The sequence below is a fragment of the Typopeltis vanoorti genome, chromosome 15 (assembly GCF_054136105.1).
Source record: "Typopeltis vanoorti isolate ZY-2024b chromosome 15, IOZ_Tvanoo_1.0, whole genome shotgun sequence".
In the NCBI taxonomy this organism is placed as follows: domain Eukaryota; kingdom Metazoa; phylum Arthropoda; class Arachnida; order Uropygi; family Thelyphonidae; genus Typopeltis; species Typopeltis vanoorti.
Genome location: NC_143563.1, coordinates 49,972,583 through 50,260,940, shown reverse-complemented (window position 1 = coordinate 50,260,940; position 288,358 = coordinate 49,972,583). Strand labels below are relative to the sequence as shown.

At 35.5% G+C, this 288,358-nt stretch overlaps 1 protein-coding gene across 1 annotated transcript; it reads left to right on the top strand.

The window, feature by feature from the left end:
- The first annotated feature begins 131,115 nt into the window (after window positions 1–131,115).
- On the top strand, window positions 131,116–246,491 carry LOC150098754 (ovochymase-2-like). The gene is made up of 12 exons (XM_090405743.1): window positions 131,116–131,184; window positions 142,310–142,391; window positions 153,171–153,304; window positions 162,008–162,141; window positions 162,674–162,902; window positions 164,848–164,975; window positions 185,298–185,551; window positions 193,039–193,175; window positions 206,370–206,461; window positions 208,688–208,953; window positions 227,930–228,066; window positions 246,294–246,491. Exons 1-12 carry the CDS (start codon window positions 131,116–131,118, stop codon window positions 246,489–246,491), a joined length of 1,860 nt encoding a protein of 619 aa, XP_090261869.1.
- Window positions 246,492–288,358: the final 41,867 nt, after the last annotated feature.

Here is a 288,358-nt window from a genome sequence, read left to right as displayed (position 1 = left end):
CACTCACCAGAATTAAATAATTTACTCACCGATTTAAAACATTACTTTTTCATGGCATACTACACCACTTCCATGAACATTATGTTCCAAATTTTTACCGCCAAAATTTATCTTCTGCTAAAGTACGCCCACAGATTAGAAACCCGGAAAGGAGACTCCATTCCGATAATAGGGTAATCAATCCATCTTCTAGGATGAGTTGTTTATTATTACACGTGGGAAAATTAAGTTCTCTTTTATGATCATTGTAGTTTATAAAGTGGTAACTAGTTTGCTTGTATAACATTGAGAAATTTTATGTATAAAGTACGTGATTTCTCGTGTTGGCAACCAATTCTTACGTTCTTCATTTCTTTCTCTCATTCAATGATAACGTCCAACAGTTAATTAACTCTTTGAGTGATTCCGGTCTGCTAAATTTAGATGCACAGCGAGAGGATCCCGAAGAATATGAAGAAAATTTAACCACTGATTGTCAGCGAAAAGAGATTTCACTGAAACAATTTGAAAATATTTTTCTTACAATCGAAGTGTTTAAGCAGCAATGCCTGGAGGCTGACTCTGATGAAGAGAGGAGTAGTAAATTTTGCAGAAGAGGCAAAAGGGCCATACCTTCGTTGTATGAAAAAAAGAAGCCCGCCAACTACGTTAACTCAATTCTTCGTTAAGAAGAAGAATAACATAATTTATATTCTGAATGTTTTTTTGTCTTTCAGCTTCATGGTTTCCCTTTATCTAGGCCCTCAGGCATACCTTAATTCTTTTATAAAACAATATAGGTTCAAAAAAAAGAAATTTGAGGAACGAACTATACTTTTTTCCACAGGTTACTATATTCGATTAGTGCGTTTTCGATTAATGCGCCTGTTTTAAAAAAACGTAATACGCACACTAATCGAGGGATTGCTGTATATTTTGTATGTAATAACTACAAAATAAGATTGCTGTCAGTATTAATAACAAAAATCAAGATTGTTTTGATGTTAATGTTAATGATAACTACAAGTTAAAAAAAACACGAAGAATGATATCAAAGATTGTTAATATATCATCTACAAAACAAGATATCAGTTAATATGCTCCCGTTATTTACAAAACTAAATTGGGAATAACTTATTCTAATTTCTATTTTAAGTGTGTTTCCAATTACCAATTACCCCACAGTGATATATTTAAGCTGTGTGGCCCAGTGGTTTATCTACTTGTTTCGTGTCGGTTTGATCATTATTCGAAAAATAATAGAAATTTTCTGCATAAATAATTGTAAATGGATTATTTAGGAAGACAATTTACTTAGTGATCCGACTAAATTTTGTGTCGGTTGATATGTTACAACTTTACGAACTGAAATCCAAATCGTTATTGATATTGTTGATAAACCGCCATTAGCATTAGCAGTTGAAAACATCTGGGTTTTCAGTTTAAAAGTGGTGGACGCTAGAGTTTCTCAAACCGAAAATGTAAATTAATATTCCACAGTCTATATTTATTCAGACCACCTCGTTTAACCTTATGTTTCAAAATAAACAACAAAATTATAGTTATATGTTTTCCTAAAAAATCGTACGTTTTTTTTTCAGGAGAAAATAAAAGCCTGATTCTTCGAGATTTCGATTTATTTATTACGCCCAACACCCTGTGTGTGAGAGGTTATTCTTCTCAACTAATAAATGAAAGAAAAATGTGTGCAGGAGATGATATGTATGAACGTCATTGCGGGGTAAGTGTGAAATATTAAGTAATTAATTAGCAGAAAGAATTCCTGAGAAAAACATAGATGCAGAAGTATTTAATTTTGTGGAGAATTTTGTGAAACAAAATGATGAACTTTTTAAAATGGGCACGAGGTGATCTTCATCTCATCAAATTATAGAATGAATCAAAATTTAACTAGTTAAACGTTAATGATGTGGGATGTTCATTTGCCACAGTAAGGGGATGGAGAAAATTCACTGTATCAATTTTTTCAGTCATGCAGCATCCAAAAACAAAGTGATTATGCACAAAAATTATAAATTTTAATTTATTTCGAACATCGCTGTATCTAAATATATAGATGATTGCAAGTGTAACAACAATATTATTTCTTCCCCAGTACCTGTTAACAATAAAGGTTCTGGGGAAGAAATAGCATCAAAGGAATACATTGGGAGCTACAGATGGCAAATGAAGTGTAGTAGTAGTATGGGAGGCAATTCTGACAAGATCAAGATAAGATAAGGAATCATGACGTCATTGGTTGATAAGAAGATGACATCATTGTGGTCGTGACGTCATGAGTTTGGAACGTTTGGAATTTCCCCTGGGCATATGTCTGTGTGACGTCACGTTATTTGTTTTGTTCGCGTGTGGAATTATGGATGATGGTAGAGATAAGGATGCGTGTTGTGATTGGTGGTGCCCTTCTGACAAGATCACGATCAAGATAAGATAAGGAATCATATCGTGGGTGTGTGTTGTTTTCAGATGTAAATAAGTGAGGTCATTTCTTATTTGTAAATTAGTGACGTTGTTGTTTTGAATGGAAAGGATGATATAATAGTGGATAAGGAATCGTGTGGTGATTGCTGGGAGAGATTTGACGAGATCAAGATCAAGATAAGATAAGGAATCATGATGTGAATGTTTGAATTTAATTATATGCTGATGTCACTCAAACATACAGTTTTTTTTTTCTTCTATAGATGGCTGTACTAATTTTCCAATACATTTTGGGGTATTTCTTTCCTGTTAAAGGGTGGGAATTCTTAGAGAAAATCGTGATGGCGGCAGTGTTTCGAGCTTTTATGAATAATTTAATTATATGCTGGTGTCCCTCAATCACAGAAACTTTTTTCCATAGCTCATCTGTATTTTCTTCTATATTCATATCCTAATTCAAATTCATATTTTATTCACAATTAATCCGAATATTTTGATTTGTCTAAAATTAAGATCTTAAAGTCCAATAAATGAATAAAAAAACAAATTGTGTGTGAATTCACGGCGATTTCTAAAGTGATCTTACTTAAACATACATAACACATCGTGTTTGTTCTTTTAAGTTTACATTTTTATTAAACAGATATTATTTACAATGCAATATGCAGAAATAGGATTTAGACATATCACGAATGGATAAAATCTATTCATTATTAGAATTACGCTTACTGAAACATACGAGCATTGATTATTGAAATTACAATTATCAATTGTTATGTTTAAGTTAAAAAAAATTAAATTACATTACTTTACAGAATGGGAATGTCTTGGTACAATGCTTTTCTGGATAATTTAATTATATGCTGGTGTCTCTACGGTATATTAAAATAAATAAATTAAAATAAAGGGAGAGTGAAATGCATTACAGAACCTTTTGTATGTATTCTAGAAATTCTAATGATAATTTAAAATTACTTACAGCTTTCCAAAATGGCTCTTTTAAATACAAATATTCCAAAATAGTTGAATTTTATATCCACACCACAACACAAACACAAAAACCATAAAAACGAAATTTCTGTAAATACTGTAACCTGAAATAGTTGGGTACTTCTTCATTTAGATTTCAGCCTGGAGATGCTATGTTATTGTCATCAGCAATATGCCCCCAGAGAATGGTTACTAGAAATCGCGGTTTTCTTCAAAGGGGTCTTCATGAAGATGACATGAGTCACATCCATAAATTGCGGTATCATTCAAAAGGTATAATTTCCCAAGTTTGGATGTTTCTCAAATACTTACATATGACTAAGTGATTAGCATCCACATGATTGTGATGACACATATCCTAAAATTATTCATTCTTTGTTCCCATGGGAAATTATTGCTGTAGTAAATTAATGCTTACATTTAATTTTTTAAAACCAATATTGACTATTACTTTTAACTGTGATTCCTTGTGCTCTTAACCTATTTCTGTAACTGAAATTTATTTATTTTATTTATTTTTTTCTTTAGCATTAGTAATTTTAAGTAACATATATATGCCTCAAACAAGGGTTTGAACTCGCCATTGTGTTTTTAATTTTTGCTAATTTCTTTTGTAATCACAACAAATAAATAGTTATTTCTTATTATTTCAAATGAACATTAGCTCTGTAATACAGACTTTGTTAAGTTCCATGTTACCTTTTATTTGACTTTAATATTATTAACAAATGGTTCTGTACAATAGCCAAATTCTTACAGTATTTTAACTTTTCAGGTGAAAAATTTTCCACTAAAATAATGACTATTAATCTAATGCCCGATTATTCCTTTTGGTTCCAAGAGATGACAGTTTCATGAAATATTTGAGGGGTTGCATGAACAGATAAGAGTTTTAATTCACTGAGTCAAAAAAAAGTCTCTGGTTACTTTGTGGCATGAAATTTCACAAGGAAAAATAAACGTTATGGTCTTACTTAAAATTGTATAACTTCATTTAAATTCATTTAAATTTACACATTTTATTTGAATGAAATATTATTTACAAATTATATTTACTGAATCTAACATACAGAAAATAAATAAATTGAAAAATACATTGAAGGTTCTTTTCCATGCTTGTGGAATTGCCATCATGTGGTTTTTGACAATGTGACTCTCATCAGAAAGTTAATTTATCATTTGGTGATTGTTGGGAATTTATTACTGTTGTAAAATTAAGGGTTGCATATTTATTTTTTTGAAACCAATACATATACTTCTGAGAATTATTAAAAGCACAGAATCTTTCATTATTATTTCGAAAAGCAGTTAAAAGTACACGTTATGTTTTCACGTTTTGGCCATCCAATTTCATTTAAATCAAGAACAGGCCTCCCTAATAACCTCGTTAATGATTTTGATTTTTCTCTTCCTTTGGCAAGTAATATTTGATATTTGCATGCTGATTCTATCATCCAATTTCTTAGTTTGTCCAGATATAGTGAACTAATTTCCCACTTCAGCTGATGGTTATATTTTATTAACCAAGAATTCTGTTTTTTAACTCTTTCAGGTAATTCTTTCCAACTACAAGGTAATTTTGTCAATGCCTATCTTACAATAATTCTATCAGAAATACAAATTTCTTTAGGATATAAATTTGAACTCTTATTTAAAAGAAATTGGCAATCAATTATCCCAATGATAACTGAAAATTCGTATTTTTCACCCGCTGTCGATTTTTCCTACTCGTTTTCCTTCATTCTTCTTCTTCTTAGATTACTTCATATGGCACCACAAATAAATAGTTATTTATTATTATTATTATTATTTCACTGATTATTAGCTCTGATCATAAATTTTATGTTAACTTTCTGTTAAAAAATTCTAAACAATTACAACTTTTAACAAAGAAACTTTCGAAGAATTTGTGGCTCACCCATTATTTTACATTACCAAACACAAAACACCACAACACAAAAACAGCAGCTGCAGTGGATGAACGATTATCTTAAGTACAAAGTCACTCGACTCTATGGAATTTTTTATAGTACTGTTTACACTTACCATGCCCTACCCTGACTGTTCTTTCAAAAATGAACCTTTTGCACAGATGACTCAGCGACATGTTTTCACATGCTGCTGGATATACTGTTGGTGTGTTTTTATCTTACTTTGTGTGGGAAAAGGTAAAATTTGTATATGTGTTATCTGGAGAGTACAAATATTTCTTCTATTCCAAACTTTAAGAGTTAAAGTCACGTTTTGGGTTAATAATCTGCTCCCTCTCTGTGAAACAACCAAATTGTAACAGTTCAGATTTTTGATTATGTGAACCAATTGTTTTCAGATAACTCAAACAATGTCAATAGGTAGCATTAGACAATTTCTAAAATAATCAATATGTGGATATCAGTTTTCAACACTTTTTCCCGTTCCTGGCATTAATTTCACAGTTGTGATTTTTTTTAAATAATTAAACAGAATTGGATTAAGATATAAAGTTGTGGATTTAAATATCAAGTTCTAATCAAAATAACTGAGTAAAAAATTCACTGTGGAAAAACTCAACGACAAAAGCACACATCTTTGTTAGTTTAAGTTTATAATTGCATATTTTATTTTCTGAAATACTATTTACAAGTATATTCACTGAGAAAAATTTGAAATGTAATTACCTAAAAATATTTTACAATATTTAGTTTAGATTCTTAACATTTTTCAAAGAGTTCAATGAATAAAATTTTTGTTACTTAGTGTTTCTTGGTTACATTACATCAAAATAGCTGGGCACCCAAAAGAGATTTTAAAATCAGCTACCATGGTAACCACACTTCCATACATTTGATATTGTGTCAGTGTGGAAATGACACCTCCCTAAACATTCTGTGTATTCTTTTGTCAGCAAATATACACAAACAGTGTTTGTAAAATGTTCGTAAATGTCCCAAAATAAAAAATCTTTATCGAATTTTGATAAAGATTTTTTTTTTTGATAATTCGGTAAAATTTTGTAAGTCTAGTTTTACCATTGATGAATTTAAATGAATAGGAATAATTTTCCCCATGATACGAATAGATTTTAATTCAGTTTCCAAAAATAGTAAATGATTATCAATGTCATACATTTTTGGTGAAAATCTCTCAGCTTCTTCACAACTAAAAGAAAAAACTTTACTTCCATCAGCTCCTCTATCATCAAGTATTAGTTCCTCATCTTGGCATTTTAGAATATAACACTCACTGAGGCGCATTTTGTAGTCAACTCTTCTTTGCAAGTAGCCAAGGATATCAGAACACTTCCTGTGTAATTTTTCCCAAGTGGTCCTGGATAAATACATCACTATATACGTGTCTTCTAAAATAATAATCGGTTTCCATCCTTTTAGAGCTAGTTGAAGAGTTTTGTCTCATGCTATTTTCCTGAAGAAAGAAAATTTCAATGACTTTTGTGTCTCACCCATTATTTTACTTTACATTCCTGGATACCAATCACCACAACACAATACAATAGCTGCATGGGATGAACGAATTGCTGTAACTACAAATACACTTGACTCGTTTGTTTTTTTATAGTACTGTTTACCTGATTTTTAACCCTGACCGTTCCTTCCAAAATGAAATTTTCGCACAGATGATTCACGGACATGTTTCTACATGCTGTTGGATATGATGTTAATGTGGGATTATCTTACTTGGAGACTTCATAGGGCAAATAGTATTTCTGTGGCTCGAAGGGTATTCTATATTGTTTGTCCTTATTATGTTAAGTATTTTATCCTCAAAATGTGTTTTTGATGTTAGACCATGTGACTATATCTCTCACTCATATGTCCGAAATTGTTGGGATGGGAAAAAATAGCATTAGGTGGTGTAAGTGAAAAGGTTGTGAAGAGGGTTACAGTGGCCTTCCCTGCAATGCTCCCCCACCTAACCACATCACCCCCTATTCTCCTCCAGAAGATGTCTGCTCAGCCTAGTGGAGATGAGTGAGCTCATCCTTTGCAGATATCTTTTAGTGATGTCACCTCCAACTGATACTGATAGGAAAAAATAAAAAAACGCGTTTTTTTATTTTTTTTCCTAAAAAGTTATGATAAAAAAAATCCCGATATTGTTTGCTGGAATTTTCTGGAAGGAAACTCCTGCCACCTCTACTTGCTTATTTTATCAGGTTTAGAACAATTTTGATGCTACCAGTCATTTAGATATCACGTGGAATACTGCCTAGTTGAAAGTCCCAGGTTTAATACCTTTAGATTTTTTCAATGTATGACAGCCAATTGTTCAGACCATTCCTCTAGGATCTAGTAGTCATGATTTCCATTAGTGCGCCTAATCAATACCACTATTCTTAGTCTTATATTGGGAGTGGGAGGAAGGAAAAGTAGTACCTTTGCATAAAGATGGCTCTAAAACTGCGATAGCTAATTACAGTCCAATGACCATCTCGGGAGTGATGGTACAGGTATTGGAAAAGTTGGTTAAAGACATAATTCAAGAATGGGTGGATCAGAATATGACATCTCTATATGGACCAACATTGGTTTGTTAAAAGTCCTGCCTTTGCAATTTATTAACTTTTTATAATGGAATGGCATCGGAGTTAGACAAAGTAAATGGCAACAAAGGGATACTTCTGGATATTGCTTAGACTTTTCACAGGATACCCCATGGAGTACTGTTGCGCAAATTGGAGTAGATATGGACGGATACTAAACTGGTGACATTAAGAGAATGGCTCCGGGAGATACCAGAAAGTTGTGTATGTAGGAGCAGAGTCCAGGATGAGGCAGGTGACCAGTGGTGTGCTTGGGCTGTTATTCTTTAATTTGCACACAATGCTGAAGGAAAAGACAAAAAGTGAGATATTCAGTTGTTGTCTGGTGATGCAAAGTTGGGTAGTGCAATAAAAAATCAAGCTGATGTTAAGAGTTTGCACGATGCTTTAAATAAGCTGGCAAAAGGTAACGGATATCAGTTTAATGTGGAAAAGTGTAAAATTACTGTATTTTTAAATTTCAGCAATATGCCGTTTAGACATCCAAATTGTGCAACACACTGCAACTCATTTTGATGGGCTTAATAGTAAGAATTTAACATATTGCATTTAGTAAAATTTAACTTGTTACATTTAAATTTATCAAAATTTTTTGACAATTTTCGTCTAGATGGGTGCTAGTTAGACTTGCCACAGGTGCTTCATATCCTAGTTAGCATACTGGTTATGCGTTTTGGGATTAAAAGATTAGAAGCTGTGTACTACATTGATGGAACGGTACTCTCAGAGTTTGATGAGGCTAGGTATTTGGGTGGATTGGTGGATAGGGAGATGAAGTCAGGACTCTGCACAGGTAGTAGAATCGTTTAACATCCATCTCCTCATCCATTTCATAACAGCTGCAGGTTTGAGTAATGGGACATTGTCGTCCTTAGAGTAAAAACCCACATAAAACTCCACAACGCAGGCAGCAACTGATTATCCATAATATCAAGGCACAGAGCTGCCTTCATGGAACCATGGACAACGATCACTAGTCCCAATTCAAACCAGCTGAATACACTCCACACCAATACCCGTCACTAACAAAATTTACTCTGGGTTCAATACACTGTAGTTACGAGCATCCATCAGGTTGCGTCTACACCCACATCCTGCCATCGGACTGGAAACAGGCGAATCTTGATTCATTACTCCAGAGCACAGTGATCCACTGAATAACATATTTGTAAACTGGTGAACTGTCCAGTTCACACGATCTTTGCACTTGGCCAGACGAGCAGACATGTTTTATGTTTAGATGTCGGCTTGTATGTGCTGCTCGTCCGTAGAAACTCGGTAAATGGAAGTCCTTTTGTAAGGTATTACTGCTCGCGTGATCTTATTCGCGCTGTGGACCTCATCACCGATGATCTGTGTCAACTGGAGCCGATTGTTTTTGGGTGCCACCCGTTTTAACACCATTCTGTCCTTAACATTCATTTTCGCGGCTGCCCAGGATATTTTCCTTTAATAGTGATGAATGTCTCCATTTGTTGATCAGATTGCCAACCGTTGATTTTGGATGCTCCAGTTGAGCGGCAATGGCGCGTATAGACATGCCACCAATGTGACATCCCACGATGATACCTCTCTCTTGAAGTCACTGAGTTCACGTCGTGTTGGATTATCACCTGAATTCAACTGCTACGATGAAATACTGCTTCCTACTGCCTTCACAGTTGTTTTTATTTTATTAACAAACCTGGAATGTTCCATAACTTCAAATAACCGGGGTCTCCGTACAGTTATTGCTAGATGGTGCAATTTTTTATATACATCAATAAATATGAAGCAACCAACCATCATAGTTCGAAACCAAACAAATCTTTCTTGCTTATTCTACCTCTTCCTTCTCTCCCCATTCCAAGTGGTGCTGCAGTTTTGTTTTTTTTTCAACAGATAATGTTTTGTTTTTTACCAGAAAAAGAGCAATCAAACTGATATATTTCTTCTCTTCCTCTAGCCTACAGTATTTATAATATCGGTGTACTGCATGTTGAATATCCTTTTGTATTTGAGATCATTATAAATATTTTGGGAAAACCAACGAGACCAAAATGTCGTTAATATCTGCAAAATTATGTGTTTAAATTAGAGTGACTTAAGTCTGCATTATGTTTACTCGCTAAATGAAAAATATGATTTGTTAAATAATTCCACTTTTTTTTCACATTTTGTTTATTTATTTATACCCCAACATGAATGTTGGCGACATTATGGCATATTAGTACAACCTGTGCATGATTCAGTGAAGAGATAAATCAGAAATCCTGCTATGGAGAGGAAGGATCACATGCTTTTATTTTGTAGTAAGCAAGGTAACAGTGCAACATTTGGAGATAAAAATCAAATTCAGATTATAGTTTTCTATCCCTGTGCAAATTTCAAGCATCTCTGATTTCAAAGAGTAGCTTACAGTCTCTTTACAGAAATTACTCCAATTGCTCTAAAGAAATTGGAGTAATTTGTGCATTACTCTCTTTGAAACACTAAAAACTCTGATTTCATTTAGATTATACTGATGTATGAAATTGGATATTTGTCACATGCTAATATTTTAATATTTGCATTTTCATCAGAATTATCAGAATTTCTGTTCACTTTGAATATTATTCCTCATTATGACCTTTTCATCCACGAATTTAGGGAGATGAAGGTAGCCCACTGATTATCAATATTGACGACAAATGGTACCTTGTTGGAATACAAACCTTGAGGATAGGATGTGAAGTAATTAGACTTCCAGGAGTGTATACTAAAGTTTCCACGTACTATTCGTGGATTAAACAACATACCGTGGGTGACCCGCCCTGCTACATTCCACCTCAGTTACCTAATATGGCAGGTAAATATTTAGTAAATGGAGGAGAGAGAGAGAGAGAGAGGGAGATTTCTTTATCTTTGATAAGTCTGATATCAATTTACAATATTCTTGATTATATATAAGCTAATTATTTAAAGCATTTACTTTTTCTCATCTAATTTTAGTTGCAATTCATTAAAGAATTTTCGCTTTCAGTGGATTTTCCTGAATAACGACAAAATTTCTATTAACGCAATGGCCATCTTGAATTACGTATGAATGGAAGACTGTACACAGAGAGGGATATGTGCATGCAGTGTGATGTTCAGCTTGATGAGTCCTTGAACTTTCCCGATAGGATGGTGGAGCAGATCATTCCATCGGAAAAGTTAGAGGTTTCACTGAAAGCCTCACTGATGAGAAATTTTTTATATCATTCTCAAGGATAGAAAATTACCGCTAGGACTGCATAATGGATTGTGGAGACACTTCACTTTAATTGCAGGCTAGTATTTCGATGATTAAAATAACCATTTGAGTTTTGGGGTGGGTGATTTCAAAAGAAGTACGAATCTACAGTTGGCATTTTTGCATCTAAAATAATCGGAAAACAAGTTGAATCATGACTTCAGAAAATGGCAAAGCAACGCGACATGGGAGAAAACACCCCCCACCTCACCTCACCACAATTTTCTTTAAGAACATTTCCAACTCATTGCCATTTTCAATAATAAAAACAATGAATAAAGATTTAATATGCTATGCACATGTCAGGTGTTAGTCTTTAATAAGTAAACAGTAATCTTTGTCTCTGAAATTGTCAGAAACCTCGCAATTAATTTTTTTTTAAATTTATTCATTGCGTGATTCGTTATGTTGACAATATTCGCTTCTGGTGTTAACTGCATATAAATAATTGCAGTAATCTGAGACAACTGCAGTTAATGAGTTTTAACCTAAATGCATAAATGTGTGTGTGCGTGCGCGCGCGTGCGTGCGTGCGTGCGTGTGTGTGTGTGTGTGTGTGTGTGTGTGTGTGTGTGTGTGTGTGTGTGTGTGTGTGTGTGTGTGTGTGTGTGTGTGTGTGTGTGTGTGTGTGTGTGTGTGTGTGTGTGTGTGTGTGTGTGTGTGTGTGCGCGCGTGCCTGCGTGCGTGCTCACGTACACACTTGGTCCATTCTACTTACTACACAAAGTATTAGTTCTAATAAAAAACAAAGATTATGGAACAAAGGTGTGACGATGATACGACTTATGACGCTATCCATCTACCAATCTCTAAGACCATAAGAATCATAATTTACAAATGAATGCTTCTGAACAATTAAAAATTTGCCCTCCTAGAATGACTCTAACTTTCAATCTTCCATAGTGAAAACAATTATCTCTGCCTCAACATTCAAGTAATTAGGTTTCTTTTTCTTCCAATAAGTTCCTTTGATTTGTAGCAGCTGGTGATTCTGTAAATCCATCCTGGCCATTGAAAACATTTGAGGTAGAATTCCAACGCATAGTCTAAAATCATGACTCGCTACAGCAGAGAATTAATTTGATGAAAAAAGGCCTATCTCTCACTAAATCACTTCGGTTCTTTCAAAGATGTTCAGCTTCGGCTGCTTGTCTTGCCTGCAGGTATTTCTAAGTTCACTTTTATAATCACTGGAACTGGTGTTGATAATCTCTCATTCTCCGCGAATCTCTTAAGGCAGGTCATCATCATTATCATCATCGTTTCTTAAGTGTACTGAGAAAACATATTTTCTTCCTGTCCCTTTATCGATCTACTTTGCAAAATCCTTCATCCCAGTATGTATTTCCTAAAAAGTGCAAATGGATTCTCAAAATCTAAATTTAACAACTTTCTGTCTATCTGAAGTGCTATATACAGGTTGAACTTCCTTTCTGCGATTAGATTACCATACAGTATAATTTGACTACAGCTGAACCTTCATGAGCGTACTAACTCAAATTCCTTGGAAAAAGCTCGACAATTATTGGAATCACCTTCCGGACTGGATTCGATCCAACGTTTTCTTCCAACTCAAAGGCTGTACAGTTGTTCTCCTGTTGAAGCTTTATGGTTATTAAACTGCTTACCATCAAATAAAATGATTGCCTGGCTACTAACAGTACATCATTGCACAACACATAATAAAACTGACTTCAAAGGAATGCATATTTAAAAAAAATGCTCGGTATGGATAAATGTTAATCAAACTGGCAAATATGCTGTTCAAATTAGACTTTTCTATTCTTACGCCGAATAAATAAGTCATAGTTTGAATTCTTCTTTAAAAGAGATCATGTTATATGCAACTGTATTTCGAATGTTATGCTTAACAAAAAAAAATGGTGGAGTAGGAAACAGAAAAAAGATTAATCTAGGATTTATCTACGGTGTCTACAAGACGAAAATGTTAATATTTAAATCAGGTCTTTGGTAGAATTTAGAAACAGACCAATTGATTCAAATAAATTTTGGAAGAGGAACTTTATTAAAATTCGTACCCACAACTTATGAAGTGATAAATAAAATGTATGTCTTACTTTGCATAAACATCAATGATATTTTCTTTGTCTTACTTTGCATAACCATCAATGAAATTTTCTTTCTTTCAGACTGTGGAATACCAAACAGGCCATCAAAAGCGAAAGTTGTTGGTTGGAGAAAAACCAAACTATACGAATATCCTTGGATGGTAACATTTCTTTTATTTCCTTTTGTTTTTTCGTAAATTTGAAGAATCATGCGAAGGATGTAAAAAGTAATATATTCAAATAATTATAATAAAACATCATATTTAAGTAATAATTAAGTGTATATAATGCTCTATAAATTATTATTTATTAAAATTCTTATTTAACAATTAAAATTATTAAAAAAGTAATCCTCCAAAGCCTGTATCACTTCCTTTTTATCCCCTTTCTTTTTTTTTCTTTTTCTTTTTTTTTTTTTTTAAACAACTAGTAGATAGCTACCACCGATCTAAAGGAAATTTTTAAATTTTCCACAACTTGCAAAAGAATTTCTTTATTAATTTTTTTTTTTGTGTGTGTGACTATCTGGAGGAATACAATCCTATTCATCTGCTCCAGATATCCGGCATTAATCCTGACATCCTGCTCCGGATGTCAGGATTAATGCAGATGTCATTATTCCTGACATCGGCAGGACAAAAATGGTGATTGAAACTGGTAGCTCATTTACCTTTTACTTAGTCCAATTTATAATGAGATTTGAAACATTTTCGTTTCAATTCAGAGTTAGTTAACTTCAGACTAAGATTGCACAATTTCCTTCCATTTTCTTCTCACCTACAATTTCAATTAAACAGAATGTACTTAGTTGCCTTTCTATTTACTATTCCTGAAACTTTCTTTACAATATATTTGTAACGATTTTTAAATATTCCTCTGTTATAGGCTCGTATCTCCTACAAACAGGAAGTTCTCGGTCTAGGAGCATTGATTACCAGACGACACGTCCTTACAGCAGGGAGCATATTTCCCGATAGGTGAGTTGTAGAAACCAGTACTGAAATAATGGCACATTTCTCTACAATGTTATAAATTTATAACATATCGTAAAATTATGTAAGTTAGCCCAATGGATGTGGCGACTGCTTCCTCTGCCCATGGCTTCACGAAGTAAGACTACACTTCGAATCTAGTCACTGAATGGAGGAACTTTTTCTAAGCCTTTCTTCAACCGGTTCACGAGATAGTCGATCGAAACAGCAAATGAGTTTTTCTTACCATCGACTCAAGATAATCGACCGTAGAACCCATATTATTTCAGACAGCAATATATCCTGTTAGAGTTAGGTACCAAGGGACGGCAGCACTTGTTTGCCGGTCTGTTAATAGGTGGCTACCTATAATTAGTGATAGACATGGGACTGCTATCTCTGATCGGCCGCCGGTAAAAATTGAACTGTCCACACCGTCTCCACAAGCTAAAGGCCTCGTCTACTCCCGACAAGGCAATAAAAGGTGTTAAATTATTATTATTTTTTATTATTTTATTAAAATTATGAAGTAATAGTATCCATCCATCTATCCAACCATTCATCTTTTCTTTCTGTCGAAATGCTGTCATGGTAAACCTATTCAGTTGCATTTGAATCTGCTTACTGTTTATATTAATGTCATTAATGCTATTTGCATTGTCTGCCATGTGGGTGAATTGCATGCGCCCTTTTAGCAAGTTCGATATCATAAAGAAGACTAATAGAAAATGTGATCATTCTCCGAAAAGGTCTATTGAAATTGAGTGAGGAATCCGAAACATCATAAAAGTGCACGAACAAAATATATACCTACAGAAGAGGAACAAAATAATCCACTTTTCATGAGGTTATAGTAGAAAACCAATTGACCTCATGTTCAATGACTTCATGACCTTTATGCCTCTTCGAAATTCTGTAGAGATGCTTGGTGCATTGAAATTCTGATGATCTGTGTGTTTGTCGGAGAAATGTCACTTCACCGCAATATTTCAACCAATTAAGCCTCCTCAGTTTCATCCATGTTATCCAATATTTCGTTTTCGAATATCGTGCTACGACCTATTTTTTTGCCATTTTGGCTTACAGATATTGAAATGTGTTTAAAATATGCAAACATGATGAGTTCTAAAAATCGATATACCTTTTTTTTTGTTTCAAATTTCATTAAACATGAAAATAAGTCAAACTTCAAGAAAATCAAGGAATATTACCGTTTCCATCTTTATCGAGGGTTAACCAAACAAAACTTTTCTTTTGAATATCTTCAATACCAGGCACTTGTGTATACAGTGGGAAGTTGAGATCTTTGCTCACGTCGGTTTATGATTGAAGATTTCCTCTTCTTTCCCAGGAGAGACAAAAATGCTACACATTCGTTCTTTGTGAAAAAGCCATAACGGACTGAATGAATTCAGAGATCTAGAGTGAAAAGCAATTTGCGAAGAACATCCTAACATATATTGTTCGACTAAATAATTCTAAATGGCTGTTTTACGTGGTTTTTCATGGATTACATAATAAGGTTGAAAAGAAAATTATTAATAACCATATATTATTATTTATGAAAATTATCACTTGTTTTAGCTCGAAGATTTTCAAAATCACTCTGAAAATTTGTTTCTGCGCGATATGCTACTTTCGAAATGGTTATCCCGAAGAATTTATTTATATCTTATTTTTATTATTTCTTTTATATACGTATCCGTAGATTTATTATACTTAGAATCAAATTTGATTATTCGCTGGAGTATATACATTCAGTAACTACTTAATTCAGTAAACCAAAAATGATTTTATAGTATTTTTTTTAGTTTTTCAAATCCGCTGTGGTTTTCTTGGCTTCTCTTCATTTGATAAACAAAACATTTGCAGGTATTTTCAGCCCTTGACGAAAATATTTCTCACTTGCAGAATAGTTGGGCTGCAAGGAAAATCCTTCTGTCATTTGTTCTGAATCGTTCTGAAATATCCGACCAGTCCAATGAATCGCATAAATCAATTCATGCCGTGTTACTGAAATCCTTCTGCACGATATCAGTATTGTAGTTGGCCGCATTATTTCTGAAAATAAGTTTTCAAATGAATTCCAATGTAATTTGACTAATTGAAGAATTTTTTTTATTTATTTGGGATTTTCAAACTTTTTGGGTTTTAACTTAATTAGAAACAGACATAACGTTTTTTATTATCTAAATAACAACGTTCAGCAGCGAATACAGTTTTTGTTTCATTTTTAGGGAGAACGTTTTAGAGTATACTCAAAACATCGTAGTGTACTTAGAAATGCGCAATATCTCAAATATAGAAGAAGAATATGAAAAAATCTATACAGCTAAACGTATTGTCTTACACAAAAATTTTGGTGAAACTTCTCCTTATAACAATGATTTGGCTATAATAGAATTAAATGATCAAGTTATTCGAGTAGAAGATATACATAAGCCAATTTGTTTACCTCGGTCAACAGATAAATATCATGCTGATGATGACGTCATTGAAGCAGGCTGGAGATGGAAGACAACGCGTAAGTTTAATCTCTATACTAATAATTATTAGTCATTCGAAAATACGTTTCCGACAGGCATTTGTAATATATATTATGAATAAAAGTTTACATAAAACTTTAATTCAATTTCATAAACGAATTTTCATTTAGGAAATTGAAACACTTTCAGATTAATTTTTAAAATATTTGTTTAGAGATATTTGTGACTTTCGTTACTTCATGAATATCGATAAAATGTATTTCCAGTACAATAGACCACCAATCGATTATAGAATCGTTGGATGAACATTTCCTTCATCAGCGGATTGGTCTTCGTGGACAAGTTGAGTACTCTGCCTGATCATGTGATCTTACTCCTCTGGATTCTTTCCTCAGTTCCCCATTAGGGGGAACTGGTTGAAAGGATCTTATTCTACCATTTGGTGGAATAAGATCCAAATGAGAACCTTAACATATATATATATATATATATATATATATATATATATATATATATATATATATATATATATATATATATATATATATATATACAGAGAGAGAAAGAGAGAGAGAGATTTCTAGTGGCAGAAGTTAAAATATATTCACTGTGCGTTTGTGTGCTATTTTCGGTTGTAGGATATTAAGGAAAAATTGAGTGCGGAACGTTGTTATCGTGTTGTCATCAGTGGTCAAGTTTGTCCTCCATGTTTGAGAGAAGTACATAGCTTAGAGTAAGAAAGTCAATTTGTTTTGTTCCATGTGAAGCGATAGATGGTTGACTTTATTTGCTTGATGAATTACACTGGCTGATTGGGAATATTTATTGCATGCCAAAAGACACTGGTGACTATTTGGTTAACAATTATTGGTTAACAATAAGTTTGATAACAGATATTGTCTATGGAGTTGGAAGCCGTTGGTATTGGCTTCGATATGTACTCTGTAGAAGATAGGTCCAATCTGTTTCCAGAAGGACTGGTAATATGCAGTGGTGAGTCCGTCTCCACTAGGCGATTTATCTTTAGGTAAGGAGGTGCAGTTAGTTGTCAAATCGTGTAGCGTGATGGGGAGTTCTGTCTTATGTTGCATTGCTGGTGAGAGTCTTTTCACATCGGGGCGATATTATATTCGTGGCATCCATAGATGTTGAGTTTGCTTAGTATAACGTTTTCTACTTCTACAAAGTATATAAGACGATTCTTCATCATTTTCTATGAAGTTTCCTCTATTTGTTGTTTTATGGCAGATAGAGTGGTGCACTGTTGTGGCGTTTTTCCACTGAGAAGAAGTACTTGTGGGTGCATCTGGGAAGTTAAAGTGTTTGGGAAGGGCGCATATTAGTGCTCCTCTTGCAGAGTGCTGTAATTGTGAGCGTATGGTGATATCTAAGGACGGGTATTCTTGAGATTCCGGATGATGCAATTGCTGTTGTTATTGCAGATTTTTAACAACTGAATGCTTAATCAAATTCCTCTGGTGAATATATTTTTGGGTAAATACCCTAACTTTGTATTTAAAGAGTGACCACCACTCCGAATTTGACTGAGAACTAGGTTTATCTCTGATGAAAGTTTCGATATTGTTTTTGGAAGTTCTGAGATATTCTGTATCCTGTAGTAGGCTGCTATGAAATATCCAGTATGCTCCTCGATTTTCCCGGTGTATCCAGCAATGGAAATGCTCAAAAGGATGGAATCATTGTCTGATGTATGAGATGGTTGGTATGTGACTCTCCTTCCATAAGCTATTGTGTGCATGGATGTGTTGTATCTTTCGATCCGTGCATGGTATAGGATACCTGTAGGACCACCTTTGGCCCTCCAGGAGAACACTTTCTCATATGGGTGCAAGTGTCTGAAGGTATCAGTCACCCAGCTCGCAGTCATTTATTTAATCCTGGAGAAGCTGAGCTTGTGAGCGTCGATGTTCTTGACTTTGTTGTCTGTCCATCGCAGGATCCAGAGTGCAGTTGAAATCCCATGCCAGTATGAGGTGATCACTGAAATTGCTTAGGTAGTTTTCGAAGAAATTCTAGTACCTGCAGTACAAGGTGTTCGCTTTTTGGAATGTATTTATTAATAATATGTATTTTCTTTCCTGCCAGAGTTGTAATAAACGCGTATATTGGACACCCAGGAAAAATATCTATTATTTCTAATTTTAGGGTGCTTTTTTTTGTGGATTCTAATGCTGATTTATGATCCACGAAGGTGTACGACAGGACTATAGCATATGGTCATCATTCAGTGCTGATCTGAAACTTTGTTGGAATGGAGGTTATTCTCCTGCAGCATAACAGTTTCTGGCCGGTTGCAGAATATGCTGCAGGACGGGCCTGTTTCGCAGTGATGTGGCAAATCTCTAGTCTTCAGTGACAGCAAGAGTGCTCACCATTTTATGCTTTACTTTGTTTGGTGGAGTAATCCTCACTTACTTTAGGGATAGGTACACTGCCGCTGGGATTTAAGCCCATTGATCAGATATTATATTCCTTTCCTGAAAATGATTGTTTTACTTCCCCTTTTCCTACGAGAACTGTTCTTAATTCTTCCATCTCTGATAAGTCCGTTTATATTGGGATATAGTCGTACGCTCTGAGCAGATTTTATGAATAGCATCGAAATTTAATTAGAAAACTCTGAAGCTGCTCATTTGTTGGTGGGCCTTTAGTTTGGGGAAGACCTGCATTTTCAGTTTCCTTTTCATCGTCTAATGACTCAAGAAGCTCGATCTCTTCCGCTCCCTCTATAGGCTGCTGGGGAAGTTCGGAATGTTTGGAGGCAAGGATTTCTTGTTGCAGTTGCGCTGGTTCGACTTTGGCTGCTTTTCCATTTATGTTTCTTGCTCCTGTTCGTTATTTCTATTTTTGTCGGAGTTGGTTAGTTGTCTGTTTTCTGTTTCCTTTTCTGTGGGATGGCTTTTAATCGATGTTGACACAAGTTCTTCCTGTTTGTTTTTGTGGGTGACTGTTTGCTATTTCTGATTTCTGTTCCAATAGGGTTGGTAGTATTTTTCTCCGGCTTCTTATTTTTGGATATATAAGGGCATAACTTCTATACATGACGTGCTTTGTGGCAGTAGATGCACTGAGAAGCAAAAGTGACATAAAAGGTTTAGGGTACTCCATCTATTTCCGTGTTGATTATTTTAGGTATGGAGCCGATTGTGTTGTCGACAAAGTGCATTAGCGCCTGTATTCTAAAACACTTGATGTAAGTAAATTCAGGTTGAGTGGTAGAGACTCATAGCATAACGGATTTTACCGGTCACTCGTCATTTTTTGACAGTAATCCCCAAAGCATTTCTGCCTTATTTCTGGTGGAATATTTGACAATGTTACTTTCGCGGGAGATAGGTCGATTGGCGAGATATTCACATGGCCTGCTCCGATGTTTATTCCCTTTTCAATCAATATCTCAAACCAAGATGCATTGCTAAAGTACATTTGTATGTTTCCCACAACCCTGAAATGCGAGTTATGTTTTTTGGTGGAATATGCTGCGCTACTCTGTCTACGTTCTTTTCTAGTGAGGTATTTTTGATTGCGAAATTTACTATTCCTTTTTCTAGGGAAATGCAGTTAATTAGTTGTAGTTAGTACAGGCGGTGGTTGACAGTCCAGTAGTATTAATTCGCGCGGAGGCATTAGGTAAAATTTTTGCATAAGTGAGAGAGAATACAGACCTTCGTTCATTGTTTTTGTGGGGACTCAGACTGGTGTCTCTCTTTTCTCTGAAGCTATGGCTAAGATTCTTGCTGACGCCTTTTCCTTGGTTATTGGATTCCTGCGACCTTTGACCGGTTCCTGCTGAGCCGGGACGTGGGACGACTGCTAGTGGTGATATACCATTGCTGTTTGAGCTTCTACTGGCCACTGCTCCGGGATTGTGTGATAGCTTAAAATTTCCCGGAACTCGGGCTCCTACCGATGTAGCAATACCCAAATGAACAAAGTAAATTTTTAAAAATTAAAGTAGCTTGGTCTAGCTTCGCAATTAAAAAAAAATAACTAATTTTATAAGGTGCTTACGATTATTACGTAAGATCATATCAGGTGCTTATGATTATGCGCGTAAACTACTTGAACTTAATTGAATTATTAAACCGCACAAAATCCATCTTTAGGCAGGAGCGAACGTGGATATGTCTGCTGTCTTTCGCGTCGTCGCAACTAGAAGATCTCAATCCCATACACATATATATATATATTCTTTTTCTTTTTTATTGTAAACATACCAATCATGTGTACAAGATTACCGGTTTTTGGTTCTCTGCAGTCAGGGCAGAAAGGTTAGATGCTCATACTCTTGTTGAGGTATGTTACATCGAAATATCATTTATTAGGTGAATTACATTTTTTTTTTTAAATTCAAGGGATTTACAGTTAGTTTGACATTATACTGTATAATAGCAGAAAATCTGACATGTATGTGGAAGAACATAACAGTTGCTATAGGATAATATTATCTATTTACATAAGAGTGACAGCCGATTAATATTCGAATTGTTAAGCACAAATGTTTTTCTTCCCCCTTTCTCTGGGGGTGGAGAGAAATGATGTCATTCCTATGCTGAAAAGTGGACTATGATGCAGTCGTGCTGCTCAGCCAGAAATTCATTCCGTGGATTCCAGACTTGGTGGAAAAGATCTAAGGTGTTGTTTCGCCTGTAGCGGTGATCTCATGTAGGAGCCTTCTTCTCACCTTTTGTTCGAAGGGTGAAAGGAGTTGTCAGCTGCCTCTCTCTCTGTGAAGTTGTTGTACTGTTTGGTCTTGTATGTCTGAGATAGAAGCTGTGTATTACTGCTTTCGTAGTGATGAAGAGGTAATTGCAGAATGAATGATTATTTTGCTCTGCAGGAACGATATTGAAATACTCCTCTTCTGAATGAATATTACCACAGGTGAGAGATGCCATTTCATGAGACAACCTATTTAATTGGGTGTTGACTGGGCATTCTAAGTAGATATGCCGCATTGCTCCTGATCGGTCGCAGAATAGGCAGTTATCTGAGACAACGTATTTAAATTTTTGTAAGATAGTTGGAGTGAGTAATACATTGCGCTACATTCTCTATTGAATATCTGCTCAGGTTTGATGGCTCTTGTGCTATATGGTAGATCCCACTGAAATAGTGTTTGATGAGATTATGCAGGATATTCCAATAAAATGCTTTGGTTCGACTGTTGTATTAGAGTTCTGTAGATTTTGTTGGTCTTGCTGGGTGTAAGTTCCTCCCATTAATTATTAGTTTTTATCAGAAAGACTGGCGCCGGATCGGTAGAGATAGTAAGAAATTTTATACTTGTTTTTAATCCTTTTCCCAAGTAAACAAAATAATGTTTTCCTCGTGAAATGTACAGAGCGGTTATAAATTAACTTTCCTTCTTTGGAGGTATCTGTGTTTATTGAGACTTTCAAAGGCATGGGTTGAGATGAATTCCGCGAAAAAAAAGTTTTAGTACCGAAAGTCGCCGATAGGGGAAATTTTGGCGATGGCGGAGCCAAAAGCAGTCAGGTATTTGCAGTAAACGCAGGCAAAGAGGATTATGCAAATTTTACTGTGCGTAAGTGAGAGCAGCGCCACCAATTCCACTTAAAACGGAATGGGAATGACTGACGAATTGTGTTCAATATGCATCCTTTTTTTTTATTATCCCATGGTATTATTACACCCAGATCATAGAGTTCAAGTTCATGTATTTTACATAGTACCTTTTTTGGGTTGTTATAGAGTTTACATTTGGAAATATTCATACAGTTTAGCAAATGCATTGGTGATGCTTCCTCGATGTTAGAGATTTTTCAGGTTGGGAAACTTGATGCCATTTATGCCATTGCCACTTTTATGCCATTGCTAAACTTTATTCGTCTTGTGTGGCTGGTCTTGAGGCAAGAGGTCATGGTAGTGGCACTGCAATTAATCTTGGAGTCTATGGTAGCTCCTGGATTTTCTGCTGAGTAACAGTGGTGAGTCATCTCCGGGAGAATTGTTCTTTTATGTTTTCTTTTTGTGTGGTTTTAGAAAGATCGAAATCTGTGGTATCACTTGATGTTACGACCATTTTTGCTACTTAATTGCAGTTTCGTTTCCCTTGAATTCCACATGGATGGGATCCATAAAAGATTATTTCGGAATCCTTATGTAGTTTGTTCATGTTTTTTGCTATGTCTCTAAGTATTTCTTGATGGCTATTGTAGTAGTTCTTAATAGATTGAAGGGCTACTAAGGAATATGTAAAAAATATAAACTCCTTCGGGTTTTTTTTTTTGTGCAAATATTGTAGTGCTGTGTTAATGATTATTAATTCTGCATGGTATGAGTTGCATCAAATATTGTTAGTTGTTTTTAGTTCTATATTATGAGAGTCATAGATGAGTACGGCACTCCCAGAATTGCCATTTGGATTTTTGGAGCCATCCGTGTAGATCTTTATTGAGTCAGGTCCATATTCCATTACTTTTGAAAGGGCTAATGATCTCAAGATTTTAGGGTTTTCTAGGCTTTTTTTCTCATGTTTCCCTATTTCAGAGTTGATAACTATATTTTTCCTGTCTTGATTTGGGTAGCCGGCTATTTTATTTGGACAATCCAAGGGAATTTTATTTTCTATGATTTAATGCATTTGATTTTTTTCTTTATCCTATTTGTTGATTTCCAGTTTTTAAAAGTTCACTTGTTCGATGATGTGCAAGGTTTGTTCATTTTTCTACAAATTTGGTAAGATTTTCTTGCCACCTAATTTTTAAAGGAACAGGTTGGATTTAAATTCTGCTATTTCTCCAGGAGTTGTATTCCTTAGTCCACATATGATTTTAGCGGCATTTTTCTGAATTTTTATAAGCTTTTCTAAACTGGTTGTGATTGTTGTATCCAGATTGGCGAAGCATATTCCATTATGGGACGGATAATAGAGGTATATGTGACTTTTAAGGTTTTAGCATCGACTCCCCCTCTTTACCTGAGATAATTTTTATGATATTTAGTCATTATTTTTACTCTGACTGCAACATTGTTGATAAGTTTATTAAAGCTTAGCGATGGATCCAGAGTAACTCCAAGGTATTTTGAGTTTTCATTAAATGTAATTAGTTGACTGTTTAGCTTACTCTTTGGCCTCCACTTTCTGAGGTGGTTATTGTAAAAGAACACAGATTTCTGATTTAGTAGTAAGGTTAATTTTTTGGTTTTCTCATGCATCCTATAATCCTATAGTATGCATCCCACCTTGCCTTAACATGCTTTAATTGTTAGGTTGTTTCACCTTAAACCGAGCAATGCTGTAACAGCCCTTCTGGAGTTTAGAAGTTTTCATAGCCTGCGTACGGGTCCTATGTCAGCTGTAGCACTGACAGCTATGATTAAGAAATTTGAAGAAAAAACTGGATCACTACGAATTAGAGTTGGCAGAGGGCGGAAAGCAGTGCAAGAAAAGACAGTAACAGACGTTGCTATTGCGGTGTTTGACGACACATGGACCAGGCGCTCATACCATAGCTCACAAAATTGATATGTTTTATGGTACAGTCTGAAAATCTTGCCGAAAATGCTTAGCTTCTATCCATGCTAGTTCAGTCGTGTGAAAGCACTAACTAGATTATTGTAAGCGCATGAGATTCGCGCTAACGTTTCTTGCCCGAATGGAGGTTCACAGTGACTGGCATTGGAGAATATTGTGTGGGGATAAGGCTCATTTTTATCTTAATGAGACCCTGACCACATACAACTTCAGTATTTGGGTATTTGAACATCCCCAAGCGATCCAGAAAGTACCCCTGCATTCTCCAAAAGTAACTGCGTGGTGTAGCTTCACAGCCGATTTCATAATAGGACCATAGTTTTTTGAACGTATTACCCCTACAGGTCCTGTAACCTGCTTCATTACTGGAGAGACAATGTTTGGACTCCATACGTTTTATGCAGCATTGAGCACGGCCACACATTGAACATTCAATACCACGCCATTTACATCAACATTTCAGAAATGAGGGGATTAGCAGTCAGCATAGCCGCTTCGATCCCTGGACATCACTCTATGTGACTTTTGGCTGGGGGTATTTGAAACCAGTTTTGCATGTTGATGGCATTCCCAACTTGCATGTCTTGAAAGTAAACATAAAACGGGATCTTGTAAACATCCATTCCGACTCCTTAAACTCAGCTGTAGAGCATATCGCACACTGGATGCAATTTGTTGTACTCAAGAAAGGTCATCACATTGAAAATCGTGTATGTGGTCCAGGGGACCCTGATTCTGATGAATAAAACATTATTTCCTGTGTGTTCAATCACAACATTAATTTCTGTGTCTCTCACAAGTTATTGTTTTAGTTTAATTATTATTATTATTATTATTATTATTATTATTATTATTATTATTATTATTATTATTATTATTATCATTGTAACGCCTCACATATCAAGCTGGAATGAGTGACTCTGCTATCACTTACACAGTTGAAATATTATTATTCCATTTTATCTGCCTTTAATGTAATAATCCCCTCATTTTCGGCTTTTTTGGTACTAAACCTTTTTTCGTGGAAATCATCTCCCCATTCCTTCAAAAGTCTCAATATAAAATTTGGTCTCATTTCATTTATTGGTTTTAGCTACAGATGCCTCTAAAAAGGGAGAGTTATTTTATGGCCACCCTGTATATTCACGTCCGAGCTACTTGTATATAGAATCTAATGAATTCATATCATTTGCCTTGATATGAATCCATAATGCAAAGTGAGACCACTTGCTGTAGTGAAGATGACGTTCGTATCAATTTGAATCAATGTTGTAACGTTCGATATATCTTCGGGAAGTGACTTCATACATAAGAGACAATTCTTGTATTTTCAGTCAGATCAGTGTTAGAGCTGCAATAACGCAGGCTGCCTCGAAATATATTGTCCAGTATCCTTTAATTATACGTATGGCTATGAGGCGTTGAGCTCTGTTTAGTTTTTGTCGGTTTATCTTGGATTTTAGTGTATGGTTCCAGGCAGGTGCAGCATAAGATTTAGTGGTAGTTTAGAGTTTAGCTGCGGTATATATTGTTATCAGCGCTCGTTGGCCAGATCTCCACTTAATCCTTAATCCTTGCCGACTTAGTTAGGAGGTTTACTATTTGTAAGCTTTTTTCAGAACATATGAGATGTGCTTATTGAAGGTTAATTTTTTGTCTATTGTTACTCTTAGGTATTTTAGCTCACTGGCTACCTCGAGTAGTTCTCCGTTTAGGAAGACTGTTACAGGTTGTTTAGATTTTTTCCTGAGATGTGGAGCACTTTAGACTTCGTGCTATTGAAGGTCACTTTCTTCTCGCGTGCCCACTCAGCAATTTTAAAGAGTTCTTCGTTGGCCTTTACTTCTGCCTGTAAGCCGTCGCGTCCCTGAATCATTATCATCGCATCATCGGCGAAGGCCGATGATGTTTGTTTCCGCAGTGAGAGGAAGTTTTAAAAGCGAGTCATAATGGATGTTCCAGAAAGCTGGCCCACAGCAGGAAAAAAGTCAAACAGCTGGTCCTTGCGGGCAGCCTTGTTTTTTTTTTTTTCATTACTGTTGTGGTTTATGGCTGGCCACCACGCAGCATAAAAGACTCTTTGTACATCGAGTGAGATCAGTAGTATGTCTTTTTTTTTTTTGCTGCAGACTGTGTTCTGCGAACTCTTTCACCTCCATAGTTGCATCTTCTGTGCTGGACGGAGGTCTGAATGTGTATTGATTGCTGCTTAATAGGTTCCTGGAGTAGACATAATGCATTATTCGATTTAATAGAAGTTTTTCTAGTATTTTGCCAGCAACGTTTATGAGGCTGATTGGTCCACATTTGTTAATTTCGTCAGATGTTTCTTTTCCTGGTTTGATTATGGGTATAATTTTTGAGTGTTTCCATATTGAAGGAAATCATTCTCTTTTTAGGCATTTGTTGTTAACTGTTATGAATTCGGGCAATTCGAGAAACGCTGATAAGAGTATGTCGTTTCTCATTTAATATTCCACAATGATTTTTCTTGGATCCATTGATCTTGATATTGACTCGATTTCATTAGTTGCAAATGAGACGTCGTCAGGAAAGCTTCTATCTGTTTCCATTCTTTGTCTGCAAGTTTTGTGGATTTCTTCATCTGTTGATTCATCGTTTGGGAATAAACTTCTCTATGATAATAGTTGCAGTTTCTGCAACGTTTTTAGTGAAGGTGCCGTCTGTTTTTTTTGATAGTTGATAGTATAGGTGTTGTCTTATTCTTGTTTGCTGCTAATTTATATATTCAATTCCAAGGATTCGATACCGTTGACACTACAAAATGTTTTCCATGATTCTGTTTTCGCGTTTGTAATTTTGTATTACAAACGCGAAAGATAGCTGTATTTGGTTTTATAGCAGTCCTGTCTTCTGCTCTCTCTTAAATCTTGGTTATTGTATGTTCTTTGGTATAGTCGTCTGAGTGCGTTGACACGTTTTCTTAGGTCTGTTAGTTCGTTGTTCCACCACGGTACTGATTTTCTTCCATCGATGTTTAGCTTCTTGGTTATTCTGAGTGTTTGATCGCTGGATTTTTTCTGATCTGATGAGAGTGCAGAAGCAAGGAAGTCTATATCGCTTTGTGCCGATGCCCAGATGGCTAAGTTTTTGTCTAAGCTGGCCTGTTTTTGGCTGTTGGCATTAAAGTGATGTTCTGAGATTAAGCTTGAAAATTCTCTTTTTATTGCTTTTATAAATTTCTCTAGGTTGGTTTTATTGGTGAAATATTTGGTGTTAATGCGATGGTTTTTGTTGTCTAATCCGTTTAAATTTTTGTTATGAACGATGAAACGTATTAAGCGATGGTCAGAACAACTTTCCTCTTCTTCGTATTTCCATTCAGAAATCCGGGGAAGAATAGCGTTGTTTGCCGTTGTTCGATCGATGAAGCTGCTTCCTCTGGTAGTTTCGAATGATGGAGTGTTACAGTCGTCGTATAGTATGTGAAGGAAATTTGATGCTAGAAACAGTTCCAAATTTTTACCTCCATTGTTTGTGCTCTCATTAAATCATAAAACCGAATGGATGTTTCTGTCTATTCCCATAATAAGGCATGGTTGATGGTCACATCCACGATATTGCCCATTTTTTATGTCACCGTGATAGTTTAGATACATATTTGCCGCAAAAATTTTGATTCCTCAGTACGTAATTTCAATAAGTACCGATCAATCGTTGCTGTGCTGAGAAATTAATATTGCTTCGACTTCAGGTTTGACCACGAGTATTGCAGCTCTCTTTCTTTCAGATCCTTTGAAAATATTTTAAAATTACTTGGAAAATCGCATATTTTGTTGTTGATGTTGTAGGGTTCTGGTATTAATGCGAGTACTAAATTTGTTTCTATTTATGCGTTCTGTTAAGTTATTGACAGCCTTGATAGAGCACTGTCGATTTAATTAAAGCATGCCAGGGAAGTAGTGCTGTTTCTTCCAGCGTTATTATTGTTTTTCACAATCTGTGTTTTGAATTTTGAGCTGTTTATAGTTGGCAATTTATGCAATTCATCTCGAACTTATTTCGTGGGCACTCGCTGAACTAATGTTCGTTAAAGCAGAATGGATAGACTGTTTTTACTCTGAAGTTTCACGTATAACAGTAAATTTATTGCAGTTAAAACATCTCCGAATTACTTAGTCTGTAAAATTCTCCATAGGATTCTGACACCGGTTTTCTGCGGTTCGGTCCTCACCATATGATCGACTTCTATAATGAAGTTTCTTTTGTTCATTTTTTTATTTGTCATGAAAATTTCTTTGTCACCTTTGTGTCGCCGATGAAGAGTTCTTCGTTCTGCATGCGGATTGAGTGTATTGCGTTGTCCTTTCACTGGGAATATCATATATTATCAGCCTGGGAAGATGTTTCTTACTGGGATTTGCTACTAACGTGACTTTGCATTACTTAGATATTTCGTCATGTAGGAAGTTTATATCGGTCTTTTCTTTTGATTCAGTTAAAACTCCTCCGTTATTAATTATACCTTTCATTTTTGTGATTCCGATTTTTATTTCTCTTGGGTCTATTTTTTTCTTTTATAAGATTTTTGTTTTCTTCGCTGTTTATTTGAGCTATCGATTTGAATATTAATTTATAGCAAGGATTATTTTCGGATTCGTCTTTGGTTTTAGCGTTGTTGGTGTAGCAGTTAATCCTATACTACTATTATTTGAGAGTATAGCTGAGAAGGCTGAGCTAAGTTAGGCTGTCCCTGGTTGTTTGTATTAATCTGTCGTTCTATCGATAATTTAGTCGCATTTTTCATTTTATTAAATACCTTTGTTAGTTCGCTCACTGCCATTAATATGTCCTTTTTTAAATCATTTCTTAGATTATTGTTCTTTTTTAAATCATTTCTTAGAAGTTGCCCCTTACTTTGGCAACGTTACGCAGCAGATCTAGGGCTTTTCGAACTCTACTTCTTCCTGTGCCACCATCTTAATATTTCTTAACGTTTTGTGAGTTATTGCTTTTCTATTGAACTGCTACGCTTTCTATGATACAAGTTTTAGAAAGCGTCCTTACAGTTTTCTGCTTGTTCCTAGAAGGGAAGCTTCCATTGAATACGATTCAGAGAGTTGTTTTCTTGTGTCCTTTGTAGTTTCCAGTGGCAACAGTTGGGAGGGAGGGTGTTAGCCCTTGATGTACCAGCTAATCCTATTATGGCCGGTTTGAGACAGCTGAACAATCGATAGTCTGACCACAGTAATATTCATTTCAAAAAGATGAAATAAAATTTCAGTCATACGAACTATGAAACTATAGAGTAAATTACTCACTGTTAGATAGAGCATTGTACCCGCTATCAGTTGATATTAGATACATCCAGTTTTTCTGTTCGATACCGCACAAAATCAAGATAAAAAAAGCAAGAGTGGTTTCAGGCACGTCCGTTCGCGTCCGAACTGTGTGACTCTCTCTCTCTCTCTCTCTCTCTCTCTCTGTGTGTGTGTGTGTGTGTGTGTGTGTGTGTGTGTGTGTGTGTGTGTGTGTGTGTGTGTGTGTGTGTGTGTGTGTGTGTGTGTGTGTGTGTGTGTGTGTGTGTGTGTGTGTGTGTGTGTGTGTGTGTGTGTGTGTGTGTGTGTGTGTGTGTGTGTGTGTGTGTGTGTCAGACTTAAAGTAACCAGTTTCGGGATCACTGTTGTTTAGTCTGTTAATTTATAATATTCGAAAGCGTCTGACAGGAGATCTTCAGTCGTTAACAGATGCATAACGAAGCAGGATTATCAGAGATGCAATTGATATTCGACGTTTACAAGGCGATTTGAATAGTCTTGAAGCGGGGCAAACGATAATGGTTATCAGTTCAGTGTTAAAAAGTGTAAATTATGCCCTTTGACGTGACGCGATATCAACAGCATTTTATATTGATGGGATTTTACTTGGAATATCTGACTAGGCTAGTAATCTTGGGCTTAGCATGGACTGGAAATTTAACTTTGAAGGTCATATTGTAAAATTTGTAAATACAGCTCAGAAGATAATTGAAACATTGAAACGAACATTAGCATGTAAGGTTAGGGAAATTATTTTACCCCTTTACACGAACTTTGATTCGATCACACATCGACTATTTGCACAGATTTGATCTCCTTGATTCCGAAGGGATAAAAATGTGGAAAGCTGCTAAGAAGAAGACTTACAAGGATGAAATAGAGGTTATGAAACGAAGTTTACGAGGATAGATTGAGAGTATATACTGTCGAGTATATAAACTAGTAGACAGGAGAAAGGGGGTTGATATGGTAGAGGTGCATAAACTTTTGAGAGCGTATTACAGGATATTAGTTGATGGAAGTTTTCATTATACGATAGAATGGGGATTGAATATTGGGGGATTCCGTGGAAGTAAAGTTTGTTTGTGGTAAAGAAAGGGGATGAGAATTAAATGTTTCTCTCACAGAACTGTGAGTGAGAGGAACAATTTGCCTTTGAATTAGTGAGTTATCTAGTGTGAAGTAGCTACGAGAAGGTATCACAGTTGGCGTGGGCTGTTATGTCCTCCCTGGATGAGTCGTTGACTCTCCGAAGGTCTCTGAAGCCATACAAAACCGCAATAAGGAATATTGACGTGTGCCAATACAGTACTTATATGAACTGTGCCGTCAAGTTTTGATATATATGAATATATAGAGCTAAGATAAAAACAATTATGTAATTTGTTTCATCTTACTTCTATAAATTCTAATTGTTGTCAGTGCTTGTGTATCATGGAAAAATATCTCTAATACCCACTAATATAGTAGTGGGTATTTTTATTATTATCTTCACTACTTCCATTCTTTATTTACATGTATTTCATACTTCTCTTCTATATATTTTTAAAACAGCTAACGAAACTTTTGAGGATATACTACATAGAACACTGAACATTTTGGACCACAATATATGTAACAAGACGTACGAGGGCAACGTAACGAATACGATGATCTGTGCAGGTGCTGATAATACAGAGTTGTGTTGGGTAAGCGCAAAATAATTAATTCAAAATTATACATATTGATATTTTCTGTAAATAGCATCCTACTTACAAAATATACAGTTTTTATGCTGTCATCGCGAAGTAAATAAATTTTGATTTTTTATATACCTCACTTTATACTTCTCATCCACCACTGACGACTTTCTGCGAACGTAAAGTACTTCACTCGTTTGAATCCAACGAACACAACCGAAGAGTTGGGAATTGAGGTAAAGTCAAATGTAGCGTAAGTACTTTGGATATGCAAGGCGGATGAGATTGACCAGGTTTTAAGAGAGCTTTCTAAGAATGTGGCAGGGCGACTGGGCTGTTTATTATTGTTGTTGTTGTTGTTGTTGTTTTAACGAAAGCCTTGGAAACTTGAAAAGTCCCTAAGGAATATAAATAAAATATTTTAAAACTATCTTTGCATAAGAGGAATGCAGGTAGCAAATTAAAACCCAGTTTGTTACATAGACAGTGTAGTGGTTAAAAGTTTGAAGAAACTGGTCGGAGTTCGTATACTGTCTTGGCAAAATAAAGGTAATATTTTCTGTAGAGGTAAGCATGGATGTATCAGGGGACGCTCTTTGTTTTACCAGTTCCAGTTATTTCAGGAAAATGTTTGGTTGCTTTTTATAATAAAATAATAAGAATGATTAATAAGCGAAATGCATTTGAGTACCTGAATATCTTAAAGGCATCTGACAGGTTGCCTCACTGCAACATATTGCTTTAGATATTCGGCTTGCATATGGGAAGTAATGGCAGGAAAAAGGAAACATACCAGTTGATTCCACAAGGTTCTGCACCGAAACCATTACTTTTCAACCTTTATATCAATGATGTTATCATCGGACTGCAGAGAGAGATATTCAATTTTGGGATCCACTAATGGAGGAGAAAATAATACTCTATTTGTAGAAATACAATGAAGAAAGTGGAAGAGGAAGATATGAGATCTTGGGGTGATAGTGCATGGAAATTGGAAATTCAGGGGAATTGTTACAAAGGTAGTAAAGATAACTCAGAGGGTTTCTGCAACAATAAGACAATCGGTGATCAGGATAAATAAAATGCGAGCAGCACTGTGTAAGGCCCTGATCAGACCACCACGTCAGAATTATTATGTTTAGAAATGGTTACCAGAATTCGGAAAAGAAGAAGCGACTTTGGAGAGGGCGCAATGAGAGTAACAAAATAATTATCGTACTGCGGAAGGTTAGCAATAACGATTGGATAAGGTCTTGTAATCCACAGCGTTTGGTAAATAAAACACCAAGAGGTGATCGGATCAAACGCAATAAGTTAGTGGCATGTAATTAATGAAGGGATATTGGGAAAATATTTGAACCAATTTATATTTAAGCAATTTTTTTTTTTTTTTTTTTTTTTTAAATATAAATTTTGTGTTGCTCGAAAAGAGCGAGAGTGCACTATTATAAATACAATCACTCTGGGTAATAAAAGCCATTAGGATATTTATTTATTTATCTATAAATACAACTTCAAAATCTCGAAAATTGAGAAGAAGGATAACGTAAACGTTTTCAAGTCTGAATGGTTTTTTTTAACAGTTTTTATCTTAGAACAAAAAACCATTCAAATTAGTGTGGTAAACGAAACATTTTTATTATGAATTTATAAATATTATTGTTGTTTTCAGTAAACAGAAAAGGAAATTGTTATAATGTTAGTTAAGCCTTCGATCAGATACGAGAGTTAAGTGACCGTACTAGTCCCTCAGGATATGTGACTATAACAGACCGTATTCCGTGGCAGTCCACGATTATTTATTCATAATTTAACAATTCTATAATAATAATTAATTGATTTGTTATATTATTTCGAAATATTTATGTTTTCTGCTACTGCGAACTTAAGGGGGAGGGGAACTGTGAATAATATCTAAATTTTGTCATTAAATAGGGTTATTTTGGCGCTCCTTTGATGAAAGATACAGGAGATAGATTCTATATAGTTGGAGTAACTTCTCGGGTTGTAGATCGCTGTGTTCCTGGCAAGCCTCGTGTATTTGCAGCAGTCAATACGAGCCTGAATTGGATCGCAAATGTAACCGGTTTAGAAGTAGCCTAGGAAATGATGACACTTTGCGAAGAAATATAACTTCTAAATCTAATAATTAGATATTGTGTTGATAGAAATAATAAGGCTGTATTGATAATACTGTTTGAATAAAGAATTAGTGAAGTATGTGTAAGTTTCCAATACAACAAAAGAAATATGACCGACTGTTTTTGGAACTATTTTTTGTAGTTGATAATCTTTTAAATTTAAAAAACAAAAAACAAATTGAACAAAATTGACTAATGAAGTTTTGCTGAACAGTCTACTAATTCTAGATTAAGAATATAAATTCTCTGGCCTTTCACACACAGTATTTTAATATCCTATCCTTCGATAATACAAAAATCTAGTAATAATCATGCGCTTAAAAAAGCAAAAAAAAAGGTCAACTGACAGTAATAGCACCATGCTGTCCATTTAAAAATTTACCAATTGATATCTATTACCACAATAAGAAGCAATGACTTAAAATTAGTCAAATACTGCAGAGAGTATCTGAGTACTTTTAGCAAGAAATATTAACACGCAAATTCTACCTGCTAACTTCGGTTGTGAGGTGAAAATGATCGATTCCTCTACTTTTGTTCAGCAGAGGAATTCAACAGTACACAACCTTCCAAATTTAAACAGTTAAATACTGCTTTAATAAAATGTAATCAACTCAGGTGTTGACTTATGCTTGGACTCGCCGATAGTTCTTCTGCATGAAACTCTTAGATTTCGATCTCCGAGTTTCGTATCCGGCTTTTAAAATAATGAAGGATTTATTATCCCCTTAACTTAATTTACGCCGCCGGAAAAATAGCATCTTGGCTCTTTATCGTAGTAATAATAATATATGTGTACACCGCTCTGGCTCGGTAGTAGGGGTATATGTAAGTTCGGTTCACTTGAACCTTAGCATGCCAGGTCTACCTATTCACTGATGAGAACTCAAAGAGGGTTGAAACCGGTGCGGGCGAGGCTTGGATTCTGAGAGGCTCTGCTTGGAGACAGGTTTTTGCTTGTCTCTGAGTGGGGCCACCGCCCTGATTATGGCTGTGCATTGTGGTGGGGTGAGCCTGCGACTGGGTAGAGCCTCTGCTGAGAAGTTCTCGGTGACGGGGTGAGCCTCTCACTGAGTGGAACAACGCTGAGATGGGCGATCTTTCAGGATCGTCTAATTTTTAGTGCCCCCTTCACCTGTACATAAAGGTCGAAACCGATCTGGGTAGTGATCTCTCCTCATAATGTAAAATAGTAATACATCTCCTAGGAGCTGAGTTTTACATTATGATAAAATATTAAGGATAGTGATGGAGCTTGCTCCGCCTTTGCTCCAAGTTGCAATAGTGTTGTACTGCCGAGGTGTTGACTCACGATTGGACTCGCCGATAGTTCTTCGGCATGAAACGCTTACATTTCGAAAGATTTCGATCTCCGAGTTTCGTATCCGGCTTTAAAATAATGAAGGATTTATTATCCGCTTAACTTAAAATGTAATCAAAGTAAATGAAAAAAAATGAAATACAAAGGAAAGCATTGGAAATAGCGAAAAGCTAAGGAAAAAGTTTCGAGTGGTTTTTCAAATTTTTCAACGCGGTGAAGAATTTCATGATAAACTATCTAATCAGAAATATCCGGACACCATTTTGTAGTAGTTGAAATGGCTATAGTACAACATTACCACATCTTATACCGGCTATTGGAAGTACAAGGTCATGCAATTTTCATAGAAAAAATTAACAGTAAAAAGGACAGTGCTGGAGAGATCAATCACTTTTGATGGGTCACTAATGCTTGGGGGGGGGGGGGATAACGCAACGGTACGACGTACTGGCATCTTTATTAATTGTGATACGTGATATGCGGATGAGGTATGGTTTTCAACTTTCCTGCTAGCATAGAATACGTACAGACACCCGCCCGTTCCTTTATAATATTCTCGAAAACAAAAATAAAATTTTCGGGAAATTTCTGTCCATCTTCGGTTACACCTATCAACTGTAAGTAAGTGATGTTATTGTAAAGTGGAAACTCCCAGGAGCAACAAGAACACAATCGCAATCTAGTAGGCTAGATATTGTCACAAAGCGGGACCGCCGAGTGATGAAGTGCTTGGTGAGAAAAAGTCGCTTGCTCACCAATGAAGGAAGCATTCGCTACTGAGTTCGGAAAGGCCTTTGCAAGTAACACCAACCACTCCTGTTTGTCTAGGCTTGAAGACCATGACGTTTTATGGCTGCATAGCCACACGCACGCACGCACGCACACACACACACACACACACACACACACACACACACACACACACACACACACACACACACACACACACGATTAACATAAGTAAGAGAAGGCTAAACGTTGGATGGTGTTAAGCTCGCCACCATTGGAGTCTGGAGCAGTAGAAACGCGTTCTCTGAAGGGATGATTCAGGCCTCACTAATTAGCAGTTCGACAGAACGAGTCTCGGTTTGACAAATGGCAGAAGAATTCAATCTCCCCAAATGGGTTGTTCCAAATGTAAAATTTGGAGGATGAGGCATCATGGGCTAACGCTTTTTTCATTGTTTAAGCAGGCCCCCCAAGTTACAGTGACAAGGAATTTAACGTGATGTCCTATAATTACCTTCCAGACAGATCTGTGCATCCATGTTTATGAAAATAATTTTATGGGGGCCCTTTTATGAATCAACCCAACAATTCCTCCAACCACAAAGCATAATTTGTACTGAAATGGTTTAATGAGATGGGTGTTAAAGACTTGACTATCTTGCATAGTGTCATGAGCGCAGTCCATTCGATTGCAAGTGGAATGAACGGACATGCTGAGTGCGAGCCAAGCCAGTAGTATGAGGGTGACAAGGGAACAAGATCAACATCAACATCAAGATCAAGATAAGATAAGAATTCGTGAAGTCATTGTGTGTGATTGGAAGAGTGAGGTCAGGAGTATGGAATGATTGGAATTTTGCTGTTGGACACACCCTTCATTGACGTCACGTTATGTGTTTTTATTCGCGTATGGCATTCTGGTTAATTTTTCGCCTATGGAATGGTGGGTGATGATTAGAGAGAAGATAGGGTATGGAATGCTTGGAAATTCCCAGGGTGACACATCCGTTATTGACGCCACGTTGTGTGTTTGGTCAGTCTGTGGAATTGTGGGTAAAGGTTCGAGTATAAAATTCTGTGTGATGATAAGAGAAAAGATTGAGTATAGGATCCTTAGAATTTCCATGGGGGTCAAACCTGTCTGTAACGTATGTTGTGTGTTTCGGTTCAGGTATGGAATTCTGGGTTATTGTTCACACATGGAATTCTCTGTGATAGCTACAGATAAGATGTTATCCTTGAAATTTCCCTGGGAGACGTGTCTGTGATATCACATTGTGTCTTTACCCACAGTGTGTAATGTGATGTTTAGAGTATGGAATGTCCCTCCCCCCCCATGGAAATTTGGAATTTCCGTGAGGGGAGGGACATCCGTCATTGGGGCTGAGTGTGGAATTGTGGGTACAGGACAGAGAATGGAATTCTGGGCTATATCGGTGTTTGTCAGTGATGTGACATGTGTTTTTTGTTTGCTTGTGGCATTATGGGTAATGATTAGAGATTGGACTTCTGTGAGGATATTTTCTCAAGTAATGGGGTCTTTGACTGAATTGTGGAACTAAAGAAAAATATTTGTCAGTATACCAGTAGACGTTTTCTAAAATTATCAACCACTGGATACCAGTGGTGTTCCCCATCAAAACGCGCACACGCACACACATCATTTTTTTTTCCTTTCATATTCACATTTTCTAAAATTATTAACTACTGGAATCTCAGTTTAACTACTTCTGTGTCATGTTTAAGATATTAAAAACTTCATTAATTTTTTAACTAAATGTTACCTTTATTACAAATTTTAATCAGAATAAATATTTTTAAATATGGAGAATACATCAACGACATCAAAATTTGTTCATTTAAGTTTACAAATATACATTTATTTCACAGAAATATTATTTACAAATATGCTCAAAATTAAAACTAGAACATGTAATTACCTAGAAATATTTCACAAGATTTAACTTTACACTCATATAAACCTAACATTATAGGCTAAAGTTTTAAATGATTGGAACTTTTTTAAATACAAATAAACAAAGAATACTACAGAGCTAATATTCATTGAAATAACAATAAATAACTATTTATTTGTACTGGCAAATGAAGTCCCTAATAAGAAATCGTTAGCACAGAGTCCAAACCTTGGTTATCTCAATTCCTTTAGTTAAACTTACTAATGCCAAAGAAAAATAGATTTTGCAGAAAAATAAATTAAAATAAAATTTCAGCTACAGAAGTTACTTTGAAGCAGAAAGAGTCGAAGATAAAATTAATAGCCAGAAGGGACAACAAGTTCTTCCCACAGTTTTGCAAGCAAAAGCAGGTTCTGTATGTCAAACAAGGAGATATAATATATATTTTGAATATCATACTTTGAATGTTTAAAGTAAAATAGAGAAAACTGACTAACCAGATAAAAAAAAAACATAGAAACATATCAAAAGTCCGCATCGAGTGATGTGAAGTTTTCAGTCGCGGAATTTCAAATAATGAAAATAACATGAGTGTTAATGTGAAAACTTTGAAAAGCTGATAGTTTCTTGTTTGCCGGGATCATAAACATTTATTTGAAGTTAAATATTTTAATTTTTCTTTGCAATTAAAAAAAAAAAATTATGGTCATCAGTGTTGTCGCATATTGTTTTCAAGATATATGATAACCTGACTTTCAGAAACTTGTTAGTCTTAATTTCTGTTTAGTTATGAATGCGAAAAAAATTACGAGCGCAAATTACCAAGTAGTAGTGCAATCTATCACACTATCCTGTGAAATTAACAGAAGATGATAGCGGTGACTTTATTATACTTCCAATGCTTGTTTGTCTCATTTCCTTTCAGTCAACAATTACTAATGTAAAAGAAAAGTATGGGAGTCTAAGGATCTTTGGAAGTTGTAACAGAGGGAATAAGTTGCAAATTATAGTACCAGAGCGCTAATATTCAGTTGAAATAAGAATAAATAATTATTTATTTGTGTAGAAATAAATAAATAATTATTTATTTGTGTTGAAAAAAATGCGTACTATAATAAATTAGTTAAAATATATCACTACTGGAAAATTAATGCCAGGAACTGGAAAAAACATAATGCCTCATGCTAACAAACAAATAAACAAAACAAAAAACTTATATCACATCTCAGAATTCCATACTCTAACAATTAGCAAGTATTCCACACACACACAGAAAGTAACTCATACCCACGACAATAATGTAACATTTTCCACTTCAACTCAATGATGTCACTTTGGACAAATACCTCTAAGGAAGAATAATTGACTGCGTTTTCACTTCATTTAATGCAATTCATTCTTTGAGACTGCGGATCGTCTTGTGTGTGTTCTGGTGTACTGTATTGGTTTGTGTATCTCACACAGTAAAAAAAAAATGTGCAAACACAGAACCGTTTGGAATTTTTCTTTCTTTAGGAAAATGGCAAGAGAAACCGATGTTGTAAAATATTTCTAGGTAATTACAGGTTCTAATTTCCATTGTGGATACACTTATATATAATATTTCAGTGAAATAAATGTAGATTTTTAAACATAAACGAACAGATTTTGTTGTCGTTGATACGTTCTCCATATTTAAGAATATTTATTCTGTTTAGAATTTCTAATAAAGGTAACATTTAATTAGAAAAGTAATGAATTTTTAAGGTCTTAAACATGACATATAAGCAGTAAAACGGAGATTCTAGTAGTTAATATTGGAAAATGTTAATATGAAAGAAAGAAAGAAAGAAAAAGTGTGTGTGTGTGTGTGACACGACTGGTATCCAGTAGTTAAATCTTTCAGAAAACGTCTCCTGCTTTATTGACAAATATTTTTCCATAGTTCCACAATCGAGTCAAAGACCCCATCACTTGAGCAAATATTCTCCCAGAAGTCCATTCTCTAATCATTACCCATAATGCCACAAACGAACAATAAACTCATCTCACATCACTGACAAATACCAACATATCCCAGAGTACCATGCTCTGACCAGTACCCAGAATTCCTCACTCAAATCAAAGACACAACGTGATGTCAATGACAGATGTTTCCCCCATGGAAATTCCAAACATTCCATACTCTAAACATCACACAGAATTCCATAGTTGACCCTTACCCACAATTCCACTCTCGAACAAGAGACACAACGTGATATCACAGACACATGTGTCACCGAGGAAAATTCCAAGGATTCCATACTCATTATTTCGTTCATCAAATCACACACAATGGAGTCAATTATCGTATCAGCCAATGACGTAGCGAATGCTTATCTTATCTTGATTTTGATCTGGTTCATAGTGACCCCATGTTACTTAGGCCGAATCGCCCAATGCCGCCAACCTCAGGATTAGTCTTTCTGTAAGAATGGAAAGGGATTACCAGAAAAAATCTAGTGGAAAGCTTTTCTAGAAGATTGAAGGCGGCTATAGAAACAAAGGGGTGGGGTGAGAGTTCAGATGAGCATGCATTCAGATACATTTGATCAGATAGCACACATAACTGGTGAATTTGGTGTAATTATTTGTTCAAAGCAATCTCTAGTGGAATCGTCAAAGTGTGACATCGTGGCAACTGGGTTTTTCCTATTACCTACATCAGCGTTTCCAAAAGCACTGCCATCAGGCAGCATGCAGCCTGCAGTGCAGTTTGTGTTGCCCTCCAGTGGGTTTTGATTTTCATGAGAGAAAAAATAAAATAACAGTTTGAATCGAATGCGTATTAAATATTATAAGTCTATCACTAATGGATGATCTCGATATCGGTAATATTATTTGGTGTTTTTACATCACTATATATCCGCGTGTGTTTCAAAAATTACATATGTCAAAGAAGCGTTTTTCACTGTTTTGTTTTAACGCACATACTCTGGGCGCTCACTGGGAACGTAAGCGAACGATTAGTGCGCAATTAGTGTTGTTTGTTTGTTTAGGTTTCGAGGTCGTGTCGCTGCTGCCTCGGATAATATTTTTTTTTAATGTAGCCCTCGGATTACCTCAGTTTAGATAGGTCTGACTTATATCATCTGGCATGGGAAACGTTTAATGCATTTGAAGTGATAAATTTTGTTATCGAATAGGTTTCTTAAAAATATGACCTATTTTTAATTTAATACATCAAATCTCACTAAAGGCTTTTGTGTTTGTTTATATTTACTGACTTGCAACAATAATAGCAAAAAAAAGTTAAACTATTTGAGTATTTGCTAAAGATTTAATTCAATGCATTAAGCAACATAATAGTTTTCTGCATGCCAGTTGATACCTACAGATACTGTAAACATCAATTCTCAATACTTGTAGATATGCACATTTCTGAAGTTGCTTTTCAAATAAAATATTTCTTTTAAAAAAATTATATTAAAAAATCGACATATTGAAAAAAATTCGATAAATGAGATTTTTATGGCTTAAATTCTTCCCATTCAAATGTTAGAGTACATATTAGGCTTTAACAAAGTTGATTATTCGTCGAACAACGGGAATTTCGTCTGCCACTTTTCCTTATGCTTCATATGGGTGACCCTTCTTCATTTTTTATGCAATTGCAAAATTATGCCTTATTTTTCTCCTATATGGCGTACCCAGCTAAAAGCTAATTTCCATGACACAACAGATTATTCTTATTACAAAAAAAATCGATGGAGTCAAAGGTTATACATAGGTTATCATACCATGCCGTAAATATATTTATTGTGTCTGCACTCCTCACACTCTCAGGCAATACATTCCAATCACTCACCACTCTCTAAGCAAAGAACCTGCACCTCATTCTTTTGCTCACATCTTCCTTATAGAGCTTCCAGCGTTGACCTCTTATTCTCTTCCTATCTTCACCCATTCTGTGGAAAACCTCCCCGACATTAATCCGGTAATAACCTCTTACTAGGCTGATCACATTTCCATGAGACGGTGATTATGTTATACTATTTTGTATCAATGAAAAAGTAAGTCGATAAAAAAAGTTTTATTACATAAACATATTGAGCTTATCAGTTAGGTACCGAGGGATGGCAGCACTTGTTTGCCAGCCTCTTCATCGGTGACTGCCTATAATTAGTGATAGACATGGGCAAGCTATCTCTGATTGGCTACCGGTGGAGATCAAACTGCCTATTCAGTCCCCAAAATGCTAGAAAGGCCTCGCCTACCCCTATAAGGGAATAAAAAAACGTTAGCTGATTTTTTTTTTTTTTTGACGCAGAAGCAACTCTTTCGTAGAATACACACAATTACATGCACATACTGTGTAATATTAGTCAGGGATCGGAACATGAGTTCGAACAGTTAGCTCTATTCTCTCCACTTTCTCCTAGCTCTCTGTAGAGAGTTCTGTTTGAAGAGATAACAGATATCCAAAACATTGGCTCTGAAAGAGTGCCGTTTACTCTTGAAGGAGACGGTGTAAAGGGCAGTCTATCTTTAAGTGTGGAATTTTTAAATATATAAAAAAATTCTAAATACGAAGTAAAAAAGTTCAGTAGCGGTGGTCGTTCATTTTAACATTGAGTTGCTAACTTATCCAAAATCTGCCTCAGTTTTATAATGAGCAAACTCAGTGGGTCTTAACCTTTTTAGTGATCGGCACCCCCTTGAATCTAAAATTAGGTTTTTGCACCCCCGTGAAAAATGTGTTTCTATTTCTTTATTTAGGAAATTACATCTATTGCAAGATAATTTATTTATTGAAAAATAAACACATACATTTACATATATGTACAAAACAATATCTCAATTTTTAATGGCTATGTTTTTGTTGTTTATTCATAATAATACTTTTGAAGCGAGGCTCCGTTTTTGAAAGAGCCACGCGTTAAGTCATCACTTGAATTTAAGCGATTTCTGGCTTTTGTTTTTATGTGCAAAACGGATTAAAATACCATTTCACACAGGTTGGTGGTCGCAAATAGTAAACGTGTCTGCAATGCTGCTTTTGCTAGCTGTGGATAAGGTTCTAACTGTGTACACTGTACACCAGAATTGTTCTAAGTCCAGTTTTTCAAATTCCATTTGAATACGTGCATTGGCTCGTATTTCAATAAGATCGTCTTTTATTAAATAACTGTCGTCCATCGAATCTGGATCAAATAGAAATGGATCCAGTATCCATCTCTGAACTCTGATAATATTTCCCGTGGTAAAGTATCCATGAAATGATTCACTCAATTGTTGGAGGTGTATTGCAATTGCAGGAATAATTATTGTATTTCTCATTTTACAGAACGATTGATTCAAGCAAAGGAAAATTTTCAAAATTCCCATTTTCAACTCGACGTTTCCAAATTTTTAGTTTTTCAATAAATGAAGATAATTCTTCACTAGCTGTTATTATGATCTTACCAAATGCTTGCATTGATGTGTTTAATTCAGGTGGCTAAATATATCTGCTAAGTAGGCTATTCGAAGTATTGCTTCTCTTTTTTCAAAAGCTTTTAACTAAATCACAATTTTGGTCAGAAAGAAACTGTATAATTTCCTCGCGCAATTCAAAAACCCTGCTTAGCATGCGGCCCTTGGGGAGCCACAGTACTTCAATGTGTAAAGTAGCACAATATGGACTGTACCGATTTCTTCGTACAAAGCACGAAAGATACGATGATTAAGCGCTCGTCCTCGGATATGCTTTACTACATTTACTGCAGTAGCTAAGTATTGTTTTAAATTCCCTGGAAAAGCTTTCGATGCAAGTGCATGACGTGCAACGTGCAATTCGTTATTGTAATTAGCGGTATTTCTATCTTGATGTATGAAAAAAATTCAGAATTTTTGCCCAACATTGCATGGACACCATCAGTGCAAATTGAGCCTATCACATTCATGGGTATTTGATGTTTCAAAAAAAGTTTTTAACATGATTGAAAACATCAATTCCTTTTGTCGTCAATTCTAGTGGCTCACAAAATAAAAATTCTTCCAACATTACTTTTTCCTTAATTTATCTCACAAATACCAACAACTGACTGCAATTATCAACATCAGTTGACTGGTCCAGTTGAATACTCACTTTTAGAGAACTGGTTTTGATATCTTCTACTACTTGCAGCAAATTTTTCAACATTGAGATCTTGAAAGCGCGATCGAATCACGTCATTCGATAATGGAATCTGCTGAATTTTCCTTTGTGCTTCAGAACTCGATACAATTTTTGCAATTTCAAGTGTACATAGTTTTACCAATTCCTCAGCTATTGTATGACCTTTTCTTTTCTTAGCACACAGATATGACACTTGATAAGAAGGTTCTAACAAGGGCTTTTGAACTGCCGCAACGTCAAATTTGGTGATAGTACCGCTGGTATCAAATCCTGCCTTCTTATACTTCGAGATGTTAAGAGTATGTGCTGCAGATTCACCACCATGCTGATTGTTGAAATGCTCTAACAACTTTGACGGTTTAAGATTGGAGTTTCAAAATCTTTTGCAACATAAAATGCATTGCGGTCTTTGCGTGCCACCTTTTTCTGTTGTACAAATGAATCCATAAGCAACATAATCGTCTTTCCATTGGCGTTTTTTCGACATAACGAGGGCTAACTACAATCAAGAAAATAATAATTATAATTTTTCAAAATTTGCAGAAAACCTTTATGTAATCAATTGACCATATCCGGTATGGGCTTCAGTTACTGATTAATGTTGGAAAATTAAAGAAAATTAGTATTCGTTTCTGCGTCAAATCACCTCGTTAACGTTCGTACTCAGAGTATGCGAATACGTGCGCGTATCAACCAATTTCTTATTGTACTGCATGTGCTGGTAAGTGCAATGCGCTGAGGCAAAGGTAAATAGGGTAGAAGTGGGGGTCCCAAAAGTCGACGGAGCGTTCGCTAGTTTCTCACAGGCGGTAGTTTCCATCGCAAATTTAGAAACTTCTTTCGTACTCCCCAAGGGTGCACACAGACCCAGGTTAAGAACCTAACTGAACACTTCACCGCAAATAAAATCTTCACGGATACAGAAATTAATAAACCACCTCTACATAAGTAAATAAAAGTAAAGAATGTTCCAAAATTGCACATGGACACGCATTCTCGGTTAACTGATGTCTAGGAATTTGTCAATGAACCACGGAAAATTCCATTCAGGTTATTTTATTTATTTTTTTTTCTTCAAAAGACATTCATACTTTTAGCGTGATTGCTAATGAAGATCATTTGAAAATTATTTAGTTACTAATGATGACGATTAAAGAAATCGTCATTAATTTAAGTTTCATTCGCTACAAATCAGTAGCATCCAACCACTACAGGAAAGACATTTCTATTAAACATTATTTTAATACTCAAGTAACTCTCTCTCTCTCTCTCTCTCTCTCTCTCTCTCTCTCTCTCTCTCTCTCTCTCTCTCTCTCTCTCTCTCTCTCTCTCTAACTGTTTCTTTGTGTAACAGTGAGAGAGAGAGATTATTAAGAAAATTATTACTAATATAAGGATTTAGGAAGTGGAATATAGAGCATTTATTCATTCATAACTTCTGCTTTAAATCCTATATTGTAACAAAACCAAATGTTGAATTTTTTTTTCTATATTTTTGATAAGAGGCCAATGTGAATTGTTGCATAACTTTTAACTCCATCTGCAGTAGATGCTTCCAAACTTCTTTGTCTTTTGTTCAGTGCTGTCGTCAACGTTGAGGTTACACTACCCACTTTAAGTGTTATAGTAAAACACTCTTCAGTTTTTACCTGGCGATGAGAGGGTTTGTTTGATTTAGCATTATTGTACTCGATTCTGTGGTAACAAATTGTTAAAGGCTCAAACACAGTATTTAAAACTGTTCTATCTACTCTTAAGTCTGCTGCATTACAGGGAAATTCAGGAAGCTGTCTTGCATATCCGTTGAAAGTGACTACAAGATATATACATATCTTACTACTGTTTATTTGCTTTTATTTTAATTGATGTAACCACGTGATCATAATTAAATGTCGTGTGCCTCGCTTGGATAAAAAGGAAGACATAATGCATAAAAATGCCGTTTTTCAGGAACTTAGAAAGTTGCTTGTAAATAAAGGAAAAGTGTAGGGATGGCTAACATATTAACTATGGGAAGTGCTTTTACAATATTTCTCATTCTAGTTAAGGCTGAGACTGAGGTAAGTACTTTTGGAAATTATTACTGCAATAGAAACACTGATCATGGAGTTATATTGTTTTGATTTTGTCTCTGCACTAAATAACATAATATTTTAAAGCCTTAAAATGTTTATGGCTCTCACTATTGCATACTTACAATTTGAATAATAAAATTAAATAACCTCACTGATATTTACTTTGTACTTCTTTTAGGTGATGGCATTAAATATCACCTACTCACTTCATTCGCGTTTCTTTCATTAAGTGTTCCTTTACATTTTTTCTTATGTTTCTTTTGTTTCACTTTTTTATTATGGAGAGAGTCGCAAGATGGCCACTCTAGAGAAGTACTGGAATTATTTAATGAAAACTTTGTAATGTATTTCAAAATAGTTGGAGGGTTTCTAACCTTTCCCAACCAGGATCTTTCCTAGATCCTGGTTCAAAAAGGGCATTGTCGAAACCGACTGAGCTACGTAGTGTCCATTATTAATATATGAAGCAAGTTAATATATTGTATTAGCAATGTTAATACAACATACTAAACTTATAAACAAAGCTCTATACTAAGATGATATACTGCTTCAAACATTTTTGTGAATACACTATGGACATTTTTCTTATAGGAAAGATTCCAAAGAAGTGAAGAGAAATGAAAATAATAAGACATTGCATAAGGGCAGTGCCACGAAAGGTTTCAAGACACAGATCGATTTACATTTCTGTAGCTGAAGTACTAATTAGAGTTGTAGAATACAAAATTTGACTGATAAATAGCGTATTACTGTCCTCCCCCCCCCCTCTCTCTCTCTCTCTCTCTTTACACAATAATACCAGTTAAGTTTTTAGAACATGTGGTGGCGACATTGCCTACTACAATCTCTTCCCCCGCAGTCTTCAAATCGTCTACAATATTATTATCAACTATCGGTGATGACAGGGATGGCTGCTTGCCGATTTTCAAAAAAGTTAATTAGAAGTTTTGCGTACTCCCTTTGAGGAAGAAATGCACAGCGTTAAAGGATTCATTTTTATAATAAATAATAAATAAATAATGATTTAGGAATTATCAATTTAATTGTCCTAAATATGCAGAATAGCATGTTAACAAACAAACAAACAAACAATTACTTTATTAGTGTAGTAAATCGCATTTAACGATAAGTCAAATCAACCTTGCATTAAATCTTATAAATTAATGTAAAATAAGAATTAAGGACGCATGGCTAAACTCGCCAAATACATATCTTTCCATATTTTTACCGTGAGATCTTATTAACTCACTGGGAATATGTTGAAAGACTTTTTATTAATATATGAAGCAAGTTAATATATTGTATTAGCAATGTTAATACAACAATGTTAATACAACATTGATCATGTCAAGAAGGATCCAAACGGCTAATGATAAAATTTGATCATATTACAAGTACTTGCATCTAGCCTTAGAACAGTGTTTCCCAACGAGTTCTTTTTTTTTTTGGATCATGCCAGACCTCAACGCCTCAAAGATTTTGATGCCTCACCTCAACGCTGATAGTTGATAGCTGAGTATATCAGTGATGAGGTGACGAATGCAACATGTTTTCTACTTGCCTCCCAAAATCAAATTTCCCCCTGTGGAAATTTGTATCGTCATATGAAATTTCATGCTTAGACAGCACTAGTGATGAAATGCGACCTGAATGAAGATATTTTTCCGTCTTTTTCTTCGTAATGATATAAAATTAAAACACTTGATTATGAAAGGCTCACGACAGCATGCGGCTTTCACACCACTGCATGCCATTCCAAACAAAAACACGTTTTTTTGGAATGGCATGCAGATGCACTCATAGTTAGAAGATAGAAACAAAACAAACGAAGTTGCATTTTAGGATATATAATCACAGCTTGGTTAATTATTTATTATTAATGAAAAATCAAAATATAATCAATATTAAAAATTTAATTTCATTAAAGCATTTAATTATGCTCGAATAATAGGGTATCCTAATCAGAACAAATTTTCGAAGATTTTTTTGACCTGCAGTAATCATCTTTAATCGCAATTTCTAACCTGAAAGTTTTTCAACAAACTCTTGGAACAAGTAGCGACGCAGTCTTCAGTATCAGCTGTGCACTGGCGGATGAAATGAAACAAAACATACTTGTAGAATTATTATCATTATTCATGATATTACACATAGTATGTGTATTTTGGATTATTTACATCAATTTAACGCCTGCGCGCGCGCACATGTGTGTGTGTGTGTCTTTTTAACCCTACTAGGAGGTAATTTATTCCTACATGCTCCATTGCATTACACTGTTTATGTTACATGTAGCTTACAAGAATTGATTAACATTTCTATTTATATTTTACTATCAATTTTCAAATTTACATTTATATTTTTTATATATACATATATTAATACTATACAATATAATTCACATAATATCAGTATTTATGTTAGGTCACAAGGACTGGAAGTTGATTTTATTAGATAATTTAATTAATTTTATGTAATACTTTTCGATAAGTCTCTGTCTCGGCACTGGCCACATGTTTCCGGAAGTGATGAGGTGTTAATTAGGATTAAAGTCTGTTGAAGGTGTGGACTGCAAATGCACGATGGTGATTCAAGGATATGGAATCTGTGTAAGTACTGTCTTAGTTCGTGTCCCGTTAGTAGCGTGGTTCAACCTAGGGAAATGGCGTGTTTATTCAGCTGAATCTGCTTCTGATGCTAGGAAAGAATTCTTTTGTTGTTGATCCGTTTTTTGATGTTATCCATTATTCTTCCCACCTGTCTAGGCTTTTCTCTTCTGCAAGTGTTTTTATAGTAGATTTCGAGAATTTCTAGTAACTTGTTTCTAGCTGTTCGTTTCTAGCTGCTTCTTTAGCCAATTGATTCGCTCTCTCCTTTCCTGCTATTCCTGTATGTGCTTTCACCCAGCAGAACTTGATTTCCCATCCCTCTTGAATGAGATTTCGAACCAGATTTCTTGTCTGTTCTATCAATGCAATATGGTTGTTCTGGTGTTTTATGCTGTCTATAGTGCTTATATTATCACAGTAAATTGTTGCTGTCTTTTGCTGAGAGGTGTTGAGTTCTAATTCCTGGAGATGTGTAAGTGACTGGACTATAGCAAGTTGTTCTGCTTGGTTGTTGGAACAGGAGGATGCAGTCTAGAACAGCGTTCTTGTATAATGCACTATCTGTTGTATGTATTGAAAGAACAGCCGATCCTTTCGGTTTTGCTTCCGTCAGTGTATATTTGGAATTCGTCACTTTCAGAGCTTTCCTTCTCCTTAATATTTGTTTTCTTTTTGGGAGAGGCCACCAACTGTAATGGAGCTGACGTTCGTATCAATTTTGATCAATGATGTAACTTTCGATATATCTTCCGGAAGTGACTTCACATATAAGAGATAATTCTTGTATTTTCAGGCAGATCAGTGTTAGAGCTGCAATAACGCCAGCTGCCTCGAAAGATATTGTCCTGTATTCTTTAATTATATGTATGGCTATAACGCTTTGAACTCTGTTTAGTTTTTGTGGGATTATATTTTATTTTAGTGTATGTTTCCGGGCAAGTGCAGCATAAGATATCAGTGGTAATAAAGCTCTGGTATATATTGTTTACAGCGCTAGTTGTTCTAATCCCCCACTTAATCCTTGCCGACTTAGCTAGGAGGTTTACTCTTTATAAGCTTTTTTCGGCAACTTATGAGATGCGCTTATTGAAGGTGACTTTTTCGTCTATTTCGCCTATGTATTTCAGCTTACTGGCTACCTCGAGAACGTCTCCATTTAGTAAGACTGTTAGAGGTTGTTTTGATTTTTTCGTGAGATGTGGAGCACTTTTGACTTGGTCTACTGAAGGTCCCTTTCTTCTCACATGCCCATTCTGCAATTTTAAAGAGTTCTTCAATGGCCGTTACTTCTAACTGTAAGCCGTCACGTCCCCAAATCATTATCATCGCATCATCGGTATTTCAGTAGTGAGAAGAAGATTTAAAAGTGTGTCATAATGGATGCTCAAGAAAACTGCCCCACAACAGGAACCTTGTGGACAGCCTCGTTTCATTTTTTTCGTTACAGTTGTGGTTTTTAGTGTCATAGTTGCTCTTCTGGCCTCGCTTCCTCCCTACATACAGGAATAAAAAGGCACTAGGTGATTTTTTTAGAGTTTCGTAAGAGATTGCGTCAGCATTTAGACATATTCTTAGTAATTCTTTACTGGCTATCATTGGTGTCCCCTCACCCCAGCTAAAGGACACACACTTTTCGTTTCCCATATACATCACTCATCCGAATTGTTTGATTTGCCTAAAATTTTAAGATCTTGAAGTCCATTACTTTTTTCTTATTAAATGGATTACCAGCTATACATATCGTCGGAAGAATTACAGCTAACCATCTAAATTCATCAATGGTAAAATTAGACTTTCAAAATTTTATTCAACTCAATAAAGATTCTTTATTATGGGATATTTACGAACATTATACAAAAACTGCTTGTGTATATCTCGTAACAAAAGAATACACAAAAACTTTATTGAGGCATGGTGTCTTTTCCAGACAAATACCATATAAAATTTATGGAGCTGTCCTTCCTATGGTCACTTATCATAAGACTCGTTTATGTGAACAGCTATTTTGATGTAATGTAACCAAGAAAAGTCAGTAACGAACATTTTCTTTATTGAACTCATTCAAAAATGTTCATAGTGTAAATTAAATATTGTCAAATATTTTAAGTAATTAAATGTTTCAAATTTTTCTCTGTGAACATGCTTGTAAATAATATTTCAGCAAAATAAAATATCTATTTGTAAACTTAAATGAACCAAGATGTGTGTTGTTGTGTTTTCCACAGTCAACATTTTACTCAGTTGTTCTGTTTAGAGGTTGATATGTAAATCCATAACTTTATACCTTAATGCTTTCTGTTTGATTATTGTAAAACAGTTTTAGGAAAACGTAATGAGCTTCAAGATCTAGAAAATGATATCTATATGAGACCATATGTGTAAAAATCGGTGACTATGAAATTTTTTAAGCAGAATCATTCATAGAGATCAGAAACTAGAAAACGTAAATGTAAAAACAAATATTACTAATATGAAATTAATGCCGGGAATGGAAAACAAATGTGGGGAAAACTGATATCCTGTAATTAATTGTTTAAGAAAATTGTCTAATGCTACCTATTGATATTGTTTGAGTTATCTGTAAGCATTTCGCATTTCATTCATACACGCGAAAACAGAACTCAAATAGAATATTGGTCTCATTGGAACACAGAAGGACCACACAAAAACGTCAAAACGGAGGATATGAGTCATGATTAGACATGTTGAGTTTTACACGCACCTCAACATATCTCTATAGTCTAAAGTTTTAAATGTTCCGAACTTTGTAACATAGAAATTAACACAGTATAAAAACAGCTAATATTGGTTTGAAATAATATGAAATGGCTATTTGTTTGTGCTAGCAAAAGAAATTTCTAATAAGAAATCGCTAACGGAGAGTTCCCATCCTTGTTTGTCTCATTTCGTTTAGTTAACTTACTAATACTTAAGAAAAAATAAAATAAAATAAAATTTCCGTTACAGAAGTAGCTTGGAAGCACAAGAAATCGAAGGTAAAATTAACAGCCAGAGAAGGGAAACCCAGTTCATCCCAACAGTTTTGTAAGCAAATGCAATTAGTGTATGACAACAAAGAAGACATAAAAACTAGATGTTGAAAACCATATTTTGAATTTTAAAGTAAAATGGAGAAAAACAACCAATCAGATTGAAAAAAAAAATATTTATATATATATATATATATATATAGAAACATATCAAAAGTCACCATCGAGAGATGCGAATTTTTGGGTCGTGGGATTCCAAATGATGAAAACAGTATGAGTGTGAATGTCAAAACTTTGAAAAGCTGATCAATTTCTTGTTTGCCATGATCATAAATATTTATTTGAAGGTAAGCATTTTATTTTTCTTTACATTTTTTTTTTTGAATGGTCGGCATTGATGTCGCATATTAATTTAAAGAAAAATGGTAATCCTACTTTCAGAGACAGTTGTTAAGTTAAAAGTCTTAATTTTTGTTTGGATCTTTTCCATATTTAAATTACACTACATTGAATTTTTTATTCAGTTATTCTGTTTAAAAATTGATATATAAATCCATAATTTTTATACTCAATAATTGTTTAAGATTTTAAACTTAACAACTGTCCGAAAGTAGGGCTACCATGTTTCTTGAACAATATACCCTCCTTTCAGACACTTGTTAAATTTAAGGTCTTAATTTCTGTTTACTTATGAATGAAAAAAAAAAAACTCACCTCACTTATCAGAATTTCGTCCTCTAATCATCACCCAGAATTCCAAATACAGGAAGTTACACATACCCACGACAAAACGTTTAACCTTCAACTCAGTGATGTCACTTTGGATAAAAACCTTTAAGGAACCTATAAAATAAGTTATTGTAGGTTTTTAATGCATAAAATAAAAAAATAATTAAAAAAAATAATTAAATAGTTACAAGTTTGTTACTATATTATATGTGTCCAACACATCCAATATAGTAACGAAATTATTAGAATAGAACAACCAAAAGAAATTAATAATTATTTTAGAAAATGTGAACATGAAAAAAAAATGTTATTACCATCACAGACGACCGCCACATAAAGATCAAAAGAGTGGATATGAGACATTATTAAAGATAACACTATAGTGTAAATTTTAAATTTACACTATAGTGCAAATAATAAATAAATATTTATTTGTGCTGGCAAAAGAAGTAACGTAAGAAGTATGAAGAAAAAAAAATATTAATCTACAATTGGGGGAAAATACGAAGTTTCAGATATTATTGGTGTTATTCATGCTCAATTTCTTTTGGATGAACGCTCAAGTTTATTTCCTAAAGAAATTTGTGTTTCAGATGGATTTATTGTAAGATAGTGTATGCATTGACAACAACACCATGTAGTTGGAAAGAATTACTTTTAAAAGATAAAAAGCACAATTCATGGTTAATTAAATATAATCATCAGCTGAAATTGGGACAATGGTTCTCTATTTATGGACAAACAAAGCGATTGGATAATAGAATCAGCATATCAAATATTGCTCGCCAAAGGAAGAGAAAAATCAAAAATATTCACGTATAAAAATTCCATGCAATTCTTATAATTGTTATTGGAAAAATAACCAAAGATTTTTTTATAGGGAACAAGAGTGAAATGTGTTTTCAGTTATTTATGGCAATTCGTTCTTTCTGGCCTTGAGTTTGTGTGTTTTGTGCAGTATTGTGAATCCTGTAAAGTAAAAAAAAATGAACGACCCCAAAAACCTTTGCAATATTTCTTCCTTCAGGAACATAACAAGAGAGACAAATCTTGTGAATTATTCCTAGGTAATTATATGTTCTAATTTTCATTGTGAAGATACTTGTAAATAATATTTCAGTGAAATAAATGTGTATTTGTAAACCTAAATGAACAATTAAGATATCGTTGTTGTGTTCACCATATTTAAGAATATTTAATCTGCTTAGAATTTATAACCGAGATTAAAGTAGTTAATTATTTTAGAAAAAATCTCTCTACTGACAAGAAAATCTCTCTAATTGACAAGAAAAACGTGAAAGAAAAAAAAGCAGTAAAACTGAAATTAAATGGCTAATTATTTTAGAACATGTTAACATGAAAGAAAAAAAAAGTGTCTTGTGCGTGTGTTGTACATTACTGTTTTGTGTATCCCATAAAGTAAAAAAAAAAAAAAAAACTAATTTCACTTGTCAGAATTATATACTCTGACATCACCCAAAATTCCAAACGCAGGAAGTTTGGAATTTTGGGTGATCACACATACCCACAACAAAAATGCATTCCCACTACACTCTATGATGTCATTTTGGACAGAAACCTATAAGGAACAACAATCGAGTCCATTTTCAGTATTATTTACTGCAATTCGTTCTTTCAGCCTGCAAATCATGTGTGTGTGTGTGTGTGTGTGTGTGTGTGTGTGTTGTGCTGTGGTTATAATTCACTATTTTGGAATATTTATTTGCATTTCTAAGTTCGTTAGTTCTACGATGAGCTATCCTCGAGAGGAAGCAAATTTATATTGATATGACATTGAAATATATGATGGATACGAAGCGTACGACGATTTCTAAAACTGTATCCCTTCTTTTGAAAATAGCTGTTTTTAAATACTGACATTTACTGTTCTATTTCTAACGGTTTGCCTTGCATTTTGTTTACTTTATATGTTTTTCCGCCATTATCGATTATTTTTCCTGTACCCCTCACCGACCCATCACGTACCCCCGGGAGTACACGTACCACTGGTTGGAACCGATGCACTAGACTAGAGAATTGGTCAGTGTTTTAGGCATTGAGTTTGGAAGATCTTGAAGCTTGGAATGTGTGAACACTGAAAGGTTTTGTTTAGTATAGGATTGAAGTTAATTTTATTATTATGTAGCGCATCTGCGGGTCCTTATGTTGTAGATCTTCCTTTAAGATTTCTGTTTGTTAAAATGCCTAGGCACCAAGTGATCATTGTTAATTTAACATTTGTGCTTGCACTGACTTTTTATTACAAATTGTTAGGATATTGATAGATAGTAGTTCGGTAGCAGTGATGTTCTGTTAAGAATTATTTTTATTCAGTAAAAAAGCAGAAGAATTTTATTCGTTTTTTTATTTTTTAGTTCAGAAAAATGGATTTTTCCTCCTTTTTAAATAACGTTTAATGATATTTTTAAGTTTCTGTAGTACAGTCTGTGGTAATGATATCCATCATGTGGAAAGACTTCGGTTCAGAATTCAAGAAATCTGTAAGGGCTTTTCATTAGAGGATGAGTTGAACAATTTCATATAGAGGCAGAAGAATTTTCATCTTCTGGAAACTTGTCTTCCTGCAAAACAATCAAATCTTTGCCGAAGAACATGTACTTTATACAGACAAAAATCCATTTATGAGGTAGATTAATGTAATGTCCCATAATGAGTTATGGGACTCTGCAGAAGTGCAATGTAATAATAATAATAATAATATTAACAATAATATTCATGGTCCTCAATTACATTTTGTCGTATATTAAAATCAACTCAGCTATATATTTTTGTTTGCCTGGATATCTTATAGCATCTCAAGGATCATATTTCTCTTTTCTCCACTTCTTACTATGTACACTAACTCCAGTTTGTGTTTGGTTAAAATTTTCAGGAAATAATAAATTCTGATTTATTACGGAGTGTATTGCTAAACCTTTAAAAGTATAACTGCATTATGCACATTATTTTCGCTTTCAGAACAGCTAAACTTACTTAAGGGATGGAATTTAGTACTGAACGTCATATCTCATAGTGCATGTACTGAAGTTCTCTATTTGTCACATACTGACAGTTTTATTTCACAACAATTTTATTTATAAACCCAGTTTAATATCTTAAAGGTTTCTGTCATGTCCCTTGTTTTCTGCGTGTTGACTAAACTTTGTATCCCACAAACCTTCAATCTATCCTCGTAGAGAATATTCCATAGACCTATCACCATCTTGGTCACTCATCTCTGAATCGTTTTGACCACCTCCTGGTCCTCAAGATACCATGGTGACCAAATCTGTGTGCAGTAATCAAGATGTGGCCGAATCATAACCTTATAAAGAGGGATAATAACTTCCGTATCTTTACTTGTTAGCGTGTTTTTCCATTATGCTAGTACAGTGATCCTGTTAGGAATTCAGATGTGACAGGACTTGTTTTAAAGATCACTTTTTTACTGATGGACTATATGACCTTAGTCTTAATCTCCATTCAATCATAAAAGTGTGATCGATGACAGTTTGACAGAATCGTGCTTTCCTGGTGCAAAAATGAATGATGTTAGTGAGGCTATTAGAGCACAAAAAGGTAGGGTGAAAAAACTGATCATAGTGCTTGGAACAAATGATAAAATGAGAAAAGTATCTCATGAGAGAGGACATAAAAGAATTACTGGAAGTAGCAAAAGAAAAGGGTGAGAGAGTTAAAATACTGTCTGTTATATCATATAACATGATCATATAAAGGCCTTGAAGTCCCTTTTATGGGGAAATATGACACCATCTATATCTCCCCAAATTTTATCAGGGGCATGTGACCGCTTAGCTAACGATTCAGGCCTATGGGTGGGGCTTAAGTATTCTTGACTATAACCCATGTGTTTTCATGGGGGGGGGGGGGCGGTTTGCCTACTTGGGGGGGGGGGGAAACCCCCAGATAAACTGGGAAGAAAACTCTACTGTCCACGCCAAGACTGGCTAACTTGGCTATGTCTGAGAAAATTCCTTAGGCTCCTCACATCGGTGATGGGAATCGAACCCATGATAATCCTTTCCCAATCATATGGTTGCAAAGCGCATAGCCACTTGGCTAACCTCCCGAACAGTTGCATGATATGACAGAGTAGAGCTAAGGAGGAGGGCAATCATAGTGAATGACTTGATACGTAGGTTAGGCAGGAGTGGCGTGGAGTGAGTTTTGATGGACAAAAGAACTTATACAAGAAGACTGGTTTACATCTGGATGGATTTGTTTTTCAGAAACGATAAAAACTGTTATTGAATGAAGTGAAAATGGATCTGAGAATTACGAAAACTATATCTTTTTTTGGGGGGGGAGGGACTGTTGAACACAGACAATAGACATTAATTAGGCATTTCAGTCTAAGTATGTGTATAATATGCCTAATATAGTATGGGATACTAAACAGAATGGGATAGTCAGTATACAGCATCAGGACATTGGTGGGCCTAGGGATTTTTGCTCTTTGTGTACACTATGGCCAGGAACATTCGGATCAAGCAGGAGACATTTTTGGCATTGGTTGGCTCATCCTGATGAGAGGTTATTGCCATTAACGAGACATGGCTTACAGAAGATGATATAGTTAGCGGAAAAGAATGTAAAGGGTATGGTGTGTTCAGGATGGATAGAGAGAAAAAAATTGGGGAGGAGTGTTGTTGATTATAGCCAATGAACTGCAACCAACGACAGTAGAAGTTTGACTGCAGGACAATGAAAATAGCACATTTGAGGCTATGTGGTATGAAATTGAGGTCAGCAGAACAAAATATACAGTTGTATGTAGACCAGGGAATGGAAAAGATGACGACAGTAGGCATCGGCAAATAGACTCGGTGAGTAGAGGAATTATTATGGGAGATTTCAGTTATGGAAATATAGATTTAAATTAGACGTGGATACATGGGAATAAGGAAATTGATTTTATGCAGTTATTAAGGGATAATTACTTGAGAAAGCATGCAATGGAATATAGTACAGGTTTGAGAGTGCTCGATCTAGTAGTTGCAGCTGAGAGTTTGCCTGTGTTGCCGGCAGTTGGTGAGAAGAGATTAGTTATATGGTCTTAACCTGGGAGGTCGCAAAATGTGTGCAATAAATGTGAAATTACACGGATGGTAAGTATGACAATCTTAGTATATTTCTTGTATCAGTGCCATGGCATACAAAACTGCAGGGGCGGTATGTTGATAATTCATGGGAAATGCTAAAGGAGTGTTTCAGGGAGGTAATGGCAGACTGCATACCTAGAGTGAGGAGAGTCAATTAAGTGGGAGTTAACTGGATTAATATCATCATCATGCTGGAGCAGCAAAATAAGAAACAATTGTGGAGGGAATATAAGAGGAAAGGTGACTTGCAGGCACACGAATAGTACAAGACACAGGCCAGAAGGGTATCTAGTGTGGTAGAAAGCGTAGATTATGGAATGAAGTTAACAATGCAGGCTAAAGAGAATCACAAACAGTTCTTTTGATGTGCAGCAAGTAAAACAAAGAATGTGTATGATTTTAAGGAATGCCGGTGTTAGGGAGGGAGTTAACAGAGTCAGTTGAAATAGTAGAATTACTAAGTGAGCAATTTGCAAGAGTACATCATCATCACTTATATTTCAGGAATGCAAGAACCAGAAGTCTATATGGGAGCTGAGGTAAATGAAATGGATTGCATTGCATATTATTGAACCTTAGTGTGAATACAGCTGTTGGATTGGATGGTATATCATCTCAGGCTTTATGTGTGAAGTTGCGAGGGAGTTGTCAGTGCCTTGAACGCATTGTTTAATTTAAGTCCCAGCTCTGAGTTAGTTCCAAGGGGGTGGGAAAAGAGGAAAGTAGTTTCCTTACATAAAGGAGGACACAGGATTGATGTAGCAAATAACCTAACGATCAGCATATCAGGAGTTTTTGTCAAAGTATTGGAGAAGTAGGTCCAGAGCAAAATACAGCAATGGAGAGATAGAAATTGATGCTGTATGGGGGCGGGGGGGCAGCATGGTTTCGTGAAGGGTATGTCATGCCTCAGTCAGTTGCTAACGCTGTATAATACAGCGATAACTGGATTGGATAAAGGACTTGGGTTTACAGAGATAGTGATGGACTTTGCCAAGTCCTTTGACAGGATGCACCTAGGGATGAATATAGTGTTGTTGAGATGTATAGGAGGGAAGTAAATGAGAGAATTCAGAGAGTAGTGAATTTAGCAGTAGAGTCCAGAAGAAGACCTGTGACTAGTGGTGTGCGGAAGGATTTTGTTCTTGGAGTGCTACTGTTTAATTTCTTCATTAGTGATATAGGAAGGGATCAGAGAGGAACTATTCAGATCAACCCAACTTTGCCGATGATGCAAAGTTGGGTAGAGCAATAGTTAATACAGATTATGTCAAAATGTTGCTGGATAATTTGGATAGATTGGCAGATGCGCCTGGAAATAGATGTGATTATAATGTGGCAAAGTGGAAGGTAATGCATTTTGGGGTGAAAAGATTATCAGTTCTATATAACGTTGGTGGATCTGTACTCCATGAAATTGACAAAGCCATAGACTTTTGAGTGGTAGTGGATATAGAATTAAAGCTTAGGGGAAACGTAGCAAAAGTCGCTAAAGCAGCTCATCAGATCATTTAGTTACTGAAGAATACTTTGAGCACAGACAAGCAGGTTATTATTCCTCATTCTCAAACCCTGAGAAGAACCTGTATTGACTACTGCGTGCAGATCGGATCACCGAGGTTTTTTGGTGAGGATTAGGTGGAGTGGATCCAGACCCGAGTGACCAAGATGGTATCAGGCCTGTGGGATGAACCATATGTGAACAGGATGAAGATGTATGGGTTACAGAATCTAGTTCATACGTGGAAAAGAGATGATATATATAATTGAGACATACAAATTACTGAGGGGTTTTTACAAGATTAATTCAAAGGAAATGTTTCAGAAAAGTGTGGTGGTATCTTTCTCCTGGTATTACAGCTCCATGCAATAGTTTTGAAAGCTCTTCATCGTTTAACATGGAAATCTATTTGATAATATGATGAATCCGTCCAATGGGCATTATAAGCCATCCTTAGCCAAATTTGTGGCTCTATATCGTCTACGGAGCAGATTGCTTTATCCTGATGTGGTTGGATATCTTGAAGGTCCACCAGAAGTTTAGCTTGCTGGCATGGTGTTATATTTTATAAATAAAAGCTGTCTCAAATCTTTGATGCAATTAGTGAATGCAGAGTAGTTATTTCAAAGGAGTTTTTCATATATATATATTTTATTAATTTTATTTATTTTATTTAACTTTTTAAAATATACATTAGACGACAGGTAACATTTGCTTTTCGGGTATACAATAGAGAATGCCATAAATCAATTCAAAATTAACAGTTCAGTTACAGTCTAAGTTATCTTTCAAATGAAGCGCATTGTCGTCATCAAACCAGAAGAGGGTACCAGTTGGCTTCCACTCCTCTATGAAAATCGCGACAGTTCTTGTTTCTTTGAAGTATTCAAGTTCCAATAAAAGCCTGCTTTTTAGTTTCCGACGGAGGATATACATGAGGGTTTGTGCAGTTTCAGCGATGGATGGGTGCTGGTTATTTCTTATCTGTTTTAGGTAGAAGCTGTAGATGACGGAATTAGCGCAGGTGAAGAGGAAATTGCATGTTCTGTGTCTGTTTTCTTCTGTGTGGACTAAATTCGAGTAGTCGTCATGGCTGTGTGCGTAGTTACAGGTGCTAGAGGCAGTATTCAAAGCATAGGTGATTATCACTTTGTTTGCGGGACAGCTTAGATATGTCTATTTCTGACACCTGAAACGTGTCAGAAATAGACATAGATCCGTTTCTCTTAGCTGAAATTTTTAGAGCATAGAAGGAGTTGGCAAGATATTATGCCATAGTCTCCACTGTATGTCGGAATCTGGTTAGGCACACTTCGATTTATATAGCAGATCCCACTAAAAACTGAGTGGCATATGCAGCCTTTTAGATGAGAGGGTTAAGGATGAATATAAGATGTTGGAGACACTGACATGAGGAAGTGGTATATTTTCTTGTAATTGGAGGGAAGATTTCGAAGAGAAGAGCTTCAGATTGTACAAGATGAAATATCGACCCCGAGAAGTTTCTAGAAGGAATACGGATTTCCTGAGGTGTAGCGATATCTGGATAGGCTTTTATAATGGAGGCTTGCAGCTGTTGATATTGCTTTTCATTTTTGGGGTTCTTCATTGGTAGGCTTGTGAATGCTTTCCATTTTAGGGTCTGAGTTAGGAGGTCCCCTATGACGCCTATTCCTGCCCAGTTCCATGTAGGGAAATGAAAGGGCTGGCCAGTTGTGAGACTTGTTATGTTTCTGTTAGAAAATAGTGGTTCTGTAAGTACAACTGGCTCTGCTGATCCTGTATGTATGTGATGGAGTCCTGTGTTTTTCCAACGCTGTAGAGAATCTTTGTAAAAACGAGGTAGTTTAGGAGGAGATGGTGCAGGACTGGCCATTCGGAGGATTGTGGAAAGTGTAAGTCCTCTGGCGAATGATTTCGTGATGTAATCGAAGGCGGTTACAAAAGTTTGATTGCATTGACGTGTCTTTAGGAGGAGGATTTTCCTGAATGATCTACTCTTGTTTTCAAGGGAAATCAGGCCTTGACCTGCCTTTCTGAGTGGCTTTCAGAGTTGAGGGTATGTTGTCCAGTGAGTGTTGTTCCAGAGGAAACGTTTGATTTCCTTTTGAATGTGGGTAGAGAAATTCTTCAGGAGGTGTGAGTACTTTGAGGGTATGCCATACGAGACTCCCAGCCATCTGGTTAACTATTAATACTCTTCCTCTAAGTGATCTGCACGTGTTTTTTGAAGAATTTTATTTGGCTCCTGAGGCTTGCGCATATAGTCTGTGTGCTTCCTCGGTTACTGTCATTTCCTGTTCATTTCGGACTATTACAATGACGTCATCGGCATATGCTGATAAGGTAATTTTTTTGATGTGGCTCTATTATGCTGGTTCGTTTGGAGGTGATGGTGTCATGTACTCTTTTTAAGAAGGGGTCTATGGCCAATGTGTATAATTGACCGGAGAGGGGACATCCTTGCCTGATCCCTCGAGAGTATGACAATGTGTGAGTGAGCCTATTGTTGATTTTTAAACAGGAGTGTGCATCTCTGTAAAGCAATTGCACTGTTTCAGTGAAGAGAGGACCATAGCCAAATGCCTTTAGAACTTCATAAAGGTACTCGTGCTCTATCGTGTCGAAAGCCTTCTCTTGATCAGGGTGACGAGAGCTAGGTTTTCATGTTGGCTGTTTGCGATGTGGATGAGATCTCTTATTAAACGGAGTTTATCATGTATTGATCTTCCTGGGACAGAGTACGTTTGATGTTGCCTAATAACTTCAGGCAGTGTGGCTTTATTCGGTTTGCTATAACTTTGGAAATGATTTTGCAATCGGCATTAATTAGGGAGATTGGACGCCAGTTCGGATATCCGTGTAGTCTCCCTTCTTTGGTATCAGTCGTTCTACTCAGGTCGTGACGGATTGTGGGAGACCATTCATGTAGGCTTCTTACAATGTTTTGAGGAGACGTGGTCCGAGTTGTTTCCAGAAGACTTGGAAAAACTCTGACGTGAGACCATCAAGTCCAGGAGATTTGTTCTTTGGCAAAGATGTGCATGCGGTTTTCAGTTCATCTAGCGTGATTTTGTTTTCTAAGTGGTTCCTATCTGTTGCAGATAGGAACCACTTAGAAATTTTGTTTGTTTCTTTCAGTATTTCGTGAATGGCATAATGGGATGTTCCTGTAGAGCTATATGCATTCTTGTAGTACTGTAGGATTTCAGAGATGATTTCACACGGATCTTCTGTGATGCTGTCATCTTGAAATCTGATAGCAGAGAAGGAATTTGCTGCCTGGCATTTTTTTTCCAAAGAGAAAAATTATTTTTTGGGAGCATCTGAAAGATTTATTTGTGTATGCCGCGATCTAAGTAGGGCACCTTTTGCCGATAGTTCTGCCTGTCTTTGCATGGCTTGGAAGGCAGAATGATATTCAGGGCTTTCTTCTGGAAGATACTTGAGCTGTTCTTCAAGTTTTCGGATTTTAATGTTTCTCTGTTGATTTTTCTGGTGACTGTATATCTGCGTAAAGGATTTTATTCGTGATTTTAGGTGGCGGCCACCGTGTTTTCATTGGTTCTGTACTCACTTACGATTGAGTGAGGTTGGTTATTAAAGCCGGAGTGTTTATTATATAAGCTGGATCTTTCAGGGGAGTATTGGTGAAGATCCAATAGGCAGTTCCTGATTTGGATGCTTCCAAAGATAAGGAAAGTTGCAGATTGATGAAGCAATGATGTGAAATCGAATTTCATCATCACCAGCAACCCTGCCCGAATTTAGCGAGTTTGTTGCTAAATTGGAATTTTCTGCTGTGAGACTCCTTTCAGTAAATCCTGCTCATGACTAAAGGATGATCACTTCCAATTTCAAATTCCATGATCAAGTAACTGGAACCATTCATTGGCATGTATGCAAAAATATGTTTTCCATCAACATCATTTCTGACGTAGGAATCCAGCAAAGTTTGGTTGATATGTAGAACATCTGCTACTAAATGCTCACGCAAAACGTTAAGCAAGTTTGAGCGTGGTTAGTAGTTGGAAGGGTTCAATCGTTCGATGATGTTGGCAAACTCTCTCTCAATGAGTCTTTGGATTCTCTGGAGGTGGTACATAAAAATAATACTAATTATTATTATTATTACATTCATAGACCATTCATCACATTGATGGTCTATCATTTCAAATTTTCCCATGAACTTAACTTTTATTGCTGCTCTGATAATTCCTCCTTCCATTATTTCCATATGTCCGAAACAAATGAAAATTGTAATCCATATAGATGATCAATGAAAATGGATATATTGTACATCGTTGTCTCCCACCTGATTTAACATCAAACTATCTGCCTGTACCTCCTTTTATTCAGAGTGCCCACTTATAATTCAAATATGGATTAAGTATTGCTTGATATGATGTCCTCCTCTTTAAATCATATTACTCTAGTGCATTTAAAACTTTCTTCATAGCACCTTGTTATCTGTCTTTTGCAGACTAAATGTAAATACAAATCCTTGTTACATTCCTTGTTATGTCTTCTGCACTATCTGTCTTAAAGTGAAAATTTGATTCGAACAACCTCTATTTGGCATGAATCTAGTTTCTTCTTATCCAAGCACTCCTTTCACAATTTTTCTTAGCAGTTCCTTCAGTATATTTGTGGAAATGTTTCTAGAAATAAATGATAGGAAAATTCCTCTATACTCAGATTGTCATTCTTTTTGTCTTTTTATAAATGAGTACTAAGAATTCTGTATTCCACTCATCAAGAATTTCACTCTCTGACTAAGACTACGGAAGTTTACAGTTTTGGCACTTTAAATTGTATAGCTTAGGCACTTTAGACGGTCATATTTGAACATTTCTAATCGAATATAACTTATGTCAATTGCCCTTTCTAGATTTCAAGTGTTTACTTACTTTATTCTACCTTAAATATTCATATATAATTCTGAAGGCATTCTTCTTGTGTTTCCAATCACCGCACTTTCTCAGGTCCTTTCATGTAGCCACATTTCAAAGTACTTATTCTAGACATCTAGAACATCTTCATCTTTAAGATTGAAACATTAACACGCATACTCTACCTGTTGTAACTTTGGTTGTGAGGGGAAAGTTATCATTTCCTATACTTTTGTTCAGCAGAGGTATTCAAACAGTACACAGCCTTCCAAACTGAAATAGTTAAATATTGCTTTAATAAAATGTAATCAAGTAAACGAAATAAAATAAAAAAAGAAATACAAAGGAAAGCATTGGAAATTGCGAAAAGCTGTCAAAAAATTTCCGAGTAGTTTTTCAAATTTTTCATCGTCGTCAATAATTTCATGATATACTATCTAATCAGAAATATCCGGACACCATTTCGTAGCTGTGGATATGGCTTTATGTACAACATTACCACGTCTCATACAAGTGTTTGGAAACACAAAGTCTTGCAATTTTCATAGAAAAATATTAACAGTAAAAAGGACAGTGTTGGAGAACTCAATCACTTTCAATGAGTCACTAACAGTACACTTTTTAGGGGAGAGGGAGGGAAAGAACGCAACAGTACGACGTACCAGTTCTTTACTAATTGGGACACGTGATATACGGATGAGGAATGGTCTCAAATTTCAAATTTCCTGGAAACAAAAATGCGTACAGATACCCGTTCTTTTATAATATTTAGAAAAACAAAAATAAAATGTTCGAGAAATTTCTGTCAGCAGCGGCTACACCGACGAACTGGAAGTAAGTGATGTTATTGTAAAGTGGAAACACCCGGTAGCAACAAGAACACAATCTCAATCTAGTAGGCTACGTATTGTCACAAAGCGAGACCGCCGAGTGATGAAGCACTTGGTGAAATGTCCTTTCGAGTAACCCTAGCACCACAACGGTTCTATGGCTGCATAGCCGCACATACAAAATAACATCAGTATGGGAAACGCTAAACGTTGGATGTTGTTAAGCTCGCCACCATTGGGGTCTGGAGCAGTAGAAACACATTCTCTGAAAGGATGATTCATGCCTCACTATTTAGCAGTCCAACAGAAAGTGCCTTGGTTTGACAAATGCCAGAAGAATGCAACCTCCCCAAATGGGTTGTTCCAACTGTGAAATTGGAAAGATGAGGCGTCATGGTCTAACACTTTTTTCATTGTTTAAGCAGGGCCTCCAAAGTTACAGTAGTAGGGAAGTTTAACGTCATGTCCTATAATGACCTTTCAGACAGCTCTGTGCTTCCAAGTTTATGGAAATACTTTTATGGAGGCATTTTATGAATCATCCCACAATTCCTCCACCCAAAGATGGAGGAATTGTGGGTTGATTCATAAAGACCTGTATAGAAATGGTTTAATGAGATTGGTGTTAAGGACTTAACTATCCTTCATAGCTCCATGAGCGCAGTGCTTTTGAATACCAGTGGAATGAACGGACATGCTGAGTGCGAACCCGACCAGTAGTATGCGGGTCACTAGGAAACAAGATCAAGATCAAGATAGATAAGAATTCGTGACGTCATTGTGTGTGATTGGAAGAGTAACGTCATGAGTATGGAACGATTGGAATTTTGCTGGGGGACATATCTATCATTGACAATGTCACATTATGTTTCTTATTCGCTTATGGCATGCTGGGTAATTATTGGCGTATGGAATTGTGAGTGATCATTAGAGATAAGACAGTGTACGGAATCCTTGGAAATTCCCAGAGTGAAATATCTATTATTGACGTCACGTTGTGTCTTTGGTCCGAGTGTGGAATTGTGAGTAATGGTTCGAGTATGAAATTCTGGGTGATGGTAACTGAAACGATTGAGTATAGAATCCTTAGAATTTCAATGGGGGGGGGGGAACTCATCTGTCTATGACATTATGTTGTGTGTTTTGATTCAGTTAGAGAATTCTGGGTAATTGTTCGCATATATTGAATTGTGGGGAATAGTTACACATAACATCGAGTATGGAATCCTTGGAATTTCCCTGTGGGACACATCTATCTGTGATATCATGTTCTGTCTTTCGTTCGAGTGTGGAATTGTGAGTAAAGGTTCAGTTATGGAACCTTTACCCACAGTGCGTAATGTGATGTTTAGAGTAAGAAATGTTCGGAATTTCTCGGGGGGAGGGGACATCCGTCATTGAGATCATGTTGTGTCTTTGGTTCGAGTGTGGAATTGTGGGTACTGGTCAAAGCATGGAATTCTGGGATATTCAGTATTTGTCAGTGATGCGAGATGAGTGTTTTGTTCACTTGTGGCATTAGGGTTAATGATTAGAGACTGGACTTCTGAGAGGATATTTGCTCACGTGATGGGTTCTTTGGCTCGATTATGGATCTATGGGAAAATATTTGCCATTATACCAATAGACAGTTTCTAAAATAATTAACTACTGGATACCAGTGATTTCTTTATATTTTCTTAATGATTTCTTCGAAATACCAGTCTTTCATGTTCATATTTTCTAAAATAATTCACTACTTTATCTCAGTTTACTGATTTTTTTCTTTCACGTTTTTCTTGTAAACAGGTTGTAGTTAGACATTTCTAAAATTATTATTGACTACTGGAATCTCAGTTTTGCTACTTCTATGTCATGTTTAAGACCTTAAAACTTCATTACTTTTCTAATTAAATGTTACCTTTATTACCAATTCTAATCAGAATAAACATTTTTAAATATGGAGAACGCATCAACAACAACTAAATTCATACAATATTATGATATTCATACCCAAGGTAAAATACTTTCTACATTTATATCTCCTCCTGAGATTTTTATTTAATAAGGTTAAAACACCTTATGGTAACTTGTTCTGGTAAAATACTTATAAACTCTGTATTACTAAAATCTTGGTATTTCTAGCCTGGCTCCTGCTGATGAGACCTCAATAAAGGTCGAAACCGGTCTGGGTAGTGCCCCCCTTGCCTTTAATACAAAACATCATACATCCCCTTCTTGGAGATGTGTTTTGGCATTAAGGGTAAATATTAAGATTAGTGATCAGAGCTTATGCCACCTTCACCACGAGTTACCTTGGTCTTGCACTACCTGTAGGATCAGCTAGACTTGCATCACTTGCAGGCGCAAACTTGACTTGCTTGTTTGTCTGTTTGCTTACTTGGGAAATGGAGTAAAACCAGGTTTTAAAATTGCTTGGTATTTTTAACATATATATATACTTATATATATATAGGTTGTATACTTATACTGCGTAGTGTTATTATCGATGGGGGGGGACTAAGAATTAAATAATCCTGGTGGTGAGACTATACATAAACGTTTACAAGTCGCTCCAGGCTTCCAAATAAGCAGGGTGATAGTATCACATCGACTGATAATAATCATATATCACGCAAAGATATTCTCAAACATTATTGCCCACAATGAGATTCGAATCACCTACAAGCTGTAGATTAGAATGACGTTTTTAAAATTTAAAAGAGAAGGGGGGGAATGCGGTTGCCATTTATTTTATTTTATTTTTCGTTTACGATAACTAGATTGTTCTGATTCCCACTGATATTACAACATGGAGAATTGTATTTTTTATGACACTAATTGCGTATTCATTGTGTCAGTTTTGGCAAATTAACGACCCCACTTGGGACATGACACAATGCAAGTGCTCTTCTGTTATCGTAAAAATCTGATTTTTTTCTTTCATTTTGCCAGCGTCTGTATAAGCTGAAAGTAAAGATCGATTTTAATATCAAGCTAGTTGACAGATATTCCAGCATCACTGTGATCTTTTTTTGGAACTTCCATTTTGAAGGTTGGATAACTTAAAGATGTTTGGGCGGTGACAATGACAGATATTGACCTTCGTTCCAAAAATTATGGAAAAAGTAATTGTCATGAGAATAATCGTGGAAATTACCTCCATCATTCCATTTGAAACTAATAGAGTGTGAAAAAGTGCTGGAAAAAAGTGCTGAGAGTGATAGTGGATTGGCTTCTACACCGATGGTTCAACTTCTAACAGGAATCTATCACCTGGTCATGATCGGAGTTAACTAGAGACACGTTGACAACCACAAGATGTTTGGAAAAATGTTAGTTAGAAAGAACTCATCAGATTTAGAAATAATCTTAGTTATATAAATCAGTTTGTGTTAGGTTCACTCTTTATATCAAATGCTTTAGAATCATTTTCATCTTATAGAGGGAAACGAGAAGCGAGTTGTTGATGGATACCGAAGTATTCATCAACGAAGAATCCTTCACTTTTAATAGTTCGGCTGTACAAAATTAAGATTCAGGGATTGAAAACAGAAAAACCCCAGAGGGTTTTAAGAAAACAGGAGAATGGAAATGTGGTAAGATAAGACGGAGAATAAATTCAAGATTTTTGCATTAATGAATGAACAAAGACCATCTTTGTCGAAAAAGAATCACGCAGTGAGTATTCTGGCAGTAAAGGTCAGTTAGTTGATATTTCCTTAGGCCCGATGATTACTGTTAATATTGGTGTATACTATCAAAAATTATTGGACAACTCTCGGATTGTTGGAATCATTCGATATATATTTATTGCCTGTTGGTTCGTAAGATCTGGGTCCGAATCACGTGTAGGAAATAAACAATCCTTTATCAGGGCTGTTCAATTGAAGTTGAGTCAGTCTCATACGAAAATGGAAAGGTTTGAAATTCAGGTTTTATTTATCCCACCAAAACAGACGAACAGGCCAGAAGAACATCATTCACTGGTCGAATGGCTTCATTGCTTTGGGTATCATTCAAAAATAACAATATTGGATTTCAGAGAGAGGAATCCGATTATGAAAAAATCTAGGGTCGTAAAAGAGAATGAGTAATTCTCTCTAAAGTCATTTCGATCTTGTGTTCAAGATGGGAATAATATACGGACGACATCTGGAAAATGTCTATAAGTTCTATTGCCCAACAATTAGGCCTTTCAAGTCTATAGTTGGAAACCTTCTGAAGAAAGAAAAATCCAAAGATAATACTGAGTTGAAGGTACAAGTACGTCAAAAATACTGGCCGATTAGAACGAATACACCTCGAAAAAAAAAAGAATGCTGGTTACATTATCCAAAAAACTCTGAGATGCGACTAACTATAAGCACTGCCATAAGTGTTGCTCCAGGATGTGCAGTAGAGAATTATATGCCATATATTTTCACTGGAGAATTGCAGCCTGACTTTTGTTGGCAACATCGAACATATACTATTACTTGAGATTGGGAATGGTCTAGAGAACCTGAATCTTGAATAACAGATATCAGTCCTGTAGTGTGGATGACAAGTCCACTGCTCGGCCACTCTTGCCCATATGGTTAAAATTTAAAATAAATCAGCTAACGGCTTTTATTCCCTTATAGGGAGAAGGCGAGGCCTTTATACCCTATCTAGCTTTTGGAGACTGAGTGGGTAGCTCAATCTCCACCGGTAGAAAATCAGAGATAGCTCGCCAATGTCTATCACTAATTATAGCAGCCACTGATGAAGAGGCTGGCAAACAAGTGCTGCTATCTCTTGGTACCTAACCCTATGAGATAGCATACATACCTAACAAGATATGTTACTGTCTGTAATAATGTGGGTACTACGGTCGATTTTCTTGAGTTTACGAGATGAAAAAAACCGAGTTTCCGGGAGGAAAAACCCACCTGCCAGTGCCAGAGATCGATTAACTTGGGAAACGGTCGAAGAAAGGCTTAGAAAAAAGTTTCTCTAGTCGGAGACTATACTTGAACTTAAGTCAAACTTCGAGCCACCACATGCTTGCATATGGAAAGTGGTTCAGAATTTTCTCTCTTTTTAACCTTTTTCTTATTTTTAATTTGATTATGTTATACTTTATCGATAATAGGTTTTCGTGTCTAATGAGAGTTTTTTTGGCGTGGTCTTTACCTCTTCCAAAACGACACCACACACAGAGACATCTTATCATCATCATCATCACAAACCATGGGCTCGCTGCCCGTTGGTGTCTGATGCATACTTCGCTATCTTCTTCCACCTTTCTTTGTCCAGTGCGTAGTGTCGCAGTTTCTGTACACCCATTACAAACCCTTCTTAATATCGTCTATCCATTCTCTGTATGGTCTCATTCTCTTCTGTTTACACCATTCCTTAATATCAAACATGAACGTCTTTATCTTCTGGTCCTCACTCATTCTGCAGATGTGCAGACATCTGATCAGAAGGTAATTATTGCAACTACGTTGCTTCAAGAGAATAACATCATAACATTGCAGTGGCCTGTAAGTACAGTACAACGCAGCTCAGAACTAACCAAAACCAGATAGTATATCTGTGAGATGAACTGGCACAAAAAAGTAGGGCCAATTCACGATAACCATTTTCATTAGTGGGCTTATTAATACTTTACAGATTAAAAGGAACCCAACATCATCAAATTCCTACCAGAAATTCAAAATTCATAGGAATTCCATGATTAAAGAAGTTTGTTTAATTTGTTATATGTAATCCATCTATAGAAACTCCCATAACCTTAATCAGCTTGGACGAAATGCCTTTTGGAAGGAAGGATGTAGGTTGGAATCTTGTCTGGGAAGCAAAGTAACTTTATCATGGTTTTTCAATCGGAGGTGAGTTAGTCAATCTCATACGCGAATGTCGGAGTTATTTCTCCTTGAAACTCAGGTTTTTAATCCCTCAAAACAGGCAAGCCAGTCAGAAGAATACACGCAATAGAGAGACATAGAAGATCATGAGAATAAGGATTAACCACACTATTCGTTCTGATCTGCTTTCAAAAGTTGGCTTGGTATACAGTGTGGATCTATATGCAAACGTGAAACAGAACAGAATTCCATCCGTGAAAGATCAACAAACCACTCACGCATTTTTTGTACCGTTAGTGGGCCAAGATTAGATAATCGAGTTTTCCTGCTATGCATACCTGACATGGACTTTTACAAGCTTCCAATAAGCATGATGGTGGCTTAGCATCAGGCGATAAAACTTATCAATTATCTTAACATTTTCACGAAAATTTATGCCTACATAAATTTTTGAATAATAGCCTGTTGGTTGAAGAACTGAAATACTCTCCCTTAGGCCTACACTGCAAAAATTGTTAACAAAGGCAGGAAAAAGTGTAATTAATTTCCATGAAAAAAGGTTTTTGTTAGATCTACGCGTGTGTTGTAAATTTTGGTAGGATAGTTACATCTCAAGAAAAAATGAATATTGACAGATATTTAGAGAAATAAATGTGGATAAGTACTTTTTTTTCTTTTGACCTTCTTGATTTTTTAAATATTTTTTTCAAAAGAATGCATTTTATTTTTAATATCAGTGGCTGTAATTTATTATTTTACTTTATTTTAAATAATAGCTAGCGGAAAGAATTTACGGAATTCTATCACGATGGATGACTTTTCCAAACCTTTTAGTCTTGCTCCAGAAAACTTCGAGGAAAGTTTTGAAGAAAACGTTGAAAAGGAATCTAAAGAAATACTAGAAATAGAAAAACTACATTCCGATTCAGATATGCAGCTAATGTGGAACCCTTTCATTGAAGCCAAACCTTTGCATGAAATTTTCTCATTCACGCTGAGTCCGTGGATGGAAACAGTTATGAAACCAGAAAATGAAAGGAAAGTCTTTAATCTGGAATTCGAAAAAAAACTCTCTACACATGTAATCACCACGATCCAAACCGATCTGGAACTACTTCCTCAAAGACTGAAATAGATGAGCACCACATTTGCAAAATCCAGATTAGCTGAGAAAGATATTGATGAAGTTCAGAAATGTGCTCTCCTAGAAGACACTCCTAACGTCGGTGCTAGTGCCGGAGACAATGACCCACTAAATGAAAATGGAGAAGCCACTTTATTCAGTTCATCAGTCGAAACAGGTGAACAACATTGTACAGAAATAGAAAATCCAGCGGATTACCTTGGCGAAATTATCTATTGTGTGGAAGAGCGTAGAAGTGAAAACTTCGAATATGGTATTCCTTTGCACGAGTTTGTTTCTCAAGCTGAGGCAGAATTGAGAATATTATTTGATGAAGAGATGCTTTTAAAGAGAGAATTGGAGATGATGAAAACGCAAGGCAGAGATCGTGATCTTATTATAGTGTCCATGATGCATGTAATAGTCAGCCAGCAGATGCAGGCCAGACTTCAATATATCGAAATGGAGCACCTTCGGCGTAGTGAGCGAGTTAGAATTGAAAGAAGATGAAAGATGCCGTTTGGAATTGAAAATGCAGAAATTAATCGCCCAGTTAACCGCAAAAATTGAGGTGAGTAATTACTCGATGATTCTGTTACTTGAATTACATTTTTTTTTTTTTCATTGTGTTCAAGAAGTAATTTGTTTTTGTTTACTTTAGGATTCGGAAAGACAAATTCTGCCTACTGAGGAAGAAAACAGTTTTCTGAAAGAAATGATTAACAGAATGAAATCTGTTAATACTACAATTTTATATTCAAATTAAAGTTAGAACAGAGAGAGAGAGAGAGAGAGAGATTTTAGGTCCAATTAGATTATGCAATTAGTCTACTAATAGTTTTATACTAGAAACACTTTAGTTTATATGCATATCAGCCAATTCTTTCCGAGATTTTTTTTTATGCTACTGACAGCTACGATATAGGCCTATAATTGCTAATTTCATCGGATTTTCCTTTTTTATATAATTGAGTTTTCACTGCTTTTTTTAGATTTGGTGGTATTTTACATTTCTGAAAAATTAAGTTTAACAATTTCAGTATAACTGGATACGTAAGTAGTGTATTTTGATATCTCTTGGCCGTATTTGATCAAATCCAGGGAATGTGTTGATGTTTAGCTTTCTAAGACAGGACAGAGTTCACCTTAAATTTCTTGTATGTTCTTTGAAAGTATTATTAAATTTGTCCGCTAGGTGCTTATTAAAAATAAACATTTATTTTTAACCGAGTTTTCCCGAGTTCTGGATAACAGTTGTTGAGACAGGAGGAGGTGATATTTTGTAGAATTTTTCGTTTATTGTTGCCCATGTTCCTATAATTTTGCTTCCATTTAATTTTATTTTATTGCTGTAATAATTACATTTAATTCGGCTTATTTTTGATTGGAGTTTGTTTCTGTATTTTGTATATTCGTTTTTTTAATCTCTGATTATATGCATTTCTTTTTAGCTGGAACCATAAATGGTGTTTTTTATATATTTTATGTAATACATGTCGTTTAGACGTGGAGGTGAATCCCTGCTGGTGTTAATCTTTATTTTAAGGTATCTTTCTTGTATACACGACGCATCGATTTGACTAAAAAGTCATACAATTATTTTTTCGTATTATCGGATCGCATTATGAGATGTCATTGGATTTTCCTAATTTCTTTATAAGCATATTACTTAGAAAAAAAAAAAAAAGAAAGAAAAAAAAGCAGCTTGATGTGAAAAGGAGTTGGAAATTTATTTCTCAGTACTGGGAATGTGTAATGATGTAAAGTAGTAGTCTCCTATTTATGCTTTAATAGTTGATGATAAAAGTCTGTTATCTCTGACACGAACATTAATATGATCTGTACAGGATTGCGCTATATTTTCATTTACCATTTCCTGCATAGTGTGAGATAATATGGTTGCTGTTAAGTCATAGTTGGATAAGATATCTAAATGAGCTGTAGTTATGCTTGTTCGGTGTTTAAGGTGTTAATGTTCGTGTGCGTGTCTCTTGATATAATTATAGGCTGATTAAATTTGTTGTTTATTTTTATTAGTCGGCTTTCTAGTCCTCTAAAACTAGTTTGGGATTTTCATCCGGTGGTCTATAAAGTATTCAGTATTAATAATTGTATTAATTATTGGAATTCAATATTAATAAGGCTGTCTGTAATTTCATGTTTCGTGACTTAGTGTGTATTTTTGTTTAATGTGAGCATTAATAATAATAATAATAATAATAATAATAATAATAATAATAATAATATCGGCAGGATGCTGTGTATTTCTCTGTTCCAAAATTTGCGTGTTCACTTATCCAGTTTTTATCAGGCAAGGTTTTTTCAAAGACAAATTCCACACCAACTCTTACCGTATTCACATATTTAAATTTCTTTTTGATTTTTGATTACCGAATAACATCAATCAGGATTCGTGTTTAATTTTTTTCAAACCTTTTAATGCGGAAATTCAGAAACTTATGTCAGAAAAAGAGAATGTTTATGTGCATATTGATAATGTTTTACATGAGCTACATAATTGAAGCGCCCTTTCCTAGATCTCTCTGAGATCTAGGAAACACACCACACACCAACACACCACACACGTTTACACACCACCGCGCTTGGCCGCACGAAGGAAGTCTTGGTTTCGAGTCTAGTCGACGACTAGAGGAAATTTTTCTAAGCCTTTTTTCGACCGGTTCCCGAGTTAGTCGATCTCTGGCACGGGCAAGCAGGTTTTTCCTCCCGGAAACTCGGGTTTTTCGTCCTGTAAACTCAAGAAAATCGACCGTAGAACCCACATTATTTCAGACATTAAATATATTGTGTTAAGGTTAGGGACCACGAGATGGCGGCACATTTGAGCCGTCTCTCTTCACTGCGTACCGCTTAATTAGTGATAGCCTTGGGCCATCTGTCTCTGATTGGGTACCAGTGGAGATTGAACTGCCCACTCAGTCTCCAAAAGTTAGATAGGGCTAAGTGGCCTCGCCTACTCCCGTATATACGGGAATAAAAAGGCGTTAGCTGATTTTATATATATATATATATATATATATATATATATATATATATATATATATATATATATAACCGCTTATTTATTATTTTTAAATTTAATACTCAATATTCGTAATTTTGCTGCCTTAAATGCAAGTTATTGGGCTTTATCATTTTAATAGCAAACCATCAAACCATCCACCGAAAAGATGTAAACTTATACACGTGCTTCAGAATGTACGCGTGTCCGTATAATATCTGAGGTAATGTAAGAAGGATGGTATGTATGTTCTCACATAACAGATAAAAGTCTGTTAAGTTTGCTCATGACATCGCCCGGTACAGGCCCAGGAATCATTTTATTTTTTCCCACTTAGAATACAGCGATTAAGGCTTTTAAAAGAATAATAAATAAATAAGAAGCATATTAAAATTTGATGGATTATGTAAAAGGCAAGAACAACTGTAATTGGCCATCAAATCCACCATATGGATATTAACATATCCATATGATGGATTTGTGAATTAATTGCATTTCTGAATAAAAAATTTTTATTGTTTCAGAAAATGGGCAGACTTTAAATTAAAAAAACTTTCTCATTAAAAATATAAATTTCACTACGTTATAAAACGTAATAAAATTTATATCTTTAATAATAAAGTTTTTTAAATGGATTTTATTAAAAAATCTATAATATAATAACAAATAAAGCTTAAGTGTGTGTGTGTGTGTGTGTGTGTGTGTGTGTGTGTGTGTGTGTGTGTGTGTGTGTGTGTGTGTGTGTGTGTGTGTGTGTGTGTGTGTGTGTGTAATGTCATCATCATCATCATCAAATTCCTGCCATGTACCCTCAAGGGGTGCACATGATATGACAGTACTACATGAAAAAATTACATCATTACTAACTTCCTATCTACAATTTTCCTCCAAATCAGTCTGTTACTTGTCAAGACTCCAACATTATCAGATCTTATATTTCTATCGTCTAAGGCACTTTTTACCGTATCAATCCACCTATATCTTGGTCTTCCTCTGGGTCATTTTCCTGCCAACCTGGCAGAGAACACTTGTTTTGCTAATCTTTCCTCTCCCATTCTATTTAAGTGACCATACCATCTGAGATTAGCTCTGCTAACACATTCCTGGATGCTGACAATGTCAAGTTCTTTCCTAATATCCTCATTTTTAATATGATATTGCCATTGATGCCATCTGTTCACGCCTCTAATCTTTCTCAGAACTCTCATATCTGCGGTCTCTAGTCTTTGGTCAAGTGTTTTACTTCTGACCCAGCTCTCAGATCCATAAGTTAAAATTGGTTTGAACACAGTCTTGTATACAGCTAATTCAGTGTTCCGACTAATTTCTTTCTTATTCCATATGAATGTATTCAATTGATTTCCCACGATACCAGCTTTGTTGATTCTGTTGTCTATTTCTATATTTAGTTTACCATCTTCAGTAAAAATCGTGCCTAAATAGCTGAAATGTTTTACTTGTTCCACAGGTTCTCCATTCACAACACAGTTGACATTTTCAATGATTCTGCCTATTTTCATTGTCTTTGTCTTTTTATTGCTGACCTTCATACCATATCTATTACAACAGCTATTCAATTTAGTCAGAGAATCTTGCAGACTTGTAGCGGATTTATTTAGAAGTATATCATCATCCGCATAAAGCAAAGAGCTGACATTAACATCTCCAATTTTGATATCAGGTTTAATACCACTTTCCTTCATAATGTGATCCATATAGATAATGAATAACAGAGGGGATAATGTACATCCTTGTCTCACACCAGATTTAACATTAAACCATCTTCCTGTACTTCCTTCAATTCTAACTGCTGACTCACATCTCAAATAAAGACTAAGTATTGCTTGATATAATGCCCCATTGACACCATATAACTGCAGCGTATTGAATAGCTTCTCTCTTGGAACCTTGTCATATGCCTTTTTCCAAATCGACAAAACTTAAATACAGATCTTTGTTATATTCCCATGCTTTCTCGACTATTTGTCGTAAAGTGAAGATCTGATCCTGACAGCCTCTATTTGGCCTGAATCCAGCTTGTTCTTCACCAAGCTTTTCTTCCACAATTCTTCTCAACCGTTTCTCAAGTATACTTGCATAGATCTTGCAAGGAACACTCAGTAGGGAAATACCTCTGTAATTCTCACATTCAGTTTTATTTCCCTTTTTATATATGAGTACTATGAGAGCTCTACTCCAATCATCCGGAATTCGTCCCTCTGTCCAGGCTTTCTGAACTATGCAGTGCAGCCACTGTAAGACTTTTATACCACCATACTTCAGCATTTCTGGTCGAATGTCATCTACTCCTGCTGCCTTTCCACATTTCAAGCCTTTGATGGCTTTTTCTACTTCAAGTATGGATATGTATTCCTGACTGCATGCCTGGTCAGTGTTTTTTATCACTGTGCTGTCATCACTGCTTGTTTCATTTAGCAGTTTTTCAAAGTAATTACTCCATACTTCAAGGATATCTTTTTCTCCTGTTTTCATTTCACCTTTATCATCTCTAATTCCTTTTACAGCACTCTTTCCTCCATTCCTAAGCTTCTTCAACAACCTCCAGAATATTTTGCCAATTTCTTGATAATTATTTTCTATATTCTTGCCGAAGTCCTCCCATGACTTTTGTTTAGCTACTGTTTAGCTTTCTCACATTTGTCTCTGTATTCTGTAAGAGTAAAAGCTGATTTATTTGCCAGGAACTTTTGATATCCTTTCTTCTTTTCCTTCACTGCCTCTTTAACTTCCTGTGTCCAACAGGGAGTTCTGATTTTTTTTATCCTTGCACACAACCTCACCACATGCCTCTCTGGCAGAATAAATCAATGTTTCCTTCAGAGTTTGCCACTGAATCTCCAAGGTTTGATTCCTGTTCTCAAACTCTTTCATTTTCTTTTCAATAATATTTCTGTATTTTAGTCTACAGTTCACATCTGAGAGCTGCTCAACTTTTATTCGCTTTAAAACTTTCTTACATGTTATTCTTTTCAATATGAAATTCAATTTTATCCTGCTCAAGACTAAATAGTGATCACTTCCAATTTCAAATCCTCTGTACACTCTGGTGTCCTGCACCAGGGAGAAAACATCACTATCAACAATAACATAGTCAATGAGACTTTTCTTATTCCTAGCCTCTTCTCTCCATGTGAATTTGTGCACATTTTTATGTTGGAACATGGTGTTAGTAATAACCAGTCCATGTCCTGAGCAGAAATCCAACAGATATTTGCCATTATTATTAGCTTTGCTCTTTTCTCCAAATTTTCCCAAAATATTTTTGTATGTCTCACAATCATTTCCTACTCTACTATTTAGATCCCCAACAAGGACCAACTTTTCCTTTTTCATTGTGTCAGTTGCTTTTTCTAAAGCCTCAAAAAATTCCTTCACTTCTACCTTAGTAGAACCTTCTGTGGGACCATAGGCACAAATAAGTCTCATTGTCCAGTTCCCCATTCTCAATTTGCCCACATTACTCTACTTGAGACTGACTGCCATTCAAGAAGATTAGCCTCGTATTTTGTGTTGAATACTATGGCTACTCCTTCTTTCCCTTGATTGTCATTGCCTGAATATAACATTTTGTATTTATTGCTCAGAAAGATCTCACCAGTTTTGGTCTTTTTTGTTTCAGTCACCCCTATTATGTCGATCTGGTACTTATCTAATTCCTCAGCTAGCTCCATTTCATTGCCATTCAGGCTTCTTACGTTGATACTACCAATCTTTAACTCTGGTGATGTTGAGTTGGGGTTTGTTTTCAGATTTGTTCCAGTAGCTGACTTTTCGCTGTTCGCCCTGGTTCCCTGGCGAAAACAACGGGGGCCTTGTTTAACCGGGCGACGCCCCAGCCGGCATGAAATTTTGTCATGTTGTACCATCATTTTTTATTTTGGTTTAACCAATAAGAATTCAATTTGGTCGGCTAAATCCCAAATTGCCAGCCCATCCTCGTTCGTTCAGTATCAAAGTAGATACCCAACAGGGTGCACCACGAGAAGGTGAGGATTGGACATTAGGTCAGAAGCCCTGGTCGGTTCTCCGCATTCCTTTAAAGGCTATGTGGAGGTCTCCTCTCAGTTATACAGCTTTGACCCTTAAGTGTGTGTGTGTGTGTGTGTGTGTGTGTGTGTGTGTGTGTGTGTGTGTGTGTGTGTGTGTGTGTGTGTGTGTGTGTGTGTGTGTGTGTGTGTGTGTGTGTGTGTGTGTGTGTGTGTGTGTGTGTGTGTGTGTAATGTTAATATTATTAACATTAATAATAATATTATTAGTAGTATTATCACTATTATATATAAAGAGATTTGGAGTAATCATCAAATTAATAATAAATACAGCTTTAAAATTATTTAATGCGATTGATTATTCATGATATCAAAATGAGTATGATGTCACCACATAGATCGTTGACACATTTATTGTTATGCACAACTATGGAACACAATGAAAGTACCAATATGCACAAGATATCAAACTTCTTGCCTGAAATGAGCATAGATGCAACATTCTACTTACAAAACGAGTTTAAGAATTAGATATTAAAGTTGACAAGAAATTACATTCTTGTTTTCATCCTTTATCCAAGCGTAGTTTTGGATAAAGGATTAAAACATGTGAGGTATCTCTTCTACCAGGTTATTTATATATTAAAGGCTGTTTGACTGAGTATCCCACAATGTTTTTGCATTATGAAAATGGTCACTATCCAGACCTTTTCTACTTTCACTGAGTTCTCATCGATGAAGTAGTCATATTTTCCACATAAGAAGAAGTAAAAATGGGGTATCAGCATATTATTAAAATAATCTCGATGAAAGAGACTTGTATAAAATTTTTTCGCTTCCCCAAATGTGCGATGGGACTCAATCAGAGGAATTGTGGGACAAAGGAGTACACAGAATACTTGGATATGCTCTTGGAAAATATTTTGTTACAAAGGGCATTGTCTGGCTGATAATATTCAGATCCATCGGGTCATATTTCATCATGTATGACAATAATTGTTCCGAAACAGTCCGCAGTTAAGAATTAGGGGTCAAGGTGTGTTCATTGAGGATGAGAGGACTTACTGATGTCCTCAAGAACAATTCCCATATGGCGGTATTAGGATACTGTCCACGTCACAACAATCTGTACTACCACCACCACCACCACCGATTTGTTTCCAAGCAAGTGGAGTCTGGTTGGGCAGAAACAGATTATGGTAATGATTTCGTTCATGAGTATACATGTCTTGATTTGCAAATAAAACAAATTCGCCATAATGATCTGATTTCGTTAGTTTGAACGATAATAAAAACCAGCAATGACATTTTCACTCCTAAACTATCTATAAAACTCATGTTAACTTAATTTTTTTTTCAGCAAAAAATCAACGAGTCAAATGAAGTAAACACAGAAAGTTTGGATACATCTGGAAACAGAGTTACAATTGACGAATTTCCTCCTGTGCCTTCTCCAAATGAGGCAATTCACACAGTGCAAGAGCAAGAGCAACTTCAGATCACCAATAAAACAACGGAAACTGCCTTTCAAGATAGGTTTACAACCACGGATAGACAAGTCTTATTAAAAACAGTAGAGGACATTCCTCAGGATCACAAAATTAAAGATCTTTCATATAAAATTAAACATCTGGAAGAGAAGTGTGCTCAGTTGGTAGAAATACTGGGTGACAAGGATAAACAAATTGACTTGTTGGAGAAGGAAAATATTATAATCGAAAAGGATCGAAGTGCTAGAAATTTTGCCCTCGGAAGCCTGGAAAGAGAGAATTTGCAACTGAAGAACAAGTTGGAGCAATTAGAGTCACGTGTTGCCAACAACTGGAAAAAGAAGAGATATTTTCGAAGAGAGAAGGGTAAAGAATCCAATGAAATAATCAAGGAATTACGAGAGAAACTGTCTATCGTCCAAAAAGAAATAGACAGCATTGAGAAAGACATGATTCAAAGATTAAAATGAGCAGAAAATCACAAAACTCATCTTCAAAAGATGATTGAAGAAAAACAGAACCAATTCACTAAATTGCAAAACACAATGAAACAAGAATGTTCTACAAAGAACAACCAGTTGAATAAGAAGATAAATGTGCAATTGAGATTTTTGGATTGTGCTAACGTCTTACTGAGGAGAAACAAAAATTACAAGCTCGATTGAATTTACAGATCCAGGAAAACAAACAACTAAGACATATGGCGATCGATCTAGAAAAGCAGAACTATAAATTGAAAAAAGCAAGTCTTGACAAGTTAAAAAAGGCAGAGACGAATTATACAAAGTTGCAGAATCCATTTAAGAAAAAAAGTCTGTCCCTTAGGCAGTTCTAACGGTTTAAAATTGGATCTTGATCTTCTGAACAGTTCTTTTACTTCTTTTTACTTTGTTTAAAGATTCGGAAGATATGAAATTCTTTGAAGATTGTGTCGTTCAGTTAACTTATTATCACAAAAGTTGTTTTAAAAATATAGTTACATTTTTTGTTTCGTTTATTATGTTGATATTTCCTTCTGTAATACTTTTGAAACAAATGATAAATTTATAGACAATGAAAGAAAGAAAAAATCTCTCTCTCTCTCTCTCTGTTCGCGTGTGTGTGTGTGTGTGTGTGTGTGTGTGTGTGTGTGTGTGTGTGTGTGTGTGTGTGTGTGTGTGTGTGTGTGTGTGTGTGTGTGTGTGTGTGTGTGTGTGTGTGTGTGTGTGTGTGTGTGTGTGTGTGTGTGTGTGTGTGTGTGTGTGTGTGTGTGAACTCATCATTTTACGAAATACCTAATAAATTCGGATGTTATCTACTTATTAGATCATATTTATCGGAAAATTTCCTTCTATAATAATTATTTAAATTTCAAATGTTTCCTTGGACGGTGAAGCGAAAATTTTGCTTCAGTGTATCTGAATGGCATCACAGTTACAACCAGTAGCCTGTTATACTCGTACACAGGAAATTACGAATATTTTCGAGTACATATATCGGGTGGTTTAATTGTTTAAACTGCAGTATGTTTTACAGTGAACTATTAAATTCGGAGTAACAAGCATTCCGAAATAAAACTTTAAAATATAACGATTTCTTATAAAAGAAATCGTTAATTTCTTTTATCGTTATATAAAAAAAAATCAGCTAACGCCTTTTTATTCCCGTATATAGGGAGTAAGCGAGGCCGTTTTTAGCCCTATCTAACTTATGGAGACTGAGTGGGCAGTTCAATCTCCACTGGTACCCAATCAGAGATAGCTGTCCCAAAGATTTAACTAATTAAGTTGCAAGCAGTGAAGAGAGACGACTCAACAAGTGCCCCCATCTCGTGGTCCCTAACCCTAACACTCGTATTTAATGTCTGAAATAATGTGGATTCCGATTTTCTTGAGTTTACGGGACGAAAAACCCGAGTTTCCGGGAGAAAAAAACCCGCTTGCCCTTGCCAGAGATCGACTGACTCGGGAACTGGTCGAAAAAAGGCTTAGAAAAATTTCTTCTAGTCGCGACTAGATTCGAATTACTAGATTCGAAATGCGATTAAGCGCCTTGGTGTTCAAACGCCACATCCACTGAGCTAAAAACTAAACTATTTCCTCCTTCTCCCTCCCTCCCCTTTAAAATTGAGATAGGCATTAGTAAAAATACTTGCCAGTTTGCTTGCATGATTAAGAGATGATGTTGAGATTTCCCAATAGAGTGTTTATTTCATTTTGTATTATTGAGGAATTGCAATACTTGAAATGCTGCTTTTCATTTTAAAATAATATTAACTTGATAAAGAGAAAAAGTAACTTTAATCCATAGCATAAAACTTCAAAAAAAAATCGAATTCTTGTAACTCTTTTCATGTACTCATTTGTTTGTTTTCTTTTCCTAATGGAAGCATTGAAACGAGAAATTTATTAGAAGTCAATATGGATAGTTGTTCAGCGTCGTTTAGTTTTGACACAGACGAATTTCAGGAAGAACCTGGAGAAGATTTCATAAAGAATTCTAAAGAAAGAGAACAACTAGAACTAGAACTAGAACTAGAACTAGAACAAGAAAGCATCCCGAGAGCCGTCCTTGTTGTCATCCAATCAAAATTATAAACAGTTTCCCAACGATTAAAATGGATTAGCTAGAGATTAGCTCAATCTCTTAGTCAAGTGTGTACAGGTGCATCAAGAAGGGGCTTCGATACCTGAAAACTAAATCGATTGTGAACGCTACTGTCAAGGATGCTTTTAATGATAAGAACTTGACCAAAATAGCGGATCCGTCGTACGATATTTGCTGACAATGCAGTAAGAGTTAAGAGATCTAGCATAAGGTCTAGAAGAAATTATCCAAAATATAGGGGGAAATCAGTAGGCTTAGTGAGAAAAAATGGCGATTTCCCGTTGTGTGCGTACGTCTTTCAAACTTGGGCGGAGATAGAAAATCTTTCTGACGAAGAGGTAAATTTGAAAAAAAAAGAATTAGAGACATTAAGAACGTGGATTAGAGATTACCAACTGATCATAAAATAGTTGATGAAAGTCATGATTAAGCTTCGGGCAGAGTCCAATGTGAAAAATTTCGAAGTTCTCGGTTCCAGGAAACACTGCATTAGGGGAAGGGCCAATACCCAGACCGGTTTCGACCTTTATTGAGGTCTCATAATACTACAGGCACAAACTTGGCTTACTTGCTTGTTCGCTCACTTGGGAAAAAACGATATTAACAAAGTTCATAAAATTGCTTGGAATCTGTACATATATGGAATTTGCACTCTACGACGCTTGACTGCATGAAGAAAGACTTATAAGTTCGAGTCTATTCGCCGACTGAAGGAATATTTTCTAAGCCTTTTTCCAATCGGTTTCCGAGTTAGGCGATCTTCTGTCACCGGCAAGCGAGTTTTTTCTGCCGAAAATTCGGGACTTTGTGTCCGATAATGTCAAGAAAACCAATCGTCGATTCCACCCTATTTTCAGACATTAAAAATATTGTGTTAGGGTTAGATACCACGAAATGGCGGCACGTATTAGCTGCCTTCTTCACTGCGTACCGATTAGTTAGTGATAGCGTTGGGAAAGCTATCTCTGATTGGCTACTATTGGAGATTGAACTACCCACTCAGTTTCCAAAGACAGACTGAGTGGGTAGTTCAAACATCGACTTACATCCTGGTTCCGTTCCATCCGTTAGTACGTAAGTCGAATCGGTTAAATCAACAGAGTTATAGGGGTTTAGGGACTAAACCGTAATGTGTACTGTCTTTTAATTTTTAAACCTTGTTATAAAACTGTACAGTGTGTTACTGCCACATAAAACAGGAAAATCATCACACAAATCTTCCTCCACAATCACATCATCATTACCTTCCCTGGGTGAACGATCAGGCTGTGGCTCTTATAGTATAACTTTGGTTGTTGTTTTATTGATGAAAATATCCAATGTTCATTGCTTGTTCCTCTTCTTCTTTTCATCATAAATTTCTTCATAGCAAGCAAACGCATCGTGCACTTTTCTTTCTATTATTAAGTAGGATTCAACATTGGGATCCATGTCTTCCCCCATTTTGAGAACAAAGAGAAAGAAAAATCCTAAGATAATACTGAGTTGAAGGTATAAGTACATCAAAAATACTGGCCGATTAGAACGAATACACCTCGAAAAAAAAAAAGAATGCTGGTTACATCATCCAAAAAACTCTGAGATGCGACTAACTATAAGCACTGCCATTAGTGTTGCTCCAGGATGTGCAGTAGAGAATTATATGCCATATATTTTCACTGGAGAATTGCAGCCTTACGTTTGTTGACAACATCGAACATATACTATTACTTGAGATTGGGAATGGCCTAGAGAACCTGAATCTTGAATAACAGATATCATTCCTGTAGTGTGGATGACAAGTCCACTGCTCGGCCACTCTTGCCCATATGGTTAAAATTTAAAATAAATCAGCTAACGGCTTTTACTCCCTTATAGGGAGAAGGCGAAGCCTTTATACCCTATCTAGCTTTTTGAGACTGAGTGGGTAGCTCAATCTCCACCGGTAGCCAATCAGAGATAGCTCGCCAATGTCTATCACTAATTATAGCAGCCACTGATGAAGAGGATGGCAAACAAGTGCTGCTATCTCTTGGTACCTAACCCTATGAGATAACATACATACCTAACAAGATATGTTACTGTCTGTAATAATGTGGGTACTTCGGTCGATTTTCTTGAGTTTACGAGATGAAAAAAAACCAAGTTTCCGGGAGGAAAAACACAACTGCCAGTGCCAGAGATCGATTAACTTGGGAAACGGTCGAAGAAAGGCTTAGAAAAAAGTTCCTCTAGTCGGAGACTATACTTGAACTTAAGTCAAACTTCGAACCACCACATTCTTACATATGGAAAGTGGTTCAGAATTTTCTCTCTTTTTAACCTTTTTCTTATTTTTAATTTGATTATGTTATACTTTATCGATAATAGGTTTTCGTGTCTAATGAGAGTTTTTTTGGCGTGGTCTTTACCTCTTCCAAAACGACACCACACACAGAGACATCTTATCATCATCATCATCACAAACCATGGGATCGCGGTCCGTTGGTGTCTGATGCATACTTCTCATCTTCTTCCACCTTTCTTTGTCCAGTGCGTAGTGTCGCAGTTTCTGTACACCCATTCTTTATATCGTCTATCCATTCTCTGTATGGTGTCATTCTCTTATTTTTACACCATTCCTTAATATCAAACATGAACGACTTTATCTTCTGGTCCTCACTCATTCTGCAGATGTGCAGACATCTTATCAGAAGGTAATTATTGCAACTACGTTGCTTCAAGAGAATAACATCAGAACATTGCAGTGGCCTGTAAGTACAGTACAACGCAGCTCAGAACTAACCAAAACCAGATAGTATATCTGTGAGATGAACTGGCACAAAAAAGTAGGGCCAATTCACGATAACCATTGTGTGTGTGTGTGTGTGTGTGTGTGTGTGTGTGTGTGTGTGTGTGTGTGTGTGTGTGTGTGTGTGTGTGTGTGTGTGTGTGTGTGTGTGTGTGTGTGTGTGTGTGTGTGTGTGTGTGTGTGTGTGTGTGTGTGTGTGTGTGTGTGTGTGTGTGTGTGTGTGTGTGTGTGTGTGTGTGTGTGTGTGAACTCTTCATTTTACGAAATACCTAATAAATTCGGATGTTATCTACTTATTAGATCATATTTATCACAAAATTTCCTTCTATAATAATTATTTAAATTTCAAATGTTTCCTTGGACGGTGAAGCGAAAATTTTGCTTCAGTGTATCTGAATGGCATCACAGTTACAACCATAGCATGTTATACTCGTACACAGGAAATTACGAATATTTACGAGTACATATATCGGGTGGTTTAATTGTTTAAACTGCAGTATGTTTTACAGTGAACTATTAAATTCGGAGTAACAAGCATTCCAAAATATAACTTTAAAACATAACGATTTGTTATAAAAGAAATCGTTAATTTCTTTTATCGTTATATAAAAAAAAATCAGCTAACGCCTTTTTATTCCCGTATATAGGGAGTAAGCGAGGCCGTTTCTAGCCCTATCTAACTTACGGAGACTGAGTGGGCAGTTCAATCTCCACTGGTACCCAATCAGAGATAGCTGTCCCAAAGCTTTAACTAATTAAGTGGCAAGCAGTGAATAGAGACGACTCAACAAGTGCAACCATCTCGTGGTCCCTAACCCTAATACTCGTATTTAATGTGTGAAATAATGTGGATTCCAATTTTCTTGAGTTTACGGTACGAAAAACCCGAGTTTCCGGGAGAAAAAAACCCGCTTGCCCTTGCCAGAGATCGACTAACTCGGGAACTGGTCGAAAAAAAGGCTTAGAAAAATTTCTTCTAGTAGCAACTAGATTCGAATTACTAGATTCGAAATGCGGTTAAGCGCCTTGGTGTTCAAACGCCACATCCATTGAGCTAAAAACTAAACTATTTCCTCCTTCTCCCTCCCTCCCCTTTAAAATTGAGATAGGCATTAGTAAAAATACTTGCCAGTTTGCTTGCAGGATTAAGAGATGACGTTGAGATTTCCCAATAGAGTGTTTATTTCATTTTGTATTATTGAGGAATTGCAATACTTGAAATGCTGCTTTTCATTTTAAAATAATATTAACTTGATAAAGAGAAAAAGTAACTTTAATCCATAGCATAAAACTTGAAAAAAAAATCGAATTCTTGTAACTCTTTTCATGTACTCATTTGTTTGTTTTCTTTTCCTAATGGAAGCATTGAAACGAGAAATTTATTAGAAGTCAATATGGATAGTTGTTCAGCGTCGTTTAGTTTTGACACAGACGAATTTCAGGAAGAACCTGGAGAAGATTTCATAAAGAATTCTAAAGAAAGAGAACAACTGGAACTAGAACTAGAACAAGAAAGCATCTCGAGAGCCGTCCTTGTTGTCATCCAATCAAAATTATAAACAGTTTCCCAACGATTAAAATGGATTAGCTAGAGATTAGCTCAATCTCTTAGTCAAGTGTGTACAGGTGCATCAAGAAGGGGCTTGGATACCTGAAAACTAAATCGATTGTGAATGCTACTGTCAAGGATGCTTTTAATGATAAGAACTTGACCAAAATAGCGGAACCGTCGTACGATATTTGCTGACAATGCTGTAAGAGTTTAGAGATCTAGCATAAGGTCTAGAAGAAATTATCCAAAATATAGGGGGAAATCAGTAGGCTTAGTGAGAAAAAATGGCGATTTCCCGTTGTGTGCGTACGTCTTTCAAACTTGGGCGGAGATAGAAAAGCTTTCTGACGAAGAGGTAAATTTGAAAAAAAAAGAATTAGAGACATTAAGAATGTGGATTAGAGCTTACCAACTGATCATAAAATACTTGATGAAAGTCATGATTAAGCTTCGGGCAGAGTCCAATGTGAAAAATTTCGAAGTTCTCCGTTGCAAGTAACACTGCATTAGGGGAAGAGCCAATACCCAGACCGGTTTCGACCTTTATTGAGGTCTCATAATACTCCAGGCACAAACTTGGCTTACTTGCTTGTTCGCTCACTTGGGAAAAAACGATATTAACAAAGTTCATAAAATTGCTTGGAATCTGTACATATATGGAATTTGCACTCTACGACGCTTGACTGCATGAAGAAAGACTTATAAGTTCGAGTCTATTCGCCGACTGAAGGAATATTTTCTAAGCCTTTTTCCAATCGGTTTCCGAGTTAGGCGATCTTCTGTCACCGGCAAGCGAGTTTTTTCTGCCGAAAATTCGGGACTTTGTGTCCGATAATGTCAAGAAAACCAATCGTCGATTCCACCCTATTTTCAGACATTAAAAATATTGTGTTAGGGTTAGATACCACGAAATGGCGGCACGTATTAGCTGCCTTCTTCACTGCGTACCGATTAGTTAGTGATAGCGTTGGGCCAACTATCTCTGATTGGCTACTATTGGAGATTGAACTACCCACTCAGTTTCCAAAGATAGACTGAGTTGGTAGTTCAACCCTCGACTTACATCCTGGTTTCGTTCCATACGTAAGTCGAATTGGTTAAATCAACAGAGTTATAGGGGTTTAGGGACTAAACCGTAATGTGTACTGTCCTTTTAATTTTTAAACCTTGTCCTTTTAAGTCGAATTGGTTAAATCAACAGAGTTATAGGGGTTTAGGGACTAAACCGTAATGTGTACTCTCCTTTTAATTTTTAAACCTTGTTATAAAACTGTACAGTGTGTTACTGCCACATAAAACAGGAAAATAATCACACAAATCTTCCTCCACAATCACATCTTCATTACCTTCCCTGGGTGAACGATCAGGCTGTGGCTCTTATAGTATAACTTTGGTTGTTGTTTTATTGATGAAAATATCCAATGTTCATTGCTTGTTCCTCTTCTTCTTTTCATCATAAATTTCTTCATAGCAAGCAAACGCATCGTGCACTTTTCTTTCTATTATTAAGTAGGATTCAACATTGGGATCCATGTCTTCCCCCATTTTGAGAACATCGCTAACAAAGAACATTTCTCCAAGACCCTCCTTCAGTAAATTGTTTAACTTCCCGTCCTGTTTCACTTTTTCCTCTTCCTTTTCTCGTTTTTTCCTCTTCTGCAACAGTTGTTCCTCCAGTTCAACCAATTCTTTGTTGGTCAACTCTTCAGGGAAACTTTCTATGATTTGAATTCACTCGTCATCATTCACTTCGAGATTCAGATTGTTTGCTAGGACAACTACTACAAACTTCCAAAATCATGCACAAACCTTTCTGATGTCTTTTTCCATATGCCCCTCATACATTGAGAGGTCAGTTCGTTCCAACCACAGCAATATTTTTAATAGCATGATAAATGTTGAATGTTTTCCAGAATTGCATGGGAAGCTGGTCATTTCCATCAGTAGCAGAAATGACTTGTGAAAAGTTCTCCCTAGATAATAAGCCTTAAACACTGCAAAAACTCCCTGATCCATCGGTTGGATCAATGAAGTGATGTTTGGAGGGAGAAACATGACCTTGAACTTGATGAAGATCACTGCTATAAGACGGATGACCTGGAGCATTATCTAGAATTAATAAAAGTTGAAATTCTACATTTTCTTTCTCACGGTAGCTTTTTATTTCACTCACATAACAGTTGATTAAGGCATCCTCAAACAATTTTTGAGTCATCCACGACTTCGTATTGCTCTGGTAATGAACTAGGAGTATGCTTGCTAATGTTTTTGAAGTTTCGTGGATTTCCACTGTGCCATATCACAAATGGTTTCAGTATATATCCAGCCACATTATCCGTAACAGAATCATAATACGGGCATTATGAACTTTGAAACTTGGTATAGATTTTAGCTTTTTTGGATGGATGTCCTGTCGGGCATTTTTTCCCCGAAACAAGGATGTTTCATCCATATTAAATATTTGCCATGGCAAATAACATTTCCTCGGTAATAATTTTATCCACTTTTTCCACAAACTCATTGGCAGCCTTCTCCGTACTTGTAGATTCCCATACATTTTCACATCATGCAGCGCTAAACGTTGCTTGAATCTCATGAACCAACCGGAGAAGCGCTGAATTCGTAGGCATAATCGGGTTCTTCTGCTTTCTCCTTCAACATGTTGAAGAGACTAAGCACCTTAGCGTTTACGATCACAGTGTTAAGGGGGGGGGGGGTATGCGCTTTTGGTTCAGTTCCTCTACCCATGATGCAATTAGCTTTTTCATATCACCGATAGGACCTTGTCGTTGCTTCGTCACTGTCGTCGATTTAATGGAAGCAGATCTTTTCACAACCTGTAAGATTTTATCCTTATTTTTGAAAATAGTCGTCACATGTAGGATGCATCCATCCGAAGTCATGTGCGATCACATTGACGGGCGTACTAGCTTCATGTTCTTTATAACATGAAACTTCGTTTCAAGATCAATTGCTCGCCTCTTTCTCTCTGATTCTTCCCTAGGTTTTTTGATTGTGCGTGTAGGGGCCATGTTGCACAAAACACCGCCAAATATTTAACGATAAATACACAAATAACAGTTTTCTGAAATGAAAAATCAACAGAGGAACTGTTGAAGACGCGTGCCGACTACCGACGGAGGTTTTCTCTTGATTCTACAATTTTCATTAATTTTATTAATGAAAATTGTATAATTTTCTATTAATTTTAAAGGTAGCATCTCCATTCCATACATTAGCACAGTCTCCAAAAAAATAGCTAAAGTCCTTAAAAAATATAATATCAGGACCTTCTTCACCACACTTCCTAAAATCCGTTCTCTAATCAGTTCTCCAAAACCTACTCATCACAACCTTAAGTACCCTGGAGTATATAAATTCTGGTGCGATTGCAATATCCCATACTTTGGACAAACAAACAAATCTATTGAACAAAGGATAGAAGAGCATAAGAGAGACATCTCTTACAAACGATCTCATGCAACTGCGTTATCCAGTCATGTTCTTTTTTCAAATAATCCTAATGATGACCAACAAAGCCACTCCGTTTGCTGGAATAGATCAGAAAATATCTTTCGCTGTGATGATGAGTTTGAGAGGAAAATTGTAGAATCAAGAATAATTATGTAGAATAATTTATCATTAAAAACAAGGATATTCGGAAAGAACTTGACTATGTAAGCATCCAGGAATGTGGATGCTTACAAAGTCAAGCTAGGTTGGCTCGAGTTTGATGTTGAGGAAAAAGACTCGAGGGGTAGATTGATACAGTAGAAAGTGGTTGAGAGGACAGAAATATAAGATTTGATAATGTTGCAGTCTTGACAGATAACAGATTGATGTTGAGGAAAATGTTGATAGGAAGTTTGCAATGATGTGAGTTCCTCATATACTAGTAATATCCTGTATACCCTTTGTGGGTACAAGTTAGGAATTTGATGATGATGATTGTTTGTTGATATGCTACTCTGCATAGTTTAAGGATTTTACATAACATATTCTTCCGAAAACATTCTGTTAAAATTTATGACATCTTTTTAAAATGATAATTATTAAAGCATTATTTATTAAATAAATCCATATGAATCTTCTAATCTCAAGCAAAACTTGGAGATGGAGGAGTTGAGAAGGAAGTGGGATGCAGGATACAAGCGGGTTGGAGGAACTGGAGGGAGATGGCGGGAGTGTTATGCGATAAGAGTGTGCAGATCAATCTGAAAGGCAAAATCTATAGGACAGTAGTGAGGCCAGCTATGAAGTATGGCATAGAAACTGTGGCCCTGAGGAAAAATAACATCAGCAGGATGGAAGTAGCAGAGATGAGAATACTTAGGTGGATGTGCGGTGTGACCGGAAAGGATCGTCTGAGAAATGATTATGTGAAAGGAACAGTGAAAGTTACAAACTTAGGAGCGAAGATACAGGAGGCAAGGTTCAGATGGTTTGGTCATGTGATGAGGAGGGAGGACGAATATGTGGGAAGAAGGGTCATGCAGATGGATGTGCAAGGAAGGAGGAAGAGTGGGCGACCAAAGAAGAGATGGAGGGAGCTCGTAGAAGAGGACTTGAGGATAAAGAACTTGGATGTGGTGACAGCCCAAGACAGGAGGATGTGGAGGAGACTCATCATCAAGAGTGACCCCACTTAAGTGGGAGAAGCTGCAGAAGAAGAAGAAGTGCAGAGACAAAATCAAAACATTATAGCTGCATGATCAGAGTTTGTATTGCGTAATAATCTCCATAAGTACTCATCTCAGTCTCAGCCTTAACCAGAATGATAAATATTGTTAAATCAATTCCTATAGTTAATACTTTAGCCATCCCTACACTTTTCCTTTATTTACAAGCAACTTTCTAATTTCCTCAAAAACGGCATTTTTATGCATTATGAATTCCTTTTTATCCAAATAGCTACCTGAAATTAATTGTGATCAGGTGGTTATATCAAATAAAATAAAAGCAAATAGACTGAAAGTAAAATATGCGTATAACTGCTAGACTCTTTTCACAGATGTGCAAGACAGCTTTCTGAATTTCCCTGTAATGCAGTAGACTCAATGATTCAAACAAACCCTCTCATCTCCGGGTATAAACTGAAGACTGTTTTCCTGTAAAACTTAAAGCAGGAAGTATAACCTGAAGATAGCGATAGCACTCAACAAAAGAGAAAGAAGTTTGGAAGGAACCACTGCAGGTGGAGTTAAAAGATATGCAACATTTCATCCTAGCCTCTTATTAAAAACACAAAAAAGAAAAATTTAATTGCAATACTTGGTTTTGTTACAATATAAGATTGAAAACAGGAGTTCTGCATATGATTAAATGGTCTATGTTCCACTTCCAAAATCGTTATAAAAATGTTACACGAAGATTAATAGAGAGAGAGAGAGAGAGAGAGAGTGTGTCACTTAAGCATTAAAATGATATTTAATAGAGATGTCCTTCCTACAGTGACACACACATAAGGGAATGTCACTAAAGTACTAAAGTGATGTTTAATACAGATGTCCCTCCTGACATTTATATTAAATACATGTGAGGAACGATATCTGTTTAATACAGATGTTTTTTTACTAACCTATTCAGTAGGGGTTGGTTGCTACTGAATTGCAGCGAATGCAACCTAAATTAATGACCATTTCTTTAATCATCATTCATGATTAGTAACTAAATCATTTTCAAATTATTTTCATTAACAATCACTATAAAGGTATGAACGTCTTTCTAAAAAAAAAGGAAAAAATGGTTAACCTGAATGGAATTTTCTGTGGTTCACAGACTAATTCGTAGACATCAGTTAACTGGGAATGTATGAATCCATGTGCAATTTAGGAACATTCTTTACTGTTTTTTTTTACTTAAGTAGAAGCAATTCATTTATTTATGTATCTGTGAAGATTTTATTTTGGGGTAAAGTGCTTAGAATGCTGATTGTATAAGATAGGTATTGGGTTAGTTAACAATTCTATATTAAAATGAACGAACACCGCTACTGAACTTTTTTACATCGTATTTAGACTTTTTTATATATTTTTAAATTCTACACTTAAAGATATATTTTCCTTTACATCTCCTTCAGGAGTAAACGGCAAGCTTTGAGGCTAATGTTCTGGAAATCAGTTATCTCTTCAGCTAGAACTCTCTACGGAGAGCTAGGAGAAAGGGGCGATAATAAAGCTAACTGTTCGATCTCATGTTCCGAACCCTGACTGGTATTACGCAATTTATGTACGTAATTGTGTGTATTCTACGAAAGATTTGCTCCTGCTTTGCGGTGTTAAAATCTAATTTCTTACGGGGAAAAAAAGGAGAAGGTACGTCTTGTTGTTAACTATAATTGAAGTTATGTATAAATTCTGCTGATCGAAAATTGATGCCAGGGTGCGAGTGTATCATTTAAAGTTTAATATCAACGGAATTTTATTTTTTTCCTACAGTCAACAATACTTTGTCTTTTTTTGTGTCGTTTCATTGTTTTCATATAATATAAGCATTTAATACAGTTTAATACAAAATTCAGTACGCAGTATTGCATGCATTTATATACTGAAATTAAGGTTTATTTACACAGCCCTGGTGTGTTCTGTAGCATGTTACAATTTGAATCTATTGAATCGATATGATCTGTCCAAGACACGTTTCTAACTTTCAAGGTGGTCCAGAGGTAACAGAGCAGTTGGAGAATCCACATTGAAGCAGAAAGAATTCAATCTTCTTGGTTACATCTAAACTTTAGTTCTTCCAATATTGAAGATTCTGAAATCAAAATAATTATCAATTATTAACAGCAAACAATATGCATTTAATAATTAAAATAATAATAATAAATTAAAATTAATATACATTGTTATTATTACTATTACTTCTGGGTGACCCTACATGTGAATTCGATTAAACTTCCCAGATACAAACTAACCAAAGAGCATTCATTTGAGTCGTTATTAGTAAAATAATACTAAGGGAAATTATACTAAATACTTTCCCTTAGTATTATTTTACTGATAACGGGTGAAATGTTTATTGAGTTATTTTTGTATAATACCTAATTGAATCGAACAAAGTTTTGTACATATTTGCTTAGTATAAAAAAACGACAATTAAATTTTAATACTAAGCAAATATATACAAAACTATGTCGATTAAATTACGTATTATACAAAAATAAATATCATACATTTAATATTATATTATACATTTAATATTATACAAAACAAATGAGCACAGAAACGGTGTTGAAGTGTATTACCGGCATTAAAGTCGAGATAAATGTAATCAATATTTCAATGTCATTTATGGCTGGACTCTTTTAAACTCTCTTAATCCTCTCTTAAAGAGTGCTTCCGATTTCTCATTTATGAGCTTGTCATTAAAAGTCTAAGAGGCATAAATAAATGTGTTCTTAGTCTAGCAGCTCTTAGTAAAGGAAATAACTTTAATTTTACTCATCTAATGAAAAGAACTAATTCTTCACCAGTTCTACAGACAAGATACCGCTACTGTCCATTAGACTACTGTACAACGTTGGCAGCCAGGAGAATAGATTAACAAGTTAATAAATAAATAAAAATTTCCATTCTTAGAGCCTCCGTAGTTCAGTCAGTATACAGGAAGCTATTTAGTCGGAAATAGGGGGGGGGAATAAAGATTGAAATCGGCGATAGTATTAGTGCGCCACCTATTAGTACACATATGAAAATACTATAACTTGCTGGATTGTTATTAAATTTCATTTACTTTTACTTTTTAGAGATGAGGGAGAGGTAATCTGAAAAAAAATTTTTTTTTTCAGATTACCTCTGAAGGACAGAGGTAATCTGAAAAGAGGCATGTCCCTTTTCCAAAATTGGGAAAGGGACATGCCTTTCCCAATTTTGTGCAAAATCAAAAAGCAGCAATTTGTTTTTATTTCGAACAAGAGTTTAAATTTTCGTAGCAATTTTTGAAAGTTGTTGCCTTAACAACTTTTAGAAGTGCAGTAAACTTTCAAAATATGATTTTATGAAGAAGATGCACAGATATTCCTATCAAGAATCATTGAAGTTACAAAATTAGAAAACAAATTCATTTAAGAAATTGCAACAGTTTTTTTTTTATTATTTTTTTTTAATATTTGTCTTAAAGCCTTTTGGTGACTGAGGATTGGTGTGTCATTGGAATTACGGCCGAAGCAAGAGTCTTTTAGGCCAACATATTATGTGGGTTAATAATAAGAGATAAAGAAAAGTTCAAAAATCCTGAAAAAATATTATTAAGAAATAAAAAAAATGGTGTACTCGAAAGAAAAGTCCTGAACAAAGGTTCAAATTCTTCTTCTTTTTCCTCTTTCCATCCGTTATTGGATATATAGTCCTCCACTTAAGTCTGGTTCCAGTTCTGCCTGTCTTTAGCCAATCTCCAACATCTGTCATGTCAAACCTTTGTAGATCATCCCTCTGTCTTGTTCTTTGGTGACTTCGCCTTCTCTTACTTTCTTACTTCCTCTTGGTATGTATTTATTTTTATCTCCTTATATCTGGAAATCTACTAATAGAGCCAGCCCATCTCCACCTACATGCCTTACAACAATTCACAATATCTTCTTCTCCTGTTCCTTTCCTGGTTCCTGGTTTTCCCTTTCAGTCGTGTCCGACCGTAGGTGACTTTGTATGCATTTCCCACAAAGTATTTCTGGTGAGATTGTTACAGAGTAGTTCACCATTGCCTTCCCCAATCGCCGAAGTTTATCCGTGTTCGGGACCGGCATATCATTGGGAATTATTCATGACTGCAATCCACGTGTTGTTCAGTTGGCCGGTTAGCCTGTTCTTGGGGACGAAAACCCGCTAACTCAACTTTCTTCGAAAGAGAACCAGATAAAGGTTCCTCACGTCACTGACGGGATCGAACCCAGGTCTTTCCGACAAAAGGGCTTCGTCTATACTGAAAAAACTACTGCGGCTATGTATACTCCACTCGACCCTCTAATTGTAATATGTTTTTTATTCAAACTCCTTTTGTTATTTGGAATATTCTTCTCTCTAAGTCTCTTTGGGCCACCCGCACCTTGTGTTTTCCAGTTGTTCGTGTCTCACTTCCATAAGTAAACACTGAGACAAGGTAACGTTAAAGAGCTTTCTTTTAGGCATGTGGGAAATCTTCTGACAAGAAATCTTTATCTGTCAGTGATAATGCTTTGTACGTGGAATATTGATTTGCAGAGAAACGAATCGAACATGTTGAAGGCTACTACTGTTCAGAGTGTCTGAATATCAGAATAATATGAAAACCTGCACTTCTTGATTTCATTTTAACTGAAACGAAGTTTTTTCTCTTATTTTTTTCACTAGATTCCATATTTACTTTTTTTACATGTTAAATATCTCTTTCATAGGTGGTGTCCATGAGAAACAAGAAAATTTAAAACATTGCCTGTATGGACATAAAATTCGAGAGAGTTACGAAAGAGTATATTTCGTGATAGCATTCTTTTCTAATTACGATATTAATTATGATAGAAACTCAACTCAGAGAACTTTTTAAGCATGTTTTGCGAACTGTTGGATTCGTTACGACCATCAATACACTACTTCATTTCAATAATATCCTTTCAGGCAGAACCGAGGAATAACATTCTTGAATGATGAAAATTCATGAATTGTAATCAGTAAGCAGACAAAACTTTGATAGCCATTTTAATTTTAGTTTCCTTCCGTGTGCATCCCAAAACCGCCTTCGAAATTAGAACCGATGTTCCAATATATCAGCAGTGGCCAAACCTTGGCTCGCGAGGTTAGTTGCTGATGCCTCTTAAAAGTTACAGCTTACGAACCACGAAACCGTAAATCCAGAGAAGATCGTGCCAATTTCATGAAATAACTACGAGGATTAGAGTCGCAAAAGTAAGTAATATTAGGTCAGGCTCACAGATTAATTATTAAATGAGATGAAATTCAACATGTTTCGATGTTCTAATTAGCTAATAATAAGCTAAGGAAAAACAGTAGAGACCAAAAAGATCTGAATGCTTAACAGTTTGTAACATAATAGACGTGTATCATGAAGGATATCCAGATCAGAGTTTACAGACAATCCTGTTATCCCAAATTTCCTAAAACTATAGGAGAATGTTCATTGTTGAAAAGCTAAGAGGATTTATAATAGAGCCAGTTTTGCCTTAATTGTCAAAATGCAAATCACCAGATTAGAAATGTTCTCTACAGAGCGAAAAGCTTGAAGCTTTTGCCAATTCACTGAAAAAGAAAAATCTCAAATTAGACAAGTGTTACAAAGACTGTTTGCTCAAGAAATTTAAAACTGCAACATATAAGATATCGAAATACAATATCACATATAATTTTTTTTGAATTATAAGCTTAACTAAATAGAATATTCAGTGTTGAGCACGGGTTTCTGCTTTTCAATTATACTGCGTCACATTGACGAGGTGGACATAAATAGAAAAACTGTTAAGTTTTATATCAACAAGATGTACTGAATATTAGATCGTTGTCTACACAATTTCTGTTGGAAGTTCCTCTACCAAACAGCAAAGGGACGCCTGAAGAGGCTTACGTAGTGAATTATAGTGTCAGAATATCCTTTATATTCTCAAACTCTTTCACTTATTCAGAAACAGACTCTGATCCTAAGTTGTCTTCAGATAACAAGACTGATGATTAGATCTCCAGCACAACTGGTTTCTCAGAGGAAATAGTGATATATCTTAAATCAAGACATTCCATCAACCTTGGACTGTACGGAACATCCAAAACACGAAGGTGGTCTGAAAAGATCTCTGCCTAAGAATGAAAAAACGAATTTATAATTTCAAATTATTTTTATTTTTTAACATAATCTACCTGAAAACGAATACATTTATTCCACTGATGCTACAGTGCCATTATCCCGTTCCTGTAGTGTTTCTCAGTAAGATCTGAAAAATACCCCTCCACAGCTTCCCGCTCTTGATTCGAATACCCCTTTTGATTCGAAGAAAAAACGCAGCCCAGCGAGGAAGAGTTTTAGTTTTGAGAAAAGATAGATTTCAGAGGGAGCTAAATCTGGGTAATAGAGTGAATGTTCCAACAATTCATAGTGCACATCCCTTAATTTTCCCATTGCCAAAACACATTTGTGGGCAGACACACTGTCCTAATAAAAAAAGAAATTTTTTCTTCTGCAAACCGAGTCTCTTCTCACGAGGTTTTTCGGCTAGACTGGTTAAAAGATCGGAATAATATTCCTGGTGTTCTTTTACCCTTTTAATGATAATAAATAAACAAAATGCATTTAGCATCCCAAAACACCGATGCCATGACCTTTCCTGCTGATGGAACTGACTTTGCCTTCTTTGGCATTGAACTACCGGCTTCTCCACTATTTTGACTGCTGTTTGGATTCTGGTATGTAATGGTGAATCCAATTCTCATCAATAATAATGAATTCAAGGACAAAATCAGTTTTATTCTCGTTGAAACGCTCCGAGCACTGTACAGAGATTTTCATGTAGGTGCGTTTTTGATCTGCACGGCAGACATCATGTTCAAAGCTTTTTCATTTACAATTCTTCATTCAAAATATATCCTGCATGTTCTTTAGAAATATATATAGTCTGAGTAATTTCATGCGCTTTGATGAGCTAGTCATCCAATAATATATCGTTCACTTGATTAGCGATATCTGGTGTTGTTACACTTTTTGTACGTTCTTCACATGGATCAACTTTCAGGCTGGTACGGCCACGTTTAACCTCGGCAGTCCATTTATGAATTGTGTAAAACGAAGAAGAACAGTGCCTATAAACCTTTATGAACTTGGACTGAATTTATTTTGGTGTTAAACCTATTTTATAATGAATTTTATAACAACACGATACCTGCAGATAGTGTTGCCAACTATGGTCTAGGCCGATAACCTTGAAGACCAGGCTCTTATCTCTGTTTAAATCTATCAATACTCTTAAGGTGTCTTAAAGTTCTATAGATCATTTCTAGAACCTGTCGATTTGTTTTCTTTCTTTGTTTTACGGGTTTTCCCAGTCTCTGGTAACACAACATTTCAAAAGCAGCTATCCTTTTTCTATTCATCTTTTTCGGATTCATAGTTTCATGTTTATAATCAGCTACTAAAAAAAAACAGCTGCATCCGTACGTAATCCTCAGCTTTGTTCATGGAGAATAAATTTGTTCTTCAAAAATTTATCGAAGTCTCTGACCATTGGTGAAATCTTTCCTAATCGTTTTCTGAACAGCATTTCTTCATATTCTGGTGTCAAGGCTAGCAGGTGAAAAGATGTACTGTCAGAGAGCTCCTGAAAGATTTGTGATTTGGATTGATTTCTTAAGGGTATTCTTAGACGTAATTGTGTATTTTAGTATATTATTGTAGTGTACTAAAGTGTTTTATAACATAACTTCAGAAAAATTATTAGTTTTCACTACTCTTAAAAATGGCTCCAAAAACTCGTGGGAACAAGGCAGTGACTAAAGCAAAAGTTGCTACTGAAGGAGCATTTGTCCTGAAAAAAAAACATGCTTAACTGATAATAATAATTTATCTGAGGATACGTCGATATTAGAAATAGGACGGTTAAAAAAATTATTAGGAAATCGACCAGGGATTTGGAAAAGGAGGAAAAATGTTTGATTAAATTTCAACAGCATAAGAAAAAAAGATGACAAGAAGATCAGGCAGGAAAATACTGAAATTGGTAATCAAAATATTAATAACAACAAGGTAAGTCAGTAGTATGGGTGGCACTTCTGATAAGATCAAGATCAAAATAAGATAAGGAATCGTGACGTGATTGAGATGATGACATCATTGTGTGTGACGTCATGAGTTTGGAATGTTTGGAATTTCCCTGGGGACATATGTGTCAATGGTTTCAGTTGTTGTGTTTTGTTCACGTATAGAATTATGGGTGATGATAGAGATAAGGATTCGTGTCTTGCTTGGTGGGGCACTTTGAACAAGATCAAGATAATATAAGGAATCGTGTCGTGGGAGTGTGTTATTATCAGATGAAGATAAGTGACGTCGTTTGTTAATTGTAATTAAGTGGCGTTGTTGTGTTGAATAGAAAGGAAGATATATTAGTGGATAAGGAATCGTGTCATGATTGGTGGGACACTTCTGACAAGATCAAGATAAGATAAGGAATCGTCACGTGTGTTGTATTCAAATGAAGATAAATGACGTGAATTGTTAGTTATAAATAAGTGACATTATTGTTTTGAATGGAAAAGGTTGGGGTGTTTCTTTCCTGTTAAAAGACTATAGGAATTCTTTGAGTATAGCAGAGTCTAGTGGCGATAGTGTTTAGGCTTTTAAGAATAATTTAATTATATACTGGTGTCCTTCAAACACACACTTTTTTTCCCATAGCTCATACATATTTTATTCTATATTCATATTCTAAAGACTATGGTAATTCTTAGAGTATAGGGTGACACACATCCGTCATTTTCGTCATGTTTTGTCTTTGGTTGTCTATAGATGGCTGTACTAATTTTCCAATACATATTGAGGTATTTGTTTCCTGTTAAAGGGTGGAATTCTTAGAGAAAACTTCTTAGAATTCTTAGATATGGCATTAAGAAAAAAAACTCTCCAGTATTAGAATTGCGCTTACCCAAACATACGACCAGCGGTTTTGTAATTACAAATCACTTGTTATGTTTAAGTTTAAATTAAAAAAAAAGATTAACTTACATTTCTTTCCAAAATGGGACAACATGGAACTATCGCGGTTTTCTGAATATTCCAAATTGTTGATTTTTAACATATATTCACAGCACAAAACACACAAACACAAGATCTGAAATATAGTTGACTCTTTTTCATTATAGATTACTGGTGGTAACATATCTTCACAGCACAAAAACACACAAAACACAGGAGTTGAAAGATATTCTATAAATAACTAGAAAATCTAGTTGACTACTTAAATTAGATTACTATCCGATTGGTTCTCTGTATTAATTCCTTCCTAGTTGCTCATGCTATGTTTTCTCAAACTTGGTGGGAAGTCTATGCGTCGTTTTGTTGAGGGTATGTGTTATTTCCTGTTTGGAATTCAGAGTGCTGATAGAGTATGGAATTCTGACAAGAGAAATGATTTTTTTTTTTTCAAATTGAATGGTTATTTTCTCTGTTTTAATTTTAAAATTCAGTTTAACTACATATTATAACAGAATAATTGAGCAAATTAATAAATAAATAAAATGCATGTGAATTTATTTTCCAACTTTAGGTTGGAACTCTTCGTTCCCGTGGGAAATTGTTGGTGTAGTAAATTAATGCTTACATTCTTTTTTACACCAATATGACTATTAATTTTACCTTCGATTATTTGTGCTCTTAACCTATTTCTATAACTAAAATTTATTTATTTTATTTATTTTTTCTGTAACATTAGTAATTTTAAGGAAAGGATATGAGACAAACAAGGTTTTGAACTCTCCACAGCGTTTTCTTTTAGAAACTTCTTTTGCTAGCACAACAAAGAAATAGTTATTTCTTATTATTTCAAAGGAATATTAGCTCTGTAATATATATATACTTCGTTAATTGCTATGTTACCTTTTATTTGACTGTAATATTATTAACAAATTGTATTTACTGAATCTAACACACAGAAATTAAATAAAGTGAAAAAGACGATTTTTTTTTCTTAATCTTCTGTTTTAACATTTGTGCTGATGTTCATAGTGTATGATTTGACAATGGTGCTTACCTTTGTAATTCATGTGATTTTTCTCCATGTGACATTTCAAAACAAGTTGAACTATGGTTTTTACAGAGTTCAACTATGTAAAACTCATTTCTGTTAGTCCCAATTGAGTGTTGTCCTCTCAGCTCAACATTTATTTCACAATACGATATTTATGTATATATTTTAACACAATTATTATATTAGATATTATTTTCAATACAAACAAATCATTATTTATTCTCATCTCAAATGAAAATTAGCTCAGAAAGAAAGAAAGAAAGAAAGAAAGAAAAATTGTAAAGAAAAAAAATGTTTATCCTCAAATAAATTATCACAGCAAACAAGAAATTTATCAGCTTTTTCAAAGTTTTGAAATTCATGCACATATTGTTTTCATCATTTAGTATCATTTACCGTATATATCCGGTGTATAAAACGCTCCTGTGTATAAGATGAACCCAAGAAATTTAATTCAATTTTCTGAAAAAGCCTTCCAATTGATGTAATCATTTTTTCTGTAGGCAGAGTTCCAAAATGTCTTTCAGCTTCCCAATTCCCGTGTTCTTCCGCATATTTTACAACCTGCCATTTGTAACTTGAAGAAAATGAATGTCTCTACGGGGAAATATCAAACTGAACACAAAATATCTCAACATGTCAACTCAATATTGATAAACATCGGTAACTGATTACTCGGATAAGATATTATGAAACTTGAATAGGGACTCCCATTCTTAGCCAATGATGCGCTAGAAGTCATGTGAAGGTCATGCATCAATTTCATTGCACCATTAACTGTCTACAAAGATCTTGGAACATAAAAAGGAGTGCGTATGACTTTGAAAAGACGAAACGATCTTTACCTTCATTATATAAGACGCACCCCATTTTTAAGATGAATTTTTATGCTAAAAAAGTGCGTCTTATACACCGGAAAATACGGTAAATGAAGAAAGGTTATGGCTATTAAGCTGGTTAATGATTTTTGATTTTTCTCTTCCAAAGGCGAGTATTTTTGATATATGCATGTTGATTCACTTGTTATCTACATGCTATGACACCTTTTTATTTTTTGTCACTTTTCAGGTGAAATATTCTCCACAAAAATTCTGGCTATGAATTTAATATTCAATTCCTTTTGCTCCCAAGAGTTGACACAGTTTCTTGAAATATTTGAGGGTTTGCATTAACATAAACACATTTAATTCACAGAGTGGATTTTCAAAAAAAATGTCTCTGGTTATGAAATTTCACCAGGAAAAAAACTGTTATTGTCTTACTTAAATTTGCATAACACATCAATGAAACCCAATTTGTTCATTTAAATTTACACATTTTTTTGAGTGAAATATTATTTGCAAATTGTGTTTACTATATCTAACATACAGAAAATAAATAAAATTAATCTTCTTATTGTTAAATTTGCGCTGTTGTTCAAAGGTTCTTCCCATGCTTGTGGAATTGCCATCATGTGTTTTTTGACGTGTCTCTCATCTGAAATTAATTTTTCGTTTGGTGATCGTTCGGAATTTATAAAAAAAAAATCAGCTAACTCCTTTTTATTCCCGTATATGGGGAGTAGGCGAGGCCATTTAGCCATATCTAACTTTTGGAGACTGAGTGGGCAGTTCAATCTCCACTGGTACCAATCAGAGATAGATGGCCCAAGGCTATCACTAATTAAGCGGTACTCAGTGAACAGAGACAGCTCAAATGTGCCGCCATCTCGTGGTCCCTAACCCTAACACAATATATTTAATGTCTGAAATAATGTGGGTTCTACGGTCGATTTTCTTGAGTTTACAGGACGAAAAACCCGAGTTTCCGGGAGGAAAAACCTGCTTGCTCGTGCCAGAGATCGACTAACTCGGGAACCGGTCGAAAAAAGGCTTAGAAAAATTTCCTCTAGTCGCCGACTAGACTCGAAACCAAGACCTCCTTCGTGCGGCCAAGCACCGTGGTTGGCAAACGCCACATCCACTGAGCTACAAGGGTTGCATATTTATTTTTTTGAAACTAATACATATATTTCTAAGCATTATTAAAAGCACAGAATCCTTTGTTATGTTTCCAAAAGCATTTAAAAGTACACGTTATGTTTTCATGTTTTGGGCATCATTTAAATCAAGAACAGGCCTCACTATTAACCATGTTAATGTTTTTGATTTTTCTCTTCCTTTGGCAAGTAATATATGATATTTGCATGTTGATTCTATCATCCAAATTTTAGTTTGTCTAGAGATAGTGAACCAATTTCCCACTTCAGCTGATGGTTATATTTTATTAACCAAGAATTCTGTTTTTTAACTCTTTCAGCTAATTCATTCCAACTACAAGGTGATTTTGTCAATGCATATCTTAAAATAATTCTATCAGAAATACAAATTTCTTTAGGAAATAAATTTGAAGTCTTGTTCAAAAGAAATTGAACATCAATTATGCCAATGACAAGTGAAAATGCGTATTTTTCACCCACTTTTGATTTTTCATATTCGTTTTCCTTCATTCTTCTCCTTACATTACTTCATTTGGCACCACAAATAAATAGTTATTTAATTATTATTATTATTTCACTGATTATTAACTCTGATCCCATATTTTATGTTAACTTTCTGTTACAAAATTCTAAACAATTAGAACTTTTCACAAAGAAACTTTCTTTCGAAGAATTTTGTGGCTCACCCATTATTTTTATATTACCGAACAGAAAACACCATAACACAAAACAGCGGCTGCAGTGGATGAACGATTACCTTAAGTCCAAAATCACTCGACACTATGGTATTTTCTTACAGTACTGTTTACCCATACCCTGACCGTTCTTCAAAAATGAACCTTTCACGCAGATGACTCAACGACAGGTTTTCACATGCTGCTGGATATACTGTTGGTGTGTTTTTATCTTACTTTGTGTGGTAAAAGGTAAAATGCATATATGTGTGTTATCTGAAAAGTACCAACATTTTTTCTATACTAAACGTTAAGAGTTTAAGTCACGTTTTTGGGTTAAATTAACTTCTGTCTCTTTGTAAAACCACCAAATTCTAATAATTCGGATTTTCGATTATGTGATTTAAATGTTTTCAGATAACTCTAACAATGTCAATAGGAAGCATTATACAATTTCTAAAATAATCAATTACATGGATATTAGTTTTCACCACTTTTTTATTCCCCATTCCTGGCATTAATTTCATAGTAGAGATTTTTTTACAATAATTAAACAGAATTGCATTAATGTAAAAAGTTGTGGATTTAAATATCAAATTCTAATCAGAATAACTGAGTACAAATTTCACTGTGGAAGAACACAACAACAAGAGCACATTTTTATTCATTTAAGTTTACAAATGCATATTTTGTTTTGCTAAAATACTGTTTACAAGTATATTCACAGAGAGAAGTTCTAAACATGTAATTACCTAAAAATAATTCACAATATTTAGTTTTGACTCTTAACATTTTCCTGAGTTCAATAAAGAACGTTTTCGTTACTCACTGTTTCTTGGTTACATTACATCAAAATAGCTGGTTACGCAAAAGAGTTTTTTGATCAGACCATGGTAACCACTGCTCCATACACTTGATATTTTGTCAGTCTGGAAATGACATCATGCCTCCCTAAACGTTCTGTGTATTCTTTTGTCACCAAATATACACAAACACTTTTCATAAAATGTTCGTAAATGTTCATAATTAAAGAATGTTTATCGAATTGGATAAAATCTTAAAAGTCTAATTTTACCATTGATGAATTTAAATGATTAGCGATAATTTTCCCCGTGATACGATTAGCTGGTAATTCAGTCTCCAAAAATATTAAATGATTATGAATGTCGTACATTTTTGATGAATATATGTTAGCACCAATAACCTATAATGAAAAAAGAGTCAACTGCATTTCAGATCTTGCGTTTGTGTGTTTTGTGCCGGGAATATATGTTAAAATCAGGAATTTGGAATATTCAGAGAACCTCGATAGTTCCAAGTTGTCCCATTCTGGAAAGAAATGTAAGTTATTCTTTTTTTAAACTTAAACATAGTGAGTGATTTGTAATTACAATAACCACTGATCTTATGTTTGGGTAAGCGCAATTCTAATACTTGATAGTTTTTTTTTTCATAATGCTGCAGCCATATATAAGAATTCTATGAACTCTACTCTAAGAATTCTCACCCTTTAACAGGAACTAAATTCCCGAAAATGTATTGGAAAATTAGTACAGCCGTCTGTAGATAACAAAGGACAAATCATGATGACAATGACCGATGTGTGTCACCCTGTACTCTAAGAATTACCATAGTCTTTAGAATATGAATATAGAATAACATATGTAGGAGCTATGGAAAAAAAAGTGTGTGTTTGAGGGACACCAGAATTTAATTAAATTATTCAGAAAAGCCTAAACTTAGCTGCCACTAGTCTCTACTATACTCTAAGAATTCCCATAGTCTTTTAACAGGAAAGAAATACCGCAACCCTTTCCATTCAAAGAAATGTTTTGCCATCTTTATTCAATAACTGTAATATAAAGGAGATTATTCAGTGTACTATCTGTGAAATGTATGCTTTGCGGAGTGCAGTTGGAGTATGGTCAGATGATAATAAAGGAGTGAATGTGTTTATAAATTGTAAGGAAAATGAGGAATTAAAGTGTATTTGAGGTCGTGAACGATGTTTTTGTCAAACTTCAGAATGAAGAAAATAGTGATATGACAAGAAATGGCGAGGTTGTACCAGAGAACTGTGAGGTCTTGAATGTAGAAAGTGTGAATGATGGTATTACAGAGCAAATTAATGGTTTAACAGAAAATAAAAAAGATGAGATAGATGCTATGAGTGAGATCGTGTTGTTGAGCAGAGCGATACAAAGAGCAAAGTGGTAGCTAGAGCGTATGAACAAAAGTCTATTGAGTTAATCAGCCAATAATAAAAAGTATGATAGGAAAAATAAGAGTATGAGTGTGAACTTAAACAAAATGAAGGAGAGAGTGCTGTATGGAGATTCGTTAGTACGAGGTGTATTAGTAGAGGATTTGACAAAATCGTACCAACCTGGTGCGACCATCAAGGACGTAACTGAGTCTGTTAGAGAGCAAAAAGAAAGGGTGAAGAAATTATTGTTTTGGCAGGTACGAATGATTTGAAAAGAAATAAAATGGAAATGATAGAGGTCCTGAATGAATTATCTGAGGTAGTAAAAGAAAAGAGTTAGAGAGTTAGGATGATCAGTCTTTTACCGTGGTATGAGAGTGAAGTGTTTAAAAGGAGGGTCATAATTGCAAATGACTTTATGCATGGGTTATATATGACAAGTGGAGTGGAATTTGTGGACGTGTGGAGTGAGTTTGATGGGTGAAAGGATCTATATAAGATGGATGGCTTACATTTGAATGGATTCGGTGTAAGGAGTCTTGAAAAAGTGTTGTTGAATGAAGTGGATGTGCAGAATCAGGAAAACTAGATTTATTAAGGGGGGGGAATAGATATGCTGACCTTAGGAAGGCAGTTGAGTGTATGAATGAGTATAAATGCCCGAGCGAATAAGGACAACAAATTAGAATGGGATAGTTAGTATAAGGCATCAAGGTAGGGATGGGGGCTAATGGGAGTCTGAAATTCATGTACACTAATGCTAGGAGTATTAGGAACAAGAAGGAAGAATTTTTGGCCATGATTGGCACTTCCAGACCACAGGTTATTGGCATTAGTGAAACATGGCTGACTGTAGATGATATACCTAGTGGGATTCAATGTGATGGGTATAGCGTGTTCAGGGAGAATAAAATGGAGGGAAGGAGTATTGTTGATGATAGCTGATGAGCTGCAGCCAAGGAGAATAGAAGTTGAATTGCACGATAGAGAAAAGATCACATTTAAGGCCATTTGGTGTGAGATTGTGGCTAGCAGAACAAAATACACAATTCGGTGCTGCTATAGACGAGGTGATGGAAAAGATGGTGGAGATACTATGCACAAGCAAATAGAAGAAATGAGTAGAAGGAGGGTAATTATTATGGGAGATTTCAACTATAGTCACATTGATTGGAGTGAGGAGAGGACACACGGGAGGAAGGAATAGGATTTTATGCGGTTATTAAGGGATAACTATCTGCGACATCATGTAATGGAAAATACTATCGGCCAGAGAGTGCTTGACCTAGTAATTGTATCTGATAATTTGGCTGTAACGAATACGACCACATTGCCACCAATTGGTGAGAATGATCATAGGAGTGTTGACTTGGGAGGTGGCTAAAGGTGTGGAATTTTCAATTAAGACAGGGTACATGTGGAATTATCGGGCTGGTAAGTATGACAAACTTAGGAGTTTGATTAGTTCAGTGCCATGGCATGTACAACTGCAAGGGCTAGACGTTCATAGTGCATGGGAGGCAGTTAAGTGTTTGCATAAAGCAATGGCTGACTGTATACCTAGAGTCTGAATAATAAATCTTGTAGGGTTGAAATGGATGAATAACACCATTAAGCTTGAGCTGCAAAAAAAAAGAAACAACTATGGAGGGAATTTAAGGAGACAGGTGACCGGCAGGCACATGAACGGTATAAAGCGCAGGCCAGAAGGGTAACGAGTGTGGTAAGAAAAGCAAAAAAGGATTACGAAAGAACATTGGCCATGCAGGATAAAGCGAATCCTAAACAGTTTTTACGATACGTTGAAAGTAAAAGAAAAAATGTATATGGCAGAATGATTTTAAAGAATGCTGATGGTAGAGAGGTAACTGAATCAGTTGATATAGTTTAGTTACTGAGTGAGCACTTTGCAAGAATATATCATCCAGGTGGTGACATTGCAGAAATGAATGAACCAATAGAACTAATATATGGGAATTGTGGTGAATGAAGTGGAGGTAAGTAGTCTATTGCATAACCTCAATGTCAATACATCTGTGGGATTGGATGGTATACCAGCTCGTGTCATACTTGAAGCAGCTAAAGAATTGTCAGTAGCCTTGACCGTTTTGTTTAATTTGAGTCTCGGGTCTGGGTTAGTCCCGAGGGAGTGGAAAGAGGAGACAATAGTTCCAATGCATAAAGGAAGTTCTAAGACTGCTGTTGTAAATTACCGACCCAATAGCATATCAGGAATCGTTGTCAGGGTCTTGGAGAAATTAGTCAAGAAAAGAATACAGGATTGGATAGATGAAAATGGGATATTGTATGGGAGACAACATGGTTTTGTGAAGGGTAGATCATGCCTCAGTAACTTGCTCACGTTTTATAACACAGCGACGGCTGAACTGGATAAGGATAATGGTTTACAATGATTCTACTGGATCTTGCCAAGTCCTTTGACAGGATACGACATGGAACTCTAATCAGTAAACTGGAGCAGATGATGATGGATATAGGGTTGGTGAGATGGACAGGAGGGTGGTTGATGGAGAGATACCAGAGAGTGGTTTATTCAGGAGTTGAGTCCAAAAGACGGCTTGTAACTAGTGGTGTAATGCAGGGCTCTGTTCTTAGACCACTACTTTTCAATTTGTTCTTCAATAATATAGGAAAGGATCTGAAAGGAAATGTTAAATTGTTTGCTGATGATGCAAAGTTGGGTAGAGCAATTGTGAGTGCACAGGTTGTTAAAAAATTTTACAGGATGATTTGGATAGTTTAGAGGACTGGGCTAGGGAAAATGGATGTCAATTTAATGTGGCAAAGTGTAAGGTTATGCATTTTGAGGTGAATAGATTAGCAACAGTATATCACATTGGTGGAACCGTACTCCAGGAGATCGATGAGGCCAGGGATTTGGGAGTGTTGATGGATAGTGAATTGAAGTTTAGCCGGGGCACATTGCAAAAGTGGCTAAATCAGCTCATGAAATCACTTGGCTTCTGAAAAATACTTTAACAAGCAGAGCCAAACAAGTTATTGTTCCTCTGTATCGAGCCTTGATAAGACCCCATCTAGACTACTGTGCCCAGATATGGACGCCAGGGTTTCTTCTTGATAAGGAGGAGGCAGAGAGGATCCAGAGACGAGTGACCAAGATGACAGCAGGTCTGTGGAATGAACCTTATTGAGAACAGGTTGAACATCTGTGGGTTGCAAAAATTGGTCGATAGGCAGAAAAAGGGGTGATATGATTGAGACGTTCAAATTACTGAAGAGTTTCTATAATATTAATCCAGATGATATTTTTGAGAATAGGACTGGTGGTGGGAAGACTAGGGGCAATACATGGAAGCTGGGAAAGAATGCAGTTAGCAGGGGTGTTAGAGCTAGGTTTTTTAAATGGAGAGTGGTGAATGAGTGGAATAACCTGCCAGAGTCTGTTGTGGGTGCTATGACCGTGAATGAGTTCAAGGCAAGGTATGATAGATACTGTGTTTATGTCGAATAGTTTTTCTAGACATGATGTTAGGGCCTCCTTTGATGAGCCTGTGGATTCCCTGGAGTTGCCCGGAATAATAATAATAATAATAATAATAATAATAATAAACAATGACGTAACTTATTTAGAACTAAGAAATTATGTCACTTATTTACAACTAACAATTACATCACTTATTTACAACTAACAATTTACGTCATTTATCTTCATTTGAAAACAACACACATACACACGTGATGATTCCTTATCTTATCTTGATCTTGGTCTTGTCAGATGTGTCCCACCAGTCAAGATCCACGAATCCTTATCCACTAATATATCTTCCTTTTGTATTCAAAACAATAACGTCACTTATTTTCAACTAACAAATTACATCACTTATCTTCATCTGATAATAACACACTCCCACGACACAATTCCTTATATTATCTTGATCTTGTTCAAAGTGCCCCACCAATCAAGACACGAATCCTTATCCCTACCATCACACATAATTCCATACGCGAACAAAACACGAGAACTGAAGCCATTGACACACATGCCCCCAGGGAAATTCCAAATATTCCAAACTCATGACGTCACACACAATGACGTCATCATCTCAATCACGTCATGATTCTTTATCTTATCTTGATCTTGATCTTATCAGAAGTGCCACCCATACTACTTAATTTTGTAAATATCTAAGAAAAAATAGTTAATATGGTATGGTGACTCAAGTTTAAAAGTTGCGCATGGCGAGGCAGTCACCGCTTCAATTTCCCAGGAGCGAAAATTAAAAATATGACAAACGTAATTGAAAAACCAAAAAGGACATGTAAAAGAGATGGTGCTGGTGCGTACTGGTAATTTAAGTGGTGACAAACATATTATGTTTGTGAGAATATGAGAGAAGATATGAAAGGTCTGTTGGAAGAAGCGAGAAAGAAATGTGAAAGAATAAAAATTGTAGGATTACTACCTAGATACGATAGTACTGAGTTAAGCAGAAGGGCGATGATAGCATGTGATTTCACTCGTAGGCTATGTAGAAGATATGGATGTGAGTTTTTAGACGGGTGGAGTGTGTTTGATGGCAGAAAAGATTTGTGTAAGAATGATGGCCTACACTTGAATTCATTTGGCATCAGAAGCCTGGAGAAATTACTTCTTGGTCAGAGAAACTAGTTCATCAAGGAAGGAATGAGAAAAATGTGTGTGAAAGTTCAGCTATGTTATCACGTTTGTACACAACATATATGTAAAGATATAAATACCTTTGAACATGATTATACATGTGACGAAGGAGTGGAAAAATGTGCTTTGATATCGGATCTTTTAAGTATATCTGGGGAGGGAAAAGAGAAAATTTCTCGACCAAGACCAAACACATTGCATATCTAATTATAAGAATAGGATAGGTCGTAATTTGTTATGTCTATACATAAATGCCAGGAGCATTAGAAACAAAGGGTTTGAGTTTGTTGCTTTTTTGAATACAATGTGCCCTAAGATTGTTGGGCGTCATATAGTGAAACCTGGCTATCAGAATCAGATATGGTAAGTGCGATCGAGTGTAATGGATACACTATTTTTAGGAATAACAAAAGAAATAGGAGAGGAGGAGGAGGAGGAGGAGGAGGAGGAGGAGGAGGAGGAGGAGGAGGAGGAGGAGGAGGAGGAGTGCTATTAATGATATCAGATGACTTAAGTCCGGTTAGGATAGAAATACAAGAGAACAATGATGGTAGCAATGTCCCATGTAGCAATGAGTTTGAGTTTCTTTGGTGTGAAGTGGAGGTTGCTGGGGTGTTGTTACAGACCTGCAGCTCAGATGTAGGGGACGCTGAAACGCATTACTAATTTAGCCTTATGGTTACCAAGCGAATGATCATTATGGGTGACTTTAATTTTCCAAACATTGTTGTTGCGATGAAAATAAATTGGCCATGCAGGCTAAAGGCAATCCAAAAAAATTTAGTTGTTATGCTCAAGCAAAAGAAACAATGAATGTGGAAGAATAACTTGATTGAATGCAGATGGTACACGTGTGTCGAAAGCTAAGGAGATTGTTAAGTTAATGAGTGCTCACTTTGCTAAGATATATCAACCAGGTGTATGTAACATGGTGCTACTGCTACTTTGGATGAAGAGTTAGAGGTTCATGAAAATGATGTTGAAGAGCTCTTGCATAACCTGGATAAGAATTTGTCAATAGGGACAGATAGAATATCTGCCTGTTTGTTAAAGGAATGTTCAGCTGAATTGACTAGGCCTTTCACACATTTGTATAACTTCAGTCTCAGCTCAGGAATGATACCACAGTAATGGAAGGAATATATGATAGGGGTCGTACAAAAAGTGATGGGTCTATCTACCGACCTATTAGTATCTCTGGTGTGGTAGTGAAGATTTTAGAGATGTTGGTAAGAAATCGCAACATCGAAATGGATTGACAAGAATTCTATACTCTGCAGAGAACAGCATGGGTTTACTAAAGGAAGGTCACATTTAAGCAATTTGCTCATATTTTATAACAATGTTACGTCCAAGTTAGATAAAGGGAATGGATACACTATGATCATGTTGGATTTTTCTAAGATATTTGATAGGATACCACACGATATGCTGTTGTCTAAACTAGACAATATGGGATTGGAACATATTCTATTGACTTGGATCAGAGGTTGATTGACAGACAGATATCAAAAAGTGGGATATAGTGTATGTGAATCTGGCAGATTTAAGGTGACCAGTGGTGTACCTCAGGGTTCAGTCCTTCGGCCATTATTGTTCAATCTATACATTAATGACATCAAGCAGGGTCTATCATCAGATATGCAATTGTTTGCTGATGATGAGAAGATAGGTAGGTCAATCAGGGATGCTACTAATATTCAGAAATTACAAAATGATTTGAATAGACTTGGAATCTGTGCAAACAAAAATGGCTATCAGTTTAATGCTAGTAAGTGTTAAGTTATGCACTTTGGCGTGATTAGATTTCCAGCGGAACTCTAATTGATTGTTATCTAATTTATGTTACAACAGATATGATTAGAGTAATCGTATCTGTTGTAACAGATATGATATGAAGGTCAGCCATAACATCACAAAGACAATGAAAATAGGCAGAGACATTCAAAATATCAACTACTTTGTGAAGGGAGAATCCAAAGAACAAGTAAAAATTTCATCTACTTAGGCACGATTTTTAGTGAAGATGGTAAATTAACTTTGGAAATAGACAACAGAATCAACAAAGCTGGTATGGTAGGAAGTCAATTGAATAAATTCGTATGGAATGAGAGAGAAATTAGTCGAAACACTGAATTAGCTGTACACAAGACAGTGTTCAAACCAATTTTAACTTATGGATTTGACAGCTGCGTTAGGAATAAAACACTTGACCGAAGACTAGAGATTGCAGATAAGAGTCCTGAGAAAGATTAGGGGTGTAAACAGATCGCATCAATGGCAATATCATATTAAAAACGAGGATATTAAGAAAGAACTTGACATTGTCAGCATCGAGTTATGTGTTAGCAGAGCTAATCTTAGATGGTATGGTAACTTAAACAGAATGGCCAGGTTACCACGAAAAAGACTGAGAGTAAACCAAGATAAAGGTGAATTGATAAGGTAAAAAGTGCCTTACAAGTTAGAAATATAAGTTCTGATAATGTTGGATTCGACAAGTAACAGATTGATATTGAGGAAAATTGTAGATAGCAAGTTAACCACTATCTAATTGTAGATAGCATACCGGCCATTATGGATCAAATACGCATCCTCGTACGCTTCGTATCTATCATATATTTCAATGTAGTATCAACGGTATCACAATTTTAATATACACTTCGCATCCATGTTTACTTGGACGTATACATACTTCCTGGACGGTAGTCTGGTTTTAATAATGATGTAAATGTTTCAAGTAATACTATCATATCCTGTACACCCCTTCAGGGTGTACAGGATATGATAGTATTACTTGGCCTCACAAAATACTATCGTATCCTGTAAACCCCTTCAGGGTGTTCAGGATATGATAGTATTTTGTGAGGCCGTTTTTCATAGTATTTTATGATATTATTTTGTGATGCCGTTTTTGCCCCATCTGGCATTTGGAATAGTTCAATCTCCACCGATTGCCAATCAAAGTAAGCTGGTCCGAGGCTATTACTAATAATACATGCGATCTGGCAAAGAATTATTCAAAGAATTGAAGACTCTTGTGAAGAGTATGGGCGTATAATTAACACAAAAAAGACCAAGATAATGATAATGGGTAGAAAAATAGGAGATAATGTAAAAATAAGATGTGGAGGAAAGATTTTAGAAGAAGTGGAAAGATTTCAATATTTAGGTAGCTGGATCTCAGAGAAAGGTACTTCAGAGTTGGACATTAGAAATAGAATAGGCAAAGCTAAATCGGCATTTATGGAAATGAAGAGAATTTTAATAAACAAGAATATTAAAATAGATGTTAGAGTTGGAATAGTTAAAGCAACAGTTTGGAGTATTGCAAGTTATGGAAGTGAGTCATGGACACTAAGAAAGAGAGATATGGAAAGAATTAATGCATTGGAAATGTGGTGTTATGGAAAGATGGAAAAGATTAGCTATACAGAAAGAATATCAGATCAAGGAATTTTAAGACGAGTTGGGATGGAAAGAACACTGCTAAAGAATATTATGCAAAGAAAGACTAGATTTGCAGGACATCTTCTGAGAGGTTATTCGGGACACCTGACAAGAACTGTATTACAAGGGAAAGTTGAGGGGAAGAGAAGACGTGGAAGACCAACTAGAGAGTGGTTTAATGACATCGTGGAATGGACTGGTTTAAGAATGATGGAAGCGACAGACAGAGAGAAATGGAGAAGAACTGCTCATCTGCTGCAACCCTCTTGCTAGAGGATTCTACCAGACGACGACGACGATCGGTCAAAGAGGGGAAGCTGATAAGTGCCGCCATATCTTGGTTACTCATCCAAACATTATGTTTTCTTCCGAAAATAGTGTGGATTTTACGGTCGTTTTTGTTTGAGTTTACTGAACCAAAAACTCGAAAATTCGGGTTTTGGGTTCAACAAGCGAGAAAAACACTTGTTGAACGAAAATCCGGTTCAACAAGCGAACAAGCGAGAAACTCGCTTATTCGTTTCAGAGTTCGACTAACTCTGTAAACGGTTGAAAAATAGGCTTAGAAAAAGTTCCTCTAGTCGGTGACTAGAATGGAACTTATGAGGTTCTTTCTCAGTGAAAGTGGAGTGAGCTGTCAGCAGAACACGCCACTTTCACTGACAACTTTTCTTTTGTTTACAAAACAAGTTTATTAACAACTGTTGCAATTATTTACATCACAATGAATTATATATAGAATATATATATCGAAATAAGGTTGTTATACCACCCATTTCAATCGAAGTTTCATCTGTTATATTACCTTGCCCCTCAGTTCATCGCGGAAAAATGGTTCGCCGACAATTGATCGCCGAGAAAATTCATCGCTGAGACTGTTAATCGTGAGGAAATATCATCGAGGAGAAAATTCATCGCGGAGGAAAATTCGTCGAGGACAGTATTCATCGCGAGGAAAATTAATAGTGGGGAAAATTAATCTCGCGAAAATTCATCGCGAAAACAAAAATTCCCATATAAGAAATATCTTTAAAAAATATTTGCTTTAAAAATATTTTTAAAAATGTAAGAAATATTTTTAAATCTATTAAGAAATATTTTATATATTATTGAATATTTCGCATATATTTAGCTTTTTGAAGATTTTTATTCGGTATAAAATTATTCATCGCGGATATATGTTAAAAAAAAGAAATATTTCCATATAAGAATTTTTTTTTAAATATTTAAAAAAACTTAAAAATATTAAGAAATGTTTTTAAAAAAATTGAAGATATATTTAATAATAAAAAAAAACATTAAGAAATAGCCGGCCTTGTTGACTAAGTGCATAGCGTATTTGCTCTCCAGCATAAAATGCTGCGGGTTCGAATCCCGCAGTGGATATGGATATTTGTGATCCTCAGTGAAAATACGAGCGATGATCGGTGGTAGATGGCGGTGGTGTAGTTGCAGTCAGTTGGTGATTGAATCTTGAAGACAGAGGTCTAGACCAAGTGCCTTTCCTCGATCAGTATTTGAACTCCTTGCAAGTGTCAAATGATAATAATAAAATTTCGATTATACGAGGGTGGTCTAAAACTTTCTCGGTCTCGATCATAGATGGCAATAATATGGGCGCGATTTTTTTATGTTCGTACATCTGTCGTAAGCATCCATGTGAAACAGCAAGTCATTCTATCGAGTAGTTTATTTTATACAGTTGTCTGAAGCAAAAGTATTGTATCTATCCCTTAAAATGGTTAAAATTAAGTAACGTGCGATTATAAAATTCTTGTAAAAGACGGTTTAACACCAAAATAATTTCATTCGAAGTTCATAAAAGTTTGTGGGCATTCTTCTCCTTCGTTTTCGACAATTAAGTAATGGGCAGCCGTAACAACCTTGAAGATAATCTGCGTGAAGGACGTCCAAAAAAGTGTAACAATACTAGAAATTATTGATAGTGAAATTGTTGAGACTATACGCATTTCAAAAGAACATCTAGGATACATTTTGAATGAAGATTTGCAAATTAAAAAGCTTTGCGCAAAACGGGTGCCGTGCTTACTCACAGCAGATCAAAAACGCACTCGCATGAAAATCTCTGAAACGTACTTGGAGGGTTTTCACAATTAAACTGATTTTGTGTGTCGATTTATTACTATGGATGAGACTTGGATTCACCGTTACAGACCAGAATCCAAACTGAACTCAAAACAGTGGACCGAAGCCGGTTGCTCAGCACCAAAGAAGACAAAGTCAGTTCCATGAGCAGGAAAGGTCATGGCATCGTTGTTTTGGGATGCTAAAGGCATTTTATTTATTAATTATGTTGAAAATGGTAAAACAATAATCGGGGAATATTAACTCCGATCTTTCAACCAGACTAGAGGGAAAATGTCATGAGAACAGACCCGGTTATGCAGAAGAAAAATATTATCTTTCATCACAACAATGCACCTGCCCATTATCTCTTCCCAAAACTAAAACTCTTCCTCGCTGGTCAGCGTTTTTCTTCGAATCAAGAGGCGATTGTTGCCGAAGAGGGGTATTTTGCAGATCTTACTGAGAACCACTACAGGGACGGGATAATACTGTTGGAGTATCGCTGGAATAAATATATTAGTCTTAAGGGAGATTATGTTGAAAAATAAAAATAATTTCGAAATTATAAATTCGTGTTTTCATTGTTAGGTCGAGAACTTTTCAGATTACCCTCGTATATATACAGTTATGAATCTTGATTGGTGTCTAAATGCACAGAAATATAACGGAGGTTCGCAGGATAAGAATTCTTAAATGTGATGCCCTTTCTCCCTACACCTATTCCAGTTTTATAAATATTAATATTTCGTCAGGAAAACCTGCAGTATTTAAGTAATAAAAAATATGTACAACTTTTTAAGACGAAACAGAATTTAAGCAACTCGCCGATCAATAATATATTACTTTAATTATATAAGAATAAAAAGATTACGAAAATCTAATTAAAATCTACACGAATAATACATAAAAAACTATATTTTGTAAAATTTATCGTGCACTCTATTTAATTTTCATATATCTCAATGCCATATCATTTCAATTTTCTATCGAATAATGCTTTCAACGAATTATTTCCGCGATGAATTTTCCTGCAATGAATTTTCCAGCGTAAAATTTTCCACTCGATAAATTTTCCTCTGCGATGAATTTTCCCACGCGATGAGTTGTCGGCGATGAATTGTCCGTGAACCTATATTACAATATTTTCAATCGCTTACTGTTTCGACTTCCTTTACTTATAAACAGGGAGTCTCATAACTGGCAGTTACTCATGCATTATTTTCTATTACATTAATTGAGTCGAGTTTTTTATCGGCTTTGTTAGCTTTTTTTCTCTCAGTTTTGTTTAAGACACTTCTTTTTTTAAAGGAATGCCTAGTAAATTACAATTACATACCATATATATCAAACTTATTATATATATTTAACAAGCTATATACTCTACAAAATAAATCATATATGTCATCTGTACAGCTAAATAACATTCCTATACAACCATATACAGAATATCTTCTATTACATTATTATATTAAAAGTTGCAATTATGGTCATATACATAGTTTCACATAAATTCTGAAGTCTTTGCTTTACTTATAGTTTTTTTTTTCTGGTAAATATGAAGTGCTGAGTTCGCTGTTTCGTTGAGATAGGAGATCGCTAGTTTTCCTGCGGTGGGCTATCTGTGACACATGATTCAGGCGCTGTTTCTTCTGATGGAAGTGGGAAGCTAGGAGGTTTTCTTCCGATTGTGCTTCGGATTTGCTTTATTTCCACTGGAAGTGATGATAGTGTAGTTCTATTGTTGGTTGGATAGATTGCTCATCTGATATATATAATCACTCTTGCTCATCTGATATATATATATAATTTCTGCTTGCCACACATTGATAATACTGCTTAGGATCCTTCCCATAAGGATATATGCATCGTATTATGAGATACTAAGACAGTTGAAGTGATTATCAGTCTCTATATACAAGTCGCTCAGTTGCTTCACGTGCAAACTTTGTTTGCTTATACTTGTACAAAGGATGAAACCATTAATAATATCTTGGCATTTTTAGTTTTTAATCCCTACCCTAGGGTTTTTCTTGGCCTGATTGCTAATTCATGGCTGAGGATCACACGGATGTCAAATAACTGAAGTAGAGGTTATTATCCCTCTGTTGAAAGGTTTATGTCACGTCCGAAGTACTGTTGCTTCGGTTTCTTGGAATGTGGTAGATAGAGAGGATCCAGAGGTGACTAAGATGAAAAACTGTGGGATGCTCCCCAATGAAACAGATTGAAGTTTTCGATTACCAAGGTTAGTTGATAGATGGAAAACAGAAGATATGAGAGAAAGATATGTTACTAAAGAAGATTCAGAGGAGTAACAGAGAATTAATTTTCCAATATTTAATAAGAAGCAATCCTTGCTAACCATGCTGTTACACAATTTCCTTGGAAAGTGAAGCATGGTTAGCAAGAAAACAATTTTTTGCTCAGAGAATAATAAATGAATGAATAAAATGACCTGCCAGAGGCAGTTGTGAGCTATGTCAGTGAATATGTTTAAGAAGTGTGATAGTTATTGTGTGAATAATGTATTTGTCGATCTTCCCTAATGCACATTTGGATATGTCTGTATTATTATTATTATTATTATTATTATTATTATGGGAGGGCGCTATGTAGACATACGAACGGGCACATGGTGATATCGCTGCTCCAGTTTTTTATAGTTTTAAAGTGGTTCCAACTCCTGTTTTAAATTGAAAGTGTTTCCAAGTAACCCTACTTATCACGCCTAAGACAGTGATATAAAATTCAACGAGATCGGCTAAGAAGAAACCAAATTTTGAAGTGTTAAAAAGGGAACAGAGAGGACTGTGGTCAACAACGAGCGAAGAACAAAGGACGTCGCCATCTTTATAATCACGCCATACTGCCTAAGGGAAGAAAGGTGAGTCATGAATTGTATAAAATGCCTGGAAAATTTATCGTCCAACGGAAATAATATAATTTGTACGAAATGCAGTAGGATTCTACACTTAACATGTGCCGGCTTTTCAGAAACAACCGGGCAACATAAATATAAATCCGATGTAGCACGCGAGGAATGGAAGTGCGTACTCTGTAGGAAGAAGAAAGAAACGCACCTAAAGCAGCCTCCTACGACGCAGCCGATTATACCGGAGGCAAAATCAGACGACGAACTGAACAGACAAAAAAATGCACGTGATTCCTATAATTTTAACTCTTTAAATATACTAATAGGAAACGGTCTAGAGACCATAAAAGCCAGCTTAATAGACCTTGTGCAAGAACTCTTTAAGAAACAAAACGAACAAATAACAAAAAAATCTAGCGAATATGAAGATTTGGTAAAACATAATAATTTAGCAGTTATAGAAGTGTTGCAAACGGTAAAATATATTAAAATGAGCATTAACGCACTAAATGACAGGCAACACAACTTGATGAAAGAGACATCCGAACTCCGTCAAGAACGTCATTCTCTAAAACTACAATATGAACATTTAAATCAGCAACAACATAAAGAAGATCTTGTCATAAACGGTCTTCCTGAAACTGCACCTACCGAAAATCTCAGAGACGTGGTTTTAAAATTAGGCCATGTAATTGATATCCCCCTACAGCTTAACGACATTCAGACCGTAAATCGGATTCCTAGGAAGAGAAATAACCAAGGCTTGCCACGACCTGCACCACTCATAATTCGTCTTAAGAGCAAGTCCACAAGAGACAATCTCATAAAAGCCAGCAGGCAGAAAAAACCAGTTGCCAAGGACTTGAACGCACAGCAAGACAATACACCAATCTTCCTATCCCAATATTTAACACTATTCAACTAGAATCTGTTGTATCAAGCAAGAAAAGCAAAAATGGAAAAAATTACCAATTTTATGGACCAGAGATGCCAAGATATTCATAAGGAAGTCACAAACTTCAAAGCCGATACAAATTAAAAGCACAGAAGACATAGAAAGGCTGCCACTGTGAAAAAATAGCCTCCTAAATAGTTCAAAAAGAAGGCCACAATAAAAAAGAATGTGAACCATCAAGACAGATGCAATAACACAGGATACATCGGCAATTTCACTTTGATCAGACCTTTCAGATCATTCATTTGACCTCCCAAACATCTGCCTACTTCCAACACAGCAATCAAATCAATAATATATATATATATATATATATTATTAACATTATTTACTTAACATTCTGTAATGAATACTAGTGATAAACAGAAAATGTGATAGTAATACTTCAGTTATATATTTAAATTTAAAACGATATATTTAATTTACTTATTTAAATTTAAAAAATTATTATTATGCAAACTGCAACATAAGTAATATTGTTTAACTTGTGAGTTATTAAGTGTAAAGTATTACTATGATTATTATTAATGGTAATAATACACGCTTTTTACTCTTGTGTCAATGAGAAATTCTGCAAATGATAATAATATTACGAGTAATTATAATTTTTACTGAACCATTTTGCAAGAAAAAGTTGCATTGTTGCCTAAATTTTAGTATATTCATGTAATCATTTGAGAGATAATAAACTACTATTATTAAAAAAAATATATTATTCCTGATACCTCCAAGGAGTCTGAAGACTCATCGCGGGAGGAGCACACTGTCTCAACCACTATTATAATCATAAGAATCAGTCACAGCACCACTATGAAATATGAAAGAAATCTTTATATGTTAGCCAAGCAAATGTTTTTAAGAACACTGAATTAACTATGAAATTTGTTAATTCACACACACACACACACACACACACACACACACACACACACACACACACACACACACACACACACACACACAAAGGATAGCACAGGAAATAACTGCGGTGTTAATATTTTTATGAAAATAATTTACATAATATTATGAAACTTGGTGGCAGCAGTATGTTTTACTGGATTAGCTGTATGTCGTGGCTAATTCCCTTTAATTGGCTCAAACGATACAACTGTTCTGTTAACTTTTAATATTACTTTTTCTAGAGAGCAGCAATACGTTGCAGCTCTCATTTCTCATTAATGGTGATATGAAAGTTGTACTTTCGTATGATGGAATGAAGTGTGTAACGTTTGCCCAGAAAAGGTTGTGTGCTTGTTTGGAAACTCACTGGGGTTGTTAGAAACACTGTTCATCATTAATTCCAGCAGTTTGAATAGGAAGACAGTATAAAGGAATGATATGTAATTAGCTCTTGTTCTTCAAAAAAACGTCTTTACTGAGATATGCGGTGCAGCTCACTCTAGGGAAGGTGAGCGAATAACAAAAGCAGCTAGGAATATATCGGTGTTCAGTTTAATGAATTTTAATTTGATCTAAAAGTATTTCTCCACGGATTTCTGTCTTGTAACAATTTCCTGAACATGATAAAGAGGAGTTTATCAACAGCTTTGGTTTTGTACGACATCACAACACAGAGTGAATTCATTATATAAATTATGGAAGCAATTACCACGTTCAAGTAAATACTTCAGTAAATAATGTTAAAGTTCATCAGACAAAATACACATAATTAGATTACAGTAAAACTATAGCTATCCCATACATTAAAGTGTTATCAGAAAACTTCAGTTTGTTTAGAAATAGCATTAAAAATAGCATTAAAATAAAATTAAACAAAAAAAAAAACATTCAACTCCTCTAAGGATCCCCCCCCGCGCGCAATTGGTTCACCCTGGAGTATATCTTATCCATTGCACATACACACCTTATATGTAACTTACCTGATTTTGGTGAAACTGGATGTACAATTCCTATCTGTTAAAAATTGACACAAACGAAATATTAATTTTAATAATTTTGATAAAATAAGCCGCTTAAACCTCTACTCAAATCTGATTCGAAAAGCACCTCTTCTTTACATCATACAAAAGCCTGCTATGAATGCAAATTTAAAGAAGTCTATGATCAACCATCCAAATCAAAGTTTGATCAACCATCCAAATCAAAGTTTGATCAACCATCCAAATCTTAACAGTAATGGTGGCATAAAACCCCCAAAAATTTGGATGTCACACATTCAGCCCTCTTAGATTCTTCAAGTTTTTCAATATACCCTGACTTTAGAACTGTAGGCAATAATTTAAGCTCTTATTGGTCACCGTCCATATCATTTTGTTCTAATTTATATGTGTGCTTATATTAGGAATAATGTGTGCGCATGCTAAGTAGCTGAAGTGTTGTACTTATTCTGTAAGTTCTCCATTCACAATGCAGTTGATATTTTCTTTGCTTCTGACTATTTTCATTCTCTTTGTCATGTTACTGCTGACCTTCATACTAAATCTGTTACACCAGTTATTCAAATTTAGTGAGGGAATCTTGCATACTTTTAGCGGATTTATCTAGAAGTATAACGTCTGCTAAAGCAAACAGCTGGTATTAACATCTCCAATTTTGATATCAGACTTAATGTTCCTTTCCTCCATAATGTGATAACGAATAACAGAGGGGATAATGTAAATTCTTGTCTAATACCAGATTTAACAATAAACTATTTTCCTGTGCTTCCTCGTATTTTAACTGCTGATTTTCAAATCAAACAAATACGACGTATTGTTTGATGTAATGCCCGACTGACTCCATACATCTGTTGAATTTTGAATAGCTTCTCTCTTGGCACCTTGCATATGTCTTTTCCCCTCGTCGTCGACCACTAACATCCTATAGCAAGAGGGTTGCAGGAGATCAGCAGCTCTTTTCCATATCTATCTGTCTGTCGCTTCCGTCATTCTTAACCACCTTACCGGCCATTAAAGATCAAATACGCATCCTCAAAAGCTTCGTATCTATCATAAATTCCAATGTAATATCAATGGTATTACAATTTTAATATGCACGTCGCATCCATAGTAGTATGGATATATATATATCCTGGCCGGTAGCGTGGTTAAACCAGTCCATTCCAAGATGTCATTAAGCCACTCTCTAGTTGTTCTTCCACACTTTGTATTCCCCTCAATTTTCCCTCGTAAGATAGTTCTTGTCAGATATCCCGAAAAACCTCTCAGAAGATGTCCTGCAAATCTGGTCTTTCTTTGCATTATATTTATGAGCAGTGTTCTTTCCATCCCAACTCGTATTAAAACATCTTGATTTGATATTCTCTCTGTATAGCTAATCTTTTCCATCTTTCCGTAACACCGCATTTCCAATGCATTCATTCTTTCCATATCTATCTTTCTGAGTGTCCATGACTCACTTCCATAACTTGCAATACTCCAAACTATTGCTTTTACCATTATAAGTTTAACATCTATTTTAGTATTCTCGTTAATTAAAATTCTCTTCATTTTCATAAAAGCTGATTTAGCTTTACCTATTGCTATTGCTAATGCACAACTCTGACGTTCCTTTCTCTGAGATCCAGGTGCCTAAATACTGAAATCATTCCACTTCTACAATCTTTCCTCCACATCTTATCTTTACATTATCTTCTATTTTTCTATCATTATCTTGGTCTTCTTTGTGTTATTTGTGTTATTTAAACTTCACCACCTGCCTCAATGGGACTCCAATCGCATGTAGAGTGCATTGGGATAGTAGTGTTATTTGTTTCCAGATCTATAAAACTGAAATACAGATCCTTTTTATATCTCCATGATTTTTCATCTATTTATTGTAAAGTGAAAATCTCATAATGCGAGCTCTATTTGGCCTGAACCCAGCTTGTTCTTCACCAATCTTCTCTTACACTATCCTTCTCTACCTTTTCTCAAGAATACTTGCATAAATCTTACCAGGAACACTCACAGAGAAATACCTCTGTAATTTTCATTTTCAGATTCATTTATCTTTTTATATATGGTACAATGAGAGCGCTACTCCAAATAAATGGAACTCGTCCCTCTGTCCAGGTCTTCTAAGGTATGCAGTGCAACCACTATAAGACTTTTAGGACTCCATACATGAGAATTTCTGGTCTAATATCATCTACTACAGCTGCCTTTCAACATTTCAGGATTTTGATGATTCTTCCTACTTCAAGTATGGATATGTATTCCTGATTGCATGCCTGATTTAACTCTGCTATTACTGATTGTTTGATTTAGCAATTTTTCGAAGTAATTACTCCAAAAGTCAAAGATGTATGGAGTAACTTTTTCTCCAGTTTTTTGTCACGTTTGTCACCTCTAATTCCTTTTACAGCACTCTTTCCTCCATTTCTGAGTTTCTTTAACTACCTCAATAATAACTCGCTATCTTCTTGATATTTATTTTCTACATTCTTACCAAAGTTCTCCAATTACTTTTCTTTAGCTAGTTTTGCCAGTGGTTAGCTTTCATCCATTTGTCTCTGTATTCTTGAAGAGCACAAGGTGACTTATTCGCTAGCAGCTTTCGATATAGTTTCTTCTTTTCATTCAATGCTTCTTTAACTTTCTGTGTTCAGCATGGAGTTCTGATTTTTCTTTCCTGCAGAAAACCTCACCACATGCCCCTCTCTGGTTGAATCAGTCAATTGTGCTTTCAAGGTTTGCCACTGAAACTCCAATGTTTGGTTCCTGTTCTCAAACTCTTTCTTTTTTCTTCAATAATGTTTATGTATTTTAGACTACGGTTCACATCTGAGAACTTCACAACTTTTATTCACTTTAAAATATTTTTTACATGTTTCTTCTTTTCAGTATCCATCCATCCATCTTCAAGGCCCATCTTTCCTAATTGCGTTGTGAGAGCAGTAGCTGCAAGAGGAAATTCCAATGGTTATCATCCTCCGCCACCTAGCTCAGGTGTTCTGGTGGGACTCCAAATGTGTCCGCCCATGGTTCTGGACATAATCTATCCAGCGAGTCCTTTCCCCCCCCCCACTTGTAATTCCCACCATCTGGCTTGGCAAAGAAGGCCTGCTGGGGGTGCCTACTTGTGGAAATCTGATCAAGTGCCTGTACCATCGTAACTGTGAGAAGTTACGATAGTACAGGGATGCAGGTTCTGATCTTCCACCTGAATCACATAATTGCTGATTCAGGTGGAGGATCAACAAAACCAATCATAGGACCAATCAATCAGGCAGAGGACCCATCATACAGAAGCGCTGCAATTCGGGAAACCTTCTATCCCTCAATAGAGGAATTGAGGGTTTCCTGAATTGCAGAGCATCTGACTCTGTAGAGTCTTGTCAGCCCCAAACCCTTGCAGGAACCTCATTTCAGCCTCTTGGATTCGTGTCTGCATTCTTTCCATTCTTACCCAGCTCTCATGACCATAGCTGAAGATTAGGACATAGACTGTATTGAAGGCAGCCAGCTCTGCCTTCTTGCTTAACTCCAGCTTCAATACTCCCGATCGGCTAAACTCCCGCAATATTGCGCTTGCTGAGGCAATTTGAGTATTTAGCTCTAGTTCCCAATTTCCATCACTTGTGAATATGAACCCAAAGTATTTAAACTTCTCCACCTGCCTCAGTTGGACGCCAATCACGTGTAGAGTGCACTGGGATGGTTGCTTGTGACCATAAATGATTCCATTTTGACAACACTGATCTTTATCCCGCTTGTGAAAATAGCTACAAACCTATCCAGAGTCTGGTGGAAGTCAGTTCATAATATTTATGAACTGAATTTATCAATTCAGTTCATAAATATTATGAAAAGAGAACACACCCTTGGCAAAGACCAACGGAGACTGTGAAAGGATCAGACATTGTGATGTTTACCCTGACAAAAAAAACTCAGGGCATTCATCCAGGGACTTGATGATGGCAAATAGTTGGCAATCCACTCCATACTCCTGTATGGAGTGAATTGCCAAGTGGATCCATGTTTGTTCACGGCCCCCGTGAACAAAAATGGATTTAGGCATTAAAACATTCCAGCCATATGCCTGCCCAGAACCCGGATAAAATTGTGGGGTTGGGGAAAGCAATGGTGAACTACTCTGTAAAATTCTCACCAGGAATACTTTGTGGGTAAAGATTAGAAAGTCACCTACGGTCGGACACGACTGAAAGGGAAAACCAGGAACCAGGATGAGAACTGGAGTAGAAGATATTGTGAATTGTTGTAATACATGTATATGGAGATGGGATGACCATATCATTAGACTTCCAGACATAAGGAGAAAAAATTTAAGCACTGAGTAGATACCAAGAGAAAGAAAGAAAAAGGGCATCAAAGAACAATATAGAGGGAATATGTACAAAGGTTTGACATGACATATGTAGACATTGGCTAGAGACAGGCAGAGCTGGAAAGTTAAAGGGAGGACTATATATCCAATAATTAATGGAAAGAGGCAAAAGAAGAAGAATTTGAACCTTTGTTCAAATTCTTCTAGCAAGACGTTTCTTTCAAGAATGCTAATTTTTAAAATTTCTTATTATTATTTTTACGAATTTTTGTACTTTTCTTTATCTGTCATTATTAACACATATAATACGTTGGCCTAACAGACTCTTGCATGGCCGTAATTCCAATGATACCCCCAATCCGCTGTCACAAAAAGAATTTAAGACACAAATATTAAAAAGCCCATTGCAATTTTTAAATTTTAAATTTGTTTTCGAATTTTGTAACTTCAATAATTCTTGATAACAGAGGCAAATTCTTCATGCTTGCTATGCTTGTTGCGCAAGCTCACTACTTGGGAAAGTAGTAATATTTATTTGTTAAAAAATGCATGCATTTATAAGCATTAAACAGAAGACGTCTTAAGCTTGCACGGCAAGAATTGAGCTTGGCATTATGTATCGAAGGCCGATGCTTGCTCGTCTAGTCAAAGCTACCTTGGCTTGCTCGGTTGTATGAGCTTCCAGGTCCTCACTACAGCACTGTGATTTCATGCGCGCGCATAGCCATTTCCGCTCCCTTCACGTCGCCTTAAACACAGGCCAGATGCAGTCAAAATAGTTTTAGCCAGTCAACTTCAGGCAGCCTTTACAACTGCGTGTGTTGCTTGGGAAAATTAAGTTACAGCCAACTTTTTATGAGGATGTTATTGACCAGATCCTAAAGAAGAACTTAGGGAATAAATTGCATTCAAGTAGCTAAATTGAAAAAGATAGAATATCATTTGTAAAATAAATCTTGTATTTGTATGATTAAATGTACACACATTTCTAAATATAGTTTTAAATGGTCAGTAATTCATTATTACGATTATCAGACTTGAGTCACACCTCTCACTCCCTGAATGATAACAAGAGGAAGCCTGAATTTCAAGACCAGCATTCGCCCCTGCTTGATAAGAATATCAGTGCAGCTTCCTTTTGAAATCATATTTTTAAAGTTTACTGCATTTTTAAAAGTTGTTAAGGTAATCAATTCTAAAAATTGCTACTAAAATTTAACTTTTGTTCGAAATAAAAACAAATTACTGCTTTCTGATTTGGCACAAAATTGGCAAAGGCATATTGTCTGCCCTTCGCCATAAAATGTTTTTTCTGACTTCCTCTTTCCCTTCTCTAAAAGGTGAATGAAATTTAATTATAGTATTGCAAGTTATAATATTTTTATATGAGTACTAGTAACTGGCGCACTAATACTTTCGCCGATTTCGTTCTTTTTTTTCCCTCTCCCAGTTTTTCGACCAAATAGCTTCGTCTATACCAACTGAGCTACGGAGGCTGTATGAATGGGAATTGTTATTTATTTATTGCCTTTTTAATCAATTCTCTTGGCTGCGAACATTGTAGAGTAACCCAATGGACAGTAGCGGTATCTTGTCTGTTAAACTGGTGTAGAATTAGATCCCTTTTCATTAGATGAGTAAAATTAAAGTTATTTCCTATACTGAGAGCTGCTGGACTAAGAACACATTTATTGATGTCATTTCATCTTTTAATGACAAGCTCACAATTGAGAAATCGGAGGCAGTCTTTAAGAGAGGATGAAGAGACTTTAGAGTAGCCATAAATGACATTGCAATATTGCTCACATTTATCTCAACTTTAATGCCGCTAATACATTTAAACATCGTTATTGTATTATACATTTGATATTATATAAAACAAATACTCATTTGTTTTATATAATATCAAATGTATAATATAATAGTTTTGTATAATACGTAATTTAATCGAAACAGAGTTTTGTATATATTTACTTAGTATAATATTTTAATTCTCACTTTTCATTTATTTAGTATGATTTTCCTTAGTATTATTTTACTAACAACGACTGAAATGCTTCTTTGGTTATTTTGCATGTGCGGGAGTTGAAACGAATGCACATATAGGGTCACCCAGGAGTAACAGTAATAATAATAATTTTATATTATTTTTAATTTTTTTATTATTAAAAAAATTAAAAATAATATAATATTTTAAATATTAAATGAATTTGGTTGCTGTTAATAATTATTTTGATTTCAGAATCTTCAATAGTGGAAGATCTAAAGTTTAGATTAAACCAAGAAGATTAAATTTTTTTTCTGCTTCAATGTGGAGTCGATAACTGCTCTGTTACCTCTGGACCACCTTGCACGTGAGTAACGTAGCTTAGAAGGATCATATCGTATCTGTAGATTCAAACTGTAACATGTCACAGAACTAGGCTGACCATATTTCCTTGAGACAAAAACGGGACATTGGGATGGAAAAAACGGGAGGGGATTATGTAATACTATTCTGTATTCATGAAAAAGTAAGACGATGAAAAAGTTTTATTAAATAAACATACTGAGCTTACCATTATTTTTAAGTGACAGAACCAATACAAAAATTTAGGTACATGTAGAGGGGGACTGGATTTCACCTAATCCTACTATGAATATTTCTCCGATGAAGTGATCCTACGCAGCGATTTTGATCTTTCAACAGCTTATCATAAAACTTCTCGCACTCAATCACACAATTTTGTCTTACACCTAAAATAGACCTCACTGTCTCAACACTTAATCTAGATTTCTCCTTTGACCAGATATTATTTATAACAGAAAATATTCTCGCAACAAGTGCTGCACTTCCTGGAAGACAAAGAATAAAATCTAGTCTTCAAAGTCTAGGCGTTTTTCGCTTATTTCAGAAAAAAATCTGTACCCCCCCCCCTCTCTGAGATACAGGAATGTTTCTTTTATTCCACGTATCCAACTGCCTCACAATTATAGATTTTATGAGGGTCCACTGATCCACAAACGATTATAGATTATGAATAATAATTTATGATTGGCCAATATTAATATTAAAGTATATTTATAGTTTTTATTAAAAACGGAACAAAATTGACATTTTTATTAAAACGACGGGACATCCGGAAAATATGAAAAAAAAAAACGGTACTCTCCCTTTCCAAACGGTAAGTATGGTCAGCCTATACAGAACACTCCAGGGCTGTGTAACTAAACCTTAATTACAGTATACAAATGCATGCAATACTGCGTGTTGAATTTTGTATTAAATGCTTATATGTTATACGAAAACACTGAAACGGCAATAAAAAATAACAAACTCTTGTTGATGGGAGTGAAAAAATAAAATGCGGTTGTTATTAAACTTTAAATGATATTCTCGCACCCTGGTGTTAATTTTCGATCAGCAGAATTTATACATAAGTTCAATTATAGTTAACAACAAGACGTATCTTTTTCTTTTTTCGTAAGAAATTAAGTTCTAACTCCGTAAGGCAGGAGCAAATCTGTCATAGGATACACAAAATTTACGTACATATATTGTGTAATACTAGTCACGGTGGGGAACATGAGATCGAGGAGTTAGCTTTATTCTCTCCCCTTTCTCCTAGCTCTCCGTAGAGAGTTCTGGCAGATTTCCAAAACATTAGCGCTGAAAGATTGCCGTTTACTCCTGAAGGAGACGGTGTAAAGGACAATCTATCTTTAAGTGTAGAATATAAAAATTTATATATATAAAAAGTTCTAAATAGGAATTAAAAAATTCAGCTAACTTATTCCAAACCAACCTCAGTTTGAAAATGAGCTTCCTGAACACTTCTCCCCAAATAAAATCTTCACAGATACATAAAGAAATGAATTGCCTCTAAGTAAGGAAAAAAAAGTAAAGAATGCTTCTAAATTCGCACATGGACATACACACACATTCCTAGTTAACTGTTGTCTACGAATTAGTCAATGAACCACAGAAAATTCTATTAAGATTATGCCTTTTATTTTTCATCTTCACAAGACATTCATACCTTTCGAGTGATTTTTAAGGAAAATCATTTGAAAATGATTTACTTACTAATCATGATGATTAAAGAAATGGCCATTAATTTCAGTTGCATTCGCTGCAATTCGGTAGCATCCAATCCCTACTGAATAGGTAAGTAAAGAAAATATCTGCATTAAACAGATGTAGTTCCTCACATGTGTTTAATACAACTGTCAGGATGGACATCTGTATTAGACATCACTTAACTGACACTCCCTCGTGTATGTGTCACTGTAGGAAGGACATTTATATTAAACATAATTTTAATGCTTAAGTGACTCTCTCTCTCTCTCTCTCTCTCTCTCTCTCTCTCTCTCTCTCTCTCTATCTATCTATCTATCTATCTATCTATCTATCTATCTTTCTCTCTCTTTGGGTATAATTTATAACGATTTTGGAAGTGGAATATTGATCGTTTATTCACATGCAAAACTGCTGTTTTAAATCCTATATTGTAACGAAACCAGGTGTTTCATTTTTTTTTTGCACATTTTTCTTCCGCAGATGTGGAAAACAGGAAGCTGTCTTGCACATTAAAAGGCATATCCATATTTTACTTTCTGTCTATTTGCTTTTATTTTATTTGATGTAATCACGTGATCACAATTAAATTCCAGGTGGTCCGTTTCGATAAAAAGGAAGACATAATGCATAAAATGCCGTTTTTCAGGAACTTAGAAAGTTGCTTGTAAATAAAGGAAAAGTGTAGGGATGGCTAATCTATTAACTATAGGAATTGATTTAACAATATTTATCATTCTAGTTAAGGCTGAGACTGAGGTAAGTACTTTTGGAGATTATTACTGCAATACAAACTCTGTTTATGCAGTTATATTGTTTTTAATTTGTCTCTACACTAAATACTCTAGCATTTTAAAGCTTAAAATATTTCTTTCTCTCACTATTACATAGTTTCAATTTGAATAATGAAATGAAATTACTTCACTGATATTTACTTGTCTACTTCTTTTAGGTGATGGCATTAAATATCACCTACTCACTTCATTCTCTATATTATAATTAAGTGTTCCTTTTCTTTTGTTTTACTTTTTCATTATGGGGAGAGTGGCAACATGACCGCTCTACAAATGTTCTCATTAAATAATTCCAAAATGGCCTGTTTGCCTGTTTTGCGGAATGAAAATTCCAGAGGGAATCCCTGTCGCCACCATATAAGATTGACTAAGCAACTTTCAAATAAAGATCCTTGATAAAAGTTAGGATCCTGGACAGGATTCAAACAGGGCAGTTCCTAGCACAGGGCGTCGTCAAGCAATGTTAATATAATGTGATAAAAGTATTAATAAGGCTCAATACTAAGTCTACATATTGATTGATATTTTATGAGAATATACTATCGACATTTCGCCAATAGGAAAGATTCCCAATTAGTGTTGAGAAAGAAAAATAATAAGACATTGCATAAGCGAAGTGCCACGAAAGGTTTCAGAAGGATCGAAACAATTGCTGGCTTTTCGCTGTTCTCCCTGGTTCCCTTGTGTTAGCAACGGGCAACCTTCTTTAAACTAGCAACTCCCCAACTGGCGTAAAATGCTGTCGTGTTTAATGATCATTTTATTTGTGTTTAAGCCTATAAGAATACAATTTGGTCTGCTAAATTCCAAATTGCCAGTCCATCCTCGTTTCTTCAGTATCCAGGTAGGATATTAGGTGAGGTGAGCAATGTTATACCTAACAAGGTGAGCATTGGACATTTGGTCAGAAGCCCTGGTCGGTTCTCCGCATTCCTTTAAAGGCTATGTGGAGGTCTTCTCTCAGTTATACAGCTATGACCATAAGCACCCTGTTCAAAATTGCTTTGAGATTTAGTGATAATTCGGATAAATTAATTTTTAAAAAATTTAAAAAAATAAGGAGGCATTGCTCACCTCACCTAATACACACCTTTCCATATTTCATCATCAGATCTTGAGGTTACGTTTATGCTCATCATGAAGTCATTAACTGACTGAGAGTGTGTTGAAAGACTTCACCGATCTTGTGAGGAAGGATTAACCAAACGGTTAATGAGAATAATATGATCATTTTACAATTATTTACATCCAGCTTCAGAATCTTTGTAGCATTTTCATTAATTCTAACAAACCAAACCTAACATTTGTATCTTCATTTGGCGTCGTTGGGCAACACCAGTAATGAAATGCCATCTAATTGAAAATAATTTTTCTGTCTTTTACTTCCGAATGATATTAAATTTAAACCGTTTGGTGATGAAAGGAGTGACGCGGCTTTCACATCACTGTATGCTATTCGGAAAACATGTTAGACGTGCATATGCACTAATAGCTAGAAGTTCGAGGAAAACAAAAACGAAGTTGCATTTTAAGATATATAATTATATATTATTAATGATAGAAACAAAATATGATCAAAATTAATAACATATTTTGATCATATTTCACAATCAAAACAAAAATTCGAATATATTTTCACCTGCAGTAATCATCTTTAATCGCAGTCTCTAACATGAAAATTTTGTAATAAGCATGTCAGCAAAACAATTAGTCTCCATAGCTCATTCATCGACTGTTGAAACCACCTGGGTTCCACTCCCATCGATGATGTGAGGAATTTTTATTTGGACTCTTTCGACGGAAGGTCGAAAGAGCTCAAAACAACACAAAACTACACATAGGTGTAGCTTTTTCACCTGGAAATTTGGGTTTCCTCCCCCAGATTATACAAACTGGCCCGTGAACACACACACACACACTTCCTATAGTCATAATAATTTCCCCCGCCCACCACCCCAGCCACTGTGAAAAGCCAGTTCTGATTTTCCCGCAGTCGCATAATCATATTGGACATTGCATTAGGAGTGATAAAGCACTATATATATATATATATATATATATATATATATATATATATATATATATATATATATATATATATATATATATATATATATATATATATATATATATATATATATATATATATATATATATATATATATATATATATATATATATACTCTACATATATAAAAAGATACGCCGAAATTTGAAAAGTTTTTATATCACGTTTTTATGTCACGTTTTTTGTCTCCGGCTTACCAGCTTACCAGCCCGTAACTCAGTGAGGGGCGCTGTAGGCGCCAGTGGGGCGGAGCGCCCTGTATATATTAAAGATAGCAAGTAATTTTATAACCTTGGTTTTAATCATTTTTCCCAAGTAAGCAAACATAAAAGTAAGTCAGGTTTGTGTCTGAACGTGGTTCAACCCCCCAGGCAACTCATGGTAAAAGTGGATTAAGCTCTGATCACTAAGGAGATGTGTTTTACGTTATGGGAAATACTAAGAATAGTGATCAGAGCTTAATCCACTTTTACCATGAGTTGCCTCGGTGTTGCACCATCGCAAACTTGACTTACTTCTCTGTTTTCTTACTTGGGAAAAAGGATTAAAACCAAGGTTATAAAATTACTTGGTATCTTTAACATGATATACCCAAGGTAAAAAACTTTCCTTGGGTATATCACACACACACACACACACATATATATGTATGCTTGTGTGCGTGTCAAATTTTCATTAGCACTCTGGCTAGCACTACTTTAAAAAAAAAAGAAAATTCGGTACTTCTATATATCGTAATCATCAAGTTGGGTGCGATCGCATCGCGTGCTATTTAACAGTTCTCTACCCGAAGTTCTATTTCTTTGTAAGTATTTTGTGGGTTTTATGTGTCAAATTTTGCAGAGATTTTTCCCTCTGGAAGAAAAAATCCTATCTGAGACAAAGATCGACAAACTCTAAATTTTCGGCTGATAACGTCTAGAAAAACTTCTCAAGTCGCAAAAGACCCAACGTTATCAAAGTTGCTGCAATGCTAATCCACTACAGAATATCTGCCTTAATCATGGGTTTCACGTTAAAAAAAAAGAAGTAAGATTCCTATTTTCTAGGTCTTTTGTTACTGTCCGAAATCGGGAAATTTTCAGTTACCAAATGCTAAAATATTTTGTAGTAATTCCTGGGACGGAATGGATGAAGATTAATAATAATAATAATATATATATATATTTTATGATAATAATAATTTATTACATATGATACATACGTAGGCTGTTCAATAAGTTATAAGACTATATTTATAGAAAACAGATTACCTTTAATCGTCATCATTTACATGGTCTTTTTCGAAGTAACTATCGTGAGACGTAATGCATTTGTCCCAACGTTGCGTCAACTTCTTAAACACATGTGAAAGTCCGTTTTTTGAGAGTTCTTTCAAAGCCGCCTCCGCAGCTTTTACACATGCTTTGTGGCTTTCGAATTGGCGGCCTCTTAGTGGTTTCTTGAGCTGAAGAAACAGCCAGAAATCGCACGATGAGAGATCAGGACTGTATGGAGGGCGTGGTAGGATATCTGTGTTGTTCTTCTGCAAAACGTCCACTACACAACCAGCAATATGTGGCCTTGCATTATCGTGGTGCAATAAGAAGCCATTTTCCAACAATGGACGCTTCCTTTTGATGTGCTGTACCATTGTCCGTAAAAGATGGTACAGCACATCAAAAGGAATTATGAGCCGTTTACAATATTCCCGGGTTCTATAGCGTGTTGGTAAACAATGCCTTCGTAGTCAAAACACATTATGGTCATAACTTTACCGGCCGATTTTACAGTTTTTGCTTTCTTGGGGGTAGGCGAAGACGGATGCTTCCATTCCTGCTTTGTTGTTTCATTGTAGGGTCATAGTGATACAACCAAGTTTAATCTGCTGCAATGATGCGTTTTAAGAAGTTTTCGCCTTCTTGTTCCAGTCTTTCTTTTCATTCTGTGCACACATCCACTCGATGCTGCATTTGCTCTGGTGTCAAGAGTTTGGGAATCCATCGGGCACAAACACGTTTCAGTCCCAAATGTTCAGCCATGATTGAGTGAACACTTCCCACAGAAATATTCAGGACAGCATGCAGCTCGCGTACTGTAATTCTGCGATCCTCCTTGATGATAATCGCTGCTGTGTTGATCATTGTCTCTGTGATCGACGTTGAAGGTCTTCCCTCACGTTCAAGATCTTCCACATTTTGTCTTCCTTCCTTAAAAGTTTCCTCGTAGTTTTACGAGGAAACGTTTAAGGAACAACATCACATTTCTTTACATTTGGTACATTCATGTATTCTGATAATTATAATTATAATTTTTTTTCGCCATAATAATTATAATAATTTATAACATATGATACGGAGCCTGTGTAGCTCAGTAGAAGTGGCGTTTGCACTCTATAGCACTTGACCGCACGAAGAAAGGATTTGGTGGTTCAAATCTAGTCGCCGACTAGAGGAAATTTTTCTAAGCCTCTTTTCGGCCGGTTCCCGAGTTAGTCGATCTCTGGCACGGGCTAGCGGGTTTTTTCTATCCCGGAAACTCGGGTTTATCGTCCCGTAAAATCAAAAAAATCGACAGTAGAACCCACACTATTTTTAGACATTAAATTCGAGTGTTGGGGTTAGGGACCACGAGTGGCGGCACTAGCTTGCCGAGTTCTTCACTGCGTACCGATGAATCAGTGATAGCCTTGGGCCAGCTATCTCTCTGATTGGCTACCAGTGGAGATTGAACTGCCCACTCAGTCTCCAAAAGTTGGATAGCGTAAACGACCCTGCCTACTCCCTATAAGGGAACAACATAGGCGTTAGCAGATTTTTTTTTAACATATGATACAACATTACATACATTTGTTTACATGTGATACATACTTTACTTGCATTTGATTACATATTATACATTCATTTTTATTTCTATTTTATAATTTTATTTTATTATTATTTATTTTTTTTATTATTTTTTATCTCGGATGAGATGAGATGTATTTTTTTTTTCAGCTTTAATCATCGAAGCTTATTTATGAGCTTATCTGAGGACAACACCAGTTGTTATTTATTGGTTTATTTGATGTGCTGGGAAGCCATGAGATAAAATCAATGTTTAGTTGCATTGATTTTTCTACTGCAGCCATTGATTGAGAAATTCGCACTCGCACGCACGCACGCACGCACGCACGCACGCACGCACGCACACACACACACACACACACACACACACACACACACACACACACACACACACACACAATAACTTCGAATGTATTGATGCGTCGCTGAACTCGAAGCCTGAGCGAATATATTGTGTTTTATTAAGTTTGTATGGGTGCGTGTTTCGGGTGCGTGTTTCTTGTTCGTAGTATGTCCTTAGAGCTCTTTTCAGGCTATTGTAGTTTGTAAGGTTTCTGTATTCAAAAGTTAATTTGTTTACCATGTATGGGATGTAGAAGTTTCGTGGGGCCTTTCCGTAGTGATTATTGTATTTATATGTGATATAATTAGTAGTCTGAGGTCTTGTTATGCGATATGTGTTTCTCACTGTCCTGTAGTTGGCATCGAAATAATGTTTCAGCAAGGCTGCATAGTGACATAAATGTTTTGCTGTCAGTATTTTGTGTTCTGACATTGTAATGTTTATAAGGTCCTGATTTTCTCTTTGTTCCCAAAATATCAGTTTTGTCATTTTGTACTATAGAGACATTAATCTATTTAATTTGTAGGGTGCACAGAAAGCATACGTTGTTATAGCGTATCTTAGTATATATAGTGCTTTGTATATTAGTGTTTTTAGGCGTATGGGAACTATGTCTTTTAACCTGTAGTTTGCCACTTATTGTTCGGAGTTTGTTGTGTAGATGGTTTATGTGGCTATTTCAGTTCATATCTGCATCGAAGTAAATTCCAAGGTATCGTATGGTTTCAACCTGAGTGATTGTAGTGGTTTTGCTGTTCTGTGTGTTTTTTATGTTGGATGATTATATATTTGTTTTCAACTGGTCGTGTCAGTGGATTTCTGAATATCATTAATTTTGTCTTTTCTGAGTTTAGGTGTATGGAGTTTTTCGTGAGCCAGTCTATGATCAGATTTATATCATGTTGCATATTTTTTGGGCTATGCTTGCGTTATTATGGATGGATATTATTGCTGTATTGTCTGCGTATTGGAATATCTTACCTTTGAATGGTAAGATATATTGGGGAGAGTACAGCTCACTGTGGCACTCCACAGGTTAGTGGTAGCTCTCTGCTTCGCTTTGATCCGATACTTGTGATATGCTTTCTATTTTGGAGTGTAATTTGTAAACCACCTGTGAAGAGGCCCGTCTATTGCAACATGCCTCAGCTTTTCTAACAAGGTTTGATGGTAAGTGTATCGAATGCTTTAGTTAGATCTATAAAGACTACCTTGGCAATTTTGTTTTTGTCTAAGGTGGTATTAATTACGTCTGTAAAGTCTTCCAAGAGAGATGTTGTTCCCTTATTTTTCTGAAAACCATATTGTGTTTTGGGGATAATATGAAAGATCTCAGTGTATGCTGTGAGTTTCTTCAGTATGATCCTCTCCATAATTTGATTGATAATTGGTAATGTTGCTATGGGTCTGTAATTGCTGATTAAATCCTTTTTCCTTGTTTGTCTATGGGTGTGATTATGGCGGGTTTTAGCATACTTGGTATCTGTCCTGTTGTAAATATTTTTTTATTAGTTTTAGTAGGATAGAACTTAAACTAGTTACATATTGCTTTATATGTTTAGGTCTGATACCATCTATTTCTGGGCCTTTATTTGGTTTGATTTGATGTATTGCTGAGAGAAGTTCTGCTTCTTTTATGGTTGGGAACCATAATGTCTGTTTTCATTGCGGTCCAAGTGGAGGGTCTCGTTTTGTGATTGGGGGAATCTCTCTGTGCAGTTCTTGGATGGAGTCTACGAAGTATTGGTTAAAGTCATTTGCTAGTTGTTGGATAGGTTTTGCGTCATTCATGAAGCTGTGTTTTATGGTTTCGGAGGCGGTGGTGTTGGGAACAAAATCTAGCATCTCATTAATCAGATGCCAGGTTTGTTTCATGTTGTTTTGTGCGGAGGTTAGTTTGTCTCTGTAGTAGCTTCTTTTTGCATTTCTGATTTGTGTTGTAAGGCGATTCCTTGTTATCTTATATTCAGTTTTTAAAGCAGTGTTATTTGGATATCGCTTTAATTCTTTCCATAAAGCGTCCTTTCTGTGTATTTCTAGGATTAAGTTTTGTGTTACCCAAGGATTTTGTGTTGTTTTTGATCGAATTCGGATTTTCTTTGTAGCTTTCTTATATATTTCCTCCAGTGTGAGTTTAATGTTGTTGTATAAGATATCTGCTCAATATGATGCCAGGTGTTCCCAGTCTGTTTTTCTTATTTCGTGGTTGACTATTTCTTCGTCTATTATTGTTTTCTGTCGCTTTTCTTCTGTGGGACATTGCATGGGTATTGTCTTGGTGTGCAGGTTAAGAGCGGTGAAGTAATGGTCTGCTACTTTGCACTTTATGACGGATACAGTGTAACTATTTGGTGATGCTCGGACGTTTATATGGTCTAGACAGGAGGCAGTGATAATATTTCCGAATATTTCTTCTCTAGTACATGATGTTATTGTTGGTATTAGATTGTACATGGATAGTGTGTCTAGGTATTGTACAGTGTTGTTCTGGTTTTCATTTGCAATATTTATGTTTATGTCGCCAATTATCATTAGGTGTTCGGTTGAACATATTTCTGGGCTTGAAAGCCAGCAATTGAGTTCGTGTAAGAATTTTATCATGTCTCGGTTTGGTGGCCTGTAAATAGCATTTAGTATTATGGGATGCTGTGTATTCGTGGTATTAATGATTTCAAGGCAGAGGGTTTCAGCATGCTCAAACTGATAGGCCGTTTCTTTTGCTATTAAGTTTTGTTTGATAAATATTAATATTCCACCCCCCTCTTTTTGTTTGGCGGCATGATCTATTTTGTTCGAAGCCTGGAATTTGGAAAGCAGTCGCTTCGTCATTAGTTATGGATACTTCTGTAAGAATCATTATATCAATAATATCAGTGTAATTTCTCAGATAAGCTTGTAATAATAACCAATGTTTTCGGATGCTTCTGATGTTAATATGCAAGATTGAGAGACCTCTCGCTTGTACTGTGTTTTGTTCCCATGCATCAAGAGATTCGAAAGTACAATTATTAATGTATTCTTGTGTAATTACAGCTATCTGATGGTTTACATTCATTTTTGTTGTGTTGAGATCTTCTTGTTGAACTAAGTTGGAGTCTTTTGTTTCACTCTGGCAATCTGTCTATATCTTCCGAGCTTTTTATTTGTATAGACTTTGAAGTCTGTGACTTTCTCAAGAATATTTTACCGTCTTTGATCCATAAAAATTGATACTTTTTTTCTGTTTTTTCTTTTCTTGCTTGGTACAAAAGATTCTGATTGAAAGGTGTTAAATACTCAGATAGAAAGATTGGCGTATTGTCTTGCGATGCATTTAAATCCTTGACTACTGATTTTTTCAGTCTGCTGGCTTTTATGAGAGTGTCTCTTGTAGCCTTGCTTGTCAGAGGAACTATGACTGTTGCAAGTCGTGGCGAGCCTTGTTTTCTGTTCTTCCTGGAAAACCGATTTATAGTCTGAATATCATTATGCTGTAGGGGATGTCAGTTGCATGCCTAACTTTAAAACTACGTCTCTGAGATTTTCTGTGGATTCGGTTTCTGGAAGACCGTTTATGGCAAGGTCTTCTTTATGTTGTTGTTGGTTTAAAACCTTGTATTGTAGTTTCAGGGAATTAAATTCTTGACGGAGTTCCGATGTGTCTTTTATCAATTTGTGCTGCCTGTCAGTTAATGCGTTAATACTGGTTTTAATGTCTTTTACCGTTTGTAAGACTTCTTCGACTTTTGAATTATTAAATTGAACAAATTCTTCATATTCGCTAATTTTTCTTGTTATTTCTTTATTCTGTTTATCAAATAGTTCTTGGACAAGATCTACCAAGCTGGCTTTTATATTTTCTAAACCGTTTTCTAGTAATAAATTTACAGAACTCAAATTATAAGACTCACAATAATAATAATAATAATAATAATAATAATAATAATTGTTGTTGTTGTTGTTGTAATGTAGTCATTATGCACTGTGTTATATCTGCCGCCACGTGGTGTGTGGCTCACTGGCATTGTTATGTATCGCCGTATGCGCCATTTTTATGTCGTTGCTCTTTTCCTAAAATATTTTACTTCCCTCATTCTTTTAACCATCCTACTTTAACTACATGACTTACAAAATTTCCTTGACTATAACATCTGTATCACTTCTTACGTGTCCAATTCTATAAGGAAAGCAAATTCTATATCTCTGACCGATTACTAAATTTACTCACGTGCATACCCCAAATGTTAAAGGTTATCCCTTGCTATAAGAAACGAGTCCTCTAATTTCTGTCTGGGACCGTCTCCTCTTCAGATATTGACAAATTTATTTTTTAATGCTGTACCAGCCAATATCTTAGAATTGAAGGGACTCTTATTCAGGGAGACTTTTCCAGACCTTTGGTGCACATAGGAGAAATAAATTTAGAGCTTATACTCATAAATTAAATGCTCTACTAAGGCTAATAAATTCTGGTTTGCAGTCGTAGCCTCTATAACAACCTGTTATATCTTTCTTTCAATTCCTCTCCCTCCCGCTATGGTTCGAATTAATGAGTGGTAGTTTTGGTTCATATCACAGGCGAAACTCAGGTATAAAAGAAAAAAAACATATTTATTGGAATCTAAAGATATAATATACACTTTCAATTAGTTCAATGACATGCTAAGTCAAACTTATTAATACTCTAACGTACGAACAATCAATCCTTCTCTTGAGTTAGAGATTTAACACACATAATATACACATTATACTCTTCTAATCACTATTCTACCTACTGTGTTAATCTTGCATATTAAACTAGTCACAGTCATCTATAATCATTCCTAACAATTTGTCTTATGGAAGTTAACACTGCTAAATAATCACTTAAAGTCCTTAAGTACTGTCCACACTCGATTAATACACTGCAATAATTCTTCCCTTTTACCGTCTGGGTAATTATACAACAAAATCTGTACTTTACCTTTCTTGGGGCAGGGTCTCCCGGTCCGTCTGAGCTGTCATTCTTTGTTTGAATTCTCTTTCGATACCTCCATAAGCCTACATCCACGTGGTGGGTCACTATGGTCGTCAGATTAAGCTATGCTCTGCACCTGGCGTTTTCCCTCGTCTATTCTCGATCTGTTTCGGACCATCGTCATTTCTACTGTCGGTTCTGGTATACGTTCGCAATATTATTCCGTCGAAACTTTCAGCGAAGACAACATAAGCCGACATCTCACTCTTTAGTACCGACAGAAGTTCAGACATCGAAGGGAAAGGCGCACCCACTGATGTCGAACTATCGCCACGAAGCACCTTCAGGAACCACCGGCCCACGAGAGAAGTCAAATCATCATCCAGGGAGACAGGCGAAAAAAGTCTGGAGAAATGGGTGCAAAACCTTTTTATTCTCCCTTTACTTTCCCCCTCTTGCACCCTATTCTTACCACGATAGCGCCCTCTTACTTTTTTTTTTTTTTTGCGATCTTTTCCACCCGCTACTTTCATCGACCATGGCAACTTCGGCACATCGCGAGATCATAGCAGCGTCTTACGGGAAACGAACGTGCGTCACTTTCCGAGATTAAATTTGCCTCAGGACCGCCTGTGACCTTTCGACTATTACTTACATCTAATTTGCCCATTTATTGTATACACGATGCATTCATATAATACTACTTTATACACAAAGTTCTTTACATGATCTTACAATTCTACTAAATTAAAGTAATTCTATTTCCATTTACAGTTAGTACTTTAGTTCTTCTGCTCCAGTACAAATGTTTTTCTCTCAGCTGAATTTTCTGACTTGTTAAATCCTGCATGAATTATTTCTTTAATAAAATTCTTCATTCAGGATGTAACAACTGACTTTATTTATTTATTTTTGCAGTATTCTTCTCCATGGTTTCCAGAAAGACGATTAAGTATGTCTGCTGCCAGAAGAATGATCCAAACAGAAGGATGCAAACCAGGTAAGTATAAAAATGCAGTTTCAGCATAACATTTTTTTAAACTCAAAAATATATACAGTGCATATGAAAATTTCTAATTTTCATTATAACAGTAATTAATTAATTCTGACTAATTAATAATTATTATTCAACCACTGATTTAAGCTGCATTAGCCATTGTTACTATGATATGTAACATCATTTTCTGAATATCTTACAAGATATTTATGCTCAATATTCCTGAAAAATCCCTAATATCTCCTTGCCTTCAAAAGCAGCTAATCTAAAGCGACTTCCTTACCTGTTTTATGAATATTTATTAATTTCGTTTATTTGTTACTTTCGTGTGAATTATTTGTTATGAGCGTGAATTTTTATTGATACAGTATTATTAATTATTACCGGGGACGAGAGAGAAATTAAGGGATGTCAAAAAGAAATTGGTTTTGCTAGTTTCTTTATGAAATTTGTGGTTCGACCCATAAAGAATTATACGAAATCACTGATAAACTCAAACCTCCATACTTCGTAAGAACCTTCACTTGTTTAGCAAAAACCAGCAACTTCCCTCTCCTGTTCAGGCATCTATTAAGATTTCCTGCAGGAAAACCGTTCAACTATGACGATAAGAATGCCAGAATCCGAAGAGGAGAACATCATCATCATCCATCAATTTACTGATATGTATATTCCTGCACACCTCTTGAGATTATTCAGGATACAATAGTAAAACATGAAAAAATTCCATCTTTAGTAACTTCTTATCTACAATTTCTTCCAAGTAAATTTGTTATTTAACAAGACCTCAACATTATCAGATCTTATATTTCTGTCCTCTCAACCACCTTTTACCGTTTCAATCCACCTATATATTATCTTCCACTGGGTCGTTTTCCTCAAAACTTGGCAGAGAAAACTTGTTTTGTTAATCTTTCCTCTTTTGTTATGTTCAAGTGACCATACCACCTGAGATTAGCTCTGCTAACGCATTCCTGTATTCTAACAATGTCAAAGATCTTTCTTTATGTCCCTCGTTTTTAATATGATATTGCCACTGATGTCATCTATTCACGCCCATAATCTGTCTTAGGCTTACCATACTTGTGCTCTCTAATCTTTGGTAATGTGGATTGTTCTAACCGAACTCTCAGATCCATAAGTTAAAATTGGGTTGAACACTGTCTTGTATACAGCTAATTTAGCATTTTGACTAATTTCTCTCTTATTCCATATAAATGTATTCAATTAATTTCCTACCATACCAGCTTTGTTGATGCTGTTGGCTATTTCCATATTTAATTTACCATATTTACTAAACATCGCACCTAATAAGCTTAAATACTCTACTTGTGTTATGGGTTCTCCGTTCAAAATGCAGTTGATATTTTCAATGCTAATGCCCATTTTCATTGTCTCTGTCATATTATAGCTGACCTTCATACCATATCTTTTACAACAGTTATTCAATTTAGTCAGGGAATATTGCATACTTGTGCTGGATTTATTTAGAAGTATAACATAGTCTGCATAAAGGAAAGAGGCGAGATTATCATCACTAATTTTGAGATGAGGTTTCTCTCATAATGGGAGAAACGTAATGGAATAAAAAAAGGGAATAATTTAGTCCTTGTCTGACACCAGATTTAACATCAATTCATCTTCTTGTAATTCCGTTAGCCCTAACTGCTGATTTACAACTAAAATAAAGACTAAGTATTGCTTGGGATAATGCTCCACTGACACCATGTAATCGAGAAAAGTTTTTCAAAACCTTAGTTTTGAAAAACTTTTCTCTCTCCACTTTGTCATTTGCCCCTTCCATATCTACAAAATTTAAATGCAAATATCATTTATATTCCCACGATTTCTCAACTATTTGTTGTAACGTAAAGATATGATCCTGATTGCCTCTACCTGACCTGAATCCACCTCGTTCTACACCATTCTTCCCTTCCACAATCCTTCTCAACCGTTTCTCAAGTATATTTACATAAATCGCAACAGAAACACTCAGCAGGGAAATACGTCCGTAATTCTCACATTCAGTTTTATTTCCCTTTATACATAAGGATACTATGAGCCACTGTAAGACTGCTATACCTCTACTTGAGAATGTTTGGTCGAATACTATCTACTTCCGTTGCCTCTCCATGTTTCTAGCTTTTGATTGCTTTTCTTTCTCCTTCAAGTATTTATATGTATTCTTGGTTTCTTGTTTCCTGAGTGTTTTTAATAATGTGCAGTCATCACTGCATGTTTCACTTAGCAATATTTCGAATTAATTAGTCCATACCTCAAGAATATTCTTTCGCCAGTTTTAATATCACGTGTATCATCTTTAATTCCTTTTATATCACTCTTTCCTCCATTTCTGAGCTTTTTCAAAAACGTCCACAATATTTTACCACCTTCTTCATATTTATTTTCTGTGTTCTCAGCAATGTCTTCCCATGACTTTTGTTTAACTAGTTTTACACAGTTATTGGCCATCTTACATTTGTTTCTGTATTCACAAGGAACAGAATCTGACGTATTTGCCAGTAACGTTAGAAATGCTATCTTCTTTTCCGTCACATTTTGTGTCCACCATGTGGTTCTAATTTCTCTATCCTTGCAGACCATCTCAACACCTGCCTCACTGGCTGAATCAGTCAATGTTTTCTTCAGGATTTGCCACTCACTCTCCGAGGTGTGGTTCCTGTTCTCAAACTTTCCCATTGTTTTCTTCAATAATATTTCTGTATTTTAGTCTACAGTTCACATCTGAGATCTAGTCAACTTTTAGTCGCTTTAGAACTTTCTTATATGTTCTTCTTTTCAGTATAGAAATCAATTTTTTCTGGCTCATGACTAAATGGTGATGACTTCCAATTTCAAACCTTTGTACACTCTGGACACCAGAGTGTACAGAGGATTTGAAATGGCCTCTCCTCTCCATATAAATTTGTGCCCATTTTTATGTTGCAATATTGTGTTAGTAATAACCAGTCCATGTCCAGAAGAGAAATCCAAAAGGTATTTGCCATTATTATTAGCTTTGCTCTTTTCTCCCAATTTTCCCAGAGTATTTTTGTTCGTCTCACAAACATTTGTTATTCCACCATTTTGTTCCCCAGCAAGGACCAAGTTTTCCTTTTCATTGTGTCAGTTGTTTTTTTAAAGCTTCCAAAATAACTCCACTTCTACCTTAGTAGAACTTTCTGTGAGACCATAGGCACAAATAAGTGTCATTGTTCAGTTTCCCATTCTAATATTTGCCCACATCACTCTACTTGATATTGCTTACCATTCAAGACGAATCGCCTCGTATTTTGTGTTCAGTACTATTACTACATCTTCTGTTCCCTAAATGTCATTACCTGAGTATAACCGTTTGTATTTATTGCTCAGTAAACTCTCACCGAATTTTATCTTTTTTGTTTCAATCACCCCTATTATATCGATCTCGTTACTTATCCAATTATTCAGCTAGCTTCATTTCTTTGCCATTCATGTTTCTCATGTCGATAGTACAATCTTGAAATGTAGTGGTGATGAGTACGGATGTGATTCAGGATTTATTCCAGTAGCTGACTTTTCACTGTTCGCTTTGGCTTCCCGGAGAAAACAACGTGGGGATGGCGGGAGGGCTTCTTTAACTGGGCGACGCGCCAGCCGATATGAAATTCTCTCATGTTGCACCATCATTTTTTATTTTGGTTTAAGCACATAAGAATAAAATTCGGTCGTCTAAATCCGAAATTGCCAGTCCATCCTCGTTCCTTCAGTATCCAGCTAGATATCTAACAGGGTGCACCACGAGAACGTATGGATTGGATATTATTTCTGAATCACTTCGATTCGGAAATAATATTCGATTCGGAGGATCGATTCTCCGCATTCCTTTAAAAGCTATGAGGAGGTCTTCTCTGGTATATAGCTTTGACCCTTAAGCGTCCAAGGGATATATTGAAGTGATAATGTATATAATACCATAATGCAGCATACTTGTTTATACTAACAGTGTTGTCTTGATCAATAACTAGTTGGTTGGTTCTTTGGAAGTACGCCAAACCAGTTAAGGCGATGAGGCTGGTAAACTTATGTCTGTAATCGATTATATTTTTCGAGCGGATTTTTATGTTTTGCAACAAAAAAATCAACAAAACATAAAGACCGGCTGTGAAAAGGTGTCCTGGATTATAACTTTCATATGAGACGGGTTAACTCACATTCAGATAAAAAGCTTTGTAATACTTTTATGTTTTCATCTCTGTCTGCACACCTCAGTCGATACGGAGTGATGCTGCGGAGAGTTTTCATATCTTTGATGATTACCATGTATATTTAGTATGGTTTATCCCAGTCCTACCACATACTGTCTTTTATTAAATCAACGTTTAGTTTAATCAAAAAACTAACAGTGAAGCATTGAATTCTGCTCCTCCGCAAAACGTTTGTTTTTAATTTAGGAGAGAAGGGGATTTTCAGCTCTGTGACACTTTGCAACAATAAAAGTCAAAATGTCACAAAGAAACATAATATTATTTAACCACGTCGTCGTCAATGTGGATCCCTCATACACTTCTTCGTATCCATCATATATTTCAATGTAATGTCAATGGTATTACAATTTAATATGCACTTCGCATCCGTGGTAACCTTGACGTGTATACACGTCATGAAGGCTGGATGGTTACGGAACACGCCTAAAGAGATTAATTGAATCGTTTTTGATTTTCATTATTCATTTTATTCAAATGTATGATAAAATCTCAGTAGAACATGAAAGCGTTTTAGAATTTTAAAAATTATTCCTAATTTTCATATAAGAAACACTTGATTTATCCGAAATTTCAACTAAACTGCACGAGAATAGTCCTTAATCGCCTTCACACATTCGATTGTAGTAAACGACTCTCTCAATAAGTGTCGAAGTGGCAGCCTTCCACGAAATTCTGAAACGTTGCTGCTTCTTCTTTGAGTGCCGTTCTACTATCTGAGGTCGGCGACCACCTTGGCAAATTTTCAGCGATTCTCAGCTGTCTCTCAGAGTTCATGCCAGTCCACTGTCTGATATCTGCCAGCCAAGTTTTCTTCGTCTTCCTCGTCCTTTCTTTCATTTATTTTCCCTTTTATAATCAATTCAGGTATCTTATATTTTTCACTACGACGTAGTGGCCAAGATATGCAGTTTTCCTTCTTTTTATGGTATCTAAAAGTTCACGTGATTTCCCCATTTGTTCCAGTACTTCCTGATTGGACGTTTTTACTGTTCATGGGATTTTTAACGTTCGTCTGTATAACCACATCATCGAAGGCTTCAAGTCTTTTTATTGATATTGCCTTTTAGGTCGTGGTTTCTGCACCGTACAGCAGTACAGATCATACATAGCATTTAACCATACGTACTCTAAGCTCTAAATTTAAATTGCAGTTACACAGTGTTGATTTCATCAAGTGAAAATCCTTTCTTGCCATTTCAATTCTAACGTTTATTTCCATTTCTGGATTGCAATCTTTATTTAACCAGCAACCTAGATATTTAAACTTTGCCACTCTTTCTATTTGTTTTCCATTTAAAGAAAGTACTGAATTAAAAATTGATTTCTTGCTTATGACCATGAATTTAGTTTTGGTGATATTTATTTTTAATCCCATTTTTTACACTCTCCATTTATTAGTTCCAAAAGCGAAGATCCTGAATATTGCCAGCAAGGAGAGCGGTGTCATCAGCGTATCGCATGTTATTGATGATCGCACCATTTACACTAAACATTTCCTTTCTTCCTTTCAAGACTTTTTGAAATATGGCTTCTGAGTATATGTTAAAAAGAAGACCTGACAGCACACATCCTTACCTTACTCCTCGTTTGATGTTAATGGAGTCTGGAATAATGTATACAGCCTTCGGGGTGGTATCTTAAACCATGTGTTTGTAATTATTAGCTCCTCTTCCTGACAGAACTGAATAAGGTGGCCACCTCTCTCATTTCTTGTTCCCAGTCCATGTTCGCCAACACATCTCCACTTCTGCCTTTTCCAACTTTAGCATTGAAATCACCCATGACGATGTTAATGTGATGCTTTTTTGTGTTTTTCATTAGTTCTTTTAATTGATCATAAAATTCTTCGATCTCGGTATCACTCTTGTCAGCAGTAGGAGCATAGACCTGTATAAGATTAACATCTAGTGGTTGACCTTTAAATTTTAATAACATCATCCTATCTGAGTAGGGGATGAAGCTCAACAGTGACTTGTTGACATCTTTGTTTAATATTATTCCAACTTCATTTTGATGGCTGTTTTCACAGCTTTCAGAGTGACATTAACTCCTCGCCACCTAACTTCATTCATTCCTAAAATCTCAGTTTCAAGTCTTTTCATTTCCTGAATAGCCGTTCTTAATTTACCCTTCGTACAGGGTTCTGACACTCCAAGTTCCTAGTTTCAGTGAAAGCATCATTTTGAGCCCGGAGATTCTTTGTACCTCTGTTCCATTTAAGGTACTCCAGGAACTCGTGGCCATTTGTGTAGATTTGCTCGCCATGGTGGTTAGTCTGGAGCGAGAATAGAGCAGTACTTTCTCCATTTGCTTTCTGTTCCGCAGTATTACAGACGTACACAATAAACCATATTGCCATCTACAGTTTTCTAATCACAAGCTTTACCATCATCACGAGACTTCAACCTTGTGCCAGTACTCACAAAGCTGCTTCCCTTGTTGTCAGAGGACCAAATTCTTTAATTTTCCTTGTAACCCTAGGTAAGGGCCGTAACAAGGTACTGACAGACGGAGCCAGCTGAGCTCGGGTTTTTTCTAGAGGTTTGCTCCTCTGAAGATTCTTCCACACATTTCACTTTTGGGATATCAATTTTCCTCCACTGATTTTTCCGTTGTTCTTCACAGACGTCCGTCAGCATCCTTGTAGGAGTGTACCCTACGGAATGTCCCAGGGAGAATGACGTGGACGTGCACTTACCTCGTTCCCCGAAATGTTTCTAATTTAAAGATTTGAATGATTTGTACGTTTCAGAATGAAGGAAAAATTGTATATATATTCACTGCCCATTTCATTGCAGAGTTCTGAAAATAACCTGTTATTTAACGGTCAAGCTTTAATAAAATTAACTAACTTTACAGCGTTATATAGCACAGCTTTAAATTCTGGTGTCAATTCTTTGGAGGCTAACGCTTCCCCACTTAGGAGACAATTTACCCAATTCATATCCAGAGCTACTTTCTTGACCATAGAAACAACTCCACTATGCCTGATTGTAAGGCCGAGAGTTCCATCCGAACAGAAGCCTATACATTTTCCCACTGGATCAATTTGTGCATTATGTAATTATTGAGAGTGTGAAATATTTCTTCTCCAGTTGTTCGGGATGGCAAAGTTCTACAAAAAGGAATATCATCATGAATATTGTTATCATGCGAATATCTTACGTAGAATGATAAGTGCGCATCACTTGTAACATAAGTAGTCTCGTCTATTTGTAACGCATAATAAGGACTCTTCTTAACTCTTTCCATTGACTGAGATTCTACATCACCTGCCATGTCATTAATTCTGCGACCGACAGTGTCATTTGAAAGAGGAATCAAATCAACATCTTTTCGTAACTTGTTGCCAAACATCGTTTTCACCACATCATTTATAGATGTGGTGAAAATGATGGAAGTAGCAAATTTTCCCCGATAGAATGAGGTTTCCCTTATTTCGCTATTAACAAACTTAAGAGATAGAATGCTCCCACTACCTTGCTATTAATGGAACCCATGGCCGTAACTATATCTTTCTCATGATTTAATGTCCCTAAGCGTTGCTGAAAAAATTCAATTGTCTTATTTTTGACATCACAATGTTTAGTTTCTAAATATCGTCGGAGTTTCGCAGGTTTCATTTACTCGTTCTGCAACACTTCATAACACAAACCATGCTGAAGTTTCTGTTCACTTTCATCTCCACACCAAGTAAACCCGAATTTCAAATATCAGCTGTTGTTTTTCCTACTGTATTTATATTCGAATTCGCCTGAATATGTTCTTTTACTGTATTCGTCATTCTGCCGGATATATATTTATCGGCAGAATGACGAATCATAAAACAGGGGTGAAGTGAACGACAATACAGTTTTATTCCTTCCACCTTTGAACACTCTGCTGATATTTTTTTTTTTTAGGTCTCCATTTGATTTCAATAATTGTTACTTTCTTATGCAATTTTTGTTTTTATAATTAAAAAATAAATATTTATTTAATTAATTTAAGTCTGCCTGTGGACCACCTGTCCCATCGTCGCAGACCACAGGTTGAGAAACATTGTCCTAGCATCTATAATAGCTGCCGTTTTGAACCACTAGTGTGCCGTGTTCATACGACCGATTATAGCGTCACTTACTGTGGTAGAACTAAAGACTGCAACTGTCCACTCAATAGCATGTAACGTTTTCTGCTAAGGTCGAATCGAAAGAACAAAAAGCAAGAGATATCATTTTCGTAACTTTGCTTCATAATTCTCCTTTTGTAACTCTACGACGGCGTTGAGGGAGAAATGACATAAATTATTTATAAATGTATGTTTTTTTTTTTTTTGGTGGCATACAATTACATAGTACAGTATTTCTGCAGCTTTGAAAGTGTACCGTGTCAGCCTACGTTATTATTATTATTATTATTATTATTATTATTATTATTATTATTATTATTATTATTATTATTATCTCCCATTCTATTTAACATATACACACACGACATAAGCCAACTCCCCCTAAAAAGTAAAATCTTCCAGTATGCAGACCACACTGCCATATTATCCATTCACAACAATGCAAATATCGCTTACAAAAATATGCAACACGACATTAATCAAATCACTAACTGGTTAACCGAAAACGGCATATATATAAACCCTGGAAAAACAAAGCTAATGATATTCAAAAACCCCCAAACCCTGCCCATAGAAACTAAATATCTCACTATCAAACATTCATCCTCCTGTACACAAAGTGCAGAACCTAAAATCACAACCATCACACAGGTGAAAACAACACGCTACCTTGGACTTCACTTCGATGCTGATCAAAGTTGGAATAGCCATACAAACTACCTACATACCAAGCTTAGGATAATAGCAAGCAAACTATACAGATTAAAAGACATTGCCCCAACCCACATAAAAATACTAATCTATAAAGCATTATGTGAAAACATTTTAAGATATGCAATCACATCATACGCATTCTGCGCAGACTACAGACTTAACAGGCTACAATGGTTGCAAGATAAAATGATAAAACTGATATTCTGGGAACAACCCACTCTTATGCAGGAAGCACGGACAAAACACAAAATATTTAAGGTGAAACACTTACACCACTACACAGTCATGTTAAAACACTACTACAGCCCAACATATAGAGTAACCAGAACAACATATCAAATAACAAGACCACAGTCAACAAACTACATAACATATAAGTACACAATCACCACGGCAAAGCCACCCGAAACTTCTACGTACCTGACATGATAAAAAAACTGCCGTTCGACAACAGAAACCTAGGAACATACAGAGAGCTGAAACAGGCACTACATAAATATTATAGCGAGAATGAAAATGAGAGAAATTCCTGTTTCTCTCTCCCCCACCACACATACACACAAACCTATGACAACCCCCCCCTCTCAAAAACTATCACTACAAGAACACAAAGAAACAAACACACCAAGTCTAAATCCAACCCTATTTGCACAAAAAAAAAGAGTTAAACTGTAATAGCAGTCGAAGTCTTTCAAGTACGTACCAACAAACAGTAAAATCAACACCTGGCTTGTGACCAGTATAGGAACACAACCATGAAACCACCACCCTCTATCATCTATTATCTTCCTCAGATACGCTCTGCTAAGCTCCGAGGAAGAAAATTACTAACTTGCAAGTATCTGTTATACACACTTGTAATGCGTTATAAATATTATATACGTATAACAACTACAGCAACTATGTATGCAATTCATCTGAGACATAAAAAAAAAAAAAAAAAAAATTCTGTATAATCCTTATTGTAAATACTGTAAATATTATTATTGTATGTAACTTATATTGAGACATTAATAATAATAATTAATTATTATTATTATTATTATTATTATTATTATTATTATTATTATTATTATTATTATTATTATTATTATTATTATTATTATTATTATATGTATGTAATTTATTTGAGATATAATGAAGTGTTAAAAAAATTCTATATTCAGTTAACATAGTTCTCAGTCAGAGAGTGACAAGAAACATGAAACAGCATAAAGAATCTTTCACTGGAATATGAAATGAAACGCCTAAGAATCGACAACGTATCGTCGTAAAATGTCCGACATTCCTAAAAGTACGGGTTTCTGGAGTTGAGATGGATAACTGGAAGACCCAAATCTTCCAGATGTTTCATAAATGATCTTTATATTGCCTTAAGCGCTCCTATGATAAATAGAACTATTGTTACTTTCTTGTTGTAAAGTCGTTGAATTTCAATCTCCGTGTTCCTATAGTTGGTCAGTTTTTCATTAATTTTTCTTCTACTCAGCTATCCCCTGGTATTGCCACATCAATGAACCACACATACTCTTGCTCGACAACAGAGATGATTGGCATATTATGTTCCAGAAGTCCGTCTGTCTGAAATTTATTATTATTATAATTTTCAGACTATAGATTTTGTTTCCTGTAATATCTCGGTGCACGTCGGCAGACAATATGCATGTTTTATCAGTAAAAAGTGGTCATTGATGCTTACTTTTTCATTTTCAGACATTTCAGAAATTCCGATTTTCCATAAAAAAACATTCACTTTGACAGAAGATAATCCGTTTGATTATATCTACAGCCCTGGTTACCCGGAACCCTCGTATCCGCCAAACCTATCTGTTAAGTCTGAAGTCAACGTAAGTATTATTATCAACAATTCGATATTTGCAGTTTATAGAGTAATAGTTATACTAAATATCGCTGTTTTATTAATGATGTCCTTAGAGATTAAGAACTTCAAGAGAACCTTTATCCCTTTGCTGAGATACATTGAGTAAAAAGGAAAATTTTTTCTTCGATTAGCACAACAGGAATTACTCTGACATCTGCTCACTGATTACGCGACTTTAGTAATATTATGAAATTATAATAGCTGACGATACTTATAAGCGAAATATATTTTAAATATTCAGCAAAACCACAGTAGAAGAGTGGGTAGAGGACGATTTTGTAATGGTTTATCAGCTCGACCATTGTGCACTTGAATAAATAGTTGATCAGAAATACAGTTGGACCTTTCTGATAGGGGTTTGAATTGCGTGGAAATGTTTTTTTTTTTTTTTTGAAAAAATATATTGGAGTGAGTAAAGTTAAGTGGCCAGGATCAGGCTAAACTCAAGCTATGAGTTTAGGCTGATCATGAAAACGTACCAATTTGGAAGTAATCAAGGCAACTATCAAAACGGAGTTGGAATAATATTAAACAAAGATGTCAATAAATTACTGTTGACCTTCCTCCCCTGCTCAGATAGGATAATGTTATTAAAACTGAAAGGTCAGTCACTAGATATTAATCTTATACAGCTCTATGCCCTTACTGCTGATAAGAGTGATACCGAGATCCAACAATTTTATGATTAATTAAAATAATTATGAAAAACACAAAAAAGCAAGATATTCACATCGTCATGGGTGATTTGAATGATAAATTTCGGAAAGATAGAAGAAGAGATATCGTTGTCGATCGTTGGGTGGGAACAGGAAATGAAAGAGAAGACCGTCTTAATCAATTCTGCCAAGAGGAGGAGCTAATTATCACAAACACGTGGTTTAAGCTACCACAACAAGGCTATATACTCAGCGATAACCACAGGATAATAGTGGAAATATAGTCAGAAACCAAATTGAATACTTGCTAATTAATCCACGATTTCGAAGTTCCATAAAGAGAAAAAATCCTATCCTACTGCGAATATTGCTTCTTATCACATTTTTTTGGTAAGGGAGTTGAAACGTAGACTGAAAGCTATACTTACGAAACATCAAAAAAAATGGGTTGATAAGGAAAGGTAAAAAACCCAGACATAAGAAATAAATTGAGTCAAGTTATGAATCAAGACATAGCAGTTATCAATAATGTTGACGTCATAAGTGTTGAAGAATCATTGGGAGAAATTAAAACGTCTTCATAGAGAACTGCAACAATACCTTGTGTCTTTATAGAGTAGTAAAAAAGAAAGATCGGATAACTCATGAAATTCTATATCTCATGGATCATTACAGATCATATAAAAAATCATAGTCCAACAAAATATAAAAGAGGTTTAGAAAATTATTAAAGGCAAAATCAGAGAATCAAAAGAGATCTGGATGAATGAAAAATGAAAAGAAATGGAAATTCCATAGGAACAGCATGATAGATTTAATCTACACAAAAAACTGAAAGAGTGATCTCAGGAATATTAAAGGAAGAAAACTATTCATCCTTCGAAACAAAAAGGAAGAAATAATATCCGAACAGGATGACAAAATACAGGAATGGGTGAAATGTGTAGAAGAACTCTTTACTGATAACAAACAGAACCCAGAAATACTTATAAACAGAATGAAAGGTCCATGCATTCTAAGATCTGAGGTAGAATGTGAGCTGGACTCAGTTAAAAATGTCAAAGCCTTAGGCCCTGATAGAACACCAGCAGAAAAAGTAAAGTTATTAGAAGGTGACAACATTATTGTATTAATAAAGCTATTTAATCCGATCTACGATACAAGCATAATCCCTCAAGACAGGTTACAGTCGACGTTCATAATGCTATCTTAAAAAGCAAATGCGAAAATTTGTAATCACTACAGAATGATCAGCTTAATGAGTCACATTCTCAAAATGTTTCTGAAGATAATTCAAAAAAGAATATACAGAAAATGTGATCACAACATCCGTGATACACATTTTGGCCTTTGGGAACGAGAGAGGCTCCTTTCTGTTCTCAAATCGGATTCCGAAAAAGTATCTACAAAACAGGGAAGTATTCGTTTGCTTCATTGACTTCGAGAGAGCATTTGATAGTCCAACATACTAAAATGATTGCACTATTAAAAATAATTGTAAAGACATCGTGATCATTGAAAACTTATACTGAACCCAAAGGCATCTGTTCAAGTTGATGACATTATTACAGACTCCATTAACATCAAACGAGGAGTAAGGCAAGGATGTGTGCTGTCACCTCTTCTTTTTTACATACATTCAGAAGCCATATTTCAAAAAATCTTAAAAGGAAGAGAGGAAGGGATTAATGCAAATAGTGAAATCATCAGTAACATCAGATATGCTGATTACACAGCTCTCCTCGGTGACAATATTCAGGATCTAAATCTTCTGGAACTAGGGAGCGACGATAGTGAAAAAATTGAGTTAAAAATAAATATCAACAAAACCAAATTCATGGTCATAAGCAAGAAATCAGTGCTTAATTATTCGGCACTTTCTTTAAATGTGAAAGAAATAGTAAGAGTCACAAAGTTTAAATATCGTTGACGTTGATTAAATGAAGAATGCAATCCAGAAATAGAAATAAAAGTTAGAATTGAAATGCAAAAAAAATATTTCTCCAGATGAAATTAACACTGTGTAACCGCAGTTTAAATTTAGAGCTTCGAGTACGCATGGTTAAATGATATGTATAGTTTGTACTGTTATACGGTGCAGGAACGTTGACATTGAAAATAACATCAATAAAAAACCTGAAGCTTTGAGATGTGGTTATACAGACGAATGTTAAAAATCCCATGGACAGCAAAAAGGTCCAATCAGGAAGTACTGGAACAAATGGGGAAATTACGTGAACTTTTAGATACCACAGAAAGAAGAAAAGCTGCATATCTTGTCCACCTACTTCGAAATGAAAAATATAAGATACTTCAGTTGATTATAAAAGGGAAGATAATTGGAAATAGAGGACATTGAAGACAGAAAATCTTGGCTGGCAGACATCAGACAGTGGACTGGCATGAGCTTTGAAAAAGTGTTCAGTGTGGCTGAGGATTATTTATATTTTGCACGGTGGTCGCTGACCTTCGATAGGAAATGGCAGTCAAAGAAGAAGAAATATACTGGAAAATGTTTGGAGATTTGCAACAATTTAAAAAAATCGCAGACGAACCGCGCAGCTTAGAAATACCGTAAAAATAAGACAAAGTTAGGTGTGTCATGAATGAATAAAAAATAGGTAGATACTAGTCTTTTTTTATCATTTACTACCCAAAAATAAACACAGTTCTAAACATTTATCGAAACTTACGCAAAAAAACTTAGGGACCCTATATGACCATATGCAATCGAGAGAAATATAAACAAACGTAAAGAAGTAGTGTTATATCATAACTGCATAAAATGAACTGTTATTAATTAGCTAAATAGTTAAATTAATTAATTAGCATAAAAATAAAAAAATTCTAATGATTCATTCATTGGCGTATAGGCTAAGCTAACACGAAACAATCGTATCGATTGCACTAGGCTACCCCAAAGCAATCATATTGGTGCTGCTTCGTTATCAATGCATGAATCGTTATACCTCTAAATAAATACGAATGATTTCTTTTTCACGTTATCTTTCATTTTTGAAGTCTAGTTTGTAATATGTATAACATCTACAGTGTTTTGTATCATATAAGACAATATTGATTAGTCCTTGGACTCCCTGGAGGTGTCACGTAATAATAATAATAATAATAATAATAATAATAATAATAATAATAATAATAATAATAATAATAATAATAATAATAATAATAATATTTTTTATTACATTGCATGCATTTGTTACAGTTATTACATACATTACATTCATTTCTTTACATATAATATATACATTACATATATTGGTTTAATACATCTCGGATGAGAAGTAATTTCTCTGCTTTCATCCTCGAAGCTTATATGTAAGCTTAACTGAGGATGACACCAGTTGGTTATTATTTATTGGTTTGTTTGCTGTGTTGGGAAGCTACGAAATCTATGATTGAGAATTTCGCACACGCACTCATCCCCCCCACAACCCCCCCACACAATAACTTGGAATGTATTGATGCGTCGCTGAACTGGAAACCTGAACGAACGAATATATTGTGTTACATTAAGTTTGTATGGTATTTTGGGTGCGTGTTTCTTGTTCATAGTATGTCCTTAGAGCTCTTTTCAGGCTATTGTAGTTTGTAAGGTTTCTGTATTCAAAAGGTAATTTGTTTATCATGTCTGGGATGTAGAGGTTTTTTGTGGCCTTTCCGTAGTGATTATTGGATTATTGAAATAATGTTTTAGCAAAGCTGCATAGTGACATAAATGTTTTCTTTCAGTATTTTGTGTTCTGACATTGCAGTGTATATGAAGTCGTTATTCTCCCTTTGTTCCCAAAAGATCAGTTTTATGATTTTATTTTCCTCATCATGGGATCTGATGAGGAAAATAGACCAACAGGAAAAGATACCAGAGGAATGGAGGAAAAGTATTCTCGTCCCAATCTACAAAGGAAGAGGAGATCTTCAAGACTGTGCAACTATAGAGCGATCAAGCTGATGTCACAGACATTGAAGATATGGGAAAGGGTAATTGAAGGGAGGATACGGCAGGAAACGAAAATTGGTGTGAAGCAGTTTGGATTTTTGCCAGGAAGAGGGACAACGGATGCGATATTTGCGCTAAGGCGATTGATGGAGAAATATAGAGAGATGCTAGTGGAGCTGTACATGGTGTTTAGAGACCTGGAAAAGGCATAGGACAGAGTGGCCAGGCAGATGGTATGCAGGTGTATGAGGAAGAAGGGGGGGGGGTGTCGGAGAAGTACGTGAGGTAGGTGAAGGAGATGTATGAGGGAACAGAAACTCAGGTCAGGTCTAGTGTCGGCATGACAGAAGGGTTCCCCATTGACGTAGGGCTACACCATGGGTCAGTTCTGAGCCCCTACCTCTTTGACCTGCTCATGGATGTACTAGTAGAGGATGTCAAGAAGGAAGCACCATGGAGCATGCTCTTTGCCGACGACATTGTTCTATTCGAATCATCCCGAGAGAAGCTTGAAAATACCCTGGAAGAGTGGAGAAAGGTATTGGAGGAGAGAGGCATGAAAATTAACCGGGAAAAGGCTGATTATATGTTAACGGGGAGTGACGAAGATATGATCATACGACTTCAGGGTGAAAGGCTAATTTCAGGGAAGAAATTCAAGTACCTTGGGTCGGTCGTCGAGAGGAATGGTGACCTGGATGAGGAAATACAGCACCGAATAACATGCGGCTGGATGAACTAGAGGAAGATGAGCAGGGTCCTGTGCGACAAGAGAGTGAGTTGTAAGAGGAAAGGAAAGCCGTATAAGATGGTGGTGAGGCCGACGATGCTTCATGGCACGGAGACGTGGCCTATAACAAAGGCACAAGAGAGGAAGATGGAGGTAGCGGAGACGGAGATGCGGATGTTGAGATGGATGAGTGGTGTAACAAAGAAGAACAGGATAAGGAATGACTACTTCAGAGGTACGGTTAAGCTGGGGTTAATTGGCAAGAAGATACAAGAAAGTAGGCTGAGGTGGTTCGGACATGTAGAGAGGAAGGGTGAGGAGTATGTTGGTAAACGAGTGGAATATATGGAGTTGGAGGGAAGGAGGAAAAGAGGCAGGCACAAGCTCAGGTGGAGGGATAAGGTGACAGAGGATCTTAGGGAGAAAGGATGGAGTGCGAAGGACGCCCTGGATCGGAGAACTTGGAAGAGGTAGATTAAAGATCGGTGCGCCGGCCTCGTTTAACATGGGATAAGGCATAGTGAAAGAAAGAAAGAAAGAAAGTTTGTAGGGTGCGCCGAAAGCATATGTTGTTATAGCGTATCGTAGTATATTTTGGCATAGTGCTTTGTATAGAAATACAATTTTATTAATACAGACCAGTATTTTACAATAAAAACATTTATTCAAACCTACCAGTTTCGCCAGCAAACTGTCTGGCGTTTTCAAGGCATTATTGAGATATGAAAGTTACTAAATGCAAATTAAAAGGAACATAAAAAACGTTGTAAACCAAACCAGTATCTATGGTTACACGTTTCGCGTGACAGAGATGACTTATTGTTCTTATTCATTATCACGCATGCGTGTTTGTTGTAGACTTCTAATGTGATTACTGGATAGCTGTAGTTCAGATTAATTGAGAGAGAGGATCAAGTTTTTCACGAACTGTTTAGAATTACACCCTGATTTCTGTTGAGGTTTCCACCGGTTATTAGTACTATTGTGGCTTCCTTAAATACACGATGCCTGTAGTCCTCATCGAGATATGGCATGGAGCTGTTTTGCCAATCTATCGTGTGGTTAGACGTGCAGAAATGATGTGCTAAGCCGGAAGAGATGCTTCTGTTGTGGTTTACATCACCAACATGTTCTTTTTGTCTAATTTCTAAACCGCGTGAAGTTTGTCCGATGTAGGCAAGACCACAGGAGCAGGGAATGTAATATACTCCTGGATATTTGTAGAACGGAACTTTATCTTTTGGAGATCCTAAAACTTGTCTGATGTTGGTGGTTGGTTTGAAGACCACTCTGATGTTGTGGGCTCTTAGCATTCTTGCTATTTGATAAGAAATTGACTTGATGGAAGGTATCACTACAGTAGAAATGTGCTGACGGTGGGAATCTTCTTGTCTGGGGTTGTCATTGTATAGATATTTTTTGATGATGTTTTGAGGATGTCCATTTTGTGATAATGTGTTGGCTATTAGTGAGAGTTCATTCTGTGTATCCTCCTCTTCTGATATAAACGTTTTGGCTCTATGTTTCAACATGTGGATAATACTCAGTTTGTGTGACTTGTGATGGTTTGAAGTATAGTGAAGATATCTTCCAGTATCTGTGGGTTTCTGTAAATGGATAATTTGACACTGTTAGGTTGTTTTTTCATTCAAGATATCTACATGAATAGATATATTGTTTTACTCATATATATATATATACTATAATAATAACTATAATAATAAAACGATTAGCGAGTCGGAGATCTAGTATGAGTGCATGGGTATATGAGGTTAATGCAATAACGTAAAATCGCTGAGCCTTACATGTAATTATTCAAGGATTGCTGTTCGTCGTAGGTGTTCTAGTGAAAGCGTCACATGCAGGGTAAATGTTTTTATTGTTATACTTGGTCCACAGCGATGTTCAGAAAGGCTGTGCTACCATCTCTTTATCTACTACTGGTGTCAAGTGGATGACGGTCGGAAAAACATTTCTCTCATCATCACTCCACCTCTGGTTGGTTCTTTGGAAACAAGCATCATTTTTTTTATTTGTTGACATGTCTTTACTTTTTGTTGCAGGAAATTAATTGAAAATGGGAGTAGTCACTGCATGTACCCTTTTCTCAAGTTATCTTCCTATCCATTTAATATGCGTTTTGATTTCAATTGCCGCTTGTTTTTTTCTAAGAACATGATCAAGGTTCTACAAAGACAATAACGCTCATTCATTGGCCTTTGGCAAGTAAATTTTGCTAGCTAGCGAAGAGCTGCAGACTAGACAAATATTTTTTATTTGCCAAAAAATAAGTTGGTAAACATTTTTTTTTTGCTTTTGGAAAAAGCAAAAAAAACTTTTTTTTTTACTTATTGATTATTTATTGATTTATTGCTTTTATTGATTGATTTATTGATTGATTTCTCTAATTTGGAATAAGTTTCAGAAAAAGGGAATACTATATTCTCCAAACAGCGATATATCACAATCACTTTATGAAACCCATATTGATTTATTGGAACATAGTAAAAAAAAGTGGAAAGGCAGGTTTTGGGTTTATATTTTTTTTCGAGGGGGGGGGAGAAGTGTGATTAATTTGTCGGTCTCTGGACATGAGCGATATTCTTAATGATTTTCTGTTGTTGCGTCCCTCAGCATTCATTCGGCTTTCAGATACACTCCCTCACAATCTGTACTACGCAGTTATTTGACCAGTTACAACACGTCTTAGTCTTGAAGATTATCGATCATTTGTGTACCTTTGCGTCAATCAATGGTTTTCAGCCGCAGGACAGATGTTCAGTTGGTATTTCCTGTTTAATACCCCATTCTGAGTATACTCCAGATAATATTGCACGGCGCTGTACTATGAGGGAAGCAGTTCCTGAGATTTTCTTATTGATCTCTCTCTTTCCCATTATCACTACGATTCGAAGTTACTTACGTAAGAAATGTGCCCACTTGATCGCAACGCTACCTTCGAGAGGAAAAAATCTAGATACATTAATAGTCCTTGGCTTCCACTTTTTCTAATAGCAATGAAACCATTTATGCAAATTTTAAATAAAAAATAAACTTCAATATTATTGTTATTAAATATATAATGTAATTAAGATATGGAATGACGGTGTGAAAGACTTTCATACACTTAATTTCTATTCCGTCATAGTAAATTATATTATGTCGTTATTTCTTATAAAAGTATAGAATTCTCAATTTTCTTTACTTTAATCATAATTATCATCTAATATTTTTATTCCTGTTCAATATTCTATAAATCATACATCTGACGGCAGATATTTAATGATATTTTTCTCACTGTGAAAATCACTATTTTTCTCCTAGATAAAGTTGGCTGATTCACTCAAACAGCTGAGTTCGAGAATACTTGTGACGTTTGAAATGTTTGCTTTAGAATTCGATGACTTTTGCGCAAACGATAGGTTTGAAATAAATAACAGTGAAGGAAAGGTGGACTAGTAAGTCAAGAAACTTTGATTATAAAAAAGTAAACTTTTCTGCAAAGTATGACTCTGTTACTAACCTATTTAAAGTTCGGAATAAGAAATGTTGGAGGCAACAAATCATGTATTCGCAGTACGATTTGGAGCTATGGACACAAGAAGAGATATTAATCATACCCTTTTTTATAATTTCACACAAATTAATACTACAGTAAACAACAAATGCAGTATATAAATAGAAAGAAATTAAAAACTATTACGCTACCAGCAAATATCCTATAAGTAGCAAATTTTCTTAGGCTGGAGATATATAAAATAAAGAGATAAACACTGCCACAACCAGGTGTAATTCCATTTAGTGTATTTCATTCTAAAAGTTTTGAGTTTGCACAATAGATTATTTAAACTGTGTTATAATTGATATTATTATAGCGTATAGCAGTCAAATCTCGTAGACTAGTTATGTAGTAATTTTACCCTCATTCATTGAAAGTATCATCATATATCCTAAAAATTTTCATATTTGAACTTTTTTTTTGTTAATTAGCTTCTGTGGGGTGCAAGATGGCAGAACCTTTATATCCGAAGAGTCAACTCTGATCTTACGTTTCTTCTCCAATTCAGAACATGAGGAACGTGGATTTAAAATTCGAGTGGAAATTCTTTATTCCCATTGTTCTCGTATACTTGAAGGATTCACAGAAACAACATTTATTACTAGCCCAAACTATCCTGAACCCTATCATAGCAACGATCTCTGTGTTTGGAAGATTGTGGTGAGTTATGCATTTTCTTATCTTTAACGATATTAAACAAGTGACGTCACACAGAAACATTGAATAATAGCCTGCAAATACACACTAAGTATAATATACTATGTAACTATAATATGAAGTTATGTTAAACATTAATGTTAAAACAGAGTGAAATTTATTACCATGCGTGTTCACTGATATTTCATCGCGACATTCGATAAATCATTTGGCCAAATATCAGCGATCAGTTGAACATTATACAGATGGAAGCACGTCTGCTCAATCCCACGAAAAAGAACATAGATACAAAAGGTACGAATTTAGTAATAAATGTTAGAAGAGCGTATGGCTATGTTTAACACCTCTCTCTCTCTCTCTCTCTCTCTCTCTCTCTCTCTCTTTATAATTTGAAACATGATCGTAAATTGAACTATTTGATTTCTAATAATTTTGAAAGATATAGCTAAGGATCTTTTTCCTGCAATGTAAGATTTCCCGAATATTTTTAACCAATATCCAGTTTTTATAATGCATAAATTAAATTTGCTGTTTTAGAATATAAACTGTGTTTGTGTGCCAACAAATTTGGCATAAAATAAGTTTATTTATAATCAAAAATTAACATCATTAAAATGTTAATTCCTGCATAAATAATGAAGCAAAATGTATGTGAATATTAGCTGTAAAACCGAATTCAAATTTGATTCTGCAAATAAGACTAAATAAGTGACGACACTTCAAAAAATACAATTAAAGTAATTATTGTTGTTAGAGATTAGAGAGAGAGAGAGAGAGAGAGAGAGAGAGAGAGAAAACTCGGGGTGTTCTGTAATATCTGAGAGCAATGCAATGCAATAACGTTTTAAATCGCAGCTAAGAAATTTTGGATTTGGTTGTAGTTTGACTTACAACTAGACAATTTGAAACGAATATATTCTGACTAAAAAATTACTATTCAATTAAAAGTGAGCAAAAGATTTTTTCTTTCTTTCTTTCATTCTGCTTTTTGTTTGTGTCTTTCCTTTGAATATTTTATTATTATGCATATTTTGTGTTTCTCTGATTATGCATCAATAGAAACACATTTCTCGCTAGTGAGGACAAAACGGAGGCGTGTCCCTTATTTCTCGCAGTATATTATGTTGAATTTGATCAAGATAAGTAAACTTAAAGTGAATTGTCTTGTCTCATAATAGACGATGTGATTTTATCATTAGGCAAACAAGAAGCACGCGAGGAACATTTTCTCTCATTCTTTTCAATAACTTTACAGAAATTTTTCGCAGGAAGAATCTTCCTATCATTAAAACAGATAAATTAAAAAACGTGCTGCTGTCACGTGTGGTTTAACACAGCATATATTCCATAAGATTTTAGTGATTCTCTCTCTCTCTCTCTCTCTGAGCTTTATTTAATTACTTACGCATGCTTTTGGGGAAGGTTTATACAATACAAAAGTGGTTTCTATGAACCAATAGGAGAGAGAGAGAGAGAGAGAGAGAGAGAGAGAGAGAAAGGGTAATACAGCCACCATTCAATATAAAGTTTCATCTATGATGTTCGGTTATGGCATTTCTGTAGGCACCACAGTTTGAATTATTTTCTACCCTCTTTCCTTTATTAATTATTATTATTATTAAATTCATTATTTCAGATAAATTCATTAATCAGCACATAAAAGGTAATTTTGCTTTCCCATACAGGGAAAGCATTGAAGGATCATTTAAGAATGACCGCCTTTGACCATCTAGCCAATCAGTAAGTTTCGAATTTTAACCAAACACCTGCCCTTGTGGTGACCTCCCTCATTTCTCTGTCCAAATCTCGTTATTATTGTCACTTCGTAACATCACTGCTGCACAACACAAGTCAATTTAGCAATTACTCCATTGATATTAGCAGTTATCAACAGCAGATACTGAATCATTGATATCAGAACTTATGTCGTTTACTATTTCTTCCATAGGCTCCTTCAGGAAAGCGATTAAGGGTTGACTTTAATGAAGAATTTGATCTTCAACAAAAAAAACCTGGGTGCAACGAGGATTTCCTAATGATTACCGAAAACAGAGACTTTAAACAAGAAGGTCTAAGGTAATATATATTTACATATATATATATATATATGCATATATATGTATAGGAGATTGAATCCGCCACTCAGTCTCCAAACCCTAGATAGGAATAAAGTCCTCTCATACTCCCTATAAGGGAATTAAAGGTGTTAGCTAATTTATTTAGTTTAAAAAAAACAGTCCTGTGTAGCTCAGTGGAAATGGAACTTGGTCATGCGAAATCAGGCTTAACGTCAAGTCTAGTGGTCGACTGGAGGAACTTTTCCTAAGACTTTCTTCGACCGATATCCGAGTTAGTCGATCACAGGAACGTCCAAGCGTATTTTATCCTCCTAGAAAATCGGGATCTTTACCATGTGAACTCAAGTAAATCGATCATAGTATCCACATTATTTCAGACAGAAACATATGTTGTTAAGGTTAGGTACCAAGAGATGGCAGCACGTGTTTGTGAGCCTCTTCCACGGTGACTGTTATTACTGGCACATGTCTATCATACGACTATGATAGACATGTGCCAGCTATCTCTGCTTGGCTACTTGTGGAGATTGAACTGCCCACTCAGTCTCTAAAAGCTTCGTAGGGTATAAAGGCCTCGCCTTCTCTCTCTCTCTCTATATATATATATATACAGGGTGTTCGGGATAAATTTGACATATTTATAATTAATTATATTTTTCCGTAAGTTACATGTATTAACACACACTTCTCTTCATTTAAAAGTTTGGACCTTTCTTCATTCACATACAAGATGTCAGAAAGGATGGATAGCTGGAACCCACCTGAATCATGGAAGAGAATAACTTGTATCATGATGATTCGTGCCCGCCATCAAAATAAGGATATTACGACTGCTGCCCAATGCTCCCTGAATACAGTAAAAACAATCAGGCATGAACTAGAGACTTGCAATGGTGACTACGAGGATGTAGCAAGAAGAAAGATCCCTAGCAGACGATCTGATTGCGTTCGTACAGCAGAATTCCTCGCAAATCTGCAGGAACAGGTGTTGAAGAACCCTGGCATTGGAATTCGGGCTTTGTTCGTGGAGTTGCTAACTGTAGTCAAGCCCTGGATAACAAGGGTAGGCAATGGTAGGCCGTATGTATGGCAGCAGGATTCGGCCCCTTGCCACACCTCTGGGAAAAGTCAAAAATGGTTGTCTGAAAATTTCTACGACTTCACCAGTCCAAATGTTTGGCCTCCAAACTCCCCAGACCTTAACCCCATGGATTATTTTGTATGGGGCGCAGTTGAAAAAGACACCAATCGCACTTCCAGTAATACAAAAGCCCAGTTAATGGATAAAATTAAAACAGTTTTTGCGGCCCTTCCCAGGGAGACTGTAGCATCAGCTTGTTCGAGGTTCCGAAGCAGAATTGAAGCTGTGATCGATGCTAATGGTGGTTATTTTGAGTAAATCTTGTTGATAGTCTTGTAATTAACTCTGCCTGTAATGTTTTTTTGTCAATTCATTAAATTTAATAGATACAAAGAAGATTTTCTTTTTCCTTACGAAACTGTCAAATTTATCCCGAACACCCTTTATATATATATATATATATATATATATATATATATATATAATATATATATATACAGAGCCCCCTTATATATATATATATATATATATATATATATATAATATATATATATACAGAGCCCCCTTATATATATATATATATATATATATATATATACTGTATATATATATATATATATATATATATAAGGGGGCTCTGCTCCCCTGGCACCTATGTTGACCAAGTCCCCGAGTTCTGGACTTTTAAGCCAGAGACGTGACATAGAAACGTTTCAAATTTCGGATTACCTTTGAATTTTTAGCTCAGCCAGAATCTAGCGGCTGTGAATGGTTATTGTGTCAACCTATGCAATTGAACGTTGTCACTTGTCATGAGTTGAGTGCTTTTTGTATATGATGGCTGTATTACAAACAGCTGTTATACACATGTTCTGGAACTGAAAATTTGAAAGTGGATGATAGAAGAAAAAGCTAATTGTTTTTTGGAAAGGTTTTTAACGGTATAGAGATATTCTTATTTTAGCCTTCGGAAGCAACTGACAGCAAAATATCTATCTGGTGAATAAAAAATAAATGTTCTGTGTAGTATAAGACGTTGTTGATCTACAACAAAATACCAGCATATGAGAGATTGATAAGACAGAAGAACCGCTGATACAAAAAAAAAAACCTAAGGAATGTAGGATTCTCAAAATTGTTGTTAATTCTGATAATGACTGAATGTTATGTATGTCGAGTCTCAGTAAACAAAATAAAATTCTTGGAAAATGGAGAGAATTATACACAAACGCGAGAAACAAGAAACACACATAACATATACAACAAATTTTATGAAATGACTTGCTGCCGCATTAAACCATATTTATTCTAGCAACACTCTCTCTCTCTCTCTCTCTCTCTCTCTCTCTCTCTCTCTCTATAATTTTTTTTTTAAATTATGCCATCATAAATTCACTTGTTCATGTTTAGACTTTATGGGATTGTTCTATTAGCTCTACCCAGCAACGTATAAGGCAAACACATCACAAATGATAATTATTAATAATTCGTTTACCATTAATGACAGTGTTTCTACTCACTCTTATTCATACCTATTCTTATATATTATAAATGATGGCTCACATATTTCCCTCTTTGAGTATTTCAAATATACCAACCAAACATAGCACTCTGGCTGCTTGTATAGCTCAGTGGATGTGGCATTTGCCAACCATGGTGCTTGACTGCACGATGGAAGATTTCTTGGTTTCGAATCTAGTCGATGACTAAAAGAATTTTTTCTAAGCTTTTTCAACTGGTTCCCGAGTTAGTTGATCTCTGGCATGGGCAAACAGGATTTTTCTCCCAGAAACTCTCGTTTTTCGTCCCGTAATCTCAAGGAAATCGACCATAGAACACACTTATTTCTGACATTAAATTTGACATCAGGATTGGTGACTACGAGATGGCGATACTTGTCGAGCTATCTATCTTCACTGTGTGCCACTTAATTAGTGATAACCTTGGTTAGGCTATCTCTGATTGGCTGCCAGTGGAGATTGAACTGCCCACTCACTCTCCAAAAGTTAGATAGGTATACATGGCCTAGCCTACTGCCTATATACAGGAATAAAAGGCATAAGCTGATTTTTTTTTTGAATTTAGCATTCTCCTTCATTGTTGTATTCTATTTAATACTAAAGCCAACAGATTCTTTTCCCACTCTATGCAGAAGACCAATTAAGATGAGCGCTGATGCGCTATGCACTCTCAAAACTTTCATACATCAATATAAATGCAATCACACAGTGATGGGCGGCCGCAGAGGTGAAGGGTGACGGATCCAGTAAACGTTCCACAAATTATAATCGTAAAAGTGATTGAGATATGTAATCTTACCCCTCGACCCTGGGATTCTTTTTCTGTATTAAACTTTTATAATGGGTTGGCCTGTTTTGACCCATGGTGGAGTAGCCACAGAACAAATGTTTTATTGCAGCAATAAAACACGTTCCTGTTTTTGGTTCATCTTTTTCTGATTTGTGAAAAAAATGTTCATAAGGTACTGAACAGTGATCAGTGCATGCTCTCTCTGGTGTCTAGTGAATCCCTGGGTGAAGTGTGAATTGTAAATTTATAGTGAAACAAATTTAAAATACATTTTTAAAAGGTAAGTGTATGTAATTTAATATTATTTTACTTGTTAGTTTTATGATTTATTGCTTTTAGACATTAATTATTTAATTTAGGATTTTGGAATTAATTAATTAGTTGATTTTTAGTAAATGCGTTGATCAATTTTTTAAATATTAAATGGTGCTAAAAACTGTATTAGTTCCTAATACGTTTTTCCCCAAGAATTTAAGATCATTAAAATCGATCTAAAATGTAAAATATGTATTTATAAGTTACATCGACAAATAATTACATCAAAAAAAGCTAAAAGACGTTAATTCATGTAATTATATAATTACGTAAATAATTATAAAAATTTATTGATGTAATTATTTATCTCCAAGATTTGCCCCCCCAGCAGAACATTTTCTGCAGATGCACATGCATACAGTCAAATTGACGTAATATTTGTAGCACAGGTCGCATAACTAACAAGACAGCATACCCAACCAAAATATCAGTGACACGTGGCAAAAAAATATAGATTTAATGACTATAAAACCGAGATAACATATAAAGATTTTAATGATAAATACTACTAGTTTCGGCATATAGCAGCCTTCTTCACGTATTTATAAAGGAAAAGAATACTAATAAACAAACTGGAAATTACAGGTACAAATTGCCTCACATAATCGAAACATAAAAAAGTTATATTTTGTCAAGTTGTTCCAACTGGCGTGCCATTGTTTGTTGCAATTGTGCGTGTAGGTTCATGTGAACGCCAATATTGAATAACTGCAGCAGGGCTATCTGGGATGTTATAACTTAAATTGTTGTTTGAGTGGACCGGGTTCAGTAGGATTTCCCTTGATTCTACGATTTTCCTTTCAAACTCATCATCACCGCGAAAGATATTTTCTGATCTATTCCAGCATACAGAGTGGCTTTGTTTATCATCATTAGGATTAATTGAAAAAAGAACATGACTGGATAACGCAGTTGCATGAGATCTTTTGTAAGAGATGTCTCTCTTATGCTCTTCTATTCTTTGTTCAATAGATTTGTTAGTTTGACCAAAGTATGGGATATTGCAATCGCACCACAATTTATATTCTCCATGGTACTTAAGGTTGTGATGAGGAGGCTTTGGATGGCTGATTAGAGAACGGATTTTTGGAAGTGTGGTGAAGAAGGTCCTGATATTATATTTTTAAGGACTTTAGCTATTTTCTTAGAGACTGTGCTAATGTATGGAATGGAGATGCTACCTTTAAAATTAATAGTCTCTGTTGTGCACTGCCTAGGAGGATTCAGAAGAAATTTCTTAATCGTTTTTTCAGAGTATCCATTTTGTTTAAAAATAAGAGTGAGGTGATTCATTTCTTTTTGTAGTTCATCTTGTTCATTTAAGAGAGAACGTGTTCTGTGTCCTAAGGTAGATATAATTCCAAGTTTTTGTGGTGGAAAATCATGAGAAAGATTATGCAAATATCTATTGGTATGCGTAGGTTTTCTGTACATAGAGAATTTTAATCTTTCAGAGCACCATGTAAGCATAACATCCAAGAAAGGTAAGGAGTTATTACTTTCTATATCAGCAGTAAATTTTATATTAGGATGTTGGATGTTTAGATGACGAAGAAAATCTTTGAGAGATGTGTGCCCGTGATTCCAAATAATGAATATATCATCAACATATCTTTTCCAAACTTTTAGTTTAAATGAGAAGGAAGATATGGCTTTCTTTTCAAAATCTTCAAAGAAGATGTTAGCTAGCACTGGGGACAAAGGGTTGCCCATTGCCAGGCCTTGTTTTTGTTGGTAAATGGAATCCTGATATCTGAAGTAACCAGAATGAAAGCAATGCTTTAATAAAGTGAACATTTTTTGGATAATTTGTCCTGTAGTAATGTAAGTACCTCGTCCGTAGGAACGTTAGTAAATAAAGATATAATGTCAAAACTAGCTAGAATGTCATTTTCATCGATGGGAATATCTTTAATATGAGAAACAAAATCTGTGGTGTTTTTGATGAAAGATGAAGATTTATTTGAGAAACACTTGAGGTACTTTGCTAAATATTTTGAAAGTTTATATGTAGGTGAATCAATTTCTTCCACAATTGGACGAAGAGGGATGTTTTCTTTATGAATATTTGGTACTTCATAGATGCGTGGGATAAGAGGATGTAGAGAGCGTAATGAGAGGCGAATGTTATGACGAAGTTCACTCGCAGTCTTTAAGAAGTTATTTGTACGGTTTTGTAATTCTCTTGTAGGATCTTCCTGAAGAATTGAATATATTGAACTATCTTCAAGTAATTGAAGCATTTTGTTGTGGTAATCTTCAGAGTTGACGATGACTGTAGAGTTGCCTTTATCTGCAGGTAAAATAATAATGTTACTGTTCTGTTTTAGATTTTTTGGGGCTTTTCTTTCAGCCACTGAAATATTATCTGTTGGAGGTTTGGCATTATTTATAATGAAAATCGATTCAATGCGAAGAAGTTTCGCCAAATGATTAGGAATGAGTGAACTTGCTTTTTCTATTTTTGTAAGAAGAGATTCTTTAGGGATAAATTTTGGTGAGGGAATAAAATTGAGACCTTTGCTAAGAATATCCGTTTCTGCATCCGTTAACATATGAGAAGATTTGTTCACTACAACCTTTTCAGGATTAATACGGGCATCACTATGACCAGATCTGTTTTTTGTCCTTATTAGATTATTAAATTTTGGATAAGAGTATATTTATTCTTGTTTTGTATTCGTGTTGCTTGTGCTTCACTGTTAATGATAAAATCATGTAAGGTTGCATTATCCATAATTTCTTCAAGTTTTTGAGTTAAATATCTTTTAGTGCTGAACAAAAAAGCTAAACAACGTTTTGTGTCTGTAATTATTTCGCTGAGGAGATCCATCTTAGCTTTACGATAGATTCTTTTAGCGCGTTCCTTTGTTATATTTTCTTTAAAAGAGATGAAACTGGGAAAAACTGTATGGAACTTACAACGTTTGAGGAAAACTAACCTGTTTATTTTCAATCCTATTTTCTTCAATCCTATTTATCCCTAAAGAATCTCTTCTTACAAAAATAGAAAAAGCAAGTTCACTCATTCCTAATCATTTGGCGAAACTTCTTCGCATTGAATCGATTTTCATTATAAATAATGCCAAACCTCCAACAGATAATATTTCAGTGGCTGAAAGAAAAGCCCTAAAAAATCTAAAACAGAATAGTAACATTATTATTTTACCTGCAGATAAAGGCAACTCTACAGTCATCCTCAACTCTGAAGATTACCACAACAAAATGCTTCAATTACTTGAAGATATTTCAATATATTCAATTCTTCAGGAAGATCCTACAAGAGAATTACAAAACCGTACAAATAACTTGTTAAAGACTGCGAGCGAACTTCCTCATAATATTCGCCTCTCATTACGCTCTCTACATCCTCTTATCCCAAGCATCTATGGAGTTCCAAATATTCATAAAGAAAACATCTCTCTTCGCCCAATTGTGGAAGGAATTGATTCACCTACATATAAACTTTCAAAATATTTATCAAAGGACCTCAAGTGTTTCTCAAATAAATCTTCATCTTTCATCAAAAACACCACGGATTTTGTTTCTCATGTTAAAGATATTCCCATCGATAAAAATGACATTCTAGCTAGTTTTGACATTATATCTTTATTTACTAACGTTCCTATGGACGAGGTACTTACATTACTACAGGACAAATTATCCAAAAAAATTTTCACTTTATTAAAGCATTGCTTCCATTCTGGTTACTTCCGATATCAGGATTCCATTTACCAACAAAAACAAGGCCTGGCAATTGGCAACCCTTTGTCCCCAGTGCTAGCTAACATCTTCCTTGAAGATTTTGAAAAGAAAGCCATATCTTCCTTCTCATTTAAACTAAAAGTTTGGAAAAGATATGTTGATGATATATTCATTATTTGGAGTCACGGACACACATCTCTCACAGATTTTCTTCGTCATCTAAACATCCAACATCCTAATATAAAATTTACTGCTGATATAGAAAATAATAACTCCTTACCTTTCGGTGCTCTGAAAGATTAAAATTCTCTATGTACAGAAAACCTACGCATACCAATAGATATAAGCATAATCTTTCTCATGATTTTCCACCACAAAAACTTGGAATTAAATCTACCTTAGGACACAGAGCACGTTTTCTCTTAAATGAACAAGATGAACTACAAAAAGAAATGAATCACCTCACTCTTATTTTTAAACAAAATGGATACTCTAAAAAAACAATTAAGAAATTTCTTCTGGTTCCTCCTAGGCAGTGCACAACAGAGACTATTAAGTTTAAAGGTAGCATCTCCATTCCATACATTAGCACAGTCTCTAAGAAAATAGCTAAAGTCCTTAAAAATATAATATCAGGACCTTCTTTACCACACTTCCAAAAATCCGTTCTCTAGTCAGCCATCCAAAGCCTCCTCATCACAACCTTAAGTACCATGGAGAATATAAATTGTGGTGCGATTGCAATATCCCATACTTTTGTCAAACTAACAAATCTATTGAACAAAGAATAGAAGAGCATAAGAGAGACATCTCTTTCAAAAGATCTGATGCAAGGGCGTTATTCAGTCATATTCGTTTTTCAAATAATCCTAATGATAACCAAGAAAGCCACTCCGTTTGCTGGAATAGATCAGAAAATATCTTTTGCTGTGATGATGAGTTTGAGAGAAAAATTGTAGAATCAAGAGAAATCCTGCTGAACCCTGTCCACGTAAACAACAATTTAAGTTATAACATCCCAGATAGCCATGCTGCAGTTGTTTAATATTGGCGTTCACGTGAACCTGCACGCACAATTGCAACAAACAATGGCACGCCAGTTGGAACAACTTGACAAAATACACCTTTTTTATGTATCGATTATGTGAGGCAATTTGTACCTGTAATTTCCAGTTTGTTTATTAGTATTCTTTTCCTTTATAAATACGTGAAGAAGGCTGCTATATGCCGAAACTAGTAGTATTTATCATTAAAATCTTTATATGTTATCTCGGTCTTATAGTCATTAAATCTATATTTTTTTCAAATATATAACAACCGAGTAAAAGCTGATCATCATATATATATATATGAAAGAATGATAATTAACTCGGTTAACATATATATTTTTATGAAGAATTAAATCACTAGAACCGAGATTTAAGTAAAAAGGTTTTAATATAAAAACACTACTAGTTTCGCCCTGGAACAGTCATCATCAGGTGACATTATAAAAGAAAATAAAAAGAAAAAGCACTAAACCCTGAATGCTAAAAGACTATGAACAACATACAGAGTCCTATACATAATTAGCATGAAAACGTTGTACTTGTACGTTGTTAAGGGATATTACATCCCACATCGTTTCTTAGCCGAATAAGAAACTCAAAGAGTTTCATGCCGAATATAGTAGAAACTGTATAAAGTTCGGCGAGTCCAAGCGTAAGCAAATACCTAGATACTGCAGCAACTGACCCTTAAGGTAGTGCAAGCTGAGGCAACTCATGCCTTAGGTGGAGCAAGATCCGATCACTATTCTTAATATATACACATAATGTGAACTTAGCTCCTAGGAGCTGTATTACTGTTCTACATTATGAGATAAGGTCACTACCTAGACCGGTTTCAACCTTTATTGAGGTCTCATCAGTTAGTAGATAGAACTAGTTAATATCAAGTTTGTAGCGAACAGAACTTACAACCCTTCTGTGAGTAATGATCGGATCTTGCTCCACCTTAGACATGAGTTGCCACAGCTTGCACTACCTGAAGGGTCAGTTGCTGCAGTATCTAGGTATTTGCTTACGCTTGGAATCGCCGAACTTTATATAGTTTCTACTATATTCGGCATGAATTCGGCTAAGAAACGATATGGGATGTAATATCCCTTAACTTAATCAAGTTACATGTCGCTGAATTGAAGCCTTTGGCTCTTCATATATCTAATAGTTGTAGTTGTATTTAAAGCTGTTCTTTCGTTTGTTGCATTGTTGGTAGAGTGCGTGCTTGCAGCATCCCGCGAACGCCAGGACATGATTACAGCTGAATGACTATCTGAGAGGTTGTAGCTCAAGTGATTATTTAGATGAACAGGACTAAAGATGATTTCTCTAGATTCCACGATTTTTCTCTTTAGTTCATCATTGCAACGGAAGATGTTAGTAGATTTTTCCCAGCAGACGTTGTGACTTTGGTTTTCATCATTAGCCGAGAAAAGGATATGACTTGATAATACACTGGCCTGATTATTATTATTATTTTTTCTTTCTTTTATAGTGTCACCTGATGAAGGTTATTGCAGGCCAAAACTAGTAGTAGTTTTATATTAAAACCTTTTAACTTAAATCTCGCTTCTAGTCATTCAATTCTTCATAAAAAAAAAAAAAAAAAAAATATATATATATATATATATATATTATAAATTAAATCACTAATGCAACGATATTTTTCTGAGATTATAAAACAATATTAAGATTAGCATATTATTATTATATTGGTATCCCTATGGAGTGAGAAGACACATTGCGAGAGACCCCAACTGTCAAACAATATCCTTCATAGCTCTTCTTGAACTCATTTAAAGATGAAGCACACCAACTGAGTCAACAATGCAATTCATTTATTCCCCACACCACACACAAAAATCTAGTTCTCAGACCCAACTACACTCTTCCTTAATTTCCAAGGATGGCATCTTATTCTTCCTTCACTATCACACAGCTGAAATATTTCCCCTGCATCAATATTATAAAAACCTTTAAGTAATTTAAATGCTTCTACCGTGTCCTCTCTTCTCCCCTGTCAGCCAACCTATATAATCCACAAGCCCTCATTCTATCAATGTAAGGAACATTTTTTACACCACTCGCCAAATTAGTCACTCTCCCCTGAACCGTCTCCACCACTTCATCATCTCCAAGGAATTCAGTCGACCAGACTTGAGATTAGTAATCCAATTGTGGAAGTATCAACGCCTTATAAAGTGGATTAATAACTTCTTTATATCTTGATGTTAGTGTGTTCTTCAATAACCAAGTAATCCTATGTTCAATCTTCGAAACCTTAGCAATGTGTCCTCTGAAATTCAACTCCCTATCCACTAAAATCCCCAAATTTCCCTAGCAGCATCAATTATTTGGAGTACCATTCCATCAATGTGGTACACAGCTGGTAATCTTTTAACTCCAAAATGCATACCCCACCTTTACACTTTTGCATTGAGCTAACATCCGTTACCCTTTGCCACATTTTTCCAGCTTATTTAAATCATCTCTGCTCCTTTATACATAAACTTCTGGTGTCTCTTCATAAGCCATTCTCTTATTCATATTACTAGTTTAGTATCCATTCCCAATTGTTTTAATTTGAGCAACAGCATTCCTGAATTTAATCCTGAATTCTGACCTTAACCAACTTTACCAATACTTTTACCTCCACTCTCGAACATATCGAACAGAGATTCAAGTGCCCAATGAAGTCTGAGATGAAATATATATTTGTGCTGCCATAATCAGAGTCTAACATGATTAGAGAGCTTCAGATAATTGAACTTGGTAGTTTGGATAATAATTCCTGACCAATTTGAGTACAGAAAAATTTGTGTGTATTGAACGTCAAAGAACCTAGTGGATGCGATGAGAATTAGTCTCTCTTTCTCTCTCTCTCTCTCTCTCTCTCTCTCTCTCTCTCTCTCTCTCTCTCCCCATCGGAAAACTCAGTGCCAAACAGACCACACACACACACAAGCAGTCAGATGAAGATATGCTGGGTCTCCGTGCTGAATCTTATCTTTAGTTGAATTACGTTGAAATAAGTTGAATTCAACTAAAGATGAATAATCATTGATACTTCATTTGGAATTGCAATGAAAGGAATATTTTCGAAACCGCTACAGTTACACCTGAAATGTATTAGGGAATAACTGTTTTGAATATAAATCAACTAAAAAATACAGGGGATAAAAATACTATAACACACGGCACCATGATATTTTCAATAACATAATAATGGGAAAAATCTGACGTCCTTAAAAGACTTTCTTTAAAAGGAATGTCAAGTTTGGAACACCTAAAATTTGCTGATATAAAATTAAACACAAAATAAGGGCATCGAAAGTGCTTTAACTGTGAGCCAGTTTTTAGGTTATGCCACTTTAAGGCAATTTTTTCTTAGACTGCTTGAACGTCTGCCAAGTCGTATAACAATGTAACATCACGCGACTCTTTCTACTTTTAAATGATCAATTGTTAGTATTCTACCTTGTTTAAACAGTTCTTGTGAAGCCACTGAAGATAGTCTCTTATTTTCACACGGAAATATTTGACAAATATTAAAAACATTATTGTGTTAACGTGTTTATAATAGCAAAGTATAACAGATAAATTTGCATGTTGCCGAAATGTTTTTATTTATTTACTATAAAATATTCGAATTTTTCATTTATTATACTGCATTTTTAGCTTAAATAATATTTTAAGTTTAGATTGTTTTTAACCAGATGTTCTTTATTTATATATTTTATTTTATTTTATTAATTTTCTCTAAAAAAGTTTGTTTACCCATAACGAATTTCGGTAGATTGCATTTTTATATTAAATCAACGAGCAGAAAGTACGACAGACTGATGATTAATGATCTTTAATATGTAATGCGTTTAACCTATTTCTTTTATATTTAAACGTATTTACTGTACGTGTATTATATATGAATCAGTATAATCTACATTATTAATATTTTCGAATTTCAGGTTTTGTGGAACCAAAAGGCAATCCTATATAGTATCTCTTGGCAGTCATATTCTGGTAATGTTTCGATCAGATTGTTGTTTTGAAAGCCGTGGTTTTAATATACCTTTTAGTATTATTCATGAAAGTAAGTTTACTATTTTATTTTTCCAGTTGCAAACCTAAAATGCAAATGAAAGTTTAACAACACTACTTAATTATATCCCTTGTGATTAAAATGTATTATTCTAAAGAGCTTACATGCAAAGGAATCGCCATTATTCCTTAAAATTATTAATAAATTAGTAATTTATATGAACATCACATTTCTATCGATTAGCAATAAGGATAGACAGAGCAATTAGTTACAGAGTGATGAAATAATTTAAATTTCGGTAATGCATTTAAACATAAATGAAGATGCATATCACATTCTAATTGAACCCACTTTATTTGTGTTCTTAATGCTGTAACGCAAACTTTCATTAAGGAATTCCTACAGCTTCGCTTGATACTTCGCTATCCTTAAGGTTGCACAGTAAATTGTGTCTGAAATGTGCAAAAGCTTGTTTGTTATCTTCAGGAATTGTATCTCTGATGGTTATCAAAGATCCAATTACTAAGATTACATCCCTTAAGATTTAAAAATATTTGCATAAATTAAAATCAGTTACCAGAATAAATACAACTAAAGTTTGAGAAAGAATCAATCCTTAATTTCAGTGAACTGCACTTTTTACTTTACACATAGACATAGCCAGTGGCGCACCCAGGGAGGAGGCCAAGGAACCCAGCCCCCCCCCCCATCCCCACCCCCCCCAAAAAAGAAGAGGAAAAAAACACTAGAAAATCTTCCAAAAATCTTTTCCTAATTAAAATTATATTTTTTTAATTTATATTGCGTCCTGTCTTCTATTTCTATACTACTTATGACTTAGCGGTCACATAAGATGGGAATACTCTATAGCTCTTAGGAATCACTACCACTGTTGAACACGAGGCGAACGAAGTAGTGCTCTGTCGGACGGAGCGCTACTTCGTTTGCCCGAGTCGGACCAAAGGAGATCATGGGTTATCATGTATTGGCGATCACTGCAGATACTTAGTAAAAGGTGTTATGCAATGCGTAGTGTGTATTCTCAAATCGTATACTGAACTTGCCCCCCCCCCAAGATTAAATCCTGAATGCGCCCCTGGACATAGCACATATGCACTTGGTAATTTCTTAACATAATATATCAGTATAATATCTTACTTGGTTTTCCTTTAATTACAGAAGTGACACCGATTTCTAACTGCGGTAAGTACACGAATATATTTTTAAACTTGTAATTATATTTTTTCCTTCATGCGTCATAATTACTTAACATAAATAGATAAATTTGTAACTCTTTTAAGAGACTAAATAAGTAAATAAACAGTTTATTGGAGTTAACGTCAACACATAAATATCTAAAACATTTTCGACATATTTTATCTGATGTCTGCTGAAATTATTTCAAATTTTATGTATACATTAGAATGTGGAATAGACATACATAAAAATGCAGATGAAGACAGAATTCTCGGAGCCATAAATATTTATCCACCCAACAGATATCCCTGGATGGTAAGGAAAGATTATTGTTATTATTAGTAGTAGTAGTAATTTCATTATAAGAGAGATTGTTCTATTCACTCTGTTGCTTTTCTTATGATATGAGTAATTGATAACAAATTCTTCTAAACCATTTCCAGTTCTTAACAGACCTTCATTAACATCAGTGTATTACGAGACACCTCCACAGATTCTATCGATTTATTGTGGGAAGACTATAATCTCATAAAACGCCGAGTATGCTACTTAATTCTCCTATCTGCATTCTCCTATTCTCCAAAATATTATGGGGGGAAATCTTTCCCCACGATATTTTGTCTGCAAAGTATACTATTCTCTTGTATGATGTGGGATGAAACATCCGAGTTTTGGGAACCAAAATCATTCTCCCCCAATATAAAATGGCTACCTCACCTTGTATTGAAGCAGTCAGTATAAAGTTTCGTCTGATCACGATCAGCATCCAAATCAGCACTTTTTCTTCGGAAAGGCTCGGTATTCTATCGTTCTTTCAGTTGCTTTTCAGTGGATGTGCTTAAACAGATTTCAAAACTAAACAGCATGTGTATATTTAAGCAACTAGATCGCTGTGATCATTTCTGACTCTATATATATATATATAACTATTTCGGATGATAATATATAGTGTTAGGGTTAGTTATTCCCGGGAATCTTTTTATCTTGATATTCTTGGAACATCTATCAGTGGTGGCTGCTAAGGGTAAAGAAACCACGCTACCAGCCAAGTGAATTGCGTACATTGATATTACATTGAAATATATAATGGATACCAAGCGTATGAGGATGCGTATTTCATTCATAATATGGTCGGTAACGGGCCATCGATTTACAAAAAAATTGGCGCTGAAATGGTTCCATTACTCCTTACCGGAAAGAGGAGAGAAACCTTACAACGGACAGAAGAATTTTTTGAAAAAAAATCATAATCTTTATTAGCTTAAAAATGTTTTCGAAAATATTATTTTTATAATACATGAAAAATATTTTTGGCTTTTAAATGTTAAAATATTATAAATCATGAAAAACGATATTCATATTATTCGTTTTTAAAAATGCTAAACAAAATGTCATAATTTTTTTGTTCTTTTCAAGGTATTTTTTACGCAAACACTGTGTCTCAAAACAATGTGAAAAACATCGACACTATAAGAAAAGATTTCATGTGTGAGAATAAGAAGCAACCGCAGGGGAAGGTTTTTGGGGGGAGGGGGCAGTTTTCATTCTGTGTAGGGAGGTTATCGACTATCTGAATTAACTCATCGCTCATTTTTTCAATCTTTCCCCTTTCTCCTCTGTGGCTATAGAGTTCGGAAAACAAAGTGGGATGATACGCTTGCCTAAAATAGAGAGAGAGAGAGAGAGAGAGAGAGAGCTGGCCTGGTTGGCCAAGTGGTTAACGTCTCCGCTCGCCAGCCAAAAGGCTGCAGTTTCGATTCCCGCCCTGATCATGGAGGTTTGTAATTGTCTGTGCAAATTCTAGTGGTCGGCGGTAGATGGCGTTAATCTAGAAGATGAAGGTAGTTGCGGTTGGTGGAGTGGTGGAGAGGAAAAGTTGTGGAGTACATGCCCTCCAAGCACACACACACACACACACACACACACACACACACACACACACACATCTTTCAAAGGAAAGGAAAGGAAAGAAAAAGAGAGAGAGAGAGAGAGAGAGAGAGAGAGAGAGAGAGGAAAAAAAAACCGGTTCGAAACGTAGCAAAACATGTCCTGATATGGTTGCCTTCTTTAGAAAATCGAAGGTGAGTTAGCCTGTTTGTTTCTAGAAATGGGAAAGTGCTTTTCTCGAGAGAATAATCTTTTTTTTTTATCTCGCAAACAAACCAGACAAAAGAAGAATTCATACAATTAACAAACACAACACAATGACTCCGCTGCTCTTCCTTCGGCTGTAGTTCCAAGCAACATTTTTTCGAAAAAAAAAAGAATGGGATCCACTAAAATTGAGCTGAACAAAAGCAAGTTATTCATATTTCCGGGAGAAAAAAAAAGTGTATGAAAATTTTCTGTAGTCTCACTCCAGTATCTCTTCCTCATAGAATCATACCTCCCTGTGATGGACTGATTACCTTTATAACGTTTTTCAAGTTATTATAGTAGCATTAGTAGTATTTGACTATCGATAACAAAATAAGCATAAATAACAGGTTATGCATCATGTTCAATATTTTGTTATTGTTTTAAGAGATATTTTCATTTGAATTATTCGTATAATTCTTTAGGTTGGTTTGATGAACGGTTCGGATCCTCCACGATTGTTTTGTGGAGCAGCTCTTATTAACAGACAATATGTCCTTACTACAAGTAGCTGCGTGGAAAAGTAACAAAATTTTCAATTTTAGTAAAAAATTACACTGCATTTTATTTTAGTTATCTATTGTTTCATATTAGATAATTATATGAATAAAATTATCCAAATATATATATAACTGTGTAACGAATTTAATAAACAAAAATTATTCCGATAATCTAGTAATAAATTCGAAAATCACGATATTATTTCCTTGTAATAGCAAGTTACGTCCAATTAAAATAAATGTGGACTTCATTCTACTTGAGATTAAAACTGAAAGAAAGCAACTGTTATATTTCAGTGCTTCAAAGGTCTTCTTAATTTAATTCTGGAATATTAGTCCCCACAGCTTTGATTTAATTCTCAATTATAATGGATATTATTACCAATATGTCCTATCTTTCATGATTTCTGTGAATATGGTACATTCAGAACAAAGCACATTAACTAAAACGAGAAATGAAAATTAATTATATAACGAATCATTTGTATTTCTTTTTTATGTTGAACCCATATATGATACGTTGGTTGATTCACCTATAATACGAATATGGTTGGTGGGTTTGAAAATGAGAAACTTGTTTACATTTGATTTAAAAGCCTGCATATTGTATTCCTTGGGAAATATATCAGGGGGAAAGGACTGCTCCACAATACAGAAGGAGCAGGGATGGAGGAAAAAAAAAACTTGTTCTGTGGATTTCAAATTGTACTTTGAAGGGATGTTCGGCGGTAGCTGTAAGTGTACTGGCTTAGTATGGAGTGGGGCAATTTTTGATGCTATTTCAGATGAACATTATCCATGGAAATATTTATGGAATACATCAATTGCAGAGACCAAAAATCTCTGTGAAAGTAGGGGATAGTGAGTTGGTAATAGATGAGTTCTTATTCAATCTAATTAACCTCCTCTGTAGTTAGTCAATCATATTGAGGGAGATTTTACTAGTTCTACTCCAAATTTGAGAGCTGTATTCGATACTTTGGCGGATTTGTGGTTTGTGTAAGGTTAACAACCGTTCAGAGGTGAAGTAACGTCTTGATCTAAACAGAAATCCTAGTTTTTGCAATTGTTGTTATGTCTTTATGCCAAGAGAGGACGGAAGTTGGGAAGAGAAATCTCCTGTCTGAAATTATTAGTCCCCACTAATAATATTTGGGGACAAATAATACTGCGGGGAAATTGTTCATTTTTGTGAGAAATAAGACAGAACTGGGTTTTACTAGTACTGAAATTGACGAGGTTAACGGCGACCCATTGGACGATCGCTTGGAGATAAGAATTGAGAGCAGTGGTGGTTGATGTTCTATAGGTTGAAGAGTTGTGTAGAGTAGGGTTTGTCAAATGAAAGGGAGGAGTGCAATGTGTTGTCATCTGCAAAAATGTGTATTGGGTTGGAGGTCAACTGAAGTAGGTCTTTGATATATAGAAGGAACATGACGTTAGGCGAGAGAACAGGACCTTGTGGAACTCCATCATTAGTTGGATGATGAGAGGACAAGGAACCACCTACATAGTGTGCGTCCAGAAAGAAAGCTGGAAATCCACCTGCAGAAGTCCTGAGAGAGTCCAAATGATGGGCGTTTGCTTACATAACTTTTGTGCCAGACCCAGTCAAAAGCTGTGGAGATATCAAATGAAACCACTTGAGATTCATCATATTTCTCCATAGCATTTGTCCAGAGATCGGCGAAATATGAGAATCGATCTCCTGTTGACCAGCATCGATGGGATCCATCGCTTAATAGCTTGGTGCCTTCAAGATAGTGTAGGAGTTGGGAATTGATGGGTTTCTCCATTACCTTAGATAGGATGGTAAGATTGAAGTGACAAAGATTAGGTGGTAGTTAGATTCAGTAAATTTTTCGCTCTTCTTGGAAATGAGGTGAATGTAGGCCAATTTCCAATGTGTGGGATAGATACCATTGGACGAGGATGGTATGTAAACGAGGAATAGGTTCTGGTACACAAATCTTCAGGATAAGTGGAGGAATGCTATTGGGAACTGGAGACCTTTTGTGTGTCAAATTTAGACAAGGAGAATGTCTAAATTCTCCTTGTCTAAATATCTGATCTCTTTCTTGCAAAAGAATATCGGGAGTATTGTATGCTGGTCAGCTGGAATGGTTGGGAAGCATTTACCATTACAGATATTTACTTTACATTACAGATATTTCGGGATATGAATCATATCGTATCTTCAGTAACTACAAAAACAAGCATTTAAGAGCAACCCACTGCACAGAAGATCAGCGATTCTCTGCTGTCGTGTCCACAGTAGTAACAGCTGAATTGCAGAATGATAAAAACATACACTTTGGAGAACAATCAGACATCGTCCTCATTCTCAATGGTGGGCTATAAAATAATATTCTAACTTCTGGAATACTTACATTCTCCTTGCGATTTATGGCAATATACATGTAATTGGACAAAACGACAAAAGACCTCAAACAAAAGGTCACGTACCAACTTATGCATAGTGCAGTTTTATATCGATTCAAAGGATTCTATATTGTGTTAGACGTAGCCTCTGCAGTTTAATATATTTGATGTAGTTTTATTATGCTATGATTAATTCACTTATCCATGTAATGTCCAGTTTTACAGAAATGTAACAGATTATAGAAAGAAAAGGTAGACATAAGGAAGATGGTCTCTTCTGAACCGAAGATGATTTTTTTTTCAAAATATTCGCAGCACAAACCGAATATATATATATGTGTTATATTTATTCTGTTATGGCATGAGATAGGTTTTAAATAACGAAAACTTTTATTTCCAGAATAGTTACATTTCCCACCGAAAGGTGGCACTTTACTTGTGTCAGTAGTTTGTGCAGTAGTTCAACACAGTTTGAAACACAGCTAGGATTACAAATTTTCACGTGACGGCCGTCATTCATGAGAATGGCCGTCAGACGCGGCACGATACTCTGAACAGCATCGAATAAGGTTTCAATTGTAATTCCTGTCACATGATAGCAAATTAGCTTCTTTCAACATTTCCAATGAGGTTGGGCGACCTATGTACACCTGGGACTTAAAGTAGCCCGATAACCAGAAGTCACAAGGTGTAAGGTCTAGAGGCCTTGGTGGCCATTCGTGCTGGAAAGAGCGACTGAGGACACGGTCATCGCCAAATGTCGAACGCAGCAGGTGCTGCACAAGAACTGTGATGTGCGGAGGTGCTCCATCCTGCATGAATGTTATCCTATGGAGCGCTTTCGTCTGTTGCAAGGAGGGAATGATGCTGTCTCTTAAAAGCGCTGCATAACGCTCGCCTGTGAAAGAACGTAGTGACACCTTGGTAGAACGTTTAACTTCAGTAATGAACGTTAAATGCTGAAAGTTTAACTTCAGTATTCACTACATCTGAAATTCACGTACCTCACGGTTTAAATAGTGACAGGAAGCAGCTCCGGGACCCCTACAGCGCCACCCCTACAGCGCCACCGTTACAAATATAACTATTCTGACAATAAAATTTTTCCATATTAAAAAAAATCCCATGTCTTTCTGTGCATTTCTGTGAAACCTGCATCGTGCTGCTGTCTCTACTTTTCGAAATATTGAATTTTTACTTTTTCTGTGACTTTTGGATCACCCGGTATATATGAAATTGAGTACGAGCGTTAGTTCTGGCTTGAAGCACTGTGCGTGTGAATGATATCATGAGTGCGCCAGTTTTGGCGCACTATATATATATATATATATATATATATATATATATATATATATATATATATATATATATATATATATATATATATATATATATATATTTCCGATTGTTAAAAATTAATTATTTGAGATTAATTAATATGATCTGTAAATGTGACATCGCGTTTTAAATTTTCTTGGTTATCCTGGTAACACAATACCTGTTAAGTATCAAGTCGGAATCAAAAAATAAATAAAACATTACAAATTGTGAGATGATATATTAACGTTTTCTAAATTGTTTCTTTTCTAGATTAATATTCTTTTAATAATTTCAGTTTAGAGCTATCTGATTTGCGAGTTAAGCTTGGTCTGTATGTTCTGACAAAAATCCGAGATACGGTAGGGGTGTCCAAAATAATCATGCATCCCAAATTCAACAGCGAAGATTACAACAATGACATTGCCATTCTTAGGTTGCATTATGCAGTTGAGTTCACTCGTGCTCTGCAGCCGGTCTGTGTACTCCCACCAAATATAGAAACAGATGGCTTAATTGGACGACTAACTGGTTGGGGTCGAACATTTTCAGGTAAATATATATTTTCTATGTAAGAAACTGAACAAATAAATAAATAATAAATACATTAATTTTTAATAGCTTGGAATTAATTGTAGCCCAATCACAGCGTGTGTTCAATCGTCCTACATCGTTTGATCATAGGTAATATAAAGAGGAGCAAAATAATTTCCCATACTGAATTAGAGGAAGATTTTATTAACAGAAATGCATGCAGTTTTATGGTTTTCTTACGGATTTCCTTCCAGTACATTACGGAAGAAGTCAATGTTAATCTAACTAATGACACATCAGATTATCCATTCTACCACTAGACAATATGTATACAGCAAGTTATGCTTGACAATAAATCATGTTCAAGGTTTCATTATTACTTTCCTAATTGTTATTTAACAAAAGATCGCATAAAGATCTTCACGGCTAGGTTGCTTATATGGTACTGACAGATTTCATTAAGTTGCTCTAAGTAACCCGTAATGCACTGCATACTTCCTTCTCAGGAGTGTGTGATTAATACCATGAATTTTCAGAGTTACTATAAGGACCACTTTGTTCCTTTATAGAATCTCATGACATCACTTGACCTGGAGATACGGAGAGGTAATGGCAGATAACGTAGTATCTGAGAATCAGATGTACGAAAACCGAATGGCTGGCGACACGCTGCAAATTTTGTACAGATATCATTATGTTAACTGTTCACTTCTTTGATGAATAAACTAAATCCTTGACTCTAAATCCTTTTATCTGCATTAGCGGTTCAGATTGCGGGTGTTTTGGATGGGGACACTCGGCTTCCTCCTTGTGAGATTTTAACGGCGAATTTATTTTGAATTATTTATAGCTTCTTGATATTCCATTCAGTGGTGTGTCGCTAGGCTAGAGAGGCGTCTGTTAGGAGAGATCTTTTCACTGTTTTGTAAATTAGAATCTTGTTGCTTATGAGAAATACAGTTGGGCAATAGTCCAGTTGCCTATTGTGGTGCTAAAATCTGTTGCATCCTGAACTGCAAACCTTTATTTAGTTGTTCTCCTAGATATTTCCAGGATACAAGTCTTTTGAACACGTGTACAGCTAATATCAGGTTTGCTCGTCAACTGGTGAAGAGTACTGGAGAGCTCTCTTCCGAACTGATGGAGACTTGTCACCGGGTGAACCACTTTTCGAGTTTGCGGATGATATGATGATTGTATCATGGGCATGGAAGCGGTGATATTAGGAAATATTATAGCCAGGGCCATAGTTTTGTGCAACGACGAGTTGGTTTTTCTCCCACATGAGCTGGTTTATTTCTTCGAAAAGTCAATTAGTTAGTGTGCATGTGATAGTGATGGTGACTGAATTTAGTTCTGTTAACGCTTGAGTTTACAAAGAACTTGTTCCATTCTCTTTTTCAATTGCAGCTTTGAACTGGACTGATTCGAGATTTTCTTGAAGAGCTGCAGTGAGTTGATTACGGTTGATAGCGATAGTGTTGTCTATGGCTAAATTATGCGCAGTGCCTAGGTAGAGTATAATGGAGTTAGGGTGAAAATTGAGGTCTTTGACTATTTGTAATGGAATGTGTTAGATTTTTCAGTATTGCTACATCTAGAGCATCTGCGCAGCAGCGGGACCGATAACTACCATTTCTCACGATAAGCGAATGTGTTGAGGATTTTCCCGTTATTGTTGGAAAAACCAATATTCCAGGTTTTGTGCTTGGCATTCAGATCACCAGCAGTTATTACTGTTGTGTTTAGTCAAGAAGTTTTTTGTTTGGAAGGCTAACTACTAAGATTTTCAGGATGCTTGAGTTTGCATTTTATGAATTTATATCCCGGGAGTTTTCAGGTTTATGATGAGAGGAAGGGAAACTGCAGTTTGGTTTATGTCTTTTCTTATAAATATGGCAGTGGCCGGCATGTCGAATACAGTCTATCCTTACGGAAAGGAATATAGTGACTAATTCTGAGTTTGTCGGCTTGGGCGAAGATGAGTTTCTTTGATTACGACGATGTCTACCTTATTTTGTGTGGCATATTCCTTTACTTATAAAATTTTATTGTTAAGCCACTGGTATTCCAACTGATAATCTGCACTGTTGTGGGTCTTCTGTAATGGCTAGTCATAGAGAAATGCCGAGAGCATTATCTGAGTTTGTTTCAGAATAATTAAACAACTGCTCACCCATCAGCTTAATGGAGAGCATTTGTTTCCAGTGGTGGATATTTTTGACGAGTAATTCATATTTCACGTAGATTAAGATCTGTTGCTAAGTGTGAAATATGATCCTCCTCTAGTTAGTGGGCGTGGTTTTCCAAAATTAGCATATTTCGCTGTTGCCTTTTTGGTTTTTTACAGGAGACGGTTGCCTGCTTGTCTCAGCATTTCATGCATTGATAATCCACTTTGCAACAACGTTGAACGAGGCGCAACCGTTGGCATCGTGTGGTGATGGCTTTATGTTTCAGGAATTCTGTTTTTATAACCACGTGTCGCAGGCTGTTTGCAAATCATATATATATCGTTGGTCCTTACTTATTTCAAACATATTAGAGGGGGTTTTGTTTACTCTATTCATACTGCTAACTTTAACTGAGATGAAGCCTCTGTTTTGAAGAAAGGTTGCAATTTATTCTTTGGAAACAGACTCTATTACTCCGCGAAGTACAACTGACAGTTTCTCTCCCACTATTTAGAGCAAATCTATTATAATTTAGCAAGTTGCTATTGTCAAGAAATGACGTAAGCTCCCGAGAGTCTGTAACTGTTTTGGGTAGAATACGCATTCTTTTATTCGGCAGATGGATCTGAAATCATCTTCCAGTTATCAGTTGATGTAGATGATTGGTAACTGTGGTAGTGTGTAGTATCTTCTTTGTCATCAGAAGGTGATGGTGGGGGGGAGGATTTTCAATAAAAATTGACACGAATGCAGTTGGTGTCTAAGATTTCTCCGAGTCGCATAAATTAATTTTACACTTGGACAAAGTCCGTCTCGTCTGCTTGATTTTCTGCTAGTATTATATATCAATAATACTTTAGGCAAATAAAGGGTGTCCCAAAATTCACGCAAGATTTAAATTTAGCGCTCTTGGTGCGATAAAGTGTTGCCAATTAGAAAAAAAGAAAAAGACAGCGTGATAGCTGACAGTTCAGGGTTATTAAAAATGGAGCGCTACATGAAAGAACAACGCATTTTGAGCAATATTTTAAAAATAATTAAGGTTTGAGCTACGGTTCGCAATTTTCGTAGAAAATATGGCTGAAACAGTGAATTAACTTCATCAACTGTGAAAAGATTAATTTAAAAATTCAAGGAAACTGGATCAATTAGTGATCTTATACACTCTGGCCGTCCTTCAAAAAGTCGTTCAACAGAAAATATCTAAGCAGTTCGTTAGAGTGTTGCTGAGAGTCCAGGAACATCAATTCGGCACCGTGGTCTTAAATTGGGCATTTCGAGAAGCTCTCTACAGCGTATTCTCACGAAAGATTTGCATCTTTATGCTTACAAAGTTCAATTGACTCAAGAACTGAAGCCTACTGACCACTCACAGCGAAGAGAGTTCGTTGAATGGATTACGGAACAACAACAATTGGATGCTTATTTTTCGAAACAAAATCATCTTCAGCGATGAGGCTCAGTTTCATCTTGATGGCTTCGTTAAACAACGAAATTGTCGCATTCGGGGTTCATAAAATCCACGAGTGATTGTTGAGAAATAAATACATCCACGTGTTACTGTTTGGTGCAGATTTGCAACTGGGGGCATCATCGATCTATTCTTCTTCGAAAATGCGGCTGGTAAGGCAATAACAGTTAATGGTGCTCGTTATCGCGACATGATAATCCAGATTTTTGTGCCTAAATTGCAAGATGTGGAGGTGGGCGACATGTGGTTTAAACAAGATGGTGCCACATCCCATACAGCCCGAGAAACAATTCAATTACTGCATGAGTCATTTCCTGGTCGTGTAATTTCTCGTTCTGGTGATCAGAATTGGCCGCACAGATCATGTGACTTAACGCCGTTGGACTTTTTTATTTGGGGTTTTTTGAAGTCTAAGGTTTATGCCAACAAGCCCACGACCACCCACGCTTTCAAGGAGGAAATTGAGCGCTATATCAACGAAATTCAGCCACATTTATGCAAAACGGTCATGGAAAGAAAATTTCGACAAAAGAGTGTGTATGTGCCAGCAAAGCCATGGAGGCCATTTACCCGATATGCTATTCCATGCATAAGCCTATACGGTATACTTTAAGAATCAATAAGAAATTACAAATTTTAATTAAAAACCTGTGTTTTCTATCAAGATTACTTCTTGCCTGAATTTTGGGACACCCTGTACAATTAAATTGATCTACCTCTGAATTATTCTCACTGTAAACTGAAAACGGAATGCACCAAATATGAAATATGCGATACGATTTATCGCATTTCTCTTTTATAAGTAACAGAACACATTTGAAATTTTTTTAATATTCTAGCATATTTATTAATTTGGTAATATTTCTAAGATACATACTAAGAAAATATGAATCACTCTCAGTTCCGGGAATATCACTTTTTTCAACACTATTAATTCCTGGCATTTTCTGGTCTAATCTGGTTCGTGTTTTCATTCCCAACTCTTCTCTCCTCATGAAGCTGAATCACTGTTTTCCTTTCCTGTGAAATCCATAATGTTCATTTCTCTTGCAAACCATTTTATCTCATATTCAATATTCTTGTAGAGTATTGACACAAATATCCCACTCTGGCACATCATATAATCCAAGTCTTAAGCCTCTGCTCCAACTTTCCCCAATTTTCTGGTCTCCTCTTAAGGCCCTCTTCTATTTTGGCATCTTGAGTAGTTGTTCTTCCTGTTTTTTCCACTGCCTAATCATACACCCAGTAGGAGGAGGTCCAAACTGTTTCTCTGAAGCTCTATATCCATGTTCGTTTGTGTAATTGATGACTTTTAACTTGAATTTTGAAGAATATGGCAATAGTTTTTTTTTCGGACATTTTTATGGGCTAGTGCTCAGAATATTGTTAATGCGTTAACTTTTGGAGTGACACACGGACTGTTCGGGGAATACCAATCCAGTGCAATAACACCAAAATGCTACCTTGCCAAAGAGTTGGACACATATGAATGCTTTCAGAACTATTATTGGTTTATTCAGAATCAGCCATTAATTACGTCAGTCGACAGAGTTAACTAAGGCTAGTGATTGGCGGAAGCCTGTTCTCGGAGACAAGGTACTGGCAGTTTCGCCACTGCAACCGTAGGTCTCTCAAACTGTTAACCCCTCGTTTATAAGATGACCCCCAATTTTTGGTCTAAAATTTTAGAAAAAATGATCCCCTTATACACGAAAAAATACAGCACATCTGACTAATTCATCTGATTCCTAATTCCCATGTCGTTGAAAGAAATGCAATTCCCTCAGAACTACCTCCCCATTAGCCTATTTTCTTGCATAGACAAAGTCGCAGAACGCTCAGTCCTCTCGCAGCATCAAGAAGCAGCAGAAAATGCACAAATTATACCAGATAGCACTTCGGATTCAGGAAAGGCCGCATAACATATAACATATCAGATTTACCGAATTGTTGAAACATATCAACAAAGGATTCGAAGTGACGCCGCCAAAGAATTTGACAAGATCTGGAACCACCGTCAAATATACAAACTATTCCAAGCAAATTTCCCAACACATCTCATCTTATTCATCACGACCTATCTCAAATAATGCAAATTCTGAGTAAAAATAAACGAAATCAGATTTAGAGTAAAAAGAATCACATCAGGAGTTATTATTATTATTATTATTATTATTATTATTATTTGTCACCTCCAGGGAGTCCAATGACTCATCGAGGGAGGGGATTCAATCCACCAACCAACTTACCGCAACTCCACCATCGCCATCTACCGCCGACAACCACTATTAGTATTTCCACAGACAATCACAAACCATCCATGCCCATGGCGTGATTCGAACCCGCAGCCTCGTGACTGGAGAGCGGACGCGCTGACCATTCGTGAAGCCAGGCTTGCGAGTGGTTAGCATGTTTTCTCAAGAGTAGTTTCCTCAAGACTCCCTGTTAATCCCCTTGTTTATCTTCATTTACATTACAGACCTTCCTGAAATGTTTTATACTATCCCCGCTGTTTGTGCCAATGATACATTCATCATAGTAAGACCACTTCTTCTGGAACTAGTCACCAATAAACTCCACATCGTAGCTAACGAACTCGAAATGTGGTTCTCCAGGTAGCAAATCTCCATCAATCCTCGTCTTCACCAGAAGACGAGGAAACCCGATGGAAGCTCTACAGATGTTCGAAATATCTACGCCATGGCAAACTGCTGACAAATATTTAAGAGATAAACTTGATAAACCGTGCACGTCAGGATGCACACAGATTTCATCATCACCAAAGCTGCCCAACTCCATTCCTTCTTAAACAGAAATAGTCACCTAAACATGAACAACAAGATTCTACTTTACGAAACATTCGTAAGACCTCTCTTAACCTAAGCCTCACCAGCCTGGGGGAAAACAACTGTAAAGATTATCAAGAAGCTATAAATAATCCAAACGAAATGCCTCAAGGATGGCGCTGAACACTATCTGGTTCGTCAGGAATAGCCAGTTGCATCGCGATTCCAAGATACCAGACATGAGATCCTTCCTAAACGCAACTGCTGCTGAATCGTTTATTACGACTACCGACAATCACTGCTACCAACTAATCCATCATACAGTCGACCACACTCCCAGAGAATACTCTAAATACAGAAGAACCGAAATCCATTCTAGCATACACATCATTAACAACCGTTAAAAGATCACAAGGAAATGAGCCGAGCGCCCTCTATCCGCCGCTCTTAACCTCTAATAATGTTGATACATCACAACTATATTTTTATATAATAACTACAAAGTAAGATTGCTGTCAGTATTAATAACAAAAAAAAGATTGTTTTGGTGTTAATGTTAATAATAACTAGAAGTTAATGCTAACTACGAAAAAAGATGTCAGAGATAGTTAATATATCATCTGCAAATAAAGATATCAGTTAATATGCTTCCGTTATTTACAAAACTTATTCTAATTTGCATTTTAACAGTGTTTTCATTTAATATTACCCCACAGTGATATATTTAAGCTGTGTGGCCCAGTGGTTTATCTACTTGTTTCGTGTTGGCTTGATCATTATTCGAAAAATAATAGAAATCTTTTTTTTTGAAGAAATAATTATAAATGGGTTATTTAGGAAGACAATTTACTAAGTGGACCGACAAACGTTTGTTTCGGTAGACATGTTAAGAACTGAAGTCCAAATCCTTGTAGAGATTGTTGGTCAACCGACATTAGCATTAGCTTATATCTGTATTTATTCTATACACAGTCTATATTTATTTAGTCCATCTCTTTTAACTGTATGTTTAAAATAAACAAATAAATTATATTTGTATGGTTTTCTAAAAACTCGTGCGTTTTGTATTAGGACAACTTTCAAACTCGGTTGCCCAAGAAGTCGAAATACGAATATATTCCGACTTTAAATGTTCGAAAGAATATGGCGTGATAACATCTGAAAGTAAAATGTGTGCAGGAGGAGAAATGCATACAGGTGCATGTAAGGTAAGTGGAAAATATTAATTATTTAATTAGCAGAAAGAATTCCTAAAAAAATCATAGAGGCAAAGGTATTTAATTTAGTGGGTAATTTTGTGAAACAGAATGATAAACGTTTAGAAAATGAGCACGAGTTGATCTTCATCTCATCAAAATACAGAATGATTCGAAATTCAACTCGCTAAAACGTGAATGATGTGGGATGTTCATTGGCCACATTAGGAGAAAGGAGCAAATTTTACTGTATCAATTTTTTCAGTCATGCAGCATTACAAAACAAAGTGTTTATTCACCAAAATTACATAATTTTTATTTTATTTCATTATCGCTGTATCTAAATGTATAGATGATTGCTAATGTAGCAACAATATTATTTCTTCCACAGAACCTTTTAAAAATAAAGATGCTGTGGAGGAAATAGTATCAAAGAAATAAATGTAGAGCTACAGATAGGACATCAAGTGTAATGAAGAGGAGGAATACTTTACGCGCGCACACGCACACACACACACACACACACACACACACACACACACACACACACACACACACAGACTTGAAAACATTACCAAGTTATAGTAACGAAGATAACGTCTTGCCTGTTCCCTCATTTCGCATACTAGTTCATCGCATGTTTATTCTGTAAAGAGTTTTTTCCTTTGGAATTAAACCCGAACTAGCTGAGGCTTATGAGACAGTACATTAAGTCTTTTTTGTTTTTTATCTGCATGGGTTCTTCTAGCTGGTATAGTTGTTTTGACTGTTTAAAATACCGACATTGCTCGCTGGGATTTTCCGGCAGGAAAACCCATGGCACCTCTATATGATTATTATATCAGGTTTAGAACAATTTTCATGATGTCAGTCATTTCATTATCACGTGGAATGTTGCCAGGTTGAAAGTCCCAGTTTTAAGTATTGGAAAAGTCTTAAGGTATTGATACCAGTATCAATATCTTAAGACTTTTTTAATGTGACAGACAATTGTCCAGAACATTCGTCTAGGATCTAGTAGTCATGATTCCATGCATTTCCATTAGTGAGTCTAATCAAGAGCACTATTACTATTCCTATATAGGGAGTGGAAGGGAGGAAAAGTCTTTCCTTTTCATAAAGGTTCTTCTAAAATTCTAAAGTTACAGACCATTTTCACCATCTTGGGAGTGATGGTAAAAGTATTGGAAAAGTTTGTTAAAGACAGAAATCAAGAATGGGTGAATCAGAATGTGACACTAGGTAGGTGCCAAAATGGTTTGGTTACAGGTTGATCTTGCCTTTGTAATTTATTAACTTTTCATAATAGAATGACATTTGAGTTGGACATATGGCTACACAGGGTACTTCTGGATATTGCTAAGGCTTTCCACCGGATACCCCATGGAATATTGTTGCGCAAATTGGAGTAGATATGGACGAATACGAATCTGGTGATACTGATAAGATTATAGCTCAGGGCAGATACCAGAAAGTTGTGTATTGGGGAATAGAGTCTAGGATGAAGCAGATGACCAGGGTGTGCTTCTGGCTCTTTTTTTTGGGGGGGGGACTGTTATTGTTTAATTTGTACACAAATGATATAGGGCATGCCTTAAAGGAAGATATTCAGTTGTTTGCTGATGATGCAAAGTTGGGTAGCACAACAAAAAATCATTCTGATGTTAAGAGTTTGCAGGATGATTTAAATAAGCTGGTGAAATGGACAAAAGGTAATGGATGTCAGTTCAATGTAGAAAAGTGTAAAGTTATGCACAGTGTCGTAACGAGGGAGTGGCGAAAGTGACACCCGCCACGGGGTCGCAAAACGTAAAAAATAAAAAAATAATAATAAATAAATAGATATAAAAGTCCGCTATTTATTATTGTATTTTTAAATTTCGGCTATACGGTTTAGACACACAAATTCTGCAACTCATTTTGATGGGGTTAATATTAAGTATTTAACGTATTGGAGATAGTAGTATTTAGCTTGTTACATTTCAATTTTTCAAAATTTTTGTTATTTTTCGGTTAGGGTGACGCAAGTTAGACACTTGACACAGGCACTTAATATCCTCGTTACTGCCCAGGTTATGCATTTTGGGATTAAATGATTACCAGCTGTGTACTACATTGATGGAAAGGTACTCCAAGAGATTGATAATGCTAAGTATTTGGATGGGTTCGTGGATAGTTAGATGAAGTTCAGAGGACACATTGCTAAGGTGTCCAAGATTGCACATCGCATTACTTGCTTATTGAAGAACACACTAACATCCAGAGATAAAGAGGTTATTATTCCCCTTTATAAGGTACTGATACTTCCACATTTGGATTAATACGCTCAAGTCTGGTCATCTGGACTCCTTGGAGATTAGGAGGTTGTTGAGAGGGTTCAGAGGAGAGTGACTAAATTTAAGAGTGATGTAAAAAATGCTCCCTACATTGACAGATTGAGAACATGTGGATTGCAGAGGTTGTTAAAAGGCAGAGAAGAGGGGATATGATAGAAACATTTAAATTACTAAAAGAGTTTTACAAGATTGCTGCAGGGGAAATATTTCAACTGTATCATAGTGATGGAAGAACACGAGGTTACCCCTGGAAATTAAAAATCTCGTTCTCACAAGGTTTTTCGCCTGGAGGGTGTGAATAAGTGAAATGCGTTGCCTGAATCGGTCGTGAGTTCTTCGTCTGTAAATGAACTCAAGAAGAGATATGATAGATATTGTTTTGATAGTTTCGGTGTCCCGCGATGAGTCCACTCACGACCTGTTGATTGAACGTGAGGTGTGCTAAGCGCTGGGTGGGCTGAGTGGTAGCACACCTCACGTTCAATCAACAGGTCGTGGATACATTTCTCTTCTCTTCTTAGGAAAAGAAGAGAAATGAAATACATCGTAGTTGATGACAGGAATATCCTCACAGGCATTCATTCCCTCTAAATACATATCTGTTTCGTAACCATCGTAATTCATGATTGTAATGGGTAGTCACTTTACACTATTTACCGATACTTGTCCGAATACATTAGCGATTTACCACTGATACCAGCATTCGAACACAAATATCGGGTATGTCCACCTTTGGCTTCCGCTACGTTTGAAGGAATCTTTCCACCAATGTGTAGCAGATATCCAGTGGACTATTTCTCCATTCCTCGACTAAAGCAGCACTGAGTTCGAACAGCATTGAGTTCAAGGACTTGCTGCTCTGGACCTCAATCACCGCTCAAATTCGTTCCATAGGTATTCGATGGGATCAGGACTGTGCACAGTCAGGGCAATCGTTTAACATCCATCTCTTCATACCATTCTATAACAGCTGCAGCTTTGTGGAATGGGACATTGTCGAACTGAGAGTAAAATGGGTCTATTCCATAAAAATTCAACAGTGTAGGCAGCACCTTATTATCCAGAATATCAAGGCACCGAGCCAGTGATGCAGTTAGGGCTTTAGCCGCCCAGGGTGATCCCTGAGTTTGCCTCCCCTCTCAATACACACCAAAAATACTACAGAAAGTCAAAACGACGTACAAGAAAATAAATTAAGACACTATGTTTATTTTTGAAGTAAAATTTTAATTTTAACATTCTAAAATGTTCTTTTTCTTGCTTTTCTGTTAGCAAAATCGTCGATGACATTGTCGAAGTCTATTTCATAGTAATATAGGTAATTTTTAATCAATTTTAATTTAGAAAAACTCCTCTTATAACTAACAACACTTACAGCAATTATGAGGAAAATTCGCTGTAGTATTACAATAGTTGGAATTGAGTTATCGAGACTGTATTTTAGAATTAACTGCAAAAGTGCAAAAATGTTCAAAGTGCCGTCCGGGACGGACAGCCCCCTCCGACCCCCTCTAGCTACGCCTCTGCACCGAGCTGCCTTCATGGAACCATGGACAATGGTCAGCAGTCCCACTTCAACCTACCTGAATACACCCCACACCAATACTCCTCACAAAATATTTACTGTGTGTACAATACACTGTGGTAACGAGTGTTCATCAAGCTGCGTCTGCAACGGCATCCTGCCATCTGATTGGAAAACAGGTGTATCTTGATTAATCGCTCCAGAGCATGGTTTTCCACTGAGTGACATATTTGTGAACTGATCTGCTGTTCAGTTCACACGCTCTTCGCACTAGACCAGACGATCCGTCTTGTTTTTTTTTATTAGATGTTCGGCTTGTGTGCCGCTGCTCGTCCGTTGAAACTCAGTAAATGGAAGTCTTTTTGTACAGTATTAATACTCACGTGGTCTTATTTGCTCTCTAGACTTCATCACGGATGATCTGTCAATTGTAGCTAGTTTTTGCCTGCCACCCGTGTTTACACCATTCTGTCCTTATCAGTCATTTTCGGTGGCTATTCTGGACATTTTCCTGCAATAGTGATGAACGACTCCATTTGTTGATCACATTGCCAACCGTTGATTTTGGATGCTCCAGTTGATTGGAAATTGTATGGACATGCCACCAATGTGATATCCCATGATAAGAACTTTCTCTTGAAGTCACTGAGTTCACGTCGTGTTGCCTTACCACCTACATTCAACTGCTACGATGAAATACTGCATTCCACTCTCTTCACACCTGTTTTTATTTTATTAACAAACCGGTTATATTCCACAACTTCAAATAACAGGGATGTCCGTACAATTATTGATAGATAGTGTACTTGTTTTATACATTAATAAATATGCAGCAAACAACCATCGTAGTTAGAAAACAAAAAACCTTCCTTGCTACTTCTTCTTTCCCCACTTCGGCAGGCGCTGAATTTCTTTTTCGACAAATATATTTTTTTATTTTTTACTTCAGTTTGTCAATATGTCAGTTTGATTGCTCTTTTACTAGAAAAAGAGCAATCAAACTGACATATTTATTCTCTTACTCTAGCCTGGCGTCCTGTATGTTGAATATGCCTTTGTATTTAAGACCACTATAAATATTATGTGAAGAACAACGAGAACAAAATATCGTGAGTATCATCAAAATTATGCGTTTAAATTAGATTGACATAAGTCTGCATTATGCTTCCCCTTAAAAGACACTTGGGACATTATATTTAGGAATTATAAACACGTTAACACAAGAATATTTTTAATATTTGCCAGATATTTCAGTCTGAATATAACAGACTGTCTTCAGCGGCTACGTAGGAACTCTTTAAACAAGCTGGAATACTAACTCATCATTTAAAAATAGAACGAGCACCGTGATGCTACACTGCTACGCATTAAAAGAGGTAACATTTCATTAGCGTGATGACTAGGTTATAGGTACTAATTCATATAATAATCTTCATTTATAGGTAACATTAGACTAATGTTGGAATTAAAGTCTCAATTAAAAAACAAAAAACTTTATGTGTTATTCGGATTAAACTTTCCCATATTTTTGATAAGGATAGGCAGTCATTTCGGTTCAAGTTATGGCGTTGAATTAAGGCCTCAGCACTTTCGTTAAATAGGCATTGGAATTTGTGACGTTATCTGTGGAGAAGGTGGGTTCATTACAATCTTTTAATCTTATGGAGAACATTGATGTAGTCTCCCAATATATACTAATGTACTTCTAAAAGACTTTACAATTAGTTGCTAACATCTTGCGACAAGATGTTTTAAAATTATTTGATTTCCTGATGCACTCTGGATATTTCTTATGTTAAAACAAATTTTCCAACTAAGTAGAAGAAACGGCCATGGGAAGTCCACTTTCACCTGCTTTAGCCAACTTTTATTTAGAACATCTAGAAGACGTCCTGTTTTTATCTATATTCCCTCAGCCATCCTTTTGGGTAAGATATGTAGATGACATCTTTTCAATGTAGCCTCTTAACAGAGATTCCTTACCTTCCTTTTTATCTAGAAACAATTCCTTACATCTTCGTATCAAGTTTACCATGGAGATTGAAAAAGTCAACAAGTTATCCTTTTAGACATCCTCCTCATCCGTTCACCCTCAGGTATTCTAACAACAACAGTTTACAGAAAACCAACTTTCACTGGTCGTTATATTCTCAAGCAATCTGATCATCATCCCTGTCGAAAAACAGGAATCATAAAAGGCTTACTCCGACGAGCTAGAATAAACTGCTCAGCTCCTCATGAATTAGAGAATGAACTTTCAATTATGAAGCACGACATGAAATTAAATGGCTTCTCCAAAAAACGCACACAACATTTGTTCGATTCCTACAATCCAATGCAAAACAACAAAGAATCAATTCGTAGAGTTCAATTCCTTATATTCCGGGATTTCAGAACCCATTTCAACAATTCTGAAGAAATATGATTTAACAACCACTTATATCCCTATTAACAAAACATCCCTATTTTCACTCTTCTAAAGATAAAAGCTCAACAATGTCTCTGCCTGGTGTGTATAAAGTTCCTTGTAACTGGAACCTTTCGTATTTTGAACCACAGGACGCTCCATAGAAAAACAAATTCAGGATCATCAATCTTACGTTCTGCGTAACAAATCCGATAAATCTGGATTAGCTCAGCACGGAATATAAACAAGCCACAACACCCTCTGGCCCAAGACTTGCCTACTCCACAGATGCCGACAAATTCAAACGAATGTTTATCGAAAGTGCTGAAGCCTTACTTCAACGCCCTAACATAAATCGAAATGACTGTCTATCAAAAATATGGGAACGTTTAATCCAGATAACACATTAAAGTTTATTAGGGTTACCAAGTAATTTTATAAGCTTGGTTATTTAACTCCTAATCCCAAGTATGCAACAATTAAGTTTGCGCCTGAAACATAGTTTAAGTCTAAAGATGGTACAACACCAGGGCAACTCATTGGAAAGGTGGGTAAAGCTCTGATCACTATTCGTAGTATTTTCCCATAATGTAAAGCACATCTCACTAAAAGATGTATACTGCAATACATTATAGGTGGGGTCACTATCCAGACCGGTTTCAACCTTTTTTGAGGTCCCCTCAGTGAGTAGCTTGACCCTAAATACCAAGGTTTTAGTAATACAGAGACTTATCAACTTTACCTATAGAAGTTGCTGCAAGGTGTTTTTAATTTTAATAAGAATCTCTGGAGGAGATATAGATATATTTACCCACCTTTACAATGGGTTGCCCTGGTGTTGTACCATATTTAGACTTCAATTATGTTTCAGGCGCAAACTTAATTGTTTGCATACTTGGGATTAAGAGTTAAATAACCAAGCTTATAAAATTACTTGTAACCCTAATATACAGTATCCCCAAGATAAAAAATTAATTACATCTGTATCTCCTCCAGAAATTCTTATTAAAAATGAAAACGCCTTGCAGCAACTTCTATAGGTAAAGTTGATAAGGCTCTGTATTACTAAAACCTTGGTATTTAGGCTCTAACCGCTCACTGAGGAGACCTCAAAAAAGGTTGAAACCGGTCTGGGTATTTAGGCTCTAGCTACTCACTGAGGAGACCTCAAAAAAGGTTGAAACCGGTCTGGGTATTTAGGCTCTAGCTACTCACTGAGGAGACCTCAAAAAAGGTTGAAACCGGTCTGGGTATTTAGGGTCTAGCTACTCACTGAGGAGACCTCAAAAAAGGTTGAAACCTGTCTGGGAAGTAACCCCACCCATAATGTATTGCAGTATACATCTTTTAGTGAGATGTGCTTTACATTATTGGAAAATACTAAGAATAGAGATCAGAGCTTTACCTACCTTTACAATGAGTTGCTCTGGTGTTGTACCATCTTTAGACTTGAACTATGTTTCAGGCGCAAACGTAATTGTTTGCATACTTGTGATTAGGAGTTAAATAACCAAGCTTATAAAATTACTTGGTAACCCTAATATACAGTATCCCCAAGTTAAAAAATTAATTCCATTAAAGTTTGTTTTTTGTAAAATTGAGACTTTTTATTCTTACAGTAGTCTAATGTTATCTGTAAATTAAGATTATTATGTGAATTAATACTTATAAACTAGACAACACGCTAACGAAATTTTACCTCTCTATAATGCTTAGCAATGTAGCATCACCCGGCACGTTCTGCTTTTAATTGATCAATTGTAAGTATTCCAGGTTTCTTAAACAGTTCCTATGTAGCCACTGAAGAGAGTCTGTTATTGTCACACTGAAATATCTGGCAAATATTAAAAATAATCTTGTGTTAACGTGTTTATAATTCCTAAGTATGTTTACTCGCTAAATGAGAAATGTGATTTGTTCAAAACTTCCCTTTTTTATCACATTCCGTTTATTTATTTATGCCAACCTCGAATGTTGGCGACTTATGGCATATCAGTACAACGTGTACCTGAGTCAGCGATCAGCTAAATCAGAAATCCTGTTATGGAGAGGAAAGATCACTTGCTTTTCTTTTGTAGTAAGCAAGGTAACAGTGCAACATTTGAAGATAAAATCACCTTCAGATTACAGTTTTCTATCCCTCTGCAAGTTTCAAGCATTTATGATTTCAAAGAATAACTTACAGTCTCTTTACAGAAGTTACTCCAATTGCTGTAAAGAAATTGGAGTAATTTGTGCATTACTGTCTTTGTAGCACTAAAAAACCTGGATTTCGACTAGAACCTTGTTCTTCAACCTGTGGTCCGCGGACCGGCAGCGATTCGACCTAAATTTCCAAATAATTCTTCGTCTCTCCGAATCAACGCTCCAGTCACGTGTATCAAATTTTCTAACCTCTAAGCAGCAGCACATGTCGTATTAGCTAAAAATTGTAATTTTATAATATTGTATTTAATAAATAAAATACCACCTACATGTGTTTATGTTTCTGTCTTAGCTGTCAGCCGGTCCATGAAATATTTCTCCTATTTTCCCCGGTCCGCAGATGTAAAAAGTTTGAAGAACGCTGATCTAGATTATTCTGTTATATGAAATTGGATATTTGTGATAGGCTAATATTTTAATATTGGCACTTTCATCAGAATTGCTGTTCACTTTCAAAATTAATCCTCATTGTGACCTTTTCATCCATGAATTTAGGGAGATCATGGTCATCCATTGATTATCAAAAGTGACGAAAAATGGTACATTGCTGGAATAGCATCCATGGGAATAAGATGTCAAAAAGAGAGAAACTATAATGTAGATTATTATCCAGGAATTTTTACTAGAGTTTCCAGGTTCTATTTATGGATTAAGCAACATACCGAGGATGCTCCTCCCTGCAAGTACATTCTACCTCCTGTATTAACTAATGGACGAGGTAAATAGAAAATAGATGGAAGAAAAAGTGCGAGAGAAAGAGAGAAACAGATTACTTTGTGTCTTTGATAAGCTTGATGTTCTTGAATATAAAAGCTAATTATTTAAAGCATTTACTTTTTCTCATCTAATTATAATTGCAATTCATTAAAGAATTTTTATGTTTTCAATAGATGTTCCTGAATAACGATAAAATTGCTACCAACCAAATGGCTCTCTTGAATTACATATGAATAGAGAACTGTACACAGAGATGGATATGTGCATGCAGTGTGATGTTGAGCTCGGTTAGGCCTTTCCTGATGGGGTGATGGAGCATATCATTCCATTAGAACAGTTCGGGGTTTCACTGAACGCTTCACTGATGAGAATTTTTTATATCATTCTCGAGGATGAACAAATAACGTTAAGGCTACAGAATGGATAGTGGAGACACTCCACTTGACTTAACAAACCAGTATTTCGATGATTAAAATGACCATTTGAGTTTGAGGTGGGTGATTTGCAAAAGAAGTATGGATCGACAGTTGGCATTTTTGCATCTCAAATAATCTGAAGACAATTTGGATCATGACTACAGAAAATGGCAAAGCAAATCGACATGGGAGAGAACACACCCATGTAAAAACGCCATTTTTGCTGGAAGTTCCATAGAGAAATAAGCTATGTATATTTCCATAGTTTTATTGGAAATACAAACAATGAGAGACTACTGAGATTATTTTTATTATCTTTCTATCTAGTAGATATTATGAAGGTTTTGTTTAGGTTAATTTCATAGGTAATAGACATCTCAATGCGCTGAAGTTCATCACAACCCTTTGTTATGAAATCCTTTACTAATGTAAAAATGCTCAATGCTATCAGTGCGTGTGTTTGTGTGTATGTTTGTGTGTGCGCGCGCGCGTGGGCACGCGCACGTACATACTATGGTCCATTCCTCTTACTAAATTAAAGATCATGGTTATTCATGTAGATTAAAAAAGAATAACTCATAGTAGACAGGTTGAGAACAAGAACCAAAGTTATTTAAATTTTTAAATCCCACCTCATCCCAAGGAGAGTTTCGCGTGGAATCCTTAAGCACATTTATAGAAGTCGTTCTTCATTGTGATAATCTGCAGAATGTAAATCCTGTGATGTTTAAACAGACTTTGTATGTGGTTATAATGTAATCAGATGACACTCTATGACTTTTTGTTTAGTGATGAACTGATTTTCTTCTGGCTTCTTTTCGAATTCAGAAGAAAATCCCTGTGTAGCCTGTAGAAATGACGTTCGCTTTCATAATAATAAATTATGGAGAAATATTTGTTATAAGTTCGATTCTAGTTGCCGAATAGAAGAACTATTTCTAAACTTGTCTTGGGCAGGTTCCTGAATTATTGATCTGGGATACGAGCAAATAGGGTACTTCCATCCCAGAAACTCATCTCATGTTTTAAATATGGTATCTTTCAACCAAGGATGGATTTACAGAATCACCAGTATCTCTCCAAAATAGACTACAAAACTTCTCCTATTACAAAAAATGACACGTATGTCAGAGTTTATGACAGAATCCCCATACGCTTTCTCATTTAAGGAAGAAGGCACTCTAGAAATGAACAAAAGTTTTAGACAGTCAACATCTACAGATCTATAACTTAAAAATTCTAATCTCAACGATGTTTTCTTTAATGGTGTTCTGGTAATTTACTTAACTCCAGTGTAGCAATATATACACCTGCCTTTTTTTCATTAAAAACAACGCTGTTCTTTCATCCTCTCTTTTAATAATACCCACATTTCGTTTGCTAGGGATATGTTATTCGATGAAACACCACTTAACAAGTTGTTGAGTGGTGTTTCATCGAATTGTCGAATGAAGAAGACTTAAAGGGTTGGTTCTAATAAGGAACAAAGATTATGGAGCAAAGGTGTGACTGTGAAACGACTTGTGACACTACCTACCTACCTACCAATCTCTCCGAATATAAGAATCATCATTTACAAATAGAAACTTCTGAACAATTAAAAATTTCCCTCCTAGAATAACTCTAACTTCCAATCTTTCATAGTGAAAACAATTATCGCTTCCTCAAAATTCAAGTAATTATGTTTCTTTTTCTTCCAAGAAGTAACTTTGACTTGTAGCAACTGGTGATTCTGTAAATCCAACCCTGCCATTGAACAGTATTCTTACATTTGAGGTAATCTCATATGTAAGAATACTGTTCTTAGAAATCCAAAGCATACTCTAAAATCATGACTTGGTACAGGAGGGAATTAATTTGATGGAAAAAAGGCCTATCTCTCGCTAATTCTCTCCGGTTTTTTAAAGAATTTCAGCTTCTACTGTTTGCCTTCGCTTCAGATATTTCTATGGTCGCTTTTCTAATCACTGGAACTGGCATAGGTAATCTCTCACTCTCCTCGAATCTGTTAAGACACCTCATCATCATCATTGTTTCTTAAGTGTATTCAGAAAATATATTTTACTTCCTATCCCTTTGTTGATCTTCTTTGCAAAATCCTTAACCCCCGGATGTATTTCCTAAAGAGCTCGAATGGATTCCCGAAATCTAAATTTAACAAATTTCTTCTTTCTTTTCAACTTTCTGTCCATCCAAAGTATTATAGGGGATGAGATTACCGTAGTGGATAATTTGTTTACAGGCTGAATCTTCATGTTCGAACTAACTCGACTTCCTTAGAAAAAGCTCGACAGTATTCGAATCACTTTCCGGACTGGATTCGATCCGATGTTTTATTCCAACTCAAATGCTGTCCAGTTGTTCCTCTGGTTACAGAAACTTTATAGTTATTAAATTGCTTAACATCAAATAAAATGATTGTCTGGCTACTAAAGGTAGATCATTGCACAACACATAACACAACTGACTTCAAAGAAATGCATGTCTTAGAAAAATGCTTGGTAACGATAAATTTTGATAAAATTGGGAAATGTGCTGTTTAAATGAGAATTCTATACTCTATGACCGAATGAATAAGTTAATAAGTTACAGTTTGAGTTCTTCTGTAAAATAGCTCATGTTATATGCAGCTATATTCTAACTGTTATGCTTAACAAACAAAAATGGTGCGATGGGAAACAACAAAAGATTAATCTAAGATTTATCTTCCAGACGAAAATGTTAATATTTAAATCAGGTCTTTGGTATAATTTCGAAAGATGCCAAAATCAATCGCATCAAAGAAATTTTTGTACAGGAAGATTATTAAAATTCGTACTCACAACGTATGAAGTGCTAAATAAAATGTTTGTATTACTTTGCATAACATTAAAAATTTTCTTTCTCTCAGAATGTGGAATAGCAAATAGGCGTCCAGAAGCGCCAGTTTATGGTTGGAGAGAAACCAAGCTACTTGATTATCCTTGGATTGTAAGATTTCTATTATTTTCTTTTGTTTTTTCTTAAGTTTAAAGATTCATGCAAAAAATGTAAAAAGTAATATATTCAAATATAAAAAAAACATAATATTTAAGTAATTATTAAGTGTATATAATGTTCTATAAATAATAATTAAAAACGTAATCCTCCAAAACCTATATCACTTCCTTTTTCCCTGTCTATCTTTTTTTTTTTTTTTTTTTTTTTTTTGAAAACAACTAGTAGAGAGCTACCACTGATCTGGAGGAAATTTCTAAAATTTCCACATCTTGCAACGGAATTTCTTTATTACTATTTTTTTTCCTGACTATCTGGAGTTAATACATTCCTATTTGTATTTCTTTGGAGATTGATTAATCCTGACATCTGCAGAACAAAAATGGTGATTGAAACTGGTAACTCATTTGCCTTTTACTTAGTCCAATTTATAATGAGATTCAAAACATTTTCTGTTCTGTTCAGTTATTTAAACTCAGACTAAGATTGCAGAGTTCCCTTTCATTTTCTTCTCACCGACAATTTCAATTAAACAGAATGCCCTTAGTTGCCTTTCTATTAACTATTCCTGAAACTTTCTTTACGATATATTTGGAACGATTTTTAAATACTCCTCTGTTATAGGCTCGTATCTCCTACAAAAAGGAAGTTCTCGGTGGAGGAGCATTGATTAGCAATGGACACGTCCTTACAGCAGCGAGCATATTTACCGATAGGTGAGTTGTAGAAACCAGTACTGAAATTATGGCACATTTCTCTAGAATCTTATAATTTATATATAACATATCGTAAAATTATGTAAGTTAGCTCAATGGAAGTGGCGACTGCATCCTCTGCACTTGGCATCACGAAGTCAGACTACACTTCGAGTCTAGTCACTAATTAGAGGAACTTTTTCTAAGCCTTTCTTCAACCTGTTTCCGAGTTAGTCGATCTCTAGCACAGGCAAGTGGGTTTTTCTTCCCGTAAACTCAAGAAAATCGAACGTGGAACCCATATTATTTCAGACAACAATATATCCTGTTAGCGTTAGGTACCAAGAGACGGCAGCACTTTTTCCGGTCTGTTAATCGGTGACTGCCTGTAATTAGTGCTAGACATGGGCCAGCTATCTCTGATTGCCTACCGGTGGAGATTGAACTGTTCGCTTAGTCTGCGAAAGTTAAATAGGGTTTAAAGGCCTCATCAATCCCTATAAGGGAATAGAAGATGTCAAATTATAATTATTTTTATTATTTTACTAAAATTATATAATTAATTCATCCATCCATCTATTCATCCATTCATCTTTTCTTTCTGTCGTTATGCTGTCATGGTCAACCTATTTAGATGCATTTGAATCTGCTTACTGTTTATGATAATGTTATTAATACTATTTGCAATGTCTGCCATGTAAATTGCATGCTCCCTTTTGCAAGTTTGATATGATAAAGAAGACTGATAGAAAATGTGATAGTTCTCCGAAACATTCTATTGAAATTGTGTGAGGAATCCGAAACATCATAAAAGTGCACGAACAAAACATATACCTACAGAAGAGGAACAAAATTATCCACTTTTCATGAAATCATAGTAGCAAACACATTGACTTCATTTTCAATGACTTCATGACCCTTATGCCTCTTAGAAATTCTGTAGAGATTACTCGTGCATTGAAATTCTGATGCTGTGTGGGTTGGCGGGAGAAATGTCAGTTCACCTCCATATCTCAACCAATTAAGGCGCCTCAGTTTCACCCATGATATCCAATATTTCGTTATGGAATATCGTTCTACGAACTTTTTTGCCATTTATGGCTTACAGATATTGAAATGTGTCTACGATATGCAAACATGATCAGTTTCAAATATCGACATACCATTTTATTGTTTTAAATTTCATTAAACATGAAAACAAATCAAGGAATATTGCTGTTTTCATCTATATCAAAGGGTAACCAAACAAAACGTTTCTTGTGAATATCTTCAAGACTAGGCACTTGTGTATATAGAGTGCAGCTGATTTCTTTGCTCACGTCGGGGTATGATTATAGATTTTCTCTTCTTTCCCAGGAGAGACAAACATGCTACACATCACGGTTTTTGTGAATAGATCATAATGAACTGAATGAATGCAGAGATCTAGCATCCAAAGCAATTTCCAAAGAACATCCTAACATATATTGTTCGACTAAATAATTCTAAATCGCTGTTGCACGTGGTTTTCCATGTATTACATAATAAGGTTGAAAAGGGAATTATTAATAACCATATATTATTATTTATGAAAATCGCCACTTTGTTTCAGTTGGAAGATTTTCAAAATCATTTTGAAAATTTGTTTCTGAGCGATATGGTATTTTCGAAATGGTTATCCCAATGAATTTATTTATATCTTATTTTTATTATTTCTTTTATATACGTAACCATAGATTTATTATTACTTAGAATCAAATTTTATTATTCGTTGGAGTATAAACATTCAGTAACTACTTAATTCAGAAACGTCAACCAATATTTTATGGTACTTTGTTTTTAGTTTTCAAATCCGCTGTGGTTTTCTTGGCTTCTCTTCCTTTGATAAACAAAAGCATTCGCAGGTATTTCCAGCCCATGACGGAAATATTTCTCACTTGCAGAATAGTTGGCTTGCAATGAAAATCCTTCTGTTATTTGTTCTGAATCGTTCTGAAATATCCGATCAGTTCAATGAATCACAAAATTCAATTCATGCCGTATTTCTGAAATCCTTCTGGACGATATCAGTGTTGTGGCTGGCCGCATTACTTTAGAAAATAAGTTTTCAAATGAATTGCAATCTAATTTGTCTAATTGAATCATTTTTTTTAATTTACAATTTTCAAACTTTTCTTATTTTCACTTAATTAGAAACTGACATCACGTTATTTATTTTATCTAAATAACAACGTTTAGCAGTGAGTACAGTTTTTGTTTCATTTTTAGGAAGAACGTTTTGTCCGTTCCTGATGACGTCTTTGTGTTCATAGAAACACGCGGTCGTGGAATAAAGATTAGAGCTGAAAAAATTTCCTTACATGAAGGATTTGGTGAACCTTCTCCTTATGACAATGATTTGGCTATAATAGAATTACAAGTTGAAGTTATTGGACTCGATGATAAACTTAATCCAATTTGTTTACCTCACTCAACAGATAAATATGATGCTGGTGATAAATTCATTGAAGTAGGCTGGGGATGGAAGACAACGAGTAAGTTTAATCTCCATATTAATAATTATTAGTCATTCGAATGTACGTTTCCATCAAGCATTTTTAATATATTTTATGAATGAAAGTTTATATAAAAGGAAAGTTCAATTTCCTAAACGAATTTTTATTTAGGAAATTGAAACACTTTAAGATTAGTTTTTAAAAATATCTAACACAATACACTCTTTTAAGTTATTTGTGAGTTTTGTTACTTCATGAATATCGATAAAATGTATTTCCAATATAATGGACCAACAGCAAATTAGAGAATCGTTGGATGAACATTTCCTTCATCAGTGGATTGGTCTTCGTGGACAAGTTGAGTACTCTGCCAGATCATGTGATCTTACTCCACTGGATTCTGTCCTCAGGTCCCCCATAGGGAAATATATGGTGGAGTAAGACCCAAAAACAACTGATGTGAACCATATTGTGCACAACGGACTATTGAGCAACTTGACATCTAAATGTGTGTGTGTGTGTGTGTGTGTGTGTGTGTGTGTGTGTGTGTGTGTGTGTGTGTGTGTGTGTGTGTGTGTGTGTGTGTGTGTGCGTGCGTGCGTGTGTGCGTGTGTGTGTGCGTGCGTGCGTGCGTGCGTGCGTGCGTGCGTGTGTGTGTGCGTGCGTGCGTGCGTGTGTGCGTGTGTGTGTGTGTGTGTGTGTGTGTGTGTGTGTGTGTGTGTGTGTGTGTGTGTGTGTGTGTGTGTGTGTGTGTGTGTGTGTGTGTGTGTGTGTGTGCGTGCGTGCGTGCGTGCGTGCGTGCGTGCGTGCGTGTGTGCGTGCGTGCGTGCGTGTGTGGGTGTTATTCCACGAACAGGGGATAAAGGATTACACATCGCCAGACATGATTTTGCTTGTATATAGTATATAGTATCTTGGAATCTAAAGTAACCGTACTTGATGCAATGGGTAAGTAAGGCCATCTTTTTTTTTTTTTTTTGGATAACGTGTCATGGGTAGAGTTATGCCTCCGTCTGTTGGGATATTAGTGAACAAGGAAATTATGTCGAAGCTAGCCATGATTTCATCTTCATTAACTGTCACATCCTTGATGTACGAAACAAAGTCCGCTGTGTTACTGATAAAGGATGAAGACTTGCCTGAAAAACATTTCAGGTATTTTGCAAAATGTTTAAAAAGTTTGTACGTCGAAGAATCCCTTCCACAATACTTTCCACAATGGGACTTGGTGGGGTGTTTTCCTTATGGATTTTTGGAACTCCATATATGTGCGGAATAAGAAGATGGAGACAGCGTAGAGACAGGCGAACGTTTCGAGACAGTTCAGTGGTAGTTTTCAATATGTCGTTGGTACGATTTTGAAGTTCTCGATTTGGAACACCCTCAAGTATTGAGTAGGTATCACATTGTTCTAATTCAATCATCTTATTTTCGTAATCTTCAGAGTTGAGGATAACTGTTGCATTGACTTTATCTGCGGGATGGATAATTATATCTCTGTTATTTTTTAAACTCTTAATTGCTTTGCGTTCTGTGGAAGAAATATTATCAGCGGGGGGTTTTGCGTTATTGATAACAAAGATGGATTCAATACGCACAAGTTTTGCATCGTTTGAAGGGAGGAATGAAGTAAATTTTTCTATTTTGGTAAGGAGTGATTCTTTTGGGATAAAGTTCGCAGAAGGAATAAAAAGTAGACAGCTACAAAGGATGCTTTTTTATTCGTCTGAAAGTTTGTGAGAAGATTTGTTAATTACGACTTTGTCAAAGAATATGTGGGGTTTTGAGAAGTTCCTATTATTTTGTCCTCATTGTAATGTTTCAAATTTTCTGATATGATTTACTTTTTTATCATATTGTATTTGGGATGCTTGAGATTCACAGTTCATATTAAAGATATGCCAACTCGCATTAACTAAAGATGCTTCTAATATTTGAGCTAAAGTTCTTTTTTTTGGTGAACAGAAAAGCGAGAATACGTTTTGTATTGGAGATTCTTTCAGACAGGAAGTCTAATTTAGCTTTATGATAGACTCTCCTCGCACGTTCTGTTGTTATATTCTCTTAAAAGGGAATTTATTTAGGAAAGACAGCGTGGAATTTCCAATGTTTTAGAAATACTGACCTCTTGATACTTAGTCCTATCCTCCTCAGTGTTTTCTTGAAGTTTCTTTTTGTATGAGTAATAGAAGCCTCGTCATGAAAGCTATAGATGTATGATGATTAATTGATTCGGTTGAAATACATATTGTAAAAAATAGAGTTGAATGACTTAAACCGAGATTTAGGTAAAAACGGGGTGTAATAGTATAACACGACTAGTTTCTGCTTATAACAGCCTTCATCAGGTGACATAATAAAAGAAAAGAAAAAACACTAAACACTGACTGTCAAAAAAACTATGAACAACTTAGAGTGTCTATATACATGATTAGCACGAAAACGTTGTGGTTGTATTTAAAGCTGTTCTTTTGTTTGGTGACTGTTGGGAGAGAACGTGCTTGCAGCATCTTGTGAACGCCAGTACATGATTAATGCTGAATGACTATCTGGGAGGTTCTAGCTCAAGTTATTATTTTGATTTTCATCTAAATTTAGATGTTATTTTGTCGACATCCAACTATAAGATTGACAGCCGAGCTTGAAACTGATAGTTCCCTGCCTTTTCTAGATGTAAAACTGACCCGCTCTGCTGGTAAACTTAAAATTTCGATATATAGAACGTCTACACATACCAACAGATATTTTCATAATCAGTTCCATCACTTCCGTGCCCCAAAACGTTGAATAATTTCTACCTTGGGACATAGAGCTCGCTCTCTTCTTGATGACCCAAATGAACTTCAAAAAGAAATCAACTATCTCAAAACTACTTTTGCACTTAATGGGTATTCCAAATGAATTATTGAAATAATGCTTTTTAATCCTCCTAATCATCACACAGTAGAAATAAATACATTTAAAGGCAATATATCTATTCCTTACATAAGTTCAGTTTCACAAAAACTAGCCAATATTCTAAGAAAATACAATATCAGAACTTTGTTCACTCCACTTCCAAAACTCCCATCCTTAATAAGCCACCTAAAACCTTGTAATAATCATCTTAAATATCCAGGTGTGTACAAAATATGGTGTGAATGTGATGTTCCTTATTTTGGCCAGACGGACAAATCTATTGAATTACGTATGGAGGAACACATGAGGGACATTGCTTAAAGACAGCGAGCCAGTGGATTATTTAGTCATATCCTTTTCTCGGATAATCCTAATGATGAAAACTCAAGTCATACAATTCGTTAGGACAGATCTACGAACATCTTTCGTTGCCATGATGAATTGGAGAGAAAAATCGTAGACCCTAGGGAAATCATGCTCAACCCAGAACATCTAAATAATAACTTGAGCTAGAAACTCCCAGATAATCATTCAGCAGTAATCACGTACTGGCGTTCACGTGATGCTGCAAGCACGCACTCTCCCAACAATGCACCAAACAAAAGAACAGCTTTAAATACAACCACAACGTTTTCGTACTAATTATGTATATAGACACTTTATGTTGTTCATAGTTTTTTTGACCGTCAGCGTTTAGTGTTTTTCCTTTCAGTTATTATGTCACCTGATGAAGGCTGTTATAAGCAGAAACTAGTCGTGTTTTACTATTAAACCCCCTTTTTTACCTAACTCTCGGTTTAAGTCATTCAACTCTATTTTTTACAATATGTATTTCAACCGAATCAATTAATCATCATACGTCTATAGCCTTCATGGTGAGGCTTCTCTTACTCATACAAAAAAAAAAAAACTTCAAGAAAACACTGAAGAGAATAGGACTAAGTATCAAGAGGTCGGTCTTTTTAAAACATTGGAAATTCCACGCTGTCTTTCCTAAATTTATTTCCTTTAAAGAGAATACAACAATAGAACGTGCGAGGAGAGTCTATCATAAAGCTAAATTAGACTTACTGACTGAAAGAATCTCCGATACAAAACGTATTCTCGCTTTTCTGTTCACCAAAAAAAAAAAACTTTAGCTCAGATATTAGAAGCATCTTTAGTTAATGCGAGTTGGCATATCTTTAATATGAACTGTGAATCTCAAGCAGCCCAAATACAATATGATAAAAAAGTAAATCATATCAGAAAATTTGAAACATTACAATGAGGACAAAATAATAAGAACTTCTCAAAACCCCACATATTCTTTGAAAAAGTCATAATTAGCAAATCTTCTCACATACTTTCAGACGAATAAAAAAGCATCCTTTGTAGCGGTCTACTTTTTATTCCGTCTGCAAACTTTATCCCAAAAGAATCACTCCTTACCAAAATAGAAAAAGCTACTTCATTCCTCACTTCAAAAGATGCAAATCTTCTGCGTATTGAATCCATCTTTGTTATCAATAACGCAAACAACCCGCTGATAATATTTCTTCCACAGAACGCAAAGCAATTAAGAGTTTAAAAAATAACAGAGATATAATTATCCTTCCCGCAGATAAAGGCAATGCAACAGTTATCCTGAACTCTGAAGATTACCAAAATAAGATGATTGAATTAGAACAATGTGATACCTACTCAATATTTGAGAGAGTTCCAAATCGAGAACTTTAAAATCGTACCAACGACCTATTGAATTCTACCACTGAGCTGTCTCGAAACGTTCGCCTGTCTCTACGCTGTCTCCATCTTCTTATTCCGCACATATATGGAGTTCTAAAAATCCATAAGGAAAACACCCCACCAAGTCCCATTGTGGAAAGTATTGTGGAAGGGATTCTTCGACGTACAAACTTTCTAAACATCTTGCAAAATACCTGGAATGTTTTTCAAGCAAGTCTTCATCCATTATCAGTAACACAGTGGACTTTGTTTCGTACATTAAGGATGTGACAGTTAATGAAGATGAAATCATGGCTTGCTTCGACATAATTTCCTTGTTCATTAATATCCCAACAGTCGAAGTCATAACGTTATTCAAAGACAAGTTACTCACCCAAAAACATGTTAGCCTTTCTTACTCATTGCATCAAGTTCAGTTACCTTAGATTCCAAGATACTATATATATATATATATATATATAGAAGCAAAATCATGGTCTCGCGATGCGTAATACTTTATCCTTCCCCTGTTTTAAAATAGAAAGTTTTTTAACTTGGGTATGATTTTTGATCATATATGTATTTTATATATATCATATATATATATGATATATATAATGAATCTATATATATATATATATATATATATAGAGAGAGAGAGAGAGAGAGAGAGAGAGAGAGATTTTTATACGTAACAGTCTTATGTACAGGATTAACCGGTTTTGGGTTCTCTGCAGTCAGGCAGAGAAGTTGAATGCTCATACCCTTCTTCAAGTATGTTACATCAAAATATCAGTTATAAGCTGAATGACAATTTTTTCTTTTAAATTAAAGCTGTTAACATTTATTTTGAAATAATACTGTATAAGAACATGAAATCTGACATATTGTTATGGAAAAACATAACAATAACTCTACTATTTACAAGGGGATGAGAGCTGCTAATTATTCCCACTGTTGAGCACAAAAATATCTTTCTTCTCCCTTTCTTTTGGAAATGGCTGGTGTGTATTGATGTCACTTCTATGCTGTAAAGTGGACTATGATGCAGTCTACCTGCTCAGCCAGGATTGATTCCGTGGATTCCAGTCTTGGTGGAGACAATCTAGGGTATTGTTTTGCCTGTGGTGGTGATGACCGTGTAGGATCCGACTTCTCACCTTTTGTTTGAACGCCGAAAGGAGTTGGTCTGCTGCCTCTCTCTCTCTGTGAAATTTCTGTACCGTCTGGTCTTGAGTGTCTGGGGTAAAAGCTGTATATTACAGTTTTCGCAGTGATGAAGTGGTAATTGCAGAATGAATGATTATTTGCCTCTGCATGGACGAGATTGAAATACTCCTCTTTTGCATGAAGATCACCACAAGTTAGAGATGCCATTTCCCGAGACATTATATTTAATTAGTGTTGACTGGGCATTCCAAGTAGATATGCTGCATTCCTGGTCTGTCGCAGAACAGGCAGTTATCTGTGACATCTGAGTTACATTTTAGTAATATATTTGGAGTGGGTAATACATTGCGCCACATTCACCATTGAATATCTGATCGGGTTTGATGGCCCTTGTGCGATATGGTAGGTCCCAATGAAATAGTGTTTGATGAGATGATGCAGGATTTTCCAATAAAATGCTTTGGTTCTACTTTTGTATTAGAGTGCTGTAGACTGTTGGTGTTGTGGGTATAAGTTTCTCCCATTAATTATTAGTTTTTATCAGAAAGACAGGCGCCGGATCGGTAAAGATAGGAAGATATTTTATACTTGGTTTTTAATCCTTTTCCCAAGTAAACAAAACAATGTTTTCCTTGTGAAATGTACAGGGCAGCTACAAATTAACTTTCCTTCTTTGGAAGTATCTGTGTTTATTGAGACATTCGAACTCATGGGAAGACGAATTCCGCGAAAAAAACATTTAGTACCAAAAGTCGCCGATAGGGGAAATTTTGGCTGGGAGGAGACGAAAGCATCAAGTATTTGCAGTAAACGCAGGTAAAAAGGATTATGCAAATTTTATCGTGCGTATGAGACAAGCGCCACCAATTCCACTTAATAATGGATTGGGGAGGGTCAGGCAGTTATTCGAATGTCTGAAGATTTGTGTTCAATATGCTACCTTTTTTTTTATTATTATCCCATGGTATAATTACACCGGATCATAGAAATCAAGTTCATGTATTTTATACAGCATCTTTTCTGGGTTGTTATACAGTTCACATTTGGAAATATTCATAGAGTTTAGCAAATGCATTGGTGATGCTTCCTCGATGTTACAGATTTTGCTGGTGGGGAAGACTTTTATGCCATTGCTAAACTTGATTGGTGTTGTGTGGCCGGTCTTGAGGCGAGAGATCATGGTAGTGGCACTACGATTAAACTTGGAGTTGATGGTAGCTCCTGGATTTTCAGCTGAGTACCAGTGGTGATTAATGTCCTTAAGAATTGTTCTTTTTGTTTTCTTTTTGGGAGGTTTTAAAAAGATCGAAATCTGTGGTATCACTTGATGTTGCAGCCATTTTTGCTACTTCATCTGCAGTTTCGTTTCCCTTTAATCCCACATGGGATGGGATCCATTGGAAGATTATTTCGGAATCCTTATGTGGTTTGTTTATGTTTTTTCTATGTCTAAGTATTTCTTGATGGCTAGCGTAGCAGTTCTTAATAGCTTGAAGGGCTGCTAAGGAATCTGTTAAAAATGTAAACTCCTAATATTGCAAAGCTGCATTAATGGCTATTAATTCTGCATGGTATGAGTTGCATCCAATACTGTTAGTTGTTTTTAGTTCTATATTATGAAAGCCATAGATGAGTACGGTACTCTCAAAATTGCCATTTGGATTTTTGTAGCCATCTGTGTAGATCTTTGTTGAGTCAGGTCCATATTTCATTATTTTTTGAAAGGGCTAATAATCTCAAGATTTCAGGGTTTTCTAGGCTTTTTTTTCTCATGTTTCCCTCTTTCAGAGAAAAAAACTATATTTTTCCTGACTTGATTTGGAGGAAATGCTGGGTAGTCGACTATTTTATTTGGACAATCCAAGGGGATTTTATTTTCTATGATTTCATGCATTGTTGATTTCTTCTGTATTTTGTTTGTTGGTTTCCAGTTTTTAAAAGTTCACTTGTTCGATGATGTGCAAGGTTGGCTCTTTTTTCTACAAATTTGGTAAGATTTTTTTACCAAATAATTTTTAAAGGAACAAGGTCGGATTTTTCCAGGAGTTGTATTCCTTAGTCCACATATGATTTTAGCTGCATTTTTCTGAATTTTTATGAGCTTGTCTAAACTGGTTTGTGATGTTTGCATCCAGATTGGGGAAGCATATTCCATTATGGGACCGATAATAGAGGTATATGATACTTTTAAGGTTTTAGCATCGGCTCCCCCCCCTCTTTACCTGAGATACTTTTCATGATATTTAGTCTTCTTTTTGCTCTGACTGCAACATCGTTGGTATGGCTGAACGATGGATCCAGAGTAACTCCAAGGTATTTGACTGTTTAGCTTAATCTTTGGTCTCCACTTTCTGAGGTGGTTATTAATATTCAAAACACAGATTTCTGATTTGGTAGGGTTAATATTGATTTTTTGGTTTTCACATGCATCCTATAATCCTCTAATAAGCATCCTACCTTGCCTTAACATGTTTTACTTGTTATGTTGTTTTACCTTAAACAGAGCAATGCTGTAACGGCCCTACGGGAATTTAAAAGTTTTCATTGCCTGCATACGGGTCTAACGTCAGCTGTAGCACTGAGAGCAATGACTAAAGTTTGAAGAGAGTGGATCACTATGACTTAGACCTGGCAGAGGACGGAAAGCAGTGCAAGAATGAAATAGTAACAGACGTTGCGACTGTGGTGTTTGACGACACAGGGACCAGTACTGGTCCAAGCGCACGTGCCATAGCTCTGACACTTGATATGGCTTATGGTACTGTCTGAAAATCTTGTCGAAAATGCTTCGTTTCTATCCGTATAAATTCAGTCGTGTGAAAGCACTAACTAGATTATTATAAGCGCATGAGCTTCGTGCTAAAGTTTCTTTCCCGAATGGTGGTCCACAGTGACTGGCCTTGGAGAATGTTGTGGGGTGATGAGGCTCATTTTTATCTGAATGAGTGGGTGAACACTCCCAACTGCAGAATTTGAGTATTTGAATATCCCCAAGCGATCCAGCAAGTACCCCTGCATTCTCCAAAAGTATCTGTATGTTACTTTTGGAGAATGCTGGTGCGTGGTGTAGCTTCACATCCCATTTCATAATAGGACCATCGTTTTTTGACCGTATTACCACCACCACAGCTCTAACCTGCTCGATTACTGGAGAGATTTATCGACTAATGCGGGAAAATTTTGTCATTCCTGCATTGCAACAAAGACAATGTTTGGACTCCATAATTTTTATGCAGCATTGAGCACGGCCACACATATTGAACGTTCAATACCGCGCCTTTTACGCCAATATTTCAGAAATGAGGAGGTTAGCAGTCAGCATGGCCGCTTCGATCCCCGTATATCACATAGATCACATTTGTGTGGTCTATGTGATCACACAGCATTGATGGCATTTTCTACTTGCATGTCTTGATGGAAAACATAAAACGCACTGTTATGAACATCCATTTCGACTCCTTACGCTCAACTGTAGAGCATGTCGCACACTGGATGCAATTTATTGTACTCAAGAAAAGTCAGCACATTGAAGATCGTGTATGTGGTCCAGTGGACCCTCATTCTGATGAATAAAACATTATTTAATGTGAGTTCAATCAGTACATTAATTTATGTGTCTCTCACAAGTTATTGTTTTAGTTTAATTATTATTATTCTCATTATCATTGTAACGCCCCACATAACCTAGAATGAGTGACTCTGCTGTCTCTTACACAGTCGAAATATTATTATTCCATTTTATCTGCCTTTACTGTAATAATCCCCTCGTTTTTGGCTTTGGTACTAAATCTTTTTTAGCGGAAATCATCTCCCGATGCCTTCAAAAGTCTCAATATAAAATTTGGTCTCATTTCATTTATTGGTTTTAGCCAGTGATGCCTCCAAAGAGGGAGAGTTATTTTATGGCCATCCTGTATATTCACGTCCGAGCTACTTGTATATAGAGTCTAAGGAATTTATATCACTTGCCTTAATATGTATCCATAATGCAAAGTATCCTCCTCCCTTTCTTGCATGTGTAATGACGCATAATGGGAAGGGTCACTAACCAAACTGGTTTCGACTTTTATTAAGGTCTTATCAGTGGGAGCCAGACCCCGGAGAGATACCAAAGTTGAAGTAATGCACAAGTCATATCTCATATAAAAGTTGACAAAAGGTGCCTGAGCTTCTAAATAAAAATTTCTAGACGAGAGAAAGATGGAGAAAGAAAGAAGGCAAAAAACGTCTACTCACACACACGTCTTGCTAATAAATTAGTTAACTTAAATTGGGATCTCTGACTGTTGATAACACCTTTTCTCCTTTTCGTGATTGCGCAGTGAATACCATCATAAATAAATGTTATCTGCAGATTTAACAAACATGTTTATTTAAAAAAAATCATTTTTTATATGGAAAATGGGGCTATACCGGCCTCTAACAGTTGTTTTATTTATAATGCTCCTGCTCCTGAATGATAATTGCTTCTGATCTATTACAAGTACGAATCTTGTGAAACTATTGGAATACAGGATGAAAACTGAAATGAAACGTTCAAGCTCACATGCAGTCCCTATTTTTTTTTCCTTTCTTGGAGGATTTCTTCATTTCTATTTGTTTCTATAAATTGAGTTTTAACGTTCTCTTTAACATATCGCAGTTCATTGATTCTTGTAATTAAGAAATGCATCGCCAAATTACATGATGGGTATTAAGCAAGTAAATACGAGTATTATGGGTGACCTTTATTATTATTATGATAGCATTGTTGGTTAGGTAGCAGAAAATTTGACGATAAGAACGAAGGAGACTTTATTGAACTGTTAGTCAACTTTCTCAATCAATGTGGAAACAGCAATACGGCGACAAGGAGTGTTACATTTCCTCAAAGCATTAGAAGCTGTCTCAGTTGAAGATATGACTGTTTTGCTGAGAGTGTTCAGGTTGCTAACTTGGAAAGTAATCAACTATGCTGACGCGATTGTTCATATAAGGAGTGCTCGCTTCGCTACGATCTCTCATCCTGACATTGTTACATGGTGCACAATGTTGCTACTATATTGGATGAAGAGATAAAAGCACATAGAGGGTTCTAGAGCTGTTGCATACAGTAGAGCAGAATTCAGAAATTAGGACAGATGGGATGTCAGCATATATGCTAAAGAAATGTTCAACCGAACTGACTAAGGTGGCTGTTGGACAGGTATCAGAAAGTGTGTGTGTGTGTGTGTGTGTGTGTGTGTGTGTGTGTGTGTGTGTGTGTGTGTGTGTGTGTGTGTGTGTGTGTGTGTGTGTGTGTGTGTGTGTGTGTGTGTGTGTGCGTGCGTGCGTGCGTGTGTGCGTGCGTGCGTGCTGCGTGCGTGCGTGCGTGCGTTTCCTCCCAATAGTAACCCTACTAGGAGGTAATTTATTCCTACATGCTCCATTGCATTACATTGCTTATATTACATGTAGCTTACAGTACTGATATATATTTCTCTTTATATTTTTGTAATTATGAAAATTTCAATTTTCATATTTACATTTATACTTTTATATAAACATATATTAACACTATACTTTATAATCCACATAATATCAGTATTTATGTTAGATTACAAGGATTGAAAGTTGATTTTATTGGCAAATTTAATTAATTCTATGTAATACTTTTCGATAAGTCTCTGTCTTGACACTAGCCACTTGTCTCCGGAAGTAATGACGTGTTGTATTAGGGGCATCGGGATGGAGACCAATAGCTGACATTCGTAAAGTATGTAGTTAACTGTCTGTTGAAGGTGTGGACTGCAAATACACGATGGCGATTCCAGAATATGGAATCTCTGTAAGTAGTGTCTTCTGTGCCCCGTTTGTAGCGTGGTTAAACATAGAGAAATGGCGTATTTTTTCAGCTGGAGTGTGCTTCTGATGCTAGGAAAGAATTCTTTTGTTGTTAATCCGTTTTTTGATGTTTTCCATTCTTCTTCTTCTTCCCACATGTCTATTCTTTTCTCATCTGCAAGTGTTTTATAGCAGATTACGATTATATCTGGTAACTTTTTTTCTAGCCGTTCATTTAAAGCTGATTCTTTAGCCAATTCATCCGCTCTCTCGTTTCCTGCTGTTCCTGTATGGGTTCTGCTGTTCCACACAGCAGAACTTTATTTCTCATCCCACTAGAGTGAGATTTCGAACCAGATTTCTTGTCTGTCCTATCAATGCAATATGGTTGTTCTGGTTTTTTAAGCCATCTATAGTGCTTCTACTCTCGCTGTAAATTGTTGCTGTCTTTTGCTGAGAGGTATTGAGTTTTAATTAATGGAGATATGTAAGAGACTAGACTATACGAAGTTGTTCTACTTGGTTGTTGGAACAAAGAGGATGCAGTCTAGAACAGCGTTCTTTCTATACTGGACTGTCTGTTGTATGCAGTGAAAGAGCAGCTGACTTTCCTTTCGGATTTGCTTCAGTCAGTATATATTTGGAATTCGTCTGTTTCACAGCTTTCCTTCTCCTTAATATTTGTTTTATTTGCTGGGTGAGGCCAGTTACTGTAGTGAAGAGGACGTTCGCAGAAATTTGATTCAATGTTGTAACTTTCAATACCTTCCGGAAGTGTCTTCATATATAAGAGATAATTCTTGTATTTTCAGACAGATCGGTGTTAGAATTGCAATAACGCAAGCTGCCTCGAAAGATATTGTCCTGTATCCTTGTATTATACGTATGGCTATGAGGCGTAGAACTCTGTTTGGTTTTTGTCGGTTTATCTTGGATTTTAGTGTGGGTTTCCAGGCAGGTGCAGCATAATATATCAGTGGTAGTATAGCTCCGGTATATATTGTTATCAGCGCTCGTTGGCCTAATCCCCACTTAATTCTTACCGACTTAGCTAGGAGGTTTAATGTTTATAAGCTTTTTTCGGCAACATATGAGATGTGCTAATTGAAGCTGAATTTTTCGTCTATTGCTACTCCTAGGTATTTTAGCTCACTGGCTACCTCGAGAACTTCTCCGTTTACGAAGACTGTTAGAGGTTGTTTTGATTTTTTTTCGTGAGATGTGGAGCACTTTAGACTTCGTGCTATTGAAGGTCACTTGCATCTTGCGTGCCCACTTTGCAATTTTAAAGAGTTCTTCGTTGGCTGTTACTTCTATCTGTAGGCCGTCGCGTCCCCGAATCATTATCATCGCATCATCGGCGAAGGCTATGAATTTTGTTTCCGCGGTGACAGGGAGTCTTCAAAGCGAGTCGTACTGGATGTTCCAGAAACCTGGCCCACAGCAGGAACCTTGCGGACAGCCTTGTTTGATTTTTTCGTTACTGTTGTGGTTTTTAGTGTCATAGTTGCTCTTTTGTCTGAAAAATAATTTTTTGTAAGGTTGAGTAAGTTTTTAGGGCATTTTAAATCTATTAATTCATTGATTGATTATGACTGGCCAACAAGCAGCATCGAAGTCTCCTTGTACGTCGAGTCAGATCAGTAGTACCTCTTTTTTTTTTGCTGCAGACTGTGTTCTGCGAACTCTTTCACCTTCATAATTCCATCTACTCTGCTGGACGGAGGTCTGAATACGTATTGATTGCTGCTTAATAGGTTTCTGGAGTAGACATAGTGCATTATTCGGTTTATTAGAACTTTTTCTAGTACCTTACCGGCAAAGATTATAAGGCTGATTGGTCTGCATTTGTTAATTTCGTCGGATGTTTCTTTTCCTGGTTTGATTATAGGTATATAATTTTTGAATGTTTCCATATTGAAGGAAATCGTCCTCTTTTTAGGCATTTGTTGTAAACTGTTGTTATGAATTCATGGAATTCGAGAAACGCTGTTAAGAGTATGTCGCTGCTCATTTCATCTTCTCCAGGAGTATTTCTTGGATTCATTGATCTTGATATTGACTCAATTTCATTGGTTGCAAGAGAGACGTTGTCAGGACAGTCTATATCTGTTTCCATTCTTTGTCTGTTTTCTGGATTTCTTCATCTGTTGATTTATCGTCATCGGGAATAAACTTCTCTGTAATAATAGCTGCAGTTTCAGCTACGTTTTTAGTATAGGTGCCGTCTGTTTTCTTGATAGTTGATAGTATAGGTGTTGTCATGTTCTTGTTTGCTGCTAATTTATATATGCCATTTCAAGGATTCGATAGCGTTGAAACTGTACAAAATGTTTTCCGTGATTCTGTTTTCGCGTTTGTAATTTTGGACTGATAGCTGTATTTGGCTTTATACTAGTTTTGTCTTCTGCTCTCTCTTAAATCTTGGTTATTGAATGTTCTTTGGTATAGTCCTCTGAGTGCGTTGACACGTTTTCTTAGGACTATTAGTTCGTTGTTCCACCACGGTACTGATTTTCTTCCATCGATGTTTAGCTTCTTGGTTGTTCTGAGTGTTTGATCGCTTGATTTTTTCTGATCTGATGAGAGTGCAAAAACAGGGAAGTCTATATCGGTTTGTGCTGATGCCCAGATGGCTAGGTTTTTTCCTAAGCTGAGCAGTTTTTCGCTGTTCGCATTAAAGTGATGTTCTGAGATTAAGCGTGAAAATTCTCTTTTTTAATGTTTTATAAATTTCTCTAGGTTGGTTTTATCGGTCAAATATTTGGTGTTAATGCGCTGGGTTGTTTGCCTATTCCGTTTAAATTTTTGTTATTGACGATGAAACTTATTATGCGATGGTCAGAACAGCTTTCTTCTTCTTCGTATTTCTATTCAGAAACCCGGGGTAAAATAACGTTGTTTGCCGTTGTTCGATCTATGAAGCTGCTTCCTCTGCTGTTTTCGAATGATGGAGTGTTACAGTCGTCGTTTACTATGTGAAGGGAATCTGATGCTATGAACTCTTCCAAATATTTACCTTTATTGTTTGTGCTCTCGTTAAACCATAAAACCGAATGGGCGTTGCTATTTATTCCCACAATTAAGCCTTGGTTGATGGTAAAATCAACGATGTTGCTCATTTTTTCTAAGCCAAATTTTATGTCAGCGTGATAATTTAGATACATACTTGCAGCAAAAGTTTTAAGTCCTCTGTACGTAATTTCAATAAGTACCGAATCCTCGTTGCTGTGCTGAGAAATTAATATTGCCTCGACTTCAGGTTTGACCACGAGTATTGCAGCTCTCTTTCTTTCAGATTCTTTGGAAAATATTTTAAAATTACTTGTAAAGTCACATATTTTGTTGTTCATGTTGTAGGGTTCTTGTATTAATGCCAGTTCTATATTTTTTTCTATTTCTGAGTTCCGTTAAGATATGCCAGGGAAGTAGTGCTTTTTCTGCATGTTTTATTATAGCTTTCCATAATCTGTGTTTTGAATTTCGAGCTATTTATAGTAGTTGGATGTCTGGCAGTCTTTGCTTAATGCCATGTGTTTGGAGTCGTTTTTGGTTTTGGCATGCTTGTTGTGATTTTGGCAATTTATGCAATTCATCTCGGACTTATTTCGTGGGCACTTGCTGAAATAATGTTGTTTAGAGCAGAATGGACAGCTGGTTTTTTTCCTGCAGTCTCGTGCATTACGGTGAAATTTATTGGAGTTAAAGCATCTCATTAGCTTACGTAGTCTGTGCAATGGCAAATTCTCCATAGGATTTTAACACCGGATTTCAGCAGTTTGGTCCTCACCATTGGATCGACGTCTATAATCAAGTTTCTTTTGTTCATTTTTTTATTTGTCATGATAAATTTGTGTCATCTTTGTGTCGCCGATGAAGAGTTCTTCATTCTGAATGCGGATTGAGTCTATTGCGTTGTCCGTATCTATTTCACTTGGAATATCATATATTTTCAGCCTTGTAAGATATTTCTTATTGCGATTTACTACTAACGTGTCTCTGCATTCCTTAGATATTTCGTTATGTAGGAAGTCTATATTGGTCTTTTCTTTTGATTCAATTAAACTCCTCCGTTATTAATACTTTTCATTTTAATTTTTCCAATTTTTATTTTTCTTACGTCTATTTTTTTCTTTTATAAGATTTTTGGTTTCTTCGGTGCTAAGTTGAGCTACCGGTATGACTATTAATTTATAGTAAGGATTGTTTTCGGATTCGTCTATGTCTTTAGCGTTGTTTTTAACTACTTGTGAATATAGCTGAGAAGACTGAGCTAAGTTAGGCTGTCCCTGGTTGTTTGTATTAGTCTGTTGTTCTGTCGATAATTTAGTCGTATTTTTCATTTTATTAAATACCTTTGTTAGTTTTCTCAATTCCATTAATATGTCCTTTTTTAAGTCATTTCTTAGATTTTGTCATTTTTTAAATCATGTCCTTTTTTAAATAATTTTTTAGAAGGTGCCGTATACTTGACAACGTTACGTAGCATATCTAGGACTTTTTCGAACTCTAAATCGTCCCATGTCGCCATCTTAATATTACTTAACGTTTTGAGAGTATTGCTTTCCTATTGAAATGCTACACTTTCTGAGATACAAGTTTAAGAAAGCGTACTTACAGTTTTTCTGCTTGTTCTTATATAGAGGGTGTTCGGGATAAATTTGACATATTTATAATTAATTATATTTTTCCGTAAGTTACATGTATTAACACACACTTCCCTTCATTTAAAAGTTTGGACCCTTCTTCATTCACATACAAGATGTCAGAAAGGATGGATAGCTTGAACCCACCTGAATCATGGAAGAGAATAACTTGTATCATGATGATTCGTGCCCGCCATCAAAATAAGGATATTACGACTGCTGCCCAATGCTCCCTGAATACAGTAAAAACAATCAGGCATGAACTAGAGACTTGCAATGGTGACTACGAGGATGTAGCAAGAAGAAAGATCCCTAGCAGACGATCTGATTGCGTTCGTACAGCAGAATTCCTCGCAAATCTGCAGGAACAGGTGTTGAAGAACCCTGGCATTGGAATTCGGGCTTTGTTCGTGGAGTTGCTAACTGTAGTCAAGCCCTGGATAACAAGGGTAGCCAATGGTAGGCCGTATGTATGGCAGCAGGATTCGGCCCCTTGCCACACCTCTGGGAAAAGTCAAAAATGGTTGTCTGAAAATTTCTACGACTTCACCAGTTCAAATGTTTGGCCTCCAAACTCCCCAGACCTTAACCCCATGGATTATTTTGTATGGGGCGCAGTTGAAAAAGACACCAATCGCACTTCCAGTAATACAAAAGCCCAGTTAATGGATAAAATTAAAACAGTTTTTGCGGCCCTTCCCAGGGAGACTGTAGCATCAGCTTGTTCGAGGTTCCGAAGCAGAATTGAAGCTGTGATCGATGCTAATGGTGGTTATTTTGAGTAAATCTTGTTGATAGTATTGTAATTAACTCTGCCTGTAATGTTTTTTTGTCAATTCATTAAATTTAATAGATACAAAGAAGATTTTCTTTTTCCTTACGAAACTGTCAAATTTATCCCGAACACCCTGTATATACTTAGAAGTGACGCTTCCATTAAATATGATTCAGAGAGTGGTTTCTTGTATACTTTATACCTTTCAATGGCAGCATTTCGGAGGGGAAGGGTGTTAGTCCTTGGTGTAGAAGCTAATCCTGTTATGGACAGTTTGAGACAGCTGAAAACTAGATAGTCTGAACACAGCAGTATTCAGTTCAAAAAGATTAAATAAAATTTCAGTCATACGCGCTTAGAAATATAAAACTATAGAGTATATTACTCACTGTTAGATAGAGCACTGTGCCCGCTGTCAGTAGATACTATTTACATCCAGTTTTTCTGTTCGATACCGTACAAAAGCAAGATAAAAGCAAAACGATTTCAGGCACGTCCGTTCGTGTCCGAGCTGTGCGACTTTCTCTCTCTCTCTCTCTGTGTGTGTGTGTGTGTGTGTGTGTGTGTGTGTGTGTGTGTGTGTGTGTGTGTGTGTGTGTGTGTGTGTGTGTGTGTGTGTGTGTGTGTGTGTGTGTGTGTGTGTGTGTGTGTGTGTGTGTGTGTGTGTGTGTGTGTGTGTGTGTGTGTGTGTGTGTGTGTGTGTGTGTGTGTGTGTGTGTGTGTGTGTGTGTGTGTGTGTGTGTGTGTGTGTGTGTGTGTGTGTGTGTGTGTGTGTGTGTGTGTGTGTGTGTGTGTGTGTGTGTGTGTGTGTGTGTCAGATTTAATGTTACAAGTGTATTTTCGGGATCATTGTTGTTTAATCTGTTAATTTAGAATATTTGAAAGTGCCTGCCAGGAGATCTTCAGATGTTTAGAGATGCATAAGCAAGCAGGGTAATCAGAGATTCTACTGATATTTAGGCGATTTAAATAGGCTTGAATCGAGACAAACGATAATGGTTATCAGTTCAGTGTTAGAAAGTGTAAATTATGCCCTTTGACGTGACGAGATATCCAAAAGCATTTTATATTGATTGGATTTTGTTTGGAGTAAGTGACGAGACGAGTAATCTTGGACATACCATGCACTGGAATTCTAACTTTGAAGGTCATATTGTAAAATTTGCAAATACAGCTCAGAGGATAACTGAAATATTGAAACTAATATTTTCATGTAATGATGTGGAAATCATTTATGTACTTTAATTCGACCACACGTGGACTATTTACACAGATTTGGTCTACTTGATTCCGAAGGGATAAAAATATGGAAAGCCGCAAAGAAGAAGAGTTATAAAGATGAAATCGGGATGAAATATGAAACGAAGTTTATGATGATAGATTGAGAGTATATACTGTCGAGTATATAAACTGGTAGACAGGAGAAAGAGGGTTGATATGGTAGAGGTGCATAAACTTTTGAGAGCGTGTTACAGGATATTAATTGATGAAAGTTTTCATTATACGATAGAATGGGGATTGAACATTGGGGAAATCCGTGGAAGTAAAGTTTTTCTTTGTGGTAAAGAAATGGGATGAGAACTAAATGCTTCTTTCAAAGAACTGTGAGTGAGTGGAACAATTTGCCTTTGAATTAGTGAGTGTATCTATCGTGTGAAGTAGTCTACGAGAGGGTATCACAGCTGTGTGGGCTGTTATGTCCTCCCTCGATGAGTCGTTGACTCTCTGGAGGTCTCTGAAGCCATGCAAAACCGCAATAAGGAATATCGACATGTGCCAATGCAGTATGTATATGAACTGTGCCATCAAGTTTTGATATATATGAATATGTAGAGCCAAGATAAAAACAAATATATAATTTGTTTTATCTTACTTCTATAAATTCTATTGTCAGTGCTTGTGTATTATGCAAAAATGTCACTATATACCCACTAATATAGTAGAGTAATTATTATTATCACTACTTCCATTCTTTATTCATACGTATTTCATATTTCTCTTCTATATATTTTTAAAGCAGCTGCAGAAAAACATGAGGATATTCTATATGCAACATTGACCATTTTGGACTACAATACCTGTAACAACATGTACTTGGGCAAAATAACGAATACGATGATCTGTGCAGGTGCTGATAACACAGACATGTGTTGGGTAAGCGCAAAATGTTTAATTCAAAATTATACATATTGATATTTTCGGTAAATACAAGCATCATATTTACAAAATATACAGTTTTTATGCAGCCATCGCGAACTAGATAAATTTGGATTTTTATATATCTCACTTTATACTTCTCATCCACCACTGATGACTTTCTGCAAACGTAAAGTAGTTCACTCGTTAGAATCGAACGAACACAACCGAAGAGTTGGGAATAGCGATAAAGTCGAATGTAGCATAAGTATTTTGGATGTGCAAAGTGGATGAGATTGATCACGTTTTAAGGGAGCTTTCTAAGTGGCAGAGCGACTGACCTGTTTATTATTATTATTATTATTATTATTATTATTATTATTATTATTATTATTATTATTATATTAACGAAATCCTTTGAAACTTGAAAAGTCCCTAAGGAGCAGAAAGATAATATTTTAAAACTATTTTTGCATAAGAGGAATGCAGGCAGCAAATTAAAAACCAATTTGTTACATAGACTCTGTAGTGGTTAAAATTTTGGATAAACTGTTCAGAACTCGTATATAGTTTTGGTAAGATCAGGGTAATGTTTTCTGAACAGGTAAGCATGGATTTATTAGGGGGCGCTCTTGCAGCTGACAGGTTGCCTCACTGCTACGTATTGCTTTAGATATTCGGCTTGTATATGGGAAGCAAGATCAGGAAAAAGGAAAGATACTAGTGGATTACATAAGGTTCTGTACTGAAACCATTGCTGTTCAACCTTTATATCAATGATATTATCATCGGTCTGAAGAGGGACATTCAACTGTTTGCGTGTGATGTGAAGCTAAGAAGAATTACTGTTTAATGCCGAGATATTGGATCTTCAGGATGATCTGAATAAGCTGGAAAGCTGAGGAAACTATGGGGAAACCAGTTTAATGTTGCTATGTGTTAGGTTTTGAATTTTGGGATCCACTAATGGGAGACAATAATAATCTATTTGTAGAACTATACTGAAGGAAGTGGAAGAAGAAGATATGAGATCTTCGGGTGGTGACGCATGGAAATTTGAAATTCATTCAGGGGAAGTATTACAAACGTAGTAAAGAAAACTCAGAGGGTTTCTGCATCGATGAGACAATCGGTGATCAGGATAAATAAAATGCTGGTATCACTGTATAAGGCCTGATAAAACCAACACATCAGCATTATTATGTTTAGAAATGATTACCATAATTTGGAAGGGAAGAAGCGACTTTGGAGAAAGGGCAATGACGGGTAACAAAATAATTTCCATACTGCGGAAGGTTAGCAATAACGAATGGATAAACTCTTGTAATCCACAGCGTTTGGTAAATAAAACACGAAGAGATGATCGGATCAAACGCAATAAGTTAGTGCCATGGAATTACTGAAGGGATATTGAGAAAATATTTGTACCAATTTATATTTAAGCAAACATAAGTTTGCTTAAATGTAAATTTTGTGTTTCTCGAAAAGGGTGGGAAAGCACTATTATAAATACAATCATTTGGGTTATAAAAGGCAACAGTAGATTTATTTATTTATCTATAAATACAACTCCAAAATCTTGTAAATTAAGAAGAAAGATAACGTAAACGTTTTCAAGTCTGAATGGTTTTCTCTTAACAGTTTTTATCTTAGATCAAAAAACCATTCAAACTGGTGTGGTAAACGAAACATTTATATTATGAATTTATAAATATTATGGTTGTTTTCAGTAAAAGGAAAAGAAAATTGTTACAATGTTAATTAAGCCTTCGACAGATACGAAAGTTAAGTGACCGGACTAGTCACTCAGGATATGTGACTATAACAGATCGTATTCTGTGGCAGTCCACGATTATTTATGCATAATTTAACACTTCTATAATAATAATTTATTTATTTGTTATACTATTTTGAAATATTTATGTTTTCTACTTCTGCCAACTTAAGGTGGAGTGGAACTGTGAATAATATCTAAATTTTGTCATTTAAATAGGGTCGTGTTGGCGCTCCTTTGATGCAATATAGAGGAGATAGATTCTATATAGTTGGAGTAAATTCTCGGATTGTAGATCACTGTGATCCTGGCAAGCCTCGTGTATTTGCATCAGTCAGTACGAGCCTGAAGTGGATCGCAAATGTAACCGGTTTAGAAGTAGCCTAGGAAATAATGACATTTTGCGAAGAAATATAACTTCTAAATCTAATAATTAGATATTGTGTTCATAGAAATAACAAGGCTGTATTGATAATACTATCTGAATAAAGAATTCGTGAATTATGTGTAACTTTCCCATACAACAAAGAAATATGACTGACTGTTTTTGAAACTATAATTACAAATTCTGAAGATAACTTACAGAAAGCTATTTTAAATCTAAATGAGATATCCAAAGATTATGGTATGATAATATCAACGGAAAAATCAAAAACTATGGCCTTTAAAGGACAAGATCCAGCAAGAACTAAAATAGTAATAGATAATGAGATCTTAGAACAGGTGAATTCATTTAACTACCTAGGATGTATGATCACATATGAAAATGAAAAAGATATAAACGTAAAAATTGCAAAATATTTAAAAATAACAGGTGTAATTAACTCTATATTTAAACCAAACCTAGTTCAAAAACAAACCAGGCTAAAAGTATACAATGCATTAGCCTTCTTCTTCTTCCTTCTTTGAGTGCCATCTCCTATCAGAGGTCGGCGACCACCTTGGCAAATTTTGAGCGATTCTCAGCTATTCTGGGCAGTCTCTCAGAGTTCATACCAGTCCACTGCCTGATATCTGCCAGCCAAGATTTTCTTCGTCTTCCTTGTCCTCTTCTTCCATTTATCTTCGCTTTTATAATCAATTGAAGTATCTTATATTTTTCATTACGAAGTAGGTGACCAAGATATGCAGTTTTCCTTCTTTTTATGGTATCTAAAAGTTCACGTGATTTCCCCATTTGTTTCAGAACTTCCTGATTGGATGTTTTTGCTGTCCATGGGATTTTTAACATTCGTCTGTTTAACCACATCTCAAAGGCTTCAAGACTTTTTATTGATGTTGTCTTCAAGGTCCAAGTTTCTGCACCGTACAGCAGTACAGACCATACATAGCATTTAACCATGAGTACTCTAAGCTCTAAGTTTAAACTGCGGTTACACAGTGTTGATTTCATCAAGAGAAAATTTTTTCTTGCCATTTCAATTCTAAATTTTATTTCCATTTCTGGATTGCAATCTTCATTTAACCAACATCCGAGATATTTAAACTTTGCCACTCTTTCTATTTGTTTCCTATTTAAAGAAAGTGCTAAATTAAGAATTGGTTTCTTACTTATGACCATGAATTTAGTTTTGGTGATATTCATTTTTAATCCCATTTTTTCACTCTATGCATTTATTAGCCCCAAAAGATTTTGAAGATCCTGAATATTATCAGCCAGAAGAGCTGTGTCATCGGCATATCGGATGTTACTGATGATTTCACCATTTACACTAATCCCTTCCTTTCTTCCTTCCAAGACTTTTTGAAATATGGCTTCTGAGTAGATGTTAAAAAGAAGAGGTGACAGCACACATCCTTGCCTTACTCCTCGTTTGATGTTAATGGAACCTTTAATAATGTCATCAACTTGAACAGATGCCTTTTAGTTCCAATATAAGTTTTCAATGATCCTGATGTCTTTACCATCGAATCCAATTCTTTTTAATAGTACAATCATTTAAGAATGTTGGAGCATTTGACAATCACTTTGTCAAATGCTTTCTGGAAGTCGATGAAGCAAATGAATATTACCTTGTTTTGGTCAATACATTTTTGAAATAAGATCTGAGAACAGAAGAGGGCCTCTCTTGTTCCCAAGCCATTTCTAAAGCCGAATTGGGTATCACTGATGGTGTCTGCACATTTTCTGTATATTCTTTTTTGAATTATTTTCAGAAACATTTTGAGAACGTGACTCATTAGGCTGATCATTCTATAGTCATTACAAGTTTTCGCATTTACGTTTTTAGCTAGCATGATGAAGGTCGACTGTAACAAGTCTTGAGGAATTATGCCTGTATCGTAGATCTTATTAAATAGCTTTACTAATATGTTAATGTTGTCACCTTCTAATAACTTTACTATTTCTGCCGGTATTCTATCTGGTCCTAGGGCTTTACCATTTTTAGCTGAGTTCAATGCACATTCTACCTCTGATTTTAGAATGCATGGACCTTCCATATGTTTCTAAGTATTTTCTGGGTTTTGTCTGTCATCAGAAAGAGTTCTTCTATATATTTCACTCATTCTTGTATTTTGTCATCCTTTTTGGATATAATTTCTCCCTCTTTGTTTCGAAGGATACAGAATTGTTTTTTCTTATATATACCTGAGGTCTCTTTCATCTTTTTTGAGTAGATTAAAATTGTCATGTTTTTCCTGTAGAATTTCTATTTCTTTACATTTTTCATTCATCCTGATTTCTTTTGCTTTTGTGATCGTGTGGTTAATAATTTTCTGAACCTCTGTATATTTTGTTGGATTATGATTTTTATATGATCTGCGTTGATCCATGAGAGAAAAAATTTCATTAGTCATCCAATCTTTCTTTTTACTGCTCTATTAGGACATAAGGTATTGGTACATTACTCTATGAAGACAGATTTCAATTTGTTCCACGATTCATCAACCCACATGATGTTATCATTCTTGATAAGTGCTAGCTCTTGATTCAGATCTTGACTCAATTTGCTTCTTATCTCTGTGTTTTTTAATTAGACTTACCGGTCTTAATGTATGGAAGCAAAATCTGGACAATAAAACAAAAAGACAAACAAAGATTAACAGCAGCAGAAATGAAGTTTATGAGAAAAACTGCAAAGTATTCCCTATGATCACAAAAGAAACGAAGATATTATGAAAGAATTAAACCAAGAGCCAGTAATAGAGAAAATTAAAAAATATAAACATAAATGGATGGAACACGTTCAAAGAATGAAAACAGAAAGATTACCAAAACAAGCCTTAAAGTACAAGCCATTAGGAAAAAGAAAACCAGGACGTCCTCTTAAACGATTCAATGACTTCTAAGGCCGGAACAGGCCATGCAAGGCCTAAATCCTTGATACGTATGATGATGATGATGATGATGTTTTTGAAACTATTTTTTTGTAATTTATAATCTTTTAAAATGGAAGAACAATTGTCTCATGAAGTTTTGCTGAACAGCCTCAGACTAATTCATTGGCCTTTCATAGGCAGCATATTAATGTCCTGTCCTTCGATAATACAAAATTCAAGTAATAATCATCTGCTGAAAACAAAAGCAGAAAAAAAAAGTCAACTGACTGTAATAGCGCCATGCTGTTCATATAAAATGATACCAATTGATATCTATTACTAAAATAAGAAGCAGTGACTTTAAATTAGTCAAATACTGTAGAGAATATCTGAGTACTTTTAGCAAGTAACATTAACACGCAAATTCTACCTGCTGTAACTTTGGTTGTGAGGTGAAAATTATCGATTGCACTACTTTTGTTCAGCAGAGGTATTCAGCAGTACACAACCTTCCAAATTTAAACAGTTAAATTCTGCTTTGATAAAATGTAATCAAATAAACGAGCAAAAAAAAAAGAAATAGAATAGAAAAGAAAGCATTGGAAATAGCGAAAAGCTGTTCAAAAGATTTCCGAGTAGTTTTTCAAATTTTTCATCGCTGTGAAGAATTTCATGATAAACTATCTAATCAGAAATATCCGGACACCCCTTTGTAGTAGTGGATATGTGCAACATTACCATCTCATACAGGTTTTTGGAAACACAAGGTCTTGTAATTTTCATGGAAAAATATTAACAGTAAAAAGGACAGTGCTGGAGAGCTCAATCACTTTCAATGTATTAGTAATGCACTTCTGGGGGGGGGAGGGAAAAGAACTCAACAGTAAGACGTACGGCATCTTTACTAATTGTGACACGTGATATGCGGATGCGGATGAGATATGGTTTAATTTTCAACTTTCCTCCTAGCAAAGAATGCGTACAGACACCTTCTTTTATAATATTTAGGAAAACAAAAATAAAATGTTCTGGAAATTTCTGTCCTGCTGAAGCTTCCTCGATCAACTCTAAGTAAGTGATGTTAATGTAAAGTGGAAACGCCCAGGAGCAACAAAAAAACAATCGCAATCAAGTAGGCCACGTATTGCTACATAGCGGGACCGCTGAGTGATGAAGCGCTTGGTGAGGAAAAGTCGCTTGTTCTCCAATGAAGCATTCTCTGCCGAGTTCTGAAACGTCTTTGCAAGTAACATAAAAACAAAACCTGTTTGTCTAGGCTTGAAGACCATGAAGTTCTATGGCTACATAACCACACACACACACACGACTTAACATCTGTAAGAGAATCGATAACAGTTGGATGGTGTTAAGCTCGCCACCATTGGAGTCTGGAGCAGTAGAAACGCGTTCTCTGAAGGGATGATTCACGCCCTATTTAGCAGTTCGACAGAACGAGCTTTAGTTTTACGAATGTCAGAAGAATTCAACCTCCCCAAGTGGGTTGCTCCAAATGTGAAATTCGGAAGATGTGACATCATGGTCTAACTCTCTTTTTTCATTCTTTAATCAAGGCCCCAATGTTACAGTGACAGGGAAGTTTAACGTCATGTCCTATAATTACCTTCCAGACAGATCTGTGCTTCGAAGTTTATGGAAATACCTTTGTGGAGGCACTTTTATATATGAACCCAACAAGGCCTCAATCCAAAAAGAATGATTTGTACAGAAATAGTTTAATGAAATGGGTGTTAAAGTTCATTCCACTCGTATTCGAATGGATTGCGTTCAACGGACATTCTGAGTGTGAACCAATCCAGTAGAATGAGAGTGAGTAGGAAACATGATCAAGATAAGATAAGAATTCTTTAAGTCATTGTGTGTGATCCGAAGAGTGACGTCATGAGTATGGAATGATTGCAATTTTGCTGTGAGACACATCTGTCATTGATGTGTCTCACAGCATGACAGATGTGTTATGTGTTTTTATTCGCTTATGGCATTCTGCGTAATTGTTCGCCCTTGGAATTGTGGGTGATGGTTAGAGAGATGACAGAGTATGGAATCCTTGGGGAAATCCCCAGGTGAAACATCTATTATTGACGTCACGTTGTGTCTTTGGTTCGTGTGTATAATTGTGGGTAAAAATTCGAGTATAAAATTCGGGTGATGGTAAGAGAAAAGATTGAGTATAGGATCCTTAGAATTTCCCTAGGGATCACACCTGTCTATGACATCATGTTGTGTGTTTTGGTTCAAGTATGGAATTCGGGGAAATTGTTCACATATGGAATTCTCTGTGATAGTTACAGAGAAGATCGAGTATGATATCCTTGGAATTTCCGTGTGGCACATGTGTCTGTGATATCATTTTATGTCTTTACCCACAGTGTATAATGCGATGTTTAGAGTATGGAATGTTTGGAATTTCTGTGGGTGGAGGACATCGATCATTGACATCACTTTGTGTCTTTGGTTTCAGTGTTGAATTGTGGGTACTGGTCAGACAATGGAATTCTGGGATATGTCAGTATTTGTCAATGATGTGAGATGAGTTTTTATTTCGCTTGTGGCATTATGGGTACTGATTAGAGATTGGACTTCTGTGAGGATATTTGCTCAAGCGATGGGGGTCTTTGGATCGATTGTGGAACTATGAAAAAACATTTGTCAGTATACCAGTAGACATTTTTTAAAATAATCAACTACTGGATATCAGTGGTGTTTTCCCCATCATCCCTCAAACACACACACACACACACACACACACACACACACACACACACAGTATTTTTTTCTTTCAGGTTTACAACATTTTCTAAAATAATTCACTACTAGAATCTCAGTTTTACTGCATTTTTTTCTTTCACATTTTTATTGTAAAGAGGTAGTAGGTAGACATTTCTAAAAATATTAACTACTGGAATCTCAGTTTTGCTACTTCTATGTTATATTTAAGATCTTAAAAACTTCATTACTTTTCTAATTAAATTTTACCTTTATTACAAACTCTAAGCAGAATAAATACACTTAAATATGGAGAACACATTAATGACACCAAAATTTGTTCATTTAAGTTTCAAATACACATTTATTTCACAGAATTATCATTCACAAGTATATTCACAATTAAAACTAGGACATGTAATTCCCTAGAAATATTTCACAAGATTTATCTCTCTTGCTATTTTCCTGAAGAAACAAAAATTCCTAAGGATTTTGGGATCGCTCATTTTTTTCCCTTTAGAGAATACACAAAACAATACAGTACACCACAATACACACAACATTATCTGCAGTGTGAATGAAAGAATTGCAGTAAATAATCTGAAAATGCACTCAATTATTGTTTCTTATGTTCCCAAGTAACATAATAGAGTTGAAGTGGAAAACGACTCTGAAATTTTTAAGCAGAATCATTGATACAGATCATAAAACATCACAATACAAGAAAAGTAGAATTAAAAAATATATATCATTACTATGAAATAAATGCCAGGAATGGAGAAAAAAGTGTGGAAAACTGATATCCTGTAATTAGTTATTTTAGAAAAATATGTAAAGCTACCTGTTAACATCGTTTGAGTTATATATGTAAAAATATTAGTGGAAACATAGAGATTATTGGGAACATAGATTTCCACTTACTGATGCATACAAGAAATATTTAAGATTTTTACTCAGTGATTCTGCTTAGAAGTTTAAATGTAATTTCATAATTTTATCCCTTAACAGCAGCCTGTTAAAGAACCAAATAGGAGTAAGGGTAAAAATCAAAATTAATAGGGAAACCTGTTAATGAAAAGACGATATTGGTTGTCCATGTTACACACCCTCCAGTAAACAGTCCATATACACAAAACTAGTACTGATATTTCAATTAGAATGTTGGTAATATTAGAATCACAAAATGATCGCCATTAACATCAAAAGGGAGGATACGAGTTATGATTAAATACTGTTAACTTTACACTCACATAAAACTGACACTATAGGCTAAAGTTTTAAATGTTTGGAACTTTGTAACATAGAAATTAACAAAGAATACTACAGAGTTAATAATCATTGAAATAAGAATAAATATTTATTTATTTGTGTTGAAAAAAATACGTACTATAATAAATGAGTTAAACAATATATCACTACTGGAAAATTAATGCCAGGAACTGGAAAAAAAAACATAATGCCACATGCTAAAAAACAAACCAAAAAAAAGCATGTCACTTCTCAGAATTCCATACTCTAACCATCAGCAAGTATTCAACACACACACACACAAAGTCATACATACCCACGACAATAATGTCCTGTTTTCCACTTCTCGAGGATGTCATTTTGGACTGACACCTCTAAGGAGCAATAATTGACTGCATTTTCAGTTCATTTAATGCAATTCATTCTTTCAGACCGCAGATCGTCTTGAGTGTGTTCTGATGTACTGTATTGTTTTGTGTATCCCACAAAGTAAAAAAAAATGTGCAAACACAGAACGTTGGAATTTTTCTTTATTCAGGAAAATGGCAAGAGAAACAAATGTAGTGAAATATATCTAGGTAATTACAGGTTCTAATTTTCATTGTGAATATATTTGTAAATAATATTTCAGTGAAATAAATATAGGTTTGTAAACATAACTGAACAGATTTTGGTGTCGTTAATGTGTTCTCCATATTTAAGAATATTTATTCTGCTTAGAATTTGTAATAAAGGTAACATTTAATTAGAAACGTAGTGAACTTATCAAGGTCTTAAACATGACATAGAAGCATTAAAACTGAGATTGTAGTAGTTAATTATTTTACAAAATGTCTAACTACAACCTATTGACAAGAAAAATGTAAAATAAAAAAAAAGTAGTCTTTAATTTTAAAGTGAGATTCCAGTAGTTTAATTATTTTGGAAAATGAGAAAACATGAAAGAAACAACTATTTTGTGTGGGTGGTTGGGTGGGTGGGTGAGAACATCAGTTTAATCCAGTAGTTGATTATTTTAGAAAATGTCTACTGATATACTAACAAATATTTTTTTTGTTCAACAATCGAGCCAAAGACCCCATCACTTGAGCAAATATCCTCACAGAAGTCCAATCTCTAATCATTACCAATAATGCCACAAGCGAACAAAAAAAAAAAACTCATCTCACATCCCTGACAAATACCGACATATCCCAGAATTCCATGCTCTGACCAGTACCGACCAAAATTCCACACTCAAACCAAAGACACAACGTGATGTCAATGACGGATATCCCCCACAACGTAAATTCCAAACATTCCATACTCTAAACATCGCCCAACATTCCATACTTACTTGACCTTTACCCGCAATTCCACACTCGAATTAAAGACGCAACGTGATATCACAGGCGCATGTGTCACCCAGGAAGATTCCAAGGATTCCATACTCGATCTTATCTGTAACCATCACCGAGAATTCCATATGTGAACAATTATCCAGAATTGAATACGTGCACCAAAACACACAACATGGTGTCACAGACAGGTGTGACCCCTAAGGAAATTCTAAGGATTCTATTACCTTGATTACCTTGATGGTCCTGTGATTTCAGTCAAGTTTTCTCCATGACTGCTGGTCGTAAAGAGTCCAACTATTCCTGTCTTGGGCCTTTTTTCTCCATTTTCTTCCAACTTTCTGAATTATTGGGTCTTCCCACTTTAAGGCTGGTCTTTCAGGTTTCCTTTTGGTATCTCTGACTGTCCATCTGTTGTCTCTCATTCTGGCGAGATGTCCTGCCCATCTTCTTTTGTTGTTGTAGATAGTTTTTATTATATCTGTGATCCAGACTTCTTCCTGATTTCTGTGTGTCTTACGTGGTCTATTTTGTTTATATTGCACATTCTTCTTTCTATTGCACGTTGAGTTGTTATTAAGCTTTGTTCTTCTTTTAAAGTTGTGTACCATGTTTCACTGCCATACGTTAATGCTGGTAAATTGTGACTATTCAAAAGATGGGCTCTTATTTCTAGGTAATTATTGATTTCATTTTGTTGGTGTCATTAATGCTATTTATGTCATTAATGCCAAGCAGCTCTTTTTCTCCTTGCTATTTCATTTGATATATCATTATTCATTTTTATGGACTTGCCGAAGTAGGTATAATTTTCAGCATTTTCAATGGTGTGAGATTCTAGAGTGGTTGTATGATGTTTACAGTATTTGTTTTTCATCCATTTGGCAGTTTTGGCTTATGTAAGTTAGCATTGATTCTAAACGTTTGGTTGAGTGAGATATTAATACCACACCATCGGAAAATAATAGGATATTTAACATTTCACCGTCAATGTTTGTTCCATCTTTCATGTCAATTTTTCGAATGATGCTGTCCAAAGTAGATGTGAAGAGACTAGGTGATAAGACACCACCCTGATGTACTCCGCTACTTAAGCTAATTTTAATCGGGTGATTGAAAAGGGTGATATTTTTTATGCTTTCTTTGTAGATATCTTTTATGAGTTGAATGTATGCTTTTTCTACGCCTTGTTCTGTTAAAGCTTGGAATACTGCGTTACGTTTAACAGTGTGAAATGCCTTTTTAAAATCCATAAAAAGAAGGACAAAGTGGGATCTGGTATTCTCTGCATCTTTCTGTTAGCTGAGTAGTAGTTTGAATGTGGTCCATTGTTGAAAAGCCTTTTTTGAAACTAACCTGTTTTTGCAGCTGTTTTCGTAGTTGGAAGTTTGTATTCGTTTTAGGATGATTCTGGCGAATATTTTATATGTGTGTGCTAATAGACAGATGGGTCTGTAGCTATTGATGTCTTCTTTATTACCTTTTTTATGCAGAATTATGATCTTTGATGTTTTCCATTCAGTAGGTACTTTCCTTAATTCTGTATATATCGGGTAAACCTTTCTGCTAGAGTTTTCAAGAGTATTTGTCCATCCATTTTTAATTCATCAGATTTTATACCGTCAATTCCTCTTGATCGGTCATTTTTCATATGGTGGATAGCCATGTTTACTTCATCAGGTAGGACAGATGGTATTTCCAAATTTTCGACTGGTACTGGAGCTGTGATTACTTGTTTAGATGAGTAAAGGTTCTCATAAAACGATTTTACTATTTTTTCCATTTCACCTCTGTTTGTGTGTTTCCTTGATTGTCTATGAAGGCTGACAGTAGTGGTTGCTTTAGATTTATTTCTTTTTCTACATTTGTTGGGCTATTGCGGAGCCTAGCTGCTTCTGCAAATTTGGTAGTTCTATATATGTTATAGTCGTCTTTAATATTCTGACTCAGTCGTTTACAAATAATTTTATATTCTAGACTGTCTTTTCCTGTATCTTTCAATATTCTTCTTTATTTCAGTAGTTCTATTGTTGTTTCTGATAGGCGTTCCCTGGTCTTAGGAGGAAGTTCATGAGAGGTTCTTTCTTTGCAGTTCATTAATTGATTGTTAAAGTTTGTTAAATATTCGTCGATTTCATTTTTTAATTTCCAATCGATTTCTTCCACATTTTTCTAAATTCTTCTGGGTTTATCTGTTTTGGGATAAACCCGGTTCGACTGTGCGATCTTCATATCTTTTATGTATTTTGAGGTTGGCTCTTATTGGACGGTGGTCTGAATGAATGTCGCAGTAGGGTTTCCCAATGACTTCTACATTTTATATTATTATTTTACAATCTGTTAGAATGAAATCAATTTCGTTTCTTTTCTCTCCATTTGGAGATTGCCAAGTCCATCTTTTTCCAGTTCCTTCTTCGTAAAGAAACTATTCGTAATGTACAGTCTTTCTTTGCCAGCAAGGATTCTATATTCAATCTTTTCTATAACCATCACCCAGAATTTACGGAAAAAAAACCTTTACCCACAATTCCACACTCGGACCAAAGACACAACGTGACGTCAATAACGGATGTGTCACACTGGGAATTCTCAAGGATTCCATACACTATCTTATCTCTAATCATCACTCACAATTCCATAGCGAACAATTATCCAGAATGCCATACGTGAACAAAAACACACAACGTGACGTAAATGAGAGATATGTCTCCCCAGCGAAATTCCGAACATTCCATACTCATAATTTCACTCATCAAATGACACACAATGGCGTCACTTAACGTATCAGCCAATGACGTAGCGAATGCTTATCTTATCTTGATCTTGATCTGGTTCATAGTGACCCCCATGTTACTTAGGCCGAATCGCCCAGTGCTGTCAACCTCAGGATTAGTCTTACTGTAAGAATAGAAAGGGATTACATTACCAAAATCTAGTGGAAAGATTTCCTAGAAGATTGAAGGCGGCTATAGAAGCTGAGGGATGGGTTAAGAGTTCAGATGAGCAGGTATTCAGATATATTTGATCTTTAGGGCACATAACTGGTGAAGTTGGTGTAATTATGTGTTCAAAGCAATCTCCAGTGGAATAGTCAAAGTGTTACATCGTGGTGACTGGGTTTTCTTATTACCTACATCAGGGTTTCCAAAAGCACTGCCATCAGGCCGCATGTAGCCTGCAGTGCATTTTGTGCTGCCCTCCAGTGGGTTTTGATTTTCACGAGAGAAAAAATAAAATAACAATTTGAATCGAATGCGTATTAAATATTTTAAGTCTATCACTAATTGATAATCTCGATATTGGTAATATTATTTGGTGTTTTTACATCACTATATATCCACATGTGTTTCAAATATTACATGTGTCAAAGAAGCGCTTTTCACTGTTTTGTTTTAACGCACATTCTCTGGGTGCTCACAGGGAACGTGAGCGAACCATTACTGCGCAATTAGTGTTGTTTGTTTGTTCAGTTTTCGAGGTTGCGTCGCTGATATTTTTTTTCTAATGTGGCCCTCGAATTACCTAGGTTTGGATAGGTCTGACCTATATCACCTGGTATGGGAAATGTTTAATGCATTTCAAGTGATAAATTTTGCTATCGAATATGTTTCTTAGAAAAATATGACTTGTTTGTAACTTAACACATCAAATCTCATTAAAGGATTTTGTGTTTGTTTATTTTTACTGACTTTCTACATAATAGCAAAAAAATGCTAACTATTTGAGTATTTGCTAAAGATTTAATTCAATGCATTAAGCAACATAATAGTTTTCTACACGCCCAGTTCACACCTACAAATATTGTAAGCATCAATTCTCAATACTTGTAGATATGCGAATTTCTGAAGTTGCTTTTCAAGTAAAATATTTCTTTAAAAAAATGATATTGAAAAATCGATATATATATGGAAAAAAGACGATAAATGAGATTTTTATGGCTTAAATTCTTCCCATTCAAGTGTTACAGTAAACATTAGGCTTTAAACCTTTGTTAGTTTGCTCACTGCCGTTAGTATGTCCTTTTTTAAATCATTTCTTAGATTTTGTCATTTTTTAAATCATGTCCTTTTTTAAATCATTTCTTAGATTTTGTCATTTTTTAAATCATGTCCTTTTTTAAATCATTTCTTAGATTTTGTCATTTTTTAAATCATGTCCTTTTTTAAATCATTTCTTAGATTTTGTCATTTTTTAAATCATGTCCTTTTTTAAATCATTTTTTAGAAGGTGCCGTATACTTGACAACGCTACGCAGCATATCTAGGGCTTTTTCGAACTCTAAATCGTACCGTGCCGCCATCTTAATATTACTTAACGTTTTGTGAGTTATTGCTTTCCTATTGAACTGCTACATTTTCTGAGATACAAGTTTAAGTAAGCGTACTTGCAGTTTTTCTGCTTGTTCCTAGAAGTGATGCTTCCATTGAATACGATTCAGAGAGTTGTTTTCTTGTGTCCTTTATACCTTTCAGTGGCAGCAGTTGTAAGGGGAGGGGTGTTAGCCGTTGGTGTAGCAGCTAATCCTGTTATGGCCGTTTTGAGATAGCTGAACAATCGATAGTCTGACCACAGCACTATTCAGTTCAAAAAGATGAAATAAAATTTCAGTCATACGCACTAAGAACTATAAAACTATAGAGTATATTATTCACTGTACCAGCTATCAGTCAATACTAAATACATTCAGTTTTTCTGTTCGATACCGCACTAAATCAAGCACTAAATGAAAATAAAGCAGGAGCGATTTCATGCACGTACGTTCGCCTCCGAGCTGTGCGATTCTCTCTTTGTGTGTGTGTGTGTGTGTGTGTGTGTGTGTGTGTGTGTGTGTGTGTGTGTGTGTGTGTGTGTGTGTGTGTGTGTGTGTGTGTGTGTGTGTGTCAGATTTAAAGTAACCAGTGTATTTTCGGGATCACCGTGTTGTTTAATCTGTTAATTTATAAATAATATTTGAAAGCGCCTGACAGGAGATCTTCAGTTGTTTTCAGATGCACAGATAAGCAGGGTAGTCAGAGATGCTACTGATATTAGGCATTTCCAAGGCGATTTGAATAGGCGTGAAACGAGAAAAACGATAATGGTTATCAATTCAATGTTAGAAAGTGTAAATTATGCCCTTTGACGTGACGTGATATCAAACAGCATTTTATATTGATGGGATTTTGCTTGGAATATCTGACGAGACTAGTAATCTTGGACATACCATGCACTGGAATTTTAACTTTGAATGTCATATTGTAATATTTTCAAATACAACTCAGAGGATAATTGAAATATTGAAACGAATATTGGCATGTAAGGATATGGAAATCATTTATGTACCTAATTCGACCACACGTGGACTATTTACACAGATTGGGTCTCCTTGATTCCGAAGGAATAAAAATGTGGAAAGGCTGCAAAGAAGAGCTACAACGATGAAATCGGGATTATGAAACGAAGTTTACGAGGATAGATTGAGAGTATATACTATCGAGTATATAAACTGGTAGACAGGAGAAAGAGGGTTGATATGATAGAGGTGCATGAACTTTTGAGAGCGTGTTACAGGATATTAGTTGATGAAAGTTTTCATTATACGATAGAATCTGGATTGAACATTGGTGGAGTCCGTGGAAGTAAAGTTTCTTTGTAGTAAAGAAAGGGGATGAGAATTAAATGTTTTTCTCACAGAACTGTCAGTGAGTGGAACAATTTGCCTTTGAATTATAGTGAGTGTATCTAGCGTGAAGTAGTCTACGAGAGGGTATCACAGCTGTGTGGGCTGTTATGTCCTCCCTCGATGAGTCGTTGACTCTCTGGAGGTCTCTGAAGCCATACAAAACCGCAATAGAGAATACCGACATGTGCCAGTGCAGTATGTATATGAACTGTGCCTTCAAGTGTTGATATATATGAATATGTAGAGCCATGATAAAAACAAATATGTAATTTGTTTTATCTTACTTCTATAAATTCCAAGTATTGTCAGTGCTTGTGTATCATGCAAAAATATCACTAATACCCACTAATATAGCAGTGATTATTTTTATTATTATTATCACTACTTCCATTCCTTATTTAAATGTATTTCATATTTCTCTTCTATATGTTTTTAAAACAGATGCAGACAACTTTCAGTCTATTCTACATACAACACTGAACATTGTGAACCACAATGTATGTAACATCATATACCTGGGCAAAATAACGAATACGATGATCTGTGCCGGTGATGAGAACACAGACAAGTGTTGGGTAAGCACAAAATATTTAATTCAAAATTATACATATTGATATTTTCAGTAAATACCTGCATAATATTTAAACATGTATACAGTTTTTATGCTGCCATCGCGAAGTAAATAAATTTGGATTTTTATATACCTCACTTTATACTTCTTATCCACCACTGACGACTTTTTGCAAACGTAAAATACTTCACTCGTTTGAATCCAACGAACACCACCGAAGAGTTGGGAATAGAGATAAATTCCAATGTAGCATAAGTACTTTGGATGTGCAAAGTGGATGAGATTGATCACGTTTTGAGGGAGCTTTCTAAGAAAGCGGCAGGGCGACTGACCTGTTAATTATTATTATTATTATTATTATTATTATTATTATTATTATTATTATTATTATTATTATTTTAACGAAAGCCTTGGAAACTTGAAAGCTCCCTAAGGAGAAGAAAGAAATTTTTAAAAATTATCTTTTCATAAGAAGAATGCAGGCAGCAAATTAAAAACCAGTTGTTACATAGACTCTGTAGTAGTTACAATTTTCTTGAAACTGGTCAGAGCTCGTATACAGTCTTGGTAAGATGAGGATCATATTTTCTGTAGAGTTAAGCATAGATTTATCAGGAGGCGGTCCAGTTATTTCAGCGTCCGGTTGCTTTTTATAACAATATAATAAGAGCAATTGATGAGCGAAATGCATTGAGTATCTGAATATCGTAAAGGCATCTGACAGGTTGCCTCACTGCTACGTATTTCTTTAGATATTTGGCTTGTACATGGAAAGCCAGATCGGGAAAAAGGGAAGATACCAATGGGTTCCACAAGGTTCTGTCCTGAAACCATTACAGTTGAACCTTTATATCAATGATATTATCATCGGACTGCAGAGAGATATTCAAGTGTTTGCGTGTGATGTGAAGCTAAGAAGAATTACTGTTTAATGCCGATATATTGGATCTTCAGGAAGATCTAAATAAGCTGGAAAGCTGAGGAAACTATGGGGAAAGCAGTTTAATATCGCTAAGTCTTACGTTTTGAAATTTTTGATCCACTAATGGGAGACAATAATACTCTATTTGTAGAACTATACTGAAGGAAGAGGAAGCTATGAGAACTTGGGGTGATGGTGCATGGAATTTTGCAATGAGAAAGCACTATTATAACTACAATCACTTTGGGTAATAAAAGCCATTAGGAGATTTATTTATTTATCTATAAATACAACTCCAAAATCTTGTAAATTAAGAAGAATGATAACGTAAACCTTTTCAAGTCTGAATAGTTTTTTCCTTAACAGTTTTTATCTTAGACTTAAAAACAATTCAAAATAGTGTAGTAAACGAAACATTTCATTGCATTTATATTATGAATTTGTAAATATTATGGTTTTTTTTTCAGTAAAGGAAAAGGAAATTGTTACAATGTTAATTACGCCTTCGATCAGATACGAGAGTTAAGTGACCGGACTAGTCACTCAGGATATGTGACTGTAACAGATCGTATTCTGTGGCAGTCCACGACTATTTATTCATAATTTAACACTTCTATAATAATAACTAATTGATTTGTTATATTATTTCGAAATATTTATATTTTCTACTTCTGCCAACTTATGGTGGAGGGGAACTCTGAATAATATCTAAATTTTGTCATTTCTAAATTTTGACATTTAAATAGGGTCATTTAGGCGGTCCTTTGATATTATATAGAGGAGATAGATTCTATATAGTTGGAGTAACTTCTCGGGTTGTAGAACACTGTGTTCCTCGCAAGCCTCGTTTATTTGCAGCAGTCAATACGAGCCTGAAGTGGATCGCAAATGTAACCCGTTTAGAAGTAGCCAAGGAAAAGATGAGATTTTGCGAAGAAACATAACTTCTAAATCTAAATATCTGATATTGTGTTGATAAAAATAACAAGGCGGTATCGATAATACTATCTGAATAAAGAATTCGTGAATTATGTGTAACCTTCCAATACAACAAAGAAATATGACCGACTGCTTTTGGAACTATATTTTTTATAGTTGATAATCTTTTAAAATTAAAAACCAAAAACAAAAGGAACGGAAATTGTCTAATTAAGTTTTGCTGAACAGCCTATACTAATTCATTGGCCTTTCACACACATCATTTTAATATCCTGTCCTTTGATAATATAAAAATCTAGTATTTATCATGTGCTTAAAAAAAAGCCGAAAACAATTTAACTGACTATAACATCGCCATGCTTTCCATTTAAAAATATACCACTTGATATCTGCTACCACAATAAGAAGCACTGACTTAAAATTAGTCAAATACTGTAGAGTACTGAGTACTTTTAGCAAGGAATATTAACACGCAAATTCTACCTGTTGTAGCTTTGGTTGTGAGGTGAAAGTTATCAATTCCACTACTTTTGTTCAGCAGAAGTATTAAACAGTACACAGCCTTCCGAATTTAAACAGTTCAATTATGCTTTAATAAAATGTAATCAAGTAAACAAAATAAAAAGAAATAAAATGGAAAGCATTGGAAATAGCGAAAAGCTGTTCAAAATATTTCCGAGTAGTTTTTCGAATTTTTCATCGCAGTCAAGAATTTCATGATAAACTATCTAATCAGAAATATCCGGACACCATTTCGTAGCAGTGGATATGGCCATATATACAACATTACCACGTCTCATACAGGTTTTGGGAAGCTCAATTTACATAGAAAAATATTAACAGTGAAAAGCGCAGTGCTGCAAAGCTCACTCACTTTCGATGTGACACTAATGCACTTTGGGGGGTGGGGGGGAAGAACGCAACAGTAAGACGTACGGCATCTTTATTAATTGTGACACGTGATATGCAGATGAATTATGGTTTTAATTTTCTACTTTGCTGCTAGCAAAGAATGCGTACAGACACCTGTTCTTTTAAAATATTTATGAAAACAAAAATAAAATGTTCTGGAAATTTCTGTCCTGCTGCGGCTAAACCGATCAACTGTAAGTAAGTGATGTTATTGTAAAGTGGAAACGCCCAACAGCAACAAGAACACAATCGCAATCTAGTAGGCTACGTATTGTCACAAAGCGGGATCGCCGAATGATGAAGCGCTTGGTGCGAAAAAGTCGTTTGTTCTCCAATGAAACATTCGCTACCGAGTTCTGAAATGATCCTGCAAGTAACACCAGCACCACACCTGTCTCTCTAGGATTGAAGACCATGACGTTCTATGGCTGCATAGCCACACACACACACGACTTTACATCAGTAAGAGAATCGCTAAAGGTTGGATGCTGTTAAGCTCGCCACCATTGGAGTCTGGAGCAGTAGAAACGCGTTCTCTGAAGGGATGATTCACGCCTAACTATTTAGCGGTTCGACAGAATGAGCTTTTTGTTTGACAAATATCAGAAGAATTCAACCTCCCCAAGTGGGTTGTTCCAAATGTGAAATTTGGAAGATGTGGCATCATGGTCTAACCCTTTTTTCATGGTATAAGCAGGGACCCCAAGTTACAGTGACGGGGAAGTTTAACGTCATGTCCTATAGTTACCTTCAGTTCTGTGCTTCGAAGTTTATGGAAATACTTTTGTGGAGACACTTTTATGTATGAATCCAATAAGGCCTCCATCCAGTAAGCATGATTTCTACAGAAATGATTTAATGAAACGTGTTTTAAAGACTTCACTATCCTGCATAGCGCCATGAGCGCAATCCATTCGAATACGAGTGGAATGAACGGACATGCTGAGTGCGAACCAAGCCAGCACAATGAGGGTGACTAGGAAACAAGATCAAGATAAGATAAAAATTCGTGATTGTGTGTGATTGAAATCATTCCATGCTCATGCGTCATGAGTATGGTATAATTGGAATTTTGCTGGGGCACATCTGTCATTGACGTCAGGTTATGTGTTTTTATTCGCGTATGGCATTCTGGGTAGCTGTTCGCCTATAGAACTGTGGGTGATGGTTAGAGATAAGATAGGGTGTGGAATCCTTGCAAATTCCCAGGGTGACGTCTTTGACGTTGTGTCTTTGATTTGAGTGTGGAATTGTGGGTACTGATCAGAGCATGGAATTCTAGGATATGTCGGCATTAGTAAGTGAACTGAGATGAGTTTCTTGTTCGCTTGTAGCATTATTGGTAATGATTACAGATTGGACTTCTGTGAGGATAATTGCTCAAGTGATGGGATCTTTGGCTCGATTGTGGAACTGTGGTAAAATATTCGTCAGGATATCAGCAGACGTTTTCTAAAATAATCAACTACTGAATACCAATGGTGTTCACCATCACCCCTCCAACGAACATTCACTCACCCATCCACCCAACCACCCACCCACCCACCCACCACCCACACACACACACACACACACACACACACACACAGTACTTTGTTTCTTTCATGTTCGCATTTTATAAAAAAATTCTCTACGGGAATCTCAGTTTTACTGCTTTTTTTTTCTTTCAAGTTTTTCTTGTAAATTGGTTGTAGTTACATATTTTTAAAATTATTAACTACTGGAATCTCATATTTCTCTCTTCTATGTCATGTTTAAACCCATAAAAACTTCATTACTTTTCCAATTAAATGTTACCTTCATTACAAATTCTAAGCAGAATAAATAAATAAACTTAAATATGGGGAACACATCAACGACACCAAAATTTGTTCATTTAAGTTTACAAATACACATTTATTTCACTGAAATATTATTTACAAATATATTCACAATTAAAACTAGAATATGTAATTAAAACTAGAAATATTTCACAAGATCTGTCACTCTTGCTATTTTCCTGAAGAAACGAAAATTCCTAAGGATTTTGGGATCGCTCATTTTTTTCCCTTTACAGAATACACAAAACAATACAGTACACCACAATACACACAAAATTATCTGCAGTGTGAATGAAAGAATTGCATTAAATAATCTGAAAATGCGCTCAATTATTGTTCTTTATAAGTTTCTGTCCAAAGTGACATCATGGAGTTGAAGTGAAAAACGACTCTGAAATTTTTAAGCAGAATCATTGATACAGATCATAAAACATCACAATACAAGAAAATGTTGAAGTAAAAAAATAGATTTTAAAAGCATTGTTATGAATGTTCTCTATCTTCATATTTTATATTTTACCCTTTATATAACCTTGCTTGGCTCCCAGGGATATTTGCTTTTTAGAAACTGGTAAATTTATATTTTAACTGCACCAGCCAGCTTTCTATAACAAGAATATAACTCAAGTTCAGGGAAATATTCTTAGGTCTACAGGCATATCCCTTAATGTAGTATTCACACTCTAGTCTGTAGATCTTGGTAAGGTAACTTGCAGTCTTGACCTAAGATCAAATCGCAAACACATATTTATCTAAACTCCTTCCCGCTATCGGTTCTATTTTCACAAGTGGTAACTTGACACCTCGAAATCAGGCAAGACTCAGGTTTAAGTAACAAAACATGTTTATTGACTCTAAAGACAAGTACATTAAATTATGCATCAAAATATTAAGACTTCTAAGTTCCTAGCTAAGTGATTATTTTAGGATGATGTAGACAAACATTTCAATAGTAATCAAACTCTCTTACATAAACTGACATGCAAAATCATATAATAACAATAGAAAGTAAAACAATATCACATTCAAATTAAATCCTTTCATCCAAGTTACTCTAAAACAGATAATTCAGAACTCATTTCTTTCTTAGTTAGACTTGTTCAACTTAACAAAAATTTCTAACTACTTCAATCACATACGAATTAGAGATTAATCTTATACAATTCTTTGTCTAATAGAATTGGCTGTATTAATTACTCTATCCGATCAAAGTTCTCTAAAATGTCCTCCTTTCCTTTATCAAGACACAAAATCTATCTGGAAACAATACCAAGACATAAAACAAAAGAGCTCTCTACATTATCATGGTGGCCTTCCGAAGTTCTGTTAACGACCATATGTTACTCTGGTCATCCGTTGTCTTGGCTTTCCCTGGGTCAGGTCTCGAAACTATGTTGTTCCTCTCACCGCTAACGGATATAATCTGGTTATGACTGGAACTGCTGGCTTTCTCTGACCACCCTCGAGTAGGTCATCCAGTGGCTGGCACAATTCTGAACGAGCTAGTGATTCTCGTATGGCTCTCCGCGGAATACTTCTCAGTGCAATCAGGTGTATGCTGTGCTATCCGACGACATAGCACCCCGACTCTTCCTATCTTCAATCACTCGTCAAATGTCCTCGATATCAAAATCTCGGAAAGAAAAAAAAAGGCACTGCAACTTTTCGGGTATTGCCTTATATATATATATTCCCTTTTCAGCGCCATCTTTCTCTGTATTCTTTTTCTGCACGATCTGTAACTTACATCCCCCTTAGGTTGATCTTTTGCTTTCCCCCTTGCTACTAGGAGTTGTTTTCGAGGAAAGTGCACTTACGTCAGCTTCCCCATAAACTCCACCTTCGGCGTTATAGTAGGCATGTACAGTCCAAAAATGACCTTTGATCTGTTATTCATTGCCTGCCTGTCTGGCGACTTACGATATTTTGGTAGCTTCATAAGACGTAAGATAAGCTAGTATTTCTTTTACATATAATGCTAATCTGACATAATTCGCGATCTTAGCTTTCCGTCTGACAATAAATATTTCCAATACAATACACATACTGATATACACTTTCACATACAATAAACTAGGTGGTTCTCACCTTCTGCTGGTAAGCAGGTATTATGCAATTTTTTTAAATATTTTTGTTAAACTGTCATGTTAGATTCCTGAATGAATAACTTGTCAAGAAGTTCTCCATTCAGGATCTAACAAAGGTCCCCTCTTCAATAAAAACTTTTTAGTTTTCAAAAAAAAAAATTTCACTGTCTGTTATTTAATTTTTTACACTTTCCTCTGTTTTCTTGGGCTGACTCTTCCATTCTGTTTGATGTGAGCATAATTAATAAACAGAATATTCTCATTTGTTATATTCCCATCTCTGTCTGCAATATCTTCATCTGGGTGTGTCCTTTCTTCTGTATAGTCTAATTTGTCAGGGTTTTCTAAAAGCAATGTTGAAGAGGCATTGCTCTGTTCTGCATTTGGAAACTCTGTATGTACTCTGTCTCCTTTGGTTAGTCTGTGCTTTCTCCCTCTCAGGTGTTTTCCATGCAAGTTGGTATCCCCTTTTTCTTGTGCTAGCGATCCCTTTTTAACCAATATAACCTTTCCTCTCCCTTTGAAACAAGCTTCCCTACTAGCATAATTACAGGAGAACCTGTACTTAGACAGGAAGTCATTTCGTGGGATTAATCCTAAGTGTGGAGAAGAATATTTTGGCAAAATTAGAAAGTTGTGCCAGACACACATGCCAAATGCTGGTAAATTGATCTTCAGTCTCACAGACTTCGTAGCTTGGGTGATTAAGGAGGATATTCCCAGTAGTTTGATGGGATCCCTTAGAAACTTTATCCTCCCTTTCTCATAAGGTTCTAAGTCTCTGAAACAAAATCCTGATATGATCGAAGCCTGTGAGCCAGTATCAAGTAGTGCTCTAACTTTTCTTCTGCATACTCATCCTTCAACCCTCATTTTAAGGTTGTCTCTGACCCCTTTTTTCCTTTCTACCCTTCTCTTGCTTACTGCAAACATGAGATTTAGCCTCAGTAAAGTCTCCATTCTTCGTCCTTTGTCTGCTAAAACAGTTTCTGGCAAAGTGCCCCAGCTTACTGCACTTGTAACATCTTGGGGGCTCACGAAGATAAACCCTGGAATTCTCTCCATCCGAGGACACAGGAGGGTTGCTTTTGCACTGGGTGGATAGCTCTGACAATCTTTCCATTGCAGAGTCCATTTTTAAGCAGTGGTTCTTGCATCTTTTCAAATTCCCTCTGAATCAGGATAGTGGTCCTTTTCTCCTGGGAGTGGGTTCCCAGGAGTTCCTCCATCGTTTCAGTTATATATGTAAAAAAATTATTGGAAATATAGAGATTATTGAGACCATAGATTTCTGCCTAATGATGAATACAAGAAATATTTAAGATTTTTACTCAGTTATTATGCTTAGAAGTTTAAACATCATTTAATAATTTGATCCTTTAATATAAGCTTGTCACTAAGAATCAAATAGGAGTAAGGGTAAAAATCAAAATTAATTGGCAAACCTATTAATAAAAAGACGATATTGGTTGTCCATGTTACACACCCTACAGTAAACAGTCTATATACTCGAAAACCAGTAGAGATGTTTCAATTAGAATGTTGGTGTCATTAGAATCACAAAAGGATTGCCATTAACATCAAAAGGAGGATACGAGTTTTGATTTGACACCGTTAACTTTACACTCACATAACCCTAACACTATAGGCTGAAGTTTTAAATGTTTGGAACTTTGTAAAATACATTTTAACAAAGAATACTACAGAGCTAATATTCATTGAAATAACAATAAATAACTATTTATTTGTACTTGCAAAAGAAGTTTCTAATAAGAAATCGTTAGCACAGAATCCAAACCTTGTTTGTCTCACTTCCTTTAGTTAAACTTATAAATGCCAAAGAAAAATACATTTTCGAGAAAAATAAATTAAAATAAAATTTCAGCTACAGAAGTTACTTTGAAGGACAAGGAATCGAAGGTAAAATTAATAGCCAGAAGGGAAATCAAGTTCATTCCCACAGTTTTGCAAGCAAAAACAGTTTCTGTATGTCAACAAAGGAGCTTTTGAATTTTTAAAGTAAACTAGAGAAAAACAACTAATCAGATTGAAAAAAAAAAATAGAACGATATCAAAAGTCTGCATCGAGTGATGCGAATTTTTTGGTTGCGGTATTTTAAATGATGAAAACAATATGAAACTGAATGTGAAAACTTTGAAAAGCTGATGAGTTTCTTGTTTACCGGGATCATAAACATTTAATTGTAGGTAAACATTTTAATTTTTCTTTATATATATATTTTTTTAATTTTTTTTTATGGTCATCATTGATGTCGCATATTGTTTTCAAGAAATATGATAACCTGACTTTCAGAAACTTGTTAGTCTTAATTTCTGTTTAGTTATGAATGCGAAAAAAAAAAAAAAAACGAATGCAAATTACCAAGTAGTAGCAATCTCTTCCACTACCCTCTGAAATTAACAGAAGAGGATAGAGGTGACTTTATTTTATTTCCAATACTTGTTTGTCTCATTTCCTTTCAGTCAACAATTACTAATGTAAAAGAAAAATATGGGAGTCTAAAGTATAATCTTCGGAAGTTGTAACAGAGGGAATAAGTGACAAATTATAGTACCAGACCTAATATTCAGTTGAAATATGAACTATAATAAATTAGTTAAAAAATATATCACTACTGGAAAATTAATGCTGGGAACTGGAAAAAAAAACATAATGCCACATGCTAAAAAACAAACAAAAAAAATTATGCCACTTCCAAGAATTCCATACTCTAAACATCACGCAGAATTACATACTCTAAACATCACGCAGAATTACATACTTACTTGACCTTTACCCACAATTCCACACTCGAACAAAAGAGACAGTGTGATATCACAGACAGGCGTGTCAGCCAGAAAACTTCCAAGGATTCCATACTCGATCTTATCTGTAACCATCACCGAGACTTCCATATGTGAACAATTATCCAGAATTCAATACGTGAACCAAAACACACAACCTGGTGTCACAGACAGGTGTGATCCCACGGAAATTCTAAGGAATCTATTGCCTTGAACACCTTGATGGACTTGTGATTTCAGTCAGGATTTCTCCATGACTGCTGGTCGTAAAGAGTCCAGCTATTCCTGTCTTGGGCCTTTTTTCTCCATTTTCTTCCAACTTTCTTAATTATTGGGTCTTCCCACTTTAAGGCTGGACTTTCATGTTTCCTTTTGGTATCTCTCGTATATCAGTTTCTAACTCTGACTCTCCATTTGTTGTCTTTCATTCTGTCGAAATGTCCTGCCCATCTTCTTTTGCTGTTGCAGATTGCTTTTATCATATCCGTGGGTCCAGACTTCTTTCTGATTTCTATATGTCTTACGTGGTCAATTTTGTTTATATTGCAAATTCTTCTTTCTATTCCACGTTGCGTTGTTATAAAGTTCTTTTAAAGTTGTGTTCCATGTTTTACTGCCATAAGTTTAACGCTGGTAAGATGTGACTATTGAAAAGATGGGCTCTTATTTCTATATCTATGATTTGGTTCGTAATTGTTGATTTTATTTTGTTGAAGGCTATCCAATGAGCTCTTTTTTATCCTTGCTATTTCATTTGATATATCATTATTTATTTTTATGGACTGGCCGAGATAGATGTATTATTCAGCTTTTTCAATGGTGTGAGATACTAGAGTGATTGTATAATCTTTACAGTATTTGTTTTATTTAACTTCATTACTTTTCTAATTAAATGTTACCATTATTACAAATTCTAAGAAGCATAAATATTCTGAGTTTGGGTTTGTGAGATATTAATACCACATCATCGCAAAATAATGCGATATTTAACATTTCACCGTCAATGTTTATTCCATCTTTCATGTCAATATTTCGAATGATGCTGTCCAGAGTAGATTTGAAGAAATAAGGTGATTAGACATCACCCTGGACAGCATTCTTTCTAGGCCTGAATTTCCAAAAAAGTGTTAATCATGGTCTGCCTTACACCTTCACAGTTAATTTCTAGAGTGTTCTTCCCGTTCTCACTCTTTTCGCGGATAGGAACCTCTTCTTCAGTTTGAGTCTTTTCTTGCTCTGGTTTGATTATCTCAGGTTCCTTTACGGTCCTTGACGGGGAGACCTCACTCAGCTTCGGACTTTTGAGTGTGTTTAATCCTGTGTCTCCATCCCCTTTAGCCTGCGATCCCCCTTCGGCCCTAGTGTTCCCTTTTCTTCTTCTCGGAAAACAAACTTCCCTTCTAGTGAAATCACAAGAAAATCCAAACTTAAATATGAAATCACTTCTTAGAATCACTCTTAGGTGAGGAAGAGAGGTTCCTTGGCAAAACTATAAAATTGTGCCAAGCGGATATCCCAAAATTTGGCAAATTCACTCTCAGCCTCACAGATTTAGTAGCTTGGGTGATAGTGGAGGATATTCCTAGAAGTTTGATGAGCCTTCTTAGGTGTTTTACCTTTCCCTTCATATGTGGCACAACCTCCCTGAAATAGTTATCGGGGATAATAGAAGCCTGAGAGCCTGTGTCTACTAGTGCCCTAAAGTTTCTCCAACATATCCTTCCTTCAACTGTTAATTCCATATGTTCTTTTTGATTTCATCCCCCTTTCCTTCCTTCCTGTCTGTTACACACATGTGACTTTGCCTCAAAACGACAGTCCTTTGAATTTCCTTGTTTGCAGAAACGGGCTAGATGTCTCAACTCATTGCAGCTATAGCATCTTGGAGGCTCCCAAGAGTAACCTCTGAAATTATCTCCGTCCGAAGATATAGGAGAATTCCCGTTGCATTTAGCTTACAGCTCTGTTAACTTACTCATCATCATGTCCATTTTACCCAGAAGTGGGGCCTGCACCTTTTCAACTTCCTGGTGGATCATGTTATTAATTCTTTCCTCTGGAAATGAGGAGTTCTCATGGTTTGCCCTTGAAGCTGTTGTCAGTTGACCCAATACAGCATCAAGATGCTCCATGATGGGCTGTTGTAATCTCTCTACTTCTTGTTGGATCAATGAGCATACATCACTAAGATTTGGGCTGCTGTTTTCAACCTGGTAGACTGTCTCAGGTCTATTAACCTCACATCCTTTCTGTGCCCTCTTTTCTCTCTGTTCTGTATTATCTGCTTTAGTGTCCTGATCCCTTATGCTGTTTCTCTCTTCTCTAATGAAATGGATGGACCCAATTGAGGCTGCGGTACAAATATCTTCAAGCAGTTGCTCTCTTTGTCTGACTGCTTTCAAGCACTCCTCTAAATTAGTTATGTCACTCCCAAATGCTGTTTCCTTCAGTTCTTGTCTCAATCCCCCAGTAAAATGTTGGAAGACTGCCCAGTTAAGATGGTGGCGGTCTTCGTCAGAGACGCTTAACTTATTGGCAAGAGCTAAGAATCGGATATGGTAGTCTGACACACTTTCCTTGTCTTTCTGTACCATCTTCTGGAGCTTCCATAGATTTGGTCCCACATTCCTTACTTTAGAGAACTGGTATATTAGAACCTCCTTAAATTAAGGATGTCCTCTCAGATTAAGAACTTGAAGAGAACCTTTGTCCCTTTGCTGGACAAAGTAAAAAGGATAAATCTTCTCTTCGATAGAACAACAGTAATTACTCTTACATCTGCTCTATGATTGCACGACTTTAATAATATTATAAAATTATAATAGCTCACGATATTTATAAGCGAAATATATTTTAAATATGCGGTAAAATCACAGTAGAAGTGAGGGTAGAGGACGGGTTTATTTCAAAAAATATATTGAAATGAGTAAAGTTTGGTGGCTAGAATCAGGCGAAACTCAAGTTAATGACATGACAATGTACCACTCTGGAAGTAATGAAAGCAACCATCAAAACGGAGTTGGAATAATATTAAACAAAAATGCCAATACGTTACTGTTGACCTTCATCCCCTACTCAGATAGGATGATGTTATTAAAACTGAAAGATCAACCACTAGATATTTCTCTTATATAGGTCTATGCCCCTACTGCTGACAAGAGTGATACCGAGATCTAACAATTTTATGATCAATTAAAAGAATAATGAAAAACTCAAACAAGCATGATATTAACATCGTTCTGGATGATTTCAATGATAGATTTGGGAAAGGTAGAAGAGGAGATATAGTTGGCGATCAGGGGCTGTGAATAAGAAATTAAAGGGGAGACCGTCTTATTCCATTCTGCCAAGAAGAGGAGCTAATTATCACAAACACGTGGTTTAAGCTACCACAACAAGGCTACATACTTGGCGATAACCACAGGATAATAGTGCAAATATAGTCAGAAACCAAACTGATTACTTGCTAATTAATACACGATTTCGAAGTTCCAGAAAGAGAGAAAATTCTATCCTACTGCGAATATTGCTTCTCATCATATTTTTTGGGAAGGGAGTTGAGACGTATAATGAAAGCTATACTTAAGAAACATCAACAAAAAGGTTTGATTTAGGAAGCGTTAAAAACCCAGACATAAGAAATAAATCGGTGCAGAAACTTTGACCTTAAAAAAAAATACATCAATAAAAAAACCTGAAGCCTTTGAGATGTGGTTGTACAGACGAATGTTAAAAATCTCATGGACAGCAAAATCGTCCAATCAGGAAGTACTGGAACAAATGGGGAAATCACGTGAACTTTTAGATTTATAAAAAGAAGGAAAACTGTATATCTTGGTGGCCTACTTCGAAATGAAAACTATAAGATACTTCAGTTGACAACGAAAACGGAGAAAATCTTGACTGGCAGACATTAGACAGTGGACTGGAATGAGCTCTTAGGGAGTGTTTAGAGTGGCTGAGGATTGCATAAAATTTGCCACGGTGTTCGCCGACGTTCGATAGGAAATGGCAGTCAAAGAAGAAGAAATATACTGGAAAAATGTTTGGAAATTTGCGGCAATTTGAAAAAACTCGCAGACGAACCGCGTAGCTTAGAAATAGCGACAAAAATAAGAAAAAGTTAGGTATGTCATGAATGAATAAAACATAGGTAGATACTAGTCTATTTTATCATGTACAACCATAAAATATACAGAGATCTAAAAATGTATCGAAACTTGCACAGAAAAACTTAGGGACTATATGGCCATATGCAGTCGAGAGAAATATAAACAAACGTAAAGAAGCAGTGTTAAATCATAACTGCATAAAAATGAATTATATATATATTTAATGACTAAAAAACTGAGAACTAACTAAAAGCTTTAATCATAAAAAACCCAACTAGTTTCAGCTTTTTACATGAATACATATATTTTTTTGCTCATGAATAGATATGTATATATATATATACTATACTAATAACTATAATACAGCGAGTCGGAGATCTAGTATGGGTGCAGGGATATATGAGGTTAATGCAATAAAGTAATATCGCTGAGCCTTACATGTAATTATTCAAGGATTGCTCTTCGTTGTAGGTGTTTTAGTGAAAGGGTCACATGCAGGGTAAAGGTTTTTATCGTTATACTTGGTCCCCAGCGATGTTTAGGAAGGCTGTGCTATCATCTCTTTATCTACTACTGGTGTCAAGTGGATGACGGTCGGAAAAACATTTCTCTCATCATCACTCCACCTCTGGTTGGTTCTTTGCGAACAAGCATCATTTTTTTTTTATTTGTTGACATGTCTTTACTTTTTGTTGCAGGAAATTAATTGAAACCGGGAGGAGTCACTGCATGCAGCCTTTTTTAAACTTCTCTTCTTATCCATTTAATATGCGTTTTGATTTCAATTGCTGCTTGTTTTTTTCTAAGAACATGATCAAGGTCCTAGAAAGACAAGAACGCTCACGCATTCGCCCTTGGCAAGTAAATTTTGCTTGCTGGCGAACAGCTTCAGACTAGACAAATATTTTTTATTTGCCAAAAAATAAGTTGGTAAACTTTTTTTTTTATTTCGGAAAAAGCAAAAAAAAATGTTTTTTTTTTACTTATTGATTATTTATTGATTTATTTCTTTTATTTATTGATTTATTGCTTTTATTTATTGATTTATTGATTGATTTCTCTAACTTGGAATAATTTTCAGAAAAAGGGAATACTATATTCTCCAAACAGCGATATATCACTAATCACATTATAAAACCCCTATTGATTTATTGGAACATATTAAAACAAAAGTGGAAAGGCAAATTTAGGTTGTACATTTTTTTCGTGGGTAGTAGAAGTTTGTATAATTTGTCGGTCCCGTACATGAGCAATACTCTTAATGATCTTCTCTTGTTGACTCCCTCAACATTCATTCCTCTTTCAGATACTCTCCCTCACAATCTGTACTACGCAGTTTTTTGACCAAGTTATAACACGTCTTGGACTTGATGATTATCGATCATTTGTGTACCTTTGCATCAATCAATTGTTTCCAGCCACAAGATAGATGTTGAATTAGTAATTTCTATTTAATGATATTTTTCTCACTCTGAACTCACCATTTTTCTCCTAGATAAAGTTGACTGATCCAGTCAAGGCTGGGTTCGAGAATACTCTTCAGGTTCGAAATGTTTGCTTTAGAATTCGATGACTTGTGCGTAAACGATGGGTTTGAAATAAATAACCCTGAAGGAAAGGTGGACACGTAAGTCAAGAAACTTTGATTATAAAAAAGTAAACATTTCTGCAAAGTATGACTCTGTTATTAAACTATTTAAAGTTTGGAATAAAGAAAGTTGGAAGCAACAAATCATACTAGTTTCGGCCTGTAACAGCCTTCTTCAGGTGACATTATAAAAAGAAAAAACACTAAACATTCAGGGTTAAAAGACTATGAACAACACAGACAGTCTTTATACATAATTAGCATTAACGTTTTCAAGCTAATTATTTTTAGGCCCAAGACAGGAATAGAGCTTCCCAACTTAAGGCTGGCCTTTCAAGTTTCCTTGTGGTATCTCTCGGATACCAGTTTGTAACTCTAACCTGACTGTCCATCTGTTGTCTTTCATTCTGGCGAGATGTCCTGCCCATCTTCTTTTGCTGTTGTAGATTGCTTTTATTATATCCATGAGTCCAGATTTCTTCCTGATTTCTCTATGTCTTATGTGGTCAATTTCATTTATATTGCACATTCTTCTTTCTATTGCACGTAACGCTGTTATTAATTAAGCTTTGTTCTTCTTTTAAAGTTGTGTTCCATGCTTCTCTGCCATAAGTTAATGCTGGTAAGATGTGACTATTGAAAATATGGACTCTTAAGTCTATATCTCTGATTTGGTTGGTAATTGTTGATTTTAATTTTGAAGGCTATCCAAGCAGCTCTTTTTCTCCTTGCTATTTCATATGATATAGCAATACTTATTTTTATGGACTGGACGAGGTAATGTATTTTTCCGCTTTCTTAATGCTGTGAGATTCTGGAGTGATTGTATAATCTTTAAAGTATTTGTTTTTATTTAACTTCATTACTTTTCTAATTAAATGTTACCTTTATTACAAATTCTAAGCAGAATAAATATTCTAAGAGTTTGGGTGAGTGAGATATTAATACCACATCATCGGAAAATCATACGATATTTAACATTTCACCATCAATGTTTAATCCATCTTTCATGTCAATTTTTCGAATGATGCTGTCCAGAGTAGATTTGAAGAGATAAGGTGATTAGACATCACCCCGACGTACTCCTCTACTTAAGTTAATTTTAATCGGGTGAATGAAATTTGTGATATTTGTTGTCCCTTCTTTTTGGATATCCTTTATGAGTTGGATGTATGCTTTTTCTACGCCTTGTTCTGTTAAAGCGCTTGGAATACTGCGTTATGCTCAACAGTGTCAAATGCCTTTTTAAAATCTATAAAAAGAAGACAAAGTGGGATCTGGTATTCTCTGCATCTTTCTTTTAGCTGAGCAATAGTTTGAATGTGATCTATTGTTGAAGAACCTATTTTGAAACCAGCCTGTTCTTTGCAGCTATTTTCGTTGATGGAGGTTTGTATTCGGTTTAGTATGACTCTGGCGAATATTTTATGTGTGTGGTAATAGACAGATGGGTCTTTATTTATTGATGTCTTCATTATTACCTTTTTTATGCAGATTTATGGTCTTTGATGTTTATCATTCAATAGGTACTGTCCTTAATTGTATATATCGAGTAAACCTTTCTGCTAGAACTTTGAAGAATATTTATGAGGGATTGTTGCATACTTTTAGCGGATTTATCTAGAAGTATTACAACGTCTGCAAAAGCAAATAGCTGGTATTAACATCTCCAATTTTGATATCAGGTTTAATACCCACTTTCCTTCATAAGATGATAACGAATAACAGAGGGGATAATGTAAATGCTTGTCTGACACCAGATTTAACATTAAACTATCTTCCTGTACTTCTTTCTATTTTAACTGTTGATTTGCAAATCAAACCAATATGAAGTATTGTTTGATATAATGTCCCATTGACACCATACATCTGTTGGGTTTTGAACAGCTTCTCTCTTGGCACCTTGCATATGCCTTTTCCAGACTTCGTCATCGTCCAGTAGCATCCTATAGCAAGTGGGTTGCAGGAGATGAGCAGCCCTTCTCCATTTCTCTCTGTCTGTCGCTTCCGTAATTCTTAAACCAGTCCATTCCAAGATGACATTAAGCCACTCTCTAGTTGTTCTTCCACATCTTGTATTCCCCTCAATTTTCCCTCGTAATATAGTTCTTGTCAGGTATCCCGAAGACCCTCTCTGAAGATGTCCTGCAAATCTGGTCTTTCTTTGCGTAATATTCTTGAGAAGTGTTCTTTCCATCTCAACTCGTCTTGAAACTTCTTGATTTGATATTCTCTCTGTATAGCTAATCTTCTCCATCTTTCTATAACTCCACATTTCCCATGAATTAATTCTTTCCATATCTATCTTTCTGAGTGTCCATGACTCACTTCCATAACTTGCAATACTCCAAACTGTTGCTTTTACCATTTTTATTCTAACATCTATTTTAGTATTCTTGTTTATTACAATTCTCTTCATTTTCATAAATGCCGATTTAGCTTTGCCTATTCTATTGCTAATGCGCAACTCTGAAGTTCCTTTCTCTGAGATTCTGGTACCGAAATACTGAAATCATTCCACTTCGAAAATCGTTATCTTTATTATCTCCTATTTTTCTGCCCATTATCATTATCTTGGTCTTCTTTGTGTTATTTAAACTTCTCCATCTCCCTCAGTTTGACTACAATCACATGTGGAGTGCATTGGGACAGTAATGTTATTTGTTTCCAGATCTACAAAACTGAAATACAGATCCTTTTTATATGTCGATGATTTTTCACCTATTTGTTATAAAGTGAAAAGCTCATAATGACGGCTCTATTTGGTCTGAATCCAGCTTGTTCTTCCCCAATCTTCTCTTACACAATCCTTTTCAAACTTTATCAATTATACTTGCATAAATCGAAATATTCAGTAGAGAAATACCTCTGTAATTTTCTCTTTCAGTTTTATTTCCCTTTTTATATACGGTACCATGATAGCGCTACTCCAAATGTATGGAACTCGTCCCTCTATCCAGGTCTTCTAAGGTATGTAGTGCAACCACTATAAGACTTTTAGTCCTCCATACCAGAGACTTTCTGGCCTAATATCATTTACTCCAGCTGCCTTTGAACATTTCAGGATTTTGATGACTTTTCCTACTTCAAGTTTGGATATGTATTAATGATTGCATGCCTGATTTCACTCTGCTATTAGTGATTGTTTTATTTAGCAATTTTTCGAAGTAATTACTCCACACACCAAAGATATATGGAGTAACTTTTTCTCCAGTTTTTATGTCATGTTCGTGATCTCTAATTCCTTGTACAGCACTCTTTCCCTCATTTCAGAGTTTTTTAAACTACTTCAAGAATATCTTTCCATCTTCTTGATATTCAGTTTTTACTTTCTTACCAAAGTTAATCCATGACTTTTGTTTAGCTAGTTTTGCACAGTGGTTAGCTTTCATCCATTTGTCTCTGTATTCTCGAAGAGCACAAGGTGACTTATTCGCTAGGAACTTTCGATATACTTTCTTCTTTTCATTCAATGCTTCATTAACATCCTGTGTTCAGCATGGAATTTGATTTTTCTTTACTTGAAGAAAACTTCGCCACATGCCCCTCTCTGATTGAATCAGTCGATTGTGCTTTCAAGGTATGCCACTGAAACTCCAATGTTTGGCTCCTGATCTCAAACTTTTCTTTTTTCTTTAATAATGTTTTTGTATTTTAGTCTATGGTTCACAGCTAAGAACTTCACAACTTTTGTTCACCTTAAAACTTTTTACATGTTTCTTTTCAGTATCCACCCATCCATCTTCAAGGCCCATCTTTCCTAATTGGGTAGTGGGAGCAGTAGCTGCAAGAGGAAATTCCAATGGCAGTGATCCTCCGCCAAAAAGCTCGGATGTTCTGGTGGGACTACCAGATGTGTCTGCCCAAGGTTCTGGATATAATATATACAGCGAGTCCTTGGCCTTGCACTTGGATTCCCACCATCTCGCTTGGCAAAGAAAGCCTGCTGTAGGAGCCTACATGTGGAATTCTGACCAAGACCTGTACAATCGTTACTGTGAGAAGTTACGATAGTACAGGGAAGCAGGGGTTAATCCTCTGCCTGAATCAGACAAATGCTGATTCATCTGGATGATCAACGGGACCAATAATTCAGATGGAGGACCGACCATACAGAAGCTCTGCAATTCGCTTCTGCAATTGAGGATTTCCTGAATTGCAGAGCTTCTGACTCTGTCGAGAATTGTCAGCCCCAAACTCTGGCAGGAACCTCATTTCAGCCTCTTGGATTCGTATCCGCATTCTCCGTCATTACCCAGCTCTCATGACCATTGGTAAGGATGAGGATATAGACGGTATTGAAGACAGCCAGCTCTGCCTTCTTACTTAACTGCCAACTTCAATACTACCAAAAGGCTAAGCTCCCGCAATACTGCACTTTCTGAGCCAATTTGAGTATCTAGCTCTAGTTGAAACTTTACATCACTTGTGAATACGTACGCAAAGTATTTAAACTTCTCCACAGTTGGACTCCAATCACGTGTAGAGTGCACCAGGATGGTTGTCTTGAGACCATAAATGTGTCCGTTTTAACAATACTGATCTCTATCCCGCTTCTGCACACATAATATCCAGGGTCTGCTGGAGGTCATCTATGGAAGAGCAAAGCAGAACTAGATTTTCAGCAAAAAGCAGACTTCCAATGATACATCTTCCAATTCGGACACAGTCACTGCCTCGGATGTTTCTATCAATTCAGTCCATAAATAATATGAAAAGGAGGGGTAAGAGAACACACCCTTGGCAAAGACCAACGGAGACTGTGAAAGGATCAGATTTTGAGATGTTTACCCTGACACAAAACTCAGAGCATTCATACAGAGACTTGATGGGGAAAATAGTTGGCCATCCACTCCATATTCCTGTACTACTTGCCAAAGTTATCCCGAGGAATTCGGTCTTATGCCTTCTCCAAGTCCACAACAATGTGTAGACATTCTTGGCATATTCGCAAGATTTCTAAAAGACTTGTCTGAAAGTTTAGATTTAGTCAGTTTTGCTTCTACCAGTCTGAGTGGAGTCTGAGCAGAGAGATGCCACGATGGTTGCTGCAATCCTTTTGGTCACCCCTCTTGATGACTGGTATTATTATGCCTGTCTGCCATTGCTTTGGTGCTCGCCCAGATATACAAGCAGCCTGACACACTCGAGTCAGGCAGAGAACACTGTCTCTATTTAAGGCTTTTAGCATCTCAGGCCGAATTTCATCATCACCAACAACCCTGCCCGATTTTAGCGAGTTTGTTGCTAAATTGACCTTTTATGCTGTGAGACTCCTTTCAATAAATCCTGCTCATGACTAAATGATGATCACTTCCAATTTCAAATCCTCTGCACACTCTAGTGTCCTGCGCCAGTTGAAAATATCACTATCAACAATAACATAGTCAATGAGACTTTTCCTATTCCTTGTCTTTTCTCTTCGTGTGAATTTTTGCTCATTTTTAGGTCAGAACATTGTGTTTGTAATATCCAGTCCATATCCTGTGCAAAAATCCAAATAAAAAATAATAATAATAAACTGAAGATAAAGAAAAAAAGAAAATGAAGCAATTAACTAACGTTTTAGCCCTGTTTATCGCCAATTTTTTAGTTTACAATAAGAAACACTGTTTTCTTTTAGAGTTAAAAATTTGAAATACACTAAATAAAAAAAATATTACTACTGTCATTTAAATTATCAATCTCATCCAAGAAAGATTGTAAATCAATCATACATTATTATTCAAGCGTGGGTTTCTGCGCATGCACACCAAGAGTCAGGTCAGAAGAGATCACTTTAAAAAATAATATCAACAACAGCACTGAGCAAATGTTCAACGCTGTTTCACAAGAAGGCTTTCTAAAAGCAATCGGAAATAAATTTGATTACAAAAAAAAAACAATAAAATAAACTACATATACACTGGAAAAATAAACGCTTACACTGCCAATTTCTTAGATACAGAGTGAAATTTGACATCACCAAGACGTCAAAATGGCTGCAATATGGATATATTAAAAAAGAAAAAGAAAAATTAATTCGAACAGCTCAAGAACAGGAATAGTATGGGCCACATTATGAACAAGATCAGGATCAACATAAGATAAGGATTCTTGACGTCTTTGTGTGATGAGATCGTTGACGTCATTGTGATGAAGCCCTGCCGTGATGTCATGAGTTTGGAATGCTTCGAATTTACCTGAGGAAGATGCGTCTGTGGCGTCAAGTCTCGCGTTTTGATTCGCGTATGAATTGTGGGTGATGTTAGATGTGTGCTGTTATCAGATGAAGATAAGTGACATCATTTGTTAGTTGCAAATAAGTGACGTTATTGATTAGAATGGAAAGGAAGATATATTAGTGGATAATCATTTGTGTCATCATTGGTGGGACACTATGAACAAAATAGCAGTAGGATGAATGGGGGAAGTGACATCAGTGTCATGGATGTGTGTTTTTATGAGTTGTGGATATGTAAATGGTTTGACTATGGCATTATGGGTGATGGATAGTGATAAGATAGAGTTTGGAATGTTTGGAATTTCGCTGAGGGTTCCCTTCTGTCAGGGACATCACATGGTGTGTTAGGTTAGCTTTGTGCATTGTGGGTTTTGTTTCGAGATAAGGAATCGTGACGTTATGTGATTGGAAATTTCTGGGGAACATATGTCTCTGTGACATCACGTGGTGTGTTTTGGTTTGCTTTCGGAATTGTGGGCGATATTTTTGAGATAAGATATCTTGTAATTTCTCTGGGTGACAGACATCCGTTGTGGGTATCAAATTTTGTGTTTGGTTGTCTGCAGATCACAGTACTAATTTTCCAATTAAGTTTGGGGTAATTATTTCCTGTTAAAGACTATGGGAATTCTTAGAGTAGACTTGAGATGGCGGCAGCAAAAAAATTAAATGCTTTTTTTTTTTTTTTGCTCTGGAGTTATCAGTATCAGATAGAGGTGACATCATTAAAAGATATCCACAAATGACAAACTCGCTCATCTCCACTAGGCTGAGCAGACATCTTCTGGAGGAGAGGGGGATGAGGGGGTTAGAGGAGTGGCAGGGAAGCATTGTATGGAAGACCTTTGTCACCCCCTCACTACCTTTTCACCACCTAATGCTATTTTTTTTTCCATACCAACAATTTCGGACATTTAAGAGAGAGAACTAGTGACATGCTCTAACATCAAAACCACTGTTTGAAGATAAAATACTTAACATAATAAGAACAAATAATATAGACTACCCTTCGAGCCACAGAGATAAGGTTTGCCCAATGATGTCACAAAATAAGATAATCTCACAACAACATCATATCCAACAGCATGCGGAAACATGTCTGTGAGTCATCTGGATGAAAGTTTCATTTTAGAAGGAACAGTCAGGGCGAGGGTCAGGTAAACAGTACCATAACGAAAAAAATTGGCTCAAGTGCCTTTTCAATTATGGCAATTTGTTCATCCAGTGCAGCTATTGTGTTGTGGTTTGATGTTTTGTGTCCAGTAATGTAAAGTAAAATAATGGGTGAGCCACAAAAGATTTTGAAATTTTCTTTCTTCAGGAAAATAGCATGAGACAAAACACTTCACATAGCTCTAAAAGGATGGAAACATCTTATTATTTTAGAAGACACGTACATTGTGATGTATCTATCCAGGACTTCTTGGGAAAAAAATTGTCACTTTTCAGTTCATTTGTACTTTATTCACAAAACTACAATTCCGTTATTTGCTTTGGTCTCTGTTTTTAATTCCCCCAACACCAGAATGTATGGGTGGTAGAGTTGTGAAATAAGTTTCGACTCGCAATCACTTCATTTTAAACTTTTTTTGTGATGTACAGAATTGTAATTTTTCAAGTGAAATCTTCTCCACTAAAAATTCTGGCTATTAATTTAATACTTTATTCCTTTTGTTTCCATGATTGACACAGTTTCTTAAAATATTGAGGGCTTGCATGAACAAATAAGACTTTAATTTCACTGAGTGGATTTTCAAAAAAAAAAGTCTCTGGTTTGTTTGTGACAAGAAATTTTACAAGAAAAACAAATTTATGTAAGACCACATATAGCTCTTACATAAAATTTGTTCATTTAAATTTACACATTTTATTTGACTGAAATATTATTTACAATATTATCTTTTTTTTTCACCTTCGCCAGACTAGAAAAAAACAGTCATACCAAATTCTAAAAATATGACTGTAAGAATTAGATTATTTTACAAACAAACAGCAGATAATTTAGCCCATCACGTTACTAAAACTCTTAAAAATTTGCTGTATAAAATAAAAAGACATCATAATGTGCTTAAGAAAATGCAAACGAAGAGTTCCAATCCAAAGACACGATTTCTCACCGAGGTAAAACAAATTGCGATCGGAAATGAGACATATCTTTAGGATAAGATAATCTATAGTGTAGGAAAATAAATTCGCATGAAATTTATTTATTTATTTATTTTGTTCAGTTATTCTGTTAGAATATGAGTTAAACTGAATTTTATAAGTAAAATAAAATAGAGAAAAATAACCAATCAGTTTGAAAAAAAAAATATATATATATATATATTTAGAGAGAGAGAGAGAGAGATCAAAAACTTAGCATCGAGAGATGTGAAGTTACCGGTCACTGACGGATATGACTCATGAAAAAGACACATTGAGTTTACACGCACTACCGTGGGAAAAAAAAACATAGCATGATCCCAGTGCAAAAGAAATTAACAAACAGTAACAAACGAACAGAAAATCTAAGGGAACAAAAGTCAACGGACTTCTCAAGTGATTTACAGAACTTTCGTTCATTCAACCCTTCTGTTTGGTGTGTGTTGTGCAGTGATTATATGCTTATAATTCAACCATTTTGGAATATATATTGGCATTCAGAAAACCTCACAAGTTCCAAGATGTTCCATTCTGTAAAAAATGAAAGTTAATCTTTTTTGTTTAACTTCAACGTAACAAATGATATTTGTAATTTCAAGAGCAGCTGCTCGCATGTTTTGGTAAGAGCATTTCTAATTCTAATACTGAATAGTTTTTTTTTTTATTTCATAAGAATAAGTATAAGGTACATACATAAAAGATTGTCACTGTGGGATACATTAGCGACTTTTCATGACTAAGTTACTAAAATATGGTTAAAATTTGTTTGGGTAATGGAAAAATAAATAAATTGTAAGACGAAAAGTGATTTAAATTATCACTAGAATTTCTAGACTACATACAAAAGTTGTTGTAATCCATTTAAATCTCTATTTATTTGAATTTATTATTTTTTTAAATGCCGTTTGGTTTTTCTCTTGACTGTAAACTAAAAATACCAAAAGTCAAAACATTTTGTAAAAAAAGATAATGTTAATTAACAAAAGTAATGAAGTTTAAGTTCTTAAATGTATACAAATCAAAATATTTGGATGACTTTTGTATATGAGGAAAAAAAAAACTGCGTTTGATGGACACCAGCATATAATTACCGTAAATTAATCAGAAAAGCCTAAACGCTGCCACCATCTCGACTCTACTCTTAGAATTCCAATCGTCTTTAACAGGAAAGAAATACCCCAAACTATATTGGAAAAGTAGTACTGCCATCCATAGACAACCAAACACAAAACTTGATGACAATGACGAATATTTGTCACCCTGAGAAATTACAAAATATGTTATCTCAAAACTATCGCCCACAATTCCGAAGCTAAACCAAAACACTACGTGATGTCACAGAGAGACATATGTTCCCCAGAAATTTCTAATCACATAACGTCACAATTCCTTATCTCGAACCACAATGCGTAACCGAACCAAACACACCATGTGATGTCGCTGACAGAATGGGGCCCCCCAGCGAAATTCCAAACATTCCAAACTCTATTTTATCACTATCCAACACCCATAATTCCATACGCAAACCATTTACATGTCTACAACTCATAACAACACACATCCATGACACTGACGTCGCTTCCCCCATTCACCTTACCCCTATTTTGGTCATAGTGTCCCACCGATCATGCAACGAGTCCTTATCTCCAACCATCACCCACAATTCCCTACGCGAACCAAAACACAAGACCTGACGTCACACACACACATCTGCCCAAAGGGAAATTTCAAACATTCCAAACTCTTGATGTCATGCCATGCCTTCATCACAATAACGTCAATGATCTCATCACTCAACGAGGTCAAGAATCCTTATCTGTTCTTAATCTTGTTCATAGTGGGGCCCTTACTACTAACAGGCGTTACGAAAAAATGCAACCAAAGCAAAAATTAAGAACATCAGTAATAACCATAAATGCAGATTATGTAATCAGATAGAAATTGTGGAACGCTTGATCGGTGTGTGCAACAGGATAGCCCAAACTGTTTATAAATACCTCCATGATCAAGTAACTGGAACCATTCATTGGCATGTATGCAAAAATATGGTTTTCCATCAACATCATTTCTGATGTAGGAAGCCAGCAAAGGTTGGTCGATTGGTAGAACCTCTGCTACTAAATGCTCACGGAAAAAAGTTAAGCAAGTTTGAGCGTGGTTAGTACTTGGAAAGGATCAATCGTTTGATGATGTTGGCAAACTCTCTCTCAATGAGTCTTTGGACTCCCTGGTGGTGGCACATAATAATAATTATTATTATTGTTATTGCAGTCATAGACCATCAAATTGATGGCCTATCACTTCAAATTTTCTCATGAACTTAACTTTTATTACTGTTCTGAGAATTCCTCCTCCATTATTTCCATATATCCGAAACAAATGAAAATTGTAATCCATATAGATGATCAATGAAAATGGATATATTGTACATCGTTGTCTCCCACCTGATTTAACATCAAACCATCTGCCTGTATCTCCTTTAATTCAGAGTGCTGACTTATAATTCAAATATGGAGTAAATATTGCTTGATATGTTGTCCTCTTTAAATCTTATTATTCTAGTGAATTTAACAACTTTATTCATGGCACCTTGTTATCTGTCTTTTGCAGACTATACATAAATACAGATCCTTGTTATGTCTTCTGCACTATCTGTCTTAAAGTGAAAATTTGATTCGTCCAACCTGTATTTGGCATGAATCTAGTTTGTTCTTATCCAAGCTTCTCTTCCACAATTTTTCTTAGCCGTTTCTTCAGTTTACTTTTGTAAATGTTTCTAGAAATACATGATAGGAAAATTCCTCTATAGTCAGACTGTTATTATTTTTTTTTGTCTTTTTATAGATGAGTACTAAGAAGTCTGTATTCCACTCATCAAAAATTTCACTATCTGATCAAGACTACGGAACTGTACAGTTTAGCCACTTTAAACGGTCATATTTGAACATTTCTAGTCGAATATCACTTACATCAATTGCCATTCTACATTACAAGTGTTTAATTACTTTTTTCTACCTCAAATATTCATGTATAATTCTGAATGCATTCTTCTTGTGTTTCCTATCACAGCACTTTCTCAGGTTCTTTCTTGTAGCCACATTTCAAAGTAATTATTCTAGACATCCAGAACATCTTGATCTTTAGGTTTCATTTAACCTTTATCATCTTTGATTCCTTTTACAATGCTCTTTCTTTCATTTCTCCATTTCTAAGTTTTTTCAAAGAGGGTGATCAAAATTCAAGTATCCCTGTACCCTGTAGCGTTTGAGCATGATGCACAACGTGTTCCTCCAAAATGCGGGAATACGTTGTGCATTATGCTCAAAGGATGTCTGAGGGGAAGAAAAGTAGTTTCAAAAGTCAAAAGAGAGGGCACTGTATGATGTACCGAATGTAGATGTAAGGAGAATAAAGACACGCATAAATGACTCATTTTTATTTACTTTCATTATGCATTTTTTCTATGACAGCGTTTCGGCATGACGCACTATGTACTCATGCAAAGTTTCGCATCATTTGAATAACGGATAGCACCCCCACGAAGCCATAAACAGGGAGACAAGAATAAGAATGACGAATTTTAATGCAATCTACTCTTGCTTAACTTCCACGCTACTACTTAGCAATTTGGGCATTGTTAGAGCTCTTTGATCGCAGAATTTTAAGAGCAGGAAATTATGTCTCTGCTTGTAGGTATATATCTCAATCTCTCAGGGTCTTATTGATGCCACCGATAGAGAAGTTATGTCCAACATTGGTCGATACAGATTAGAGAGGGTTTCTACGATGTCTATAATTTCCTTTTAAGAAAACGTGAATTGGTGATGACAGGATTATGTTTCAAAATATCTTATTTAAGAAAATACCATTTTTGAGTTTCATTCACGAACACTTTTTCTTAATAGTTATCTCCTAGTGTCTCGTCGCATCTAACTTTGTTATTAAAGTTACTAAGTGGAATCGTTTGTCCCGTCTCGGAAAGTTACATTAGATGTGCCCAATTTGGAATTAATATTTTTTGACGCACTTACAGGATTGGGTCATAAGAGCTAATCATTATAGCATGATGACTCCTATTCAACATCCTAAACCTAAAGCCATAAGGTTCTCTAATTACTACTGGCATTTCAGAGAGAGAGAGAGAGAGAGAGAGTTCATTTTTAATAAAAAAATCGACAACATCTAAGAATATCTTCGTCTATGCTGCGCTATCTCCCTTTTTCAAAACAAGTTATGTCGTTATTATTATTATTATTATTATAATTTTTATTATTCGTGACACTTCCAAGTGAACATGGGTCATGAAAAGGATTGCTGAATTAGGAACAGCTGCTGAAACACTCCGGGGAGAGAACACACTTCTGCTATTAGCACTATTCAGCTGAAAGATGAGGGAGTGGTTATAGGAGGTTGTTTCAAATTAATAGTAAGAAAGGCGTAAACAAATGGAATCAATTACTATGTCATCTATTTTGTGCAAAGGATCTCTTGCCACTTCTTGCAGTGATCAAAATTCTAGCATGATGGTGCCTTGAACCAAATTTTAAGATTCATCTGTTATGCAGAATAATCAGAGCCTCATTTAGGGCTTAGGTGGAGAGTCCTGATAAAGAAGATTACAGTCTCCAATACCGGGCACTGCTGCTATGAATGAGATACAGAGAATATTAGTGATTAAACTTAGAGGTGAAGTTTTATGGGCACATCGAACAGAATGGCAATGAACTACAAGTGGGAGTCTTTACATTCTGTAGAGAGATGGACAAGTACAGAAATGATATCTTGATAATTACAGACACCGGATGGAGCGGAGATCATTTCAGAAGGTAGGATGATGCTTTACATGCCTGAGGAAAGATCAGGCAAGATCTCTTCTTAGTTTTAAACGCGTAATTTATGAGATACTTTTAATTATACTTATGTTTAATCATACCAATATGCGAATCATGGTAGTTTATGCAACCCACACAGAAGGCTTGATGAATAGATGAATTCTTTGAATATACAGAGTGTGTTTGGACTTTCCAAGACAGAGATGTTCTCTTTATATCAATGCAAAAGTGGAAAAGATAAAAGATATCACAATGAGGTCTGTGTTGGATAAGTTGCCTCTGGATAATGTAGTATCTGATGTGAACGCATATCAGAATTTGTCCATGCTAACACGTTACTTATTACCAATACCTCCCTCCAGATGCTACGACGTACCTATACTTGGAGATCAAACATTAATGAGAGGTCACTGCACCAGACATTATATCCTGACATTCCACGTGCAGAACACGAGGATCTTCGATGAGCACCCTTGTCCTGAAACAGACGATGGCACTAGCATGTGTTCAGCATATGAAATTGTGAAGAGTAACAAAAGAAAAGGGTTTTCTCAACACATTATGAGATTATTAGCTAATTTGCATACAGTGAGTAAGAAGCCACGGTTAACACAAGTGATGGATAAACTGCCTGGCTTCGAATGAGCGAGGACGCCTCCATCACCTCTCGCTTGTTCAGTATCTATCTGTGACGAAGGCATAATGCCTATAGAAATGGATGAAATGAAAACAGGGATTGGGATAAGTCAATAATCTGAGATTCCCATATCATCTAGTATTCCTATGTAATGACTGGGAATAACTAGGATTAACCTTTGTCAGAGTAAATGAAATCAACAACTACGGAGGTCTTAGTCCAAACCAAAAAAGAAAATGTTTATGATTCTGGAAGGAAATATAGACAGGAACGCAATGAGAAACAAGTGTGCATTAATTAGAAATAATTAAGACAATGAGCAAATTTCAGTACCTGGAATCTATTATCAATATGAGGAAATGCTGTTCAGAAGACGATTAGGAATGATTTAAGCAATTGTCAGAGACTTCCATGAAGTTTCGAACCATACATTTATCACCCAGGAACAAAGCTGAGGATTACATACGGTTGCAGCTGTATGTTTCAGTAGCTTCTTATAAATATGAAACCAGGAATCTGAAGAAGAAGAATAGAAAAAGGATAGCAACTTGTGAAATGTGGTATTACCAGAGACTGCAAAATCCCATAAAAATAAAGGCAAACAAATCGATAGATACTAGAAATGATCTATAGAACTTTAAGACTCCATAAGAGTGTTAATAGATTTAAACAGAGATACGATGATGGTCTGAAAGGTTCTTGCCCTCGACCATAGATGGCAACACTATCGGCAAGATTTTTTTTAAGGTGGTATATCTCTCATAAAAATCCATGTGAAATTGCAAGAAATCCTATAAAGCAGAATGACATCTGTCTGGAACAAAAGTGTTGTCTGTATCCCTTGAAATGGATAAAATTGAATATCGTGCGGTTATAGAATTCTTTGTAAAAGAAGGTTTAACGACAAAATAAATTCATTCGAAGTTAATAAAAGTTTATGGCCACTCTTCTCCTTAGTTTTCGACAATTAAAAAATGCGCTACCGAGTTTAAACGTTGACCGTACCAGCCTTGAAGATGATCCACGTGAAGGGCATCAGAAAAGTGTAATAACACAAGAAATCACTGATCAAGTGCACGATATGGTCTTTAGTGATTAGCTAGTCAAAGCGTGTGACATTGCTGAGACCATTGGAATGTGAAAAGAACATGTAGGGTATATTTTCGAATGAAGAATTGCAAATGAAAATGCTTTGCACAAGATGGCTGCCGCACAGATCAAGAACGCACGGCATGAAAATCTATGACCAGAACTTTGAGCCTTTTAACAAGAATAAAACTGATTTTGTGCGTCGACGTATTACTATGGATGAGATTTGGATCCACCATTACACACCAGAATCCAAACAGCAGTCAAAACAGTGGACAGAAGCCGGTTGTTCAGTACCAAAGAAGAAAACGTCGTTCCATCAGCAGGAAAGATCATAACATCGTTGTTTTGGGATGCCAAAGGCATTTAATTTATTAATTTTCTTGAAAAGGGTAAACAAGAACCAGGGAATATTTTTCTGATCTTTTAACCAGACTAGACGAAACAAATTCGTGAGAAAATACTCGGTTTGCAGAAAGAAAGAAATAATATTTAATAAGAACAATGTGCATGCCCACAAACGTGTTTTGGAAATGGGAAAATTAAGGGATCTGCATTATGAATTGGTGGAATATCCACGATCCCTATTCCCAGGATCCCTCTGACATTAATCTCTTCCGCGCTAGTCAGCGTGTTTTTTTTTTAAATCAAGAAGTGATTGCTGCTCAGTAGTAGTAGTAGGGGCACTTCTGACAAGATCAAGATAAGATAAGGATTCGTGGCGTGATTGGTTGTTCATTTGATGACGTCATAGTTTTTGAGACGTCATCAGTTTGGAATGTTTCGAATTTTTCTGGGGACCATCTGTATGTGTGACGTCACATTGTTTGTTTTGTTCGCTTATGGAATTATGGATGATGATAGCAATGAGGATCCGTGTCGTGATTGGTGGGGCACTTTGATCAAGATCAAGATTAAGATAAGATAAGGGATCATGTCATGCATGTTTGTTATTATCAGATGTAGATAAGTGACGTCATTTGTTAGATGTAAATAAGTAATGTTGTTACTTAAATGTAAAGAGCCAATAGGCTTCATTTCGGCGATATAAACATTATTTAAATTAAGGGGATATTAAATCCCACATTGTTTTAATTGTTTTAATTTAATCCCACATTGATTTAATATCCCCTTAATTTAAATATTGTTTATGTCGCTGAAATGAAGCCTATTGGCTCTTTATATTTAAGTAATTTAATGGGTGCACCTGTTTGACAACTGGTACAGCTGAGTATATAATTTCTTTACGCTATACCCTTTGTTATTTATTTGGTCTAACTACTCACTGATGAAGCCTGAATAAAGGCTGAAACCAGTCTGGATAGTGACCTCCCACCATAAATTAATAACAGCATACATTTCCTAGGAAATGTGTTTTTACATTATGGAAAATACCTACGAATAGCGATCAGAACATTACCACCTTTGCTGCGAGTTGCCCGGTAATGTACTATGTACTAGGATCGCTTGCGTTAGCACATATCTAGTAATCGCCGATACTTTTATTACTTTACTATATTCGGCATGAAACTCTCTGATTCCAATCTTTCAGTTTCTTTTTCTTAATTGTTATTGGATATGGATTCGTGTTGTGGTTGGTCTGACACTTCTGACCAGATCAAGATCAAGATAAGATAAGGAATTGTGATGTGAATGTTTGTTATTATCAGATGAAGATAAGTGTCATCATTTGTTATTTGTAAATAAGTGACGTTATTGTTTTGAATTGGAAAGGGAGATATATTATTAGTGGATAAGGATTCGTGTTGATTGGTGCAGCACTTCTGATCAGATCAAGATCAAGATAAGATAAGGAATCGTGTCGTGGGTGTGTGTTGTTTACAGATGTAGATAAGTGATGTCATTTGTTGTAGTCAATAAGTGACGTAATTTGTTAGTTATAAATAAGTGATGTTGTTCTTTTGAATGGAAAACGGAGATATATTAATGGATAAGGATTCATGTTGTGATTGGTGGGACACTTCTGACCATAACAAGATCAAGATAAGATAAGGAATCGTGACATGATGTTTGTTATTATCAGATGAAAATAACTAATGTCATTTGTTAGTTGTAAATGAGTGACGTAATTGTTAGACGTAAATAAGAGATGTTATTGTTTTGAATGGCAAAGGAAAATATTAGTGGATAAGGATTCGTGGCGTGATCGGTGGATACTATGAACAAAATAGGGGTAGGGTAAATGTGGGGTGAAGTGACATCAGTGTCTTGGATTTGTATTGTTATGAGTTGTAGATAAGTAAATGGTTTGCATATGGCATTATGGGTGATGGATAGTGATAAGATAAATATTGGAATGTTTTGAATTTTGCTGGGTTCCCCCTTCTGTCAGGGACATCACATGGTGCATTGTCGGGTGGTATTTAGAGATAAGCAATCGTGTCGTTATGTGTTTGGAAATTAAATTTCTGGGGAACATATGTCTCTCTGTGATATCACATGGTGTTTTGGTTTGCCTATGGAATTGCAGGCAATGTTTTTGAGATAAGATATCTTGGAATTTTCAAAGGGTGACACACATCCGTCATTGTCATCACGTTTTGTCTTTGGTTATCTATAGATGGCTATACTAATTTCCCAATACATTTTGGGGTATTTCTTTCCTGTTAAACGATGGGAATACTTAGAGTACAGTCGTGATGGCGGTACAGTCGTGATAACTATCCAAATGATAGTGATAACTCTGAAGTTATCACTCTCATTTGGAGGTGACATCACTAAAGGCTTATTGGTAAATGAAAACCTCTTTTTCGAATTCATGTTATCTTGTTTACAAATGCGTGAATAATAATGTTTTTTTTTTAAGTTTACATGAAAAAAAAACAAATGGCATTTTAAAAAAATAAATTAAAAATAAACAGAGACTTAAAAGCTTACAATAATTTTTTATATGTAGACTACAAATTCTAATGATAATTTAAATTTACTTACAGTCTTTCCAGAATTATTCTTCTTAATACAAATAGATATTCCAAAATAGTTGAACTTTTATCCACACCACAACACACAAAAACACAATCTTGAAAGAATCAAATTTCTGTAATAACCTGAAAAGCTATTTGACTTTTGTTCCTTTGATTTTCTTTCCATTTCGTACACTGTTAATTCCTTACCATTGGGTCATACTATGTTTTTATTCCCATGGTGGTGAATGTAACCTCAAACTCTCTTTTCCTGACTAATATATCTGCCAGTGATTGGTAATTTCCCATCTCTCAATGCAGATTTTTTTTCTTGATATGGTTCTTTTTTTTCAAATTATTGGTTATTTTCTATTTTACATTTAAAATTCAGTTATCTACATATTATAACCAGAATAACTGAGTAAAATAAATAAATAAACTGCGTGTGAATTATTTTCCTACACTGTTAATTTTCATTAGACTGGTTTGAAGTTAGATAGTGCTAAATGGCTTCGCCTACTCCCGTATACGTGAATAAAAAGGCGTTAGCTGATTTTATTTTTGTTTGTAGATAACTGAGTGACTCACATCCAGTCAGATTTCGTTCAGAGCTTGGGATCATTAGTAGTAAATAATCATTTGTAGTAAATAATCACTTCCTTTCATAGATGTATCGTGGTTTCTTCAAAGGTAAACTTTTCCCAGGATTGTGCATTACTGATGATTTCTGATGTGAATAAATGTTTACACTAGTGTTGGGTAGCAAAGGTTTGCAACTTGACCTCATGCGATGATGAGAACATGTTACCTTTTATTTGACTGTAATATTATTAACAAATTGTATTTACTGCATCTAACATACAGAAATTAAATAAAGTGAAAGAGACAGTTTTTTTATCTTATTCTTCTGATTTAACATTTGTGCTGATATTCATAGTGTATAATTTGGCACTAGTGCTTACATGTAATTCACGTGATTTTTCTCCATATGATATTTCAAACATGTAAAAATAAATTACATAGTTGAAATGTAATGACATTTCAACTATGTAAAACCCATAGTTGAACAATGGTTTTTACAGTTCAACTATGTAAAACTCATTTCGGTTAGTCCCAGTTGACAGTTGTCCTCTCATCCTGACATTTATTTCACAGTAGGGATATTTATATATATATTTCAACACAATTATTATATTAGATATTCTTTCCAATACAAAAAATAATTATTTATTCTTATTTCAAATGAAAATTAGCTCAGAAAGAAAGAATGAAAGAAAGAAAATTAGTAAAGGAAAAAGGTTTACCCTCAAATAAATATTTATGATCCCAGCAAACAAGAAATTCATCAGCTTTTTCAAAGTTTTGAAATTCATTCACATATTGTTTTCATCATTTGGCATCATTTAAATGAAGAACAGGTCTGGCTATTAAGTTCAGTAATGTTTTTTTTCTCTTCCAATGAAAATACGAAATCAAAAATCATCATACATCAACCGAAATCATACATCAAAAAATACGAGTATTATTTGATATATGCATGCTGATTTACTCGATTTTATCTGCACACTATGACCCTTTTTCTACAGCAGTCTTTTTATGACTTTTAGTAACGTGTTTGGTTAAAATATCTGCTGTCTGTCTTTAAAACCATCAATTTCTAAGATTTCGGATTTTCGAGTATGTGAACGAAATGTCTGCAGTCTCTCTGTAAAATTCTTACCTTACTTTGTGTGGGGAAAGGTAAAATTTGTATTTATGCTATCTGCAGAGTACAAACCTTTTTTTTTATACCAACTTTAAAAGTTTAAATCACATTTTGGGTTAAATCATCTGCTGCCTCTCTGTAAAACCATCAACAGAAATTTCACAAGAAAAAATATTTATATTTGTACTTTATTCATTTCAAAAGACACAATTACATAATTAGCTATTACATCTGTCTTTTTTTTCTTTTTTCGTTCTCCTATCACTTATTTACAACTAACAAATGATGTGACTTATCTTCATCTGATAATAACAAATATTACATCACGGTTCCTTATCTCATCTTGATCTTGATCTGGTCAGAAGTGTTCCCGCCAATCACGACACGAATCCTTATCCACTAATATATCTCCCTTTCACATTCAAAACAATAACGTCACTTATTTACAACTAACAAATGATGTCACTTATTTAGAACTAACAAATGATGTCACTTATCTTCATATGATAATAACAAACATTCACGATACGATTCCTTATCTTATCTTGATCTTGATCTTGTTCAAAGTGCCCCACCAATCACGACACGATTCCATATTGCTACCATCACCCATAATTTCATATGCAAAGAATACAAACAACATGAAGTCACACACACACACAGATTGTCCCCAGAAAAATTCCAAACATTCCAAACTCATGATGTCACAAAAACAATGACATTCTGAAATGAACAACCAATCACATCACGATTCCTTATTTTATCTTGGTGTTGATCTTCTCAGAAGTGCCCCTACTACTACTACTACTCAGCTGTAGACGGATATTTTGCAGATCTTACTGAGAAACACTACAGGGACGGGAAAATGGCGCTGGAGCATGAGTGGAATAAATGTATTAGTCTTGAGGTAGATTATGTTGAAAAATAAAATTAATTTGAAATTATAAATTAGTTTTTTATCGTTAGGTAGAGAACTTTACAGACCACTCTGGTGATTTGAATATTCCATACAGTCCAATGGTTATGGAATGTCTTGATTTAAGATATATCACTATTTCCTCTGAGAAACTAGTTGTGCTGGAGATCGAATCATCAGTCTTGGTATCTGAAGACTACTTAGGATAACAGTCTGTTTCTGAGTAAGTGAGAGAGTTTGAGAATGTAGAGGATATTTTGGCACCATAATTCAATATATAAGCCTCTTCAGGCTTACGTAGTGAATTTACTGTTTTGGTAGAGTAACTTCCAACGGAAATTGTGTAGACAACGATTTAATTTTCAGGGCATCTTGATGAGAAAAAACGTAGCAATTTTCTATTTATATCCACCTCGGGAATGTTACATGAGTTAATTGAATGGCAGAAACCCTTGCTCAACACTGATGATTCCATTTAGTTTAACTGTTAATGCGAAAATTTAATAACCACTTTATTTACTGGTGGTGACTTTGTATTTCGATATCTTATATATTGCAGTTTTTAAATTTCTTGAGCAAACACTCTTTGCAACAGTTGTTTAATTTGCAAATTTTCTTTTTTCAGTGAATTGGCAAAATCGTCAACCTATTTGGTCTGTAGAAAACAGTTCTCTGATGATTTATAATTTGCCAATTAATGCAAAACTAGCTCTAATATACATCATCTTAGTTTTTTGAATAACATTCTGCTATATATTTACTGTTAAGTATTCAGATCTCTTTGTTCTCTACTATTTTTCCTTAGCTTATTATTAGCTAATTAGAACAGCGAAAAACATGTTGAATTTCATCTCATTTTCTAATTAAATCTGTGAGCTTTACCTTGTATTACTTACTTTTGTGACTTAATCCCCCTAGTTATCACATCAACTTACCACTTGTATTTGTAAGTTACCACTTACAACTTGGCGATCTTCTCTAGATTTAAGGTTTTGGGGTTCCTAAGCTGTAACCTTTAAGAGGCAGCAGCAACTAACCTTGCGAGGCAAGGATTTGCCACTGCTGATATATAGGAACATCATCTCGTATTTCGGAAGCGGTTATGAAATTCACGCGGATTTGAAGGAAAAATAAAATGGCTATCATATTTTTTGCCTGTTTACTGAATTTCAATTCATGAATTTTCATCATTCAAGAACGTAATTCCTCGGTTCTGCCTGAAAGGATATTATTGAAATGAAGTAGTGTATTGAGGGTCTTAACGAATCTAACAATTGGTAAAACATGCTTAAAAAGATCTTTGAGTTGAATTGCTGTCATAATGAATATCGTCATTAGAAAAGAATGCTATTGTGAAATATACTCTTCCTAACTCTGTCGAAATTTTGTTCATACAGGCAATGTGTTAAATTTTCTTGTTTCTCATGGACACCAACTATTAAAGAGATATTTAACATTAAAAAAAACGTAAATTAGGAATCTAGTGGCAAAAATGACAGAAAAAACTTCGTTTCATTTAAAATGAAATCAAGAAGTGCAGGTTTTCATATTATTCTGATATTCAGACACTCTGAACAGTAATAGCCTACAACATGTAGGATTCGTTTCTCTGCACATCAATATCTGCTGATCAATATTCCACGTACAAAGCATTATTACTGACAGATAAAGATTACTTGTTAGAAGATTTCCCACATGCCTAAGAGGAAAGCTCTTTTAATATTACATTGTCCCGGTGCTTAGCTATGGAAATGAGACATGGAAAACAACTGAAAAACACGAGATCAATTTGCGTTTGGACCAAAGAGCCTTGGAATGTTTCAAATAACAAAAGGGAATTGAATAAAAAATATTACAATTAGAGGGAAGAGTGGAGTAGAAATAGCGGCCGTAATTTAGCCACTATAAACGAAGCCAATTGGTCGGAAAGACCTGGGTTCGATTCTGTCAATGACGTGAGGAACCTTTATCTGGTCTCTTTCGACTGAAGGTGAATTAGCCGGTCTTCATATCACAGAACAGGCAAACCATCCCCGTGAATACACATGGATTGCAGGCATGAATACGTCCCAGCTTTATGCCGATCCCGAGCCCAGATAAAATTGTGGGGTTGGGGAAAGCAATGGTGAATTACTTTGTAAAAATCTCACCAGGAATACTTTGTGGACAAAGCTTAGAAGTCACATGCGGTCGGACACAGCTAAAAGGGAAAACTAGGAACCAGGAAAGGAACTGGAGTAGAAGATATTGTGAATTGTTGTAAGACACGTAAATGGAGATGGGTTGACCATATTATTAGAGTTCCAGACATAAGGAAGAAAGATTTAAGCATTGAATAGATACCAAGGAAAAGAAAGGAAGAAAGAGAAGGAAAGGGCACCAAAGAACAAGATAGTGGGAAGATCTACAAAGGTTTGACATGACAGATGAAAACATTGGTTAAAGACAGGCAAAACTGGAAAGTTAATGGGAGGACTTTGCATCCAGTAATGTATCGAAAGAGACAAAATAAGAAGAATTTGAACCTTTGTTCAAATTCTTCCAGCAAGACTTTTCTTTCAAGTATATTATTTTTTTAAATTTCTTCTTATTATTTTTGGATTTTTGAACTTTTTTCTTTATCTGTTATTATTAACACACGATATGTTGGTCTAACAGACACTTGCTTCGGCCGTAATTCCTATGACTCCCCCAATCCTCTGTCACAAAAATACTTTAAGACACAAATATTAAAAAGCCCATTGCAATTTTTAAATTTTAAATTTGTTTTCTAATTTTGTAATTTCAATAATTCTTGATAACAGGGACGAATTCTTTCTCAAGCTCATTACTTGAGAAAGAAGTAATATTTATTTGTTAATAAATGCATGCATTTATAAGCATTAAACAGAAGACTTCTTCAGCTTGCGCGGCAATAATTGAGCTTGGCGTTGTGTATCGAAGGCCGATGCTTGCTCGTCTAGTCAAAGCTACCTTGGCTTGCTCGGTTGTATGAGATTCCAGGACCTCACTACAGCACTGGGATTTTATGCTCGTGCCTAGCCATTTCCGCTCCTTTGACGTCGTCTTAAACACAGGCCATACGCAGTCAAAGTAGCTCTAGGCAGTGAGCTTTAGCCAGCCTTTACAAGTGTACGTGTTGCTTCGGAAAATTAAGTTAAAACCAACTTTTTATGACGATGTTATTGACCAGTTCATAAAGAAGAAACATAGGGTATAAGTTATATTCAAGTAGCTAAATTGAAAATGATAGAATATCATTGGTAAAATAAATATTTGTATGATTAACTGTGCATAAATTTGCAAATATATAGTTCTAAATGGTCAGTGATTCATTATTCCGCTAATCAGTCACACCTCTCACTCCTGAACAATAACAAGAGCAAGCCTGAATTTCAAGACCAGCATTCGCCCCTGCTTGATAAGAATATCTGTGCAGCTTCTTTTTGAAATCATACTTTGAAAGTTTACTGCATTTCTAAAAGTTGTTAAGGTAACAAATTTTAAAAATTGCAACTAAAATTTAAACTTTTGTTCGAAATAAAAACAAATTACTGCTTCTGGTTTGCCACAAAATTGTCAAAGGCATATTGTCCGCCCTTCGCCATAAAATGTTTTTTCAGACATCCTCTTTCCCGTCTCTAAGAGGTGAATGAAATTTAATATTTAATAATAGCCCAGCAAGTTATAATATTTTTATATGAGTACTAGTAACTGGCGCACTAATACTTTCGCCGATTTCGTTCCCCCCCCCCCCTAGTTTTCCAACCAAATGATTTGGTCTATACTGACTGGACTATAGAGGCTCTATGAATGGGAATTGTTATTTATTGCCTTTTTTTTATGTATTCTCCTGGCTGTCAACATTTCATAGTAGCCCAATGACAGCAGCGTTATCTTGCCTGTAGCTGCTAGAAAAAGAACATATTTATTTATGTCTCTTCATCTTTTAATAACAAGCTCATAAATGAGAAATCGGAAGTTTTTAAGATAGGATTAAAGAGAGTTTAGCTTAGCCATAAATGACGTTGAAATATTGCTCACATTTATCTCGACTTTAACACCGCTAATACACTTCAACATCGTTTTTGTACTCATTTGTTTTATATAATATCAAATGTATAATATAATATTTTTGTATAATATGTAATTTAATCAAAACGGAGTTTTGTATATATTTGCTTAGTATTAAAATTTAATTCTCGTTTTTTATATATTTAGTATAATTTCCCTTAGTACTATTTTACTAATAACGACTCAAATGCTGTTTGGTTAGTTTGCATGCGGGAAGTTGAATCGAATGCACATATAGGGTCACCCAGAAGTAATAGTAATAATAACAATGTTATATTAATTTTAATTTATTATTATTATTATTTTAATTATTAAATGAAATTTGTTTGCTCTTAATAATTGATAATTATTTTGATTTCAGAATCTTCAATAGTGGAAGAAAGTTTAGATTAAACCAAGAAGGTTAAATTTTTTTTTCTGCTTCAATGTGGAGTCGCCAACTGCTCTGTTACCTCTGGACCACCTTTCACGTGAGAAACATATCTTGCATAGATCATATCGTGTCTGTAGATTCAAACTGTAACATGCCACAGAACTAGGCTTACCATATTTCCTTGAAACAAAAACGGGACATTGGGATGGAAAAAACGGGAGGGGATTATGTAATAATATTCTGTATTCGTGAAAAAGTAAGACGATAAAAAGTTTTATACATAAACATACTGAGCTTACCATTATTCTTAAGTGACAGAACCCATACAAAAATTTAGGTACAGGTAGAGGGGGACTGGATTTCACCCAATCCTAGTATGAATATTTCTCCAAGGAATGATCCTACGCTGCAAATTTTGATCTTTCAATAGCTTATCGTAAAACTTCTCACACTCCATCACACAAATTTGTCTTAGAACAAAAATAGCCCTCATTGTCTCAACACTTAATCTAGATTTCTCTTTGGACCAGATACTATTTATAACAGAAAATATTCTCTCAACAAGTGCTGCACTCCCTGGAAGACAAAGAATAAACTCTAGTCTTGAAAGCCTAGGTGTGTTCCGCTCATTTCAGATAAATCTGTATCCCCTCTATCAGATACAGGAATGTTTCTTTTATTTCATGTATCCAACTGCCTCACAATTATAGATTTTATGAGGATCCACTAATCCACAAAGCGATTATAAATAATGAATAATAATTTATGATTGACCAATATTAAAGTAGTCCGCGCGGTTAGCCTAGTGGCTTTGCGCTTCGCAACCATGTGCCTGGGGAAGGAGTGTCCTAGGTTCGATTCCCGTCGGAGACGTGGGGAGCTGAAAGATCTTCCTCAGCCATAGCCAAGTTAGCCGGTCTTGGGCGTGGGCAGTAGGGTTTTTTCGCCAGTTTATCTGGTGTTTTTCATCCCGCAAACCGGCCCCGTGAACACACATGGATACAGCCAAGAATACCTTGAGGCATAGGAGTGACCATTCTATCCTCGTATTTCGGTTACGAAATCCAAGCATGCTTGGAAGGTTGTGGGCCTTAAAGACCTGTTAAAGCCATTGGGATAGATAGAATATTAAAGTATATTTATAGTTTTTATTAAAAACGGAACCAAATTGACATTTTCATTAAAACGACGGGACATCTGGAAAATATGAAAAAAAAAATAAAAAACGGTACTCTCCCTTTCCAAACGGTAAGTATGGTCAACCTATACAGAGAACACACCAGGGCTGTGTAACTAAACCTTAATTACGGTAGATAAATGTATGCAATACTGCGTGCTGAATTTTTAATTAAACTGTATTAACTGTTTATATATTAGATGAAACACTGAAACGACAATAAAAAATGACAAACTGTTGTTGATTGGAGGAAAAAAATAAAATGCGGTTGATATTAAACTTTAAATGATATTCTCGCACCGTGGTCTCAATTTTCGATCAGCAGAATTTATACATAAATTCAATTAGGGTTAACAACAAAACTTCCCTTTTTTTCGTAAGAAATTCGGTTTTAATTCCGTAAAGCAATAGCGAATCTGTCATAGAATCCACACAATTTGTAAGTACATATATTGTGTAATACTTGTCAGGGTTGGGAACATGAGATCGAGCACTTAGCATTATTCTCTCCCCTTTCTCCTAGCTCTCCGTAGAGAGGTCTGCTGAAGAAATAACCAATTTCCGAAACATTAGCGCTGAAAGAGTTCCGTTTACTCCTGAAGGAGACGGTGTAAAGGACAATCTATCTTTAAGTGTAAGATTTAAAAATTACATATACAAAAAGGTCTAAATAGGAATTCAAATATTCAGTAGTAGTGTTTGTTCATTTTAATACTGAATTGCTAACTTACCTCAAACCTATCTCAGATTTATAATGAGCTTCGTGAGCACTTAACCCCAAATAAAATCTTCAAAGATACATAAATAAATGAATTGCCTCTACGTAAGTAAAAAAAAGTAAAGAATGCTTCTAAATTGCACATGGACACACACACACACACACACACACATTCCCAGTTAACTGTTGTCTACGAATTAGCCAATGAACCACAGAAAATTCCATTAAGATTATGCGATTTTGTTTTTCTTCTTCGCAAGACATTCATACCTTTCGAGTGAATTTTAATGAAAATCATTTATAAATGATTTAATTAGTAATAACGAAGATTAAAGAAATGGTCATTATTTTAAGTTGCATTCGCTGCAATTCAGTAGCATCCAACAACTACTGCATAGGTAAGTAAAGAAAATATCTGCATTAAACAGATGTCGTTCCTCACATGTGTTTAATACAAATGTCAGAAGGACATCTGTATTAAACATCACTTTAAGGTTTTAGTGACATTCCCTCATGTGTGTGTGTGTCTGTGTCTGTGTCACTGTAGGAAGGATACCTGTATTAATGTATTAAACATCATTTTAATGCTTAAGTGACTCTTTCTCTCTCCCTCTCTCTCTCTCTCTCTCTCTCTCTCTATTTGTGTATCATTTTTATAATGATTTGGAATATAGGCGATTTATTCGCATCCTTAACTGCTGTTTTAAATCCTATATTGTAACAAAACCAAGGGTTTCATTTTCTTTGCCCATTTTTCTTACACAGATGTGCAAACCAGGAAGTTGTCTTGCACATCTGTGAAGAGAGACTAAAAGGCATCTCCATGTTTTATTTTCTGTCTATTTGCTTTTATTTTATTTGATGTAACCACGTGATCACAATTAAATTCCAGGTGGCCCGTTTGGATAAAAAGGAAGACATAATGCATAAAAATGCCGTTTTTGAAGAACTTAGAAAGTTGCTTGTAAATAAAGGAAAAGTGTATCGAATGGCTAACCTATTCACTATAGGAAGAGCTTTCACAATATTTATCATTCTGGTTAAGGCTGAGACTGAGGTAAGTACTTTTGAGATTATTATTGCAATGCAAACTCTAATCATGCAGTTATAATGTTCTGATTTTGTCTCTACACTAAATAACATGGCATTTTGAAGCTTAAAATGTTTATGGCTCTCACTATTGCATAGTTACAATTTGAATAATGAAATGAAATTACTTCACTGATATTTACTTGTCTTCTTCTTTTAGGTGATAACATTAAATATCACCTACTCACTTCATTTTCGATATAATAATTAATTGTTGTTTTTCTTTTTTTTTTACTTTTTCATTATGGGGAGAGTGGCAACATGACCACTCTAGAAAAGTTCTGCAATTATTTAATGAGAACTTCAAAATTTCTAATTAAATAATTCCAAAATGGCCCGTTTACCTGTTTTGTCGTATGAAAAATCCAGAGGGAAACTCTGTCGCCACCACATAAGATTGACTAAGCAACCTTCAAATTAAGATCCTTGATGAAAGTTAGGATCCTGGACAGGATTCAAACAGGGCAGTTCCTAGCACAGGGCGTCGTCATGCAATGTTAACACAATATACTATAAGTATTAATAAGGCTCTATACTAATTCTATATACGGATGATATGGACATTTCGCCCATAGGAAAGATTCCCAAGAAATTTTGATAAAGAAAAATAATAAGACATTGCACAAGGGCAGTGCCACGAAAGGTT

Coding starts and splice junctions, on each gene's coding strand:
- LOC150098754 (XM_090405743.1), top strand. CDS start 131,116: ATGGCTAATCTATTAACTATAGGAATTGATTTAACAATATTTATCATT. Junction 153,305..162,007: donor CTGTTAAGTCTGAAGTCAAC/GTAAGTATTATT, acceptor TTTTTCTCCTAG/ATAAAGTTGGCTGATTCACT. Junction 206,462..208,687: donor GCGAGCATATTTACCGATAG/GTGAGTTGTAGA, acceptor TTTCATTTTTAG/GAAGAACGTTTTGTCCGTTC.